We start from the raw sequence: 286,738 nt of genomic DNA on the forward strand, positions 1-286,738 counted from the left end.
GAGAGCTCTCATCAGCCGATGCTCCTATTCCCATTTCACAGATGGGGAAACTAAGGCTTATACTTTCTACACAACACAGCCTTATTCCCTAGACTCCCTAGGATTATGCAGCTGAGCTCTACACCTGCCTGGTGTGACATCAGCAGGTCAGTGACTCACAGGGGACACTAAGATTATGGGAGGTCTTGGGCAGTTGGAAACAATTGGCTTGTTTGTAAAGCTTTTCTCCAGGGTGGGTTGGACGGGCAGATTAATATTCTGTTGTGCCGCACACAGTGGTGCAAGCCTCCCCACTCAGGTAGGACAGAGAAGAGCAATAATCTTGACAAAATCTAAATAGCATTGTCTCGAGTGAACTGGAGGGGAGTGTTTGTACAGGAGGCTCCTGAGCAGTCCATAAATCTGAGGCTGATGAATTACGTGGGCAGGTGCCTCTGCCACCAGCATCCTCGCTGAGGACCAGAAGCAGGATAATTACTTCTCTGGCGCTAGGTTGTCTGGAGCGAGCTGGCCCATTTATCTCTTTTATTGCTACCAGATTTCAGGAAAGTGTCTGCTCAGTCCCCCACCCCACCCCCCTTTTCTAAATGTTGGATTTATTTGATGGCTCCACTAGACCCGGTGATGGGGCCAGGGTGTGTCCCGCAGTAAGGAGGACTCGGTCCCTGAGCTTGTCTGCCTGGTGGGTTCTCTCGTGGGTGTGACTGGTGGGCGGATGGACAGCCAGGCCATCCATAAGCATCATCCCATCAGCGGTACCATCACTTTCCCTTCCTTCCTTGCCCCCTGCTCTGTGGATTGGCTGCACCCAACTAGAGGCAGGGGGGATAGGCTGAGGTGAAGGTCTTCTCAGCCTCGGGAAATGTAGTCTGAGCGGCCATGTAAAAAGCTGAAATTTGAGGTTCAGTTACTAAGGGAAGACGGGGAGAATCTGTTGAGGGGCACACTGGCTGGTTCACCACACTCAGGAGTGTAGGTGAAGGGAGTGTTTCTGGGAAATGGGGTGAGGCTGGCGGTGGAAGGGGAAAGAAGGTGGGTTCATTCTGTTCTCTCCACCTTTTCTCTTTCCCCCAAGACCCTCATGTTTCTCAGCCTTGGTATCAATAGGTGGTTCTTTTATTGCCTCAATCTGGATCTCCCAAAGTGCTCTCTGGATGACCTCTGAACCCAAGATCCCTTAAGTTAGTGAGGCTGCCTGAACATTTAGATAATTAGTTAATGTTGACATCGACAGAGCTGTGTCCATCAGTGGTGACCACTGTGGAAACTCCTTATTTGTTCATTTATGCATTTACTCAATATTCCCTGGGTACTCACTCAGCGACAGGCACTGCGCTCGGTGCTGGGGATGCAGCAGAGGGAAGATCAGCTCCTGCTCTCCCTCAGATGATAGTGGCAGCAGATAATATAAAAAAATCAATCATCTAATGCATTACAATTACAGCTCTAGTAAGTGGTCCAGGAAGACTTTCTTGAGAAAGTGATGAATAGGAGTTTCTCAGGTTAAAAGGAGAGACAAAATATTTTAGGCACAAAAAAAGCAAGCACGCAAGTACAAAGGCCCTGGGATGGGCAGGTGAGCATGGCCAGGAGGCAAGTGTGGCAGATAAAGTAAGGTACCTGGGGTGAGGTGAGGCTGGAGCAAGGTTGGGCCCAGGTGGGGCAGGGCATCGTAGGACATGTTAGGAAGTTCTGTCTCTCCGGTGAGGGCTGCAGAAAGCCTCTGTAGGCATTTGAATGGGCCAGTTTGGGCCTCACAGTCAGGCAAGTCTCTCAGACCCTCCTCCCCTTCTAGAGACAGCTGAGGCCATTGTGAGTCTTTGGTGGTCCCTATGGAAGGTGTAGCTGTCACCTGGGCATTGAGGGGTCCTCAGTTGACCTTGTTCCATTGGGTCTCATACATCTGGATTTGAGCACATCAGACCAGAGTCACTGAAGCTCACGGGGGAAGAAGAAGTCCAGAGCGAATCTCTGGTTGCAGCGATGACCAGGATTCACATACCCGACGTGGAGTCCCGGGCACAGGAGAGGGCCTGGCTGCTAAAGCCCTCCTTTGGTAGCTGCCGTGACCCAGAGCATGGATGAAAATAGTTCCCATTAGCCCTTACTGACCTCGCTCTAGTCTAATAACCAAGGGTAAAGGCTTCTTTGGATTACAGTTGGCCCTTTGAGCCTTGGCATAAAAAGAGAAAGATCAATCCTTTCAGGGTGCAAAGAGCCAAAGCTCTTTCTCTTTTGGGAAACTGCACACCCTCATTCCAGGAAAGCCTGGGGTGGGCTCTCCCGAGAGACACTCCCAGGAGACGCTCTGTCTCCCTCGCCTCTTCTCTCGCGTTCCTCTGTGCTCTCCCTGGTGGAGGGAAAGGAAAGAGTGGGCCTGCAGCTGGCCAGGGGCTCGGGGTTCAGCCCACCTCACCTGCACCACGGGACCATTGTCCAGAAGTTTCCACTCTCATTTGCTCTTCTTTCAGAGAAGAGGAGGGGCTTGACTGATGAGTGAATTCAATTGGCATTGTCATGCTGTAATCCACACAATTAAATTGTTTGATTTCCAGCAATATTGGTCCATTTGAGGACCATGGTGCAGGGAATTGCTCATTGAGTCTGGTGCCAGACACCAGGTCCACTCTGCACTCTGCCCCTCACTGGCTGAGTCATCTTAGTCAATGACTTCAGCTGTCTGAGTATCCGTTTCCTCATGTGCAAAGGGTGAGTCCCCTTGTCTCTCCGTCAGTGGGCTGGGGATGGAGTCCACAGCAAAACATGTTTCAAGACCTGTGACATAGGAAGTGGACAGGAGGTGGCCTTGGTGTGAGACTACCGAATTATGTCGGTGTTTCTATGTTCTTCTGGCTCTGTGCCTACCCCATTGATAATCTCTTTTAACAATAACATCAGTCCTATACATTATCATGACCTTTGTATTATAATGATGCTCAGACGCCATGTCAATCAAACCACAACTCAAAATGCTTTCCATAATGATGATACTCACTGCATGTGATGAACCCAGAAGTGGATGAGGTTTCAGGTGTGGTTCATTCCACAGCCCAAGGGCCATTCTAGGTTAGTAGGAGGATTAAAAGAGGGACCCCAGCAAGATGTTAGAAGGATGCAAGGGAGGGGAAAGGAGAAGAGGGTGCAACCAGCTACTGTTTATTGAGCGCTCATGTTGCATGGTCACGGGCAGGTCCTTCTACCTCAATGCGCCTCAGTTTCCCCATGTGCACTATTAGATAATGACAGCCCCTACCTCCCGGGTTGTCATGAGGCTCACTGGATGAGCCGTGAGTCCCTTTGTATGATTTCTCGTGGGCAGTGAGCACTCAGTGAATACGAGCTCTTATTACTGGAGGTGCTCTCGCTATGGGGGACGTCTGAAGGCTGCCAGGTGGCTGGTTCCACCTGCTCTGAGTTGTCCCTGGGTACAGAGCCGGGACATTTAGAGGAACCTCTGGGAGGTGGAGTTCAGCTCCGGAGAAGGGGTTTTATGATCAGGTGAGCTGTCCCGTGCAGGTTCTGGTCCTCACCCCTCCCCAGAGGTGTGGGAGGCCCAGTCGGGAGGCCTGGACAGAAATGCTGCGGCGGGGACCTGGGCGCCACTGGAGGGACTACCAGCCTGGCTGGGGGGCATTTCGGGGATGAACCAGTGATTGAAGCAAATGGCACAGTTGTAGCTTTTGAGTATGCACGAGACATTAAAGTAGCCTTTCTGGTTACAAATGGACTCCTTGCCCAGCTGGTAGTCATCAGTTCCTGGCCTCAGGCCTCAGTAAGGCTACAGGGATATCATTGGTCTGGGAGCCTCTGAGACACAGGATCCACTCTCTCTACATGTACTCGGTCCTCGCTGCCACCCACAGGCCGGGAGACAGGGAGAGGCTGGTCCTCCTTGGATGGAGTCCTGTACACCAGCCGGCTCCGGCTCTGTCGAGCCCACCCTCTGCCAGTCAGTTCGCCTCTCTGAGCCTCAGTCTCCCTTTCCTTTTTTTTTTTTTAAAGATTTTATTTATTTATTTTTAGACAGAGGGGAAGGGAGGGAGAAAGAGAGGGAGAGAAACATCAATGTGTGGTTGTCTCTCATGTGCCCCCTGCTGGGGACCTGGCTCACAACCCAGGCATGTACTCTGACTGGGAATCGAACCTGTGACCCTTTGGATTGTAGACTGGCGCTCAGTCTACTGAGCCACAACAGCCAGGGCTCCCTTTCTGTAAAATGGGAATTAGGTCACTTGTGTGCTACGCCCTCTTCCAACCATGTTTTTTGACAAGGTCTGAACATGGAAAGAGGGCATTCAAGGAATCCATCTTCCTGGAAGAGAGCGTGGCATACAAAGGGGGGCGGTAATTTTTCTGGGGATTGCTTTTAATAATTTCCTTGCAAATATTAATCATGGTCTTACTTTGTACCCTGATTCCCATAAGAACAGGACATGAAAAAAAAAAGTCTCGAAGAGAGTCAACGATTAACTTTGAGGGAGATTCTGAAGGGACAGCTAGTTCTTCCTAGACTATTGAATCATGCCCAGATTGTTTTAAATAAGGTGTTTATAAACCTGAGTAAGAATTATCCCCAATTGTTCCCATAAAAGAATTCATGAATCAGTTACAACAGGCTGAATTATTGGCCGATTTTCCCACGCCTGTTCCTTACTCATAGATACAAAGAGTCTTTCAAGGAAACAAGAAAAAACTATATAGACCCCTACCCACAGCCCAGAGATACCCCTGGGTAGTATATTAGATTATTGGCAAATTGTGGTATCCCCCAAAAGGACCTAATAGTCTCCAGAGGGTTCCAGATCCCCCATTGCCTTATACAGGAGCATATAATGAGGGTGGCATTAGAATGGTCAATAAGGATGAAGTCCAAGTGCCTTATAATAATCTAAATTTCATGGAAAGGCTAGCTCAAAGCAGACCTCCCTGGTGTTTATTAACTAAGGAACAAAAAGGGTTTACTGTAGCTGAATTTCCTGTTTATCTCTCCTTACCTGTTTGTTTTGGAGATTAAAAGGTGGTGGTATTGTCAGACATCTGTATTTCAGGTTTATTAATTCGCATAATTCCAATGAAGTTGTATAAAATAATTTTTTGACCAGAGAATAAAATCCCCTCTAATGAAATAACCCCTGAATGTCTAAAAGTTGTTGGAGTAGTAGCCCCACCTTTACCTTGAATAGGAATATATATCAAGTAGAATTAGACAGGCAAAGAAATAAGAAAAGCTGGTTAACTATTATAAATTAAGCACGTAGAAACAGTTACCAGGGAGTCAGAGTCCATGGTACATAGAGAAATATTTTAGACAGAAAAGGTAAATAGCTAAGTTAGACATCACAAAGGCCTTACAATAAATTTCCTATAACCTTTATTCAATTTAGCGTATCCTTTTGCCCCATGATGAATTTTGAGAACTTTAATAAACAATAAGACAGTCAAACTCTGTACGTACAGCTATTTCTAATTGTCTGATTTATGGCTCTCTTGGTCAACATAATCTTTGTTTAATATAACTGAATCTATGGGAATTTTTGTACTTTTCCTGGTTACCTTTGTATTAATTTTTTTCTGCTTCACCTAACCGCAAATGTCAATCACTGCTAAAAATGAAAGTATAAAAACCTGCTTGTACTTGCAATAAACGGAACAGAGCATCACCGTCCTCTGAGGTGTGTTGTCGTCTGTCTCCCATCGCCGACGCCTTACCCACCTTTCAGGAACCCCTGGACCCAGCTGTGGCCAGACCGCGGCACTTGTGCACTTTTCTTGGGCCTTAAATGAGTTCTTATATGTGACATGAGTCTGACAGATGTGTTTTGAGCACTGACTATACACCAGGCACTGAGTTAAGTTCTATGTTCCTGACCTTTAGTAGATGCTCAGTAAACATCACTTCTCTTTATCTACAAAGAATTAGTGGGCTTCATGGCTGGAGATGAGAAGAGACTGGTGGAGCCGTGATAGGAGGGGAAGTTCAGATCTTCGCTCTGAAAAGTACAAGCTGTGTGACGTCAGGCAGGGAACATACCCTTCTGAGTGTAGAGGGGTTGCTGATAATACCGGACTCCTGGAGCAGAGGTGAGAGACGGTGAGACAGGCTGCAGGGTGCTTGGCGCAGAGACGGCATACTCAAAGTGCTGGGCTGCAGCTGTCATTACGGGAAGTGTGTCCGTGTTAGCACTAGCGTAGGGATTAGCGGCACGGACTCTGGCTTGTGTCTGACATTGTTGTGAAGCTCAGTGCCAGCTCACCAACTGGGTGACACAGGAAAAATTATTCAGTCAGCTCGTGCCTCAGCTTCCTTCTCTGTAAAATAACAGTACAGACAGCATAACAGTACAGACCGTGTAGCCTTGCCGTGAGGTTGGGCTGAACCACTGCGTGTAAAGCACTCAGAATGATGCCTACCCACCCCCAGGCTCAAAGACATGGTCAGAGAGAGTGGCCCCTGGGCTTCCAGGGCAGTGGTCCTTGGACATGCTCCTGTGGGAAGTTTTTAAAAACTGCAGATGGGGGAGATGTGGGAGATGTGATGCAGTAGCAGTGGGTGGGCCCAGAACCTGTGCCTTGAATGGGCTTCCCAGGGGAGGCTGCTGCAGGGGTTCCTTGGCCTGGGGTTTGGGAATGCACAAGAAGGACTCAGAGCAAAGCAGAGCTGTGACCCTGAAGGAGCCTCCAGGCTGGAGGGAGACGCCCGCCCGTCAGAAGCTCCAGTGTGAGCCTGAGCGAGGACCGGCTGCGGAGCCAGGAGGTCTGGGTTCCAGCCCCAGCTCTTCACTCTCGTGCCATGTGACCTGCAAATGTCCCTTGTCACACTTGGAAACTGAGACCTCCCCAGCCTCAGTGTCCTCATCTGCAAGATGGGGGTAGCGTGTGTTTGCTGTGAGGGCTGCATGAACTACCTTATGCAGAAACGCACAGGGGCTTCCTGCAGAACTGTGTTTTCTTCCCGCACCTTCCCCGTGGCCGACCCCACAGACTCGCTGTTTGTCCCGTACAGGGATTGTCAGGAGCGAAGGTTCCACCCTTGTCCCTGGGCCTGAATCACTGCCTGGAGGAAAGCCGCCTGCTAGGTACAATGTAGAGGACCTTGCGGCCTCTCACAGGGACGTGGTGAGCCTGTAACGCTGTGGAAGGGAGACATCTGACCTCTCTCAGGGTCTTACAGTGTCCCTAAGTCCTGGTGTTTCTGTCTCCTGCACGGCCACATGGTCCACAGTGCCTGTTACCTTCTCCCCGAGGAGGGAGGTCGGGGGAGATTGTGGCTGCTGGAGGCAGGTGAAGAAAGGGAGACTCTGAGCCCCGAAATAGCCTCCCCAGGGTCACTTGGCAAGCCCGTGCCAGTGGGGCTCCTGCCCCTTCCGGGCTGCCCACTGCCCGTGTGAGACCCTCCTCTCCAGGCTGTGTCCCCATGCTTCGCAGCGAGCGGCCGCCACTCCCGTTGGCATCTTTCCCCCGAGAGCGTAGCGCGCTCTCATCTCCATCGGCTCAATTAGCATCGGGGCTGCTTCTATTAGGAGCCATCCTTTCAGCGGAGACACGAAACATGTCCTGAAAGGAAAGCAGTTTCCAATTTCCCCCCCCGGTTTGCCCGCCATCACACATTTCCATTTCAATGGAGGCTCTTTTCTTCCTGCGCGTCACATTTCAAAATCAGCGGCATCAAAGACCAGCTGGAAATGGCATGTTTTGAGCTAACTTCCCTCCTCAGCACCTTCCCGCTCCTTTTCGCCGCCCTTTAGGTTTTCTCTTCGTGGCAGCGGCTCCCATGGAAAGAAGGACTCGAATCCACTCTGGCTGCCTCCAGGCCCCCAGACGCAGTTGATGATGGTGGCAAAAATGGCCGAGGTGATGCTAACGATCATTACAAAGATATGTTCAAATCCTACCCCCAGGACCTTGGCGTGTAACCTTCCTTGGAAACAGGGTCTTGGCAGAGGCAATCGAGTTAAGATGAAGTCACTAGAATGAGCCCTAATTCAGGATGACTGGTGTCCCTCTAAAAACGGGGAGTTTGGACACAGAGACAGACAGAGGGGAGACAAGGTGCAGAGACACAGGGAGAAGGTGGCCATCTATACACCGACGGACACCTGGGGCTCTCGGGAGCTGGGAGACAGGCCTGGGGCAGGTCCTTCTCCATGCCCTCAAGGGAGCCCGGCCCTTGCCGACACCGTGGCGTGAGACTCCCGGCCTCCAGAACGGCGAGTCAATGAACTGCTGTTGTTCTAAGGCACCGAGTTTGTTGTGTCTCCTTACAGCAGCTCCAGTGCCCTAGTGCAGTGACGGTGACAAAGTAGTGATGGCTCCGAGGGGCTGTGCGGGGATGCTGCTCGGATGGGGACCCCTGGTGGGGTCATGTTCCCAGGCTCCCTGGGTCTAGGTGCAGCCATGGGACCAGTTCTCACTCGGGGGTTGGGAGAAGGGATGTGAGTGTCACTTCCGGGCCAAGGTGGTTAAAGAGCAGGTGTGCCTTCTCCACTCTCTATGTCCCCTCTGGAAGCAGAGAAATCAGAAGGTCTTGGAGGGGATCTGAGTCCCAAGAGGAAGGAGCCTGGGCCCCGAATCGCTGTGTGGAGGAAAGCCGTCTGCCGGCTGGCAGGGTCAGAGCGGTGAGAGCAGGGGGAGGACTTAACACAGCCTGGCCCAGGGAGAGGAGCTCTCCCGGAGGAGGTGAGGACCATGCATGGTCTTGGAAAAGCAAGAAGTGACCAGTGGGGAGGCTGGAAAGTGTGCCGGGCTGAGGAGACAGAGGGGTGCAGGCCCGAGGGAGAGAAGCGGGCGCAGCGAGGACCTGCTGCAGCCTCTGTGGTCGGAGTGTATCCAGTGCTGGGGAGACACAGGGTCCGAGGGCAGAGAGGCGAGTGGGAGTGGGGTCCTTGGGGGCCGTGGTGCCACACAGAGGACTTTGGGAAGCACTTCGAGTCCACCGAGTGGACACAGAAAGCTTTGAGCAGAAGAGCCACATGGTCAGACTTGTGCATTCGGAAGGGTCAGCTGGCTCCCAGTGTAGGGCTGGATTGCAGAGGGTGACACAGGGGCCGAGAGACCGGGAGGGAGGCTGGCCCAGTGCACCGAGGTCGGGGGCGTGGCACTGAGGCAGAGGGGAAGGGGAGGCTTCTAAGAGAGTTCAGATTTCAGGGTCAACAGGCCTCGGTGACTGAGGTCAGGGAAAGGAGAGGGGAGGAGAGGGGTAAATGACGGTGCTTCAGGCCTGAGGGTGGTGGGGCCGTCGCTGAGGCGGGGACCCAGGACTTGCACAGCATCTCTGCTCTGGTCTTGGCTTTAGTGCCCCCAATTATAGCTCCGTGTCCGGAATTACAGACGTAGGTGACAGACAGATCAACAGATGGTTTGATTAGTCACAGGGACCCACAAGAGCAAATGCACGGAGGTGGGAAGTTTATAGTGGGGACAGTTTTTACTTGGGTGAATCATCTGTCTCCTTCACAGGACTGGGGCAGTGGACCTTGCCTGGGTTACCTCCACACCCCAACACCAACAGTCAGAGCCTGGCACATAATAGACCCTCCATGAATGCTTGTGAATAAATGGAGAAGTAACAACAAGTGAACGACAGGCTGTTTGATTTGGCCGGAGTCCAGAGAACTGGCAGGCCTCCTGGGATGTCGAGGTGAGGTCTTGAATGCTGGGGCGGGTTTATTTTTTTATTCATCAGTGATGGGCTTTGGTCTGAGACAAGGTCTGGCAAGAAAAGACGGCTAGGGGTCCCGCAGCTCGGCTACGGCATCCTGTGGGGCTGAGGAAAGGGAGGTAATTGGTCTGATGGCTCTCACTGCTCTTTGCAGCTCAGAGCCGCCTGGAGTCCCCTGGGGGATGGCGATGAGGAAGAATGCCTGTGGCCTGCACTGCCGCCCTCCACGCTGGCCGTGGCGAAGAACCTCGTCTGCCCTCCGGAGCCAGCTCTGCCCTGCTTTCCCCACGCCCCCTCGCCTCCCCCGTGGGGCAGCAGGTGATGGAGGGTTTACACACCTGCCTCTTTCTCTGACAAAGTCAGTTGCCCGGTGAAGGGTTTCATCCATCTTAACTGCAGTCAACCAGCTTTTCTGCCAAATGACCAGAATGGGAATCACAGGAGATGGGCTGTATTCTTGACTCCTGCTAGACACCCCAGGAATCTCTGGCCTTCCTTTCTGGAGGGAGAACATCGCTGCAGGGCTGCGGGCAGCTCAGGCGCTTTCGTTCCTCCTGAGCGGAGCCTTCCCTGCAGCCAGGCGCATCCCCGGGAGAACAATGGGGCAGGTGTGCCGAGCCCGGCTCGGGCTGCTTCCTTTTGAAGGAAAGGAACACTGGGAAAGGATGCCAACCCGGGCGCACCTTCAGAGCCGGCTGTGTCTCATCCACGAGGCCCGTCCCCACGCTCACCACTCGTTCAACCAGCAGAGAGGCAAACGGCCAAGGGGAGATTAATAAGCATCTCACATGGGCCCCCTCCACTCCCTCTCCACAGTCCTGCCTGCACACCGCCTAGGCCCCCCACCCCCCAAAACCTGCTCTCACCCGGTTGCCATGTGCTCTTTCTCAGGCACAGCCCTGGCCAGCTCAGCCCCCTCCCCGCTTAGGAACCCTCCAGGGCCCTTCCTCTCCTACTGAGAGAAGCTACCAGCTTTGCAGCTGAGGCCGGCCTTGGGGGGCCCGTTAGCAGTCCTGCAGGAGGGCTGTGCTGTGCAGTGGTTAAGACCCCAACTTTGAAGCCATTCCACCTTGGTCAAAATCTTGGCTTGGCAGTGGCTCTGAATGGATTGCTTTAACTCTTAGAGCCTCAGTTTCTTCATCTAGAAACTGGAGATAACAGTATGTATCGCATGCAGTTGTTGGGAGGATAAGAATTAGTGCCCATAGAATGCTTGGGGCTGTGCCCATCCGCAGAAGCTCCCAGTATCCGCCCCTTCTTGTGATGTGTTCCTCTTCTTCTCCCTCTCTTCCTTTCTCTTTTCCTTCTTTTTGTCTGATCAGGACATTTTCCTTCTTGGAACAGCCCCTTCTCTCACTTCTGCTCACCTCACCCTTGGACTGACCACTCAGATGAGCCACTGTATTTCCTTTAAAACTCAGGCAGGATGAGCTGGGTTTTCTGTCATTCACGGCCACAGAGCCATGACCCACGAAGGCCAAGTCTACCTCTGCAGCCGTGCTTGTCCCTTCCCGCTCCCGGATCTGAACCCCAGTCCCACCTTCTGGCCCCCCGGTCCTCACTTTGTATCTTTGTTCTTGAAGTCACCTGTCTCTGGAATGCTCCCTCCCAAATGGTGCTCGTCCTTTGGCGCATCAGCACCCACGGGCCTTGGCAGAGCCCACAGGAAGGAAGAGGACTTCGGAGTCAGAGATGCGTGGTTTCATCCCTGCTCCCCCTCTCACTTGCTTTGCAACCTTAGACTCGTTACTGAACTGCTCCAAGAATGAACGGGTCTGCTGATCTGACAGGTGCAGATGGTGACGCCGGCCCCGCAGGGTTCTTGCACGGATTGAATGGGATAGTTCATGGGAAGGGCCTGGTGCGTGATGGGTGCCTAACGACGGCTGGCTGGCACAGTCGGTGCTGGGCTGACATAAGTCAGCTCTGCCCCCAGCACTTCGCCTCTGGGAGGGCAGGAAGGAGCCCTGGGAAAGCCTCGCCCATCAGCCTTGCTCTGGGAAAGAGAAATAGAAAATATCCTAATGCTGAAGAGTAAATATCAGAGGCTTGGGAAGGCTTCCGAGGTCCTGAAAATACACACCTGGTGTGGAAGGGAAGGAGGGGAGGAGGGAAAGAAAGAAGGGGGAGGGTTGGGGCGAGAGGTGGAGACGGGGTGCCAGGCCTGGAGAGGCAGAGAGGGGGAGGCTCTGCGGGGACTCTGCGGGGCCCCTCTTTCCTCTTGGGGTAAGAGACCCAGGCCCCGACCTGTGCTGCTGTGTTTGTCGAGGACACGAGAACCACTAAGGGGAGGAGTGACTGATAACTACGGCGGTTTGGGTCCAGCCTGAGACCCATGTGGACACTCTCCGGGCTCCTCATTAAAGAGCTAATCGGACTGGTTTTGGAGGAGCTGAGGACAGCACAGCTGATGAGTCTCCTCTGTCTTTTGTGGGGTCTTTAGAAACGTCCAGAAGCAGGTACGCAGGTGCTGCTGAGTATAAGTGTCCCTGAACTGATGTCCGGGTGGCCCTCACAGGTGGCCCTCACAGTCCAGCTCACGTAGAAGGTGCTGGGTTTGTAGGGGAACTCATGAGCCCGGACACAAACAAGTGGGGTTCATGAGCCTTGAGGGTTCCCATGTGATGCAGAGTCAGGGGCCAGGTCTTGCTCTGTGACCCCGGACTGAGATGTCCCGAGGGATCCTGCAGAGAAAGTCTTGCCCTGACTTCGGGGGCTCACATGTTGGGGCCTGTGGGCTCTCACAGGTGGAGGTTGTCGTTGGGCAGAGAGGACACCACCACCCCGATGAGCTGTGGGGAGGAGGTCTGGTTGGCTCTGTGGGGCCACCTCTGGGTGAGTCCTAGAGGCTGAGCAGATTCACTAGACAGAGCAGGGGAGGACATGGAGGGCGAGGGGCCGGCCTGCAGAGGCCCAGGTGCAGGGGAGAGAGCACCCTGCAGTCGGGAAACTTGGAGGGAGGAGCATTAGGGTCACTGTGGCAACAGGAGTCAGAGCTGGAGGGACCTGGAACGCCAGGTGCGGAGTCCACAGTTCGGTGGCAGGCCACAGGGACTCAGTACCCCGTCCTGTTTCAGCTGGAGCACACGCTGCAGGGCCACTGAATCGTGAGAAGGTACCTGGGTGCACAGGAGATAGGAAGGGAATCTCTAGGAGCAAAGAGATCAGGTAAGAGGCGTCTGCGATGGTCTAGGTGCAGCTGAGAGCAGGGTGGCCTTGGTGGAGACCACAGGAAGTGGGTGGACATAGGATCTCTCCTTACCTCTAATTAGGCACTGCTGTTGGGTAACACCTGCACTCTTCTGCCATGGTCCTCCGCCCCGCCCCAATTAGGAACCAGCTGAAGGAAATTCGTGCCTGGGAGTCAGATGGATGGAGAACAAAGTCCCTTTTTTATTTCTTCTGAAGCTGATGTTGGAGAATGTGGCCAAGGCTTGCTGGCCCGTGGGCTGCCCGTGTGCCCAGGCCTGAATTAAATTCACTCACCTGCTCACAGCAGGCCTAGACCCTGGGGGTGAGCCAAGCACGTGAGCAGGCCAGGCGGGGCTTGGGTACCTAATGAAGTGGCAGAGGTTCAAAGGAAAGGCCACATTCTCTGAGAAGTAGCGAGGCGAGAGGAGCCTGACTCTCAGTCATCTGGGCCTGACCTTGGCCCGGCACACGTAGACCCATGTTGGAGTCCTGAGGAGAGTGGGTCAGTGGCGTGATGGGATCTGAAGGGCGAGTAAGAGTTCTCCAGGTGGAGGAGAGGCGCTGAGGCGTCTGCATGGACAGAGACACCAAGGGCGGGGTCAGGAAGTGGTGCAGATGTCTTGTGCCTGGGGTACGGTTCGCCTGAGCGTTTGGGCAGAGGACAAGGAGTGTTAGTTTTCTACTGCTGCTTCAAAAAGTCACCACAAATTTAGCAGCTTCTAATATCTTACAGCCCTTCAGGTCTTAAACTGGACACAGGTCTCCTCGGGCTAAAATAAAGACATGGAGGCCCTGGGAGAGGACCTGCTTCCTTGCTTGGTTGGGTCATGGACAGGCTTCGGCTCCTTGTGATGCAGGACTGAGGGCCCTGCTTCTTGCTGAAGGTGCTCCCAGCTTCTGGGGACCACTCGCGTCCTTGACTCGTGTCCTCCTTCCTCCATCTTCAAGTCCAGCAACAATGGGTCGCGTCTCTCATACTTCGAATCTCTCCTGTCTCATCTGTCTCCTTCTTCTACCAGATTGCCCGCCCTCGACTCGAATTAGACTGAGATAATCTCCCATCTCAAGGTCCATACCTTAGTCACACTCACAAAATCCCTTTGGCCATGTAAGAATGACACATTCATGGGTCCTAGGGATCGTCAGCACATGGGCATCTTGGGGGGTTGGGCCTTATTCTTCGGGCAGAGGGGAAGGGAGGGAGGAGAAGGCAACATTTATTTACTTATTGAGATATAATTAAAATATAACAAGAAAGCAGCATTTATGAAGCATCTACTAAGTGCCCAGGACCGGTTGTTTAGCATCTATCATGTTACTTTGTCATCGCACTGCCCTGAGGGCCAAGTAGTATTATCCCATTTCACAGATAAAGAAACTGAGGCAAAAGGACTCGTGAAGATGAACAGTGAATAGGGAGTAGAGGCAGGATTTGAACCCAGATCTGCAGACTTGATGCCTGTGTCCTCTCCATAGGACCTCAGCACTGTCTCCTATGAGGTGGAGAGAACGGGTGAGTCGGCTGTGAGAGGACTAGCGCACCCTCTCTTCAAATGCCCTGTGGGTCTTGGACATACCTGCCCGTGCAGGAGAATGGGCTGGTTGCCTCTGCTGGTGGTCCAATGCCTAGCTCCTCCCTTCCCCAGGATGAAGTGGACGCGGAGCTGAGCCAGCAGGTAGCTGCTGGAACAGCTACCGTCACCCTGGGCTGACGGAGCCACCGGGTCGAGGGGCCGTGTTCTGCCGTTCACTGCTGCTCAGACGCAGCCAGAGAGCAGGCCTGCTGTGCACAGACCGTGGGACTAACGGTCCCTGCTCTACCTGGTTTGCGGGTGGACTGAAAAAGTGAGTTCAAAGTGCCTTTCTCTGTTAGACACAGCACTGCCACCAACTGGGTGCCTTTTCTCCTCATTCTGTACCGCATTTTCTTTTCTATGTCAAAACCTGTGAAATTCTACATGAGAAGTGCCCAGTTTTCCCCTTAGTTTGTGATTCCTGTGAAAGAGGTAGCAGGTTGGTGCTGTTATAAGACGATGTACCGTAGGGCTTGTCCTCTGTGCTTGCTGCTGTGGAGATGGAATAGAGAAGGTGTCGGAAGCTCACTCTCCGGGGTCCCGCCGCCCTTGTGCATGGGGCTTCCTGCTGGGGTCATCGGTGCCCACAGAGCCTGCTGTGTCCTGGGCGCCAGGAATGGGCCTGTGGCCGCCTGGCAGCCAGGGCTTCTCCCTCCCTCCACGCGTCTGTGGTTTGCGTGCGGATAACACGGTTTTAGCACATCTGTAAACATTTGGGTATCTTCCACGGCCATTTGTTTTTCAGTTATCTTGGGGGGAAGTAATTTGTCTTTGTACTCCAATAAAGTTCTTGTCCTGTGGCCTCAGCTGTGCCAGGAAGACGAGAGCAGGACCCATCAGAGGCCCTGCGCTGGGAGTCGGCACTGCCCGGTTCAGTCCTGGAGAGGTGGCTGATAACTTGCTGTGCAGCTTTGGGAAAGTTGCTTCCCCTCTCTGGTCCTCAATATGTCCTACATTATTGCTGATATTAATAGTCTGAAGAGTCCAGGAGTGTGAGGTTCCTGCCAAATGGGGGCTAACAGACTTTATTTGTGAAACGAGTAGGCATGGACTATATTTCAAATGCAAGGCTATGTCCTGGGGAGGTAATTCCCTTCCCTCGACCTCGAGGACTGTATCTTCCGGAAGGAGGAAATTCAGGAAATTCACTTACTAAGTGTGAAAATGTCCCTCTCATTTACAGAATGGAAGCTCCATGAGGGCAGGGAGTTCTGTTCATTTTGTCGCTGTGGCTCCCTCCCCCGCCTGCAGCGCCGGCCTCAGCACCTGCCCCCTTCCGGACATCGGGGCACACCAAGCTGAGCACCACCTTTCCTCCACGTGCCACTGACAGTCCTGGCCACCCTGCTTGGGCTCCGTGAGAGCCGGCAGCCACCTGCACCGTTGAAGCTTCATGGGCGCCTCTAACCCTGCAAGCGCTGCACTGGGAGGGCAGGGCCGGGACAGGGCCTGTTGTGTGTGTGGCCCCCACTCCCCAGCCAGGCCAGCCTGGCCGCATCAATCAATACTCTCACAGTACCAGTGGCTCTCGTCTCAAATCAATAATGCTTACACATCCTTGTAGGAGGGATGTGATTTTTCTCCCCTTCCCCCATGTCCTTTCTGGAATAATCAACCATCCTTTTTGCAAATAAATGCCTCCCTCCCGCCTGCTCCTTGGGTCCTGGGAAGCTGGCGGGCCCTCTTCTCGGGGGACCCACGCCTGGTCTGAGCCCCTGTGCGGGGTGTAGCCTGTGTGGCTTTCTTGCCTGGATTATGTCCTCTGTGGTGAAAGGGCTTTGGCTTTGACTTGCCAACCCTGTGTGCTTTGTGTCACTTAGAGCTGTCTCTGCCGGGACTCTGAGAGGCTCGCCTGTGGGGCAGGGGACCAGCACATCACTGCCTCTTCCTTTCCAGGGCTAGAGCAAGGCTAGCCTTGGTCACAGCTGGTCCTATCCCTGGCCCCATTGGAGCAGTATCAGGGGGGCGGCTCATGAATTAATTCAACAGCCAATCATGGAGGACACCTGTTTGAGGCCTTGTCTATGCCGAGCACTGTATCAGTCAGCACCGCACAGGCTCTGCTCAGTAACAAACTGCTCCCAAATCACCATGACTTAAAAACCAAATATTCATCTCTTGCTAATCCTACATGTCCACTGTGGGTTGGATGGGGGTGACTCTACTCACTGAGGCCCCCTGTGGGCCCCAGAAGACGGGACAGCTACATGTCAGAGTTGAAGAGAGCTCTGGGGGTCTCACACCAGCCATGACATGCTCAGCAGGGGAGTGACACGCATTACTTCCACTCACACAACCTATTGACAGAATTAGTTACATGGTCCCAACGAGCCACAGGGGGTGGGAAGGTCAGTCCCCACCAATGGGCCTGGAAGGGGGGAGATAAGAAAATATTTGGCAAAATGTAAGATTATTCCAGGCACCATGGAGTGTAAATGGTAATGACTCTGCCCCCACCTCCTTCCTCACACCATCTCGCACCCTGCCCGTACCCAGGGGGTTTATAGTTTCAGCAGGGTGACCACAGTGATTTTCTTTCCACTCAGTCCAGGTGGGCCTGTGGGTATAATTATGCCGAAAGACTGAAAGTCAGCAGCTTTGTAAGCAGAGTGATTGCAGAGCTTGGAAGTGTCTGGGCTGGGATGTGAGTCCAGGTTGTCTGGCTCAAAGCCCAGCGTTCTTCTCCCGAATCGCGGTGCCCCTCAGAATGATCAGAGGGCCTGGCACAGCTGCAGAGAAACTCGGGTGAGACACTGGGGGGCAGGCAGGCAGTGCCACAGGCCGGTGTGGGCCCTGGAACTGGGGAGGGTGTTAGGAGAGGCTTTGTCCTGATGGCCCTGTGGACTCTGAGAGGCCGGAGGGAAGGAAGGGATGGTAGGTGCCCAGGCAGAGGTGAGATGGGCAGAGGGGATGGAGGAGCCATGAGAAGACCGCCTTGCTGGGCCAGTGTGGGAGGAAGGGGAGGACACGTCGACGTGGGTGGGTTGGGTCCAGACACTTGTACTTTGCATTTGATAGACCTGGGCCTGAAGCCCAACTCTGCCATTTCCCTGCAGATTTTATGTTTGCCTACCCTTTCCTCATGTGTAAGGTGGCTGTGAGGCTTACAGGAGATCAGGTCAGGAGAACACAAGGTGCAGTGTGTGATGTTGAGGATGCTGAGTAAGAGGCATCAACATGGCCTCCAGATAGTGAGCAGCTCCTTTGTGCCTGGACCTCAGCCAATCGTTTTGCATGAATTAAATCACTGAATTCTCAAAACAGCACCCTGATGAGGTACCACTGGATGGTGCCAGTACATGAGATACCTATTTTACAGATGAAGACAATGGAGGCCAGAGATGTTGGTGTCCAAGATCACTTAGCGAGTCAGCAGCTAAGTTTTTTCTTACCACCTGCGGCCCTTTGCTTTCTTATGAGCCTCAGAACCTGGGGCTCAAGGTCTGGGTTGAAGGAGTATGTACAGAACCTGACACCTTGACCACCTTCCCCCAACCCCACCTTGCCCCACCTCTTCACCCTGCCAAACTTGTCTTTCAAAAGCTCCATTTCCCTAGAGAGGGAACCATTTCATCACAAAAGAAGAGCCACTTTATTAGAAAAGGCTCCTCTCCACAACGACAGAACACGGAGGCCAATGAAACTCACTCAATTTTGACATCGCTTTGGAAATCGATGGGCTGCGATTGTGAATCCAGCCTCTGTCAACAGCTGCCTAATTTTAGCTGGATCTTTGCTGCCTGCTCACTGGGCTTATCTGCCCCCGTGGCCTGGCACAGTGGTTCTGAGAGCATCATTGATTTTTGACTCAAGAGTCTTCATGAAATACAAACCTACAGTTACTCAGAGACCCGCCTGCCATGTGGCACAGGAGAAATGCTACCAGGAGAACAGCAACCAGAATTTCATTGTAAAGTCTGCCCTCCCGCCTCTTCTCCGCTTTGATCTTGGCCTCACGGCTCAGACCTGGAAAATCTATGCCTTGCACTGTCCCCACTTTGTCACAGAGCAGTGGGGGAAAGGCATCAATAAGGTGGAAGATTATGGGCAAGCTCCCTGTTGCAAGGGCCCTTGGCCATTTGCAGTGAGTTAACACCTGTTTGTTTGCATGAGGAGGGCCAGCGGGAGGCTGATTCAGTGCTCCCTTTCGTGGGGTGCTCCACCCAGCTAACTGGCTAAAGGGGTAGCAGAAGTGGAGGGTTCCTGAGGGTCTGGAAGCTCTGGGGAAAAACAAAGCAAAACAAAACATTGTTCTTAAGGGTGGAAGTGGACAGAAGAAGTAGCATGTCTTTATCTTGCAACTTGTTGCTCGGGCAGTGGGCACTTCCAGGAAAGGGGACAGGGAAAAAGCACCTGCCACTCCGGACACAGGTATTCTCTGGCAGGACCGGGCCATCAGATCTGATCTGGGGAAGACCTTCAGGGTGTAACTTTCTTACGTTAGAGAAGGGTCCTCGGAGGCCCAGGGAGGGAAAGGCAGCCTCTTCCATGGCCATGCCACTGGTCAGTGGCAGGCAGAGAGCTGCTGACGTCCCCAGTTACATTTTTGGCTCCCGAAGGGGAGGTGTCTCTGCACGGAGCTCTGCACTGGGGAAAGGATACGGTTTCCTTCAGCCAGCCCTGCAGCCAGTCTAGACCCGGGGCCACACCTGGCCCCACAGTCTGGTTTTGTAAATAAAGTTTTATTGGGACACAGCCACACTCACATGTCCATGTGCTGTCTAAGGCTGCCTTCACTCCACACCCGCGGACGGAGGAGCTGCAACAGAGACAGTGTGAACCACGAAGGCTGAGATATTGGCTGTCTGGCCCTTTACAGAAAACATCCGCTGACCTTCTGTGTGGACACATGCCCGAGGGGATCTTATGCATACTTTATGTAGAGGTTTTATGTACATTTAATATCATTATTAAACTCAGACACTGGTTTTCAAACAGAAACGGACATGGATTCCCTTTTTTCTAAACCTGAGAGCAGCAAGTCTTCTCAGATGCCGTGAGGAAGGGTATCCCGCCCCCTCCTGGCCTCCCCTCCCCCTGCTCTGCCCCCAAGTGGGCTTGTCAGGTAAACCACAGGACACCAGTTCTATTTTCATTACAGCTGAACAATGACATTTGAAAAGATTAGGTATATCCTATAATTCATGTGGCTCATGCTTGGACTAAAAAATTATTCATTGTTTAACTGAAATTCAAAGGTAACCGAGAGTCCATGTTTTATTTACATTTATTAAATCTGGCAGCCCAATCTGTGAGCCACCTCAAAGGATACACCTCAGCAAAAATCTGGCCTTGAGAACAGACAAGCCTCTTAACCTGGCATTTCAAGCCTGCCCTTGGCCCAGGACTGCAGCCTCCCCGCCTGCCCCTTGCTTTTCAAACTCCTCCCCTCTCATCCTCCACTATCCAGCTCCAGGAGCTCCTTCTCGCTCCCGGCCACGCCTCTGTGCCTTTGCATTCCCCTGCCTGGGGGGCCTGCACAGCCCGGGCCCTCACACTCAGTGCTGGAGGGGCCAGTGCTGCAGATCCACCCTCAAAGCATGTCGGGCTGCAAAGTTGGCCCGTGCAAGTAGATGAAATCCAGGGAACAGCGGGTTCGGATCTCCTGGCGGAGGTTCCCTGGGAAGCAGGATTCACAGAGAGGAGCGCTGGCAAAGTCATCCCAGGTCCAGGCGTGGGGGGCTTCTGCTTTCTCAAGGGGAGTCCTCTCCTGTCCTTTCCAGAAGATCGGAGCCTTTCGCTGGCAACCTGCCTCAGGCCAGGCGACGTCGGGGCCTGGCTTCCAGGAGCCAGGCCTTGGTGAGGGCCCTGGTGGACGCTGAACGAATCCTCTTGGCGCGGGCAGCTCCCAGGGTGTCTTTGAGGGGCGGGAAGGGGAGCGGGCAGGTGAGGGCAGGGAGCAGCAGGGGGGGCAGGGTGGGGAGCAGGAGGGCGGGAGCCAGGAGGGAGAAGGGAGATGAGGTGAAGCTGCCAACTGGAACTGTTTACTTCCATTCCCTCCAGGTTACCTTTAAAAGGGATACAATTATCCTCTAATCCCCTTTATTTCCATTCAGTGCTTCCAGAAAAGACCTACTTGACATTTCAGGAGGGTGAAGAAAGAAAAGCGAGAGACAAATTCTCAGTTGAAACCGTAGGATGGAGAAATCTCAGTGAATCCAGCATTTGGTGCTTCCTAATGTCTCTGTAAATTAGCCAGGTGAGGCGGGAAGATAGGACCGACACCTGGCCCTCCTGCGGAAAGCGTGCCGGGGTCTCCCCCACGTGTCCCTGTCTTGGGGGGTGGGGTGTTGTGGTGGGCTGGGGCTTGGCGCTGTTCACACACGTCCCGCCCCCTCTCCACCGTGGGCATTTGGGCTCCTATCAAACCTCCCCGTGGGCAGCCTCGAAGGCCACACAAAGGGAGCCGTTCAGAGAGGGCCACTTATTTAATATGCTCTGTACCAGACCACGATCATGTCCATGGGAATAATCTCCAGGAGTGGATTGGCCAAATCCCGCGCTGGTGATGCAGAGCACCAGAACACCTGGGTGCACCCTTGGCTCCCCCGTCTGTTCCCTGTGTGATCATAGGCAACAGGCTCCACCCGCTTGTGCCTCGGTTTCCTCCTCTGGAAAATGGGAGCAATAACAGTACCTACCCCTCTAGATGGTTGTGAAGAATTAATGTGTTTATTGCAGTGTCCAACAAGTAGAAAGCATTCAAGCAATATTAGGTGCTACACTATTATTATATTATTATTCTTAGAGTGTCTCCACTCTATTTGTGGCAATTTTCATGACAGCACCACCTGAGTGTCTGAGACATGGGTAGGACAGGCTGGAGAGAGTCAGTCCTTGTCCTGGGTCTCCTTCTGACACACAGATGATTTGCTGAATCCTTGTCCTTCTTTCTGAGTCTCCATTTTTTCACCTGTGAAGAGAGCCCACAGTCTTATGTGATCCCTGAGATCGTTTCCACATGACGAGTTTATGGACAGAAGTGGCCAGAATACAAGGCCCTCCTTGAAACAGAACAAGTGTGCCTTCTGCATTCTTTCAAACAACTCAAGGAAACTTGCTGGTGGAGTAAAGATGAACCTCACGCCGAGTGCATGATGCACTCTGAGTTATTTGGCTCTGCTGTGCTTCCTGCATCCATTTGTTCAATTAATAGCCATTCATTGGAAAGCTCCTTGGACAAGGTTGGGGTTTAAGGAGATGGAAATCATGCCATCACTCATTCATTTACTCATGGAACACGTGGCTCTGAAGTCCCAGCTCTGGGCTCTGGGAGTGCAGTTCTGACAGACAGAGATGAGGACCCTGCCCTGCAGATGCCCGCCTTCGGGAGGGGGAGGCCGGTGCTAAGCAAGTATATGAATAAGCACACTGATCTCAGGCCATGACGGAGGCCATGAAGGTAATAACGGGCCCAACAGGGAGGGAAAGGCGTGACAGGATGATCGGGGGGGCTTCTTAGGAGAGAAGACATGGAACTCAGGCCTGGACGGTGAGCGGGACCCGGGTGTGTGGAGGTCCCGGAGCAGAGGGCTCCAGGTGGGGGGGAGAGCGTGTGCAAAGGGCTGGCGGTGGACACTAGCTGGGCATGTTCCAGGAGCTGAGGAAGTGTCAGCGTGGCTGGAGCGGAGTGAGGGAGGGGAGAGCAGAGGCGACTCGGTCGGAGCCGCAGAACGGGGAGGATTAAAAGTTTGCAGCCCAGCTGCTGGCACACAGTAGGCCCTCTGTACCTGGCTCCTGTGTCTGAGCGCTCACCTGGACACAGGCGACGGGAGTGGGACGAGAGAGGAGATCAGTGAGGGGACCTTGAGGGCCTTTCCAGGCCCGCGAGTTCGTGAGCAAGAGGCTTGAGAGCAACGTGCTGACGTTCGGAGGGTGAATGTTCGCGCCTCCAGTGCCGAGTTCTGTCTATATTCTTAATTGGCTTAGCAAAAACAATTTCCCGTGAGTGAATGCGAAGGGGCCCAGAGCTAGGACCAGCTTCTACTGGTGAGGTTTTATTGTACTTTCAATGACAGGTCTAAATTTCCCCATGAAGATGCAAAGACTAATTAAAGGCTGATAGCTCCCTTTCCTTGAGTTTTGTAGGTATCTGACAGTGTTCTAATATTAGCCAAATTGTAAATTCAGTGCATAAATTTTTCTTTTCCGTGGTTTGAAACCTCTCGCATTCTGGCTCCCGTCCCTCTGCTGCCCAGGAAGCCGTGTTTCCCAAGGCCGGCCCTTCCCCTGCCTCGCAGGCCTGGAACCGGAGTCACAGGTCAGGGCGCCCGGATGAGGAATACGCGGCCAGGGAGGGGAAGAAGCTTCGTTAGGATGCCTAGTAGGAACGTAACCTGGGACTAGGCTATCTCCCCAAGACCCATGGAACCATGGCGCATGGAGAGCCCCTCTGGGTGTGCGGAAGACCGGTTCTGCCAACAACTACAATTACTCCATTATTTTATCCTAAAGAGAGTCACTGATGCCTCTCATGCCACGTGATGTGCAAGGTACTAGGAAATAGGAAGCCATCTCTGTGCTACAGAGGTAGAACAATGAGAAAAAGTTTCATCATCATCATCTCAGTTTTACAGGTGTTGTGGGAATGGCAGGGGGCAGGATTCAAACTGTGGAGTAGGTGACACCTGAGACTTTAAAAAGTGACAGCATGTGCCGTGCAGGTGGGAGAAGGCATCCAAGGCAGAGGGAGCACACCGGCAGGTGAGAGGGAGCGCCGCTGTTAGGACTCTGCAGATGCTCAGGAAGCCGGAGCCCAGCGTACAGGAGGGGTGGGGCTGGAGGAGAACTGGCAGGTGGCCTTCAGCCAGGTCATGAGGGCATAGAAATGCCTGGCCAAGTGCCCAGCAACACTCCCTCCTTTCCCTACCTTCTGCTAACAGCCCATTTCTTTCTTGTTTGCTCCTTCCCCACTCTGTGGTTCTCGTTGGGTTGCCAGTCAGTGACCTCCTTGCTGACAAAGGAGTGAGCATGTGACCCAGAAGTGACCAGTCACAGTACCCATCCCCCAGGTACTGTGATTGGTGCAGGGGAGGGCGCATGGCTCAAGCCAGGCCAATCAGAGCCCTTCTCTGGGGTTTTATGAATGGATGCAGGGTGGGAAAAGGCCTCTCTCTCCTGGGGTGGCTGTAAGTCTTCCATCATGGCCTCTTCATCCACCTGGCCATTTGGAATAGAGGACAAGCTGGGCATCTGATCTTGTATTATGCCCATGCAAATGTGTCCCCTACCCAGGTCTGTTCGAGCGTGGACCCCATGCTTATAATCACTAACTGCCTGACCACATCGTTATCTGAAGCCGGTCCCCTCCCTGCCCCATGGCCTTCCCTGGCCACCTCTAGCCTCTTTCCTTCCAGCGCTCCTGCCTTTCCTGACTCATCTTTAAGTAAACACTTTCCCTCACCTCTGTTGGAGTGCTCTGAAGCTCTGCTTCACTGGAGGAATTAATTGGGACACTGCTGCTTGACATAGTTCTTGGGAAGCCCAGGTGCCTCTCAATTATTTATCAGGTAGACCTTCTTCATCAAAGAGCCTGCTAGGAGATGGCAGGGTCCTGCCAATTTAGTGAGCCCTGGAGAGAAATCAGAGTCTGCAGCTCCCAAAGGGAGCCTGGCTGGGCCGATCTAAAATAGAAGGGAGGAAGGTTGACCTGGTTTGAGCTGGTTCTTTGGGGCTGGCCATCTGGGGTGCTCCCAAGGGTGCTGGGCAAGGACTTGGGGCAGGAGCAGTGGGAGGTCCAGGTGCTGCTGGTGTTAGTGTAGGTAGCTAGTTAGTTATAAATGAAGGAAGGGAGCAAAGGGAATCAGACAAGTAAATGTAATAAACAAGGGAGCTGAGCTGAGCAATAAGCCTGCTTCGCTAGGAAGTTGCAGCGTTCATCGCCTCCCCCTGGGAACTGCTGCCTTTTCTGCCCTGGGGACCTCATACCGGAAGTGGGCAGGAAGAATCCGTTACTGGCCATTAGCTGAGATTACTGAGGGAAAAATAAAAACAGCAGGGGAAATTCCTCTGCTGGGTGCATGTGCAACAGAAGCCAAAATAGAGACCATAAAGGGGAGGTGTCTAATCTGGGAAAGAGACTGGATTGGTTAGGAGAGGACCCAGAAGAAGCTCATGAAGGACTGGGAAATTGATTGGTTAGTCTGAAAGAACGCCTGGTCCCAAGCCTGAGGTAATACAATCAGAGCCTAACAAAGGTCTCTGGCTTGGCAACATGCTCTGTTTGAGTGCCCGGGCGCTGGCATGTGCTCTCTCTGCAGCAGCCCTGCAGGACCTAGCGGTTGCACGGGTCCCCAGTGTGGGTCCTGAGTGGGCTCCAACACAAGCCTGGGTACTGGGTGCAGCAACTCAGTGCTTGCTAGAGAGCAGCCAGGAACACAGGTTGAGCTAGCCAAATGGGGCCACAGACCGAACCGGATTAAGCTTTGACGTGGCCTGAACTAATGACACAGAATCTCTGGACTGTGGCCCTTCTGGGCTTAATGGAGACAAGGCTGGGCTTCTACCACAGCTGATGGGTGGAGATGAGACACTGGGAACCTGGGGGCAGTCATTTATTTCAACCCCCATAAATCTTACCACTTCACCTTATCCTCCTTTGTGTGGTCCCTGGAAATGCTTTTCTTGTGACTCCATGAAGGACCAACCCCCTTTTCACTTAGAATATTGCCACTTTTGGTGGGCGGGCAGCGCAGAGTGCAGAGGCTGTTGGAGGAGGATGGAAGTCCCTGCCCTTGGCTGTGCCCGTCTGCTGAGGTCCCCACATGATGGAGCCTTGGTCATGGAGGCTCAGGTGTCCCCACCAGCTCTGGTCTCTGTGAACCCTGGGGTTTCTTGACGCTCAGATCTACTCGAGTACAAGTCTGTCAACATTCAATTTTTACTCAGTTGAAGTCAACAGCCTTTGCAGGTCTGGCTCATGGAAATTTAGAACTGGAAGTGGCCTTGGAAATGGCAGAATGTGTCCTCTTCAGAGGTGTGACTCACCACTGAACCATTCGTGAAGGGCCCCCTCGCCTTAGGATACAGTCCTGTCTCTTTAGCACAGCACTTGAGGTCTGTGCTGTGTCGCCCCCCAGGATTCTCACAGCCCCAGTTCCAGACACAATAAATGTCCCCCAGTGTGCTGTGACCTTGGGCCTTTGCTCCTGGCTCCCCGTCTGAGGTTCTCATTTCTCCACCACCTGCTGCAATTCTAAGCATCCACCGAGAGTAAATCAGGTGTCTTCTGTCTTCTCCTTCAGGGGCCTCTTCCCTCTGCCCAGGCCGAACTGATCGCTCTGTTCTCCATCTTGTCGTTGAGCACTCAGCTCAAAGGCCCTGTCTCAGAAAGACCTTCCTTGTCCCCGGGTCTACGGCTGTCACTGCCTGACCTTGCCCGGAGCCAGACTCCAGGACATCGGGCTGTTTTACGTTTTTCCCAGCGCCCTCCACCCAGCAGTCCTGTGGGTGCGTTGCTTACCTGTCCCTTCCTGCCTCCCAACCTCTGAGGACAGGGATCTGGTCAGTTCACTGTGGCACCCCCAGGCCCCACACAGGCCTGCGTACAGTAGGGCCTCCTAAGCCCGGTGGAATGAGTGAACCTGCAGTTGGCCTTTATCTGGCATCCCAGGTGCTGTCCTTGAGGACTGACCAGTGTCCTGAGTGCTTGCAGCCCCTGGGTGCTCCTCTGCAGCATGCGGGGCTCAGAGCCCCCACGCCCGAGGCCAGGCCCCGCCCGGCAGTGTTTATGGCTCTGCTCTAGGCCCTGACAGCGGCCACATTTGGAGGGTGTGGAGAAGGAGCGTTCAGCCCAGTCAAGTGGATAAATTTCATCTTTTAAAATGGGCCAAACATGGGTTTGCACAATAGCCTGTGACAAACACATCTTCAGGAAACGATCTGGCAGAAAATATCCGCTTTTCCAAAGGGCGCCATGGCCCTGGGAGAAATAATGAGGCTTCGTTAGGGTTCTAATTATCCCCAGGCTGACAGGCTGTGGCGCCATCAACGGCCGCCTGCTCGGCGCTCTCGCGTGCACCCGGCGGCGTCCGTTCTCGGCCTCCCAGGGTGGCGTCCCACTTCCAGGGTGGCCTGGCACGTCCAGTGTCTGTCCTCACAGTCCCTGCCCCCTCCTGCTGACACACGACCTCGGAGGGAGTGGGGCACGTCTGTTCCCTGTGAGCCCAGGGCCCAGACACAGCAGTGTGTGTGTGGGGGGGTGTCTTCTCCTGCCTGCACTCGGGAGGTCAGTAGGGGCTGCAGAGTCTCCTGAATGCATCCACAGACTCATGAGGCTGGGGCACTGTGGTCAGAGCACGGCTATGAGGCCTTTCAGTAAAGACAGAAGGGCCCCCCACTGTCCGAGCTGCAAAGGGCCGTGGTGGCTGGCCATCCACCGGTGCCCTGACTGTCCGGATGCAGGGAGGGGGCAGGTGTCGGGGGGGTGGGTGTTGAAGGCAGAAAGACCTGGGGGCCGGGCTCTAGGAGAACTGACTGTGCTGAGCTCCCGGCAGTGGGGTCGGGGCTCACGCACGTGGAGCACTGCCAAGGGCCAGGGACAGCACCTGCCCAGGTCCTCACTGTCCCTGAGTGAGACGGCACGTGCCATCTGTGTCGTCTCACCCAGGGCCCACACCAGCCCTGCGAGGCAGCTGTTAGCGCACTTCTCCGCGGAGGAGAGTGAGGCTCACAGAGGTTAAGTGACTTGCCCAACATCCCACAGCTAATCCCTCTTCCACATAAAATCGGTCAGTTGGAAAAGATACTCAAACTTCTGGGCTTTTGAACCAATCAGAGGTCCCCCAACCACACTACTTCCTGTCCCTCAGGACTGTCAGGTGGAGGGAAGGATGCAAGGCAGGACCTGGGAGCTTTGTTGGTGTTTGAGATGCAAATCGGGGTTCTGCTGGTTAGGAGGTGATGGAAGACAAGTTGCATTGCTGCCCTGCACCATGTGTTTTCCCCCAACCCCCAACAAGGAGACTGAAGCCATTAGGTTTAGTGCTTTAATGGTCCCTTATCCAGATGTAGGCTGCACACACCTATAAGACTGCAGGGTAGCTTCTCCCCAAGGCCCAGAGCAGCTCCTGGCTCCCAGCGGTGTTCCTTCTCACATCCCAGAGGCCTCCCTGCACCCAGGGAGCCCTTCCTCCACACTGAGCTCCCCTAACTCTGCCCCAGGCTCAGCAGGCTTCTGCACTGTTTACCTCCCCTTCACTGGTGCTTCAGGACCCTAGACAATGTGCCACAGATTCAGTAGCTGTAGCAAGTGGTTCTGACTGGCGAGGGTCCTGTTTGTGCCTCCTCCACTTAGACCCACTTCGTTCAACTTGCCTGGACCCTAATGTGTCCCTGACCCATTCTTGCCTCCTCTTCTCACCCATTTCCATGGCAGCCAGATGGATCTTCCTAAAAGGTAAATCAGGACTATATAAACTAAAAAGCTTCTGCAGAACAAAGGAAACCATTAACAAACTAAAAAGGCAACCTATTGAATGGGAGAAAATATTTGCAAATCATATACCTGATAAAGGGTCAGCATCCTAAATATATGAATAAATAATTCATACAGTAGCCAAAAAAACCAATAATGTGATTAAAAAATGAACAGAAGATATGAGTAGACATTTTTCCTAAGAATAGATACAGTGGCCAACAGGTGCACGGACAAAGGGCTCAACAGGACCGATCGGTGGGGAAATGCAGGTCAAAACCACAGTGAGGCACTGCCTCACATGCGTTAGAAGAGGTGTCGTCAAAGAGACAGGAACCAGCAAGGGGTGGTGAGGCTGTGGAGAAGGTAAGTTGGTGCAGCCACTGTGGAAAACACTGTGGAAGTATCTCAGAAGATTAGAAGTAGAACTCCCATACGGTCCAGCAGTTCCACTTCTGGGCACTCATCTGAAGAAAACTACAGATTATCTCAGAAAGGTGTCTTCACCCCCACGTTGGTGACAGCATTATTCACAACAGCCAATTGTGGAAACAACCCGTGTGCATCAATAGACGAATGGATAAAAAAAACATGAGAGACACACACACACACATGAAATGGAGTTATCAGTTATAAAAGAGTGAGATCCTGCCATGCACAAAAACACGGGAGGAGCCTGAGGCCTTCCGCTAAGTGAAGTAAGGCAGACAAAGACGAATACCATGTGATTTCATTCATGTGGATCTAACCAGCCACAATAAAAGAAAACAGCAGCTCATGGACACAGGGAGCAGAGTGGTGGTTCCAGAAGCAGGGGGCGAGGGGCGGGCGAAATGGGTGGAGGGGGTCAAACGGTGCAGACTTCCAGTTACAGAACAGAGACGTCGCCGGAGTGCTGGTCTTTGTGGGGAGCGGATGGCCAACTGGAAGGGGCCGTGAAAGGGAGCTGGATGGAGGTATGATTCGCCGATGTGTGGGCAGCATGCAGGAAGCCAGCGGGAGATGGTGGGGCACCTATGCTAACCCTGTCTATGCCAGTCTTGAAGGGGACAAAGTAGGGACGGTTACCAGTCCCCAGAGAGAGGTACAGCCATGGCTGAGGGGCATCTGATGGAGCCGGGGCCACGAGAGAGGAAGGCTGCCCCGGCCCAGCAGGAGGAGCCAGGGATGATCCTCTGACCTCCCCTCCCACCCCTGGTCTCTGCGGCTGCCAGGACCCATCTGAAGCCAGGCCCAGGAGGGCACAGGGCCCTGTCAGTGCTGGGCATGGAGCAGGGGAGGCCATGAGGGCAGGCCTGGGGGGACACACACGGAGCACGGCCGCATGTGTGGTCCCTGAGGTTCGACCTGATGTGCCCCCTGCCTGCCCAGCGGCCCTCATCTCCTATCCTTTGCCCCTCCCTCGCTCTGGTCCCACCATACTGACCTTTGTTCAGCTTCTCGAACATATTGGACTCATTTCTGCCTCAGGGCCTTCATACTTGCTCTTCTCCTGGGGAGGCTCCTCTTCCTCATCTTCTTGTGGCATTGAGGCCCCAGCACAGATCATCACCAGATGGTCTCCCCTGCTCCATTCCCAGCGCCACCCTCTGGGGCCTGGAGGTAGCAGAGGAGATAAGTGTTGCTGCCCCTCTGATCAGGGGCTGGGTCTGTTTCATTATCTTGAATCTGGGCTTGGCCTGGTGACTTGCTTTGGTCAAGATGACATTCGTAACATAACACAAGCAGGGACTTGAAGAATGTTTGTGCAAAGGGCCAGCCCTTTCCTGCTTCTGGGGGACCTATGACTGCTGCCGTTGGACACACTTGGGCTGGCCTTCTGGAGAATGAGAGACTGCATGGACGGTTCCCCAGCCCTCTCAGCTGTTTATTTATTTATTTTTAGACAGAGGAGAAGGGAGGGAGAAAGAGGGAGAGCAGCATCAATGTGTGGTTGCTTCTCGTAAGCCCCCTACTGGGGACCTGGTCCACAACCCAGGCATGTGCTCTGACTGGGAATCGAACCAACAACACTTTGGTTCACAGGCCGGCACGCAGTTCACTGAGCCACAGCAGCTAGGGCTCAGCCGTTTCACTGGAGGCCAATACAGGTGACCGGGGCCATCTGAAACCATCCAGCCTCAGGGAAGCAGCTCGAACTGGCAGAATTGCCTAGCTGATCAACAGAATCATTAGAAATACACACACTTGTGTCTTAAGCTTTAAGTTTTAGGATTTTGCACGTAAGAAGGAACCAGATTGGGGAGGGACATTGCCTTTTGTTCCAGGTTGAGGAGTTTGGACCTCAGTGACTCTACTGCAGGCTCTGGAACCTGCTGGCCTGAGCTCAGATCCCAGTTTTGTCACTTACCAGCTGTAGAACCTTGGGCAGATGGGTCATTTGACCTCTCTGGGTCTCAGTGTTCTGGTCTGCTAAATGGGGGCAATGAACAGTGATTGGAACTTGAGAAGTGCTGATGATTGTTAAGCACACATTGTGACTGCCACTTGCTGTGTCTGCAGATTCTGGGGCTCTGGCCCGTGCCAGCTGCCTCTGGCTCCCAGGCCGGGGTGAGGTGCTGGATGTGGGTCCCTTAACCATTTGACGTGTGCTGTTGCCAGGCCAGCCTGTGGGTCTCATGCAGGACCTGCTCCCGACCCTCCGTTCCACTCAGGCCTGTCGAGGTGTTCTGTTGCAGCAGAGCATCCTCTCCGCTTTATAGCTGAGACCCATCTTATTTCAAATAAACAGGTATAACATACACTGGGCCCCAGGGAGAGCGTAATTCCGCAGGCACAGGAGGCAGGAGCCATGCTGCTCAGTCATTTCTCTGAGCACCCGGGGCCTCTGGGTAACGGCTGTGTGTAAACGGAACATCAGAGAAATTAGAGATGATAACAGTGTTTCTACGACAGGCAGTTTGGCTTTATGAGAAGTTAGTACAGTATGGGGCGAACTCCAGTGATGGGGGCCGCCCAATCCGCCCTGGGGCGGGGCCACGGAGACCCTCCGCCTCTGCTCTGCCGCCGCAGCCTCGGAGCCAGGGGAACCCACGGGCTGTGGCATCAAGGAGGGGGGCTTGGGGTCAGTGCAACAAAAGGGGTAGATGTGGGGAGTGAGGTAGGAGTCAGAGGAGTGTGATTATCTCATGTCATTCTTATAATTCCACAGTGAGGAAAATTATATTTTTCCTGTTTTACACATCAGGAAGCCAAGGCTCAGAGAAGCGAGACAACTTGTGCAGGTCCTCAGGCTTGTGGGTGATTGCTGCGGAAGGTCTGACCGGCGCCGGCTGTTTCAGGCACTGTGCCGGGCCCCTGCCCAGCCACCACGATCTGGCTCCTCCCTCTCCACAGCCCCACGGGGCAGCGGGGCAGCGGCAACAACTCCTGGTTTGCAAATGAGGAAACGGAGGCTCAGCCTCACAGGACTCAGAAGGACTCAGCGTTTGAGCCTGTGTGTCGCTGACCCTGACGTCCACGCAGCAAACTTTCCCTGTGTGTCTTTACTCTTCCTTAACCCCCCAGGGGAGGACAGGGAGCCTTTCTGACAAGATTACTGCCGCACTCCTTTGAGGCCCAGAGCAGACTGGAAGGACCCCTCTCAGTCTGAGCCGACAGGTACACGGGGCCTGGGAGAGTCAGAGGTGTCTTGGTCGAGTTCCCCGGAGCAGCAGCCCCGGTGGGGGTTCGCAGCCGACACCTCTGTGTTATTAAATGATGTGTGTGTCCCCGAGTGGCTGGCGTGTGTGGGCATCCTGAGGCCCGAGGCTGACAGTGGCTCTAGTGGTGGTAACGGTAACACAGACAACAACAGCATCAGTGACAGCAGCCTGGTTCGGTGCCTGCTGTGAGAGGGCGCATGCCACAGAGCCGGGCTGCACCTCCCACGGCCAGGGAGAGCCCCCTGGGAAAAGATGGAAGTTTCCCAGAAACAATGCCGCTGCCTGTGTAAGAAGGCCAGCCCTCTGCCCCCTGCCTAAGTGGAGCCCATGCAGGACCCACTGGGACCCCAGGGTCAGGAAGCTCTGGGTGGGGTGGGGAGGGCAGGCTCCGGGGCAGCCTGGCCAGGTGGGAATTACCATTTACCAGCAGGGTGGCCTCAGAAGAGTGATGCCATCTCTTGCCCCTCAGTTTCCTCATCTGTTCATGGGGATAATAGTGGTCCCTACATTGTAGTTTTGGTGGGAGGATAAAATGAGTTAATAAAAGTAAAGTTCCATGAACAGGACTGGGCTTATATTAGTGTTCAATAAACATTGTAAAAAATTCTGCTTCCAGCCAAGATGGAAAAATAGGGGCCATCCTAACCTGCTTGCCTGAGACAACTAAAAAACTGACAAAGTATATGAAACAACAGTTTCCAAGACATTTACCACTAAGCAACAGAGGGTAGTGATCCCAGAGAGACGGGGAAGAGCCCTAAAACTCCCCACACTCACTGCTGACGTGCTTGCAGAGACATCGTGAGCAGGAGTCAGAGGGCGGAACCCAGGCAGAGCTGGGTCGTGTTCCTGAGCTAAGGAGACTGGGCTGGAATATGGGGGAGGCGAGGCAGCCTGAGTCCGCAGGACAGAGCGCTGGAGATGAGAGAGCCTCATGGAGAGATGGCACTTTGCGTAGGTTCTGCTCCAGTCATGGCGTGTGGGGAGACCTGAGGTCGCAGAACACGGCCGACGGGGTTGGAAGGGGTGATCCCGAAACTCGAACAGCTCCTGTTCCCACCAGAGTGGAACACCGAGCCAGGCACGGGGCATATGCTACAGTATTTAGAAGTGTGTTGCTTCAGTCGTCGGGGAAGCTGCCCCAGCCTAAGTGAATGCTGCTCTGTTCATGCTCCACAAAGCTCAAAAGCAAGCCTTGCAGTGCATGTGTCCATGTTAACTGTGTTCCAGAACAGAGTTTAAGAGGACTTACGCAATACAGAACTATCAAGTACCTTGGAAGACCAAGTACACAATGACTAGCACTCAATAAAAATCTCCAGGCAAGCAGAGAGGCAGGGAAATATGAGTATAAATATCAATCAATTGAAACTGACATAAGTGATTTAATTAGCAGATAAGAGTCATAAAGCCAATTATTATAACGTTGTTTCATATATTCAGAAGTATATAGCCTGGGAACCTGGAGATAAGTAAAGCCATGGAAGATATAGAGTCGTAAAAATTACTCAATTAATCCAAAAGGAGGCAGAAAAAGAAGGAAAAGGGAACAAAGAACAGATGGAAGATATAGAAAATAAATAGCAAGATGGTAATTTAAACCCAACCACATCAGTAATCACATTAAGTATATCTGATCAAAGGACAGAGATCGTCATATTAAATACAAAATAAATACTCAGCTGCCTACAAGAAACCCACTTTCTTTTCTTTTTTTTTGTTAAGATTCTATTTATTTATTTTTAGAGAGAGAGGAAGGGAGGGAGAAAGAGAAGGAGAGAAACATCAATGTGTGGTTGCCTCTTGTGTGCCCCCTAGTGGGGAGCTGGCCCACAACCCAGCCATGTGCCCTGACTGGGAATTGAACCGGTGACTCTTTAGTTCGAAGGCTGGCACTCAATCCACTGAGCCATTCCAGCCAGGGCTTTTTGTTTTCCCTCCCTCCCTCCCTCCCTCCCTTCCTTCCTTCCTTCCTTTTTTTTTTTTTGAAAGATTTTATTTAAGGAAATCCACTTCAAATATAAAGACTGATAGGTTAAAAGTAAGGGATGGGAAACATATAATATCATGTAATGTTAACCAAAAGAAAGCGGGGTGGCAACATCCATAAGGGATGGAGTGGATATCACTGTGGACAATGTCATCAGGGTTTAAGAGGGTCATTTCGTGATGGTACAGGTGTTCTTTCATCAGGAGGCTGTATCAGTCAGTAATGTTTATGAACCTAACAACAGGTCCAAAATCCATGAAGGAAAAGCACAAAACCACAAGGAGAAATAAACAAATCACTCTTAGATAGAGACTGAAATACCTCTCTCAGTAACAGAAAGAGCGAATAGCCAGGAAATCAGTGAGGATACAGAAGACTTGAACAGCACCCTCTACAAACTTAACCTCATTGGCGTTTACAGAACAGTCTGCCCGGGCACAGCAGAATGTGGGTTCTGTTCCAGGGCACACGAACATTTACCAAGGCAGATGGGATTCTAGGCTATGCACAACACAACTCAGAAATATTATACAGATCCAAGTCGCACGCTGTGTGTTCTGCTGACCACCAGGGAATTAAATTAGATCTCTGGAAAGTGCCCAAGTATTTGGAAACTACATACAACACTTCTCAATAACCCACGGAACAGAGAAAATCCAAAGGAAAACTATTAAGTATCTTGAACCGAATGAAAATGAAAACAGAACCTATCAAAATTTGTGAGGCGCTGCTGAAACAAATTAGAGAGAAATTACCCCAGTGTTCAGAGCGGTTTTGTTTGTGATAGTTTCAAACTCAAAACAGCCTAAACGTTCATTAACGGGCCTTAAATGGATAAACAAACTAGCCACGCCAGGGAAAACCGCTCACTTATTAAAAAAAAGAACAAACTATTGATACATGTGGCAATCTGGACAAATCTCAAAATACTTATGCTGAGTAAAAGAAACCAGACAGGAATAGTGCATAAGGGATAGTTCCGTTTGTATAAAACTCTGGAAAGTGCACACCAGTCTGCAGTGATGAAGAGCAGACGGGTGTCTGGTGGAGGACAGGGTGGGGCGGGCATGGGCTGCCGGCCGGGGTTACCGAGGGACTCGAGGACACGTTTGGGGGGTGCGTGTGTTCGTCAGCCTGATGGGGGCGACGGTTTCACAGACGTATACATATGCCAAAACTTACCGAAGCGTACACTTAAATATGTGCCGCTCATCGGATGCCCATTTTCTTTCAGTAAATCTGTTAAAAGGAAATCTTAGCTAATGCTAATAGTTTGCCTCTGGTCTAGGACTGAGAGCTTTTGTACTTTTTGGATTTACTTTTTATTTTTAAATAACATACGAAGGGGCTCCATTTACACTCCCCACTCTGTGCAGGGACACGTGGGCACGCTGATGTGACCGGTGCGGTGTCCCAGGGTAGGTAGGGAGGTAGGCGGTGGAGCCAGCACCCTGCTGCAAGCCAGTGTTACTGCGGAAACGAGGCGGCTGAGACCTGGGGGGCAGCTTCCAAACCCCATTCTGGTTGCTGTTTCTGACCTCAGTCACAGCGACATGGGCGCCCAGCCTTGGAAAGCGAGGAAATCTCCTGAGGGGTTCTGTGGGACGCGTCGGGAGTAGAGGCTCCGCGTTCTTGGAGGCGACGGTTAGAACCCCCGAACAGAAGAGGGATCGGCGTCCACTACCACGGGCCATGTGTCCCTCAGTACCCCCACGGTTGTGGAGGAGGGAGCGTTCCTGCTGTTTCAGAGGGTGGTCCGGGCCTCACAGGGTCGCAGAGCCCGCTCTGGGTGGAGCTGGGCTCGTCCTCAGTCCTGCCGCTCCAGAGACTGTGCCCGTCTGAGGCCGCCTCAGCCTCGCCTGGCTGGAGGACTGCCTGCCACTCCTCCGAGACTCCTTTCCGGTTCTGAGTTTTTCTGATTCCCAGAATCCTGGGGAGAGGGGAGGAGCCCCAAAGACAGCAGGAGGGGCAGGGTGCATCCAGCAGGAGGGCTGGGGACATGAAGACACACGACGGAAAATAAGCAGCCCGGGCTCTGCTCAGCTCTGAAGGACGTTTGACCTTCAGCATCTTTGTTAAGTTCTTCGAGCTTCAGGTCTCTTGTCTGTGAAATGGGGCTGCTCCCAGCAACCGCAGGAGCTTCTTGGGAGGCCCAGAGCTCTCGGTAAGCTGCACTCCAGTCCCTCTACTGTCCCCCTGCGGGGCAGCGTCTCCTCCTCTGAGAACAAGACGTTCTCCTTCCTTCCTCTCTCTCCAGCCCCTGCCAAAACTTTATTTAAGAACCGCAGAAGAAAACTGTTTATCTGGAGACTTTGGGCTGGGAACACAGGCAGATGGCACTGGAATTAGCAGCTCGGCAGACACAGAAGGCTCTGAGCACAATCAGCTCAAAACAAGCTTAGAACTTGCCCCTCCCCAGACCAGTGTGGGGAGTGCTTTCCCAGGTCCTGGCCCTTCCCTTCCTGCCCTCCTGACCCAGGCAGCATGTCAGCCAGAGGCAGAAGGAGGAATCAGGGCCCAGGGATCTTGGGAAGAGGACCGAAGTGACAGAGTCATCCATCACCACTGCTGAGGGGCAGAGATGGCCGCCCGCCCGCCGCTCGCTCTCACTTCCCCTCCAGCAGTGCTGGTGCTGAGGCGGCTGCCCAGGCTCTGCCCACGTTTTCCAGCTCCCTCTGGTGGGGCCAGGTGGCACTTCTGGCTAGTGGGATGCAGGTGGGGGTGATGTGGGCCCCTCCGGGCCGATCTGGTTGGTTACCTGGTGACCTTCCCCTCATTCACTCCCCTTCCCTGACAGCCCTGGAGGCCGTGTGTTTAGATGACATCATCACAGTTGGAAGGAGCTGGCCCCTGTATCACTGCTCAGAGGAGGTGCCTCCCTAGAGGAGACCTTCTGACCAACGACAACTACTTGAACTTCACATGGGAGAGAAATTGGCTCTTCCTGCATGAAGCCACTGGGATTTGGGGCTCTTTGTTACAGCACCTCACCGATCCTGATGGATACAACCCAGTCCCTCTCCTCACCCAACCCTTTATCCAGCAGGTACTTGTCAGGCTCCTCTGGGTACAGGCTCTGTGCTGAGCTCCAGGACACAGCTGTGAACGTGACCCTCAGGGAGAGCTTGGGCACAGTTGGGGAAAGAGCCAAACAAAATTAGTAAATGAACCAAGAAAAATTGCATGGTATGGAAAGTATTGCAAAGGAAAAAAAACAATGAGAGACAGATGTTAGATTTGGAAAGGTGTTGGGTGGGTGGTCCTTGGGGGAGGGGTTGGAGTGTGCCTGAGCAGGAGGGAGTGGCAGGGTGGGAGGAGCTTCCTGGGGAGGGGAGAGCAGGTACAGTCCCCACCATGCTGGTCACATGCTCCCAGCTTTATGCAAATTACTCCACTGCACCCCCAGAGCAGCCCGGAGGACCCACGGTGGACTGCAGCCCCAGGAAGGCGTGGAGTGGTGGGCTCACGTCATCCAGTCCGGAAGGGGCCTCCCAGGACCAGTCTGCCCTCACGGAGAGAGATGGGTCTGGGCTGGGGAGGAAGAAGAGCCTGGTGGCCTGGCTGGGCTGAGTGTCAGGGTCCTGCGGAATGGCCTGAGCAGCCTCTCTGGCCCCCAGAATGTGACACCAAGGGCTGCGGAAGGCACCTTTGGAGCCAGAAAGGCAGTTGGGTTCATGGGGAGAGCACAGGGCCAGGATCTGACTTGGGCCTCCGGGGCTAGCTGTGTGCCCTTGGGCGATGCGCTTGACCTTTCTGAGCCTCCGTTTCCTCCTGCCTGTGGGGGAGCAGCTCCCACCCTCAGGGCAGGGGCCAGGAGTGAGGGAGAGGAGGTGAGTCAGCGCCTCTGAGACCCCAGGACCCAGCCGTCTCTGCTGCCGTCCTTCACCCGACCGAGGTCTCCTGAGCTGCGACAGTGCACTTGCCCTGTGTCTCTGGTCCTACGTCCACCGCTCTGACCCCACCAGTCCTGGGGGCACTGTCCACCAGAAGGGGACTCGTGGGCGTCACAGGGCTGCTGAGGAGAGGGCGGTGCCCGGGCCGCACCTCGGAGCCTCTGCTGTCTCCCGGGCCCGGAGCTGGGGTCTCTCTCTGGCTCCTGGAACTCGGGGCGTGTACAGCTCAGCACGGAACACGAGGAATGTAAGGAATGTTCTGCTGTAGAAACCTCCCAGACTTACCCGGGGGGCAGAGCAATTTCTTTCTGATTAACAAAATGTCACAGGTCATGTACGACCACATTTAATGTTGAGTCTCTTCTGATTCCCTCGCTCCCACCGTCTGCTGGTTTCCAGGTTTCTCCTCTGCCTCTGCCGGTGCCTCTGAAGCGAGGCCCTTTAGTGCCCCTGCCCCTCCTCCTTCCGTCACAGCTTCTGCTGCAAGTCCTGCTTCAGGGCCTGGTCCAGGGACGTCCCAGAGCCTGCTGTGCGGAGGGAAGATGATGGAAGGTCGAGGGGTGACCCGCCTGCCTTCCGGGGTCTGGCTCCCTCCTGGGACCCTGCACAGGGACCCAGGAGTGGGAGCTGCACAGGGACCAGCCCCGGGAAGGCGAAGACTGCTGTCCTGTTGCAGGGTCTCCCTCTGTTCTCGTACTTGTCTTCCCAAGACAGGTAACCCCAAGGCACAGGAATCTGTCTCTGCATAGCCAGGTGTCCCCTCACAGTTCTCACCTAAGTGGCATCAGTAAACGCTTGTCGAAGAACAGCAAGTAGGAGGCGAAGGGGATTTGAGACTTGGAAGAATCGCTGACTCAGCTTCCGGGCTGCCTGGAAAGCCAGGGGCAGAGAGTGGAAACGCCTCCCACCCACACCAGCCTCTGGCTCCCAAAATAGTGCCGGCTGCTCCAGCCGCTTCTGGCACACGGAGCAGACCCCACCGGGCAGCCGAGTGGGGGTGTGTTTTCGTGCCTCGTGGTGTTTTGTTGCTGTGGGCTCCTTATGGGGAAATGGTCTGTTAACACGGCTTCAGAGAACAGGGAGGAAAAGGGATCCATTTCCCCGACTGTGGATATAATGGGGGACTCTTGGTTTTGCAGGGTGCTGCTCCCACAGGGAACTGGCAGGGAAGCCCCAGGGCCTGTGGGCTGTGCAGTCCTGGGCTGATGAGACGTTTCACGGGGACTGCGTCTGGTGGAGTCGACTGGCTGAGGAAATGTGGTCTAACGGCCTCATCAGAGCTCCCGTGAGACCATTGTCCCCTCGCAGCAGCTGGGCAAGGACACGGGCATCCTTGCTCCCAACCAGGAGCACCCGGGGCAGAAACCAGGAGAACAGGATGCTCCGAGAAGCCCCTTGAGCACAGGAACGTGTCCTATCTGTCTCCCTGTGCCCAGAGCCCCGCCTGCAGCCAGGCGTTCCGTGGTGGCATCTGTCCTCTGGGCCGTTGGAAGCTGACATCCCGGAGGAACAGAAGGACAGGGAGGGCACTTTGTGGTCACATCCAACAGCCGCTGGGCCTTCTCGGATGCCTGCTCGTGCCACACACGTCTCTGCAGGACGCGGATTTCTCGGCAGCAGAGGGTGTTCTTCAAAGTCCCCGTGAAAGCAGCTGGACTCTGATGGCAAAGGAGCAGTGGTCGCTGCCGGGGCCAGAGAGGCGCCCGAGACGGGCTGCGGGGCACAGGCAGGATTTCTTCCGAGCCTTGCAGAGAGGCCGGGGTTGCAGCCACGTTCTGGGTGTGAAGACAGTCTGACCGCGGTGGTGTGAAGGGGCAGCCTGATGCCCACGGTGGGCAGGCGTTTGTGAACGCCGCGGTGACTGGGGGCGTGGGGAGCCTGGTCTACTTTCTCCTCTGATCTCATCCTTCTCAGAAGTTCCTTGAGAGCCGGGCTGCATGTGGCAGATATGACGGGAAGTGTCCTTTCAGCCGCATCAAAAACAGACCTCGCTGGTGGCCTCTGAATTAATCATCACACCCAGCACGGGCACCTACTGTGTGCCGAGCCCTGGGCTAGCCGCTTTACAAAGAGCCCCGAGAAGGATGCTGCTGCGTAATATGTATTGGCTGTTATTATTATTGTTGTTATCTATATGCTCCCCCCCACCCCCCATTCTGCCACCTTGCCCTCTCATCAAAAGCCAGGCACCCTCCTCCCTGACCCATCCTTCCCCGGCTCTTACATCAGGCAGGGGCTCCATTCCTTTTCATTGGCTCAGTTAACGCTAAACCCCACACACTAGAGCTGGGGCTGGATTCTTATCGTCTTGGCGTACCATCTTGCTCTAGCGGAGTTCAGTCACTATGGGAACAGGGGTGTCCCTCTGTCCAGTCAGCGGCGGCCAGCATGCGGTTGTGTCTTTTGGTTCTGGTTCTGGTCCACGATTAGGCTGATGTTTCTTTCTCCTTGCTCACCTCCCGGAGAGAGACCGCCATCGACAGATGCTGTGGCATTTGTTTCCAGATTCCCGGGCAGACCTTCCCGCACAGAATCACGGGTATTTGGACCACTAGAGCGAAGAGGAGCTGGGTGGGTCATTTGGTTAACCCTCTCATGGTGCATTTGGGAAATTGGGGTCCAGAGCTGGGGAGGCGCCCTGTTCATGGTCACGCCGAGAGTGAGTGACAGAATAGGGAGCAGGACTTGCTCTCCTGACCCACAACAGCTGCTCTCTTGTTTTTGCTTTGGCCACACGGACCCCAGGCCTGGGGCTGGTCGGGCCAGCATCCCAGGCCTGGAGCAGATGGGAGGGGGCAGGACTGGGCGGGAGGCGTGGGCCTGGGTAGAACGTGATGAAATGGAGCTCACGGAGAAGAGTCCTCACTCAGGGACCCCTCTGGCTCTGGAGGGGCCAGTGAATGAGGGTCTCCCCAGGCCTCATAGGGGCTGATGGGCGAGACTTGAACCTGGTGTCGTGGCAGCTCGGGATGAAACTGCCCCAGGTTTCTGATAAAATAAGAGAAAGAAAGGTCAGTGTAGTCTGCGGGTGTAAAGATTCCAACCGTCACCTGAGTTGAGTGAGTGTCTCCTCATTGCGGAGGTGCTAACCGTTGGCCCCCAGCTGGGAAATGCATTGAGAAAGTGGTGTGATTTAGCAATGGACTTCACGGAGTCAGCTGGGCTTCCCTGAGCGTCTTTGCACCGTGTTACGAGGTACGGGCATGTGTTTGCTCTGCTAGGACTCTGCCACGTGGGGCCGTGAACCGTCTTTCAGAGGCACCGCGAAGCTGCAGCCCTGCCTTCCCAGTCCAGGCCAGACACGGAAGTCCCCAAGGGACATTTCAACCCCTGGAGGAACTCCACATGCCCCCGTACCCTACCTTGTCAATTTGCCTTTGTCTGTTTCATTAACAGTGTTTCTCATCCACACCTGACACTACAGGCTCGGGGGTAGTGCCAGTGGCACAGGGAGGGGGACTCTCACTGGAGTGTCAGGAGCCCCCTTCAGGGGCCATTGCTCTTGGCTTTAGAGATTGGAGTTTAGTGGCAAGTTGAGTGGCCATGCCACTGCTGGGATATCTAGACTACCCCCCCTTGTTTTCTACAAGAAGTAGCCACGTCCTGAGAGTGGGGTCATCTGGTCTTTAGGGGTGTCCCCCTCCAGTGGCTGTGCACTATTTGGGTTGAAGAGTGGGACCCTGATGGGGGCCTTCCAGGCCCCGTGAGATGTGGCCCTGTCACGTTCCTGTCAGTCACCCCTTGGCAGCTGCCCAGGGCTCCTTTCTCCTCCTCCAGCTGCTCTGCTGCGCTGTGCCCCTTGTCACCACTGGGCCTTTGCACATGACTCTCCGCCTTTACCCCTGTCCCCACTGCTTGTCCCCTCCCATGAAGCTGGGAGCGACCCTGAGCAGGAACCCTTCTGCTCCACTCTCCGAGTGCCTCTCGTAAAAGCGGCGCCAGGCACAGTCGGCACAAACAAACAAGAGGCAGAAAGTTGCATTATTAATTGTGAGGTTTTCCAAACTAACCTTTTAAAACACTGAACGTGTCAACCCCTTAAAAAATAAATCAATAGTTTAAAAAGCTATATCATACTTTTTTTTTAAGCACCATAGTTCTGATACTTGAGTGTGAGAGGCTCTTGGCAAGGAATCCAAGTAAGAGAGGCAGAAAGAAAGGATTTCTAATGAATGGAGACTCACAAACTTGTGGCCAAGTAAACATCAGGCAAAATCGATCATTCTTCCTAGAAATGAAGTGGAATGGCCTAGAAACCATGGAGCCAAGACCCGAGGTCCCTGAGAGCCACGGCAGGGGCAGGAGAGAGATAAAAACATCTGGTGCCGTCCCCCGGGGGTGTCAGGGTTACCCTACAAACAGGCCACGATCCAAAGTGAGGCCACATCGCTTTCACAGAATAACATTATTCTTGCTATCGTTATTTTAACTGACTTTACTGAGCCGCATGTTGTGTGCCAGACCCAGCACCAAGTCATTCGTAGACATTCATATAGTTTAATCCGACACAACAACTTCATGAGGTAAGTACCCCAAATATCCCCACTTTACGGATGAGGAAGTAGGTGCCAAAGGTCGAGTCACTGGCCCAGGTCCCGCAGGAGCAAGTGGTGCCCACTCGGACTCCATGCTTCTAGCCCCCAGACTGCAGCACCCTCAGGGCCTCAGCTTTCCCCTCTGTGGGTGTAGGGCTGAGGGACGGGGCTGGGGGGACACCCTGATCTGCCGAGACTCAGAGCACGAGTGGGACGGACTGGGGGCAGTGCTTGGGAATGCTGACCGGCATCCCTCTGTTCTTGTCTTCGTGACCGGCTCTCTCCCTGGCTGTGGACCACCCAGCGTGGGAACACGCTGCTGTCATGGCCTGTCATGAGAGCAATCAACGCTGGAGCATCTTTCCCCACCGGGTGCCTCCCACCCATCAGCTGGGGCTGGGAGAAGGGACCGGAGGTGGCCGAACAGAAGACTAGGGCCAGCAAGTAAGCACGGTGGCTGGACCCTGGGCCTGGATGGAGACCCCATGAGACCCACTGAAGGATCTCAGGTGTCTGTGTGGCTGGTGCGTCCCTTACAGAGCTGTCTCCATTCCAGTGCGTCTCTGTCAGGCCACGGAACCGTGGCCCGGGTCTGACTCACCCTTCACTGCGGCCAGTTAATTTCATCTGGCCCTCAGTTGGTACAGGCTTGCTAATCCATAAGAACTGGGCAGTCTCCCCAACTGGTGTGGCTCCGTTGGTTGGGTACTGTCCTGCAAAGCGAAAGGTTGCCAGTTTGATTCCTGGTCAGGGCACATGCCTGGACTGCGGGTTCAGTCCCCGGCTGGGGTCCGTGTGAGAGGCAACCAATCGATGTTTCTCTCCTCTTTCTCCCTCCCTTTCCCTCTCTCTAAAAATAAAATAAATAAAATCTTAAAAAACTACATTATGGGCCAAACCCTTTCTTTCCAATCCAACTTCAGATTCTCTATTCAAAAAAAAAGAGAGAGAGAAAAAGAAATAATAAAAAAAAAAGAACCAGGCAGTTGTTAGTGCATGTCAAAGTGAAGGGGTAAAAAGAATTTAAATAATGCCTGCTGGGCTATTGTACTAATACGGTTCTACATTTATTGCCTGTTTTTTTTTAAAGACGAATGTTTAGAGCAGTTTTAGGTTTACAATAAAATTGAGAGGAAGGCTCAGAGATTTCCCGGAGGCACCCTGCCCCCACACACGATAGCCTCCCCAGAATGCACACCGCTCCCCGCTGTGCCGCAGTTTCTACCAGGGACGGACCTGCGCTGACAGGTCATAATCACTCAGACTGCACAGTTCACATTAGGGCTCGCTCTTGGCGGGGTGCCTTCCGTGGGTCCGGACACGTGTCTAGTGACATCCATTCATCACTGCGTTATCATATCGAGTGTTTGCGCTGCCCTCGAAATCCTCTGCGCTCTGCCTTTTCCCTCCCCTCCCCCACCCAACCCGGCAAACTCATCCTTTTTATTGTCTCCACAGTTTTGCTTTTATCGGAGTGTCATAGAATTAAAATAAAATCAGACACTGTGTAGCTTTTTCAGTTTGGCTTCTTTCACCTAGTTCTACGCATGTAAGTTTCCCCCACGCCTTTTTCAGGTTTAATAACTTGTTTCTTTTTAATGCTTAGTAACGTTCGGTTGCCTGGGTGTACCGCAGTTCACCTACCCATTCACCCTCTGAAGGATACGCTGGTCGTGTCCAGGTTTTGGCAGTTATGCACAAAGCGGCTGCTATAAATAGCCGTGTGCGGGGTTTTGCGTGGGCACACATTGGCAGCTCAGAAAGTACCGATGAGCACCTTCTGGATTATATGGTGCAAGTATGTTTACTTTTGTAAGAAAGTGCCAAACTGTCTTCCAAAGTGACGGTAGCCACCTTGTGACCTTCCACCCAGGAATGTGAGCCTTAGGATGGGGCGGAACTCGGTGACTGTGGAGGGAGGGACCAGGCAGGGGAAAGGTGTTCCAGGCAGAGGGCCCAGAGTGCGAGAGTGCTCGGAGACATCAGCCACGTCTCACTGCTTCCTGGTTATAACCCAAGCACCTGTCCCAGCAGAAAAACGAGGGTCAGGTCCCAGGGCGCCAGTGCTGAAGTGTGGGCCATTCCTGGGCACGCGGCTAGGAGAGTCGTTCATAGACTTTGGGGCCAACCACTTAATTGCAAATCCTGCCTCTGCCATTTTTACCTGTGGCATGTTGGGCAAATTCCTTAGCCCTCCTCGGACTCAGTTTCCCCATCTGTGAATGGGGGGCAATAGCACTGGGCTGGGTGAGGAGTGAACCTGTATAAAATGCTGCGGGAGGTGCGTGGCCCCAGAAGGCTTTATAGGAGAGATTGTCAGGTTAGAAGCTCACTGGGTGCCTCATGCTTGTGGGTCCCTCTATTCCTCAGAATCCCAGGTGGGTGGGGCGGTGGGACCCCTGGTCCCTTGGAAGAGACTGAATTCCAGGAGGCGAAGCAGTGTTTTCAGGGTCACGGGGCTGGTGACTGGGGGCTGAGACCGCCTTGTCTGTCTGACTTGGAGCCTGCCCAGGGCCCAGCATGGTCTCTGACTCAGGGCTTGGGCTGCCCACCCCTCCCATCCCTCTGGGGGGGATCCTAGAGCACTAGCCCCTGGGAGCCCAGACCGAAGGGCTCATGCAGAGACTCCTAGACACTTAGGAAGGGCCAGCTGTGCCCACACGGCCCGGACCTGCCAGGGGACGCTCGCCCTCCTGCCTTCTCCCGCCTCAGCGGAGCTCCTGCACACAAAGGGCCCTCTCAGTCCTTCCCGCAGGGGACGGGCCCTCTCTGATCGTCACAGAGGCCAGGTTACCAGCCCCTCTTTGTAATTAATGTAAGGAGAGCATTTCTGCAGAAATCCCTGCCTGGATTAGCCACTGGCTGGAGGATTTAACTCATGTATACATAGAAAATCTCCACAGGCTTGTCTCCTAATATTTATTCTGACGACTGAAACATGCAGATAAAGTGAGTGCCTGACGCTGGAACTGCAGAATAAATTTACATTCTCTAAGCCACAAAGAGCTGTGTGTGTGTCTGTGTTCTGGGCCTGGCTGGGGGCCCGGGAGCGGGGAAAGCCAGCTTCCAGCCCACGGGAGGTTCTGACTGGTGCTTGTTCAGCAGCACTGAAGACTAACATGTGAGTCTCAGCACCTTAGAACCCAGTGGGCCTTGACTCCCAGAATCTTAAATTCCCTCGTCTTAGAATCTTCAGTTAATAGAATCTTCAAACTATAAAATATTGAGTCTGAATCATAGGGCTTTAGGATTCCAGGGTCTTAGCCATCATCTGGCCCAGACACCCAGCTCCTTCCACAATAAGTTCTGAGCAGGGCCTGTGCATTTCCAAGCTTCTGCTTTTGCTCCAGCATCTCCTCCTTTGGGAAGCCCTCCCTGACTCCCGGGCTGGTTTGGAGCTCCCATCACAGTCTCTCATGGCTTCACCTGCTTTGCCTTATGGGACCCACCAGGGGTGTCATTTTAACCCTGATCCTCACCCCCACTGTGAACCCTGTAGGGGAGGGGAGGGTCTGCTTTTGTTCATTCACAAATCTCCACACAGGGGCTGCCACATAGTTAATGCTCAATGAACGTATCCCACAAGGCTACACTGCACCCCCACCTGCAATGGATCTGCCCTCTGCCTTGTAAGGCTAGATCAGACGCATCCTTATCTCTGGGTAGCTGGGCCCAGTGGAGCCCGCATCAGGGGTGGTGTGCACTGAGACCTTTCCCCACCATGTGTCTATTTTCTTCCACTGGGGAGCATTGGGCTCAGGCACCTCCTGGGGGAGGAGGAGAACAGGACCAGGGTCTGTCTGGGTGTTCAGAGGGGCCATGTGACCCCTGGCTCAGAGTGCTGGCTGAGGAGCCAGACGGCAGCCTTTGAACCGCGGCTCTGCTGCCTCCTAGCTTGGGAGCCTTGGACATGTCGTGTGCCTGCCCTGTGCCTCGCCTTCCCCATCTGTAACATGGGCATGGCGAGAGTTTGTACCTCCTACTTCTCGTAGACATAAAGCTCAGCACCTGCACGAGAGGCAGTCAGTAAGTGCTCTCAGGTCTTCGTACTAGGAGCTCATGCTCAGCTGAGACCACATGCAGGGAAGAGGCATGGGGAGAACCAAGTAAATAAAACGACCCAGCAGTTCGCAGCGGCCATGGGCCACCCCGCTGTCAGCAGGATGGAGAGGGAGGCCAGGCGAGGGAGCAGCGGCGTGGGCTCCACTTTCCAAGGCCGATCTCCCTACTGCCGCTTCTGAAGTCTGTCCTGCCAGCCACGGTCTGTGCTGCTGACTGTGGGTGTAGGGAGGGTGTGATCCACAGGCCCGGGGTCCCACGTCATGGTGTGTCAGACCAGGGGACACACTTGACTGTGAAAGAGGGGCAGGAGCAGGCTCACGACCAAGGGGCCTGTTGTATCACGCACCAGCCACCCAGAAGCCGGCAGCCTTGCAGGCCCGGCTGCAGTGCCCCGTGGGAGGAAGTGCTCTGGGAGGGGGACCCACCCCGCTGGGTGCAGTGATGCACTGAATCAAAGCCCTTAAAAAGGGACGGGTCCCCAGTAAGAAGAATATGAAGGGTTTGCAGAACAACAGCCTGAGTGGCCCCACTTAGCAGCGCTCCCAGGGAACTACGAGGGGCTCGGTGATCCCCTTCCCTGCAGCTCTGGGCTCTGCAGGGTTAGACGTCCTGCTCCCCACAGGACCCACATGCGCCAGGGAACATGGGAAAAGTCAAGGGTAATGGACTCCGATCAGTCACCCCTGGTCGGGGAGGGCAGGGCTGCTGCAGTGCCACGGGGCGGGGGGTGGGGATGCGTAGGGCTCAGACAACACAGCTGGGCAACTCCTGATGCTCTCTCGACAAACTGACTGTGAACGGGCAGGGACTGCATCCCTGCCCAGGGACAGCCTGATGACCAGAAGCTCGGGCCCCTCGGGGAATACGGCCTGGGCCGTGCTATTGTGCAGGCTGCCGGTGTGAGGAGGTGAGACGCCTGGAGTGGGCAGAAGAGGGTGAGACGATGAACCCAGTGGCAGCCCTGAGTCTGATCCAGGCCGAGGGCTGCATCTGTCCCGTGGACCTCCTCCTCCTCTGGAAGGGGCCCACGGGAGTGTTTGAGAAGACTCTCCCTAAGGGGCGTCCACAGGAAGAAAGGGGTCTAGGCACACAAGGGGTGGACTGTGACAGGTGTGGACTGTGACAGGTGTGGACTGTGACAGGCGTGGGGAGGCCTGCTCGGACGCCCCGATGGTTCAGCCTTCCTCTCCCATCCCTCGCTCCTTTGCTCCGGACGAGGTCGGCTGAGGCTCTGTCAGACCCGCACCGCAGTTTGACCTCCTTCCCTCCAGTCCTGCTTCCTTCCGCTTCCGCTTCATTGATCCCTAGTCCGCATCTCTCGTCTCCAACTCCACTCCGTGGCTGCTTTGCCAGGGTCCCTTTAGTGACACAGAGGAAATGAGTGACTCTGTATCAGGCAACCCTGAATTTGAGTCAATATCTGTTACTTAACTAGTTGGGTAATGGGATGCTAAACAATTTGTCTCTCTGTGCCTCAGTTTTCTCATCTATAAAATGGGGCCAATATATCCCCTAATGTTGAAGGGCTGTGGAGAATAGACGGGACATGTTGTAAAGGAAAACACATACATGCTTAATTAAAAATCTCTCTGCTTGCACCTGTGCCTCTGCCTCGGGTACAAGCTGAGAGCTGTAAGCCACGAGGCCTGGCTGGATCTGGGATCCTGCTGGGGATCAGGTCTGGGGATCAGGTCTGGGCGAGCTGACTCCAGTGGCCAGACCACCAGCTCGCCCCCATCACGGCTGCGGCTCCAGGTCCCCACAGGGGTTGGTGCAGACGGTAGAGGTGGACAGCAGGGTGGGGCAGGATGGGCTGCAGGTGATTCTGCTGTTCCCTCCCCTTCTTTCCAGAAAGCCACCCCTCCCACACCTGCTCAGGCTGCGGCACCACATTTCGGATCAGAACCTCGAGCCCCATCAAAACCACAGGAGGATGCAATGGCTGAGCATTCCGGGAGGGGAGGGTAAAACCTCTCGAGGCCTCATGAGACGCCCCCCCCCCACACCCCATGGGCGAGTGAGCAGACAGGGCGAGACAGGCTGTGTCTTCAGAGAGCCCCAGGCTGGGAGGGGCGAGATGCGGGCAGCCCATGCGGGGCAGGGCACCAGAACTGATGCATTAACGAAAACATCTATCAACATATCAGAGAAGAAACCATCACCCCCTTGCCCATTTGAGGAGTCTTGAGTGATGGTTCCCGGATCCTTCTACCCTGGTGTTTGCCTTTCGCTGAAGGTGATGGATGCAGAAGCAGCTCTAATGAGCGGGGGCCTGGGCCCTGAGACATTCACAGGGTTGTCCATCTCCGGGCGTCTCCCAGCTCTCAGCATGGCCCATCTGGGAAACACACTGATTAACTCCGAGGACTGGGGGTTGGGGGGCAGGCGGATGCAGCCAAATGGAGAGGAGGGGCCTGTGCTAGCAGGGAGATAATCTGGGCCTCGCTTTATCAGAGCTCAGTCAGGAGACCCCCCAGTCTCCCGAACGCAGCCCCTGGACCCTTCAAGCCTGTGCCTGGACCCTCCTCCGCCCCAGCAGGGGAGGGGGTTTTGCAGACAGAGTGCAAACCTGGGTTAGAAACTTGGCTTTTTGTCACTTAACCTCTGTGAACCGTATGTCCATTATGGGGCTAAAACCTTTAGCACGGAGCAAGAGCTCAAATAAAAGCTGTTCTTTGAACTATTGTTATTATTAGTATGATACCTTAGCCTTTCTATAGGCATGTACTACATATACATCCAAAATAGTTCGTTATTGAGATCTTATTGTATATTCACCTAGCTGTCCTTCTCTCTCTCTCTCTTTCTTTTCCTTTCTCTTTCCTTCTTCTCTTCTTTCTTTCCCCCCTTCTTTCTTATCACTGTATCAAGACTTTTCTCACATAACTGAAGTTCTTCAAAAACACAGTGTCAGTCGCTTCGCAACGGCCTTCCACCGGGATGCCCCATCACTGGCTCCGTGGTTCTGCACGTGGCGTTCTGCACACTGCCGTCCTCCCTCTGCACTGACGTTCGTGGGCGCAGCCCTTGCCCCGACCCCGACTGCGTCCCGAGGACCAGTTCCCGGAGGTGGAGTCACCGCATCAGGGCCCTGACATTTCTAAGTCTCAAGATTTTTATTACTTAATTGCCTTCCCAAAAGGTCCCAGCGGTGCACGGGAGTGCTGGTCTCACCGCGCATTTACCAGCATTGATTACTTTCTTTTTATTTTGTCTTTACTAATCTGTGGCTCAAAATTATATTTCATTGTCTTTTGGAGACAGAGGCATGACCTGGGGCCTCTGTTTCCCGGCAGGGTGATCATCAAATTCTGTTCAGGGCTTCCAGCAAACCTCGGGGTGAAAGGCAGCCCTGGCGGGGTAGCCCCAGGCAGGGAGTGGAAGTCGCTGGGTTCCTGTCCCACCGCTGTGCTCACTGCCCGTGTGACCCGGGTCTATCACGTTGCCCTCGCTGGGCCATCATTCATCAATCCGACGCAGTAGCCCCCAGCTCGTCTCTGGCCCGCAGTTCACCGAGCGCCTAGAACTGTGCCTAACACGTGGTGTGTGCACAGCAAATGTGTGTGGGAGAGTGGGCTGCCGAAGTGACCTTTCCAAAGGAAAAGTTTTGCCACATTATTATGCTGCGTTCAACCTTTGCTCAAACTTCCCAACATTGTATTTACTCACTTGGTCTTCTCATGAATTTCTGCGTCGATTTAAGGTATGAGAAGACACAAGAGAGAAAGTGAAGAAAATACCAGATAATCTACACAATCACTGCTTTTCTTAAGTCCATCCGGGCGCTGGGACTGCGAGGCACCCGAATGAGCTGAAATCTGCAGGACGACAGGACCCTCTGAGGACTGACACGACACAGAGCCTGTCCCACCTTGGGCAGCGTCCCGGAGGGAGGGCTGGCGGTCGGAGCAGCAGGGCAGAAACCAGCAGCTGGCATTTTAAGGAGTTCCGAAAGGCCGGATGTGGACAGGTCTGATGGCTTCGAGTTTCAGTGGGCCCCAGACACGAGGCGAGTTCACACTCCCTCACAAGCAATTTCCCGTGGAGAGAGACCAGGGACAGGACCGGGCTCTGAGAGCCACCTCCCAATGCGCACAGCCACGAAAACCTTTCCATTCTTATCAAACACATGCCTCAAACCACGTCCGTGGGGCAGGTCTGGACCCAGATGTTTGAAAGTTTGAAACGAGGAGAGCTTCACGATGGGGCCGGAGCCGGGCAGGTCTCCGGAGGAGCTACCGTGGCATCTCCTGTGTCGTTCCTGCCCGGGAGCGTCGTCCCCTTCTCGGGCGTTCGTTCCGCCTTCTGGTGTGCGGTTCCATCGCCCTTCACGGGGCTGCCGTCCTGGGCGTGGGGCAGGGAGGCTGGCGCTGAGTGGCGGGTGTGCCGTCTGCTGCTGTTGGCGGAGGGGACTCAGCCCCCGGCTGGGTGGCTCTCAGGGGGGAGGAAGACGAGGAGAAAGACAGAGGACGGTGGGGTGCAGAGAGGAAAACAGACTCTGTCACAGGCCCTCACCCCTGGGTGCTGCAGATGGGTGGTGAGGGCAACTTCGATTTCCTTGTCCCGCTCAAGGCGGTTGTCTCACCTGAGGGCTTCTCATGAAAATGCCACAGACGGGAGGATGCAGGGTCTAGACCCTCCAATCCGTCATGCGACCTCGTATCAATGTCCCCATCTGAACAGTGAGGGGATCAGTGCAGCTCCGTGGTTCTCACCCCAGAGATGTGGAGATTTCCTCTTTGAGGCAGGATGGAGTGACAGGATTGGATTTTTCCTCCCACCAGAAGTGACTCAAAAACACGGAACGAGGAAACGATGGTTCACGAGACACTGGGCATCACGCAGTGGAGGGGAGATGGGAAATAAATGAGGCGAGCTCTCCAACAGCCTTGGCTTCCAGCCCTGAGAGAGTTTCCAGGCCAAGGGGCGGGCAGGAGGAGCCCAGGCGGAGCCAGGGAGGCCCCAGAGCTGAGGAAGTGTAGCTGAGCCCCCAGAGACCACGGCGACTGGAATTCTCAGGACACGGTGCCCAGGAGGAGAGAGCCGCCCAGAGAGAAAGAGAGAGCTCTAGGGGGTGCAGAAGGGTCTTGCCCTGGGTCAGGGGACCTTTAGCCCTAGACTGAGAGCTGCTCTGGTCCCACCTGAGAGATCCCAATGCAAGATCCTAAAGGACTGAACGGTTTCCAAGTTACAGAACAAAGGCTCAGGAATATCTATAGCAAAACAAAAATATCCAGCACCCAGAAAGGTAAAACTCACAGTGCCTGCCAAAGGCAGCTGGAATGGCAAAGGCGAAATAAAAAAGGAGGTTTTGGAGTAAACGAGATGACGAGAGATAAAGAAGACCCTGTTGTAAATCCATCATGACGACCTAACTATCCCAGTGTTTATGTGCCTCCTAACAGCACTTCAGCATACGTGAACAACAGCAACAACAACAAAGACAGAGCGGCAAGGGGAAATAGACAAATCCACAAGGACAGTTAGGGACTTCGACACCCGTCCTCAATAATTGATGGAGCAAGGAGACAGATCCTATGGGATACAGAGAATCCAGTCAAGAGTATCAGCCAACTTGACCTAAGTGACATCTACAGAACAGGCCAACCCTGCCAGCAGAGTGCACACGCTTTTAACGTGCCTGTTTAAATGTGCCAAGATAGACTGTGTTCTGGGTCGTAATACGAACCTCGTAAAATTTAAAGGGTTCAAGTTGTCCTGAGTATGTTCCCCAACTACAGCAGAGATAAATCGGAAATCCGTAGTTTAACAGAAAGATCTCTTTCAGTAACAGAGGGATCTTGGAAAAAACCTCCAAATGTTTTGAGATGAAGTAGCATACTTCTAAATAACACACAGACTAAGAATCAATCAAAAGGGGAACTTGAAGGTATTTTTCACTGGGAGAAAATGAAAACACGACCTATCCAAATTTGTGGGATGCTGCTGAAGCGGTTCTTAGGGGGAATTTGTGACTCTGAATGCCTGCATTAGAACAGAAAGAATGTCCCGGACCAGTGGCTTCCTCATCCCTCTTAAGGAACGAGAAACAGAAGAGCAAATTAAACCCAGTGCGGGTAACAGAGAGGAAATAAGGATCAGAGCAGAAATCAGCGGACAAAGGCAATAGAGAAAGTCAATGAAACCAGAGCTGGTTCTTAGAAGATTAAAAAAATGGATGAACCTCTAGCCGCACTGATCGGGAAGCAGAACCGGGAAGGCACCAGCGGCCGACGTCTGGAACGAGAATGGTGACGTCACAGACTCCACGCAAATTGTTTGGAATTCTTCGGCAGAGGAGGTGTCTTTTCTTCTTCACCATTTCTCAGTCATTCATTCTTTTCTTTCATATCAAGATGAACCATGAGCATTTGTTTTATTCTTTGGATGGTAATCTAATACTTTTGTTTGTTTGTTGCACAAAGTGTTCCAGCCTTGACCGCCGAGTGTTCTTGCAGCGGGCTCTTGTGTCTCTCTGGTATCTGCCCATCATTGTGATCGTTGTGAGGTTGTTTTGTTCTTGTTTTTGCACCTCGGTGCTTTCTGGCACTAAAATACATGCCAGGCTCATTTCGTATGCCTCCTGTCCTAGTCCTCTCAGGAGCCCTGGCACCTTTTCTGGAGAATAGGATGAGAAACCCACACTTGGGTACTAGGTGTGCTTGTTGCTACCGAGAAGCCATTGCCTCTAGGCTCTGTCGGCTTGCAGAGCGAGACGATCAATACACCTCTGTACGCTCCCCTGCGTTTACACACATGCGTACATACTTCTGTATGTAAACAGCTAATCTATACTCAACTTGACAGGAGTTCATACTGCTGTCTCCAGCTCTCATCCCTTACCACACTGATTATTCTCGACTTTGCCCCTTGTTTGTGTGGGACCTCCCCGCTCAGCAGTGAGAAACCTTGCTCCCACCACCCCCTGCCATCCATACACCAGAGGTGTTCATGCCCAGAAGACAAGTGCAGTGATTTCAAAATCGCTGACCCAAACCCCCTGAAAAAACAGCTCTGTGCAGTCCCTTTCGCCTTCAGTCTCACAGGCGCCATCACCTCTGAAGACACACGGGTCAGTGCCTTTGATCCCTCCCAGCTTCACTGGGGGCGTCTAATGCACGTGTAACACGGTTAGATTCTTTCGTCGCATCCTGAAATCCCTGCCCTCCTAAAATTTTTTTCAAAATCTGCAAACATTAAGGCTTATTCTTTCTACTGCAACATTCTGTGTATTTTCTGCTTTGAAAAATACGCAGTATCATTTATCCCATTTATTCACCATTACAATATTAACCATAATAGTTTTACTACCTGGAAAAAGAATCCCTTCTGTACTTCACCTCTTCAATCTTCCTATTCCCCGAACCTTTGCAACCACTGATCTGTTCACTATCTATAATGTTTCCTTTTTCCGAATGCCGTATAAATGTAGTCTTTCTAAATGGTCTTTTCCCCCTTAGCAATAAGCATTTAAGATCCATCTACGTCTTTATATGGCTTGATTGCTCATTCCTTTTCATCACTGAGTAATATTCCAGCGTAGGTAGGTAGCACCATTTATCCATTTACCTGTTGAAAGGCATCTTTCTTGGTCGTGTTCAGTTCTTGGCAATTACGGAGAAAGCTGCCACAGGCAGCCGCGTGCAGGTTTCTGTGTGTTTATGCATTTTCAGAGCACTTGAGGGACTACCTGGGAGTGTGACTGCTGGGTCCCATGGCAAGACTGTGTTTAGCTGTGTAAGAAGCTGCCAAATTATTGTCCAAAGAGGCTGCACCATTCTATGTTCACAGCAGCCATGAGTGGGAGTTCCTGTCGCTCTGCACCCTCTCCGGGACTTTGCATTTTCTGGGGTGGGATATTAAAAAACCTTCTAGATACATGGGCTCCATTCCCAGAGATTCTCGCTCCATAAGCCTGAGGGGGGACCCGGGCCTCAGTACTGCTGAAAGGCCCCGGAGGTTCTGATGCGGAATCAGGCTTGAGAACCACCACCAATTCCAACCGCCTCCCTGTGCAGATGGAGAAGCGGCTGCCCGGGGCCTGAGTGCTCTGGTGGGGACGGGCTCTACGGGCCTGCCTGCTGACGGTCTGCGAGGGGCTGTGTGATGTCCTGGCTGAGAGCTAGGGCTCTGGAGGCCCCCAGCGCCAGGCACAAATCCTGACTTTGCCTTTCACCAGCTCTGTGACTTTGGGCTCGTGTCTGCACCTCTCTGAGCCCCTCTGTGTGGAATGGGGGTGGTGACGGGGCCTGCTGTACAGGGTGTGTGAAGACATCCGGGGCCATGGGTTCCAAGTGCTGACCTCGGAGCGGGACCCACACACAGTGGGGCCAGGCACTGTTGGTGACCGTCGCTGTCGGTGACAGTCACAAGGACTCTGGTCATGTGTGGCAACTGCGCCTGAGGTCTCATCCCAGGAGGCCGTGCTCTGCACCTTTCCTGGACCTCAGGGCCTCTCCCTGTCCCACTTGTCTCCTCCCCGGGGTCTGCAGCGACTCCTCCCCACCCCTCCCTTTCCTTCTCCCACTTAACAAACAGCTTCACTTAAAAAGCCATCTGGGACGATGGATGGCACAAGGCACATTCTGGAGAATAAGTTTTCAGGGAGAGGAGCCAAGAAATTAAAGGCACAGCCCTTACGATTCCAATCTTATTAGGCCTCATAACTCTGACTGTTGGAGAATCGTGGTTCTGTGTTATAAATCCTGCCTCTCCCCACCGCCCGGTGCTCCGGGCTCCATCTCCCTTTGTCTTTGGGTGGGCCCGCTCCCAGTGTCCCGGCTGACCCACCCTCAGTTTAAACTCCCCTTCTTTCACCAGGACGGGCTGCAGTGGGGCTTTCCCAACGCAAGACTCTCCTTTGCTGTGTCATCGCTGTCCCACCTTGGGGAGCTGCCCTCTCTGGCTGCACACGTCCTGGGTGAAGGTTTGTCTTCTTCTCCAGGGACTCCCAAGGCAGATTTGGGGACAATGGGTGAATACCTTAAGAAGGAGATACCTGGCACTCTTGGGATGGTAATGAGCTCCCTGTCACTAGAGGTGTGCACAGAGGACGGGTGACCCAGCAGAGAGGCTGAGAGCATCTGCTTCGGAGGCCGAGAGGTCTGGGCTGAGTCCTGGCCACGCGGTTTGCAAGGTGTCTGACCTTCAGCAACGACTTCCACTCACCAAGCTCGGTTTCTTCATTTGGAAAATTAGGCAGGATAATAGTCCCACTTCCCAGGGTTGTCATGGAGACTAAACAACTCAATGTGTGCAGAGCACTGAGCAGAAAGTGTACATTCTCATTACCAGGGCTGGGGAGTGGAGGCTGGGTTGTGCGGCACCTTAAGTAGCCTAAGATTCAAAATTGCTGTGGTTTTAGAAACCTAAGACTCTGAGATCCAACAATTCAATTACCGTGGGATGATAGGATTCCCTAGGATTCTAAGTTTTTAAGATATTGTGATTGTGTTATTCTTTGCATCCAAGGCTCCTTAGGCATCTAAGGCTCCTTAGGCATCTAAGGCTGTGTGATTTGAAGATTCGCATTCTAAACCTGTCCCTCTACCAGTGAAGCTGGTCCCAGCCGCGGGCTGTCTGAGGCAGAGGGGGCATTTATCTCTGTCTTTCTGTCTACTTCAAACCCTCCATCTTCATCCCCCACTGGCCTGTCTTCTCCAGGGGCCCGGTTCCTAACCCCAGCCTGCCGCACTGCCCCTCTGTTCTCCGCTGTGTTGCCGAGCTGTGCCCGCACACACCCTCCACACGCTGTCTCCTGCACCTCCCACTCTCCCCACCAATGTTCTGCCCCCCTTTGCCTGTTGAAATCTTCCCCCACCTTCAAGGCCAAAGTCAAAGGCTGAACTTTCGTGAGGCTTTCTTCACCGCCCTGTTCAAATGAAGGTCTTTCGCCTCTGTGTTCCACTGTGGTTTTGTTTAAATAGCTATTGTGTCAGTTACAGAGTCTGACTCATTACCTCTGGGGAGAAATGGCTGCCCTTTGCCCCAAGGCAGACCCACATTTGGTGGACTTTCGAGACCCCTTCCTGCTCCCAGAGGAAGGGGGTGTGGACCTGTAACAGGGAGTAGAAGCTTTATACTACTCTGACCTACCGTGGAATGGAATGAGAATAAAATGTCCTAACACACGCACAGAAGATTCATGTATTCAAGTTTCCTTATAAGTATTTTATAGGCAGCAGCAGTTATGGCTCCTGCTTACCCGAGGGATGACCCTGAGCACGAGAAACTGGGCGAGTGTCAACAGCTTGGGTCAGAACCAGCAGACACGCCGCCTGCACGTCCTGTTCCCAGATGTCAGCAGCGAAACCAACAGTGTGATGAAAGCACGTGATGACACACGCAGGGGATGACAGTGAAACCACCCAGGAGCCCACCTGAGAGACTGTGCATCACCGGAAATTCCTTAGTCCCCCTCTTCCCACAGTTCCCCTGTATGAACTAGTCAGGACGCCCGAGATGCTAGGATGGGCTTTGAGACAAGAGCGCCCCATCTTCCAGGTTGTTGGCACCTGAATAAAAACACTTTCCTTTACATCAGCACCTGCCTCTGGAGTACTAGCTTTCAGAGTGGTGGGCAGCTGGGCCTGCATTTGGTTACAGATCTGATTGGTCAGAGGTGGCACACTGAGTGTGCCACGCTCACTAGTGGGCAGGCTCAGCGCTTGGAAAGCAGTGGTGCTGGACCAGCACTGTCGCTCCCCACCGCCCCTCCCACTGCCTGCAGCCAGGAGGCCGGTGAGCTCTGTGGACCCAGCCAGGGAGAGGCCAAGGCTCCTCCTCGCCCCTGCTCTGACAGCCCCAGGTCCCCATGTGCTGACAAGCCCCTGAAACCGTGACCCATGTGGAGGGTCTTTGGTGTTCCCAGCTTGTCCCAAGCGCTGGACACACAGTGCTGAGTGAACTGGAAGGGGCACACCTCTTCTGGACCTTTCCACTGGGGATTCCTGCAATTTCTGCCCTCTGGGTGGTGCACGGCTGCCCTTCCCCAGTCATGTTCAAAGCTAAAACCTTCCATCTTCCCATCAGGCCTGCTTCTTCTCCCCACCGTTCCCATCTCGGTGTTCCCCCTGCAGCGCCCGCTCACCCAGACCGGAAACAAGGGGGCATCTCTGACTCTGCCCTCTCCTTACCCCCCGGGGACAGCCCAGGCCTGCCAATTTTAACTTCTTCAGTCCTCTGGAATCCCACCTCCCATCTCAGGTCCTGGTCATCTCGGGCCCAGACCACCCCGTGTCCCCCTGCCTGGTCCCTCAGCTTCACCGGTGCCTCTTTAATCCAGCCACATTGTTGCCCTGCGACTCGAGCAAGGGGTCCCCACCCCAGCCTGCTCCATCCACGCCCCCCCCATCAGGAGTCTTAGGGGACAAGGGGACAAGCGCTACTACCCCAACCCCAGGACTCCCTCCCTGATTGACCCGAACCTGCTTCCAGGGCCTGTGGGCCTCGTGTCTGGGTCTGTTCTCCCAAGGGTGAAGCTCACAGCCAGTGTGTGCATGCTTGGACCTCCAAGTGCAGCTGTTTGTGGGGTCATACGGACAGAGCCTGGACCTGCAGGCTGGGGGTCTGAGACCCCAGACCATGTGTGTGAGACCCCAGACTGGTGCGTGTGAGACTGTAGTATGGCCGGGCTGAGGGAGGGACAGAAGGCTGGCCCACATGTGGGTGCAGAGCCAGGGACGTTGTCCAGGTAGGAGGGCCAGCTCCTTTTATTGGACAGGCTGTTAGTTGATTTGTAACTTTTAAATATTGAATCAGCTGGTCTGTGGGCCTCACCGTGCTCTTGCCCCCCACTGTTGAAGTGTTGAGGGGCCGCTGCCTGGACACCCAGCCAGCAGACAGCACGGTCATCCCAAACATGGGACAGTCTCACTGCCTTCATGGCTCCTGCAGGCCTTGGCATCTGCATGCTGAGCCTGGCTCGCCGGACTCTTGGGGCCATGACCCTTCCTGCATCTCCAATGGCATCTCCCGTCTAGACACCAAAACACATTCTATGAAAGCCTCAGACTATACCGCTTGCCCCCCACTGTCCCCAAACCAGGCTCTCGGGCTTGGTGTTCGGTAGGCCTGGGGCTCCCAGACCCCAGTGCAGGGATGGAGGGCGCAGGCCTGGCACGGGGTGGGCAGTTTGGAGCTATTGTTCCCTGTGGACATTTGAGCCTTGGCTGCCACTCGAGAAGTCAGCAGACCCTGGGTCCACATCGCCATGGTGGCACGGAGCCCACCTGCCTGGGAGGAGGCAGGAGATGGCCATGGCTACCAGGAAGAAGCATCTGCAGGAAGTCGGTGTCGGTGCTGGGGTGCTGTGAGGGCACCCCTCCCACCTCAGCTCTTCCACGGGGCCTTTAGGAGCCCCAAGTCCTGGCTTCCTCCTGGGCCTGCCCCAGCAGCCTGTTCTCTGCTCCAGCAGCCGAGGTCTCTAAACACAAAGGCACTGGTGCAGCCTGTGCTCCTCCTTCCACCAGTCATCGGTGCTGCCAGGCCCAGAGGGAGGAGCAGGGGAGGCTGTTTCAGAAGGCGTCTGGGTGCCCTGCCCTGGGGTTCTGAAGTGGGGACGGGAGCCTTCCACTTTTACAAGTGGAATTGTGGGAAAATGATGGAACAGGGGGCCAAGTCCTTGCCTGGGCTCAGGTAGACCCAGCCTTGCAGACTGGTGCCTGGCTGAGGTGCCTCTGCCTTCAGGACCAGCCTTCCCTAGCCACCCTGTTTCCATGGCAACCAGAGCCCTCTGGCTAGAGCTGAGTTCCTCCCCCACCCCACCCCAACCCTGCCACTAGGAAGGGAATGTGCCCTTGTCATGGACAAGCAGGTGGGAGGAAGTGATTATTACAGCCTGGCTTGGGCAGATGTCACCAGGTTGTGAAATCCATGACGGGGTGTTGTGTTGAGCCTCTGCCCCTGTTGGCTTTTGATATGAATCAGGAAGGTTTTAGGACAGGCAGATGCATCTTTTTATGCTTTCTCTGCCTGTGAGGCTAATGCATCATTCATCTCCTCCTGGCTCCTCTTTCTGATTCAGTCCTCATGTTGGTTACACTGGGCTCTGCTGTGTGAGCCCAAATGGCCACAGGCCTCTCCATGGCAGCCCATCTGAGTATGAACCCCTGTAGACCCTCAACTTTATGCCATTTGGCTTCCTAGCTGGTCACCAACACTGAGAACTCGGACTCCTACCCTTGGCCCTCTCACCCCATTACCACACTCCCCAGAGCTCTTACTTCCTGGGTGTCACCCTTATTCCGTATTCCTTCTGCTGCCATCTCCTTCTAGCCGTCTCCTCTGCCAGGCACCCACACCTCCATCACACACTCCTAAGGGACCTCTCTGGTTTGAGTCTCCCTAAATTCAGGCAACACGATCTTTCTGACCCAGACCTTGGCACTCACCTTGTCCAGAGACTGGAATGGTTCTTTGCCCTAAGGATAAGATCCATGCTGCTAACTTAGCATGACTCACACGACCATTCATTCATTCCGTGTAAATGTGCTGAGCCCTGCTCTGCTCTAGGTGCTAGGGCTACAACAGAGATAGACAACAATAAAGATCTCTGGCCTTATGAAACTTATCCTCTACTGGGGAAGACATACAATACACGTATAGATCAAATATATGTCGTATGTAACATGGTGACAAGAACAAGGGAGAAAAATGAAGCAGAAAGGGGTATAGCAATGTTGGGGTTGCAGTTACATGTGAAGATGGTCAAGGAAGACCTCACTGACAAGCTGACACTTTTCAAAAACTTGGAGATGGAGGAGGTAGCCATGTGGATATCTGAGGACGATCACTCCAGGCAGAGGAAACAGTAAGTGCAAAAGCCCTCTGGGTTCAACTTAAATGCCAGGTCCTGAGACCCTGTATGAGTCATTCCCCCTCGTTATCCTCCCAGGTAGCTATGGGCATGCTTGGGCCCATGCCAAAGTGTAGCTGCACTGATCTGTTGTAACTTGCCCTGGAAGGTAATGTGTGTTCCTGACTGTAAGCCCAGGAGACTGGCTGATTTGTTTCTTCCTCATCCCTACACCCAGTGCATTCCTGGCACAAATTAGCTGCATGGCAAAATAACCTAGATGGAAAAGCATGATCATTAGAATAGGAAAGGAGTCAAGAATAAAAAGCTCATGATCCTTTAAATAGGATAGAAACAACCCAGAATGTTGCTGATTGTTTTTACCCATGGATTGGGAGGGGTGGTTTACACTCACTCTATTCCACTCCATTCCATTCCACTCCACATCACTCTATTCAACTTCATTCCATACCACTCCACTATATTCCATTCCACTCCACTCTTTCCCACTTCACTCCATTCCACATTCCATTCCATTCCATTCCCTTCCACTTCACCATATTCTGATACATTCCATTCTACTCCACTTTACTCCATCTTAATCCATTCTACTCCATCTATTCCATTCCATTCCATCCTATCCCATTTGATTTGGCTCCACTCCATTCCATTCCACACAGTTCCATTCCATTCCAATCTGCTGCACTCCACACCATTCCATTCCACTCCACTCCATTCAATTCCATTCTATTCCACTTCACTATATTCTCCTCTCTTTCATTCTACTCCATTGCACTTCTCCCTATTCCAATCCACTCCTCTATGCTCCCTTCCATTCCACTCCATGTCATTCTATTACACTCCATTTACTCAACTGCATTCAACTCACTCCATTCCATTCCATTCCATTCCATTCCATTCCATTCCATTCCAATCCTCTCTATTCCACTCCATTCCATTATACTCAATTCCACTTCACTCAATTCCATTCCACTCCAACACCATTCCCTTCCACTCCATTCCATTGCACTCCATTCCATTCCATTTTATTTCACTCTCCTCCTCTCCATTCCATTCCACTCCATTCTACTTCACCATATACCAATCCACTCCACTCTGTTCCATTCCATTCCATTTCACTTCACTATATTCTACTCCATTCAATTCCATTACATTCCTCCTCGACCTATTCCAATCCACTCCACTATGCTCCCTTCCATTCCACTCCATGTCATTCTACTTCACTCCACTCTAGTCTACTCATACCATTCCACTCCACTCAACTCCATGCCATTCCACTCCATTTCACTATATTCCACTCTGTCCTATTCCACTCCATTGAATTTCATCTCATTGTAATCCATTCCACCCCATTCCATTCCATTCCATTCCATTCCATTCCATTCCATTGCATTCCATTCCATTCCATTCTATTCCATTTCACTTTGTTCCACTCTATTGCATTGCATTATATTGCATTGCATTCCATTCCATTCCACTCCAGTGTATTCCACTCCATTGCATTTCATTCCATTCCACTTTGCAATATCTCACCCATTCCATTCCATTCTATTTCACTCTTCTCCATTCCATTCCATTCCACTCCATTCCATTCCACTGCATTCTACTTCACCATATTCTAATCCATTCCATTTGACTCCATTTCATATCACCATATTCCAATCCACACCACCATGCTACCTTCCTTTCCACTCCATGTCATTATATTCCACTTCATTCCACTCCACCCCATTCTACTCCACTTACTCCACTCTATCCCACACCTTCCATTCCATTTCACTCCAGTCCATTCCATGCCTTCCATTCCATTACACTCCATTCAATTCCATTCCATACCACTCCACTTTATTCCATTCTATTCCATCCTACTCCACTCCACTCCATTCCATTCCATTCCATTTACTCTACTCCATTCTATTCCACTTCACTGTATTCCACTCCATACAATTCCATTAATTTCCATGTCACTCTATTCCTATCAACTCCATTATGCTCCCTTCCAATCCACTTGATGTTATTCTATTATGATTGATTTCACACCACCTTATTCCATTCCACTCCAGTCTATTCTACGGCATTGCATTGCATTCCACTCCATTCCATTCCATTCCATTCCATTCCATTACACTCCACTCAATTCCATTCCATACCACTCCACTTTATTCCATTCTATTCCATCCTACTCTTCACTTCACTCCATTCCATTCCATTTCATTCCGTTCCATTCCATTCCATTTACTCTACTCCATTCTATTCCACTTCATTGTATTCCACTCCATACAATTCCACTAATTTCCATGTCACTCTATTTCTATCAACTCTATTATGCTCCCTTCCAATCCACTTGATGTCATTCTATTATGATCAATTTCAGTCCACCTTATTCCATTCCATTCCACTCCAGTCTATTCTACGGCATTGCATTCCACTCCATTTCACTCCATTCCATGTCACTCCATTCCATCCCATTCCATTCCATTCCATTCTATTCCATTCCATGTCACTCCATTCCATTCCATTCCATTCCATTCCATCCCATTCCATGTCACTCCATTCCATCCCATTCCATTCCATTCCATTCTATTCCATTCCATGTCACTCCATTCCATTCCATTCCATTCCATTCCATTCCATTCTATTCCATTCCATGTCACTCCATTCCATTCCATTCCATTCCATGTCACTCCATTCCATCCCATTCCATTCCATTCCATTCTATTCCATTCCATGTCACTCCATTCCATTCCATTCCATTCCATTCCATTCCATGTCACTCCATTCCATTCCATTCTATTCCATTCCATGTCACTCCATTCCATTCCATTCCATTCCATTCCATTCCATTCTATTCCATTCCATTTCACTCTGCTCCACATTGATTCCATTATTCTTTATTCTATTCCATTCCACTCAATGTCAATTTAGTATATTACACTCCATTCCACTTTACCCTATTTCTGTCAACTCCATTATGCTCCCTTCTAATCCACTCCACATTATTCTATTACATTCCATATCACTCCAGATTATTCCACTCCACTCCACTCTACTTTCCTCCATTCCACTCCACCCCATTCTACCCCATCCATTCCATTCTATTCCACTCCATCTCACTCCACTGCATTCCATTCCACTCCACTTTATCCAACTGTACTCCATTCTACTCTACTTCATTCTATTCCACTCCATTCCATTCAATCCCATTTTTAAAACTCACACTGCGTGATCAGATTTAGTCATTTCAGCTCTTGTCTCTGAAAAGAGGAACATTTCATATTTAATCAGTATTAGTTTTAGAATGCTCTCGGGGGAGCAGACTCAGTTCAGAGCTGTGTAGTTTAATTCTCCTTGAGGGTGATTAAATTAAGAAAAGAGCCCTGGCTCATGGCAGGATGGCTGTGGGCTGCACCACTAACAAGTTGTAGAGGTCGTGCACCAGCTGCCATCCTCCTGCTTACACCTGCTCTGCCCAGCCTGTCCTCATCACTCTCGCCCTGGTCCCCACAGGAGGGTAGAACTGGACATCTCTCTCATGCCTGTGATGACTGACAAGTCTCCTGTTCAGGGAAGACCAGCGGTAATGTTCGGCTGTGGGGAGGCAGTCACCTTGCCCTTGAGTCTTCCTCAGAAGCCTCCAGAAGACTCTCCTGCATGGTATGTGGGGACATCCAGAGATAATCAGCCCTGTCTCTTCTCTTGGTGGGGACAGTCTCTTTCCTTTATCAACTCTCCTGTCCTTCCTTGTTGTGCTCAACTCAACTTCTGTTATCATCATCATTATCATCTTAACTACCAGGTAACTTAACCAATGGGTTGTCCTTATTTACGCTTTCTCAGGATAGTCTCATCCTCAGAAGCCTCCAGAAGCCTCTCCTGCATGGTATGTCGGGGCATCCAGAGATAATCACCTGTGGCATCAGCTACAACCTCCAATGCTGAGGATCTCCAACTTCTGTCTCCAGGGTAGTGGATGGGAGGGTTAGGGTTCACTGTTCCTTACAATCTGTCCAAGGCGGTGGTAGTTCATTTCTCTGACCCTCAGTTTTCTCAACCAGAACAAGAGAAAATGATAACTTCCTCTCTCAAAGGACTGATCAAATAAAGCCACAGTTGTGGTTCTGACCAATCAGAGGCCTGGAACATAGTAGGTACTCGGCACATGCTTGTCTCTTTTCTTCCCATGAGATTCCCTTGTGCAAAGAGTCCTTCACTGAACCTTCAGCCAATCCCTCTGTGGGCCTCCCCACAGAGGAAGGAAGGAAGAGGCCAGGGGAGAAGGTGACCTTTCCGAGGGTGTGACATTTGATCGGAGAGGTGGATGAAGTCAGGGACTGGAGCATACAGACATCTGCAGGGGGAGCCTTCCAGGCAAATGGAACAGCTCGTGCAAAGGCCCTGAGGTGGGTGTGAGCTTGGAGTGTCCAGGGGCATCACGAAGCTGGTGTGGCTGGAGTGGAGTGAGCGAGGGAGTGTGGTGTGAGGTGGGGGTGGGGAGGCAGACAGGCCAGGCCAGGAAGGGTCTGGCATCCTGTTGATGTTTGCTGGTGGGGGCTGGGGTGATGTGATGGGTGGGGGGTGGGTGGGTGGGGGTTCACTTCTCTCAGGATTGGACATAATGTGATCCCTTGACGTCCGAATTCTAACCAGCCATGTCACTGCTGGAATGTCCATTCCCCTGTGGGGGATGGGAAACTGTCCAGATTTACCCCCCATCTCCCCCTCCTACCATCCTGACCTGCTGGGAGAATCTTTCTGGAAAGATTCCAGAAAGCAGACCAGGGCCTGTGCCAACCCAGCAAGCAGGCCACTGCCCAAGATGTGAAGTGGAGAGAGGACCAGTGTGAGCGGGAGAGGCCCGTGCTCACCTCACACTTGGCCCGTAGCAGGACCTCAGTAACGTCCTAATCCACTAACACGCCCGTGGGGAAGAAAATGCCTGGTCCCCTGGGTGAGGACTCTGGTCTCCGGGGTGAGAAGTGCTGAGAGGTGGGGTCTGAGAAGCCCACCCCCCCGTGTCCCTGAACTCCCTAATCCAGACCTCCGTTTCCACTGCTTCCTACAGGCTTTGCTGGGAGCTCTGACTTACTGCCTCATGGTTTCTCTCCACCACTTTACTGGTGCTTCTGTCCCTGGCCCTGGGCTGAGCCTGTGGCATCCAGAAAAGACAAGATGTGACCCTGCTTTGTCCAGTGAAGACTAGGACAGACAGGTGCTCACCACGTCACCATGTGATGCTACACGAGTCTGGAGGAGGGGCCGGTCCACCCGGGGGGCGGGTAGGAGAGCAGTTTCCTCCAGCAGACACTCCACTGACCACAGTGCCGGGGTCCTGGAGCTCCTAAGGGCCGATGAAGACGTAGAAGGCTGGGAAAAAAACCCCATGGTATCAGGGTGTAAACGGAAAGCTGCAACATTGAAATGGATGCATGTCTAATTAAATGTCTATAAAATGTAACATTGTCAAAGAGTCACTTTCCATTCTACTTGGCCCTTACATCGTTACAGTACATTGATTTACTATGGGATCTGATTGCAATATGTTTGATCTGATGAAGAAAGGCTTTTCCAAAAATAAGAATATCTGGGGCTGGAGAAGTCTTTAAAAGAATGATGGTTGGGGCAGGGGGCTGGGGAGGAGTCGGGGCAGTGGAAAGCAGACTCAGAAGACCTCACAGAGGAGGGGGCGTGTGGCTGGAAGGAGGGTGAGGCTGTTCCCAGCAGAGAGAAGGGCACTGCTGCAGGGGCACGGCAGGTGGGGAGGAGCAGGACACAGCGGAGCCTGCTTGCCTGAGGACTTCATTTCGCTTGTACCAAAAAGTGGGGTGGGTCGGGGAGGAGGGGGCTGGAGCCCAGGTGTTCTTTCCCCTCTGAGGCCTCTCTTCATCCTCACACCTGCTTCCCCGTCATTAAAGCCGGGCTCTGCTCTCACCTCACTGAGAAAGGAGGAAAAGCAGAGATGGATGGCGGAGGATTTCAGACAAATTACTCCACCTCCCTCAAGCCATCCAGGAGAAGGGGCTGAAGAGGCTGAACATGCCCCCCACCCCCGTGGCCGTGGAGATGTAGAGGAAGAGGTGTCCACTCTGAGAGGACAGCAGTGGCACAAGGGAGGCAGGAAGTACTGGGGACAATGGACTTGGGAGTGATGGAAACAACAAAGACACAAACAGAAAACAGAACAACAACAGCGAACAGTATTATGCAGCAGGAGGGAGGGCGTCCCCAGTGAAGGCGGCTACTTAACATTCGGAGGAAACCTGGGCTGGATGGCCCCCTGCACAGAAGCTGGGTGGGCAGAGGGTGAGAGGCTGGTTAACGTGTATTACCAAGGAAGATGAGCAAGATTAGTTGTAAATCTTAGTTCAACTCAAAGTTGAACGATGCCCAGCACTGGGCTAAGCTCTCTGCATACAGCAAGTCACGGAATTGTCGCAGGAACCCTACCAGGGACAAGCTGTTCCCGTCCCCTTTTACCAAACACGGAAGCCGAGGTGCAGGCAGATTAAGTCAATGTCCAAAGACATCGGCTACTGAGGGATGGAGCTAGGAGATGAGATTCAGGTTCCCTACAACTCCAAACTCGAAAACCCTAGGCTTCTGCGATTTTTAAGGTCTTACGTTTTAATTCTAAAAATCTGTAATTTAATGATGCCATAAATCTAAGGTTCTGTTTCTAACATTCTATTATTTTAAGAGCCTTAGAGTCTATAATTTGATGCTAAGTCTAAGGTTCTAAGACTCTATCCCTTTAAGATTCTCTGTGCCTAATATTTTACAGGTAACACAGGGGTTATTCAAATCCAAACAGTGTGTGGTAGGCAATTTCATTTCCTCATTCCCGCTTGAAGAGCGAGGTCAATGCTGTGTTTCCAAAGGCCAGAGCTGGCCCTCCTCATCCCTGGCCCCAGACCTCTGCTATTTTGGGCACGTTAATATGAGATGGCTCCAAGGGGCGGTGTTGGAAGCCCACGAATGTGGAAGCAAGTAGTTGACCCAGAAAGCAGAGAGGGTCTTCAGGAGCATTTTCCCAGAGTGGGTCAGCAGGAGCCCCTCACCCCTTGCAGCCCCCACAGGGCCCAGGAGGGTGGGAGAGGGGACTGGCTGCAAAGAATGTGTCCCTGGAGGCTGGCCTAAGTGAGGCGTTCCTCTGCAGGGTCCCCTCCCGGTCCCTCGACCCCTCTCCCTGTCCAGTTTTCATCATAGCGTGTGTCACCGCCTGAAATTATCTTCCTCAGTTACGTGCTGATGCTCATTGCCTCCATTCCTGCTGAAACAGTGGCACTTGGAGGGCAGAGACCTGGTCTGGGCAGACCTGGAGGAGGGATTTGCTCTCCGAATGAGTGGGTGTCAGACAACACGGAGGTGTCATCCTAGCCTCCTCCCTCCTCCCCCCTCATCTAACCAGCAGCTCAGTCCAGATGGGCCTGCACCTAAAGAGCTCTAGAACCCACTCCCTCCCCAGCCCTGCACCCCCTTTCTAGCGTCCTTGTTTAGGGCTCAGATTCTGGAGCCAGGATGCAGGGGGCGAGTCTGTCACTTACTAGCTGAAGGACCAAGGCACGTAACAACCTCTCTGTGCCTGCTTCCTGTACTGTAAAATAGGGGTGGCAATAATTATGCCTACCTCTTAATATTAGTAGAACAAATGCATGTCTAAGTCCAAAGTGTCCAAAATACGCCTGGCAGACAAACCTCTGGTGTTAGCTGTGGCTGTTGATGTAATACTTATACCTTGTCTCCTACTGCCCACCGAGGACATCCCCAAAGCCCTCCCTGGTCTGGCCCCTTTGTCCAGCTTAAGGTTCCCCTAGCTCATCAGGTCACCCGGAACTTCCCTCCTCCTGCTTCCCTGGCCCCCACGCCTTCGCACGCCGCGTCGCCCTGCCCGGAAGGCCCTCCCGTCATCTCTCTCCGGCAAACTCTTCCTCTAAGTGGATGAATCAGCTCGGATGCCACCTGCTCTGTGGAGCCAGGTCAGACCTCCCCTCCTCCACTCCTCCCTGGGCTGCCAGCACCTGCTCTGGGCTCCCGCAGTAGCGGGCACATCCCTGCCACATCCGCAATCACCGGGCACTAGAGCTGTCACCGACACATCCCATCCCGCGGGCAGGGCCTTCCTCCGCCAGCTTCTCATCTCTGTGACCCTGGTCCCGGACTCCATGTGGCACGACGGTGCGCGTGTCCACGAGGGGCCGCCGGACAAACAGTAAACAAACGCTCAGTGCCAGGCTCTCCTAGGTCCTGAGGGATTCACCCTCATTTCCCCTGTCCGGGCCTCGGTTTCCCCATCTGAAATGTGGGTGTGATGGCCCCCGCGGGGCCCACACTGCCAGGAGAGCAAAGGAGGCTGGCACCCTTAGGCTGGTGGCACTGGGAGCAGCGGCTGTGGAAGGGGCGGGAGTCTGTGATTAAGCTCATCCGTTCTGGTTCCTGGTCTTTGGGGAGAAGACCCTGGCTGGTAAGTGGGGTTTTTAAGGGAGATAGAGTCAGGAGTCAGGGTTCATAGTGATGTCGGCGTCAACCAGCCAGACCGGAGGCTGCGGGTGACTGGGGGGAGGGCATTGGGGCCGGACCAGGTGGGCGGGCATCCCCTTCTCTCCTGGAGGAAGAGAAGGACCAGCATCTTCCTCCAGGCTAGGGAGGCTCTGCGGCGGTCCCAGCTCAGACCTGAAGGTGGCGCTGCAGGCTCTCACAAGTGCAGCTCAGTGAGGAGCCTCCTGTGCCTGGAGGTGGGGAGGAGTCTGGAGAGAACAGAGGGCAGAGAAGGAAAGGGAAAGAGAGGTGGGGAGAAGGGGAAGAGAAAGTACTGCCTGGAGGAGAGGACAGAGAGAGAAGCAAGGAGAGCAGTGCAGGCAAGGAGAGGCAGTGCTGGGGTGTGGTGGGGAGATCAGAGGTTGGAGGACCCGGATCCTTTGAGATTTCCCCCACTCCCGTGCTGCCTGCAGAGCGGTCACGCCTCCCTTAACCCCCTCCTGCCATCCCTCCATGGCTCCCCAGGACCCTCAGGATGAAGTCCCAACTGCACAGCTCAGCTCGACCGTCTGCTGTATGGCCCCAGCGGACCTCCAGCAGGACGAGACAGACAAGGACGGGGGTGTGAATCATGATGGAACCTCCAGGGCCCCTCACAGGTGCTCCGTGTGTAACCAGCATTTACTGAACGGAGGAATAAACCAAGCGCCCCGGTGTCCTCGCCTGCCTCTGAAACTCCTTTTGGCTCTGCCCCTGGCAGGCTGGACCCACGCTCTGACCCTGTGGTTTCAGTGACAGGCATGGGTCCTCTGTCCCACTCCCTCACTGGCCTGGGGAGGTCGCAGAAGGGCCGGGAGGCACGGGAGTAACACTCGCGGACTCCCAGCTCACTCATTTCCCAGGCACGTGGCCTTCAGGAAGTTCACCTTGCCTCTTCGGGTCTTAGCATTTCTCCATACCTAAAACAGACAGTTTGCAATCGGAGGCAGAGAGATTTAATAAACCGTTTAATAAACTCCCTGGCAGAGACAGAGGAGAGTGCGAGGGCCAGGGCCTGAAGGGGGAGAGGAGGCTGCGGTTAGTGCTGCCAAGTGACAGAAGCTGTCAGCAGGGCCTGCCATGAAGAAAATGACATCTGGACCTCGAACCTCATGGCAGTGACATTGAGGGGGCCATAGCAGGCTGGGGGCTTGTAGCTGAGCCTGGGAGGGGCCAGGGGTAGGGCTGCTGGGGGAAAGGCGGGGCTGCGGTGCTGCTGCCTGGCTCTGGAAAGGAAATTGTGAATGGAATTGAAAGAGGATGTTTCCTGTGTGGAGTAACTGATACCTTCTCCATCTGGTTTCCATTAGACCAGCCCAGCCTGGGGAGCCCGACCTCCCCCACCGACAGGGGCACCTAAGGCTGTTGCAAAGCAGTCTGGGTAATGGGGGCAGGGACTGGCATTGGCACCCTGCGCTCATCACTGCTCTGTTGATGCTGTTATCCGCTCTCGGCCACATGCGGCGGGCAGTCCTCTTACCTCTCCTGCAGACTGCGCAGGCGGGACTTATTTTTACAGGTGAGGGCCCTAGGCTCACAGCCCTGTGCTCTTTTCATCGCTCCGTGCTCCCAGATGCTGTTTATTCCTCTGTCGAGACCTTGCTGGGTCACCATGGGCGAGCCCCCTGCCCTCTCTGGGGTGGACAGGGTGAGCCGCGAGGCTCCTGCCAGGCCCAACCCTGGCGAGCTCCCCTTCACTCCGTCTGAGGGCTGCCAGCACACTTGGCAAAGCGCACCTTCCCTTCCCTTCTGTCCCCATGATTTGCTGTTTGGGGTCCTTGGAGAAGCCCCCAAGTAAATATTAATAGTGCGCCTTTGTGTACATTGGCTGAGAAAGAGAATGAATCATTTCCTGCTTTTCTCTTGGGCTCAGACCCTTAACTAAAAACATGCTGGATCTTCGGGCAACTTTGATGGGCCTGGTGGATGGGGCTGAGGCAGCACCAGGAAGCAGCTGCCCCGCTGGCTGCCTCCACGCCTGAAATTCCATCATCCCAAGGCTGTTCCCGACTCCCCTCTCAGCACAAAGAACACTGGCAGCCAAGGTCCAGATTCAAGTCCAGGCTCTGCCAGGCAGCTAGTGTTGCCTTTGCCTCTCTGGCTCTCAGGAGAGACTGGGGTCTGTGTCCCATTTAGCAGCTTAGCCCGGAGGCTCCCACATGGTGGGTGCATTCCATCATCCCATGCTGTCTGATTAGTTCTGAGTGCCATGGTTTCTGCATGGAAAGAGATCATGAAATGTGGAAGAAATGGGAAGAAAAACAGTCATCAAACTGTAGGTTGCTGAGGGGACACAGCACAAAGGAAGACAGGTGGAAATGACAGGCAGATTTCGTGTGCTGATTTGCCATTTGCTGTCTGCAAAGCTGTTTTTGTAGATGCTGTGTCCTTTGATCTGTGTAACAAGCCTGGAATCGACGGAGAGCTGCGTTCCGCGTGCAGATGAGGAAACTGAGACTTACCACCAGGCTGGCCCAAGGCCCCGTCACTAGTGAGAGAAGAGAGAAGAGGTGAGCCCAGGACTAACACCACAACTCATTGTCCCATCCTTGAAAGGCTGCCAGGCAAGGCTCAAGGGAGGCCGGGGAGGGAGGACACCCTCAAGGAGGGAGGCTGGAGTGGTTCTGGAGGAAGGGCATGACCAGAAGTGGAATGGGGAGAGGAAAGTCCAGGTGTAGACCCGGGGTGGGGAGGGTCTGCAGGTGCAGTCCGCTTACCAGGAAGAACAGCAGCTGCACTGTGTGAACAGTGAACTCAGTAGAACTCCTACTGTATGTCTGGGATGTGACATCTCTTTGATGTGTCAGGTGGCCCAGGATGTGGGTGCTATCCTGGCTGGTCAGTGGTGGGGCCAGGAGCAGACCCAGATCTGTCTCAGCAGAGGTCAAGGGCTCAGCCACCCTGCCCAGCTCACCAGGTGCATCTTTGCAGTCAAACTCTCTCCCTGGCTGTGTTCCTGGGGCCGAGTGACTCAGCCTCTCTGAACTCCCTTTTCTTGGTCTGAAACAGTGATGATGATACCTGTGGAACACAAGAAGGACGTTTTTGATCATCACAGTTCTTCTGGTGGAGAGCGGAGCGTTTGGAGTGTTTGGATCTGGATCAAGAGCTGCCGTACCGGCGGCACAGAACCAGCTGGTGTGGAGGCATCTGGGGGGAGGCAGGAGAAACTGCTCTGCACAAAACAAGACCAGCTTCCTCCTGAGAGGTGGGGGAGCAGAAGAGAACAGAGCTGGCGAGGCAGCGAGTCTGTGTCCCTCCCTTCACTCACAAATACCTAACAGCAGTAAAGTCATAATGCCTGGTGCGGTGCGGGGCGGGGGGTTGGGTTTACGAACAGAGAAGGAGCTTCACTTCGCCCTGGGCGTGGCCAAGAAAGAAACGCCCAGACAGACGGACAGACCTGGATCCAGACCTGGGGCCGGGCCGTGTCAAAGCCATTCAGTGGGCTTGGGCCAGGTAGAGCTGGTTCTCCCAGTGGGCAGGGGGCCCCTGCGGGCTTCTGGGTTACACCCACTAGGATCTCATCATCCCCCCAGACTCCCCGGAACCCCCGTTTCTGCTCCTTCAGAGGCCAAGCCCTCTGCTTTCACTCTGGACCCCGTCCACACCCTGCGTGCTCCCCCTCCCTCTCAGAGCCACCCCATCTCCGTGAAGTTCCCAGAGTGAGGGAGCAGCTCCCGTGTTTAGTTCTAAAAGAAGAGAAAGACCCAGGTCCACCTCCACCGTCTCCTGCTTTCTCTGCCCCCGTCCCCGGGAATGGGCAATCTGCACGGGCTGGCTCCCCCCTGCCCCCACTGGTTTCTGCCCGCCGCAGTCTGGTCTGTCTGGTCAAGGTCTGAGTCACCTTCATAACCCTGCATCTTGTGGACACAGCTCTGTCTTTGTGGCCTTTACTTCTCCGTGGTACTTGACCCAAGAGACCACTCTTTGCTGGACAGGCCACCTCGCCTAGGCTTCTGTCACTCAAAGTGCCGCCTGCCTGGCTTCCTTCCTACTTCACAGGCCAAGAACCAATGAGGAAAAGCTCTAGGACTTTCTACAAGTCAAAGGAGTCCAGGGGGAGGGGAAAGGAGTAAGAGGGGCTGCCTATACGCTGGGCTCTGACTGTGTGCCAGGCCCAGTACAGGTGCTTTACGTCCCCTTGTCTTGTTGGGTAAAAAATTTTGTCCCCATTTTATAGGTTGTGAAACAGGCTCCGAATGTATAAGGGGTGACCTGAGATCATCAGATAATGGGGGGGGGGCTGGATTTAAATAACAATAGTAATTGGTAACATTAGGGGAGCTGGGGCCTGAAGAGGGGGAGGAAGCTGTGCCCCAGAGGAGGAGGGACTGGCCCTGGGGCGAGAGGGCGCTAGGGCACAAGCAGAGGAGCTGGAACTGGAGTCTGGGCATGCCCGAGTGCCCTGCTCAGCAGGCAGCCACGCTCCAGGAGATGACCCCTTGACAGGGCCACTCAGGGCATGGGGCCCGGGGACAGGGAAGACCCCTTCCCATCTGAGGTCCCAGGAGGCTCCCGAGAGATGCACTGCTCATGCCTGTGCCTGTGCCGCAGCTGCTGCCTTCAGTCTTAGAATCATCGCTCTCAGACTTCCTCACAATCGATTTCCGTGGAAGCAGCCATGTCTGCTGTGAAACCCACTCAGAGCGGCCAGGTGGGCAGGTGCAGGAGACAAGGCCCAGGCGGAGTCACTGCGGTGTTTCACTTGGTGAGGACCCGGCCTGTCCGTGCAGAGGTCTCAGGGAGGCAGGAGTCGGAGGGATCAGAGGGGTCGGCTGCCGCGTGCCCGCACCGATGCATTTCGCCCTCACGGACACGACTCAGCGAGGGCAAGCTCAGTTTCGTCTGTGTTAGCAAAAGCGGAAACAAGCTCAGAGAGGCAAAGCCACTTGTCCAGGTTCGCACAGCTGATGGCAGTGAGCGGTGGGCTGAGGATGTGAGCCCAGGGCTCTCTGAGGTCAAAAGCCACGCTCTTTCCAGGTCACTGAGATGGAAGAAGGGGAAAGAGAGCCTTTCCTGGGCTCTTCCTCAGAGCCAGGAGCCAGGGACTTTGCTTCTGTGGTCCAATTCTAATTGGGTGCACACACGCTGTGCGGTCACTGCTTCTGTCTCCTTTGGGCGGGTGAGGAAGCCGAGCCTCAGAGAGGGGACTGGACTGCCTGCGGTCTCACGTCCTGGAAACAGTAGAGCCAGGACTTTGATTCCAGGTCAACCGTCTTTCACAACATTTTGGGGAGCGAGGAAAGCACTGGAAAAGGTTCTCCTTATCAGATCAAGGTCAGCAGGGCGGATGCAGGTATCTATGCCGGGAAGCAAGGCTGGTGAATGAGAAGGCCAAGGCCAAAACCCGTTAGTATTCCTTGCCAGATGGCAGCCTCCTCCTGGGAAGCTGGCAGTTGAGACCACACCTGAGTGTCTGCAAACAGTATGCCCCCATCTCCCCACAGGAGGGCAGCAGGCAGCCATGGGGACACGGAGGGTGTGCTGAAAGAGGGGAAGCAGCTTGGGACAGTGGGTGGGGGACTGGGTGTGGAATCAGGGCAACAGGTGAGGTGTGAGCCTGATTCTGCTTCTGACCCGCTGTGCATCCTCAGGGAGCTGACTCAGCCTCTCTGAGCTTCATATCTCTTATCTAAGTAAAGGATGAGAACTCCAATGTAGACAGACTGGGGTATCTGAGGGTTCCACCAGCCTGGATGGTCCAATGTCATGTCCTAGTTACAGTTGTGTGGTTCTGGAGCAGGAGCTGGGCTTCACACCCCCCTCTTAAGCACCTTCCCCGCTGTGTCCTGCGTGGGGCAGAGGTTCTTCTCCGTGTTTAACTGCTGCTCTCCTGCAGCAGCCACACTCCAGTTCCTTTCTGACGTCACAGGAGCCCACGGGCAGGGTCCAGCCAGGGATTCGGGGGCTCCCCTTGGCGCTGCTTCCCTTCATCTCTTCTGCTCTCATGCTATCCCCAGGGGCCTCCTTCATTCCTGGGGTTTCAATGATCCCCACTCGGCTCTGTTGGAGTCCCCAAGCCCCTCCCGCCTCAAGGGGGCTCTGCCTGCTGCTGGGCCCTTGAACATCTGCCCAGGGCTCTGGGGCTTGGATGGTTTGTCACTGACGTGCCTGGCGCCCTGCACAGTGGGCCTGACCCCCTGCTGCCATGTACAGGTGGAGAACTGGGGCCCAGAGAAGAGACTAGGGCCTGGGTCAGGGTCACTCCTATCTGGGCTCAGAGCCTGCCCATTTTTGCACCCTCCATTGTCCCACCCCTTCCTCTGGGCCCTGTCCCCAGACCAATCACGAATGACACCGAGCACTGGCTCCGGGCACCCCTCCAAGTGCACTCACCGGCCTGACTGCTTCCGTCCTCACTGCACCTCTGGGGAGGGGCCGCCAGGATCCACAGATGAGGTGTCACCTGGCACCCATCACCAGGTGCCACCCCGCTGCCTCGCTCTGACAGCTGCACTAACCCGGACCTTGAGGAGTGCCCCTGCTGCGTTTCCGCTGGGAAAACCACTCCTGATTCAAGGGTCAGGTCTAACGCCCCCTGCTCTGGGAAGCCTCCCCCACCCCTGCTCCACGAGCACCCATCGGGCCGAGTCCCTCTGTGAAAGCATCGATCCCTTGCGTCTTTAGGATGCGCCCATACGTCCTTCTGCTCCTCCAGACTGTGGGCCCCCAGAGTGTGGCCCACGGTGGCATCCACCAGCCCTGATGGTGGGGGGACCTTGTTATTTAATGAAAGTGGCACTGCCCTGGGTGCGGGGGCAGGGCCTGGTTGGGGTGGTCTCTGAAAAGTGAGTAAAGTAAACTCCAGGATGCTTCACGGCCAGGTTGATGGCAAGGGCTGGGGGTAAGCGATCAAAGATGTCTTCCTATGTGAGGTTTGCAATTCTGTTCATTCTGCAACGACACCGTGATGCCTGTGTGAGAAGGAGAGATGGGGGGGGGAATGTGGTGTGAGGTGGGAGTGTGGGAGCTGTCGCTGCGGAGGTAGTGGGTGGACCGCAGAGGGACACAGGTGTCCTGCCGCAGCAGGCCCAACAGACAGAGGGCCTGGGAGACCCACTGGAGGGCCTGGGAGACCCACCACCCGTGTCTGTTGGAGTGTCAGGTGCTGTGCCGTGAGGAGCTTTCTGACGAGACCTCCTTACTTGCCCTCCCCGGCAACCCCCAAGGAAGCTGCTTGTCCTTCTCCCCTCACAGAAAAGGCCACCCCGGTCACAGGGGTGACGGCTTGGCCAGGGTGCCCATTAGGAAGATGTGGACCCTCTAACATAGTGCCCTCTCCCCTCTGACCTCTCCCTGGAGGTCCACAAAGGCTGGCCGCTGAGATGGCCCCACCTCAGGGGGCTGCTGGGGACAGGGACTCGGATGGCAGGTTTGCAGCCCGGCTCCACCCTGCCCGTCTGAGCCCCGGCCAAGTCCTGCAGCGGGCGAGGGAGGGTGGACGAGAGGACACCTACTGAGACCCCTCGCACCTCTCAGCCTCTGTTGGGGCCTGGCCTCCGGCTGTCCCTCCCATTTCCTTCCCTGTAACCAACCCCCAACCCGCCTGACCAGGGCTGAGGCCGCCGTGCTGACCCTTCCCTGGACCCCCACCTCAGGCATGCCCTGCAGGCACCCTCAGGGCTGGCTGCCTCCGGTCACCACAGTGGACACTCCTGGTCCGGACGCAGACCCGGGACTTCTCCGAGTGGCTTCCTCCAGCCCACACCCAGGCCTCCTCGTGGGGGGCCGGATGGGTGCCCCTCCTCCGCTCTCCCAGGCCAGCACTGTGGCCCCTCTCCTGTCCCCTCAAAGGTGACGGTCCTATTAATACGGGTCCTTGTCTGTGGCCGTGGAATGTATGGTCCAGTTCCCCCAGCTGTTCTCTGAATGCCTTTCCTACTTTGAACAGATAAAAATGGACGTGGCTGAGACAGGGCGAAGAAAATCAATAAGTAATAAAAGTTAACACAAGAGCAAATGCATTATCTCAATCACAGAGGGAGCCAAGAATGTGTCTGAAGAGCGAGGTGGACCGAGCCCAGGACACAGCTGAGGGCCTGGGAGCCTGGGAGACGCAGCCTCGGGGGCGTGTGGGGTGGGGAGCGGGCTCAGGGGCATTGCTCACTGCCCACTGGGGCGGGGTCTCCTCTGGGCTCCCCCCCACCAAGCCGGACTAGGGTGGTGGGGAGGGGGGATGGGGAAGGGGATGAGGAAGTAGACTGGGGGCGTGGGGTTGGGGAGAACGGGATGAGTTAGGAGGCTTCTGTGTCCACTGAGGCCAGATGCGAGGGTTCCCCAGACCAAGGTGGGGACGACAGGGGTGGAGACCGCTTGGTGGTGGTGGCTCCGACGTGGCTGGAGGGTGACGTGATGCAGATCTTGGGTTGGGCCCCTGGGTGGGCGCTTAGTGACGTGTACAAATGTGTGAGTCACTACGGACCACACCCCCTGGTGCTGTCCACCTCTCAGTGACTCGGCGTCATGTCCCGGCACCCCCGCGGTTCCAGCGTAGATGGACGGCCCCAGAGCTGTGCCGGGGTAGGGGCCTGCCCGTCCCTCGGGGACACACCCAGGGCAAAGTCACCCCCTCCATCCCTGAAGAACTTGTCTCTAGCTCGGACCACTCCTAGTGGGGTCTCCAGTTACGAGGTCCAGTGTTCCCATTCCACATCGTCCCTTCCCCCCAAACCCGTCACAGATTAGATGACTGGTTACCACGGCCAGGACCAGCCCCTTCGGAAGGATAGCAACAGCTGACATTACAAGGCACTCAGCCAATCAGGCACGGAGCTGACCCCATGACGGGCATGACCGCATCCCAGGATCCCACAACCCTGTGAGGTGGGCTCTGTTCCCTCCAGTGTCAGGACCAGGAAACTGAGGCATGAAGAGGGTGAGTCACTTTCCCCAGGTCACACTGCCTGATACCTGTGCACCAAGCCTCCCTCACCCCACAGCATTCAAAAGGCTCCCCGTGGGGGTCTAGTCCTTCCCTTACTTTGCAGAGGGAAACCAATGCCCAGAGAGGGCAGGCAACCTGTGTGTGGTCACACAGCACATTATTCCGGTTTTTGCCCTGATTTTCTCCACTTGCAGGCCACTCTGGTCACCTTCTCCTTGGCAGGAGGAGGGAGACACAGAGGCCAAAGGAAGCTGGACACAGGGAGGCTCAGGCAGCTCTGGAGAGGTCGGGAAGGTGGGCAGCACCCAGGGGCCCCGGGGTCCCTCCTTCTGCCACCCACACGCCCTGGAGAAATACTCGCTTTGAAAATGAAACCCGGCTTGAAGTAAACAGATGAGTGGTGGTTATTGCTAGCACTTTATTAATTAGGTGTTCTAAATACATTAAAACCTGGGCACTTAATTTAGATTTATAGGGATAATTTAGATTTATGGACCGTTACTATGTGTTAAATACAGAAGACGCAGTTGGCTCCCACAGACGACGATCCCCAAAGTGCGGAGGGAGCGGCGCCCTTCCGCCTCCCTCGGGCGGAGGCCGAGCTGACGGGCGCCCGGGAGGTGGCAGTCCGTGGCGCACTCTTCTCTTGGGGATCAGTGTCACCCTCGAGCCACCCGCAGGCATGACACCCTGGAGGAGGCACACTTGGAGGCTCAGACGCCGCAGGGCCATGTCTGGAGGGGCGTGAGGGCCGACCACGAGGCAGGGGGAGGCCCAGGGCGAGGGGGAGTGCCAGCAGGGGGCTCTGGAGAGCCGGGTTCTCACCCCTTCGTGGTGCTGCCTCCCCTGACTGTGTCCCTCCGCTGGGAGCCACCCCTGCCGTGGTCTGCGGCCACCACCTGGTCTGGGGCAATGACGGGCAGCGGAGCTCACATCCTGGCTGCCCAGGGTCCCCAGCAGCCGGCCAGCCCAAGGGGTCCGGTGTCCCCTCCGTGGCTGCAGCCGACTGTTTGGTCAGGCTGTGGAGGTGAGCACACCGCACCGGAGCCCCCCTGCCTCCTGTCACTGAGGAGTACGCCTGGGGCCCCGCAGCTCATGTCTCCGACCCTCGGGTCCCTTCTTGCCACACTGGAGCTTAGGACACCGGCCTCCCAGGCGGCCCCGAGGACAAGCCGTGTTGCTTCCACCCAGAACCGTCATTTCTTGGGCACAGTGCTGAGGATTCTTGTACCTTTCTCTGAATCCTCCAAACGAGGTGGGCACTGCCGTTGTTCCCCTTGCTGACGAGGAAACTGAGTCTCTGCCCAGTGAGCAGCTCACCCCCAGTCCCTGGCTCTGAGCCGCGAGGCCGAGACACACAGCCAAGCCCCCGCAGCCCTGCCCCTGCGTCCCCTGTCCTCAGCCCGTCCTTCTGCCAAGACATGGTGCCCGTTGCTCGGGGACTTTGTTTTCAGCAGAGCAAGTACAAGAGCATTTGGACAAGGTGGAACCAGGCAAGGCGCCGTCACACGCAGCTTTTACGATGCCCCTTGCTCTGCTCTGGGACTAGAGGGCCGGGCAATCTGGCTACACGTGTTGAAATATTGCTTGATGGTCCCTCTGTGAGGGGACAGATTGTGCTGGCATATTGTTGCGGGGGGTGGGGGGAGGAGCAGGGAGGGAGGGAGACAGAGAGCGAGGGAGAGGGAGGAGGGAGAGGGGGGAGGCATGTGCACAGATTTACCTGGCAGGATGTGGTGAATACTGAATCAAGCTGCTTTTTGTGGGACCAGACTGTCCAAAGGATTTTTGGAAAGCAAGCTCCGCCAGCAGAGACAGGAGGGCACAGGCAGGTACAAGGCCTGCAGAGCACTGGGCAGGGGCACCCCATGGGGCTCAGACGTGTCCAGGTGCAGAGTGGCGTGTGTGGGCACAGGGAAAATACCTGTCCCTACCGCTGCTGTCCTCACCTCGGTGTGGTTGTGAGGCCCACGGGGCCGGGTCCACACTGAGCAGTGACTGGAATAAGTCAGCCCAGGCAGAGGCGGGAGTGGAGCTAAGGCCAGAGGGTGGCTCTGCTCACTTCTCCCCCTAGGGGGCTCCACGCTGGGTCTCAAAGGGCCTGGGGTCAAATCCTGCGGGCCCAGCACGGGTGGCTTCTGCCCACCCTGTGGATGTGACAGATGAGGATTCGGGGATCCTCTCTGTCCATCTTCTGTCTTTAGGGACAGTCTCTGGGGTCCCCCTCCAACACCCCCTTCACACGTCCATCCCATAAGCCTTTGCCTGTCCTGCTCTGGCTCTGAGGGGATGTGGCTTGACTGGGTCCCTGCTCTGAGGGCTCCCGGACCAAGGCAGCAGCCAGGAGCAGACTCGCACGGAGCAGCGTGGTTAGGGGCCTGCACAGCACTGCCAGTGTTTATGGAGCCCTCACTCTGTGCCAGGCCCCGGGCTTCTCAGTTTTCCAGTCCGGGCAATTCTGCCCCCGGAACACCGTCTGTCCTGGGCCGAGGTTGTCTTCATCTCACTCCTGCCCGGCCAGGCCGGCCGACCCAGCCAGGGGCCTACACAACCGCTGCTCTCTCCCCGTCTGCACTGCGCATGGGCCACACATCAGGACGGTCTGGCTCCCCCATCACCTGCCCCTCCTCTCCCCATCTGCCTACCCAGGGTCTGCCCTTCTCCCTTCCCCTCTGGAACTATTCCAGATCCCTGCCGGGCTCGGGGTCTGTGTCCCTCCCCAGCCCTGCCACAGGCTGCAGGTCCTCTCAGCCCCTCAGTGCTGGGAGAGAGAGAGGCCATAAGGCCCCTCCTTCCTCATCACCCACCCCCTGGTAGCAGGTCGGTCCTTCTGCCGCCCACCGGATCCCACCTCCTTCCAGCTCTGCAGAAGCTCTCTCCTCTCTCCTCTCTCTTCCCATGTCTCCAGCTTCCTCAGCACACCACTTACCTGCCTGTGTACAGGCTACTTTAACCTTTCCCAACCTTGGCCTTAGAGCAAGCCCTTCCCTGAAAGTGCACTCGTCCTGGAGCCACCGCTTTCTTGCCTCATCGGCAGCCATTATTTAAAGGAATCCTCTTGGTTCTTTTTCACTTGCGTCTTCCCTGTTCTCACACTGTGGATGCACCAGTCCCCATGCCCACTTCCACTGGCCTACGCCCGCTGGTTCTTCCATACCCAGCTCAGATGTCCCCTCTTCGAAAGTACCACAGCAGGCGCTACTGCTGCCTGCCCCTGTCCCCGTGGCCCTTCCTGTGTTGTCCTGAAGCAACGTCAGCTCCTGGCACACTGGCAACTTCTGTCCTCAAATGTCCCTTCCCTCTTCTCCTCCGCCTGCTGGCGTTCCCCAGCACCAGCTGGCTCATCTGTGGGCTATATGCATCCAAGCACAGGGGGTTTAGTACACCCCAGGAGTGACCCTTGCCCTGTGGGGCATGAGGGTCAGTGGATTAAAGCCCTAGCCTCCCCAGCCACCAGGGGGATGGTCCTGAGGGGTGTGGGCTCCTCAGATGTCCCCGGTGAGCCTGGGCCCCAGTTTCCCATAGAGGTAACGACTCACCAATGTGTGCTATGTTGGCTTCTCTCCCTTCCCTGCACCAATGTTGTCAGTCTCTCACTGTGCTCCCCAGAATCACTCCCAAATGAGCTACTCCCTGTTCTTTTCTCAGAGTCTGCCCTGGGGGCACCCACTATAGGACAGAGGCCCGCTGCACCTGACTTCCAAGGAGCTGGGTGCTCCCTCTTCTCGCTCTCTGAGGCCCACTAGATATCATTGTGTCCTATGCAAGACTTCGAGCGTCTTGGTAAAGCAGGCTTTTATTAGCTCTGCATCCCCATCACCAGGCACTCTGCCCTAGAAAATAAATGGTTGTTAAATGTTTGCTGAGAGAGTGAGAAAATGAAGGAATGAGTGAAAGATGAGGCCTGAACTCATCCAGGCCCCCTGGCCAGACTCCGAGGGCAAGCTGCACCAGGGCATCCGGTCCCTCAGAGACGGCCTTCGCCCACACTGCGAGGCATGTCGCGTCCAGCCCCGGAGGCCTCCACTCGGCTCCCAGCCCCCACGACACAATCTCTCCTGCACGGCCCAGGAAACCCTGCCATCGAGGAAATCCTCAGCGCACTGAGCCTCTGGGTGGGAGGTTCCAGCTCCAGGTCGGTAAAAGTCAGAGGGGCACAGTGACGTGCTGTTATAATCTGACGTAGTTCATGCCGCCTCCCCGTGGATGTCACTTCAGAGGGACAGGCCGTCTCGGCTGGACGCCAGGACTCCCCGAGAAGCAGCCAGAAGAACCACCTGTTGGCAGCCAAGAGCAGAGCACTACGGAGTGATCCTTTCCACGAGTTAGTTTGCTCGGCTCAAACGGATCACAGAGGTCTCCAGGAGGTGCAGTTAAACTCATTGCTGCAGAGTTGAAGCGGCTGCTTCTAAGCCAAGGTTGGTCAAAACACTTTTTTTTTCCTTTGAAAAAAGTCTTTTATTCCCTGAGGGGGGTAGGATGCTGAGCATCTGCAACATGCCCAGGGCACTCAAGTGTAGCACCCCTTTCCCACAGTCATATCACGGTGAGAAAAAGGTTTGCAGACTGGATGGGGTGACCCAGGTTCATGCTGCACGTTGGTGGTGGAGCTGGGGACTTGAGTCTGACTCCGGTCAACTCCATCCTCCCCCTGACCCCCTGATTTCTCTAAAAGGCAGACAGGGTGGGAATCAAGAAGGAATCCCAGAAACACCCTGGACTGGTTCACAGGGATTGGCCTGACAATGGGTTAGAGTCACTGGCTCTGCCTCTCACTGGCTGTGTGACATTGGATGAGTTTATTCCCCTCTCTGGGTCTTAGTGCCTTCATTTGTAAATTGATGTAATAGATGGTCTCTAAGGGACCTGCCAGCTCAAAAAATCCATGACACCGTGGGCTTCAGTTTTTACATCTTTCAAGTGGGCGCAATGCTCTGGCTGCCAGGATGCTGTAAGGACCCAGGGCGGGCCACACGGAGCTCCTGGGCACAGCCGTGGCCCTGGAGCAGCGTTGTCATCATCCACACATCGGCACTCTAAGGCGCTCTTACAGAGCTAGATCCACACATGAGCTGCTGCTCGTTAAAGGAGAAACAAATGCACCGTTTCCTTCCAATCTGGTAGTTCTGAAACTGGGAAGGGACTTCAGGGTGGGCTGTAGGTCCCTGGGGGTGGGGCTCTGAGGCCACACCCCCTCGATATTTTCACCTGAGATTGGATCCCATACCTCAGGCTTCCAGCCCAAGGGTGTTGGCAGCGCTGGGCTGAGAGCAAAGAGCAAAGGTAGGAAAGGAAAGGGAGGAGACGAGGGGGAGGATGGGGAAGAGGGGAGCGATGGGGACAGGCTTGGGTGCAAAAGGTCAAGGGTGGGCTGTAGCTATAGAGACACCCGAGACCGAAGGCTGCTGAGTGGGGAGGGGAGTTCCTCCGTTGTCATCCTCCGTGCTTCCACCTGTGCGTCGGGAATGAGCATGGCGTCTCTCCTGGGGGGGTCATGCCGACAAGGCGTGGAGCCCTGTGTAAGTTCTCCCTCCTCGGCCACCAGCGGCGGCAGGGGCAGAGCAGGCACAGTCGCTGCAAATCTACAAAGCGATGTGTCTTCGGGGGGAGGCTACAGTATCCTGCTGACTGTGGGGACAGGAAGACAAATGGACTTCTCCTCGGAGAGAAAAAGATAAATTTTCCCAAGAAGTGGGAACTGGGAGAGTCAGGGGGACCCAGATGATATATGCGAGGCAATGCCGCTAATTTTTTATTACATTAATAAGAGCAGGAATTCTTTGTATCTGCCCAACGGCAATTATATTAGCGTGGAGAATAGTTATGAATTCATGTGTTGGTGGTGACTGTAATGATTATTATAATAAGAAACTGAAGACAAATTCCATTCAATAGATCAATCAGGAAGAAATGTCAACCATGATCGAGTGAGTGTCACAGGCACTCACAGTGGCCGTGAATGTTGGTGAGGCAGGAGAGGGAGTGACAGGGCACTGCGTGTGCAGCCACCTGGGGTCGGCTCCGGGGCCGGCACCGGATATCAGTGAAGTGTAGCCGGTGAAACAACACCCCCCAGGTCCCACAGTGGGCGAGTGATGCCCAGACGCCACCTCAGCTATCTAAAGCGGAGGCTCCAACTGCTCATCGAGGTTGGCCAACACCATGTCTTCGGGCTGAGTCTTCCGAGGCACCCCAGTCTGAGGAGACAGAACACCCCAGTCTGAGGAGACTAGGCACCCCAGTCTTAAGAGATGGGGGGACAAAACAGTCTGAGACTTAGGAGTACAGCTGGCTGGGGGGAGGGGACCTCCCATGGCAGTCATGATGGACTGGACAGGATGTGTAACCAGGGGATGCGCCTGCAGAGCCAGAAGGCTGAAACCACAAGGGTTGAAATATCCTTAGGTCACGAAGTGTCCTGGCTGGAAAAGCCTTTAGGGACCATCTCGCTGGGAGTGGCAGGGGGTGGGGTGAGCCTTGGTCTCAGAGAGGGCCTGGACCCTCAGTTTCCCTCCCCAGTTCTTGCCTCACAGCAGCCGAATGACTTCTGCACATTTGTAAGTATGCAGTGCTCTTGATAAAGAGCTGCCTTCTTGCAGTGGGTTGGACCAGGTGGATCCTTTGTGACCTGGGGGCCAGCCACTAGCTGGAAGTTGCCAGGTCCCGGTCTGTGATTCCCTCAGGCTGTTTCCGGGGGAACCTTCTTCAGGGGGGCAGGTTCTGTCTGTGGTGCTGAAGCGGGGGGTGGTCCAGTGGGAGAAAACTGAAGTGGGGGCTGTCCAGTGCTGTGCTTAGAGTCCCTCCCAACTGTGTCTTTCCTTTGAGCTCTCTCCACCACCCCTACCTGCTTCAGTCCACAGGGATGTTGCTCTTTGGGGCCTGTGGCTCCTGTGATGAGAGTGAGCCTTCCATCTGTGATTGGCCCAGGCCACTCACTACCTCCATCACCAAGAGCATCAGTCAGGGTTCCCAGGACAACCTGTTTAATGCTCATTGCCATGGAAGCCTTTACCATCCCCTAGTTACCAACTGGCTCCAGTTCATTCTCTTGTGAACCAAGAGGGTGGGCCTTAGCTGCGTGTTCCCAGGAAAGGCAGAGGTCAAAATGGATACCCCAAAGGGTCTGGTAATGAGGGAAGGGAACCACATACACTGAATTACATGCCAGCTGATGTGGTAGGTGGTGTTTAGATGTTATTATGCATGATGAAACCCATTTTAATAAATGAAGGAATGGACTCAGGGAAGTTGGGACACTTGCCTGAGATCACACAGCTCTTCCGTGCAGACAGTACACACGCCTTTCCACCGCTTCCCTTTTCTGAAGAGCCGGCTGGGGGTTTGGCTGTGGGAGACACACACCCACTCCTTGAGGCTCAGTGACCTTGTATGTCCTTCCTTCTTGTGACTAAGACCTCGGCATCCAGAAAGAAGAGGCCGCCCCAACATGCACATACTCTTTCCTGAAAACTTGGGTCTGCTGAGCTGGAAGGTTCTTCCAGACACTACACCCTGCCCAAGTCCAGCAGCACCAAGACAGGGAACAAAATAGGTCATAGAGATGCTGGGTGCCCGCTCTGTCAGGTCAGGGTTTAGTCCTGATTTGACTAATTCTCGGCTGTCTGATCTCAGGCAGGTGACCTACCCTCTCCGAACCCCTTTGAAACAGGGCTGTGGATGAGTTACTGCAGCACCGGAAAGCTTAGCTCTCAAGCAACTTCAGGAAGTTCCTCTTTCTACTCTTTCCAATCCACCCACTTGTTCATGGTAGAATCTGCCATATGAGTGGATAGGGACCTGCTCTCTGGTCATAGGTTCTGATCCCAGCTGGGTGAATAGAACCTTCCCGTGATTTTGGAATTAGAAGTGGAAAAGGTTAAGTTTCATCTTGTCTCTTGTATGCTTGGGAGCTAATGGAAGTCATGTTCTTCGAGGTGGGCTAAGGCACAGAGAGCACTTGCAGGGAGAAAGCAAGAAAAAAAAAAACCTCGGGGACATGCTGAAATGGATGCAGAGAGCGTTTTCTGGGCTTATCTCCGCGCCAGCCCATGCTCAGCGCGCATCGCGGCCCCTGGATACCCAGCGTCCCTCTAACAAGTTCTCATCTTTGCTAAGGATAGTCAGAGCTGGCTGCCATTCCTTCAGAGCAGCCTAATGTGATAAATATAAATGTTCTTTGCAAAATGTGAGGATGGAAGCCCAGAGTCCTAAGCAGGGCATCCGATACTTTCCCCTCCCCTCAACAAACACAAAGGTGCAACGTGTCAGGCCTGTGTTGCTCTTTCCTGTCACCACTCTGCACCTTTTGGCTCTAATCAGAATGTTGTTCCACATATAAAAACATCCTGCTTAACCTCTGACCATACTCAGATGCCACTTCCTCAGGGTTGTCTTCCAGGATTGCCTTGGCAGAGCCAATTCTAGCCTCCCACCCGTGTGTCCCACGTGACAGATGTCATTCAGACACTTGACCTGGGGGCTCTGAGTCCCCAGCTCAGGCTAGAGAGTATCCTGGCTGCTTTAGACCCTTGAGCAGGGGAAGGGTGAAAATGGTGGTGCTGTTCTGGGCTTGATGATCTGTGGGCCAGTCCCAACTCCATAGTGCGGGGCCCTATGCTCTGGGCTTCGGCCTCAGTGTCTCCAGTAGCCCCCAGCCCCTGAATACCTGGGCCCTGAGCTGCTGGGCCAAGCACTGAGGACAAGCCTTAACCTCGCTAGGTCCCTCTGTCCCTCCCTCCCTCTGCTGGGAGACCCAGAACCTACTGTCCACCTGTCTACCCACTGCCCAGGTCCTATTCCGAGTGAGTTCACCTCCTACTCTCCATTTTCCTGCCAGGCAAAAACCTTAAAGAACAGAGACAGAGACAGAAAGATAATGTCCCCCAGGTCCAGTTCTGTCGTCTTCACCTGTACCCATTAGCCATCAGGTCCTGTTACACTGCCGCCCTGAGTGTGGCCAAGGAACGGCTTCAACCCCAATGTCCCTGTACACGTGCACCTTCCTGAATGAGTGAGTGGTTGAGTGATTAAATGTCCCCAAACCTATCGTCTACAATAGAAACCTGGCCCTGCCCAACCCCCCACCCTCATTGGCCTCTCCCCCACCTCCACGCTCCATGGCACTTGCTCCTGGCAGTTCCTAGGACTTCAGGCCTGACCCGCCCATGAGCTGCGCCATCTTCCTGGAACACTTTTCTCCCTTCCTTCCCTTCCCCCAGTCCACTCTCCACAGTGCAGACAAAAGACTTTAAGAACACAAACCCAGCGGGGTCACAGTCCAGCCTAAACCTCTCCCATGGTCCCCACTGCCTTGGGATGAGCCCCTAGACTTTTTGATAGCTGGTGTGGTCCTGCTGGATCTGGTCCTTATGGGGTTTCCGGCCTCATTTCAGCCGCACCGGCACTGCTGTTCCTGATGTGCCCCCAACTCCTTCCAGCCTCAGGGCCTTTGCACAGGCTGTTTCTACCACCAGGAAGGTGGTAGGAACCACCTTCCTTCTGTCTGGCTGCTCCTGACCCTTTTGCTCTCAGTACAAATGGCTCCCCAGGAAGGCCTTTCCTGCCGAATCAGGGCCTGGTTCTCTTTCACGTGTGGTCCCACGTGTTCCCTTAATTCTGTGCACCCCAGTTTTGAGTTATATATTCATTTGCTTGAATGTCTGGTTATCTTTGTCAACCCCTAAGATTCTAAGCTCAGTGGGGGCAGGGAGCATCCTGTTGTTCACTGTGCCTAGTACACGGGGGGACATAAGCCACGATTTTGAGTGAGTGAGGGGCTGAATGAGCAAAGGTGAAGGTCCTCAAGGCCCCTGAGTGAGTCAGACCTGGAGGCCAGGTTCCCTGGAGGGCCTGACAGGCGCCTTCTCTCCCAGCTGCCGTGTCTCCTTCGGTGACTGGAAGTCAACAGGGGTGATCTCGTCACACCTCCACACGCAGGCACCAGCAGCCCATTTCAGGCCTGTGTGTAATTCCTTTCGTTTCAGGCATCATTTCTCCCAGGAAGATCATGATGTTTTGACACCCCCAGGGGCCTGGAGATGCGAGTGTATCAGTGTATCCCTGGGTCTTTCAGCCCCTCCGAGGTCCAGTGGGACTGCAGTGGGGGTTGAGTCGCAGATTCAAGTCCCTCCAGAATGTCTTTTCCCACCACCAGGTGGGAAACTGGGAGAGAAGACTTGAAATGGTGTCCCTGCTTTTCTTGAAATGGTGTCCCTGAAGTGCTGTCCCTGAGCCCTTTAAACAGAGCCACCAGCTAGGGGACCCACTCCCACCTTCTGTGAGTTTAAGGGGACTGCAGTCACATCAGGGAGACCCTTGTCCTTCCAGGGTTCCATGAGCCAGGGGGTGGGCTAGGTCGTGGGAAGGAGCTCCGGAATGTTTGTGCAGAACCCCCGCTCCCTCCTCAGCCAATGGGATCTCACTTTTGTGATAAGAAGCCAATTCCATGTGGTAGAGCTGGGGTCCCCCCTGGGGCAGGCACATCAGGGTTGTCCCTGAGTGTTGGCATGTGGACCCTTGAGGGGACAGGTCTCTCTTCCTCTGGCTGTGCAAGCTGTAAGGACACTTCAAGCCTGGAGTTGCTGGTAACCACCATCCCTGCAATGAGGAGAAAGTCAGCCCAGCAGGGAGTCCGCGGAGGGAAGCAGAGCTATGAACCAGTTGCATCTGGAAGACTGAGAGGAGGCAGGTTCACTCTGGAAGGCTGGGGAAGGAGGAAGGGTTGAGACCAGGAGAGGAGCCCTGGTGTCAGGGGCCATGCCAATCCCACATTCCACGGGGAGAGGCCCATCCAGAGGAGGGCCGGATTGGAGCCCCCTGAGGTGCAGGGCCCCGGGCCAGGGGCCTTGCCCACATCTGAATGTGGTATAAAATTCAGTTCTGCTCCATCTGCCTGGTTCTGCAGTGTGAAGGACCCATGAGGCTGGAGTGAGCCATGAGGGAGAGTAAGACTCACAGACCCAATGTCAAGGCCAAAGACAAAGGTCCAGACAAAGGACCAGCACTGGACTGTGGAGCCTCAAGATGTTATTGGCCAGAAAAGGCATCTGGGCTCAAGGAGAAGTATCCAGGTGGAGCCCCCAGCCTCGTTGCAAGTTCACAGGGACAGAGGGGAGGGCACAGGTGGGGCCGTCCCGAGCTCCTAGAGAGGGCCGAGGTAGGGCCGGCGCACCCAGCCAGACCTGCAGCACCACCCTGAGCATCACAGCTCAAAACGTCAGCCGTGGGCCCCAGCTGGGAGCAGGGACTCGCTGGCAGACCTCAGTGCAGACCGTGCACCACCCCTGAGACTGCTCGAGTTACACACTCGACCTCGGTGGTGTTTCCTGTGGTAGATGAGTGCAATTTGAAGAGCCGCATCTTCCAGGAGTTCTTGAATTTCAGAGCCATGGTCCTTTGTCGCTCTTTCCCGAGACAGGAGAGTGAACGAGAGATATTGTCGCTGAACGAAGGCCAAACACAGTGAGGAAATCCAGCGCCGCAGCCCCTTCTTCAAGCCCTGTCTCCTCAACAGTGCCTCTCACTCCCTGGAGAAGCGACTTCAGAGGCAACGGGACCGATTTCTCACTCTCCATTCTTCCAAACTGGCCATTGGTCCCGCCCCGCAAGGACACCCAGCGACAGCCAGGGACACAGGGCTGCACAGGTTTCCCCTCGAGGACCACGATCCCCCAGGCCGGCAGCCCCACAGGCCGGAAGCGGACAAGTGAAAAAATCCTCGGGCCCACGACCTTCTGAAAAAGGGGCAGCCTCCCTGGCGGGGCTCTCTGGTACAACAAGGTTATATGATTTAAAAAAAATAGAAATGTAGAAATTAAATTATCTATATTCCCGACTTTTTTCAAGTGTTACTGGAAGCTCTGAAGCTTGAAACGCGTGTGCAAATGCGCGAGGTCAGAAAAAAAGAAAAGGAAGAAGAAAAGGTAACAGCTTGCTTGGTGGAAACTGCTTTTTATATAATGTGTCTTAAAAGGACTGGCTGTATGTCCCCACATCATCAGCTGCGAGCCCCTGGCTGGTGGGGAGGGGGTGGGGGAGGGTGTGTGCAGCTTCCGTTGTTCACGGAGGCACAGAGCTGGACGGTGGCACAGCTATGCTTCTGTCATTAAGGGAAAAAGAAAACTATTTTCTATGATTCTTGGGGTGAATCATCAATTTTCATGAGCACAGAGAATCCATTTCTGCAGCCAGAGGTCAGGCCAGACCTGCCTGTCAAAGCTGGACAGACAGACTCGGGATGGCAGAGGGCAGGAGAGGGGCAGCGCCACGTGGGATCCTGGAAGGGACACGGGCACTAATGATGGTGTGGGAATAACAGCCCTCCCGTGGGTCCAGGGCTTCACCGTTGAAAAGGCCCTGCAGAGCCCCATCTCGGGGTGACGCCTGCTGCCTCTGCTCTGGCGCCTCTTCTGTGCTGGCCCCTGAGCCAGGCTCTTTGCGAGCATTATCTCACTGCGTCCTCACCTCCACCTGTAGGGAGGGGCTGCTATCCCCATTTTGCAGATGGGGAAACTGAAGCTCCGGAAAGGGAGGGGCTGGCTAAGGGTCACGCTGCCTGCCGAGAGTCAGGGGAGCAGGACAGGAGCCCCAGGAGCGTGGCTGAGGAGGCGAGGATTAAAGGAGGTGGCCGGTGTGGGTACACAGAGGAAGGTAAGCCTCCTCGAATCGAACTATTAAGCTTTTAAACTGCTCTACTTTCCCCAACTTCCAGGAATATCTAGCTGCCACCAGCAACCCTCACTCCAGAGTTTTCGCTGATGCTAGCACCTCGCCTTCCTTTTCCCAATTCAAGGAGAGTGGGTGGAGCAGTTGCGAAGAACCATCCAGGTGCAGCTGAGGCCGCAACTGCCGCTGAACAGCACTAAAGTGGCTCAGCATCTGACGAGCTGCAATTTGCCTCATTGTCAACCTGTGATCTGCAATAAAATGAAGGCACGAAGCGTGTTCTTCTTCCTCCCCACCCTCCCCTGCCCCCACTCAGGTCAGACCTGGGCCCAGACCTCGAGGAACAGGAGCCTGGTGATCTCCATGCACGGCGTGACTCCGTGCGTACTGCTCAGTGTGCTCTGGAGAAGGAATGGGGCGTGGAGTTCCCTGGAAGTACCAGGATTCCCAATCCCCTCTCTGGTTTGGTAAGGAGAGATGACTTAGGTGGGCTGCCTTGGTTTCTCCAGGGTCTAAGAAGGCCAAAGAGGGAGCCGCTTGGAGAAATCTTGATGGGAATATGCTCTAGATCTATTGAGTAACTGGTTGCCCCTCAAAGATGATCTCTAATGACCACCCTCAAATCCTTGGTTCTTAGCTCGGGTCCTCAGTGCACCTAACAAGCAACAGGGCATCACCCCTCCCCAAGCCCCATCATCCCAGGATGCCGCCAGAGCAAGCCTCAGCCGGCCAGGTCCTGGGCTCTCCGCCTGTGAAAACCCAGTCCCAGACAGGCCTGAGAGGAGCCTGGGCTTTGGAGAGGGACACCTCTGAGACCAGACACTGGAGGGGTGCGCCACGATTCTGACGCAGGAGGACTTGAGTGGCAGACACATCTGGGGGAGGCCAGGTCTCGCTCTTGTAAGGGCGAGCACACTGCTTTGCCGCAGACAATGCTTCCGTGTGAGACGGTGATGGGGCAGGGGTGGCGATGGGGGGTGTGGGGTGTGTTAAAGTAAAGCCCCTGCAGGTCTCTCCCTGATAGAATCAGGGTTAGAATCCCGACCTGACTTTGTCCTGGCGTGAAACTCCGCTGTGTTCCTTTGCCTCTTCAGTCTCCAGTGTCAGCAAACTGTGTCCCTGCCTTCGGGTATTTCCGTTCTGCTGCGCCCCAGAAATAACCTGTCTCTTAAAGCTCTCCCACACATATTCCATTGTTATTTTTACTCAGTGCTTGTTAGCCAGTGTGGGAGGGTATATTTTTGATGATGTGATTAATTCTCAGCTTCAGGCCGGGCTGTGTCCCTGGGTCTCCAGGTACAGACTTCACGAGTATCTCTGTCTGCAGCTGGAACACGGGGCCCATCGTACTCCTGCCCTCCCCTGGGCTGGTATTTATTTTTATCCTCTTTCCTTTCCTCAGTTGCACCAGTGCCCATGGCAACTGTGTCTGTCTCTCTTTGCTCTGCAGATCAAGGCTCCCGGTCCTCGGGGGCAGTTGGTCTGGCGGGGTTTTCGCGGTGGGCAGCACCCCATTCCTGGCCAGCGCCGCGGGGAAGCTTTCTGACGCATCTCCCTCGTCTTCCCTGCGAGTGCTTCGGGTCTGGGAAGGAAGAAACCAGCAACTTGGCTTTTTAAAAAAAGTCTATCTGTGCATTCTCATAGGTTACCATTCTTACATTTACCCGGGATACGTGAACACTCAGGTTCTATTGCATGTCTCCCTGCCGGCCCTTGTGTTTCCCCACATGCAGGTTGTTCGGTTGCACTGCGATGTCAGTTCTCCGACGAGCCACGCAGAGGGAGAACCTCTGCTCTCTGGGGTTCCATTTCCTCATCGACAGGTGACCGAGTTCCTCTCTAGTCTGATTAGGTCCAAAGCTCTACCAATGAGAAATGACTTTGCTGCCCTCAGGCTTCCCCAGCAGGGGAAAGGCTGCACGAGGGCGAAGGGATATGGGGTTCGGATGCCCCCAAAGAGGAGGTTTGAAGTGGTGTCTTGCAATGAGGACCCTGGAGCCTCCTGCCCACCCTTCAAGGGCCTCGATGGGCACTGAGGGCGGAGGCCTGAGATGCTCGGATCACACGGCTGGGGCTTGCCTGCCCCTCTTCACCCACATTAATTCAGTTCTGATGGTATTTACATCAGAAATTTAATTGTCATTTCTGATGGTAAAGGAATTGAAAAATAAATGGAAAGTGTCAGGTGATGCATGAGGGTGGGTGGTGGAGTGGAAGCGAGGGCCGCCCACCTTGCCTCTCCATTGGACGATTTTTAGACCCATACAATTAGTCAAATTATTGGTTCTATTATTGCAGAATCAAGATTCAGGCATGATCAGGTGAGGGGGTGGAAACAAGGGGGCTTGGGCAAAAATAGGCGAGTGATTATTCCAGTGCGGAACCGAAGGCAGTGTCAGGCATTGTTCAGCCCAACTGAGGCAAAGAACAGTGTCTGGGCTTGGGGATGATAATTTTGGAATCATCAGGAAGAGACAGAACCACCTCTCCCCCCAGCCCCCGTTAGATGCTCCTGGGAGAGAGAGAGTAGAGAGAGAAATGCCCCTTGCCTTGTCTCTGCCTTGTCTCTGCCTCTCGCATGAGCGAACTCACTCTCTTCCTCTCGAATCTGACCTCTCTCGTCCTCATTCCTCATACGCAACTCCAAGTCCTGGCCAGCTTTGCGGTCTCCATCTCCTGTTAGCTAAGACTCTCAGATCTCTGTACCTGCCCTTCCTCCCCACCCCTGCAGCCATGGTCCCAGACATGCCAGTTCTGTGTGGTGGCTGGATATATGGGCTGTGGAACAGGCAGCACAGGATGTAAGCTAGAAGTCTCCCAATAAAAGCTGTGTGACTGTGGGTGAGTAACTTAACCTCTCTGAGACTTGGTTTCATGGGGGAAAATAAGAGGAGCCATTTACAGAACTTGTAGGGGGGGTGGGGGGTTAAAGTAAAGTCTTTGAAGTGCTGAGTGCAGGGTTGGACATGCAATAAGTGCTCAAGATGTGCTCATGGATGTCACCTCATTATTTTGTGGTCAGGTCTTGTGATGGCTAATTTTATGTCAACTGGAGTGTTCCTGAAAGAGAAAATACTGTTTAAATACTGGGCAAAAATAGAAATTTGGGTAAAGCGGTTTGTTCTCCATAATGTGGGTGGGCCTCGTCCAATCAGTTGACGGCCTGCATAGAACAAAAAGACTAGCCCCCACCCCGGGCAAGAGAAAGCTCTCCAGCTGGCTGCCTGTAGACCCCACTCACACTGTCAGCTCTCCTGGGTCTCTGTCTGCTGGCCCACACCTCGGGTTTGGACTCGCTACTTCCATAATCGCGTGAGCCAATCCCTTATAATAAGTTCTCTTTCTTGTTATGTTTACACACCCTATTGGTTCTGTGTCTCTAGATAATGCCAATGAATACAGGTTTGGGTACCAAAAGTGGTTCTAGAGAAGTAGAACTTTAACGTTTAAGGTAAATTATTTTTGAATCAGTTTTGAGGTTTTTGGAACTGGCTGTCTAATCTGATTAGATTTAAAGAGGCTAATGACTCTGTTTTTAGTAGGAAAGAGAGCACTGATTTGTCCATGACACAAGCTGGCAATAGACACATGCGTAACATCACCGTTGGATACTCCTAATCACCCACTTCTAAGAAGCCAGGAAATGACTGACCATGTATACGGTACGTTTGAACATTTGTGTCAAACTAACAAATATAATGAGATTGGATGATTGCTCATAATGTTGCTGAAAAAAAGTGGAGAAAACAAAGGATGAGCTCAGGAATTCTAATTCCTAGCTCAAGACTTGTATAAATAAGCTGAAAGCTTCTATGCTTGCCTTCTGACAAAAGACCTTTACCTCATGTGGTCACAGGACTGAGGTTCTGCACACCAAACCAGAGCCTTATCCCATGGGCTGGCCGACCTACAATGCAGCGGAACTTCAGTCCTCCCACTTCAGGGGGTCCTGGGCCTGGCTCCTGTCACAGGTTCAGCCTCCATGCAAACTCATGGCTTCAAGTCAAATGCTTTTAGTGCCCAGCCCAACTTAACCATGGAGAGGAAGGTGAGTCTTCTGTAGAAACCATTACTTACTGCTATGGTATTTGAGTTTTAGGACACGTTTTTAGTATTAATAAAATAAGACATGGAACTCATAGATGATGTGGCCGGCCCTTCGAAACTGCAGGTGGCAGTCTTCAGGGTGGGGGCTCTGGTGAGGGCAGCCCGGGGTTCACACTCTGGACCCACTGTGTCCTGGCTACATGGCCTTGGGCCTATCACTTTTTTGAGCTTCCATTTTCTCATATATAAAATGGGGATAACAATACCCAATTCATCCAATTCTTTTGAGGGTTAAATGCAATTATCCAGGTAAATCACCAAGTCCAGTGCCTGGCTCAGTGTGGCTGATGGTATTATTGTCAGTAATAATGCTTATCTGTGTGTGATTCAAAGAGGAAAGACACAATGGACAAGTGTTCATTGGAACGCTCTCCCATGATGCTTCTCAATGAATTCCTCTGCCATCATAATCATAGTAGCACACAAACACAATAAAACAGTCATCCTAGAGCGCCAAGCCAGGCTTGTCTACAGAGAGTGCTTGGTACAGAGATGAGTTAGGGGACTCCTTGCAATAACTACTCTCAGGAGGTTTGGACCCTGCGATTGGAAGCCAATGGGATTTCTGATACTCACAGTCATGGGGATGCTGCAGTGATAGCGGTGTCGACCTGACCTTTCCTCCCCCACATCCCAAACAGAGCTTAGCTCTTTCCCTGAGTCAGAGCCACACTCTCCTTCCTCTCCTCACCCTCAAACCCTGTGCACTAGTAGCTGAGGTCTGTAGTTCACTGTCTTCCCAATGAATACGTAACCACTTCCTAGGATGGGCAGAGATGACGGCTGTAATAAAATTGGTTCATTACATTCCTCTATGCAGAGCCATTTAATAAACATGCAGCCAACAGCACTAAGGCCTCTGAGCCAAATGCAAATAAAACACATTTCATGGTATCATTTAATTAGCTGGGGAGTAGGGGATGGGGAGAAGGAAGAGATAGTATAGAACACAAGCAGAAAAATAGGAGAGAGGGTGAGGGGCGGGGTGCCAGGGAGCGGTATAGAGAGGGAGGGAGGGCACGAAGGAGGGGAGAGGGTCAGGGGAGGACAGAGAGAGTGAGGAAGGAAAGGAGGAAGAGGAGAGATGGGGTCATTTTTTGTAGTCAACCTCTTTGATGCTCTAAATCCCCCTGCTGGAAGACAGGGCTGAGCAGCTTCATTTTTCCACAGGAAAAGTCAAGACACTAAGTCCTACTCTGTTCATTGTGATGGGTGCTAGGGACCTCACAATGGCTGAGAAGGATGGGGCCCTGTATCTGTGGGGTTCAGAATCTAGTGGAGGGGGCACCCATTGAGCAAATAATCACACTAATAGCACATGTAAGTAGAAGTAAGCTGTGTGATTAGTGTAAGAAAGTGGAAAGCCTTCTTACAGGATGGGCTGTGAAGAGTGCTTGTCTGGGTTTGAATCCTGGCTGTCACCTTCTAGCTGTGAGATCCCGAGCAAGTCCCTTGACCTAACTAGCCCACAGGTCCTTAACTAGAAAACCAGGAGCATAAAATAACTACCTATTGGGGTTGTTATGAGAAGTTAGTTTGTTAATACATGTGCAACACTCAGAACACTGTCTGATATATAGTAAGGGCTCAATAAGTGTTAGCTATTAATATGCTAAAATGCTAAAAATGGAAGGAAAGGTGATTGAAGGATCCCAGCTTGAATAATTAACTCAGAGAGGTCTTCCCTGAGGGCCTGCCACATAAGAGAACCTGACGGGATGCATGGAACTCAGACAAGGGAACCAGAAAGGAAAGCTGTGGCCACCTGCTTTTTAAAAATCTGCCCAGTATCTTTGACCTCTTCCTCAGTTAACATGCCCTAATTTTCCTTCAGGAAGTGGTGCTCCCCATTCCCTTACAGTCCCTGCAGGTGGGGCTAACCGCAAGCTCTTGCTCCAGAATAGCCACATCGTCCAGGCCTGGTCACTTATGAACTCTGCTCCTGGTCACTCGTGGCTCAGAGATGGCCATGTGATCCAAGGTGGGCCAATAAGGGAAAATACCAGGTACTTTTGCTTAAACTATCAGCAAGAAAGTGTGATAAGCCTGTGTGAGGTAAGTTTGGGGCTACCTGTGGCCATCTCTCACCTAGGGGACAGAACCTTCCTGAGAATCAAGAATGCAAAGAAAAAAATGCAGCTGGGAGATTGGAAGAGGAAGACCTGACAATACCATTCAACTCTCTGGATCCAGCCCTACCTGGATTGAACTTTTCAGGTGACAGAGGCAGTTACACTGTCTCCCTTCTGCCTATATTTCTTTAGTTTATTTAAGTCATATTGAGTTGGGTTTCTGTCCCCTGCAACTGAAAGAATCCTATGTGATAATGCACATTTCTGTCAAAGGGAACAGCATAGGACAAGACCCAGGGCGAGATCAGGGCCTATGAAAGAATGCCATCATAGCTGAAGCTTGGTGAGCAGGTACAAAGTGATGACCATCTGAATATTGAGGTGGAGAGGGCCCAAAGAGCCTGAGCATAAATTAGGAAAAGAGGGCAAGTCCAATGTTGGCTTAAGAGACTGGACATGCCCAAAGCAAAGGCACCCATCTCCCTTCAGTAGGTGCACACCACGGCCTTCCCAAAGGCATCACCACTCGTCATAGCCCAACACATTATGGAAAGGCAGAATCAAAGGCTAGGGTCAATTAGGACTAGAAAGGCCCTTAAATGCCGCAGTCTAGAATCCTCATTGTCTTTATCAGCTTGGGCTGCTGTGCCACAGGGTGGCTTGACAACAGAAGTTAATTCCCTACCACCCTGGAGTCTGGAAGTCTGAGATCAAGGTGTCTACATGGTTGAGCTCCTGTGAGAGCGTTTCCTGGTTAACAGGTAGCTGCTATGTTGGGGGATCCTCCCTTGGCTAACAGTGAGTTCTAGTGTCTCTTCTTAGAAGGACATCAATCCAATCATGGGGGCTCTACCCTTGTGACATCATTTAAACCTAATTATCTCCAAAGACCCCACCTTCTAATGCCATCCCACTGAGGGTTAAGGTTTCAACACATGAATTTGGTGGTGGGGTGGGGAGACACACACACACAAACATGCAACCCATCACACCCATTTATATTATTTTATTTCTAATTTACCAAGAAACACATTAATTTATTCTTACAGACAAAAATAGGAAGGAAGGAAGGAAGGAAGGAGGAAGGAAAAGGAAAAATTAAATTATAACTATGTAAATTAAACAAAACACCACATGGAAAATGGAAGCTGGAGGGGTTACATGACTCATCTAAAGTAACATAGCTCATTAAAAGCAGCTGGCATCAGCCTTCTGGTTTGGCACTTCTTACTTCATTAAATATCCTGCTGTGGACTGAATGTTTGTGTCCCTGCACAACCCCCCCCCCATTTTTATGTTGAAACCCCAGCCCTCTTTGTGATGGTATTCAGAGATGAGGTCTTTGGGAAGTAATTAGGTCACGAGGGTGGGACTCTTGTGATGGGATCAATGCCTTATAAGAAGAGACAAGACAGAGCTTGCTTTCTCTTCCTTCCCTCGTGCACATGAAGGTGCAGCGAGAAGACAGCAGTCTACAAGCCAGGAAGCTGGCTCTGGCCAGACACCAGATTTGCCAGCACCTTGATCTTGGAGTTCTCAGACTTCAGAATTGCGAGGAATAAATGTTTGCTGTTTAAGCCACTTAGTCCATGGTGTTGTGATAGCCGGCTGAGATGACTGAGACATATCCTAGCATCCTGGCTACCACCCAAAACACCTCCCCCCTTATACAGAAAAGCTTTAGGGGATAATAAGGACAACAATAACAATAAACTTCTATAACACTTTCTGTGTACTGCTCCCTATGGTAAGTTCTTTATTCTCATCATTTCATCAAATTCTATAAGGTAAATACTCTTATTATCCTCATTAGTTAGACACAGCAATCAAAACATAAAGAGTTAAGAAATGAGGCCAAGTTCACACAACACGTACATGGGAGAGGCAGGATTTGAACACAAATAGTCTGACTTCAGAGTCTGTGCCCTCGTTTCTGATGACCAAGTACAGTTAATAAACTTCCTTTAGCAGCCAGATAACTCTACCTAAAGACAGCAGCAAATGAGTGGCCCCAGAATACTGACAAGGAAGGCTTGCCATTGGCCCTCGGAGCTCTCCATGGTGCTGAACACAACCACGTGAAGCTCTGCCCTTTGAGCATTTGTTTCCCCGGAAACTGCCCGCCTTGGTTTTGGCTACTTTACTAATGCATTCATTCATTTTCAGATCACTCCTCTCCCCCATGAGCTGCCCCAGCTGATCAAGAGTAATGTTTCCAGGCTACATCTCTGTTGGCCTTTTCTCCTAACCAAATCTTTTCTCATTCTTGAGCTTTAAAGGAAAAAGGGAAAAATGTAGCACCTGCCCCCAAGGAACTACAGTGTGGGGAGATAATGTGGCAAAGGACACCTTAGATAAGGGCCCTACAGGACCTGCTCTAAGTCATCCCTGGCCCCTGACATCGCCTGTGTGCCTGCAGCTCTCTGGACGCGGGGCTCCCCTCCCACCTCTGGGATTACTCACGCGCTGCTCCATCTGACCTGGGAGGCTAGTGTCCAGTTAACGCAGACATGCTGCCACTCAGTGGGTTTGAGGGGCGAGTGGGGGCAAGGTCAGGGCCTTGTGAACCTTGTTGAAGGGTTTTGATTTTCTCCTGAAGGCTGTGGGAAGCCGCTAACAAGTTTTATGTGAGGAACTGACACAACTAAATGTGGATTTCTGGGGACAAGGCTGGAGGTCAGTAGATCATTGAGGAGGCTGTTGGAAGGTTCTGACGAGAGGTGGTGGTGGCTGGCCAAGGAGAGGGAAAGTCTTTCCATCTCGTGCCCCTGTCCTATTTCCTTCCCAGTACCCATCCTGCTCTGAACTTAACCTCTCTCTCCCTCCCTCTTCCTCTCCCCTCTCCCTTCCCTTCCCTTCCCTCCTCTGCTCTCCCCTCCCCTCCCTTCATCTCTCTCTCTCCCTCTCTCTCTCAACTAAATGTCAGCAACAAGAAGCCAGGGACTTTGCCTGCCTTTTCCTCCCTGTATCCCTGGCAGACACAGGGCAGGGGCTCAGCGAACGTGTGCTGAATGCAGGGAGGACTGCAGTGGGGAGACTGGTGATAGAAAATACAGGATGTCTGGCACAGAGGACAAAGTTTAGGGTGGGGCAGTTGGTGAGGAGGCCCAGGGGTTGGGGCTGGAGCCATCACACGCTCCTGCTACAGGTCAGAGCTACTCCAGGGCTCAGGCAGTGAGCCTGCTTGTTGGGCCAAGTGCTCTTAGCAGTGGGGAGGAGGAGGGGGCCACCTGCTGAGGTTATTTGGTCAGTGTTTAACTGGCCGTGATGGTGGCCATCTGTTAGGATGCTCAGGAGGAGTTGGGGCAAAAGGCCAGGTGCCCGCCCCTCCCAGGATCTCTGAATTCCTTGGTCCGAGTTTAGATTTCCTGAAATCGCTCTCCCCTCTGCCATCCATTTTATGGTGTCAGACACTGAGTGGGAGATGAGTAAATGGTCATCTGGGAGGCCAGCCCAGGGCATGGCTCTGCATGCCAGGTCTGGGCCCCTTGACCTCCCTGGATTCCGAACCCCCAGGTGAGCCCTTGGGGTTGGTGCCTCTCCCAGGTGCCTCCTCTGGAAGGCCCAGCCTGGGAGGGCACTCAGGGCTGTCTCAGGCTTTCCCTGTTCTTGATGAGCTCTCAGTCTAGAGAAGTTGGGCCATGGGGAGGAGGATGAAGATAGACCTGCCATCACTACCCAGGGCTGGGATGCTGAGAGTGGATAAGCCCAGAAGTTGTGGGGATCTTAAAGAGACACCCTTAACTTCACCTGGGGGTGAGAAAAGTTGTTGGGGGGGGTGGTGCCTGAGCAGAGTTAGACAGGTGATAGGAAGAGGCAGGGGATTCCAGGGAGAATCGTCAGCAGAGGAAAAAGGGAGCTGAGGCTTGAAGGCACTGGGTGTGGGAGGAGGGCTTGCAAAGAGCTCCTGGGTCTGGCGCAGGGGGTGCTGGCAGGAAGTGAGGCCCCGATGAGAGTGGGGCTTCCCTGCACTCATCCCAGAGCTCCTGCGTGTGCTCGGGGACACAGCAGTTCTCTCTGCTGCATCTGTGTGACCCAAGAGTCCAGGGGGCCACACCTCCTGATCTGGTGGCATCCTGGGCGTAGTGTAACCACCCTCTCCAGATGTTATATGCCCCCCTGGGGGTTCAGGGCACTAGGATGGGGTGAAGTCTGGGGTGGGAGGAGCTGCCAGCAGGATGCCCGTCACTCTGCAGACAATTTGTGGAAGAGATCTCCAGAAAGGGTAGCTGCAATCAGCTCAAATGAACTGTAAAACCCTACTTGGTTTAAAGGACTTGCAAATTTGGGTATTGGTAGCAGGTAAGGTTGGGGGGTGGGGATTACGGGGGTGCCCAGCAGCCAGCAGGGCTGCCACCCCCACACCTTGGGCAGCAGACTCCGACTGAATGTCCACCATGAGCCTGGCCTCACGTTGGGCTCTGAGGATCATGGATAGCTGAGATCCAGGGTGGCTGTGGGGGGCTCACAGCCCAGGCCGGGGGCAAATGGGGAAAGAGTCAGGCAAGTGCTTGTATAGGGGAAACAGCGATGTGGGAGAAGGGCCGCTAACCTGGGAGGGGCTGGGTGGAGTGAGAAGGGTTGACATCAGGTGAATGCCTGGGGGTCAAATCCCAGTCCCTCCACTTCCCAGCCTAGTGACCTTGGCCAGGTGTTTCGTGTCCCTGAACCTTAGTTTCTCCATCTGTAGAGTGGGGGTTAGATGGCTTTCCAAGCGTGGCTGGGGCAGGTCAGGTGATGCACACAGCACAGTGTCTGGGACGTGGTAAGTGCTCGGTACACACCGTCTGTCATTATTGACCATGAGCAAAGCTGGGGAAAAGGTTGGTTTCAGGCAGGGGTTGGCCTGGGAAGGGGGTACCCTGGCCCGGACCCCTGGCCCCTCCTCACCAGGCACAGACCCTGCAGAGGGGCTGGCTGGAAGCGGGGCGTCAGTGGGCCTCAAGCAGTCCCCCTTCTCTGTGGTTCATTCTCTGGGAGAAAAGAAATCATTCTCCATCCAATTAATCTAATTAGACATAATCAAGTTGTGGAGATCTGTGCAGCAGGGTGAGTGATTAGGAAAAATTACCTCCTGCAAAGAGTTTAAATCTAAATTTAATTTTCATTCCATAATCTAAAGAGCAAATAAGGAAGAATGGGGTTTCTGGCCCCTCCCCTCACCCCACCTCATACCAGCTGAGGACGGAGAGTTTCCTGAGAAGGGGCCCTGGCTCATCAGACACAGTCAGACCGCCGGCTGCATGGGGGGACAGGGACTGTCGCACACACCTTGGAGCAACCATGCTCTCTCTCTCACACACACACACACACACGCACACACACACACACACTACCTCACAGGGATGCACTGACAGGCAGGAGTCCTAGGCCCTGCCATTAACTGCCTGTGGGACCTTGGACTTCAGTTTCCCCAGCTGAAATCAGAAGAGTTATCATTGATCTGGGCATCTCTTTCCAGCTGTTGCAGCTTAGAATTCGATTCCCGCCCCCCCACCCCCCCTTAACCTCTCTTTTAAGTCAAGGCTGACTGAGAAAACAGTCTCAGAGGTCACCCAGGGGTGCCCATGAGGTGGCGCTCCCTATCAAGCAAATTCTCTGTCCGAGGACTGGGCACTCCCCCCAGCTGCCCACACGGCCCCAGAGCTCCAGTACAGGGCCTGGGGGCACCGAGGGCCTTCCTGCCCCCACGCACAGATGCACGCACACCCCTCTCAGCTGGGGCACGTTGTCACCAGCTCCAAGGATGAGAGGTATCACCCAGCACCATTCCTGGGGCTGGACCCTGGGCCCAGGACCTGCAGCGCTATCTGTTCCTTGGATGTTTTGCTGAGCACTTAGCTAGCGAGGACCAGCCCCAGAGGGCCAGAGAAAGAACATCTGGAGCCAGAAGCCTAAAGGTTATGCCCTGTGGCTTCTCAGCTAGAGCGGGCCCTGGGACAGTTTGGAGGACGGGGTGGACCGAGTCCCCAGGTGGAGGTGGAGCTGGGAGGCCAGGCTGAGAGCAAAGAGTGGTGGTGAGCATGTCCCTGAGGGGTGACTCAAAGCCCCCATGTCACTGGGTGACAGGGCTCTGCATGTTACCGAGGGGTGACAGGGCTCTGTGAGTCACTGAGAGGTGACATTCTTAGGGCCCTGCGCATCACTGGGAAGCGACAGGGCTGTGCATATTACTGAGGGGTGACATGGCTTTGTGTGTCATTGAAGTGTGACCTAACAGCCCTGTGTGTCACTGATGGGTGACATGCTGGTGGCTATCCTAAGGGCCCTGCATGTCACTGAGGGCTGACAGATCTTGCATGCCACTGAGGGGTGATCTAAAGGGCCTGTGTGTCACTGACAGGTGATATAAAGGCCTTGTAAGTCACTGGGAGGTGTCGCAAGGGCCCTGCACGTCGCTGAAAAGTGACAGAGCCTTGCATGTCACCGAGGGGTGGTGTGAGGGCCGGGCCTTGCTGCTCCCTGTCAGTCCTCACTCAGCTGTGGCCATCTGAGCCCCACTTGTGAGACTGAAGGACTCCAAGCTAAAGGACAAAGCCTGCCCCAGCCAGGGGGAGGTTAAAGAGTTCTGGGGCAGGCAACAGGGTGGGGTGGATCCTGGAGTCTGGCCTGGTTTTGAATTCCAGGCACTGACTCACTATGGGAGCTGGGCAGCCTCCTCCCCATCTCTGGGCCTTGGGTTCCTCATCTTCCCAACAGGGTGAGGACCCTGCCAGGACTCCATGTGAGTTCCCACTAAGCATGGGAGTGAGGGTCATCTGCAGGTGCTCCCTGGACCTTTGTTCTATCCCCCCTTGCAGCCCCCACAGTGCCTGGTTCCAAGTCAGTGCCCAGTAAACACTGATTAACCTGGTGAGACAATGAAATGAGCTCATGCTTGTGTCTGGGCCTCAGGGCAGCGAAATCTAAAACTGTTGAAAAGTTGAACAACTAGAGGATCAGTGGGTTGGAGCCATCAGGGATTTGACTGTCAGACATCAAGGAGGACTTCCTGGAGGAGGCAGGCTTGGGCTGGGTAGGATTTAGATAAAGGATAGGAAGCTAGAGGATAGGATAGAGGATGGAAGGGGAAGATTGAATGTGCAAAAACAAGGAGACGGGAAGGAGGGGGATCGACACTTATGCTCTTCTGCCAGTGGTGTGATGGGTAAGAGTTTGGGTTTTGAGATCAGAGAGACCTGTATATAACTTGCTTGGGGTGTGACCTTGGACAGGTCACTCCACCACTTGGAACCTCAGCATTGTCGGCTGTGAAGTGGGGTAATGACACCCCCTCTTCACAGGGTTGCTGTGAGGCTGGCACGGGGTATTGTATGTGGTGGGGGTGTCCCGGCATAGGCTAGGCTCCCAGGGGCTGCTGGGCTCCCTCTGCTCTGTCAGCTCATCTAGGTCACACTCTCCCCTCTGTCTCCAGGGGTGGCCCTCTGACTTGGTCACATGTGGTCTACAGGGTACCAGTGCAGAGACCTGGGGGCACCGTGGGCACATTACCCCTCTTGGGGAAGACCACCAGGCTCTTCTTGCCATGAAACACAAACCCCAGGAGCTCAGAGCTGGGAGGCCCTTTAGCTCCTTCACCCTGGAGGAATCTGGCACAGAGAGGTTAGGAAAGCGGCCCAAAGTCACCCAGCCCCCAGCCAGACCCCCCCCAGTGCTCTGCTCTCTGTCCAGCCTGGGTGGGGGGTGGGTCCTTTGTCTACAAACACTGGAACAGAGAGCCTCAAGCGTTCCTCTTCTCCCTTGTCCTCCCTCTGCCCGCATACCCTCTTGCTCACCAGGCTGAGGAGACCCATGAAAAAGGACCTGGGGGGCTGCCTGTAAGCCCAGGCTGGTGACCTGCAGACCCATCTGACTGAGGCCTGGGCCTGTCTGGGACGGGGAGGGTTAAGTCTGGAGCAGCCCTTTCTGGTTGGTGTTTAACTTGCAGTTGCTAAAGGGCACCTGAAGCCCAAACGTTTTTCTGTCCTAATGACCCTGCAGAAGATGAAAGGGGAGCCAACGCTGAAGGGCGACCACCCATCACCCAGAATGGCCTGGCCCAGCAGCTGTGATGACTTCGCCGGAGATCTGGGCGGAGGAAGGCATGATGTCCAGGTCCCAGGCCGGGAGGACATGGAGGTAGATTGGAGCTCCATTCGACATGAAAACAATCTTCCAGTAGAGCCACAAGACAACAGCCACTGACCTCACTGGGCTGTATGATGTTAGAAGTTGGCTTAGATAGGGAAACTGTCTCCATCCACACTCAGCAGGGTGAGCCTCGGAGGGCCCGGCTGGGACAGCCTCGTGTGCAGAGCCACATGAGCCCCGTCCCCCCTCAGGGGTGTGGCCCAGAGTCAGGTGCTTAGGACGCGCACTGTGCCTGGTGAGGAGACAGGGGTCCAGGTCTTGCCTCTGGGCCTTTGGAAAAGTGACTTTTCTAACAAGGACCACAACTCACATTGCTTGAACACCTACTATGTGCTCAGCTTGTGCCAGGATCTTCCATCCATCCTCTCCATTTTATACACAAGGGGACGGGCTCAGGAACACCTGGGAAGACACAGGGCAAGCTCACGGGGGGCAGAGCTGCTCTTTGGAGAGACCCACATGTGTGAGCTTGGAGCGGCTCCTCTCATCGGGCTGCGACTTTGTGGCACCTTGACTGCAGCTTTCTGGGAGCCCCTGAGCCAGAAGCACCGAGCTGAGCTACTCCTAGATTCCCGACTCACAGAATATGTGAGATCAGAAATATTTGTAGCAAAGAAAAAAAAATCCATAGCTTTCAGCCACTGAAAGTGTGGGGGCAATTAGTTATGCAGCCATGGATGAGGAATATGCTGAGTCTCCAGGGTCTCCTGGGACTCCAGAGCTCCGAGGCACTGAGGTTCCCACTGGGGATAACACCTTCCTAAGAAAGTGCAGCTCCCCGCCCCCTCCGCCAGCCTGTCCTCTTATCCACGGCTCCCGTTATAAACAGCCAAACCCCATCTCCGCTCCAGCCAGCAAAGCCACCCCTACTTCATGCTAACTGTGTAATTTGCTGCAAATTAAACTTAATTGAGACTAGAGTAATTATGTTGACTTTTTAGAATACTTTCAGATAAAAACATATTAAGTATTTCAGAATATAATTGTTTTCTACTGCGTTTCCCAAGGGAGCTGAGAGAGGAGGCTGAGGCAGGCGAGTCAGGGCAAGGGTGCTGGAGGAGGGGCCAGGAGGCCTCAGAAGCCCGTTTGAGGATGCTCTTAGACCCCACGTGGGAGGGCGTGGTACCCAGGCCAGCTCTCCAAGAGGGCAACTTCATAATGAGTGCCAAGAACCTGAAAAATGCATATACCCTTTGACCTGGCCGAGACCAGAAATCCGCCATAAGGAAATAATCAGAGACAGAGACAAAGATCAATGAGCAGAGCTGGTCATCCAGGGCCATTGATAATGGCCAGATGCTGGAAACCATCTAGAAATGCCTAATAGTGGCGGATTAGCTAAATCAATTATGGATGAAAAATCATTATGATGAAATATTGCCCTGCCATTCAAAATGAAACCTTCAAAAATAATTTATGTCGGGACGTGCTTATAAATTAAGAGCTAGAGAGAAAAGCAGCTCATAACACTGAACGCAAAGCACATCGCAACCTGCGTTGGCACACACGCGGGACTAATAAAGCCCGCAAGGACGCGTGCAAAAAACACCGACAGTTGTTGTCTCTGGTGGGGGATTGCTGGGGATTTTAATTTTCTGTTCTATTTTTTTATGCTTTCCAAATTTTCTGTAATGAGCATCTACTACTAATAGATGGTTTTTAATTTTTTTAAATGGATGTAGGTAAGAAAGAATCTCTACAACTCCTTATCCCACGAGAGAACTTTCTGGATGAAACTCTGGGGTTTAATCTCAGGACTGCTTCATCCATGTTTAAGTATCTTGGTTCTGGGGGGAGACGGGTTGCCATGCATCTCCTAGATTTCCACCTTTCCTTCTCTCTTAGTTGCAGAATGCTGGTGCACTTGGCCATGTCTATGTGCCCTGCTGAAAAGACAAATCTCTCATGTATCTCCTGTAGGCGGCTAGGGAAAGGGTGGCAATTAAGTGTGAATGAAAGTCAGGGGTACAGCTCCCAGGAAAGCTCTCCTGTTGGGAGCTTATGCAGCTGGCAGGGGCCCTATGCTCTCCCTCATCTTTTTTCTTCTTGTCTGGAATAGGGCTGTGGTTGCTGGAGCTCTAGCAGCTGTGATGTATCCATGAGATAATGTTTAGGATGAACTTGTTGTGGGTGGTGGAGCAAAATCAACAAAGGAACATGGACAAAATTGTGCATGAATCTACCATAGAAGCCCTGGAAATCTTATGTCCAGAATTCTCTTACCTGAGAGAAAAATAAATTTTTAATTTGTTTAAACCACTGTCTTTGAGATTCCGGTAACTATTTCAGTTCATTTCCTAACAGAGCAAGGGAGAAGATCTAAGGTTTCTCATGACTCCAGGGGTCTCTGGCCATAGCAGGTTGGTTAGGCAGTTCGAGTATGAGGAACAGCAGATGTGAGAGCCTCGAACATTCCATGTACATCACCCTCTTCCCTGTTTACCTTCAGCCTTTTCTCTGGCTCCTAGCGCTGCCTGGAGTGTGGGAGGCACAGAGTCATGCACGGCCATCTGGGGAGGAGTTAACCAGCACCAATAGACAGAGGGAGTCCTGCCTGGAAATAGTGGGCCGCCTTTTTCATCAAATTTTAAATGTGGGAAAGGTCTCTGGCCATCTGCTTACACTAACAGCGATGACCACAGAAGCCCAGGGGAAGATAGAGCCACCCATGGCCCCTTTACCTTTCAGTTCTTTGCACCAATGAGCTACATGGAGAGAGTGTTGGTCGAGTGTGTGAGTATCCAGAAGTGAAAGAAGTGCAGCCGAGTCAGTTTGTGCCATGCTGCCACCACGCTGGTGAGAGTGACACACATGTTTATGTTGGGCTAAAAAAAATGCTGGGTTGTTTTACAGATAACTTCACTTTCACGCAGCACATTATCCCTAACCTTCAGAAATTAGAAAAAAGGAGACAGTTCCTAATAAATTTTATGAGACCCCTATAATCTGGATACCAAAAATCATACCAGGGTATTACAAGAAAGAAAGATTCTAGTTTATATACATCTCATGATCATAGTTGCAAAAGTCATAAACACTCTTAAGTAACTGGAAAATAAAATCATGAATTATAACTGAGTTGAGTTTATCCCAGAAATTTACGTTTCAGTTAACATTAGAAAAATCTATAACTTTTTGCCATAGTAACAGATTAATCTCAATATATGCCTGTGGGATATTTAACACAATTAATAAAAACAGTTCTTAGCCAACTAGAAACAGGAGGAACCTTTTTTAACCCAACAAAATGCTTCTATCAGAAGCCTGCAGCATACGCTGGAATGTAGAATTTCTTTTAAAATCAGGAAAACAAGGCAAGATGGCTTCTTTCACCGCTTCCATTTGATATTGCATTAGAGGCGTCAGCCTGTCAACCAGAGCCAGTGCAATAAGGTAAGAAAACGAAGTGAAAGGCTAACGAATAAGAAAAGAAAAAGCAAAGCGCCATTATTCTAAGATTCTTTCACTCCACTCATTCAAAATCCAAAAGAATCCACACAAAAATTATTAGAACTAATAGGACACTCAAAGTGTATGAAGAGAAGGTCAAAACAGAAACATCATTTTTTTCTACTTACTAGCAACAGTTAGAAATTATAGTTGAAAACATACCATTTATAATAACAATAAAGTTATAAAGGTACACAAGAACCTATGTAACAAAAAATGTTTGAGACATTTCTGTAGAAAATTATTAAAAGATACTCAAGACCTAAGACATTTCTTAAATAGTTCTACAGGGTTAGTAAAATTCCAATAAAATGTTCATGGCATATTTTAAGGCATTTGACAGGCTGATTATAAAATTCATTAAAAACGAATAAGGAGAAAAATAGCTGGGGCGCACCTGAAGAACAAGGCAAGGGCTTGTCGTTTCCGGTACGAACACTCACGAGGCCACAGCGGTGAGCACGAGTGTGTGGGCCGAGAGCGGAGCGCCCAGGGCCGACCAGCACGTGCACGGGGCGGGGGTGTGCATCGGGGTTGCCCCTGAGAAGGGGCGGACTCTCCTGTAACAAGTGGCTATCCACATGGGGAGAGGAAATCAAACCCCACACTCAGAACGCGACAGAAATCTATTCCAGATGGATAAAGATTTGAAGCAGAATGTGAAGCTCTAACTATTTTGGAGGAGAATGTAGACTATTTTTATGACCTTGGGTAGGGAGGGGTTCCTTCACCAGAGCACTAAGTGAAAACCACAAAAGGAAAAGACTGAAAGCCGACTACATTACAATAAAGGCCTTCTGTTCATCCAGAGAGGACGAATGGAGTGAGGAGACAAGCCTCGAAGGGGCGGAGATATTTACAGCTTGGAATCAATGAGTGGCTATTACTTTGAATACATAATGGACTCCTAAAAACCATAACAACAAACAAACAAGCAAACAAACAGAAAATTAGATAAAAGACACGAAGGGGCATTTCACAGAAGAAGAAACCCAAAGGCCAATAATCTTTTGAAAATACACTTCGTTTTATTAGCAATCAGAGAAATGAAATCGTAAACACAGAGAGTCATCATTTTACACTTACTATTCTGGCAAAACTTAGAAAGCTGACAAGTTTGGGTCTAGATTCGTGGCCGCGGAGACTTACGCACCACTGCTGTGGGTGGAGACAGTTGTCGCCGCGTCACAGAACAGCTGGGCACTGTCTTGCAAAACTGAACCAACACGCACCCCACAAGTCAACAATTACCCTGTGGGACACACCCCCAGAAAACCTCCCGTGCAGGTCATAAGGAGACACGTGTGCAGGAATGTTTGCAAGAACAAACCAACCCCCCGAGCAAAACCAGACCTGAGACAGCTCATATCTATGGAGAGGAGGATGGACTCATGGTGTGATGGATCGTATAAGGAAATACCAGCATCAGCAAAGGGAATGGACCACAGCTACACACATTTGTGCAAGCATATCTAGAAACGACGTGGAATGGAAAATGCACACGTAATGAGGCCATTTTTATTAAGGTCACACAGGGCAAAACCAAACAACACCTTGTTGGTGGTGCAGACATATTTGGTCAGACTAAAAAGAACAAATAGTGTAACATGAAATGCAAGAAGGTGGTCCCCTCTGGGGGACAGTGTGGGATGCAGTTGCGGAGGCAGGGGAGCAGGATGGCCCAGGGGTCCCAGTTCTCCTGGAAACTTTACTTCCCAAGCTCTGAATCATGGCTGTTTATTTTATTATTATGCATCACAATTTTCACACTTGTTATACCGAGTTTTTACACAAATAAAATATTGCATCGTAAAAAGAAGAGATTTAATGAAATGGTATATGAAAAGCTCCTGGCGCCGGGCCCAGCTCACGCAGACACTGCTGGCCAGGACTGCCTGTGCACGCTCAGGAGTCGGGCACGGCATCACAGGGTCTACACGCCTGGACATGCTTAGTGTTCACAGCAGCCCTACGGCACGGACCCCACTTTACAGACGAGGAGGCAGACCCCCAGAGAGGGTGAGTGACTAGCCTTGGGTCACACAGCTAAGATCCATGTGTCTCCCTCGGTCACTGGACCCCACCTCTTGCACAGCAGGTGCTCAGTAAATGGGGGACTGCTCTGATGGCCTCTGTCCACATAGCAGCACTCCCTCCTCCTCCCAGCCCCCACCCCCAGGCTCTGGGCATCACCCTCACTGTGGCCCAGGGCAGAGCCAGAGACCACTCTGGGGGCAGGTAAGGAGAAGCCTCTGTGGCTGTGACCTTGACCATCATCCTCAGAGAAAAGGTGGAGGAGGAAGGAGGGAATGAAAAGGAGGCGAGGAGGAGAAAGAGAGGGGTGAAAGAATTAGCATACAGAAAGAGGAGAGGGCAGGGAAGAAGAGAGAGAATAAAGGGACAATGACAGAGAGAGAGAGATAGGGAAGGAGAAACAGAGAGGGGGACCTCGTGGTCCGACCTCGGACACCAGCAAGCCACAGGGAAGACAGAGGACCATGGACAGAGGACAGTGGCTCAACCTGGCTGAACAACGGTGCCCAAGGGCTCCCGTCAAGAGTGGACACTGGTCTAGAAGGCGGTCTCCGGTGGTGGACCACAGGGCTCTGTCCCCGCCCTCCCGGCCCACTCGGAAGAACTGCGAACACCAGCCAAGCAGACCCCAGGAGACAGAACCGGGAGGGACACCGAACAGGGCTGGCCTCCGCCTGGTCTCAGGGTGGGATTAGCAGATGGAATGTGACAGAGACACTTGGAAGAGTTCTGCGTTAGCTCAACACTGGACTGCACAGTGGAGGGAGGAGAACTGCCGTGTCAGCCACTCCTGGAGAAGCTGAGCTGGGGGCTCCCAGTGAGTGGCTGTGGGCGTGGTTGCTGGGAAGGCTAGTACGACTCTGGGTAACGCTGATGCAAACAGAGGGTCCAGGGAGGAGGAGGTGAGAGACTAGTGTCCTCTGGGCTGGTCCAGGACCACCTGAGCCTGCTCTGCAAGGAGGGAGAACAAGCAAGGGTGGGGGGAATGTTCTAGAAGGCTTGCAGAGTCAGGGAAGACAGAGCAGCATCAGGAGTCAGACGGGGGCCTGGGTGGTAGCCCCAGCTCTGCACTTCCTGTGATCTCTGACAGGTCCCTTACCCTTCCTGAGCCTCGGTTTCCTCATCTGTAAAATGGGATAATGGTTCCTGCTTCTCAGGGCTGGTGGGAGGACTCTGTGTGGAGATGTGAGCACCAGTCAGTGATGTCTTCGCCGGGCTGGACAGCAGTCTCCTTCCTCCCAGGCTTTCACGTGGCCGTTCCTGCGTCCTGGAGACCGGAGCGGGATTTTAAGGTGCCAAATAACGCTAAATACACCCCCCCAACCCTGACCCCTCTCCTGCACCCTTTTCTACCTGCCTCACTCCCCAGCCCCCCAGAGTCAACGCCCAGGCCCCCTGTTGGGGGGAAAGACAGGGACTTGCCACTTAGCGCACCTACTGTGTGCCAGCCATGTGAGGAGCACGGGCTTTGTAGCCGGGCCTGGGTTCTGATCAGACCTGGCCATTTATCAATCTAGTGACAAAGCAAGTCACTTCATTACAGTTTCCTCACCATGAAAGGAGAGTCAGACATGCTTCATGGGTCAGGATCCGAGATTGAAATGTTCTCTGATGTATCCCATGTGCCAGGTGGTGCCCGGCGCATAGTAGGGGCTCAATAACTAACGTCCTAAAAGGTGCTACGTGTGAAGCTCCTGGTACATAGTAATAGCTCAACAAATGAGGTGTTAAGATATTTTGTATCTCGAAGCTGTGCTGAGAGCTAGGCAGGGAAAAATCAAACCTACCGCTCTGGACAGATCTCCCACCCCCAGGTCCCCCCCTTCCCTGCCACACTCTCAGGCTCTCTACTGACAGTGTCTGGCCTCAGGCCAGGCTCAGGAAGGGAGAGCTGGGTAGTTACTAGTTCTCCACCCTCCCCTGGCTCCTGCTTATCTGCTGCTGGCAGCCCAGGGACCTGGCACCAACTCATCCGTGTGTGCCCAGCCTGGCAGCAGCAGGGGCTGGAGACGCCAGAGCCCAGGTGGGGAGAGGATGGGGTAGGCTCTGCCTCTGGTTCCCCGGGTGACCTTGGGCAGGTCCGTGCCCCCTCTGGGCCTCCGCATCTCCATCCCTCATGTAAGGGGTGTGAGCTGGAGTGCCTTAGAGCTACCTGGTGGGGAGTAAGGTAGGGGGGCAGCAAGCAGAGGGGTCTCAGAAGCCCCCATCAGGCTCCAGCGAGAGGCTCAGCTTCAGCTGCTCCATGCACTGGGCTCCCAGGGGAGGTTTGTTTGGTGTTTTGAAGACAGGTCCTGTTGCTTTGAAAGGATTTGAAACACACTAGACTAGACGTCCTTGAACTACCTGGCAGATCTCACTTTGGGTTTTGAGCCTATACAATTCTAAATTCTGAGATTCTTAGAATCCCAAATCTTGGGTCTATGAAACTCCAAAACCCCACGTTTCTGAGTTCTGGGTTCTAGGATGTGCTGGGATTCCTGCTGCCCACTGCCAAGTGCACCAGGACGCGCAGCCCTCGCAGACACACTTCTGGCTGGGACAGCCTTGCTGCTCCTCGCCCCTCCCTGCACGAGGGCCCCTGCTCCCGGCAGGCCCGGGCTCTGGCCAGGCCTCTCCGTTTGCACAGTCTCAGCCCTCCCACCACAGGCTCCATCCGCAGGCCTGGTGCCAGGGCCGGAAGGGACCCTCAGGGTGGGGGCTGGTGGCACACCCCCAACACACCAGTCACCGGGAAGCTTCCCCATTGGTCCCCAGCCACGGCTCCTCTATGCCCGCCAGGCCTCTGTGGTCACCTGGTGGGTGGGCCAGGGCGTCAGCCTCAGTTACCCTTTGCAGATGATGACAATAACGGTCCCAGAAGAGGGTAAGGATGGAGAGCCCCCACCTGCCCCTCCCCCTCCCCTAGTTGCTCCATCTTCTCCGAGCATCAGGACGCTTCCCATCCTCCGGGGTCTGCGGGTTGTCCCTGGAGGTGGTTGGACAGCGAGGCCAAGAGTTAGAGGTGACAGGAACCCAATCTGTCTGTTGGGACTTGAGTCCCTGGCTTTCTGAGCTGGCAGAACATGCCATTTCCCCTGTGCACAGAGACATCTGCCCCTGGTCCCCAGCATGGGTCTCGTCTTCCACTCGGGCCTGTCTCTCACTGTCTCCTTAATATGCCACCTAAATGCCTACCTCTGAGCCCTTGCTTGTAAGGTGGCCCTGCCAGGAATAGCTTCCTTGCCCATCGCAGTCCTTCCCATTGTCCGGTGGGCGGTGGTGGAGAGGCCGCCTGGGTCCTCCTGTCCCACCGTCTCTCCCCTCCGGCAGGAGAGGAGGAGCTGGATTACGCACCTGGTGACGCAGCTGGAGGGTGGGGCACAGAGCTCGGAGCACGTCAGGTGTGTTCCTGGCCTGGGCCAGCCACAGGCCCCTCCAGGCTTCGTGCAATACCTGCCTGCCTCTCCTCCTTCAGGAGCAGGAGCGCTGGAGACACAAAGCCGGCATCTGGCCGCCATCACCTCGTGGCCCAACAACGAAGAGTTGCCCTCCACAGGCTGGCGTCGGTGGGCTCTGCCGCCCGGGCTGGGAGGAGGTGCCCTTAAGGAAGTGGGGCTTGTGGGAACCTCTTCTGTTTCCACAGCCCGGGGCTTCAGGGGCCTTCTTGGAGCCAGCAGGCCGAGGTCCTACCATGAAGGACCGAAGGCACACTCTGCGGGGGGCCACGTGGGCCTTTCTCGCCTTGGTGGGCAGGACGCAGTTCCAGAGTCTTCTAAAGGTGCCGAGCTGGGGGTCTCGGAACGGCTCACTGAAGCCCCTCCGAGCCCTCCCGGGACTGCAGCACCAGGTGGGGGCTCTGGCGGGGGCTGTCGGGAGCCTCCCTCTCTCATTCCCTCCTTGTCGGTTAATGTGCTGGGAGCTTCCAAAACGAGGCTGCTTCATCATTTAATGCACTAGAACAGTCTCTGAGGGAGAGGAGGTGGGATGGGGGACAGAGGGGGTGCCTGACACCCCTCAGCCTGGCAGCCCCAGGGCCTGCGAATGGAATCTCCCCCCACCCCACCCCATGTGGAGGGCTCAGCATGAAAGCCGCTCCCACTGTGAAGGCGCCATGCTCCTGGGATGTAAGGAGAGCTGATTATGAACCCAGCAGCCAGTCCCGTCCCAGCTGCTGCACACTGGCCTCCGCAGCTCCCTGTCCACCCCCTGTATCCTAGAGACTCCCCCAAATCACCCTGTGAACCGTCCTCGGGCCACCCTGCATCCCAGCCCGACTCCTCCCACTCCACTGCTCCTCTCTGAGCCCTGGGTCCCGGCACGCCCTCCTCACCACAGGACCTTTGCACATGCTGCCCTGTCCTGTCTCCACTTCCCTCCTCGGGCTCCCGTGGCCCCTGCGCTTCTCCATTCCTGGCTCTTCTCGGTGCTATAAGTGACAATTAATTCACTTCTCAGTCCACCCCCATGGGACTGGTAGCCCCTTAGGGCTCTATGTCCAGCTCAGTCACTGCTGCTTCCCCACTGTGCAGGGTGGAGCCTGACACCTTAGCCAGCACGTACTGAGGTCTGACTGTGTGCTGGGACTGTGCTCAGCCCTGCACAGGCACTTATCAATTCACCTGCAAGGTCATCTTCAAGGCTGTGCTGGAGAAAGGACAGCATTGGGGCTGGAAGCACAGGCTTGAAGGCCGGGCCCACTGGACCTCAATCAGGTTCTGCATTTACTGGCTGGGTGACCTTCACATAGTTGCACGAGCTCTCCATGCCTCAGTTTCCTCGTGGGAGATGGAATGAGCAATGGCAGCAGCTGCCTTCATGGGTGGCTCGGAGGGTTTGGAGAGCGAGTTCAGTGCCTGGCATATGCTACGTGCTGTATCATGTCAATGGTTAGCTTTATCCAACGTCCCCCTTTATCTTCCTTGTTTCCTGTAGCATCTAAACTAAGTGGACTCGGGGAGCTCAAATAAATGCTTGTTGAGGGGTGTGCAAGCTTGCTCTGTACACCTCAGTTGTGTTTTTGTGTACTAGCAACCCCTAAACATTGGCAAGTAAAATAAGAATACTATTCACTATTAAAACCTAAACTAAAAACACATACAAAGAGACTAAACCAAACAAGTGCTGTAAACGTGGTCAAAAGACTCCAGAGGATGGGTTACAACAGATTTATCATGGCCAATAAACAGGAAAAATGGGCAGTATTACTGGTTATCAGGGAAATGCACCCCCCACCCCCAACAGACACCCTGCTCCCCCTGAGAGGGCTGATGGGAGCACCGCGAGCTCACCCAGTGCTGGCCGGGGTGTGGGGGCGCTGGGGCCCTCGGCGCCACAGGTGGGGGTGCCGGCGCAACAGGACTGAGGGGAGCCATCTGGCAGCCTCTTACAAACATGCACCTAATCTGTGACTTCGTGGTTCCACCTTCCTTAATTCCCCAGAAAAAACATATGTTCTCAAAAGGTCCATTCCAGGAATGTGTGTGCATGTGTATTTGTATAAGCCCCGAATTGGAAACAACCCAAAAGCCCACCTCTTTCAGGGTTCTCCCCAGACATCCCCTTGTTACACTGTTTGCACAAGAATCAGCATCTGCTTCAGCTGCCACCCCCGTCTCTGACCCCACAGGTGATCCCTGGGCTGGGGACGCGGGTCTGGGGCTCTGCACACCCCTGAACCTGAGGTGGGGGATGGGTTCTTCCTGAGCCATGAGAAGGCTGAGCCGAGGCTCACTCCCAAGGGCAGTGAGGCCAGGTAGGCAGAGCCGTCATGTGCAGTGACCGGTGGGCCGACAGTTGGTGGGGGCAGGGTGAAGGTGCCCATCACCCGGGCGGGGCATCCGTCCCCCACCCCCGCCAAGGGTGCTGGCTGCTGACAGCTCCTGTGGAGCCCGCACTGTCACGCCAGCCCTCTGCAGGCTCCCCCTTCCCATCCCCTTCCTGGCACGAGGGGGGGGCATTTGTTCTGCCCGCCAGGCCTCCCCCTCCCCGTGCCACCCCCAGGAAGGGAGCAGGCAGCATCGCCTGAAACCCAGACTCCTGCATTGGCTCATCTCGATTCTCCCCACATCTGCTCTTGGGGGACCGGACTCCAAATCTCATTCAGCTTTCGCTTTGATTAACAGAAGGTTATAAACAAGCCCCAGATAGAAGGGAAACCGGTGTCTTGTCTCTGGGGCAGCCAGGCTACTGGCAAATGTCACATTACTATGCAAGCTATATATGCGTGTTTCTTTCATTTTGGCATGGACAAACAGAGCTGAGCTAATTAATATATTTTTCTTTCCCTCTTTAAGTCTTGGACGGCAATCTTTTGGCACCATGGTGAACTGGTTACCAGGTTTCAGTCAGGGTTTAATCTTCGCAATTACAGTTCATTAATAGATTTGTAAGTCGAGGAGACGTGAGGTCCTTCTAAGAGGATTGTTTGCATTGTCTGGTTTAATTACACGCTTATCTCTGGGACCAAAGCTCTTTGAAAAACAAGGAAAAAGAAAAGACCCACCACCCCGTCTGCTCCAGACACAAACTCAGTTAACATGCGGGTGACGGGAGCCGCTGCTCAGGAGCGCTCCTCCCTCCTCTCCAGAGCCGCCTGGTGGCCGGGAGCCTGGGCCCTGCAGCCCGGTGGGCGTCAGGCGTGGTGGCTGTGGGAGGGGCCATGATGTCCGGAGATCTGGGTCAGGATGGACTGGATCTTCTGTGGAGCTACTATTTCTTAGGCACTTACTATGTGCTGAGGCTTTACATGGACTTTCTAACTCACACTTCACATCCACATCATTTTACAGACCCCTTAACAACCAAGGCAGACAGATGCAGGGCCCTGGGCTAGGCGCAGAGGGGGCGGGTCGTGGCCATGGCACAGGTGTCACAGGAGGCTCAGAGACACGCAGGTCTTGCCTAAGGCGTAGGAATTGCAGCTGGAACTGGAAGGCAGGCCTTCCGTTTCTGCTGTTCCTACTCCCACCTTGCTGCCATCTGGTGGCTGTCCTTGGGCTTTGTTTTCCCATCTGTGAAATGGGCCCAGGGATGGGACAAGCTGAGCCTGAAGGTCATCTTAGATTTTGGGGTGCTGTGTTTTGAAGACGGTGGGGCTGGTTTGGAGGGGCTGGCACCAGGGGACTCTGTTGTCCACGAACCAGGGGCCTCTAGTCCCTGGCACCTGGAGTAGGGCTCAGACCTGGTCAGAGAGAGCCGGTCTCACCTGTCACTGAGGCACAACAGCAACATCTGATCCATTTAACCTCCCCCTCCCAAAGCCTTCGGGCGGGGGGGCGCAGTCATCTCTCTCATGGGGAGAACTCCCCAAGGAGGGCTGTTCCTTCAGAGAAGACTGCACCCTTCAGAGAAGCCCCGCTCCTGGGTTTCCAGCCCAGGGCGTCTGTGTGAAGGCACCCGGGTGGGCTCCTCTTCCGCCCCCTGGCCTCCAGCTGTCCGCAGGCTTTTCTGGGCCAAGGGGCGGCAGCCCAGATCTGACAGCTGTGGGGGCAGCATGGGGGGCAATTCATGGTGACCAGGGAGCCAGGCAGCTACCAAGCCATTGCCAGAGTTGCCGAATATTTTCTGTTGGGGCCAGATATTAAATGTTTCGGGATTGGTGGGCCAAGAGACAAATCAAGGATACAATATAGGTATTGGTGCAAGCAGAGAGGAAAAAAAGTCTCCAAAATCTTTTAAATGGCACAATTTAAAACTTATTTATGACACAGAAATTTGAATGTTATATAATGTTCACACCATGAAATACTCCTGATGAAATATTCATGTCATGAAATCTCCTCTTGTTTTTCCACGCATTTTAAAAATGTCAAAACCATTCTTGGCTCACAGGCCATATGAAAACAGGTGAGAGGTCAGCTGTGAACCGTGGGCAGGAGGTTGCTGACCCGATTTATTCTTGCCTCTCAGCCCCCTGCTCCCGCTGCAGTCACTCGTCCTGGATGATGGACTGGACCTGTGCACCATGTTAAACCGTGCCAGTAGAGGGCGCTGGAGGGACACTGACGGGATGGGGCCTCTCCCTGGTCGGCTGTGCAGTTTCGCTTTTTCTTGCTCTTGCAGCATCTTCCGTCAGGTGTGCTGGGGAGCCATCCAGTGGTGCTCTGCCCCCACTGTGCCCCCAGAGTGCATGGTCCCTTGGCCAGCTTGCCACCCACCCTGAGTGCGGTGACCACCTCGTTGCGTGTGTTGTCCACTGACTACAGGTGACTCTGAGTAGATTCACACCTGCAGAGCGCCCCCCCTCCCAGCCTCGGCTGGTCTGGGCCCCAGGGTGCTTCCTCCTCCCCACCCCTGCTCCTCCCGCTGACCCCAGCAACTTCTCTGCCATTGAGCGGGCTGTAAGCACACCTGCTCCGTGAGGTCTGACCCCTGGCCTCGGGGAGGGGCCTCCTCCAAGGGTGTCCTTCCGCAGTCCTCAGATTCCCTTCAGGAGTCTCCTGACCTCCTTCTAATCACTACCTGTCACAGTTTATTTATTCCACCTGTTAAGCAGCCCCTATTCACATCACTGCGTGGTTTCTGTCTCCTGACTGAAGCTGACCCACGGGGCCCCTAGGCAGGCCCCTCGGGAGAGAACACACACTCCGTGGTCTGGAGAGCTGGGGCTGTTAAGTGTGGTGAGGATCACAGACACGTCTGGTGTGAAGCACCAGCTCGGGCCTGCTGAGGGGCAGGGCTCCCTGCACCACCACCCCCTGCCCCCCGCCCCCCCACTCCTCTCCCAGGCCAGCCCCGCTGCCCTCAGGCCCTCGGGCCTCAGTTCCCCTCCCTGGTCCAGTCCTGGCACTGCCTCTGGAACCTCACCTGTCTGTGCGGTCACCATAGCAGCCACCTCAGCTCCTGGGCACCAAGTGGAAATCAGGCCAGAGGGGTAATGAGGCCGCAGCGCTCTGCTCTGGCCCTGACAGCTCTGGCTTCCCAGGGCTCTCCCCACGCAGAGGCAGCCAGCCACTGTCTTGTTCTTGAGCCAAAGGCCTGGGCCCAGGCTGGATGTGGGCTCTCCCTTCTGTTCACATGCGGCCCGGGGGTCCTGGGCAGCAGATGCAGAGGTGGTCCAGCTGGCTGGGTCTGAGGCCACAGGAAGCAGATTGCTGAGTGACCTTGGCCGTCCGGCCCTGAGTGACTCCCCCCACCCCCCCACGTGCAGGCCTCTGCTCCAGGCTGCCCAGGGCTGAACCCCCGTCGCCCCCGCTCCTCTCCTCCACGGCCAAGTCGGCCAGGCTCTGGGCGCCGGGTTGCCTCTCTGCTGCTGGTGCGCTGGGGACCCCACTTCTTGCGGAGGTTGGGGCAGCTGGGGAGGGGCCACCCTGGGACATCCTGGAGGACCCACTGGACGTCCTCAGCCTCCTCCAGAACTCCAGCCCCTCCCTGCCTGGGCTCCACGTCTCCCCTCCCCGGGGCCCAACTCCTTCCCAGAGAAACCAGAATGAACTGAAGGAAGCCGCGGCTCTGGGCCCACTGAGAGCCTCCGACTACACGCGGACCGAGGGAGGAGACCGCCGTGATGGGCAGGGCGAGTGGGTCAGGAAAACCAGACGGGACTGGAATGAACGTGGGCCCCTGGTTCCCACTCCTGCTGCTGCTTTTTCTCCGAGTGAGCCACACTAGAAAAATGCCACTGGCATCCCGGACTTCCCGCCATCATGCCAGTATCGCATGTCACTGGAAAAATGTGTGTGACTGGGAAGCTCATGGGCTCAGTCACCAGGGACTCCTGGGCCCGTTTAGCCCGCTCAGCCTGTGGGGGTGGGCACAGGAGTCCCGGGAATGGATTAGCTTCGGTTATCACAACAAGGAGCCCTGGGCAGGGCAGCCATGGGGTGCACCCATGCTGGCTGCCCTGGCTCTGGGGGTACAGAAGGCAGAGAAGAGAAGGTAGGAGGTGTCCCAGACTATTTTGGGGGTGTTCCTAGGGAGTGGTGGATGAGGAACTCAAAAGACAGTTTACAGACTGGTAGCAAGTACCAAGGCCTTTCTTGGGAAGGGTCCATTTCCCCTGGCAGGCTAACCAGGTTCTGGGGGAGGTGGGATAGGAGGGGGCCCGGGGATGCTTGGCTCACCCCCAGGGCCCTGGACCCTTGATGAGGGAGCGTGGAGTGACGACAGGGGAGGAGAGGGGGAGCGTAGAGGGAGGGACTCCCAGGGACCCACGTGAGGGGTCCTTGTTCTGCACACCACGCTGAACCCTGGGGGGGGGGGCGGGTCTCAGAACCCCCCTCCCTCACACAGTCCCGGACTCAGATCTGTCAGTCCTTTCACGGTGTTCGTGATGCACAAGATCTCGGAATCAGAGCGTCTTTCATAGACTCAAAGCCACCTTAATAGAGTCTTTGAATCACAGTATCTGAGAGTCTTATTCCTTTCACGAAATCCCAGCGTTATAGGATCGCAGATGTGTTCATAGAATCATGGGCCCGAAGAATCTGAGGATTAAGGAATTGCTCGGAAAGACTTTTAACCACATCCGCAGCATGCATGGCCCTTGGAGCTGTGAGATGATTCAGAGAAGCATGAAGTTGAAATAGACATCCTGGAACCAGAATCTTGGCCCAGGATGTGACCTTAGTCAGTGTTCCCCTCTCCCCGAAAGGCAGGAAGCCCTTTATTCATTGTCCTGTAATAACTTGGGCTCTTGCAGGGATGGGGAGCTCACTACCTGCCACGGGAACCACTGTTGAACGGATGCTTCCATCTCTCCCTCCTGCTTCCTACTCTCTCCACCCCAGACCCAGTGCATGGGGGGGTGTCCAGACTGGCTCCAGCCCCTGTTGGGGGGCCTCCCTAGCCCTGCTTTAAGGCTCCCCCTCTGGTCTCTCATCTCAAAGACTCTCCTTTCCTTCAAATTCTTGCTTCCTTGCGGGGGGGGTTGGTATCTGCTCACCCATGGGCTGGCCCCCCAGTGTCTCCCATGCTAAAGCTCCTGAAAAATAAATCCACACCTTGCAAAACTTTCTGTTTTCCAGAGAACAGGAAAATATTAATTATGATCAGTACTTCCATTGTCTCTTTTGAAAAGCCTCAGTCTTGAAGCACTTCAATAAAGGAACTAAATCCTAATTAGTAAAAGACAACTCCGGTCTGAATTTGTGTTTTTCTCTTCTCAGAAACTATAACCAGCAAGGGAGAATGAGGGAGGGAGGGAGAGAGGAAGGGAGAAGAGAGGGGCAGAGAGAGGGAGGGAGGGAGGGAAAAGGGATAACTGGGAGAAAGCGACAACTCCGCAGGGGTCAGTGCACGGCTCTGGGGACACCGCAGGTGAACCAGGTGAGGGCATGTCAGGGAGCGATTACAGTGATGGCTCAGGGGTCTCCCCTGGGGGTGTAGGGAAGTGGGGGCAAGAGGGGGTAAGGTCAAGGGAAGAGAAAGAACCATGGCTTGGTGGCCCTGGTGGGAAGGGCCGATGGGCATAGTCGGGGTCTGAGGTGGTGGGGGCTGGAATGCGTGTGGAGTCCAGGGCCGTAGGCAGGTCACCTGCGTGGCTGCTGCGGTCACCAGGGATCGGAACGGGAAGCAGGCTGCAGAAAGGACGGCGAAGCAGGGATCTCAGATCTAGGAAAAGCAAGGGCGGCCGGTCTGCACTGGCAGTGTCCGGGAGAGTGGCAGAGGGTGGTTGAGAGCCCAGCCTGGCGCAGCCCTGAAGCCTGAACCGTGGCCGTGACCACAGTAGGTTCCTCCCCGGTCATGGTCCCGGTGCCCTGGCATCTGCTCACATCTACCCCAATTCCAACATCAGCAAGAGCCCTTTCTTGGACCATCTGTGCCAGGCCAACCTCCAGGGGTGGCACTGGGGTGGGGTGTGGCGGTTCCAGACCTGAGGGCAGGCCTGGAGGTAGTGACCTAGGACCCTCTTACTGGGCTGACAGACCCATTGGGGCACCACCCACCCTCTGACTCTGAGAGCCAACCCTGTACTTGGGCGCCTTTAGTCAGGTTGTGTCCAGACCAGATTCTTCACCTGTGTGGGTTTTCACTCATCTCTGGCAGTCATCCTTTTGCTTTAAGTGACAGAAATAGTCTTTCTGGAAAAATTAATGCCCAAGAGGTGTCGCAAGAGGGTGTGTGACTGAGGCAGCAGGAAGGAGGGGCAGACTTTTGATGGGGAGCAGGAGATCTGGAGCAGGTGCCGCTCTCCAGCTGACCTGCTGTGTGGCCCCGGGCAGGTGGCTAGCTGTCTCTGAGCCTCAGTATCACATAACATCAACCCAGGAGGGTCTTAGAGATCATGCATTTCAACTTGTTCTTGACAAATAGGGAGTATGAGGCTTGGAGAGGGGAAGCAACTTGTAGGAGGCCCCCAGCCCAGAGCCCCCACTTCCTGGGTGCCCCGGTGGCAGGGGGCCTTGGGTGGGTCTGAAACTCAGTGCCTGCTCACCAGGTGGGTGGCTTTGGACCAGTTACCTGACTTCTCTGTGCCTCAATGTTCTCATCCCACGAAACCCATTCGCAGAAAAGTGGTTCATCAAATGGGTGGGCTGCCTTCCTTTTCCACGGAGGTCACTGCGAGTCCAGGCTTTTGCAGGATCGTCCTGGCTCTCCGCAGCTGTGGCCCTGCCTCCGGTTCCACCTCTGCGGCTTCTAAGCCCAGACCAGGGCTAATGTATCTGCCTGTCACTGGGTATCTCACGGGCCATTGGGCAAATGGAATTTTGGTAAATTGGTCATTTAATGAATTGACTATTTGCTAAATGGATTTTCAGCAGAATCTCTATTTCTTAGGACTGTTCAAAAGATTAAATGAGATAATGCATGAAAAAAATTTAGTATAGGGCAGGCACATAGTTGGTACTCACTAAATGTTTCTGTTATGGTTATTACTGTTGTTATTGTGTTGACCAAAAAACCTGTTCAGTTTTTTGTCATAAAAGACACATTTTTCGTTTTCACCAACAACTTTATTGATCTGGATATTTTGAGTACGTCGGATATCTCCTGCACGGTATAATGTTGATTGCTATCAATTAATGTCTCGATTTGATCGCTGTCAACTTCAACGGACCGTGCAGCGTCGTCCAGGGAGAAATCTCCAACACGAAACTTCACAAACCACGTTTGAAACATTTGTTCAGTCACAGCGCCCTCCCCACACACTGCACAGACCTTTTTGTGTGTGTTTCAGTTGCGTTTTTATCTTTCTTAAAACAATAAAGCGTAACATGTTCAAAATGTGTATTTTCTTCTGTCTTCAATGTTAAAATGGCTGCACAAAAATTCACCAATTTTGATAAGTTTTTTTAATGCATGCTGATATGACAGCTGTCACAATTCAATCTAACAAAACTGTTTCAAATGCAATCAAAGACAACGAAGCACTACTAGAGCTATCTTACAGAAAAAAAAACAAATGAACTTTTTGGCCAACCCAACATTGTTGATGCTGTTGTGGTGACGAAGTATGGTGGATGCTGAGCAGGTGAGCGTGGACATACCCTGAGTTGGGTGGGAAAGGCAGTGGGGCCTTGTCTGGCAGATGGAGGGGCTTCAGGAGCAGAGCGGGACTGAAGACCAGCTGGGCTTCGTGCCAGGCAGGGACCAGACCAGAGCTGGTGCAGGGACGGCCGAACTCAGGCCTTCTGAGCAGGAACAGGGGCCTGGGGCTGCGACCAGTCCCCTCTAGCCACAGCGTTGGTCCCTGAGGCCAGGGAGGGACAGAGCCTGACGGTGGGGCTGGGGAGCGGGCAGTGGCCCTCAGTCTAGCTCAGGTGACCTCTGGCCAGAGCTCACCTGCAAGACAGTGAAGGCTGCTCCCCAGGTACCTAAAATCTCCATTACCATCATCTTCTCCAGAGCCCCTGGGAGGGAGCTACCACACCTCACCCCCCAGCACTGGCTGTGAGCTGCCCTGCAGGTCCTGGTGTCTTGTCTTCCCACCTCAAGACACACACCTGCCCAGAGAAATTCATGTTTGTACTGCAGCTCAGCACCCCTGGGACCACCCCCCCCCCCCCAAGTACAAAGGGTGGTGCTTGGTTTCCAGTTCCCGTGGGGAGCCCTGGGGAACTTTGCCTCCCTTTCCCTTCTTGTTGACACAGGCAGGGGCTACCTCTGAGCTTGGACGCCTGGGGTACTGGTTCTTTCCAGTTCCCTTGGACAAAACAAACAAACAAAAAACTCGCTGTCTGTTTACGCTGACTTAGGTGGTTGGATTTTCTATCTCTTGCAACTGGAACATTGCAAATGACTTTCCGAGTTGTTCTTCCTTTGGAGGGAGGAGCTGTGGGCCCCAGTGAGTGGCTGCCCTGTGCCAGGCGGTGTGTCCTGCACACCGTCCCCGTGTCCCCCACAGCCCTTTGAAGTCACCACCGTCCTTCACAGGCGAGGACCCTGAGGCCCGTGGAGACCGAGTGACCTCCCCAAGACTCCAAACTGGGGGCTGGTCGAGCCACCTCCTGCACCCAGCTCTCTGGCCCCCCAGCTCAGTGCTCAGGCCCTTGGGCATCAGAGGACAGAGATCAAGGGTCACCTCCCAGGACAGTCTGTGGGCCTGACGAGAGAGAGTCAGGACCTCCAGGCTGGGCTGATTACACGGGGGTCAGGGGCAGGTACGTGATAGGGGGGTTGAAATCTGAGCATCAGAAAAGGCCAGATTCAGATATTTAGGATTTAAAAAATATTATACTCAAAAAACTTCTCAAGTTGATGAGCTGGTAGAGATCTTGAACAAACAAACCTGCTAAATTAAAGGTTGTGTTCTCTCTCTCTCTCTCTCTCTCTTTCTCTCTCTCTCTCTCTCTCTCTCCCTCTCCCTCTCTCTCCCTCTCTCTCTCTCTCTCTCTGCATCTACAAGACGATTGTCCTCTCTCCTCTCCCTGTTGTCTGCTTTAACCCCTCCAAGGATCTGACCCAACCCCGCCTCCTCTTTCTGATTCCTTTTCCCTTTTCCTCCTCCCTCCACTGGAGCTGTAACCAGTAAGGTCCCACAGCGTAGGCAGAGAGCTCGGGCGCCCTGACCCTCAGTGCGCGCTGAGCCCCGCTCCGGGGCCGCACTTTCCCCACCTGTCAAGAAGCTACTGGCTGAGCTGACCTCTCTGGGCACCTCCTGGGCAGGTGCTGACAGGCCTCCTTTCTTCTCCCCACTATCCACCTCCTCCTGATGGGGTGGGGGCTTGATCCCAAGAGCCCCAGCCAAGGGGCCTTCATTCTTCCCCCTGTTACCACCACAGGGCCTGGCCAGGGTCTCTCAGGCCGAATCCAAGCCTGACTGGCCTGGCCTGGGTCAGGTGTCCAGCCCAGGCCAAGTCAGCTGAGACCAGATGTGTGGTGGTTGCATCACTGCCCCACCCCCGCCGCCCCAGCTCTGGGGCTGAGGGTGGGGGGAGAGGGGAGACAGGAGGCTGCTGAGAGCTAGGTGGGTCCCAGGATGGGTCAACCACAGAGGGGCCAGAGGTGTCACTGCCGACCAGGTACTGAGGCACAGCAGGGTGACCATGGAGTGCATGGGGAGGGGTGTGTCAGGAAGGGCGTGGCCCGTATGGACGTTGAGGGGACAGCCTGCACGGGGCCCTGCTGGTGCTGGGGGAGGTGCTGGGGGAGGTGTGTCGTGCTGCTTCTTCCTCACACTAAGGGGAAGGACCCGCACGGGCAGAGCGATATTCTATTTTATCGGGCCTTCTTGTTTTTGTGTGTGCTTCCCTGTGATGGCTCGTTTGCGCATCTGCTGCCTCGGCGGTCACGTCTCTTCCCCACAGAAATGTCAGCCCCAGGAGGTCGGGGCCCCGTCTGTCCACCCCCTTCTCGGAGGTGTCCTGGGACTAGTGCCGCGGGGCCGAGCAAGGCGCCCGGTCTGAGCGTGTGGAATGGGTGGGTGAGGGATCGAATGCTAACGGAGAGCGGAAGTCTGCAGAAGGAGGAGGTGACAACCCCTGGTCTGATACTTCACTCAGGCAGTTGTTACAGGTAGATCATCATTACTGATGAGAATGACTATTCGTTGAGCACGTGGTACGTAGCACCTGCCAGGCCCTGGGCTGAGAGCATTTTCATTTGACCTTTTTTTTTAAATTCAACCTCCAACCACAACCTTCTAGGAGGAGAAGATGCTCCCGTGTTGTTCAAAGAAAGGGAGGAGGCCCTCAGATGCACAGTGTGCAGGTCACGTGGCTGGGACACGGGGACTGGCGTCCTTGCCCTTCTGATCTCAGGTCCCTGCTGGGAATGTTCGTGCTCCAAGAGTGGGGACCGCTGTATCTTGTTCACTGCTCACCCTCGGGGCCTGGCGCAGTGTCAGGCACATAGTAGGTGCTCAGTAAGTGTCGGGTAAATAAATAAATGAATATAAACCCCCTGTGTTACCCCAGTGTTTTCAGGAGTAAAGAGACTCTTCATTCAGCCCGTGCTCTCCTCGGCCAGGGTCACCAGCTGGTTTCAGAGTGAAGTGCTCCAGTCTGCAGAGGTTTAAGGACTCCACCCCCCTGCCCCACCAGTCCACAGAGTTCCATGGGGACTTGAACTTGGGCCCCAGGTTCCTAGAGAATTCTGGGTGGATGGTATGCCGGTGGGCAGTGAGTCAGGGTGTAGACCCTGGACCCAGACACTCTCGGTTCACGTCCCCATTCTGCCTTTGCCAAGGCGTGTCACGCGTGGATGACTTGCTTGGCCTCTCTCAGATTCCGTTTCTGTACGATGGAAGTGGTAACCATCCCACTTCCCAGGGCGTGTGTGAGGGTTACAAGAGCAGTGAGTGCCGGGCCCTTCACTTGGGTACCATTTCCATTTGGGCTGGGGAATGCCTTGTTGTGGGGGCCGTCCTGTGCATCGCGGGTGCTTAGCAGCACTCCTAGCCTCTACCCACCATATGGCAGTCACATTCCCCACTTCCTTCCCGGTTGGCAGCCAGAAATGTCTCAGGACATTGTCAAAAGTCCCCTGGGTGGGCGACACTACGTGGAGTTCTCCACACAGAGTCGGCCCACAGACGGCAGAAGTCCTGCCATTTCCTCCTGCCATTTCCTCCCACCATCGTCACGGTGCTTGTCCAGGAGGTGGGGCCTCACCTGGCTTGTCACTGCTGCATCCCTGGGGCCCGGTCCCACCTGGCTCCCACCTGTGTCTGGGACTGGAGCTCCTCAGAACCCACTGCCAGCGGCTGGGGTGTCCTCTGCACAGCCAGGCAGGGCCTCCCGACACCCCTTCCACCACAGGGATGGCAGCAGGACCACGTGACTCAAAGAAAGAGCAATTTCGTGGAATTCTCAGGCATTCTCACTCTCACTCTCCATTATTGTGCCAGCTGGGATCTGGCAGAGCTGGCGGCGTACTGACAGAGAGCCAAGGTCTCGATGCCCTTTACTCCGGCTTTTTATCCACCCAATTTCACACAGTCCAAGGCCTGGCTGCCACTCAGCTGGAGACATGTCAGCGCTCTATTAAATCATAGGGCGTGAGTGAACAGTGGGAGAACACTTGTCACCCATCTCTTGCCCGTTCCCCCAGGCCCCTGCGTCCCAGCGGGGAGGGATCGCCTTGGTCTGCCTCATTGCCCCGCCCTGTCCAGAATCACGCACCTGGAATATGAAGTGATTCAGAGCTAGAGGAGGAGACGTATGCTGTCCACAAGCTCTAGCAAATGACGACCAGCATCCCAGGCCCAGGAGCCCCAAGCTAGGGTGGTGCCGGGGTGCACAGCGCAACAGAGCACGGCATCCGGTTTCGCGAGCACGCTCGGACAGCGTGCCTGAGGTGTCACTGAGCACCTTGGGGCACTTTCCTTTGCAAGGTATGCAGTTTGGTAAGTTAGGCGGCACACGTGTGAAACCGTCCCCACACTCATGGCAGTAAACAAATCTGTCACCCCCTCCCCCCGGTCATCCTGCCTCCCCACCCCTCTGCTGACTGTCACGGGAGATTACATCTCATTTCCGACAACTTTATGTCAATGGAATCGTATAGCATGGTTATTTCGAGGTTCATCTCTGCTGTATGGGTTAGTTGTTCATTTCCTTTTACTGCTGAATGGTATTAAAGCATGAGTATTGGGTGGATAGACAGCAATTTGTTTATTCATTCACCTATTAATGGGCGTTTGAGTTGCTTCCCACTTCCAGTTTTTGGCTATTATAAAAAAATTGCTATCAACATTTGAGAATGACCTCTGTATAGATGTGTGATTTGTTTGAAACAAATACTAAAGAGCGGGACAAGTGGATCATGTGGCAGGAATACGCCGACGTTTTTACGAAACAGACTCGCCGCCTCCCTGGGCAGCCTGTGACGTCAGTGTGGGAGCTGCAGTCTCTCCGTGTCCTCGCCGGCACCTCATCAGTCTCTTTAATTGTCCTCGTTCTAATTAGGTGCGCAGCGGCGTCTCACTGCGGTTTTAATTTGCGTTTCCCTCACGACGAACGATGTGTAGCATCGTCTCATTTCCTTATGTGCCATCCTCATTACCTTTCGGGGGGAAGGTTCTGTTTAAATTACGGGCCTTTTTTGAAGTTTTTACTTTCTTAGTACTGAGTTTTCAGAATTTTTGTATATTCTGAATGCAAGTCTTTTGTTAAGGAAAGGTAGTTTTCTGTTTTGATGAAGTCCAATTTGTCGGTTTCGTTTTTTATGGGCAAGCTGTGGGTGAATCTAAGAAACCTTTGCCAAGATCATAAATAGTTTTGCCCATGTTTTTTCTAGAAATTTTTATAGCTTTAGGGTTTGCTTTTAGGCCTGTACCAACTATTAAGTTAGGTTTCGTACACGGTGTGAGGTATTAAATCAAGATTAGTTTTTGCATACGAGCTTCCCACTGTTTCAGAATAAGTGTTGGAAAGACAGTTCATTTTCTATTGATCTGCTCTTGCAACTCCATCGAAAGCCAGTTGCCCACACGTCCGTGAGCTTCTCTGTCCTGCTGGCGAATCCGTCATTGTGCTGACAGCACCCTGCCCAATGGCCGAAGTCTCATAACAAATCTTGAAATTGGGTAGTGTAAGTCCAGCAAGCATTTTCTTCTTTTTGGCCATTCTAGCTCCTTTGCATTTTCATATGATTTTTAGAATTAAATTTTCAATTTCTGTAAAAAACTTGTGATTTGCTTGTATTTTTATTGCTCCTATTGATCAATTGGGGAAGAATAGACATCTTCCGACCGAGAATATAGAGTTTTTCTCCTTTCTTTAGGTCTTCATTCCTCTCTGCAACGTTTTGGAGTTTTCAGAGTTCTAGCTCAGCGCAGCTCCTATCAGACGTGACCCTAAGTGTGTCCCATTTGTGGTGCTGTTGTAAATGGTGCTGTTTTTCACTTGTATTTCTGATTGCCCTTGCTATGATACAGAAATACAATAGGCTTTCATATATTGATCTTTTATTTTGCAACATGGCTAAATTTGCTGATTTGTTCTAGCAGCTGTTATTGTGAATTCCGCTAGATTTTCTGTGTAGGTAGTCATGGCATCTAGGATTGAGGTTTGGCCGCCGGTTGCTCTGGGCACTTGCCCGTCTCGTCCCGCACAAAGCTCTTTGTGCTCTGCCTGTACGGCCCTTTCCCCACGCTAGGAATCTGGGTGATGTCCTGTTTCTCAGCCGAGTGTTTGCCATTTTGGTCGACTCTCTCTTTTTTTCCTGAATTGTCTGTCCAGAGGTTAATTCATTGTATTTGTTTTCTTAAAGAACCAGCTCTCAGTTTCACTGATTTCCTGTGTCGGTTTTCTGATTTCTGTTTCATAGATTTCTGCCGTGACCTTTATTACTTTCTCCTGCTGGCAGTGGGTTTAACTGCTTTTTAAATTTTTTTTTTGTGCAAGATGAAAACTGAAGTCACTAATTTGAGATCTTTTCAAATATAGATGTGTACTGCGATACGTTTCTCTCTCACTGACATCTCACAACTTTCGATCTATTGTGTTTTCATTTTCATTCATTTCAAAACACGTTTAACTTTTCCTGTAGACTCATTCTTGACCCATGGGTTATTTAGAAGTGAGTTAGTTAACTTCTAAATATTTGGGGACTTTTGCAGGTATCATTCTATTATTGAATTTTATTTCTACAAAGATCAGAGTATTTATTTATTTTATTTTGAGTCCTTTTACATTTGCCGAGGCCTGCTTTATTGCCAGGGTACAGTCTGTGTTAGAAAACGGCCTGTGTGTCTTGGAAATGAGTGTACATTCTGCTGTTGTTGGGCATGATATCCATTTAGGCCAAGCCGGTGAATCACATCCAAGTGGAGTTTCAGGGTCATATGGTATGGTGGGTAATTTTGTGCGTCACCTTGACTGGGCAAAAGCATGCCCAGGCAGCCGGTGAAATTTTAATTCTGGGTGCATCTGCGAGGGTATCTCCAGAAGAGAGCAGCATTTGAATTGGTAGATTGAATGTTGTAGATCGTCCTCACCAACGTGGGTGGCCATCATCCAGTTTGTTGAGAGCCCGAACAGAAGAAAAAGGCTGAGGAAGGGTGCATTTGCCCCCTTCTTGAGCTGGCACACCCCTCTTCGCCTGCCCTTGGACATGGGCCTCCCGGTTCTCTGGCCTCTGAACTCAGGCCGGGACTCAGACTCCTGGCTCCGCTGGCTCTCCAGCCTTTGGGCTTGGACTGGAGCGGCACCAGCAGCCCTGCCAGACCTCCAGAGTAGAGATGGCAGGTCCCGGGGCCTCTCGGCCTCCAAAGTCCCACGGGACAATCTTTTATAATGAATTTCTTTCTATATATCCTGTTGGTTCTGTTTCTCTGGAGAATGCTGACCGATACATATGGTGATCATAGGTGTAGCTTTATAAGAACCTGTCACACCACTTCCCAAAGGGGCTGTATTAGTTTGCATTCCCACCAGCAAAGCCCAGCAATGAATGTGGGGGAGGGGCTGAGACCCTGGCACGACCTGTGAGCCGGTCTCTGGGATGGGCCTTGATGATGCTGTCTCTTAGTTCTCCTGCCCACTCCGTGAGGTAGGTCCTATTGTTACACCTGCTTCGCAGACGGGGAAACTGAGGTAAGCTCACTTGTCCAGGGTCACAGGGCTGCCATGAGCGAGGCGGGAGACAGAGCCCCAGGCTGGGCGCTGCTCTGGGCCCCTGCAATGGAGGCAAAGTCCGGCCTCAGCTACAGACCGTCCTGCAGTCAGGCCTCGGCTGCCTCAGCTGTAAGTGGAGAGCATGACGCACCCCTAGAGGGTGGCTGAATGGGGACGGTCAGCAGAGGGTGGCCCCCTAAGGCCTTGGGGTTCCTATAAGACCACCCCTTATGGGGCCCCCACTGGTCCTCTCAGGAAAAATACGTGACTTTCGGCAGCCCCTGGAGAGGCTGGGACAGGTGGGCCACACCAGGCTGGGCCTCGCAGAGGGCCCATTTACTCTCCCTCCCTCCCCTGAGAAGGCGATGGCACCTAACTCAGGGATGGGCCACGTGAAGCACTGAGCCCTGTGCCTGGCACACGGTGAGTGCTCAGCGGACGTTGGTTCCTCTTGGCATTTGCATGAAACCCTAAATTGTGGACCCCCTGGGGGTTCTTGTGTTCTGTCAGTTGCTGGCTCAAGTGCCTAGAACAGAGCCCAGCAAAGAGTGGGTGCCAGGGGAATACACGCTGAGTGCCTGGGTCTGTCTGAGCTGCTGTAACACAGCACCGCAGACGGGGATGGGGAGGGCATTTGTAAACAACAGACGTGTTTCTCATGGTCCTTGTGGCTGGGGGTCTGGGGTCAGGGCTCCAGCATGGTCAAGTTCTAGTGAGGGCCCTGCTCCAGGCTGCAGGCTGCTGACTTGTCATGTGTCCCCACACGGTGGACAGAGTCCTGGAGCTCTCTGGGGTCTCTTCTCAGAGGCACCGGTCCCATTCCTGAAGGCCCCACTGTCCCGACCTCACCGAACCAAAACGACTTCCCACAGCCCCTTCTCCAAGCACCAGCACATTGGGGTGTGAGGTTTCAATGTAGAACTTCGGGAGGACACTGACACAGCCTGTAGCACCGAACAAATACATGAATGAACATCAGTGTGTTTGTTTATTTAAGGGCTGACATGGCGGGGTCTCTGCCAGGCTGCTGGACCTTCCGGCCCGGGGATGTGCTTGGTTCAGGACGGTGCCTCCAGAGCTGCTGGGAGCCCCTCTCCTGCTCCGGGCAGCTGAGGAAGCTTCCCCGCTTCCCCCAGGGGTTAGAGTGTGTCTGAGCTGCCTCCCACATGTGCTGTTACTGAGGACTGGTCTGTCTGTCTGTCTCTCTCTCTCACACACACACCCCCCCACATCTGGGCATTGGACTACCAGTCCCTCCTGTGGTCCTTGCATCCCCCGTGATTTTCTGGCACTGAGGGCAGGCAGAGTCACTGGTCAGGAGGCTGGCAGGGCCCCCTCCACCCAGGTCCTCTCTCTCTGATGCCTGAGAATCTCAACGCCCATTTTCTGGAGAGTGGAAGATGCTGCCTTGGGGCGCCCAGGCACCTGCTCCCCTCCCCCACCCTCAGCCCACCACTCTGCAGTGAGAAGGGATTTCGGGCCCTTCCTGAGTGTGGTTTTGATGGGGAGGGACTGAGAAGACAGAAGCTCAGGGCCTGGGGGAGACAGGAGGTGCTGGAAGGGAGGTGGGAGGCACCAGAGACCCATCTCTCCCTCCCACACAGTGCCCAGTCCAGCCGCCCCATTCAGCAGATGCCCCTCGGCACAGACTCGCCCACGGGCTCTGCTGCGGGGGTCACAACCCCCAGGGACGTCTCCGGGGATTCTCTGTCCTTGCTCTGGGCCCTGTGGGATCCCCTCCTGCTCTGCACTCCCCGTAGTCTTTGAGGGCACCTGGTTCAGGGTCTCACTTCTCCCCCTGGGGACGAGGCTCAGGGACGGGCAGTGACCTGCCTCAGGGGCAGCCTCAACGCCACAGCCTGGGCCTCCCGCTCCGGCACGAGTCCTTCCCTGACGCTGGTCACCGGGATGACGGGGCCGGGGCGGCCGCTGTGACCTGTGTCAGTGCTGTAGGGGCCTCGGCGGAAGCGGCCGGTATGTCTCAGGTCTGGCTTTCATTTGTCTCTTAATGATTCCAATTTCAGGAGCTTTTCTTCTTTTTTTTTTTTTTTTGGTCTGTGCTTTTATTCTCTCGTCTTTCCTTGTGCTTTCTCTCCGGGTAATCCAGAGAGAGGCTTTCAGGCAGCTAACTACAACGTGTACATTCAAATGAAATGAGATAAAATATAATTGAATGTATTTCTTTCATGTCTGAGCAGCGGATTAATCTCCCTGGCACATCCTGTTTCCTCTCTGCTCCCTCTGCTTTTTCTCTGTTCTCCTCCCCTCCCCAGAATCTCTGGGATTTGAATGGCCGTGTGGCCTCTCCTCATTGCAGATCCACGGATGATCCCGACTTCACAGCCCGAGTGCCCGTGGTCGTGGGGAGAGGGGCTGGCCAGCTTCCATGTGGGCCAGTGGGGAGAGGTGAGGGGTCTCCTCTGAGGAGGAATATGGAGAGTAGCTGCGGGCGGGACGGGGGGGCCCTCCTGTGGACACACCTGTCACTTAGTCAGGGGCCCTGCTGGGCAGGCACTCTTCCCCGCACACGCACTGGGGAAAGGCAGGCCCTTCTCCGTTGTTCGGAACTGAGGCCGAGTGTTCGTGATCACAACTTTCAACCAGAGCAGCCACGGTGGGTCCCCAGTGAGTGGTGGAACCAGCAGGGGTGCCCTGGGCATGACCGGGAAGTGTGGCCCCGCTCAGGACGAGAGCAGGAGGCATCAGACGAAGGTGAGCGGAAAGCATCCTACGGCCCGGGGGGCTTCCCGCGGGGCCCTGGGCGAGGGACCCACCGCGCTGGGCCTGCTCCCCATCCCTAATGTGGATGCGTACCAGTACGGTGCACGAAGGATTGGAGAAAGGATTAAATGAAGTGGTATTTGTAAAATGTCTGCACAGCCCTGGCCAATGTGGCTCAGGTGGTTGGAGCATCATCCCACACACGGAAAGGTTAGGGGTTCGACTCTGGGTCAGAACACATACCCAGGTTGTGGGTTTGGTCTCTGGTCAGGTGCACGTGGGAGATGACCAACTGATATTTCTCTCACACATCAATGTTTCTCTCTCTCTAAAAGTCAATACACTTATTTTTTAAAGTTAATAAACGAAATGTCAACATGGTGCATGGTCCACAGCGGTTCTTAAATAGATAGAGGTTAATAATATTCATTCACTCACCCACTCACCCATTGATTTACCCACTCTCATTCATTCACCCGTCCAGCCGGCTTTGCAAGCTACTGTGTGCCAAGCTGTGTGCCAGGGAGAGAAGAACCGAGCCTCCTGTCACCTTCAGTGGCTCACGGTGTAGTGGTGAGACTGAGACAAGCTCTGTAAGACAGACTTAAGCTGGGTTTCCTGGGAACAGAGAAGGGACAAGCAAAGTTGACCCTAAAAGGAATCAGAGAAGGCTTCCTGGAGGAGGTGACTTCAGGACTCAAAGTCCTGAAGGGGTCTAAGCTTCAGAAGGCAGGGGATGGGTAAGAGGCATCCCAAGAGAGGGGACAGCAGGGCAAAGGCAGGAAAGTGTGAAGTGTGCAGTGGGTTGGGGAACCTGAGTCAGTTGGGGACCAGGGGTAGGCTGGTAAGCCTGAAGCCCAGGGCTGGGGGACAAATGGAGGGAGGTGAGGAGGGAAGGTGGGTGTGTCAGGCTGGCACTGGGGAGCCATAGATGGTTTGGGAGCAGGGGAGGGACGTATCATAGTGGTAGGTACTCTTACAGTCCTAAGTGGAGACTTCTTCCTCTGGGAAGACAAAACGTTCTTCCAGTCCCTCCCTCTCTTGGGACTTCTCAGAGTAACTCTCTTCTTGTCCCCTGATGCGACCTCAGGGGTTCCCAGCTGGAGACATGTCTGCAGGTCCCTGGCTGTGGCTTAGAGCCCTGTCCTCCCTCCTCCTAGCGCTTGTCACTGTTTCCTCTTCCTCAGGGCAGAGCTGACGCCACAGGATGGACTCTCTGCCCTTCCTTCTCCCCACCAGTGTTTTCTGAGCCCTGGGCCAGTGCCATTCTCAGGCTACAGCGTGAACAGAACAGAGGACACTCTACACCCAGAGCTTGCAGCCCAGAGCTGGGCACAGATGGTCACTAAACAACCAGAACTGGCCCTGTGGCCAGTGTGCCCAGGACGAGGCTCCCAGGACTCTGTGAGCCTGTGTAGGGTTTGACCTTGTCAGGAAGGTCAAGGACGACTTCCCTGAGGACACTTGCTCTGAGACTTGAGGGGTGCAGAGGGGAACGTCTGGGGAGATGGGGAGGGAACTCTGTGTGCAGAGGTTAGTGGGAGTGGGGACAACGAGCTCAGGGCCTGGATGGTAGTGGCTGAGGCCGGGGTGGAGATGTGGGGGGAATGGAGGGAGCTGGGGAGAGTGGGAGGGGTCGGGACGACCCCCACCTGCCCAGGGCTCCTGGTGTGGGGTGAAGGCTCCAATGCAGTCAGGACCTGGGAGCTGGGTTTGGGGAAGGTCATGGTCACTGTGGCCGTGTTGCTTGGTCTTTCTCCTCCGCACCTTCCTGGTGTAAGAGCTTTCTTTTCGTCCAGTGTCTTCTCCATCTCTTCCTTGCCCCTGTAGTATGCGCCCTGAGGGGCAGGGAAGGGAGGGGTCCCGAGGGGGAGGGCAGGGCTTCCTGCAGCCACACAATGAGCTTGGGCAGAGCAGGGCTTTCCTTCTGGTTGCTGCCCAGCCCCCCTTCTCCCCCACCTCCCCCCACCCCTCCCACCCCAGACACCACAGTCTGCTCTGCCGGCTCTGCTCTGCAGGCTTTGGGCTAATGGGACTGTCAGCCCCTGAGTCTATAGTTAAAGAGCCACTGTGTTTACAGCATAACTTTTTTTAATAGTTCAAAGAGAAGTTGATAAATAGGCCCTGTCCAGGCCTGGGAGACTGTAGATTTCCTTCTATTTTATTTTTTTATTACTGTAGAACACACAGGTTTTTCTCTTTCCTGCAGCAGCGACGGGACTGGGAACACTGCTCCTGCCACGCTGAGGGCACCCACCTCTCGGGAGGCGGCCCCAGGCTGCTGGGCCCTGCAGGTCGGTGCCTGGAGGCCGCCGCAGTGCCGGGCTCCTTGCCTGGTCCTCTCTGGTCACGTCCTCTCCGGTGCTGCCATTCTGGCTGCCCATTCCGGAAGATGGGAGCTCCCCATCATCAGAGCAGCTCCCAGAGGCTGGGAGACCCTTGGCAGGGGGCTGAGGCACCAGACACTGGACTAGGGCCATGAGCAGGACTTCATCTCTGCATGTCCCCCCCACCCCACCCTTCTTTCCACCTGGATGGAAAAGTGGGGAGGAGGAGGGAGGGGAGGAGGGAGACCATGCAGTTATCACTGGGTGGGGGGCCATGCTGGTCTTGGCACTTGAGGGTCTGATTCACCCCTCCGTCTCTAGTGCTTCCCCCATTTCACCCCAAGGATGAGGCTGTGTTTTCCTAATTTTACTGATGAGGAAACTGAGGCTTAGAGAAGTTAAGCAAATAAGCAATGAAGCCTGGATTTGAACTTAGGTCCTTCTGACTCTCCCAGAGACCCCCTCCCCCCACCACACTAAAGGCTGCTCTGAATGGAGCACTTACTTTGTGCTAGGTTCCGAGCTAAGTCCTTCCAGTGCAGGCAGGCAGGAGGTGAGCAGGCAGGTGGTAGGTGGGCAGGTTCCCTTCTCTGTACGGGCACTTACAAGGGCCCACAACGGCAGACAGGTGCACGCCTGCTGTGTGATGTGTGGTCACCTGGGCTGGTGCCCCCCAAACCCCAGCCTCTCAGAGCCCAACGGCCCAGGCCTCATCCCTGCTTTGTGGCTCCCAGAGAATTGATGGTGAAGAAACACATTTCAAACACAGAGTTGCAAACACAGATACAACTCAATTTAAATTGCACAAACGAACACTTTCATCCACAAAGGCACAGTGCACTGTACTTGTGCATTTGCCCGATGATCCCGGGAGGCATGGAAAAGTGCGGTCCTTCCAAGGTGAGGAGAGTGAACGGGAAGGGGACACACGTTAGTGGAGGTCTCATTGTCTTTCCACCTGTCCCCAGGCCCCTGTGGCTGTGGGAGCCTATTCTAGAGACAGGTCAGAAGGTCACACTTAAGGTCCTTCCCCGTGGGGCCCGCACACTATGTGCACGCACACGCACCCCCTTGGTTGGGAGGCTGGAAACCTGACGTTTGTGCACGTTCTGATTTTAGAAATGGACCAGTATGTATCCTTGTCACTTCTGAAGAAATGATGGTGGGGAGGAAAGCGGACCCTAAGAAACACCCCAGGGGATAGGGGTGTCCCCAGACCTTCTCCCAGGGGTCTTCAAGTTCGTCGGGTGGGGAGAAAATGGCCACTTCTTGAAGCCCCACTGTGCGCTGGCTGCGCCTCCTGGGCTCACGTCTGCGGCCCGTGGAATCCGCAGCTCCCCGGGAGGCAAATGGCAGCGAGTCCTTCATTTTCACAGATGAAGAAACCAAGGTAATTGGCTGATGCTGAGTCTTACATTTGTCTATTCTGGTAACCTCTTTAATTGTCATTTAAATTCTCAAAGGAGGAAACACGTCTTCACGATGCTCTCTCTCTCTCTCTCTCTCTCTCTCAGTGCTCCGTGTGGGTCTGTGGGAAGCAGGAGGGTGGGGCTGTGCTGGGCCGGGGTGCGGCCCCACACCTCCACCTGCCCCCCCCCACTCCCCCCACTCACTGGTTGCCCTGCACCGGGCCTTGAGCAGGCCCCAGAAATGGGAAGCACCAGTGGGAAAAGAACACTGAAATAGAGACTCATCAATTTCGCCCAAAACCCCTCTTTGGATAACCCCCAATTATGTCGAGCAGTTAACAGGGCTCGCACGGTGGAATGGGTCTTCTCGCACGCCTTGGTCGCATTTGCTGGGAAAATGAAATCTGTCAAATCTCTTGAAGCCAACTGTCAGAGCGAGAAAGGCATTTTGGGGGAGACAGATCTCTTACTCTGATGGCAAAATTCATTTGAAATGATCCTTTAATCCAGTTTCCCAGCAACACCTGGAGCTGAAATTTTCAAGCCTGTTCACCCTGAATGATTTCTTCTCCCTCTTCCCGTGGCCTCCTTGCCTGTGCCCTGTGCTCCGTCTCTTAGAAAATAGTGCAGAGAAGATTCACAGCTGATAGAATGAGAGCCATTAGGGGGGAAATGGCAGAGCACAAAGCCTGTTGCTGGGTGTCCGTCAGGGGAGGGGGAGAGGCGCCAGCTGTCAAGGCTCCAGCAGCCCAGGAGGAGACATCCCTGGGAGTGGGCGGGATCGACCCACCTGACATCTGTGCTGCAGGACGGAGAGGCAGGGGGCGTCAGGGAGCATGGAGGTCCTCATTCCTAGGAGCAAGGGGCTGCTACTTTTCTCGGTCCCTGCTCTACCCTACACCTCTTCCACCCCTCACCCCCATCTCCTTGTAACTGCCAGGACCTCATCTTGTATGTGCAAAGCTCTTTTACATATATTACATTCATCTAATCATTAGTTTATTCCTTCTGTCATTCATTTACGTCATTCAGCTCTTGGCAGTGGGGTTCACTGCGGGCTGTGACTCGTGAAGCTCTGGGGCTCCAATGCGATAGGATACAACATTCACTTTTAGGAGGCCAGGGTCTGCTGTGGGGGACAGGTGCGGACAAGCAGCCCTGACCCTGTGTGTTGAGGGTTATGGGAGGCATGAGCAAGACCCACAGGGGGTGCCTCCATCATTCAGAATGGGTTAGTATCAGCTACAGAAGACCCAACAACAGTGGCTCAAGCAGCTGAGACATGTGGCGATTGTGCACAGAAAGATGTCTGGAGAGATGGAGCTCTGGGGTTGGTCAGATGCTCGGTGATGCCAACAACCCTGACCATGGCTAGCATTAGCATCCCTGACCATGTTGGGTTTTTTTTTATTAGCCTGTCACCTCAGAGTTGCAGGATGGCTGCCACAGCTCCAAAGATCACGTCCTACTCTACAGCATTTAGGTCTAGAAGAAGGAAGTGGAGTGAGGCAGAAAGAATGTCAGAAGCATTCTTTCCATGAGCAGGTTTTCCTTCACACCTCAAAAGCCAGATCTAGGTCACACACCTACTCCCATAACATTCTCTGGAGGACCCTGGCTTCACACTAGGACTGGGGAGGCCACCAGGGCTGAGATTGTTGCTGCAGAACAAACCCAGAGTTCTGTGTGGGGGTGGCTGCTGGGTGGGCAGCAGCCCTTGTCTACCACCTTCTCGTTAGTGCTCGTGACTCTGTCCCAGCCCCACCCTGCTCTGATCCTCTGCCCCCCCTCCCCCCGCAGGCTGTGTGATCTGGGAAGTACCTGACCTGCCCACAGCCCAGCCCCCTCCCCGTGGAGTGGGGACCACAGCAGCACCTGCCGTGTGGGTGGTTGTGGAGGTGACGTGGGGTCATGTGAGTGGGCACTGTGCAAGGGGCGGTGTTAACAGCCGTGAGCTGTTGCAGCGATGACCCATCATCTGACAAATGGGCCCGTGGGGCCTCCTCTGTGACAGTCCTGGGCGACAGCGGCAGAGCGTCAGCCCACACGTGTGAGCATGTCCTGCGTGCGCTGGGCGCCCTTCCCTGGCAGTCACTCTCTTCATCCTCACACCCCATCCCCGGGAGCAGGGGGCTGTTCTCGCCCCCACTCTGCAGCTGAGGACGCTGAGGCTCAGGGAGGTGGCCCAGGTCGAGGGAGGGCAGACGGGGCTCCAAGATGGCCAGATTTCGGCTGCCCTGCTGGGACCCACTGCAGGGTCCGAGTGAAGCCGCACAGGCAGGTGCTCAGGTCGCCCCTCCCTGCCCTGCTGACTGCCCCCGGGTCCGGGTGGAGGCTGGGGATGACCTCTCCCCTGAGCCTGCTCTCTGCCCCCGCAGAGCTCGGGGCCCAGAGCCTGCCCGAGGCTTGGGAGATTCGCTCACCGTCCTGGCTGCTCCTCCTCCCCAGGATGAGTGGACACCTGTGTCTTCATTGATGGAGGACACATGTCAGGCTGCTGTCACTGTGTCTGAATGATGAATTGGCAACTTGCATTCTCGGGGAAACAATATACACTTATGCAGAACATAAGCATATGCTAATGATGGATAATTACACCCCATATTTATAGATTTCTCAAACATGCAGACCTGTCCCTGACAATGAAACACCTACAGATGCATCACAGTTTAATCACGGTTTAATAACTGCACACGAGGCCCCTGGCCAGCCCTGTGATGTGAGCTTGGGCACCGAGTGTGAAGTGGAACATGCAGCCCAGCCCTGCGGGGCCGAGGGTGGGGGATGGCTGTTACCGCTGCTGCCCCCGGCTATGACCTGTGTCCATCTCCACTGTTCCTAGTCTCCCTGGTCCTCCAGGCTTCCCAGATAGACCTCGTGGGGAATAAACCTGGAAGAGACCCTGAGACCAGAGAATGACTTTCCTCTTTCCCAGATGGGGAAACTGAGGCCCATTCACCCATTCACTCTCTCTGCCAATAGTTTACTGAGGGCCTAATAAGGGCCAGGCTCTGTTCTAGGCACAGGGAATCCACTGGTGTGCTGGGGAGCAGGCAGCAAATGCCAGGCAGCAGTGACACAGTGAAGAGACCTGAAGCGGGCGGGGAGAGAATGGTGGAGGGAGACAGGGTGGGGTAGGTGGGGAGGAAGACCTCCCTGAGCAGGTGGCGCTGAGCAGAGAACTGAAAGAACCTGCTGGTCCCGGGGGGAACATGCGCAAAGGCTTGGCAGGCAGTGGGGCTGAGCCTGCCCGAGGAGGGTATCTTGTCACCCACTCTCCGGTCACATGTGGGGCGCCTGTGCTGAGGGCCAGGGGAGCAGAGAGAAGCAAAGGCGAGTCCCTGTCCACAGGGCCCGCTCTGGACACAGGGCTCGGATAAATGAGGACATCTCTGGGGGTGAGGGTGCTGATGCGGGTCAGGGGGGATATCCCAGGGGCTAAGAGCTGCAGGGCCAGCACCGGGAGGACCCCAACAGGCCTGGGTCCAGTCCCCATGCTTACACTCTCTTCTGCAGCCCCTGAGCCTCTGTTTCCCCATCTGTACAATGGGGAGCTTGGTGCTCGTGAGATCTTACTGGTAGCAGGGTGGGCACCCCCATGGGCCATGAGCTGGAAGGAGCAGGGCCTGGGGCAGGTCAGCCAGTGACATCTGTAACACACCTGTTCCCCGAAGTCTGGACCCGCTGCCCTGTACAGCAGGCTCAGGTTCCCGGGCCCTGCCCTGTTAGGCACCCACAGGCACCCTATGGCCTGCTGGAAACACCCCCACTCCAGCGATGCCTGGGCTGGGGTGTGCCCACTGCACCCACTGTCTCCTCCACTTCCCTGCAGGCCTTCCTGGCTGGGCGGCGGAGGAAGCCTGGATTAGTGGAGATGATTCACTCGGAGCCACTCGGCGCCAGGCTCATGCCAGCTCCCCACCAACTCACAGTCCTCCCTGTCCTGGTAAACGGGAGGCACAGGGGCCCCAGGGCAGGGATTTCAACTCCCACGTCCTTATCGAGACCACAGCTGCCTCTGTGTCTGTCTGCCCCTTAAGCTTCATTCTTTATGCATCTGTTCATCCATTCAACAGGATTTATTGGGCACTGACTCTGAGCCAAGCTCCGCTGTGGGCCGAGTGTGCCGCAGGGACAAATCTGACCCGCCCTGCCGGCCTGGGGCCTGCCCCGGGGCTGCTCTAAACCCTTAGGTGGTGACTCCAGCAGGGAGACTGGGGGCTGGAGGTTTCAGAGGATTCCTTCCAGTCCTGACATTCATTCTATCTATCAATCTATCATCTATCTATCTATCATCTATCTATACCTGCATCTATGCATTTATCAGTTACAACAAGGTTCACAGCATTCTGTTTGCATTCAGAACTCACAAACTCCATGAAGGAAACTTCCGGGCTCTGCTCTTCAGATGCGGAGGTGAGTGACCCCAGCGCTCAGAGCAGCACGGCTGACCTCCTCTGGCCTCCGTGGCACCACTCGCCCCTCGCTGAGCCCCAGGCACTGCTAAGCTGTCTGCAAGGTCTTGTGACGTCAGTGTTCCGCAGGTCCCGGAGGGTCTCACGTTCGGCTGTCTGTTCTGTAGCCCTTCCTTACGATGGTGACGATTATCCTACACTCTGCGTGGCTGATCTCCAATGGCTGGAACGTTTCATCATCCCACTGTGTTAACGTGCTCCCCTTCTAAAGTTCTGTGAATGCAGCTTTGAGCGAATCTGTGAAAAGACACACCCCCCCGAGCCCACCGCCCCCCCCCTCGCCCCAAGCCCTCCTGTTTCCCTTTGAATCCTGTGCAAACCATCCAAGGCCTCTCCTTTCTCTTGGGTCTGATTCAGACTTTCCAAGTTTATGGCTGTCACATAAGGCGTTATTAGCCATGACAATGACAATTAGAACAATTATACTGGGTCATAAACTTCCGCAGGAGTTAGGGCCGACAGTGAGCTTCTGGAGCTGAAGTGGCCATTCCCAGGCACTCCAGCTGTGCCTGATGCTGGGACAGCACTGGCCACCTTCCCAAAGCGACTCCACCCCTCTGAAGCGGGGCTTCCCTTTGTCTCCTGGGGCCCCTGCAGGGAGCCCACCCAGGCCTGGGGTCCTTGGTGGTTTGGGTTCCTGGCTGCCCCCTCTCTCCTCTCCTCCCAGCCTCCTGCGCTCTCCCCTCCCTGCTCCCAGGACGGCAGCTCAGCGTCTATCTCCGAGGGGCTCTCCAGAAGGTGGTGCTGCATTTTGGTTTCAACCCCTGATGGAGGAGGCTCTGTTCCTGTTAACGGTCCAGAGCTCCAGGCTTGTAGAGGAGGGCAGTGTGGCCCACTGTTGAGGCCATCAGCTTCGGATGGCCCTGGTTTCACCTGGGCTTGGCCGCTTCCTCGCTGAGACACGGTGAGTAAGTTACTTCCACTCTCTGAGCAGCATCAGTCTTCCCCTCGGCAACACTGGCACCGCAACACCGACAGCGTCTGGTGCTGGCGAGGGCCTGCCAAAGTAGAGCAGCGGGAGGAGCTGCCTGCACTCACGTGACACGTGCGAGCATCACTGGGGGGCGGGGCTCTGGGCAAACCCGGGGCCACTCTGTGCCTGGGTCCTCGTCTGTAACGTGGTGACTGCGACAGACAGTCTCTGCCACTTAGGACGACGCTGTGGGGACCCACGCCCTAACGTGTGTTAAGTGCCTGAAACACAGGGAGCCCTAAAGACGTGTTAGCCGACAGCGTTGCCCTCACCACCGTCATTACTCAGCGCGCAGGCAAACGGCCCTGTCTCGTCCCGGCCCCCAGGGGCTCTGGCAGAGCGAAGGCCGGCCCCCCACAGAGCAGGGAGAGCAGGCTGTGGGGATGCTGGGCGCTCCGGCGCGCCTGAGCTGTGTGAACGCGGACAGAGGAGTCGCTAAACCTCCTGAGCTCAGGCATCTCCCCCTGTAAAGTGAGAGGACAACAGCAGAGCCCCCTTCCGTGGACTGTTGAGGTTGGCAGGTGGACCGATGCGTGTGAAGGGCTCAGCACGGTGCCCTGCACCGGGGCGGCCTTTATTATTCAAGACCCCAGGGGAGTGTTGGCCTTGACGAGGCCCTAAAATTCTTCCTTCCTGCCATCGCCGCACTTGGAGATGAGGAAACTGAGGCCAAGGGACGCTAAATTAGATGTCTGAGAACCAGACAGTGGATGGCCGTGCTCAGTTATGCAGGGCGGACGATTAGAGAACAAAGCGGCCTGTGCTGGAGGGCTAACAGGGCAGAGCAGACGCCGAGTGCCCCGCGAGCTGGAGAGGAGGGCGGGGCAGGGCCGCCTGGGAGCGGGGCTTCGGCCAGGGCCCGGGCCTCATTAGTTACAGTGATACTTTCCCTTTAATATAGGTAATGCATACTTATTGTAAAACAGTTAGAACGTGCAAAAGGGATATGCGGCACTGGCTTCTCACCTTCAAAGATAGTGACTGATACCTTTCTTCATTCTTTTCTACTTACATCCAAGTACCTATTTCCATAATTGGTTTTGCATTGGAGGGCTGTTCTGATCGCCTCCCCGTCACCTCACCTGCGATGGAGGGAATCCCTGTCCAAAGTGCCACGATTGTGGCTGGATGGGGAGAGCCACAACACAGAGGCACACAGCCTGGGGGTGGGGGGTGTGCAAGCCATGTGGGGCTGCAGTGGGGCGGGGCCGCAGGAGGGCGGGGCCGCAGGAGGGCGGGCCAACAGGAGGGCGGTGCTCCAGAGCTGAGCCACTCAGTGGGGCACGGAAGGCAGGTTTGTAGTCAGGAGAGGGCAAGGTGCCTACCGGTTCCTGGGGGAGAATGTGCGTGGTTTGCGTGCGTAATTCCACGGGGGCAGGGAGAGCACGGCTGTCCTGGGTGACAGGCTAGCTGGCTGGGGAAAATTCCCTGCTGGGTGGGAGGAGCATCTGCCTGGAACAGGGAAACTGGCCGCTGGGCCTTAGAGGTCTGTGAGGCGCAAAGATGTCAAAGCAACACATGAAATTCTAGAACGTACCATACGGACTGTAAGGATAAGCTGGGATCTGATGTCATGACCACCTCCCTCTCCTGAAACCACAACGGTCATTTCTTGCTCGTGTCATGTGTCCACTGTTGGTCAGCAGGGTGGGCTTTGCTCACCCCAGATGCTCAGGGACTTGGGCCAACAGGATGCCACTGTCTTCAGATGTCATCATGTCCACATGTGCCCCCGAGGCAACTTCGGCAGGGCCAGAAAGGACATGAGCGCACCCGGGGTCTTCAGTGCTCCCTCCTGGGAGCAACACGCCTCACTCTGTTTGCATTTCACTGGCCAAAGCGTAACTCACCCCACCCCTGAGCTGAAGGGGATGCGGATGTGCCGTTCTCCTGGGGGCACGGGGCAGGGGGTGGGGAGCTGGGTGCTGGTGAACCCGGCTGAGTCCTCCACACGCCGTACACACAGGTTGGGTCTTTCTTACCTGGAACTCTCGTCTGACCAGTTTTCCATCTCCTTATATGTTCTCGGAAATAGCCCGTTTAATTAATGTTCCATGATTTATTTGACTAAACTCCCACTTAAAAAATCTGGATGATTTCAATTATTTAACTCTCATGAATAATATTGCCATGGATTTCCTTCTCGAATCTTTCTCCTGTGAGGAGAGAGTGAAATAGCACGGAGGTTAAGGAACTAGTGACATTGAGCAGTCCTGGAGTGAGCGATCCTCCGGTCCTGTCTGCTCGGCCTTCACGTGACCCCAGACCCCAGACCCGGGACCCTCTCCCGCTCCCCAGGCTCACCCTGGTCCCACCACCGTCACCCTGGAAGGTGCAGTGGCCTCCGGCCTCATCCCTGCCTCTTCCCTGGCCTTGCTCCTGTCACTCCCTCTGCAGCAGCCAGGTGACCCTGCGGGACTCAGGGCAGAGCCGTCCCTGCTGCGCTCCATGTGTGTGGTCCTGCCTCACTCAGGACAGTCCACGCTGACAGTGGCCTGGACCCTGCAGTCTCCAGCCCACCCCCCAGCCCCCTATCGCTCCCCACAGGCCCAGGGCTCCTTCCTGCACCTGGACCCTCAGCACGTTCCTGCCCCAGGCCTCGCCCTAGCCCCTTCCTCCAGCTGGGCCCCCTCCCCACATCTGCCCTGCGCCCTCCCTCCCTTTATTCAGGTCTCTGCTTCAGTGTCTCCTGCTCTGACAGGCCTGGAAGCCCAGGCCATCTGGCTTTGCCCACTCTGCCACCTGCATTGCCCCCATTCAAGATGGTCCAGGCACACCGGCCTTTCTTCTGCCGCTGGAACCTCTGAGCCTTTGCAGTGTTGTTCCCTCTGCCTGAGCATCCTCCAGGACATCTCGCCTGGCTGACTCCTATGTGTGTCCCAAACCCCACCCTACCCCAAGGGTAGCTCTCCTGTGCCCGTCAGCTGATTCTGTAGGTAGTTACTGCTTCCACGTCAGCTAGTCCTTTTCAGAAGGAGACGTCACAGGGCACAGACTGCATCTGCCTTAGTCACCCCACACCCCAGAACCTCGCTCTGTGCCTGGTACAGAACAGGTGCTTCAGTGTCTTGGGGACCTGGCCTGTCTGGGGGCCTGTCCAGGCCAGTGGGAGACGAGAGGCCTCTGTGAGGTGAGGGAGGGAATGATGCGGACAGGTAACAGGGGCCAGTGTGGGACACACCTCGCCTTTGCTGAAGGATGCGAAGGGTCTACCTGCTGTGCTCGCAGCTGTGTGGCCCCTCAGGACAGAACACGAGCCACAGCCCCCCACCCCCCCAGCAGACTAGGCCCAGGGGGCACCAGTTCGTGTACAGCTGTGAGTAATCAGGCCACAGCCCTCCTATCCAGGCAGGGCTGCAGGCATCACCAGGAAGGTCCTCACAGAGACTCTCCTGGCTGTCCAGCTAAGGGAGGGTGTCTCTCTGACCTCAGGCTCCACCCTATCCCCTGGGCATTGGGGGCAAATAGGGCCCATCCCCCAGCATGGCCAAGATGTGCATCTCTGCTCCCAACCTGAATGGAAGGTTCCTCTGAGCACCTCCGGTTCTACACTAAATGGTCTCTGGGTTTTTGCTGACATTGGCCCCATTTTTGTAGGCAGGGGACCCAGGGGCCTAGGGATCCAGAGCTGGAGGGCAAAATCATAAGGAAAAACTTTCCTATCAGAGGAGACAGTGAAGACAGCCCCTTGAGAAGTGAATAGATCCGACTGTTAGCTAAAAAATAAATTGCTAGCTCGAATTATCTGCCTGTAATTGCCCTCATTTGTGTCCGCCTCCTTCCTTCCTCCAGTTGCCCTCTCCTCATAATGTTTTCCAGTTTTCTTTTTTTCTTTTCTTATTCTTTTTGCTTAGCCAGGAGGCACTGTTTCTTTGCAACATCATTTTCATGAATTTCTTCCAGGGAAAGACAGGGAAGAAGCCAGCAGAGGTGACCCTGTAGCTCTGTTCACAGGAACTCAAGAAACCGTTTTCAAACTGCAAGCCACGATCAGAATCTGGAACACCACGAGCGTCAGTTACAGCTGGAGATGAGGGAGGGAGAGGTGGCGGGGGCCCACCCCGCTGCTCCCCTGCATCCTCTTGCACCTCTTCCCAATCATATTCCTCCGTGTCTCCTCCCCATCCTGATCCTGGGCTTCACCCTGAACCTTAGACAGTCAATAACCATAATATGTCATGTGTCTTGAGAACATAGTATATTCCAGATCCTGAGCTGAATACTTTAAATTAAGAACCTCACTCGTTCACCCCAAATGGCAAGTATGTATCCTCCTCCTCTCCATTCACTGGACATTTACCAGACCCCGCCACAGTCAAGGCTGTGCCAGAAAGCAGACCAGTACTCACCCAGTGGCTCTCTCATGCCGGTCCCTGTTCTCTCGGCTCCTCCTTACCACCGTCCCTTCTCACCTCGAGGGAGCCGGGGCTCCTGGCTCAGGGCTGAGGTCACCCAGCTCCTGTCCTGGGCGTCCTGCTCTCCCAGGGAGGGTCTAACACACAGAGACATCACTCATCCAGCCCTGTCTCCCCAGTATGGACTCCCACTCTGCTTAGGGGACAGTGTTCTTGTTGCTGCTGCTGTGAGCGCCATAATAAATAACCACACTTCAGCAGCCAGAGCCGCAGCTACGCTTCCTTATGGAGCCCACCACGTGACTGGTACTGTGTGTCTGCTCCTATGATGGCCTTGAACACCGGGCAAGGTAGGACTTGGCCCTGGAGACAGGTATGGATCCGTGAGGCTAAGGATTTGTCCAAGGCAGCAGCGAACCACTGGCCAAACCAGGACACGAATCCACGTCTGGCCATTCATGTCACTGGCTGTAGACACAAGGTTGTGTGATTTCGTGAAAGGTGGGAAGGCCGTTCTGCAAGGTAATGGAGAAGCTGAGAAAGCCTGGCTGCGGAAGGAAGGGAGAGACAGAAGAGCAGAGCAGCCCAGGTGAAACCATAGAGAGGAGGGTGGACGGGACTGCCGGCCCCTTTCCGTGCGGGATTCAGATCCATGTTCATCACGTTCCCAAAGACCCGCTGGAGCCAGCCCCCTCCCCCTTTCTCTCTTCCTCCCCCATTTTTCTTTGTTTAAACTAGACAGCAGGTTATCCTGTTACAAGGAGCCCTGACTCAATGCCAAGGAAACCTGTTTATTTTTAAAATCTGCATGAAAAAGAGCTGTTTCTAACGGTGAGTGCCTCTCTCAGAAAGCTTTCATAAATAACAGAAAGGAGTTTTTGCAAACCTTTATGGAAATTAAACCTGCAATCTAGGCACATGCTTGTTTAACAAGTGATAATTAACTGCTGACAATATAATTTCAGCTTGGATGCAAACATGTTTTTCATTAAAAAGTAATCAAAGATCGTTGCCTTGGGAAGTAGGGTCTCCTCTGCAGAACGCAGCCCCTCTGACGACAGCTCTGGAGTTGGCTTGGGGGGTCCACTGCTCCCTGGCAGCTGGGGTGTGGACCCCAGACGAGATGCTAGGATGGGATGGGCTTTCGGGGCCCCACAGACTTTGGGGCAATTCCCAGGAGGGGACTCATGCAGCCTCTTTCTCACTAAGGGTCCATCTGCTTTGGGTGGCCCAAGCTCCCCATGTGCCTGGAACCCTGGAGTGGGGACTCGGCACCAACCATGGCTTTGTGGGGTGGGGGGATGAAGCACTCCGGTGTCTGCAGCCCCTCCCTGCCTTGGGTCCTGCAGGTGTCCTAGTCCTTCCTGCATTTGACTGAGGAGGAAACTGAGGCTCAGAGAGGAGGAGCCACTTGTTCCAGGCCATGTCACTGGTGGGATGTGAACTCTGACCCTCACCCCACCTCTACCTCCCTTTCTCTAATGAATCCATGTGTTTCGTGCTTCTGTTTCCTCATCTGTAAAATGGGGATGAGTGCTCTCTTTCGGAGGTGGTCTGAGGATGAAATACACTGATATATGTAGATATCATATACATATGTGTCACATATATATTTACACACACAGCTCTTAGGACAGTGCCTGGCCTACAGTAATCCCTCAGTGTGCATTAATGCATGTTAACTATTATCGCTAGTATTATGAATATTAATAACACCAACTAAATACTGATATTACCAATCAATCATTTTATAATAGTTAACATTAATAATCCCAGCAGCGCACTGGTGTATGAGGGGTACTTTTCCCCTTCAGCCCACAGGCCAGGTGGCTCTGCCCCTGCAGTCCTCTCCATGCCCACTGTGGACTCCGTGCAGACCCCCAGCCTCCGTCAATGAGGGAAAAGTGAAAGGGACCGTGATGCTGGGTGTTGTGTGAGGAGCTGCTTCCTGGATCTCGAAGGTGTGACTCATCCGAGCACAGGCATGTCCGCTTTCTCCTGGCTGATGTCGCAGAGGCCCCCCTTCTCCGACCCACACTCGGATGTGGCCTACCACGGCCCATTGGAGCATTCTGTCCTCACTTCCATCCCCTGGGTCCTCCCAGGTGTCTGCAGAGTTTATGCCCTGTGCCACCACGCCAGCCGCGCAGAGCCAGCCCCTGCTCCCAGAACATCCCCACCTTTTAACATCTGCAGCCCTCACAGATGCTGTTCCACTGCCTGGAAAGCTCTTCCTTCCATTTTCCGCCTGGTGGAATCTGATGCTCTGAGGTCCAACCCAGACATTGCTTGATGACCCTTGTACCCTGGTGTTTCTGCCCTGACAGAGCACAGAGCAGAGGCTCCTGGCCCATTTCCTCAGGTACCCGGCTTGGTGCATGGCCTGTGAGTTGTCTCAAGCTCCATAACACCCTCAGGTGGGCTCCATCATCTCTAGTTTCCAGTGGAGGCTCAGGGAAGAGAATTGACTTGCCCAAAGTCCCTCATCTAAAAGGTGCTAGAGCCCAAGTGGAGACCCAGGTCTGACCAGCCCTAACCCTGGGCTATGTGTGATAGAATCCCAGGCTGCCTTCTTTCCACCTTCAGATCAAATGAATACAGATCGTTCTTCCCCTAGAGAGAGCAGGGTGTGGTGTCCCTTAAGCCTGCACTCATGGCTGTTACTGATGCAGGCCTCACATACACAAGTTCAGGGGCCCGCCTGTGCAAACCCACGCATGCACAGATGCAGGAACAAACCCCAAACACATCACTGTGGACGTTTGCATGTTCCCAAGGATGTAAGTGAGCGCATCCACTGTACTCCAAATCTGTGTCCACACCCCAGCCCCACGGAGGCCACACTGGATACTCAGACTCAGTGAGCCCAGATGGGCCTGGGGTGGGTGGCTCAGGGGACAGAACCAGCTTAGAGGCTGGGTTTTAACTCCTGGTCTTAAACTCCCACCCTCTACAAACTCTAGAAACAGTTGATCAAATATAGCAGAAAGGACAGGAACATCCCCAGGGAGCAGAGAGGAGCTGACAACCAGGGTAGCAAATGTGTGAACGGGGGCTGACATGCCCGGGGTGGGAGTGGGAGTGAGACTGTGAGTCTTGATGACCTGAGGACTTGGGCTTAACATGACCACAGGGACAAATGAAGCCTTGTGTCCATGGGAGCCTGGGAGTGGTGTCTTTGGTCTGCACACAGAGCTGAGACCTTTGAGGAGCTATTAATGCATCTTCAGTGAAATAGTGTGTTAGGAAAGTATAGTCTATTCAGAGGAACTAAGAAATTGCAGGGAGGCTTGTCTGTCTCTGTCTGGACCCTGGATAGAGCCAGCAATGCAAAGAGTTCTCTTGGAAATTTGTGAACACGGGCCTGCACCTTTTTTGAGCTTGTGGTTTTAATTTACCTCTTAATGTTGATTCCTGAACACAGAAGCCAAGAGAACAATCATAACTGGTCCCAGGCTCACGATACCTCTGGGGCAGCTGAAGAAGCCAACCCAGAACAGTGGAGTAGGGCTACACCCTCCAACCATGCGACACAGAATTCCCAAAGAGACAGACCTATGGGAGAGGAGCTCAAAAACCATAGTTCCAAAACAAATAGAGAATGGGCATCACACATGAGAGGGAGCAGACAGAAAAGAAGAGGAAGATAATCCAAAGGATGATTGCGAGGGAAACTCTATTATAAACATGCTTCAAATAAACACATGAAAGAAAAAGTCAAAATCATAAGAATGATGGGGGAGGAATCAACCGGTGGAGCACAGGAGGTTTGGGGGCACACAACTATTTCCATGTCCTTATATGTGTCATTATACATTTGTCCCAAACCATAGAATGTACAACACTAGAGTGAACCTTAATGAAAACTATGGACTTTGGGTGATTATTACTATCAGTTGTGACAAGTGTACCATTCTGGTGAGTGATGGGAAAAGCCATGCAGGTGTGTGGGTAGGGGGTATGTGGGAAATCTCTGTACCTTCCTGTCAATTTTGCTGTGAACTTGAAACTTCTCTAAAAAATAAAGTCTTTAAAAATATCATAAGAATGGCCCTGGCTGGCATAGCTCAGTGGATTGAGCCTGGGCTGCGAACCAAAGCATCGCAGGTTCAATTCCCAGTCAGGGTACATGCCTGGGTTGCAGGCCATGGCCCCCAGAAACCGTACATTGATGTTTCTCTCTCTCTCTCTCTTTCTCCCTCCCTCCCCTCTCTGAAAATAAATAAATAAAATCTTTTTAAAAAGTTAGAAAAATAAAAATATCATAAGAATGGAACCAGATACTATGAAAAAAGAGCAGGCATATTGGGGAATGAAATATTCACCTAAAAATAAAATATATAATTTTTGAGATAAAAGCTCAGTGAATGAATAAAATAACAGATTAGGCAAAGCTAGAAGAAAACAAGTGAACAGAAATAGAGATAAGAAGAAACTTTCCAAAATACGGGTCAGAAAACTGTATTACTGGAAAACATGCAAGTGATATTAAGAGACATTAGATCAGACTAAGATGACCCATCATACATTAAATAGAGGCTGTAGAATATAACAAAAGAAGGAAAGAAAGGGAAAGATGATCAAATTTATAAGGGCCCAGAATTTTCCAGAATTTATGAAAGATGATTTTCAGATTCAAGAAGGTCTATGCATCCTAAGAAATCTTTTCAAAAATCTATGTTTACGTCTAACCTAGATTTACTTTGAGATTTACCTCCTTTGAGAAGGAGGGAGCTTCCTTCTCAAAACAAGGCACAAATGGGAACACGCTGTAATATTCTATTGATAAGAAGTTCTAAAGCAGGTATAACTAACCTATAGTGTTAGAACAGGTTAGAACTGGTGGAGTGGTGGAAAATAAAAAGAGGCATGAGGGACCTCTGGAAAAGCATTCAAAGGAGTTTATATTTTACAAAAAGGAACCAGAGAAAGGACAGAGCAACTAAAGGAAGGCAGATTGACAGAAGACTACTTCAGAGCAACAATAGAGAACAGAGAACAGTGGAAAACATATTTTTGGTGCCAAGAGGAATAAGTCCCAAAGGAGAATTCTAGTTCTAGCTAAACCATCACTCAACACTAAGGGAATAAAGATATTTTTACATAAAAACTCAGATAGTTTATCACTCACCAATCCTTGCTACAAGAACAAATAAAAGATCACTTCCAAAAGAAGAACGTTGAACCTAAAGGAAGGAGTAGGATGAAAGCAGGAAGCACGTGCAGAAATGGTTGTGTACTTGGGTAAATCTAATCACTCACCAACTTTATGAAACAAGAGGAAAACCACTAACAAGGACAGCAAGACCTCGGCTGTGAGAGGGAGAAGGGGAAGGTAGGCTCATAGCACTCGGGGACACCAACACTAAGATGAGAGGGGAGATTACAGTTAAGATATTGGAAGGTCTTGGGGTTATTTAAAGGGAGGGATGGGAAGCTGGTTAGCTTTAGACTGTGTTAAATCGAAATAAATACATGTCCTTCATTTAAGGTGGCTAATACCTGAGAGAAACAGGATGCAGACTTTTGAAACCAGTAGAAGCAGAAAGGTGACAAAGAGGATTTGATGGATATAACGGACAGCAGAAAATGCACATGAGACAGAGAAGAAAAAGGCAGAGGAGAAAACCAGGGTGGACAGGACACACAATGAAATGAGAGAATCCAACTCCGCTATTCACCACCCTGTGACTTTAGCAAGAGACTCCACTCCTCTGAGCCTCAGCTTGCTCGGCTGCACACTGGCGACGAGGGCACGTTTGTTAAAGGGTTGTGACAGTGTGTTCCATTTAAGGGCGACCAGGAGGACCAAGTACAGTCAGCACCGAGAGGCAGAAGCGATCCTCACTCTCGCCGTCCCTCCGTGCCAGGCGCCGTCCCGTGTGTGCCCACATGCCATCTCGCCTACCCCTCACCACCGCCCCAGGAGGCGGCACTGCTGTCACTGTCACTTCACCGAAGAGCAAACAGGCTCAGAGGCGAGAGGCTTGCTGAAGTCGCACAGCCAGGCAATGGCCGAGCCTGGACCCAAACGGGAGTCCTCTGGCCCTGGAGCTGCTTGCTGAGTCCGTGGCTCTGAGCAGCTGATTCCCCTTTCGGGGCCTCGGCTTCTAACCTGTGCACCATGGGCTACGGGGCAGCCTGGGGCTGGGCAGAGGGGCAGCATGTGGACCCCCAGCGCCATTCCCAGCACAGGGTGACCGGTCAATAAGGCTGTTACCATCTCATTGCCAAGGCAAGGAACCTGAGGCTTAGACAGGCCAAGAGCTGGCATGACCCCACGGGCTGACCCGCGCTGACCTGTAGGCATCCGGCCCCCGGCTGGGGTGCGAGTTCTGGGAATGAGGCCAGTCCGCCTGGTTTCAAGGACTTGTGTCCAGAGCCGACCTGGGTAACAAGTGAATGAATGACTGACGGAGTGAGTGAATGAATGAAGTGTCCTCGGGTCCTACTCCACACGCTTATCATTCCCACAAGAACGTTCTCTATGCCCAGGGCCGCCCTCTCAGGAAGCAGCTCTGAGGAGTCTTGTGGCGGCAGGACACAGGCCAGCCTCCCGTTAGGACAAACTAGGCCACCTGATGTCCAGCGGAGTTCTTTTCTTTCACACACGTCACCACCTGACACATTTTTCACCTTCAACCCTCATGGCCTGTGTCCCCCAGCACCACGCCAGCGCCGTGGAGCAGGGACTGTGTTCACTCCTGGGTCTCCTGTGGCGCGTGCCTGGGAACATCTGCTGCTGTGTCGTTGAAGTGATGTGACTCTCTGAGCCTCGGTTTCCTCATCTGTACAATTGGAGGGTGACACCCCCATGCCACTGTTGTGGGAGCACAAAGAGACCCTGCCCAACCTGTCCCCAGGGCAGGGCGACACAGGCATGGGCCAGTGGCTGCTCCCGGACTTTTTGTGAGAAATGCACCTGTGGACCTCACAGTGATAACAAAGCTTGGAGGACAACGCTTTCTGCAGTGAAGCTTTATTTTATCAGAGGAATAAGAGATTATCGAACTGGCTTAAACAGCCCATGAAGGAAATTTCCAGAGGGACAAAGGGGCAGGAAGCCTCTCTCCCGAGACAGCCTCTGCTTTATCTATTCCTCACTGAGTTGGTGACAGCGGCAACTGCGTTGGAAGGTCTGCGGCGTCCCAGGCGCCGGGCCGTGCTGTCCATTGTCCTTTCCCTTACAGCTGTGGGAGGGGCGGCATCTCCCAACCCTGTGACGGGGGGTGTGCCCTGGTACACGGTGGGGGCAGTGAGCAATGCTGACTAGAGCAAGGTTGCCCCAGTTTCCCCAGGGCGGCTGGGAATCAGGGAAGCCCCCCACGTCTTACAGTGAAGGGACTGAGGCCCAGGTGGGTGTGGACCGCATTCAGTGTCCGTGGCAGTGGGTGGGACTTCTGAGTCCCCGTGTGTCACATGCCCTCCTTGCACAGTTTCACAGGATGATCAGAGTGACAGTGCCCACCCCTTTCCTTATTGCTGAGCCACACAGTAGTCTTTCCCTTGTGACATTAATTACTCCTTCTGGAGGTTAATTTGCAAGGAGACAGTGGGAGTCGTTATTTGAATAGTATTATTAAAGTCATGCTGGGGGTTGCTGCGTGATGGGAAACTATCTGGGACCTAAGTGTGCGAACCACGTAGTCAGCTCCACTTGGCTCTCCCCGCTGAACCCAGTTCATCCGACGGAGGGGCTCGCTCTTGGCATCGTGAATATTCGCTCCCAGCATTCTTCGTGACTCCGAACTGAAGTCACTTCAGGAAACTCCTCGGAGACGAGCACGCTGATTGGCCGAGCCCTTGGCCCCAGGTGTGTGAACAGAAACACTTTCCTCGGAGTGGAGTTTCCTGGTCTGCGGGTTACTTTCCCCTCACGTCCAGCTGGAACGCACGGAACCATTTGCCCACTGACGCATTTATACAGTCTTTGCTTTTTGTTTGTATGCCTTATGTCTACTCATTCAGTCATTCACTCCCTCAGTTTTTCCCATCCATTGGTGGTTTCTTTCATTTATGCCTTCCCATCCTCATCCCTGTGTTCATTCATCCCTGGCCTCACTCCTTGGTTCGTTCATTCTTACCTCCACTCACTCATTCTTCCTTCCATGGTCCATCTTCGCACTCAGTCATCAGGGAGTTTTTCTTCCCTTGGTTCATTCATTCAGTTGTTCCTAAATGTGCTCCTTTACTCACCACCTCATTCAAGAATTTATTGTTCATTATTCTCTGGTTCATTTGTTTCCTCAATGGTTCATGGATTTTCTAATCAATGAACTCATCTGCACATCATTTGACAAATTAACTTCTTTGTCCACGTGCTCCGTGTGCGGGTGTCTGTCCAGTGTGACTGCCGTCACTCCCGCCCTCCAGTGGGTCTGGCCGCTCAGTAAAGGGGGCCCCGTTCTATGTGTAAACTCGCTTTGTCGTGTGGGGTGGGGTGAAACAGACACAGAGGAGAGCACACACACCGCACACGTGCAGCTCAAAGAACTCCCGGTAACGGGGTGCCCCTGAGGGACCGGCACCCCCCGGAGTGCCCCTGAGTCCTCCTGCATTTCTCCGTTATTGTCTTGGTTTTGGGTCCCCTGGTAGCAGAACCCATGACAAGGATTCAGTGCCTGTGGCCATGTTGGGAGGTAAAGGCAACGCGTGAGGGCGGTGAGGGGGCAAGATGGGGGGCGGGAAGCCCTCCAGTAAGGGCTGTGTTGTCACCTCAGTTCCCACCGTGGGTGACCGGAGGGCGATCAGATGGGACACCAGACAGCAGTGTGGAGCACAACTGTCGCGGAGCCACCCAACAGGGCCCAGGACGGCGTGGGCCTGGGTAGTTATATACGGTGCCAGCGGCCCTGCGTTGGTGGAGGGCTCTTCCCCGGGCAGGGACGTTATGCTCAGACAGTTCAGTTCTACCACACAGGGCACAGGGTGGGGTCGGTAACCAGAGAAAGCCCCTAGGCCAGTGTAGGGACTGGGGATCGACCGTGGATCCTGGACCGACATGGTAAAGGCAGGACTTTGAACAGTGGCCTGTCCATGCAGGCCACTCCTCCCGCCTGCTCTCCTTTCGGGCTCCACTTGGACTTATGTATTATCTGATTCAACTCAGAAGGAGCCTCAGACCCCTGCTGGTCCAGCAGGTCTGTGTTGTACGCTGTGGAGCCGCTCTGTACTCATCAGGGGGATGTCTGTCCTCCCCTCTGCGTTCTCTGCCAGGAACACTCAGCGAGAATGAAGCCGGCGATCAGCAGGTGCTGCCTTTGAACAGCCGAAGGCACATCTGCCCGGAGGACGTCCGTGCCGTGGGAACCTTCCCCTTTCAGCACCGGCACTTGAAAGCCACGTTTGCCGACCCAAAGTGGCTGCCAGTCTCACTCCAGAAGGAATGCATGGACCTCGGCCCACGTGCACATAGCATGCTGTTGATGTCATTACCTCTGGCTAATGTTCCACCAGAAAATACATCACACGAGGAGAGGGTTTGGCCTGGGAGAATTCAGCCATCACGGGTGCTTTGATGCCGTAAACTGACTTTATTTAGACGGGGAAGAGGGCGTCGCCTGTAAAGGTCACCTTCACTTTCGGAACGCTCAAGCACATGTCAAACGTGTAAGAGGTTGGTGTTCCTCACGAATCTAATCCCGCCCTCTTCTCTTTCCCTCCTGCTGTGAAGACCTCATCCTCTGCTCAAAGGACTGCCTCCTGCAACTTGTCATCAGCAAATTTTCTTTGCAGCCTCAGAGTTCCTTCATCTCCTTGGAGAGACTGGACACTGCTACTGAGCTGAGAGACAAGAGGCCGGGCAGCCGGTGGCTCCACCTCAGCCGTGGTGGCTCGGTCCGTGCGCTGCTGAGGGCGGCTACTGTGTCCTGTGCTGGGTGCTGTGCCGGGTGCTGTGCCGGGTGCTTTGGGCAAACATTTGGTGCTACCTTGCAAAGTGGAGGTTCATTTATGCTTCCCACCACCATCTCCTGCCTGGATTATGGCCAAGCTGCCTGACTAGTCTCTGATTCCACAGCTCTGGCTGCCCGTGAACCCCCACCCTACCGCCTCCACACACCCATCCCCCACCTGTGAACACAAGAAAACCAAGCCAATCTTGCCCTCAGAGTGACTTTTGGCCACTGAGCAAGCAGGATGGGTGCTGATCTCTGGCTGGGGGGTCAAGGACAGGCAGGGAGTTGTCCTGGCCTGGCAGCCCACTGCGGGAAGAGAGTGCATGCCAGCTGGCATCTCAAAGCAGGCAGTGGCTCCAGGGCCCAAGGGGAGAGGATGTGGGGGCATCCACTGGCCAAATCATCAAAGGAAATTTGGCCTTTGGGTCACCCTTGGCCCTGGGGCCAGGGCTCGTGAGCACTGGCTCACCTGCCCGCTGTATCTGGGGCAACAGGCATCTCCTCCCTTCAGAGGCCGTGTGATTACTAGAATAACACTAAAACCACCATTTGCTGAGCATCTACTTCACTCATTCAACAAACACCTACTCAGTGTCCACTGCGAGCTGAGCTCAGTGACCCCCACAAAGCTGGCAATGACGGAGACAGGCCAGCCGGACTCCCTGCTCCATCCGCTGCCCTCACGTGAGACCTCCCCTTTCACGCTCCAGCCCCTCCTGTTGCTCTGACGCAGACGCTGTGTTCCTCACGCATCGTGGCTGGTCCCCGGTCATTCTGTCCCCTGTGGAGCTGGGGCGGGGGCTGGGGGCCCTGAGGGAACAAAGACAAAAGGGGGACCTATCACAGCGCCAGGTGGGGATCCCCTTCCTGTTTCTTCCCCTAAGAAATGACAGGTTTTACACAAATTAATTTAAGCTCAGCTCACAACTAAAGAAGAAGCTGGTTGAATTCATTTTCTTAGTCAGTTTATCCAAGTCTAGGATTAATCTACTCATCAGCTTAGTTCATCAGGAGAAAACACGCTCCTTCAGGAGTTTTCTAACCAAAAATAAATGCCTCATTAAGTGAAACATATTAACCTGAGAACAGTAGTGATGTCAGACAGACTAATGAATGTCATTACAGGGAACGCACAGCAGTCCTCAGAGGGCCCAGCCGTTCGGAGCTCTCTGCGAGCGCACACAGCTGTGGTGCGAGGGACGGAATCGCAGGGGGAGACGGGGGACCGGGAAGGGGCTGGGGTGGCGCTGCGGTCCTCCCTGAGAGGGAGGAGTTCTGTCATCTTCAAATGTTGGGGAGGGTATGTGGCCACGGGAGTCACCGTGTGTGACGTGACTCATTGTTGGGCCCGAGGGGAGGACACTGGCTTAGCCCCTGCAGAGGAGGAAGGGCAGGAGGGTCAGAGTTCAGGCACCTGAACAAGGGTTCTAGTCCCAGGTCGCCACATCTCAGGGAACGAGGCTCGGTTCCAGCCCATCTTCACTAAGCTGAGCGCTGTGCTGGGCGCTTTCACAGAATCTCAGGAGATGGGCCTCTGGGCCCAGGATTACAGATGGGGAAACTGAGGCTCAGAGGAGATACGTAGCCAGCAGTGTGTGGGCAGGAGAGCTGAGGCTGAGACCCGGGCTGGCCGACCTGGTGGGGGTTTCCTCTCCCATTCCCATCCTGCCGCTCCTGCCTGGCGGTCATCTTCAAAGCCCTCCCACCCCACCCCCCAGGGCCCTGTGAGACCTTAATTACAGCTTCTATGGGGAGAGCTCCCTCCGTGAGCACACAAGGCCACCGAGGTGTAAGCAATCACAGGGCTTAGGAGCCAGCGAGGCCTTGGTTTAAATATGTCCCGGGAGCACACCAGCCGTGAGCCCTGGGCCAAGTGACTGCTCTGAGTCTCAGCTTCTTTACTCTGAGTCTGTTTCTTCACTAACAAGACAGGAATGGGTGCTGCTGCCCCACAGCCTTGTCGTGACGATCAAGTGAATTAGTAAAGCTGCTGACATGTAGTAGGTGCTCCTTCTGTGCACTGGGTTCCTGGTCCGTCCCGCTGGCTTCAGTCCTGGTGAAGGGCCAGGCGGGTGGAAGGCAGAGGAGCAGAGCTGCCCCTCCCGCCATCCAGGCCAACCCCAAGGCCCTCACATGCTCCCCAAAGCCCAGCACATACCCGGTCTCAATGCAGAGATGACCTCATCATGGTCTCCCCAACCAGAGCGTTCACATTTGAGTTGGGTAGATGGGACCAGGGTATCAGAGAGACTGCAGTCCCCAAGGGCGGGGACAGAGAAGAGCGGGAAGGGTCTGGAGACAGAGGTGGAGCCGCTGGGTCTGGCACAAAGAGAAACTGGGCGGGCGTGGGAGAGGGGCTCGGGCCAGAGGAGCGTTCAGTATAAAGGGCCAGGCCAGCTGGAGGGCTGGTCGAAGGTGAGGGAAGAGAAGAAAGAGTAGACGTCTATATTTACAGTTACCCGAACTCCTGGCCAGCCCTCTGCATCTTCCTTATTGCTGCTTCACGAGGGAACGGTTGTGTGAGGCACGTGAGCGGGAGATCGCACTGGTGACCGAGTCTTTCGCTCTGCGAAATCTGATGTTAAGTTCATCCACTGAGTTGTACATTTTGGATTGTTGTTGTTATTTCTGTAAATTCTTTGGCTACATTTTCAAATCTCCTTATGTGTTTTTTATGGTTTCCAGTAAAGAATCATCTCACAGCCTTTGTGTGCTTCAGGGCGAATAACTTTACCTCCCTGAGCTTCATTTTCCTCTTCCATAATCGGGGTGGGGGATGATAATGCTACTGCTCACATTATGGTGTTTTGGGGTTGTCATGTGGTTTAAATGAAGTAACATGTGCAAAGCGTTTAGAACAGCGTTGGGCACCTGATAAGCCGCCAGTGGCTGGGAGCTGATCTTACTTCCACAAGGTGTCATTTTTATGGCTGGGATTCCGATGTCGTCCGAAGCCTTGGGGTGTGGCCCCTTTCCAGCACTCAGAATCTTTGGGAATCACCCCTTTTTCCAGATGTTCTAGAATTCAGGGAGCATTCCTCCCTCCCCTTACCCCCCATGGCCTCCGAAATGGTCTCTGCTGGCTCAGAAGCCCCACCTGGCCCTTTCTTCCCGATGGACCATGGGGCAGGGGTGGTGTTTTGGGTCTCCTGGGTTCCCTCTGCCCCCGCCCCCGTGAGGATGCCTGGTGTTCAAACCGCCCCTGGGGGTGAGGGGGGCTCCGGGATCCTGAGTCGATTCCCTGACACCGTCACTGCATTTGTGGAGCAGAAACTTTTGGGGGGGTCACCCGTGACAGGCCCTCTTTTCACGGGACATGGCTGATTTGCTCTCTGATGACTTTCCCTTAACCTTCCTCCCAGGACTCAGAAATGAAATTTCATTTCCGCCACCGGGAAACAATAAAACAACAAGACTCATAAAGCTCCGGTGGAAACGCCACTCCAGGGCTCCCAGCAGAGCAGCCTGTCAGTCCTCCCATGTCTTGGTCTTCGTCAGAGGCCTTTCCTGCGGCAATTGGCCACTTTTCATGTGTTAATAGATTTAATTTCCACCGACGCTAGGTGTTTTCTTGGAATTGATCTTCTTGTGAAAAATTTGCTTTGGGAACATGAAATAACCATCAGAGAGCCTTAAATGAATTACACTTTGATCAGGAGGAGGAAACAATGCAATGTGCACTGGAAACCCGCGACAGGGGAGGCGGGGGGCCGCTGGGGGAACACAAGCCCCCAGTCCTGTTCTTAGTCATATGATTAGCGTTTTCTGCTCCTGGCGCCACCCCAGCTTAGCCCCCCCGGCGGGGGGGCAGTGTCTGAGTCACTCTCCTCCCCTCTCGGGGTGATTCTGCATGGACAAGGAGATGAGGGGGTCCTGCTCTCTCCTCAGCCCCACCCTACTCCCCAGGTCCTCCTCCCTCCTGGTGCCATCTGCTGAGAGGGAGACCCGGAGACCCTGGGCAACAGGGGCACAGGGACCCCAGTTCTCTAGGAATGGAGCCATGTACAGACACTGCTGAGAGGTGGGAGGACAGGGATCAGCTCCCTCCTTCCCCACACGAGGGCCGAGGAGGGCGCTCCGTTCTCGCAGGTGCTCAGTTAGCTCTTTTCTCCACCTCAGTTAGCCTGCGCTCGGCTCTGTGTCCAGCCTGGGAGTTTTTAGGCTGGACTTGCCTCCCTGTCCACTCTGTACGCAGTGAGGCCATGTCAGACTCGAACAGGCCCGCCTGTCACCTTGTCCCTGCACCCCTGCTGTGTGTTTCCTTAGCACATGTCACCGTCTGCCTCTAGATAGGCTGTGTGTGCCGCTGTCTGCCCCCCCACCCAGCTTCAGCTCCACAAGGACGGGGCTTTTCCTGCCCCCTCAGGGCTGTGCCCCCTGCCTGGAGCAGCTCCTGGCACACAGCGGACGCTCTGTTTGGGGGTGAGTGTTGCTGGATGCGCTCTGATGGGAAGGAACGGGGAGCGAGTTGCAGGTGTCCTCAGTGGGCAGCCCTCCTTGGAGAGTGAGGGCCAGTGCTCAGGGGCCATGGGCGGGGCAGCCGCAGTCCCTGCCAGTCACTAAAAGGACCAGTGCACGGAGCACCCGGAGCTCAGAACCAGCAAGCTCCACCCTCCCATGACCGAAGCCAACCCAGCCCCAGGCAGAGAGAAATGTCCTTGGCGCTGCTGTGGCCACGTGGTTCTGCACTCATAGCCAGCCTCAGCCCCAGCCCAGAGGCTCAGCTGCGGCTCCTGCGCTGTGTCTCAGGGACGCTTGGGACCCTCTTCCCTTTCCCAGATGGTTTCCAGCCCACATGAGTCCAGCAGAGAAGAGAGAGCTTCCTCCTTCCAATAACTGATCAAAACTTCTCGGCCCAATTCCCACAGGCCCCTATAGGGTTTGGGTTTTCACAAAAGAAAATCTGGGTATTATTTTGCCAGTGAAAGGGTACAAGGTACTGGGTGGGAACACTCACAGATCTGTTCTTCTAAGTGGGGGTTTGGGGAAAATAAGAAAAAGAAACATAGTCAGAAACCAAAGGGAAAAAATCCCACTGATATTTATAGAACATAGCAGGTCTCATGTCATCTTCCCAACAATCTGGTGACTTTGGAGCTGCTTTCATCCTAGGTTTAGGATCCCATTGTTTTAGAGCTGGAGGTACCTCCACTAGCCCACGGTCCTGCCCAGACCTTGGTTTCTAAAACCAGTCTCCAATAAAAGGCACCACAGATGCTTAGCGAAATGGCTGACCCTAGGGCTGAGGAAGGGACTCTATCAGATGAGCCTGGAGAGGCTTATAGTGCCGGAAAGCAGACACTTGAAAAACAGAACGCCGGCGAGGGACCCAGAATCCTGGAGGAGACCCCGAAGGCTGAACTCAGCTGTGGCTCTGACTCCACTTTAAAGGTGATCCCCGCTTTGAGCCTGTCTGGGTCCTCCACCACTAGTGGGATTTCCTTGAAGTGCCCTTTGTGGAGGGTGCTTCACAGCATCTGTCACAGCTCAGAATGCACCTAGCCATCTCTTGGCCTAGCAGTTTTCCCTCTAGAAGTTTGTGGTTCTGAGAAGCTCAAGGATTTGCAAGGAGGCTCTCTCTGTAGCATCACTTGTGACGACAAACAAAACACCGGAGACAACCTCAATGTCCATAACACAAACAAGGGCGCAAACGTATCACTGAATTCCAAGCAGTCATTAAAAAGATTGAGTTTGGGCTCCAAGAACTAACATGGGAGGATCTCCGCAGCATATTTTTGGATAAAGTCGCTGAAATACAGGAACAGCAGGATGCAGACACATCCTGTACGGCTCCCTGTCGGTCTGTGCACAGATGAATGTCTGCAAGGACGCGCACCTTTGCTGGGAGACCCTGGGGAAAATTCATCATGGGCCTGAGACTCACGCGTGCCTTCTCAAGGCCATGGGGGCGCGAGGTCTCATCTTTCCTGTCTGCTCAAGAACATCGCCCCAGCAACCCCCTCCCCTCTCTGCATTATCTGAGTCCGCTCTCCCTTGGATCACTCTCATCGGTGTGCAAACACGCCGGTATTTATGTCTGTGCCCACAAAGAGTAAACCACACAAAAACCCCCCAAACTCTCCTGCTACCAATACATTTCTTTGCTTTATCTTTATAGTCAAACCCCTTGAAAGCATTATCGAGACTCACAGTCTCCTACTTCTCTCCTTCAATTTTCTCTTAACACTCCTATCAAGATTTCATCCCCGCCCCGCGGTCCAGTGCTGCTGTTGTGAAGGCGACCAGAGGCCTCTCCGCTGTCACATCCAATGATCAGTTTCCAGTTGTCATCTTACTCAACCCACCGCTCTTGTGCAACCCCCACTCCCCTGCCCCCACCCTCCCCTGCTTTTCCTCCCGCTGCCCTTCTCCGTCTCCTTGGCTGACTGCTCCTTGGCCGCCTGACCTGCATACACGTGTGCTGCCCCCCCGTTCTGTCCTTGGCCCTTGGTCCTCTTCTCCTGAGCCTCCCTCCCTCCCTAGGGCACCTCATCAGACTCTCATCCGTTCCACGCCACTCATATGATGAGGGCTCCCAAATTTACATCTCAGCCTGGAACACTCTCTGAACTCCAGGTTTGTGCATCCAAATGCCTACTCAGCACTTCCATCCGGGTGTCCAACAGGCATTCAGCATCCCCCACACACTCTGATAAGGATGGACTGGGACTCCAAATGAACATATCAGTTCCAGGGGCCTGTGGGAGGAGTTAGGGCTCATGCGAGGAGCTCTGTCTCTCTCTGTGATCGCGAGAACTGCCCAGGAAGAACTCTGTGCTTATGAGAAAGTTGGGCAGTTGTAACTGTCCCTGCTCTTAACTTCCACGTTGTCATGTGCTGGATTGCAGTTTTTTTCCTGAACAAACTGTTTCTGGTGATGAAACACCTAGATGCTATTGTTTTTCTGTCGACAATTTCAGCTGGAATCCTGTTTTCCACTCGCCTCGCTTCCAAACGTGCCGCTCCCACCACCTGTCTCCCTTATCTCAGCTGAGGCAGCTCCATCCCCACAGTTGCTCAGGCCAGAAACCTGGAGTTCAGCCTGACCCTCCGTTCCCCTCCCATCCCAGGTCACATCTCCCAGCACACCTGTTGGCTCTCTTTTAAAACGTTCCCAGAACTTGGCCCCTCCTCATTGCCCCCACAGCCACCTCCCTGCTCTTCCATCCCAGTCACCTCTGTCTGGGATTGTTGCCGTAGCCTCCTAACTGCCCTTCCCACTTCTTCCCTTTCCCCCCGAGTCCGCTCTTCCCAGAGCAGCCCTGAGTGATCCCCGTGAACTTGTCACATCATGTTCATCATCTACTCAGACCCTCTGAGTGGTCTCAGCTCAGGAAGCAAAGAAGCCAGGGTCCTTGCAGTGGACCACCCAGCTCTACGTGGACTGAGACCCCACCCTGACCACCCCGCTGGCCTCACTCCCATCCTGCTCCCTCCTCACGTGGTTGCAGTGGGACCGTAGCTAGAGCTGGAAGGGGGGTTGCAGGCCTCTGTATTCTGCCTCTTGCAGCCCCAGAGTTTCTCCACGTGGTCCATTTGGGTGACTGGGTTTGAGCTCCCTCACAACAGTGGCCTCAGGGCAGTCAGAATACTTAAGTGGTAGCCCGAGGCTCCAGTGTGAGTATTCCCCCAAACCACACAAACACTTTATTTTCTCTGGTGTGGAAGTCACCTGGTGCTGCCTTTACAAATAAATGCTCAGGAGGATGCAGAGACGTGGATTACTTTATACATTGATGGTGGCAGTGTGAAATGCTACAGTCACTGTGGGAAAGAGTATGGCAATTTCTGCAAAACTAAACCAGCTAATGCATAGTGATTTGTGGGTGTTTCTGTTTCAGTACAACTTATTTAATATATGTTGTTGCTTCAAGAACATCAAATTTGTGGCCAACAATATTGTAACCCACGCTTCTACAAAGCTTATCTAACACAGGTATTTTCTCCCCAAGGCGCATCACAGTCTTCCTGGGCTTAGGAACACTGAACAGCTCCTCAGCAAAATCAACAACAAGAGCCCTGGCCGGGCGGCTTGGTCAGCTGCAGTGCCGTCTGGTACACCGGCAAGCTGCGGGTCCAATCCCCGGTCGGGGCCTGTATGGGAGGCAAGAGATTGATGTTTCTCTCTCTTCTTTCTTCTCTCTCTCAAATCAGTACACAAATCCTCAGGTGAGGATTAAAAAATCAACCACAAAAAGCACAGAAATGTAAAACTGTGGCACTAAACAAGGACAAAGCACTGGTGTGCAGTGTGACAGCTGAAAGGAGACGGCAGAGCAGCCTTGTGTGGCTTCGACTAGGGCCACGGGCGCAGGGCGACCCAAACTTTTCCCTCCTTTGCACGTGTCCTTGAGTGACAACAAAGGCCCTGCGAGGGCTGATTTGTGGGGTACAAATGGATTTTAGTGAGACTGCAAATTTTTAGATATGAAAACCATGACTCATGGAGACTGACTCACCAGATAGGTATTGAGAGCGCGAGAGAGTGGGGTAGGGGGAGTGGGAGGGGAACCCAGCCTTGTGAGTGAGGGCTGTCTGCAGTTGAAAGAAAGTCTGTACTTTTTACCTAAAGATTTGCCGGATGCTTCCCTGAGGTGCATGCTCTCCAGAGGCCCACGGAAAGGGATTTGGATTCACACACCGTTTCTGGCCACTCAGACCCAACCCTTGAGAGCTTGTTCGGTCTCTGTCTCAAGTTCTGTCCAGTTCAACCAGAATTTTTCTCAGTTTCTACCAGGGACTGGCACTTTGCTGGGCACTGCGGGGAAAGCCAAATGCATAAGATAAGGTCTGTGTTCAAGGGACTCTGGCGCTGTTCACGCACTCTTTTTAAAGAAGAGCTTTCTAGAAGCTGGGCCAGGGACCATTTGGCAAGACAGCCCTTAGTCCCCAAAGGAACCCAGAAGCCGGAAGGTTTCTCTGGCTCACAGAGCCTGAGGGGCACCCAGAGGGGCCCAGAGGCAGGCAGAGGAGCAGCTGGAGGGGGGAGGGAGGGAACGCTGCTCTGTCCCCTCACAAACCCTCTGTGTGAATGGGCACAAAAGGGACATCTTGTGAACATTGTTTAGGTTGTGTTGACGAGGTGATAAAAAGAAGCACGTGGAAGCCTGTGAAAGCACATTTTCGTTAGACCCGGAGGAGGCCGGTGAGGAGTGAGCGATGCCTTGCCAGAGTCTCGGTTCCTCGCTCATCAGGTGTGCAGCCCACAGTTCCCCTTCCTTCAGGGGCCACCCACCCCATTTGGGGACCTGCTGGTTGTCTTAACTGAGCAGAGAAGTGTGTTCCTGGCAGAGGGAATAGCATGTGCAAAGGCCCTGAGGTGGGAGCGAGCGTGGCCAATGTGAGGTTCTCGAGAACGGCCTGCATGCCCAGGTGGGAGATCTGGGGGGAGGAGAGGTGGGGGCAGTCGAGGCTGGAGACAGGAAGAGTCAGGCCAGGCTGAAGTGTGTCTCCTCCTAGAGCAGCGGGAAGTCAGAGAAGGCACTCTCTGCGTCCCTCCCCCCGGCTCAGCAGGAAGTGAGAGCTGGGGGTGGGGATCAAGAAGGCAGAGGCAGAGAGCTCTCCCACCAGTTCATTTTCTCATTTAGCCATCTGCATGGGGCATACCCATATGGGGACGTTTTATTCCAATTTTCTGAAGTCGGGGCCATCGCTCAGGCCTGTCAACCCACTTCTTCCAACGTTTTTCTTCCTGGAAACTGCTTTGTTCAGAGATAGTACAGAACCTAGCAACCAGAAGGGCCCTGACTCTGGTACATCTTACTCCTCGCCCACATCATCCGTCCTTTTCCTGCGTCAGGGTGAAGCAGGCCAGCCGGAAAATGGGGCAGGTGTGGGGTGGGGCCCAGACACCAGCTGGTTGCAGCTTAGTGGTGAGTTCTGGGGGCTCCGAGGAGGTGGGATTCAGAGGAGACACAGGTGTGCAGATGAAGGATTGGCCTCACAGGAGCTTTGTGGGAACTGGCAGGGCCCAAACGTGGGGCTGGAGCTCAGGGGCCAACCGTGAGGAGAGCCCTGGGAGCCCTGGGCGGGGAGGGATGCACATCAGACAGGGGCAGAGGCTGAGGCCCCAGGCAGCGCCGGCCAGCGGGAGAGAGAGTGTGGCTGCAGCCCACGTCAGCTCCACCTGCATCGAATGCTCGCCAGGTATCAGACCCTGGGCTTGCAGCTGCTCCAGGCCTGGGCTACAGCTTCTCAGCTTCTCTGTGCCCACAGGTGGGCATGCAGCAGTGCCAGGGGGAGCAGGGGGAGCAGAGGGAGCAGAGAGAGACAGGCCCCTCAGCGTCCACATATGTGGTCTATAAAACATCTGGGTTTTCCCTGCATCTTCCCTGCATCACTGTGGAGGGCCTGAGTGGGGCCCAGGCTGGATCTCGGTACTGGCTGTGCTAATAATAGTGAGTAACTATTGACTGATTTCTGTATATCTTGCATGCTACTAGGCACTCACATATTTTGTCTCTTTTAAGCCCTTGAGGTAGTAACTGTCACTTAATAGAAGAGGAAAATGAGTTTTAGAGAGTCTCCTGAAGTGCTAACATCAAAGGTCACCACCCCCACAGTGATAAGAAGGGGTTTTAGGGACAGGAAAGGACATAAAAAGGTCTTCCAGTCTTCCCTCTTCCCTCCAGGCAGGGAAGTGGTGTCATTGTGAGTCTTTTAAAAATAGCTTTAATCAGATAAAAGTTGCTTGCCTTGAAATTCACTCTCTTAATGTGTGCATGTGAGTAGTTTTTAGTATATTCAGAGTCGTGCAACCGTCACTGCCATCTAATTTCAGAACCTTCCCATCCCCCGGGAAGAAGCCCTCCACCCATTAGCAGTCGCTCCTCATTTTCCTTTCTCAGCCCCTGGCAACCTCTGGTCTACTTGGCTTCTCCGGATTTGCCTGTCCTGCACATTTCACGTAAATGGAACAGCCTCAGTCAGCTCGGCTGCTGTAACAGATACCACAGCCTGGGGGCTTAAACAACAGAAGCACATTTCCCAAAGTTTTGGGTGCCGGGAAGTCCGAGATCCGAGTACCAGCCTGGCTGGGTTCTGGTAAGAGCTCTCTCCCTGGTTTTCAAACCTTCACTTTTTTGTGAGTCCTCACATGGCAGAGACAGAGAAAGAGGAATCCCCTCCCCCATGTCTCTTCTCATAAGGGCACTAACCCCACCCATGAAGGCCCCACCCTCACGATCTGATTACCTCTCAAAGGCCGGACCTCCAAAGACCATGACTTTGGGAATTAGTCTTCAACACAGGCATCTTGGGGAGGGGGATTCAGGAACCATATGGTGTGCAACCTTTCATAGTTAATTCACGCTGTAGAACGTGTCAGCACTTCCTTTCCTTTTATTGTTGAATGCTATCCATTGCGTGGATAGACTGTATTTTGTTTATTCATTCAGCAGTTGACGGACGTTTGTTCTTTTTCCAGATCTTTACTGTTAGGAACAATGCTTCTATGAACATCTGTGTACATGCTTTTGTGTGGCATCTGTCTTCATTTCTCTTGGGCATGCCCCTGGATGCGGAATTGCCAGGTCATATGTTACTCCACGTTTCATTCTTTGAGGGACTGCCAGACTATTTTTCAACACAGCTTTACCATTTTGCATCCCCACTTGCGAGGTGTGACAATTCCAATTTATCTAAACCCTTGCCAACGCTCGTTATTATTTGTCTTTTTGATGATAGTCATTCTACTGGCTGTGAAGTGGCATCTCTGTGGCTCTGATTTGCATTTCCCTAATGACTAATGAAGCTGAGCATCTTTTTATGTGATTATGGGTCATTCAGAGATCTTCTCTGGAGAAATGTCTATTCAAAATCTTTGCCCTTTAAAAATATTAGGCTATTTGTCTTTTAATTGTTGAGTTGTAAGAGTTCTTTATATATTCTGGATACCAGTCCCTTATCAGGCATATTATTTGCTAATATGTTCTCCGATTTTGTGGGTTGTCTTTTCATTTCCTCGATGGTGTCCTTTGAATAACAAAACTTTTTAATTTTGATGAAGTCAATTTATCTATTTTTTCTTTTGTTCTGTGTGCTTTTGCTATCATTAAGATATCATTCCCTCACCCAAGGTCACAAAGATTCACTCCTGTGTTTTCTTCCAAGAGTTTTGTATTTTAACTCCCACATTTGGTCTACGATTCATTTTGAGTTTAATTTTGTGCACAGTGTTCAGTGGGGGGTCCAAATGTATTCACATGTTTATCCAATTGTATCAGTATTATTTGTTGAAATGACTATTCTTTCTCCATTTAATTATCTTGGTACCCTTGTTGAAACCAATCGATCATAAATATGTTACTTTTATTTGCAGATATTACACTGTTTTGGTGCAATTGTAAATGGAATTGTTTTCTCAGTTTCATTTTAAGGCTGTTCATTCTAGTGTGTAGGAACACAGCTGACTTTTGCATGCTAATCTTATATCCTGCAATCTTGCTGAGCTCATTTATGAGTTTTAATAGTTGTATTCTGTGTATTCCTTAGAATTTTCTATATTCAAGATCACATTATCTGTGAAAGGAGATAATTTTACTTCTTTCTTTCCAACATGGATGCCTTTGATTTCTTCTTCTTGCTCCATTGCCACGGCTGCCCACCTCCCCAGGGCGATGTGGAATAGCAGTGGCCAGAGTAGACATCCTTATTTCGTTCTTGATGTTAGATGAGCAGCATTTGCTCTTTACGATTAATCATAAATTAAATGTGGATTTGCCCTTTATTATATCCTGTAGTAGGTTGAGGAAGTTTCCTGACATTCTGATTTTAAAGATGCATTCACCAAGACCAGAGAGGTGAAAGCACTTGTCCAAAGTCACACAGCCAACACCAAGACAAGAATCTTGACTTCCAACAGCCACAGCCGTCATCAGCCACAATAACTGGAGCAGCCTAGGAGCTCCAGGTGTAGCACGTTCAGTACGTGCCAGCCCTGTGCTGTGCGCATTGTGTCATCTATTTCATCCTCACTGCCACACAATGACATGCCTGATTCTATCTCTTTATGTTTCTTAACTTTATAATTCCATTGTACTTTACTTTCTCATTATAAAGGAAAATATGTGCTTGTGAAAGAATTCCAGCATTAGAGAAATATAAATAGTAAAAAGTGACTGTCTCTATCTTCCCACTCTTGTTTTTCCCATTTTACAGGCGAGAAAACCAAGGCTTGCAGTGCTTTCTCAGTGAGGGAGCCTTAGTCCCAATAGGCCCACAGCCGAGCTCTCCAGTTGCCTAAAGTGACAGCAGCAGCTCAGCAAGCTGGTAGGGCAGCCAAGGCCCTTGGGGGGTCTGGAGAAGTTGGAAACCACTGGTTCACTTGAATGGGCTGCTTCTCTGCTGGGTAAGCGCCAGGAAATCAATATTCAATTATGCCCCCCAGGGTGGTGGCACACCTCTCCACTCAGGGGTGACAGAGAAAAGCAGTCTGGATGAAATCTAAGTAGACGTATCCTAAGAAACCTGGAGGGAGACACGAGCAGGCAGTTCCTGAAGAGTCCATAAATCTGCGCCTGATGAATCACGAGGCCTCGGTCCCCAGCACCCTGGCTCAGGACAGGAGCAGCATAATTATTTCTCTGGTAGTGGTTGTCTAGAGCGAGCCTGTCCATTTTTCTCTTTTATTACCATTGAATTTCAGGAAAGGATCTGTTGAACCCCCCACCCCACCCCCCTTTTCTGAATGTAGGATTTATTTGATGGCTCCACTAGACCTGGTGATGGGGTCAGGGTGTGCCCCGCAGTAGGGAGGACTTGGTCCCTGAGCTTGTCTGCCTGGTGGGTTCTCTCGTGGGGTTGGGGGTGGCTGGACAGCCGGCTGTTCATGGCAGTCACTCTCATCGGCGGTACCACCAGTCTACTTTCCTTCCCCTTCCTCTGCTCTGTGGGTGGATGTGCCCAGACCTGAGGCACCTGTGGTCCAGCTGAGGCGGGGAGTTCTCTGGAGTGCTGTCTGGGAGGGGGCATCTCCAAAGGAGACCCTCTTCATAGGGAGACCCCAGCCTCCCTAAGGTGTGAACGTTTTACACCTGCCCAGCTGAGACTCTGGCTAGAGGAGAGCATGCTGGGGTTCCCAGCCCTTGACACTAACGGTGATAACGCTCTCCTTGTCCCTGCAGGATGTCACGTGCTTCCTGCAAGTTGCCTCTCCCACTCCTCATGAAAGCCACCATCTGACAGATGAGAAACGGAGGCACAGAGAGGGGGAGCAGCTCGCCCAAGGGCACAGAGACAGGCAGTGGCTTCCCTGGAGATCCAGCTCAGGAAGGGGACTCCATACACCATTATCACATGCCAGTCAACAGTCTCCAGCTCCCCTGCAAAGAGGGACTGCTGCACCTGATCCTTCCTGGACTCACTGCAGCTCTGGCGTGTCTACTAACTGTGTGTGTTATAGGCCATGTTCCCACCTGACTGTGTGCTCCCTATAGCAGGGACCACACCTGTGTTCTCCCCACAGTACCCCAGCCCTAGCAAAGGCTGGCACATAGTAGGCACTCAATAAATGACTGTAAGAGTGTAGAAGAACAGATGTGTGAATGAAAGTTCCTGAGCATTGGTCCTCACAGCCAGGACCACAGAGTGTCCACAGTGAAGGGGGTGTGGCCAAGCAGCAGCACCGGTTTCTTTCATTCATTCATTCATTCATTCATTCACAAGCTTGTCCTGAGTACCTGTTTCCAGTCCAGGTCTGGGCAAGGCCCTGGGAAAGGCCAAGGCTTAGAAAAAAAGGATTCTGCACTCATAAAGATAGCAAGGAAGACAACACCAAAGAAGCTGAGGTAGTCAAATGTAAAAGGTGTCTGGAGAGCTCAGAGAACATTTGGTAGGACATTAAGTCAGATCATGAAAGGTCTCTCAAAGGGAGTGATGCACAAGCTGAGATCTGGAGACCGAGTCATAACTAACCAGGCTGAGAGGTTCTGGTGGATACAAACTGAGCACAAGTCCAGGGTGCAATGCCCCCACACACCCGCAACAAATGGCTAGGCTGAATGAAAACACGTCTGATGTCTGGAACCGGGAGGTGGAAGCCTGTCTCTGTCTGATGTGGCCTGGCCAGAGGTTGCCCTGTTTTACAGATGAGAGCACCTAGGCTCAGAGAGGCGAAGTAACTGAACAGGGCCACTCAGCCAATTCCACCAAAACTGACGGCTAGGGGGCCAGGTTCCGGCCAGCCGAGTCGCCCAGTGGGAGGAGCTGTCTCAAAGGCAGGGGTCATTTCCTGTAAAGGAAGGGGCCAAGCGGAGAGCAGGCCCCCTGTTGGCAGGATGGTTGCACCAGCATCTAAAGCTCCTGGTGGATTAGGGGTCTGGAGAGGGACTGGGCAACCTCTGATGTTCTTCCTAAGGCTGAGAGGCTGGAATTCCACACCCAGAAGGAGAGGAGATGGGGGGTGACCAGCAAAGTCACTTCCCACGACCCACGTTCACGTCTCACCGCCTTCGGCACCGCTGGGAACGAGCCCCGAGACAATGCCCCAAATGAGTGTTTCAGAGCCCTGGCCTTCAGGGCCCTAAAATCCGGGATAGAATTAGACACTGACCTCTTCCAGGCTGATCGCAAAAATGGCCCCAATTTCTCTCACTTTCTTGCGTCTGTGTTCTCTTCAGCTCCTCCCAATAAGAGGTAGAGTCTCTTCCCTGTCCCCTTGACTTGCCCTGGCCAAGGGAATGCTGTGGGAGTAGTCTGGTGCCAGAGCGCATGTGCCCTTGGGCAGGTTGCCCCGTCTCAGAGCCCTGGCTCCCTCCATTCTGACAACGAGCCCGGGCTAGTCCGTCAAGAGACCACGGCACCCCATGGCCCCAGCCTGCAGGCAGCCAGCCCCCACCAATCCGCAGAAGTGGGGTTGCTTAGCTGACCAGTGACTCACCAAAAAGACTCAAAGAAAGTCAGCCAGAGATATTCAGAGGAGCCCAGCCTCAATTTTGAACCCCAGAATTGTGAACTAAAGTAAAGCTTTTGTTGTAAGTCACTAATGTTGGGGCGGTTTGCTCCTCTGTGATGGGTTACTGACACGCAGGCTCTTTGCATAAGAAGCTTACCGCAGACACTTCAACTCCCATGCCAGTGACTTCTTCGGTGTGTTATTAAGGTGCAGGAAATAAGACTCAGTTTAACAGTGGTTTAAGCAGCTGGAAAGAATACTTATTTCTCATGGAATAATCCCAATGTCAGTGTCCTGAGCGAATGGGTTAGAGACCTAGCCTCCCTCCACCTTATTGCTCTATGTTTCCCAAGCTCTTGCTCCATCTGCTGGGATAATACAGCTCATCTCCACGGCCACAGTCCAGCTGGAAGGAAGGGAAGGTGGGAGAATGTGGAAGGCGGGGACTTTTCCTTTAGGGCTCAGTTTGGAGGTCACACACACACACACACACACACACACACACACACGGCTTCTGCTCACGTGCCATTGGCAGAACCTAGTCACATGACCACACCTTGCTGCAGAGGAAGCTGGGAAATGAAATTGTTCTGGGCAACCATGTAAACACCTGAAAGTGGAGACTCTGTTTCCAAAAGAAGAAAAGAGTGTGTTGGGAGACACTCATTCCTAGGTGCCGCTGCAATACAGAATGCATGTGAGGGCAATGTTTCTGGAATCGGGTGGGGCTGACAGTGGGCGGGGGAGGAGATAGGTCCATTCCATGGCATGTCCCCTTTCCTCCCTTCCCTGGGCCTCCTGAAACCATAGATTATCTCATGAAGATGCCATAGTCCCCTGATGGGAACTTATTCATGTCTGGTGACCACTGTGGAGACTCCGTGTACCCCTACATTCACCCAGCCTTTACTGGGCACCTGCTCTGTGCTGACACTGTGCTGGGTACTGGGGATGCAACAGTGAGTTAAAACAGATGTGGTTCTGGACTTCCCAAAGAATAGACAGAATGAGGCATTGTACCCCCAAATAATGTAAATGTAGATGAAACTGCAGCCTCGTGCTGCATAAAAAGGTCAGAGCAGGGTTCTCTGAAGAGGTGATAACTGAGCTGGAAGATGAGCAGTTTTCCAGGTGAAAAGGGGGGAGGGGAGATCGTTCAGGTGTAGGACACTGTGCGTGCAAAGGCCCTGGGGTGGGAGGCCAGCGTGATCAGGAGACAAGCGTGGGTGGGTCCGATGGTGTGAGGGAGAAGGGTTGAGGTGAGGCTGGCTGGGATCAGGCTGGGAAGGGCCGCGCAGGCCATGTTGAGAAACTCCATCTCTCTCCTAAAGGCATCAGGGAATTTTAAGGGGTTTGAACAGGGATGTTTGGCCCTGCAACCCGGAGGTCTCTCTCAGCTCTGCTCTAACTACAGCCAGAGTTGAGACTCCCATTGAAGATGAGTCTGTGTTGCATGGGACTTTGGCTACTTGGCCATCTAGTCTCTGGGTACTTGAATTTAGGAAGGCTGAGGGCAGATGCAGAGCATCCAGGGAGATATGGCAAAGAAACCAGAGTAGGGCACGTGCCAGGCCACTATGATCAGACAGCCGTACAGAGGGCTTGGCGGTGCAGCAGTTAAGACCTAAACTCTAGAGTCAGATCTGAATCAAGCTTCTGCAGCCAACTAGCTTTGTGACCCTGGGCATGTTACTGAACCTCTCTGCTTGCTCATTTATAAACAGGAAATAGTAATATCCACCCACAGTGGTGGGGAGGATACATAAGATACACACGTAGGATGCTGAGAGCAGGGTCTGGCACTCGTAGGCTCTTGGTGTGTGCTGACCCTGGTGGTCTGTTCTTTCTTTTGGTCTGGTCAGCAGTTTTTCCTTGGGGATCAGGCCCTTCTCTCACCCCTGTCCGCTTCACCCTTGGATGGGCCACTCAGAGGAGTGATGCATTTCCTTTCAGTTTCAGCCACAATGAGCTGGGGTTTCTGTCCCTGGCAACCAAACAGCTGTGCTGGTTCTCTCCAATCCTGGACTTGAACCCTGACCTCAGGCCCACCTCACACACGACCTGCACATTCCTGCCTCTCTGACTTTGTTCTTACTGCTCTCTCTGCCTGATGTCCTGTCCCCTGTGCACTTGGTCCTCCCCAATGCTGCACGTCCTTGGGTGCACCAGCGCCCATGGGCCTTGGCAGAGCCCAGAGGAAGGAAATGGGCTTTAGAGTCAGAGACGTGTGATTTCATCCCTGCTGCCCCTCTCTCTTCTCTTTTGCTTTGTCACCTTTGACTTGTTATTAAACTGCTCTAGGTCTCAGTTCATTCACCTGGCACATGGAAACAGTAATACCAACCACACAGGGTTCTTAAGTGCATTAAACACACTAATTCATGAGAAGTGCCTGGTGCACAGTGGGTGCCTAATAATGGCTGGTTGACACAATTGCTGCTGGGCTGACAAAAGCCAGTTCTGCTCCGGCACTTCACCTCCAGAAGAGCAAGCAGGAACCCTGGGGAAATCTCACCCCGCAGCCTCGCTCTGGGAAAGAGAAATAGAAAATTTTCTAATTCCAAAGAGTAAATGTCAGAGGCTTGGGAAGGCTTCTGAGGTTCTGAAAATATACACTCGGTGTGGAAGGGAAGGAGGGGAGAGGGGCAGGAAGGACGGGAGGACAGGGAGGAGCATGAGAGGCAGAGATGGGGTGCCAAGCCTGGGGAGGCAGAGTGTGAGAGTGGGGGTGGGCTGTTCTGCAGATGCTTCCTTGAGACCTTGGATAGGGGGTTCCGACATTCTCTGAGCATTCTCCTGGGAGGGGACAGAGGAACTGCAGCTAATGAGGGGAACTCTCGTGTCACTGAGCAGAATGTGGGGATGATGAGTCACTTTCTTCAAATATCGCATGCAAACTTCACTTTGTGAGTCTAGCAGGCAGCAGATGGGTGGGTTGGAAACCCTGCAAAACCCCAGGTCTGCACTCTGAATCCTCTTGCCAGTTCTGACCGGACAGGCTGTCCAGAAACACCCACTCTGGGTGGCATGTGCCCACCCGTGGGCCTTGCCACAATAGCAAGGTGGCTTCTTCCCCGAGTTCATGTTTCATGGTCATGTGCTACTCAGGGTAAAATCCTGCCAGCCCTACAGCCCTCATGGGCCCAAGGCCCCTATGCCTCCAGCTCTGAGCCCTCCCCGCAGCCTCTGGATCACCCTGATGTGCTTCCCTCAATTTCTCCCCATCCTTCCATGAAGACAGGAGCTGTGGGAGGTGCAGGAGGCTCTGGTCTGTGGCACCATGTTTGATGAGGACCCAGGAGCCTTTGAAGGGGATGAGACTTGACCATTGCAGTTTGGGTCCAGCCTGAGGCCCATGTGGATGCTCCTGGGGCTCCTCATTGAAGAGAAAATCAGGCTGGTTTTGGAGGAACAGGGGACAGCACAGCTGATGTGTCTCCTCTGCACTTCGTGGTGTCCTAGAGTCATCTAGAAGCAAACATACAGGTACCGCTGAGCATCAATCTCTGAGAACAGGTGGTCAGGCAGCCTTGCTGGTATACATGACCCTCCAAGTCCAGCTCACCAGTAGCAGCCTGGGTCAATGGACAAGGCCACATGGGGACCCCTGCCTTCCCTGGTTTCTCCTTCAGCTCTTCATGAAGCAACATCTCTGGGTGCTGACAGAATCCTCCACTAGACAGGTATTGATGAACCAGAATCCTGGGCTGCTTCCCTCTTTTTATCTCCGTATTCAGTTGTCAGACAAGCTGTTAGGCCCTGAGCTAGGGGGACATGGAAATACAAACAGGGTGTCTACTTGCAAGGACTCTAGCCTGATGTGGGAGGCAGATACCCAAGAGGACAAGCATAATGTGGACTCATACCAACCACGGTGAGGGTGGAGTGTGTCTGCGTGTTAGAGGCACACAGGGAGGGGGTTCCAAGTCAGAGGCATGTTGGCTTGAGACCCAGCTCTGCCCTCCACCCTGTCTGTGGGACTCTGGGTCAGTTTCTTACCTCCTTGAGTTTTGGGCTTCCTTTCTCCAATGGGGATCATGTTGGGAAGTTGGGAGGAATAAATTAGTTGATGTAATTTAGTGTCTGGCACATGGTAGGTGTTGCTATACAGTAGCTCTTATGTATGCAACTGGTGAGCAAGGGTTCAGTGAGCACCTGCAGAGTGCCAGGCCCTGCTCAGGGAACTGAGAATTCAGTGGAGAAGGAAGGCCAGACACAGCCCTTATCCTCAGGGACCCAAGAGTATTAATCAGAGGCCTGAATGTGAATCACACAGAGACCTGCTCTAAAGGGAAGAGTGGGGTCCTGGGGGTGCCAGGAAGTTGGAGAGAAGAGAATAGATGCAGAGACTTGAAGGGTAAGTGGACAGAACTGGATGTCACATTGGACGATGGGGAAGAGAAGCTGTTAAGGATGGAGTCCAGGCTCCTGGCTGGGTGAGGAGGTGGAGGAGTCCTTCATGGGGAGGACAGGTGTGGAGCCGGGTTTGCAGGGGGAGCTCCCGAATCTGGACTTGTCCATGGTGGGTCTATGATGCCTTTGAGGATCTCCATGTGACACAGAGTTGGTAGCCAGGTCTTGCTCTACCAGCCGCAGGCTGAGATGTTCTGGGGGGATCCAGAGGAGAAAGGCCAGTCTTTCCCTCAGGGCCTCACACATGGGGGTCTGTGGGCCTTCACAGGTGGAGGTTGTCATCAGAGAGAGGATACCTCTACTCTGATGGGATTCAGGGAAGAGGATGGCTCTGCTCTTCAGGGTCACCTTTGGGCTAAGTCTGGAGGACAAAGATTCACTAGACAGAGAAGGGGAGGACATGGAAGGTGAGGGGCCAGCCTTCAGAGGCCCAGGTGCAGGGAAGAGAGCACCCTGGTTTCTGGAAAGTGGGAGGGAGGAGCATTAGGGTCACTGTGGCCCTAGCATCTGGGAGGAAGAAGCAGCAGGGGAAGCTGGAGCCACAGGGACTCAGTGCCCCATCCTGTTTCAACAGGAGCATGTGCTCAGAGCCACTGTATTTGGGGAAGATACCTGGGGGCAGAGATGCTGGCAGCAAAGGTCTCAGGTGCAGCTGAGAGCAGGGCAGCTGCAGGAGAGATGGCAGTAGGTGGGTGGACACGAGCAGCCTCAGGGGCATAGAGAGGCCTTGGGGACCATGAAGGGTGATGACTATCATTTCAGGGGACATGTTGGTAACTGCAAAGGTGAAGAGGAGGGAACAACAGAGGACATGCGGGGAACACTGGAAAGGAGCAGAAGATGAGAACACAAGTTTCGCCCAAGTGTGATTGTTACTACCCCCAAGTCCACTGAAGACTGAAGGAGGTTGGGACTGGGCAGCATGCAAGTGTTTGTGCATGTGTCTGTGCATGGGGGGGGGAGTAGGTGCAGATATACATGATATTGGGTCTGACACTGCCTTGCACTCTGCTCTTTCCTCCATGAATTTTGTTGAGGCTGGGCAGCAGGTGTTGAGCGATGTCCATGGTTCTGTTTCCTAGCATTTCTGGGAGGCAGCCGAGCGAGCTGGCAGCCTTACATTCCTGCCTTCCCTAACCAGGCTGCCAGACTCCACAGGAGCTGGTGTTTGGCTGCCCATCTGCTCCCTAGGCAATAGAGCTCCCAAGTCCCGCCTCTCCCCAGGCCAGGGGAAAGCAGGAGCAGGACAACCCCCAGGAGAATTCTGTCTGGGATACGTTGGGGTGAGTGAAGTCAGTGTGAAGCAGTCTCATGTACATCATACATCTGAGGTGTCACATGACCTTAACTCCCAGTCATTCATGGTAACAACCACTGAACACTTACTAACATCCTTTGAGCACTTACTGTGCACTGGTGTCCCTGCTCCCCCTGCCTCTTGATATTTGTCACTTCAGAGGTAGTTGTGGCAGGAAGAACACTGGCTAGCAGACTGGGTCCTGACTGTGGCTCTGCTTGGGCGAGGAAGATACCGGGCCAGCGGTGTCCATCACGGCTGTGGATGCTCATCAAAACATGAGAAAAACATTCACACGGACAACCGAGTCCTGTGGGGAAATAGGTACGAAACGGCCACTCTCTCTAGTGGAGTGCGCCCCGTTCTCCCACCCGAGCAGGCTTTTATTGGGTTCGTTTACACAGGAATTCAGGTAAAGCTCATTAATCATTGCCAGGAAGTAAGGATCAAACAATAGATAACAAAGAACTCTGAGGGCCTATTTTCAGTCAGGGTCAGATAGCTAAAGAGCTGTAAAACTTTGAGGAACAAACTCACTTCTTGCTTGAACCTTTATCATTTCATTGAGAGCATTCTAAACAAAGCAGTTTTCAGAAGATTTTACATATTCTTTCTTAGGCCTGATTGCCCAGGGAACTCGCCCTTTCCATCACAGGGCTGCACCACCCTCTGTCATTGTTTCAGGCTTAGGTGGAGCAAGGGAAGTAAGGCAGCCAAGAGATTAGGAGATTTTCTCACAGACAATGAAGACTCAGGTTTTGTCAAAGCTGAGGGGCAGGGGTCCATCACCCCCTTTTGCTGTAGCACCCCCAAGGTCCTTCCCTGGGGGCCTCCAGGGAAGGACCTTGATCGTGATCACATTCACGATCAGAATGTAATCGTGTCTGTCTTAGGTTGTTCCACCCTTGGGGAATCTTACCCGTCATTGGCTAACCGACCAAGCATTGGGGGCCAGGCAGGGTGAAGTAAAAGGAGCAGATGTGGCACTCCTGCCAGGGAGATAAGCTTTTGTCTCCTTGCTGGCTTATGGTCCAAGGTCGTTCCCTCAGCCTTAGCCTTGGCAGGAGTTACAGCTTCTGATACCAGGCAGGGCGGTTCCCAACACTTGGGGAGGACATGACCTCTGTGAGCCTGATTTTCTGGTGTGTGAAATGGTATTGGCATCTGAGCCGTAACAAGTATACCATGCATTTTTTCACTCCTGCCTCACTACCCCATCACCACCAAACCAAATCTCACTACTAGCTCCAGCCAACCTTCACCCAGTATTCAGGGCTCCCCAGCCTGTGCCTCTCAGACCTCCCCTGTCCCCTGAAGGAGAAACCCAGGGCTGGCTCCTCCTTTCTGCAGGGCTCAGTAGGTGCTTGGATACACCATTAAGTGAAGTTGCTCTGAGCAACCTCAGAGTGAATCACACAGACCCAGCTGGGCTGGCTGACTAATGCCCTAGCACAATGAAGGTACAGTTTTAAGGACCTGAGTTGGGTATTAAGACACTTGGCTTGACTAAGGTCAAGGTCACACCACAAGTATTTGGCAGACTTGAGCCTAGAACCCACAGGTCCTAATGTGCAACCAAGTTCCTATCCCACCACAGGCATCTCTAGATGTGGACCCCGGCCCTGGGCCCCTGGACCCTCCTGGCCTGGCGGGAGAAAGAGAACCTGAGATGCCTTGACCTGCCAGACCCCGAGTCTGGCTGAGCTTTGTGACCTTGACCAAGCCACTTAAACTCTCTGGACTTCAGTTGCTTCTTTGTTAAAAAAAAAAAAAAAAAGCTGACATTATGCTCTTTGTCACACTAGGGTCTTTTGGCCTATTAATAAAAATAACTAAAAAATATGTTAATTACTTACTGTGTGCTAGGCATCACGCTAAACACTTACAAGCTTTATACCATTTAATGTAGAACAGAAATAATCCTACTTGTTACTGCTCCTAGTTGCTCCCAGATAAGGAAACTGAGGCTCCCGGGGTGAAATACAGTGTGCCCAACGTCACACAGCTAATTAATGGCAAAGCCATCTCTCCCATGCTCTGCTGGACCACCCACCCCCACCCTGAACTTTGGCACATCCAGAACCTGCCTTTAAAAAGCTCCATTTCCCCGGAGAGGGAACCACTTTATTACAAAGTCCCCCCTTTGCAATGACATAACATGGAGGCCAATGAAACTCACTCAGTTTCGACATCGCTTTGGAAATCGATGGGCTGCAATTGTGAATCCAGCCTCTGTCAACAGCTGCCTAATTTCAGCTGGATCTTTGCTGCCTGCTTACTGGGCTTATCAACCCCTGTGGCCTGGCACAGCGGTTCTGAGAGCATCATTGATTTTTGACTCAAGTGTCTTCATGAAATACAAACCTGCAGTTACTCAGAGACCCGCCTGCCATGTGGCACAGGAGAAATGCTACCAGGAGAACAACAACCAGAATTTCATTGTAAAGTCTGCCCTCCCACCTCTTCTCTGCTTTGATCTTAGCCTCACGGCTCAGACCTGGAAAATCTATGCCTTGCACTGTCCCCACTTTGTCACAGAGCAGTGGGGGAATGGCATCGGTAAGGTGTTGAAGGTTTTTCCACTGTGGGTGAGCTCCCTATTACAAAGGCCCTTGTAAGTGGATTAGCACCTATTTGTTTGCAGGAGGGGAGCTCGGGAGAGGGTAATTCAGTGCTTCTCTCCTGGGTCACTCCACCCAGTGTGAGTGGCTAACGCAGTGTCAGGGGAGAGCCCGGGCTGCAGAACAAAACCACAGCCCTTGAAGAGCAACAGCCGGTCCTGGCTAGCGTGGACAGAAAGCGTGTTGTCACACAGCCTATCCCCACGCAGGGGGCTTTCCAGGATGCTGGCGGGGAGAAAGACACTAGCCAGCTCTAGGATAGGTGTGTCTGTGAGGCCAGACCTCAGACCTGAGTGCGGAAGGCTCTGAGGGTCCAGCTCCTCAGTCTACAGATGGGGCCCTGACCCCTAGAGGGGAAAGGCAACTTGTTCTAAGGCCACACAGCAATCTGGTGACAGAAAGTAGACATTGATGTCCCTTACTTCATGGTTATTCCTTAAGGGCGGGCCCAGAGCTCTCAGGCTGGCCATGCTAGTGCACCTCACAGGCTAGTGAGTGAGCGAGTGGGCGAGGGAATGAGGCAGCCAACGCAGTACAAACACGGGTTGGGGGCGAATGTGGGCCGCACAGGCTCTGGAGCCACATGGCCTGGGTTTCAGTGGATTCCACCACTCACTGTGTGGCCATGGACGAATGATTGGGTCTCTGAGACCCAGTTTCCTGAGCTGTAACACGGGGCTGGGCTAGTGTCCACCTCACAGGGTTGCCGACAGGATTAACTGAGAAAAAGCAAGTTCAGCATTTAGCACAGCACTGAAAACATAGAAAGGAACTAAAATAATAGGTATTCATCCTAGAATTATTTTTTACCAATGACCCATTTGTTTTATTCTAAGATGTCATTTATCAGCAGATAGACCATCAATTAACTTAATAACAGCTTCTGAAGGGGAAAGAAATCAGAAAGAAAGATGAAATTAATGTCTAGGTCAATTGAAAGAAACGTTTTGCTTTGGAACGTTAAAAAATGTATGTTCCAGGATTGAAGAGAAGCTCTCTTGATGTTAAAAGGCTGTTTCTGGATGCAGATGCCCGGAACGTACCCCCTGACTGCCACAGAGCAAGACCGCAGCTGGCCGAGGGGCCTCAGGGACGTCTCCCTTCTCCGACCTCAGTTTCTTGCCTGGACTACGAGCAGGTGAGAGTAGATGATCCTTTCTAGCCCTGGATCCAGCAGAAGAGTGAAGTCTTTGGCCCGGCCAGCGGCAAAGGCCAGGGCTCGTGGGGGTGAGGCCTTCTTGCTCCATTCAGGGCAGGGGACATGGTGAGAGTCAACCTCTCCCAGCTACCCACTCCTTACCTCAGGCCCCCGAACAAAGAGTTGGTGAGCAGAGACCACGTTTCAGGGCTGGGACTTGGGCCCCCCTGAAGACAGCGAGCCCGTTTTCTCAGCTTCCTCCCGTGTTTTTTCTGGAGGCCTCTACCCATGCTTGGCTCAGCTCATCCTTTGCTGTCCCCGCTCCCCCTGCATCTTGGACTTGCTCGCAGGGTTTCCGGAGGGCATACCGTGTGAGTGAGCAGCCCCGGGCTGATGTAGCGCCCCCACTTCGGGAGCTCCCAGGGCAGCCTGGGAGGGTGGGGAGGTGGGGCAGGAGGGCAGGAGCCCGGGTGGAGTGGAAGGTGAGGTGATGGACTCCAAGTGGGTCTGTTTACTGCCATTCACTTCAAGTTACCTTTAAATAGGAGAAAATTACACACTAATCTCCTTTCTCTCCATGCAGCACTTCTAAGAAAAGAGCACCTTGACATTTTAGGAGGAAAAAATAGGGAAAAGATGAGACACATAATTTCCAGGATAAACTGTGGAGGGAGGCATTTCAGGGAGCTCATGGGCCAATCTTCCTCAATGTCCTGAAACCTAAAACCACGGCAGGGTTTGGTGGCGACAGGGAGAAGAGTATTCCAGGAGGAAAGCCCAGCTCTGAGGCGGAAAGAAGGCTGGAGGGGAAGAGAAGGGGGCTGCCTGGCTCCGCTGGGGCAGGAGGTCTGAGACATGCAGTTGAGGTGGGGATTGAGGGATTTGATGCAAGAACTCTAGGGCCTGGGCTCCCAGAGTCTGTATTTGTTAACTGCCCCCCCCCCCCGCCCCCAGCCCTGACACTGGCTTCCTAACCCTTTGCAAACTGGCTCCTGGCCCAACTTACTGGTGAAACTCTATAGTAAGGTCTCATCAGCTCCTGACCTTGCCCCTCTCCCAGCCCTCTTACCTGGTCATCGGTGACCCTCTGCCATGCTGAATCAGGGCATTGGGTCCCTTGTAGCCTGTCCGCACCTTCGCCTCTCCTCAGCCCATCAGAAGGTCACTGCCAGGCCTTCCAAAAACACTTACACATAGAAGTTAGCCTCCACATCTCACCGAATGACTAACCCTTCAGGCACTTGGACGCCATCCTGACTCCATGTTTCCCTCACATCCCACAACGGAGCCATCACCAATCTCGTTGGTACCATTTCAACATGTGTCCAGGATCCATCCCCTTCTTACAGCCTGCACTGTGACCACCCTGGCCCAAGCCACCACTGTCTCTTGCCCAGATAACTGTAAGGGCCTCCGAACTGGTCTCCCTTCCTCTTTCTTTGTTCCCACCCTTGACACAGTGGGCAGCCTGGTCCTGTGAGATGTGAGGCACCTCATGGCACCCCTCTGCCTCTAAACCCTGAGACCCCTCGTCATTTCTCACCACTGAAACTCTGCGAGGGTTCCCTATCTTCCCAGTCTCCCCAGGCCCATGAGGATCTGACCACTGGGGACCGTCAGTGGGTCTCCACCCTCCTCTCCCAATACCTACCTCCTCCCTCCTTCTCTTCATCCTTGTAGCCCCCATGCTCTTCCTGAGGCTCCAGGGGTACCCCTGCTGTGGCCTTGGCATCGGTTCTTCCTGCCTCTCCCCACACATGGCTCACTAACTTCCTCACATTTTTCAGTCTTCCCTTCACGCCACCTTCTCCTCAGCAGCCCTTGGCGATGTTATTTAACATGTCACATTGCCCTGAGACTTCTCAGCCCCTTTGACTTTGCTTCCCTTTTTCTTTTTTCCTGGTGCTTAAATAAAACTTACTTCTTTATTATCATTGTTTATGACCCGTCTCTTCCTCTTAGAACATTAACTTCATAAAGACAAGAAAATTATTTTATCTACTGCAGTATCACTAGGGCCTAGAGCCAAACCTGTCACACAGCAGGGCCCCAAGAAAAATTGTGGAATGAATGAATGCATGAATGAATGCATGAATGAATGGATGCATGCATGAGTGTGAGACCTCCAGGTCCTGCTCCAGGTCAGAGCCTGTGCTCGGAGCCCACTGGTCCGCCGACTCCACAGTATTTCTGCCTCTCAGCAGAGTGAGGGGGTTGGTGCAGGAGCATTTTCCTGTCTGATAGGAGAGGGAGACTATTGTCCCCCATTTTTTCATCCATTATTGCTGTTTGCAGTGCGTTCCCACCCTCTGTCATTAACTAGACCACAGTCAATTGTCAAATAGCTCAGGACAATTGGCCCCAGCCCAGAGCCTCTCTTGTCAGGGCCTCTCTCCACCTTGACCCCGCCTGGCTGATGAGGAGCCCACAGATGAGCACAGGCACAAGGCGCTGCTGGCTGGAGAGAGGGCCCTGGGAGGCAAAGGCAGTGGCATTAAAGCTGGCAGAGGCTCACAAACTGCCACTCCTGACTTTAGTCCCAGTTCCAAGCTGTCAGCACCTCGATTCGGTCAACTTTGCAAACTTCTTGTTCCTGCTGCGAACAGTGAGACCAACAGCCTAGTGCACACGCCTTTACTCCCTGCTATGGCAAGTGATGCAGGTTCTTTGCCCCCAGCAGGCCCATTTCCAAGTCACTTAGGCCTCCAACTGCTGGACTGTGGCTGGTGTGAGCCTTGACTGACGGCTGTGGGTTCGCTCACGTCTTCTGATGTTTCTGGGGGCAGCTGAGTCTCCCCTCCCTCCCGGTGCAATGCTTTTATCTTCTCTGCAGCCACCTTGGCCTGACCCTCTCCCGGAATCTTCAAACCTTTTAGGGAATCCAACCAACTACCAGCACTGGGCACCTAATTAAGTGTCCTGAGTCTGAACGACACACAAGACCTGTTACTCTTCTTCCACTGGCTCTCACTCTGCTCTCTCGGGGAAGGCTCTGGGTTGGGTTTTGTTTCATGGGCCCAGGCATCAAAGGAGGAGATGGGGAGCAAGCCAAGCTCTGGACCTCAAAATATAAGGAAGAAGGACAAGAATCAAAGAACGAGTTGCATCTGGCTGACACTCCAGGGCCCTTGAGTCAACCCAGGAGCCTCTGTTCCTCGCTCCCAGGTCAGCACGTACAAGGCATTCCTGGAATCTGTCCACCTGTCTCATCTGGGTGGCCATCACCCTGGTCTCACCAGCTGTCTCCTGGACATCCCAGTAGTGTTCTAGCTGCCGCCCTGCCCCTGTTGTCCACTCTCTGCACAGCAGCCAGAGTGGTCAGGCCCTTCCATTTCCCCTGAATCCCCTCCAGTTAGAGGTGGGTTTACCTGTGGCTTTAGCTTCAGAGCCTGCCATGCTCTGGGCCCTAGGGGCGGGGGAGGCAGCAATGTGGTTAATGAACGTCATTGGTTCACGGGTTCACTAGAGTCCATGGTTGCTCAAGAAGCTTTAAAAGGCCCTGAAATCTCACAGCTTCTATAGGAAAAAACAAACAAAAAAAAACCTTGATAGAAGTTTTCTCAGCTTTGACAACAAATCCTAAAAATTTATAGGACAATTCATCAATAATGAATTACAGTGATGAAAATAAAATGTTCCTGAACCATCAATAATAAAAAAACAATTTCCATCAAACTGTGCTAGAGGAAAGGCTAAATTATCTTTCTATCCTCTCTACAGAAAATGCTACCATAAATTATTGCCATAAAAGATGTAATCTGAGAGGACGCAACTCAAAAATGCAGGGAAAAAATTATTCTTGGAGGTGTGTCAGGAGGCTAGTTCAAAAATGTATTGCTATTTTTCCTCAATTCTGTAGTAGTTTTGGTAATTTTTAGCTTTTTAAATCTGTGATTTATTACAATTTCTTATTTGAAATAAATATTAAACTATGTAGCTAATTTCGATTCCTAATTCTGGGCTCTTCTAAAGATAATGGCCCCTAATTGTGTGTTTCGGGTCTCGGGAAACATGGAGCCACTGCCTTCCAGGGCTTCCTACGGCAGCACTTAGAGTGGAAAAGTCTCCGCCCTGTGGTCTGGTTCCTTTCTGCCCACTCTCAGCCCCCTGCCCAGCCCTGTTCCTGCCACTCACCCCCTGCAGGCTCGCGGGTACTCTCCCTGTTTCTCTAACGGCTGCATCTCCTGCCTGAAAACTCTTCCCCCAATTTTTCCTTCTGGTTTTTCAGGACTTACTCAAGGCCACCTCCTCTGAGAAGCCCTCAGGGATAACCCTACTTAGAGACCCCTGCCCATCCGCCCTTACCTCCTCACTGCTCCTCCTCTCTGCCTTGTTTACTCCACAATGCACGTTTCTATCTACCTGAAGATATAGTGTCCATCTGCAGTTTCTGTGCCCTTCCCCCACCCTGAAAGCAGGGACTTGTGAGTCTCAGGAGGGGGAGGTCATGTCTGTCCTATTGACTGTGGCCTCTGGCACACAGAACAGTGCCCAAATCATGGTGTTTATTTGCTGAATTAATAGACTGTTCCTTACAGTTTGAACTGACACCTTCTGGAAGGTGGGTTGGCATTCTGCCCCAAGAGCCTTAAGAGGTACAAGCCTTTTGACCCCCAATTCCCAGTCCTAGAAATTAATGCCAAGGCAATTATCAGAAAGGCATGCAAAAAGGGAAGCCAACTGTTGGTAAGAAATTAGGGGAATCAATCAGCTCTTAGTTGTTATCTTGGCTCCACCAGTCAAATAGCTGCTGTTTGACCCCGAGCAAGTTTCTACTGTCTCTGAACCCTGGTTTCTTGGTCCGTAAATGGGGATAGTCATCGTACCCACTGGAGAGGGAAGCTCGAGGCTCCTGTGAGGTTGTGCATGGGAGGCACGGAGCTCAGAGCCAGGTGTGTGAAAGAGCTCCACAGACGCAAGCATTTGTCTACTATGACTGTATTCCATGATGTTCATTATATTGCTGCTTAGAATGGAATTAAATCTGAGAGACCCTGAAAGTCTAACCAAAGGGATTATCTGGATCCACGTCACCATTGTAATGCGGCACAAGCCACAGACAGCCCCGTACAGTGTGGGGCAAACGGAGGTATGCAGTTGTGAGTATGTGAAACACAGAGTTCGTCCCTGTCTTATTATTTATTAATTATTGTATTACTTACCATACGGACAACTGCACACCGGCTTTTGCCCCGTCCTGTGTATATTTTTAAATTTTCTAGTAGGCACATTAAAAAAACATAAAGAGAAAGATTTGAAATTTAATTTTAATAATCCATTTTGTTTAACCCAATATACCCAAGATATTATTTCAACAGGTAGTCAGCAGTGTGGTGTTTTTTTTTTTGGTACCATGTCTTCAAACTCTGGTGTGTATTCCACACTTGCACCCCCAGCTCAGACCGGCCCCACTGCGCATGTTCGACACCCCCTGCGCCTGGTGGCCAGCGCATTGGAGACTGCAGGCCTAAATAATGTGCCACACACTTTAAAATACTGTACAGCCGTGGGGAAGCCTGCTTTAAAAATAGTATTTTATCATGTAAGAAGCTGCTCACTAAATGAGATTAAGTGAAAAGGTAACACACACAATCAAATACAGTGCAATCTCACTTTGTTATAGACCAATGTATGCTTGTGTTTACCTGGGGGCACAGACTGATGTGCATGCCCCTAACAGGACCATCTGAGGAGGTGGAGTTGTAGTGATCTCAATTTTCCCTTTTGTGCTTTTCCACTGTGACCATGTGCTCCTGCTAGAGATGGTGGAGGAATGATGTTCCTGAACAGTGCTCAGGGCTTGTTTGGCCAGCCTGCACTGCGGCCGGGCCATGGCGATCATTCGAGAGTGTGTGGCGCTGGTTTAAGGAAGTGGCCCAGGTCTTCGCCTTCACCCCGTCCCTGAGCACCTGCCGTAGCCCCTTCTGCAGACGGCAGAGCGAGCCCCGTCCTCCTGACAGAGTGCTCGGGCCCTGACTTCCTTCGGTCAGCGGGCTGTGGGTGGAAGTGACAGTTGTCTGTTCTGTGTCTCAGCCTCAAGGGGCGTCATCGCTTGTTCCTGTGTGCCCTCTGGTGCCTCTGCCATTGCCATGAAAAGAAGATGCCCCGTCCAGCCTACTGGCCCCAGGAGGGTGAGGGACACACGGCACAGACCTGCATCCAATCTGTAGCTGAGACCATCAGCAGTCACCCTGTGGACGCATGAGAAATACGTACTTGTTGCAGTATGTCATATAGGTTCTTTGGGACTGTTTGTTACAAAGCTCTAGCTGACGAATACAATGCTGCCTAGCTGTTTCACATGAACTCAAATCTCATGAGGAAGGGAAAACCGATTGGAATTATAAGTTAAAAAGCTGAAATCAAGAACACTTGTAAACATTCAAAAATGTGGTTCCCAATGATCTCCAAGGCACAAGAACCCAGCCATACCCCCAGTAACCTGGTTCCATTTCAGACATGCTTGCTTATGAACTCCTAACATCTCAGAGGACAGAATCTCCTTATTCTTAGGTACTGTCAGTTCCTGGGGATGCCAAGATGAAAACCTCCAAGTTTCTCAATTTGAGAATACATTTTTCCCTCTTAGAAAAATTATGCAAAATCATTGTAAAAACTACAAACAAAAGGAAAAGAAAGCCGCTCTTAATCCCATCCCCAAGTTTTAACCTCTGACAAACATGGATATACACATATGCATGTTTTTATATGTTTATATTTTCCTACAAAAAGGAGAGCCTTCTTTACATTCTGTTCTATAATTCTCTGTTTACATTTACTGTCATAAACCTCTTTCCTTGCCATTTAATATCCCCTGCAGAATCATTTTTAAGTGGAATTCTTGCTTAGATTTCCACTGAGTGGCTGCACCATAAATAACTGTACCTAACTCCTGGGGCGATGTGTATAAATTCCACCCCGTGTTTAGCTGTCATAAGCAACATCCTATATATTAGCCCCACCCCCGTATATTTCTGATTGTTTCTAAGGGTTAATTCCTGGCAGTGAATGTCTGGGTTGGGGTCATACATATTTATGAGGCATCCTGTCTGCACGTGTTACTGTCCTCATCTGTCTGACAGGAGGCGATTGAAATTGGTGAAGTGTGTAATCGTCGTCCATCGCACAGGCTGCTCGCTGAGTCCAGACGCCCCTGGGAGGAGCCTGCCTGGAGCCCCACCATCCAAAGTGCCGTGCCTTGAGCACATCAGATCTGCCCAGTGGAAGAGCAGGCCCTGGGAGAGACTAGAGGTGGAAAGGCAAGACAGGAGGGTGCCATTGTGTGGAAAGAGCTAGAGAAATGGGTTAAGGATTATGCACTTAGGGATCAGAAAGGCAGGCCAGAGGGGTTGTAAATCCATAAGTAAGGGGGGGGTCCCATGGCCTCAGATTGGAACGTGCTCCTTTCCCTCTGTTTCTCTCCACCCTGAGACTGGGCTCGGGCATCAGCAAACATAGCATAGGTTTGAAAAGCCCTATGCACAGGGGCTATTCCTTTCCTCTTGTTGGGAACTCAGTGGGCATCACCAAATGGGTGAGCCTGGGCAGACCTCTTGGAGGATGACAGACCATGTGGAGAGAGGTGCCAGCCATCCAGGTCATCCCAGCAGTCCCAGGCGAGGCCCAGAGAGGTGACTGAAGCCACACCGGAGACCATCCAGCTCCAGTGGAGGCTGTTCTGACAAAAAAGAACTGCCCAACCCAACCCAGAGTCATGGGAAATAACGCACATTTGTTGTTTTAAGCTGTTACATTTTGGGATGCTTTGTTACACAGTGGAAGTGGGCCAATACATGAGAGGATGAATGGGCTGGATTAGAGAGGGCCTTCTGTCTGGCTGAGGAGTCTGGGGTTTATCACCGTAACTCAAAGAGAAGACTGTGAGACCAAAGCTCAAATCCTGGCTGTGCCATGTATCAGCTGTGGGGCCTTAGGCAGTTCGATTCACCTTTCTGCGCCTCCATTTCCTTACACGCTGCATGGAGACAATGACACAGCTGATCCTTGCACAGCTCAGGGGCTGCAAATCTGTGTGTCCCTGCCGTGGGCCCCTCGCACACACAGATTCCCAACCATGGGGTAGAAAATGCAGCAGACACTGAAGTAGCAGTGTTTCAAAATCCACGTGTGAGTGAGTCTGCATGGCTCAAACCCCCATCATCCAGGGTCAACTGTATTTCAAAGGATAGTAAGAGGACTGGTGCCTAAATAAATGCAACGTTCCGAGGATGTTGCCTAGCACAGTGTGAGTGTCCAGAAGGTGCTGGCTTCTTATCACCCAAGTCATGTGGTGACTCCCACCCTAGAGCTCGGGCCCACATCAGCTGACATAACCCCCAGTCGTGATGACGATGACCTGGGCTTTTACCCTTACCTGTGAGGTGGCTAACCATCCCGGGGTGCCCAGGACCGCCCTGATTTTAGCACCCAAAGTCCCTTATCACAGGAAACCCCTTGGTAGTACCAGATAAACTGGGATGGTTGGTCACCCTACCTGCCAGGCAACTCCGTGGTCCAAAGACATTCCTGTCCTGGCCCCTCAGCCTGCTCAGGCCCATTCAACCATCCACAGATGGTGGTCTCCTCTCCCTCATACAGCTGACACCCCCAGTGCACAAACAAACATGTGCAACACACACAGAAATCCCAGGAGAGCGTAATTCCACAGGCACAGGAGGCAGGAACCATGTTGCTCGGCCGTTCTCTGAGCACCCGGGGCCTCTGGGTAATGGCTGTGTGTAAACGGAGCATCAGAGAAATTACAGGCGGTAACAGTGTTTCTACGACAGGCAGTTTGGCTTTATGAGAAGTTAGTACAGCACCGAGCGAACTCCAGTGATGGGGGCCGCCCAGTCTGCCCTTGGGCGGGGCCATGGGGACCTTCTGCCTCCGCCCCCACCACCTGCAGAGAATGGCGCTCCCAGGGATGGTCTGTCTGAGGGTGGCCTCCCTTGGGGACCTGAGAATGGGGGACATGGGGCAAGTCAGTGTCCCTAGGGGGTGCTGACATGAGTGATGTAGGAATCTGGGTGTGCTCACCGTTTTTCATCAAGTCTTTATAACAAATGCCCCCTTCTTGTGTATTGGTTTTAATTGGGGTCAGAGCCAGACTGGATGTGACAATATGAAGGGAGTCTCACCCTTTGCAGGCCCAGGGGAGCCTTGAGCACCATGGGCCCAGAGCAGGCTACAGGCCCCTGTGGTCTGGACCTAAGTGCAGGAGGACCGGGAGGCCGAGAAGGGGGCCCGGCTCACTTCTCTGGAGCAGGAGGCCCAGCAGGGCTGTGTGGCTGTGTCCTGGGTCCTCCTAGAAGACGAGTGTTTTCCTGGAGTGGCCAATGTGTGTTGACATCCTGAGGAGCCACAGTGGCTGTGGCAGTAATGACGACACCAGCCACACTAACAGCAATGCCTGCCTTCATTCCTTGCCAGCTGTGAGAGGTCTCCGTGCAGAGCAGACACATACCTGGCAGCCTTTTCTCCCGCATCCAGGCCCACCTGGAAAATGGCAGCATTGCTCGACCCCTCGGGGAGGGGACAACACTGCTCCCTGTGTGAGAATATGGTGAGCTGGGGCCTCTGGCTTCCCATGCCCACCGCCTGCCCCAGGGGTGCGGGAAGTAATATCTCTTCCCAAGTGTGACCCACTCAGGGCACCAGGGCCGGAAAGTGCCGGGCAGGGCAGAGGCAGAGGATGTGAGGCGGCCTGGCTGGGGACGAATCCTTGCCTGACATTTGCTTACCAGCTGCATGGCCTTGAAAGTAACTCCACCTCTTGTCCTTCAGTTTCTGCATCTGTGAGATGGGAACAGTAGTGGTCCCCACCGTCATGGGAAGCTGTGACGATGAAATAGGTTGATACAGTCATCCCTCTAGAGACGAAGCTGGGAAGGAAAAGGAGGTGGCAAACTCGCTCATGCTGATGGAAGGCATGTGGCCATACACTCTTTATTGGTATGAAGAGCTCAAAGCACAGTGGCCACTTTTGCTACCTGGCGCTATCCTCCCTCTAGCCATAATGAATTACATCACCCCCATATGCAAAACGTTCTCCCCCCACCATCCCAGGACCCCCCCCTCAGAAATTGGGTGTGTCCAATTTCAGCAAAAATCAGGAAGTCCTGGATCTCGTGATCAAATCAGGTCTCTGTGTGGCCAAGCCTCTTAGAGAATGGCTCTCTCCATTGAAAGATCCAGAAGCTAAAAGGATGAGTTACTTCAGCTCCTCCCTCCCACGCATCTATCATAAACTGCGAGGCACAGACAGGATAACTGTAGTAAACCTTTCCGTCAACTGAGGGCAAGGGCGGGATGACACAGGAGACATTGGGCCGTACAGTCCTGACGTCCTGGGGGGAGGAGGGGAGATGCAGCCAGTTTCTGCCACCACAGCGTCGGGATGGTCCTTGACTGGGCCGTGGTCTGCCCTGGGAGTAGCTTCCCAGGACTTGGCTCCTCAAGGTCTTGACTCCAGTATCAGACTCCATGCTCACCCTCTGAGCCCTTCCCTCACCTTAAGGCACAGCCTGTGTTTTAAGCCACGAGTCTTGCCCAACCCATGTCCCAACCTTGGAGCATCAGAGGCCCAGCCCTTTCGGTGCAAGCTGGAGTGTTTTTGCTGATGCAACACACTTTGTAACTCTGTGGGCTTTTTACGCATCGATCATACTCCTCTCCATCCAGCAAGAGGCTCACGCAAGAATGTTTTCAAAGCGTGCCTGTCTGCTCCAAGGCTGTGTCCAGCTGTGCTGGGATCATATCCCTAAGACTCTTAGAAAATCTTTTCTCTAGCTGAGAGGATCTCCAAGTTACTGCCTTAAAAATTTGGTCTTCAAAGAACTTACAGCCTCAGCCTAGATTTAGTCTGTGGTAGCAGGTCTTGCTTCACTGACATTTTTATGCAGGTTAGGGAGATGGAGAGTAAAAAACAGTTATATTTTCTCATCCAGCAAGGCCTGGCAACACTCCTATTTTCTTCAACTTTGGGTTGCAAATCGAATCAAACAGTCTTTCTTCAGTTCATCTCTGCCTTCCATGCTCTGTCACAGATAAGAAGCCGGCGGATGCTTCCACCATTCTGCCTGGAAATCGTCTTGCCCAGGCCTGAGGGTTCATTGGGGACATTTGCTATCTTCCAAGCCACTGTCAATCATTCTGCTGCCTCATAACAAGCGTCCTCGTTTTTCCACCCTCCTGTGGGAGCTTTCTCTGTCTCCCATCTTCTCACAATTTGCTCGCCGATTTTCCTAGACTTTGCTCCAGGTTTATTGCACTTTCCCACACCTGTGCAGTGCGAGTTTCGCTGCGTCCCACTGACCAAACAAGCGACAAGGCCGGCCTGTATTCCGGGTCCTAGGGGATAGACTCTGGCTATTGATGGGAGGACCTGCCAGCTACTGTGGTCAGTTTGGCCCTTTTCATGCCCAAGGGTCCATAGGCAACCGTTTCTCGGTTTTGTTAGCATTGAGCAGTGATTTTCATTGGTGGGTCTCTCTCCCAGCCCCTGAAACCACTAGAGTTCTTCGACGGTGGAGCCACCCCAGCTGGAGGGCACTGAGCTGGACACCAGGCTGCAGACCCTCCACCACCCTCTCGCTGTCTGCCCCACCTCCCACTGTGTTAACCCTCTAAGGGAGTCTCTGGAGGCCACTGAATCACCTCTGAGCAAACACTCATGGGATCCTTCTCTGGTACGAGGGACCCTGTTTGTCACAGATGGAAAGAGAAACAAAGTTGTCCCTACCTGCCAAAGACTGACATAGAAGGGGGTGGGTGACTTCAATTCATTTGCAGCCTTGGGGACACAAAGCTACGTTTCTTTCCAAGTCTGCTTTATTTTGTCCCTTTTCTTCTTTCCTTTAAAAAAAATAACTGCTACACCATTATCACCCATGCCCAAATTAGCAAGTCTTTAGTTTCATTAAATGTCCAGACAATATTCAAGTCTCCAATGGTTTCATAGATGTTTTATTTTTGTCTTTGCTTTATAGTTTCTTTGGCTCGGGATTCAAATAAAGTGGATGCATAGTGATGAGCTGATAAGCTCCTTACCTCTCTTTTAATCAATAGTTTCTTCTTCACACTCTTTTCATTTGTTCTTACAATTTATTTTATTTTTCCTGTAATCCTCAGAGCAACGTCTGAGGCGGCTACTGTGGACCCACTGTCCCTGCCTCACCCAGGGCAAACCCTAGTGGTCAAACCTGGTGATACCTCCCCAGCATCCAGTGGTTTAAATGCAGATTATAAATTTAAAAACAAAACAAACAAATAATTCTGTTTTGGGAACTTTGGGGATTTGGGGGTTTCAAGTACAGATTGTTTCAGGCTGAATGCTTGTGTCCCTCCCAAATGCATGCATATGGAAGCCCTGACACTGGTGTGAGGGGATTAGGAAGCAGGGCCTTTGAGGCGTGATTAGGTTTAGGGAGGTCATGAGGGGGGAACCCCCATAATGGGACTAGTGTCCTTGGAGCTCTCTCATGGCTCACACAGATAAGGGGTCCTGTGAGCACACAAGGCAGAGGCCCTCTGCAAGCCAGGAAGGAGGCCCTCACCAAGGACCTTGATGTTGGACTTCCCGGCCTTCAGAACTGTGAGAAATAACAGTCCGTTGTATAAGCCACCCGGTCAATGGTATTTTGCTACGTCACCCCAACAGACTAAGGCAGATTGTGAACCTGAATTGTGCGGCAATGCACAGCGGAAGGGGCCCAAAGGGACAAGTAACTGTGTGGGGTCACCGAGCTGGCAAGGCTAAGAGACGGGATTCACGCCAAGCAAGACTGGGTGCACTTCCGTGTTCCCAACCCTTGTCTCCCTGACACCCGCTAAGTCCAGGTATTGACAGCTGGGCTCTGATCCTGGCTGTGGCCCTTGCTAACGGAGTGTGACCTCAGGCTCGCACTTCGCCTATTGACCCCACTTTCTCCATCTGCAAGGCAGGAAATGCTGCCCATCCCCGGACTGCAGGAGGACTCCCTCAGGGAGGGAGGGAAGGGCTGATGCATGGGAGGAACCCTGGATTTGGGCCCCACCTTGTCACTTGTAGAGCGAGAGTATATATGGGGCCTTTAGCCATATCCCCCTCCTATTCTTGCCCCCAGCCCTGTCCTCAATGCCTGGGACCTAACCTGCGAGGAATACTATAATTTGCAAGTCCAAGTACCAACTGTCCCTTCTGCTCTGTGCCAACAGCTGCCCTTTGAGTGCTCACATAGGCAATGTGGGCTGCTCTTGGGGGAGGGGCCTGGGGAGGAGGCCCGCACAGAGGTACAGTGGGCTGGATGGGCGTTCCGGGAGCCTGGACAGGCAGGCACAGCAGAGGAAGGAGGTGTGGGTTCCAGGTATGCACATCTCCTAGGCCCTGCAGAGTCTGTGTTTGGCTGTGGAGCCTTAGGGCCACAGGTAGCCAGAGGATGGCCAGAGCAGAGCCTTAAAATGTGGGGACTCAGGACAGGGGCCTCTTGCACCAGAGCCAAGGGTGGGCTACCTTACATGTTTGCTCCCTCCTTTCCCTGCCCTCCCCATGCCAGGGCTGCCAGAACCACTCACCTCCCCCCACCCCATCTCGCTCAGTCTGGCCTGGCCAGGCTCAGCACGCCAGTCTGCGCGCCTCTGCTCTGCATGGAGTGTGGCCGATGGTACTTTATCAAAACATCTAAGTATGAGTTTTTCCTGCATGTCAACCCTTCATCTTCTCGCTGCACCACTCCCTGAGCATTTTATAGCTAGGGAAAAGGGAAAGAAAAAAAGCACCCTGGCGTTTATTGAGATAAATTGTGAGAGTCTGCAAGGCTGAATTGTTAAAAATGCATCTTCGCCTGCTGCCAACGTCATGAATACAGCTGATAAGTCAAGTTTCCTTTATCTTCTCAAAGTGTCTCTGCACAGAGCGGGGGCTGCACCCCCACATCCTCCCGCTCGCTGCTACTCAGCTTGCTGACAATCTACAGTCCCCCATCCATCCTGAGATTCTACACACGGCGGACTCGTAACTCCTTTCGCATTCTGTTATGAGCGATGCGCTGGAACTCTTGTGATTGATTTTTCCTTGTGGCCTCTTGTGGGAAGGAGTGAAGGGAGTGACACCTGCGGAAAGCCAACGATGCTTGGGCACCTCGCCTGAGCTGTCAGTGAGCTGCTACAAGTAACACCTGCCCAATACGTACAGGCCCCAGACAAGAAGCGCTTGGTTTGTCCATGAGTCTGGGGGCCGTTCAGGCCTGGCTGGCCCAGAACCACCTAGCTCATGGGTCTGCAGTAGGTGGGTGGTCAGCGAGGGTGGACTATGCTGGTGTGGCTGGGCTCTCTCCTGCACTTGGGACCCTGCTGTTGCTGATGTACTGACATGGTGCTGGTCCATGTGGCTGGGCCTGGACTCACAGGGAGGTCATGGGGCCCAGGCACCCCATGGGGGTGAGGGAGTACAGTCCCTTGGGGTTTAGGTGCAGAACTGGCACAGTGCTGCTTTTGCACATTCTCTTGGTCAGAGTGAGTGACCAGGCCAGATTTCAGAGGTGGGAAAAAGGCCCCACATTTCAACAGGAAGAGATGCAAAGTCACATTGCCAAGGGCCGGGATACATGGCGAGGGCAATAGGAATAATTCTACACATTTTTGAGAACAACCTATCTTATTCCCACTATAGTACTGAATCTTTGAAGCCACCCTGTGAAGGAAGAGTTATTAACCCCATTTTTCAGATAGGGAAATTGAGGCTAAGAGGATTTTGTTTGCTCATTCCTTTCTTCTTCCTCTCTCGTTCGGGCATCCCAGTGTGATGGGCACTAGTGGCACTGGGATGTGGGTGCAACCTACATACAGTCAGGCCAGCAAGGGGGAAGCTGAGGGCACCTAACCAGACCCATGGTGTGACTCTGAGGGCGGCAGAGGTCATGGGAAGAACATTGGGCCAGGATCTGACAGGAGTAGCTGTGTGTTCTTGGGCCATGCACTTGACCTGTCTGAGCCTCAGCTTCCTCCTATCTATGGGGAAGCAGCTCCAACCCTCAGGGTGGAGTGAGGAGTGAGGAACAGGAGGGGATGCAATGCCTCCTAAACCTTGGAGCCCAGCATTCTCTCTGCTGTTGTCCTTCACCCCACAGAGGTTTTCTGAGCTCCTACAACACACAGGCCCTGTGTCCCTGGCCCGGTGTCCATCACTCTGATCCACCCAAGCCTGAGACACAGGATGGAATTCTGTGAAAGCAGGGACCCCATCCGTCCCCACCACTCTGTCCCTGGCATCTAGGACACTACCTGGCATTCTCCAGGCACCCAATACACACTTGATGCATGAGTGAAATATGTCTATTTTATAGATGAGGGAAACAACAACTGGCAATCAGGCAGCCAAAATTAATCCAGGTACCAAGGGCTCCGAATCCGCCAGGACCCTCAGTGAGGGTTTCTCAGGTGCTTTGACAGGGACTGTCGCACTGAGCTTGGGTATGACATGCTGAGGAAACGGCTGGGAGGCAGCTCCTAAGACGTCCCCATCGGCCTTGGCTCACCCTTAGATGGGCAAGGTGGGTCCAGGAGGGACAAAGAGAGGTCCCCTGAGGGTCCCATGAGATCATAGCCTGAGGGCAAGGCTTTGAGGAGCGCGCAGCTGGGGCGGGTCCCTCTCCTTCCAGGGCCCTCAGCCCTAATGCACTGCCTCAGTGAGGGTGAGCTCAAAGCCCGCCTCACATCAGGGCCTCCGCTCTTTCTGGGCTGAGGGGCTGAGTCTCTCCTGCTCCGGGCATCTTGAATGTACTCAGCTTAGTGTGAAATGGCCCTCATGAAGGGTGAGTCATTCCAGAAAGCTCTTCTGAGAAGCAAACTCTGACCAGTTCTCACATCTACCCGAGGCACAGAGCAATCTGTACTTGATTAAGGAAAATGTTACAGGTCACAGTGCAACCATTTTAAATCTTTCATCTTTTCTGCTTTCTTCGCTTCTCACAACCTATTAATTTCCAATTTTCTTCTTTGCCTCCTGTCCTCACTCCGTGTCCGTGGAGCATGTCCCTTGCTGCCTCTGCGCTCCCCCTCCCTTCCTTCTAGTACTTTTGATCCTGCTGTGAATTCTGCAGCATCCGAGGCCCCTGAAAACCCGCACCACAAACGTGTGAGACGGACAAAGCCCTGTCCTCCTGGAGCGTCTGGTCTGAAGCGAGAATGACAGGAAGGAGATGAAGATGAGACACCTCTCCTGAGTCTTCTTCCCTCACGGGACTGCAGGAGGGGGTGCTGGGGGCCCAGCACATAAACCAGAGCTGACAGTCCAGCAGTGCTCCCAGGGGACTCTGTGGGATCACAAAAAAGGGGTGACTCGTCCTTCAGATCAGGGGAACTCCCTGGAGGAGATCACACCTGGGCTGAGTGTCAGAGGATCACTCGGGGTGTCCATGGGGAAGAGAGGGGACAGATGCCAGGACAGAATGCGTCAGGGTCACATTTGTTAAATGGACCAATAAGTGAATGAATGGACCTAATGCAACCCCCCCCCGGCCCCGTTTGGCCCCACCACTTAAACATTTTAAATGCTTCCACTGCTTTGGGGATGGACACTCGAGTCCTTAATGTGGGATTCGAGGCCATGCGTGGTTTCACTTGCGCCCCCTTCTCCAGGCTCCCATCCACTCCTTGCCTCTCAACCGCCCAGGTCTTAGAGATCCTCAGGGCCACTGAGAACCCCCCAGCCACTGGGCCTTTGCACATGCTGTTCCCGCAACAGACAATCCTCATCCATCCCTCAGATCCCTGCACAGGCATCTCATCCTCAGAAAGCGTTCTCTGGTCTCCCTGGACGCCCACTCCCTAGTACATGCTCTCGTGGCACCAAGAGCCTCTTCTTACAGCTGCTGCTGTGTGAGTCTAGATGAATCTCTGTCCCCTCTCTAAACGGTGAGCTGCCTGGGGCAGGGACCAAGGCAGATTGGCTCAATTTCCCTGACGCAGTGGCTGTAGCATAGCTGGTGCTTAACACATGTGTTGAACGCACACATGGATATTGTCACTGCAAGGGCGCCATCCCTTTGTTAGTGTGCTTGTATGAAGACAGGCTGTCCACCAAGGACTGGAGTCTATCTCAGGCGCCCGCACGGCCTGCGCCCACTTCAGGGTCTGCACCGCGCTGGCATCAGTGAATGCTTGTGAAGGAAGGGAGGGAGTGTAGGCAGGAGGCACAGGGGGCTTGAGATTGAGAAGAATCACTGACTCAGCTTCTGGGCCATCCTGGAAAGTGGCCAAGCTGAGAATGGCCTCATCTCCCACCCACGCAGGCATCTGGCTCCCAAAATAGCCCTGTCTTCTCTGCCAGCCGGCCTGCCTGCACATGGCGAAGACCCCACAGAGCAGCTGAGTGGGTGTGTATTTTCATGCCTCGTAGTGTTTTGTTTCTGTGGGCTCATTATGAGAATATAGGCTGTCAACACAGCTTCGCAGGAAAATGGACCAATTTCCCTGACTGTGGACGTAATGGGGGATTCTTGACTTTGCAGGGTGCTGCTCCCATGGGGAACTGGCAGGGAAACCCCAGGGCCTGTGGGCTGTGCAGTCCTGGGGCTGACGAGACATTTCACGGGGACTGTGTCTGGTGGAGTCGACTGGCTGAGGAAATGTGGTCTAACGGCCTCATCAGAGCTCCTGTGAGGCCATTGTCCCCTCACGGCAGATGGGCAAGGACATTGCCATCCTTGCTCCCAACCAGGAGCACCCAGGGCAGAAACCAGAACAGAATGTTGCCAGAAGCCCCTGCTCAGTCCTGCCCACCACCCTCCACCTGGGAGCCGCCTCCGCCCCCGCCCTGAATGTAGCTCCACCAGCTCTGGAGAGAGGTCCCCAGGACATCTGCTCAAGGAAGACCTTGAACCTCCTTCGGGAAAATTCCAGACTTGGAGCCTGAAGATCTGGAAGCAGCAAACGGCAGGTGGCTCCTCCTTCCCTGCACGCTCTTCACTAGTTTGTCCTTCAGGGCCCCGCTGGGGCTCCCCATCCCCCGGGAAGGTGAGAGGCTGGGGCCACGGTGCAGGTGAGCAAGGGCAGTGGCCTGAACCCAGCTGGAGCAGACCCCATGAGAACATTAGAGGGACAATGACCCCAGGGGTCCCTGTGGCTGGTGCTTCTTTTCCAGAGTTTTTTTTTCCATTCCAGTCTCATTTGGCCAGGTCACAGATCCTTGTCCTGGGTCACACTCACCCCTCACTGCAGCCAATTAATTCCAACTTGTCATACATTTTTAACAATTTACTAATCAATATGAACTGGGCAGCCTGCCACTGGTCTCAAAGTGAAGGGTGAGAGAACCGAAATGACTGAAGCGCTGCCTGCAGGTCAGCGAACTAACACAGTCTGCGTTCACTGCCTGTTCTGAGTCAATTACCTCCTGCCTGCACGCAGCTCTTGTGAATCCCAAGCAATGCCCTTGTAGGCCACTCGTAGTTAATTAGCGCGACTCACAGGCAGTGGTGAGGTTCGTGTGGAGGCAGGTGTGTTTCCCGCACTCAGGGCTGTGGGAGGGAAGGATTGACATGGGGGTGGGGCTTACAGCCTCCTAACAGACTGGCTTCTCTGGTAACCCCACAGCGTGACCTTGGCAGCCTGGAGTGGGGTCAGGGGTCTCAGATCGTAAGGGTCAGTTCTCAGACTGCCACCTGGCTACCAGGGCCTGTGGCCTCAGGAATGACAAAACCTTGGTGCTTGGGAGTTTTTCTAGTGGTGTAACAATAGCAAGCCTCCCGCAATGTGAGACCTAAGATAGGGGTCACACTCGGTGGATGTTGCTGGAAAGAAGGGCCGCGTGAACAGAGAGGGCAGCAGGTCCTGAGGACGGAATCCTGCACCCCAGCCCACTGCGTGCGATGGAGGAGGGTGCAGCGGGTGCAGAGGGTGCAGCGGGTGCAGCGGGTGCAGCCGGTGGGGGCTGTCCCCAGGGGACGTGAGGCCTGGGCTGGGCCTCGAAATGTGAGTGCAAGTTTCCTGGATGGAGGAGGCGGAGGATTGTTTCAGGGGGAGGGCACAGCGTGGGCGGGGCCTGGAGGCGTCCCCTGAGTCTCGCTGCTGTCACTGCAGAGCCAGGCGCGGGCCCTGAGGCTCCTGTGCTGAAATGTGGCCCATGTCTGGTCACCTGGCCAGCAGGGTTGTTGGAAAAGCTTAAATGTACTTAAGCCTGTTCACAATTTTTAGAGCCAAATGTCTGATGTTGGGCAAGTTACTTAACCTTTCCGTGCCTTAGTTTCCCCATCTGTGAAGTGGGGACAATGACCCTGGGCTGGGTGAGGAGTGAACCTGTGTGAAGAGCTTCAAGGGGCATCCGGCCTGCAGGCAATACGGGAGCAGTTGTTGGGACTGGCGCTCACTGGGTGCCCAGCACCTGTGGGTCCCTCTAATCCCAGAACACTGGCTGGGCGGGGCGGTAGGATCTTTGGAGAATCTGAATCCCTGGAGCTCACAGGGCTGAACGGGTGAGCAGGCGCTGAGATCTGCCCTGTCTGTCTGACTTTGGAGCCCGCCCAGTGCCCAGAGCGGTGTCGGACTTGTGGTGGGGGCCGTCCTCCCCCCACCCCTCTGGGGAGGCTCCTACAGCACCAGCCCCTCTGAGCCCAGATCCAGGGGTTCACACAGAGACCCCCCACATGCCCGTGGAGAAGGGCCATCTATGCCCCAGACCCAGGGGTGGGGGGACACTCTCTCTCCTGCCTTGTCCCCCCACGCCCCCAAGCCTCTGAGTCTCAGTGCACAGAGGGCCTTCTCACTCAGCCCCTTCCGAGGGAGAGAGGGTGAGGGGGGCCCTTGTCCCTGTGCGGGGCTCACTGCAGCCCCACCGCCAGCCTGCCTGCAGGGGGTGCAGGAACGGCGCTGGGGTGAAAATCCGCACCTGGATGAGCCCCTGCTGGAGGAATTAATTCATGTACACATAGAAAATCTCCGCAGACTTGTCTTCTAACATTTATTCTGGAAACTGGAACATGCAGATAAGGCAGCGCCCGATGCTGGAACCAGAATAAATTTGCATTCTCTAAGCCACAGAGAGCTGCATACGCATCCACTTTATGAGCCAGGAAAAGGGGAAACGCACCTCCAGTTAATGGAAGGTTCTGCAGGGAGCTTCCCCGGCAGCAAAGGCCACGACGCCGACAGTCCTCCAGTCCTCGAGTCTTCAACTCCCAGGTCTTCACTTAATAACATCGTGCACCTATGAAAGCTTGAGTCAGAATTCCAGGATCTTAGAATCTCGTAAAAGCTCTTAAACTTTTGTACTTTAACAGAGTCTTAAAACGACAAAATACTGGGTCAGGATCATACATAATGAACCTCATGTCCAATCACAGAATCTTAGTGTCTCCAGGACTGGAGCCGTCAGCTTGCTCAGACATCCGGCCCACAGGCACCTTCCCTCTGCGATGCTCCAACCAGTGGCCTCAGGCCTCAGAGCCTCGTTCAAGGGCCCCCTCCTGCAGGAAGCCCTCCCTGCCCAGATCAGAGCGCCCACCACAGACGCTCAGTGCTCAGTGCATTGCCTTATCTGCTCAGCCTCGGGGGCCCTTTCACATTTACCTTCATGATTATATCATGACGTTTGTCTCCCTTCCCCCCACACCCATTTCTCAGATGGTGAGCCCCATCCTCCACGCCCGGGTAGGTTTGGTCTGCTTTGCTCATCACCGGATCCGGAGCACAGAGCTTGGCACGTAGCAGATACTCATCGACTCTCTGCTTTGTGAGTGACTACGTTAATGAACGATTCGAATGAAGGGGTGGGTGGACGAATGAGTAATTGGATGGCTGCCAAAGCCTAGGTTCTTCAAGTAGCACAGACCGCCTCCCCCCACGGCAGCGCAGCTGCCCCAAAGGCCGGCTGGGAGGCCTGTGCTGCGCAAGCTCCGTCAGGCCACTGAGTTGCTCTGTCCTCGGTTTCCTCATCTGTAGAATGGAAACACAATGCCCTCTTAGAAGCCTGTGGTGAGGGTCGGGTGCCGTGATGTAGGTCAAAGGCCAAGTGTGGAGCTGGCATAGAGTAGGCACTAAATACACCAGGCTACTTCCTTCATAGAAAAGACTTCTGTTCCGTCTTTGAGCCCAGAGACTTTTCCAGCTTCTGAATGTGCTGTGGGACCGGAAAGCAGTGAGTCCAGAAGCCGAGGAGCCCGTGACCGAACTTCTCCACTGCCCAGGCCGTGCTGTGCACCTGGGGTGAGTCACTGCACCTCCCTGACCCTCTGTTTCTTCATCTAAAAGACAGAGAACGTTATGCTTGCTCCCCAATGAGAATCAGGAGGCCGGATCTGAGTGAAGTCCTCCCAGGACGCAGAGCGTGAGACACAGGAGAGAGCAGAGCGTGAAAAGCAGGGCGGGGGAGGGTGGCCGAGGCCACGCTGCGTGAGAGGCTCAGATTGATGTGCAGAGAAGGCGGCCCAGTTGGAAGTAAGCACTTCATTACTGAACAAGTGTTTATAAAATCAATTGCGTTGCCTGTTCTCTGCATTCTTTTAATTGCAAAACCAATTAGCTTTTTGGCAAAGGAGAGGGAAGGCAGAGCTCAGATCTGCTGTGTGAACTCGGCCTTTTATGGCGGCCACAGAGGGAAGCCGAGGAGGGGGCAGAGAGGCTGTGGCAGGGAGGCTGCACCCATCCACAGCGCAAGAAAACCCTCTGAGACTGGGGGACCCTGGGCTGGGCAGCTCCCCACCCCCTGATTCCCACCCACCAAGCAGGGGGAGCCTGGGCTCCAGCCTCCTAGAGCAAGCAAGCCAAGCAGCCATGGGTCAGCCGAAGGGGTGGATGCCCCCTAGTGGTGGCCGGAAGTGGCCCAGAATCAACTTCCCCTCCCCCAGGACTCCTGGCTCTCTCCGCATCTGACTTTGAGTATGATTCTTTGAGCAGAGTCGGCTCCATTAAGGCATAATATCTGCCTTGTTCACTGCTATGTCCCTGGGCTCGGAACCCGACACATAATACATAGCAATATGAATGATGGACAAATTAAGGAATAAAGGAGAGAATTTTAGCTTATTGGAAGGAAGAATTTTTATAGCCAAGTTGATCTTGGTGGGGTGCAGTCTCAGGAGGAGAGAGGCTTTGCTCTGTCATTGCAGGTGTGTGAAGGACACTGGGAAGTCCCCTGAAGGAGATTAGATGGACGAGATTCAGGCATTGGCTGGACAGATATGTTTGTACTTCTGACTTTTAGCCTTTCCCACTCATGACCCTTCTCCTCTTTTGCGCAGAGATTCTGGGCTCATTTTCTCTGATAAAGGCAGTTTTGTTTTGCTTTTTCAGTCAAATCCTAGTTCAAGTCCACCTGCCACCACTAACTAGCTGGAAACTCTAGGAGCAAACAGCTCACTTCCCTGTGTCTCGGTTTTATCATCTGTAAAATGGGACTAATAATTCCATCAGCCTCTGTGGGTTCTGGAAAATGGACAGGAAAAAATGCTTTGTACAGGAACACACACACACAGTTAATTAAAACTCTCCCAGCATCCCCTTCCACCCCCGGGAATGCACATAGTAGGACCACATCAGAAATTCTGTCGGGAAGAGCCTGGCAGCCAGACCCCAATGACAAAGCCCAGTGCCACCCCCATGGAATCTCCTGCCGGAGTCACTGGGGCAGGGAGAAAGAGGCAGAGGCGGGTGGGGAGCGCATGCGTGGGCTGGGGCGAGCGTTCCATCACCCCTTCCTCACCCTCCGCTGGAGCCGCTGCAACGGGTGTCAGATCAGGACATGTCGCCCCATCAACAGGAGCAGTGGGTGCGAGGGAGCAGAGAGGATAAAGCTGGGTGAGGGGCGGGTGGGGGCACGTGGTGCTGCTCAGGGGTTGTCGCTGGTGTGCTTGAAACTGGGAGTATCCCAGGATCCGGTGGCCGGGCAGGGAGAGGCTGGTTGCCTCAGGGGGAGGGGCGTGAATCAGGGGGAGGATGGGCCTGAGAAGTCCTTGAGTAATGGCTCCCCCTGCCTGTGCTTGCTGTTCGCAGATGTCGGAGGCAGCAGCTCTCCAATGAGGTTCAGCCTATGTTACCAGCGCCTCTTGCCTGTCCAGTCCCAGCCAAGCGGCCCCAGCTTTGGGGAGACACGTGGGTGAACTCTGAGGACTCTTAAGAAGACAGCCCCAGCCAAATGGGGTTTCCTGCTGGAGGGCCCAGGCCTGGCCAGGTGAGGCACACCACATGGGGCCCACCAGCGGGGACGGGTGTCTTCACTGCTCCCCAGAAGCAGATGTGAAATCCCCAGGGGCCAGGAACAAAGGATTTTCCAGGGAGGCTGTCAATGACCTTTGTTCGTGCCTGCCCCTCTACCCTGCCCCATGCCAGCCCCTCACAGTGGAGGGGAGAGTGTGGGTGCAGGGGTGACACACCTAGGTCCTAACTCCACCTCCACTATTACCTTAAACATGGAGACACTGCCTCAACCTTCTTATTTATGAAATGAGGCTGATGACACCAGCCTTAGAGGGGTGACGTGATCCGCAATGACCACACTCCCTGTAAATGACCACACTCTTGATTCTCATTTCGAACCAGCTGAGTAACCCTGGACCAGGGACCAAATGCCCCGGCCTCAGCCTGCCTCTCTTCCCCCAGTTCAATAATCAGGAGGTCAGCCAGACCTGGGTTCAAATCCTGGCTCTGGGTCTTATCTTCAGACGCGTCACTAAACTCCTCCATCCCTTCCGTGAAAGGAAGGTGATCGCAGGGAAGCCCTCAGATTCCATGAAGCAACCAGCCCGAGGGAGCCACTGCCTCCTCTCTCTGCTCCTCCTCCCTTTCTCCTTCCCCTTCATCCTCTCCATCCTCTTCCTCTTTCCTTTTCCCCTCCCTCACTCCCTCTTATCCTTCTTCTTGCTCTCCTTCTCCCCCTCCTTCTCCCTCCCGCTCCTCGTTCCCTCCTTAGCTTTCACTCTGCACATATTGAATTTTATGTAATTGGGATCCTACAATTTATTCAGCTATTCAGGTTTTTTTTTAACTCACTATACATCATCAGCATTTTCCCACAACACTGACAATTCCTCAAAAGCATGATGTTAATAGCTTTGTAATTGTACCTCGTTCACACGCACCGTAATTTACCGCATCCCCTTCGCGGGGCAGACACTTGGAGGACCATGAGCCTCCTGTGCACACCGGCTGTGACAGACACCATGGCCTGTGCCCCTGCCCCTGACCACGTCCTTGGGGCAAGCCCCTGCAGGCGGGATCCCGGCACTGAGAGCAGCGACCATTCTCAGGAGCAGGGTCTCGGTCACTCAGTCGCTTTCCCGAAAGTTGCCCTGAGGGACGCCCCCAGCAGCCCATTCGGGTGCCTGTCTCACACCCACAGCCCTGGCCTGTGGCACCGGCATCCCAGCTACAGGGTCATCAACCACCTCAGGTTCCTGGGTGTCCTGAAGCCTCCGCACAGTGAAGACAACAAGCAGCCTGGGGCAGCACCTCGGGCAGGGGGTCAGAGGTGGTTCCACCCACCCACCTGCGCTCGCAGGCCGGGTGCCTGGGTGAGGCCTTTCGCCTCCTCTGGGTTTCCCTTCACTCACCTGCTGTGGCGGCCCCTCGGCTGGCCTCCTCCCTCCTGCTCACTCGGCGCCCAGAGCAGGGCCTGGCACCCGGTAGGTGTTCAGCAAATATGTGCGGAAGCTTGAACGACCAGAATGTTCTTGGAGCCCGCACACACACACTCATTTTGCCGCAGCATTAACCCTTTCTCCGCTGGAGCTCCCCCTCCCTTATATTTCTTTTTCCTTACTGCCCTGGACCCCAAGACACTGACTTAACCTTCTTCTCTGTAAAAGGGGGGTGATGATGGCGCCCAGGCCTTCCGCTGCAGGTGCTATAGAACGGAAATCAAGAACACAGACTCTGGAGCCAGAGAGCTTGGGTTTTAAAGTTGCTTAAATCTCTCTTTGCCTCAGTTTCCCCTGAGTAAAGCTGAGAAAGCCTACCTCCTAAGGTCACTGTCAGGATTAACTATAATAGTATAATTAACTATCCTGTAATAGTATTATCATATATAGTATAGGATATATTATATATACACATATATAATTAACTAACTATAATAGTACCATTAACTACAATAGTGTGGATAACGTATCTAGTCCAAGAATGGCACCTGCAGAGAGAAGCAGTGTCTAAGTGAGTCTGAGGTGCTGCCTCCTGCGTCCAGGTCACACACAGCCTGCAAGCCTCTGGCACAGGGCGGGGACGTCTGCTCACCAACATGCCGGTCCCCCTCCTGCTGGGAAGGAGGAGTCCACCTCTCTGTGCCCCTGCAGTTACTAAGGATCACGTGACTAGATCTCCCTGCCGAGCTGTAAGCAGAAGAGACGTGTGGGCTTCCCAGGCTGGAGCACTAGGTTCTGGTGAAGGCCCTCCAGCACTCTCTTTCCCTCCCCGGGCATCACAGAGGAGGCCTCGTGTTCAGATGGGGGAGCCTCGGTGGCAGCCCAAATCAGCGAGTCTCTGCAGGGGATACAGCCGCCCTGGAGAGCCACCTGGACCCATGTGGGCTTTGCTGCCTGAGAACAAGAAGATTTGAGGTCGCCACAGCAGGAGAGCCCCACCTGTCCTGACCCTCCGCCAGGAGCCAAGCCAGAACATTGGTGTGTGCGTCGGCCGCTCGCAGGTGACGGGGAACCGGACCGCACCTGTCCTGGGCCGCATGGAAGCCGCTCAGTGGCATCCGTCTGCCGTAGGAAACAGGGACCCAGTGGGGTCATATTTTCCATTGTTCAGGAGAAGCCAGAATGAGGATTCTTACTTAAAACTCTGGCAGTTTTTAAGTGTTGGTCATCAAATGGAGGTTTTTTTAAAAACCCTGACTGAGCCAAACAAATTCTGCCCGCAGACCTGCTCACCGGTTATGACTCTGGCCTGTGTGACCGAATCTAAGCCTCTTGGCCTGCCGTTCGAAGCCCACCACGGTCTGTCCGCAGCCGGCCTCTCCCACAGCTTCCTCCCCGCAACCCTGAACTCTGGCAGCACCCAGTCCCTGATGAGTCACCGACCTGGGCTCCTGTCCACTCGGCTCCCCGGGGCCAGCGTGGCGTCGTGATCAGGTCACTAGAGTACAGCCCCACTCACCACCCAGTGAGAGCTGGCTGACCTCTCCGAACATCAGTTCCCTCTTGTGCAAAAAAGGTGAACATGACCATCTTACAAGGTGCCCTACACAGCTGTGTAAACACCGTTTTATCGGGCCAGGCCCAGAGGCGGTGCCCGGCCTCCACGAATCTCACCCCACTCTCCCCACGAGCAAGGAACGGTCTGCAGCTGCTCCCTCACTCCACTCACTGCCCCTGAGACACCCCACCAACCTTCCTTCGCCTCTTTTCCACAAGGATCAGACCTGCGTTGCAGTCTTGCATCTCCGTGAGACCCCACAGTCTCTCCCCATCTGCCCCTCGCAGGGGTCATCGTAACTAATTGCTCCCAAGTATAATCCCACCTCTAAGTCTGCTTCTTGGAACACTCACACTAGCGGTTTCAGAAAGGAGTGGCCCAAGAAAACAGGTGACAAAAAGGGCTCGGGACTGTCTCACCCGCCCCACGGAGGGTGGAGGACACCATCCTGGTGGGAAGGTGGGGCACAGGTAGTGCTTGGCATAAAGTGGCGGCTCAGTTGCTGCAGAGTTTATGTGTGGTTACCAGGGAGAACGTTCCTGGGCAGGGGCATCCTGCGGCAGGCGTGATGGTGCAGGTGTTTGAAAGGTGGAGGGAGGGTGGGCAATCCCTGGAAAGACAGCAGAGTTGGCCGGGCACTTCCTCTACCATCTGCCAAGGCAACGCCGGCAATTTCAATGTGCTGAGAATTGAGCTGCTAAGCTGGGTTTGCGTTCTGCAGAGGAGTAACGAGAGGCCGGGGGCTCTCAACAAGCCTGATGGTAAGCGCGAGAGCCAAAGGGCCAGCTGCTGGCTCGCAGAGAGGCCCGTCTCTCCCGCACTGGAAATGCAGAGTTGGCTGAAAAGCAGACCGAAGATCTAATGTCAGAGGCCTAGAGATCTAAAGGTGTTTGCGTGCTGTTCAGCCCATTCAGGTCTGCTATGCATAGGCCAGGGCCTCGATGGGGAGAACCCGGAACTCTGAAACACAGGGCAAGGACATCCAAGGACACTGGCTTTGTAACACTTCCCAAACTCTCCGGGCTCACAGGGACAGCCTACCTTTTCCCAGGAAGAGCCGGAACTTGGGCTGTGCTTCCCAGACCTAGCCTGCCCCTCAAGTCATAGGTACTCCCTGAGAACCTGCCCTGCCTCCTCTTATCACTGCCAGGTGAATAAATGGGTTGCATCCCAGCATAATCTAGGTGGTGGCACACTGGGTCTGAAAGAAACTATCCACCAAAAGAGCAGGAAGAATTACTGAGCATGTTCTTGGTGAGGGTGTGGACCCAGGGGGCCGGGGCACACTGCTGAACGAACAGCATTCCTCGACTTGGGGATTTGTGGGCACACGGGATTTAGCAACCTAGCATGGACCCGAGGGATGGCCTTGCCTGGAAAACGTGATGGCTGGCTCTCGACAATGGGGAGGTGCCTGAGCGGCTTTGGCAGGTGGAGAGAACGGGATGGAGAGACTGAGGAGAGCGGGCAGGCTGGGAGGGGTGATGTCCCATGGGAGGGGCCCGAGGACACAGCTCACTAAGCCATCGGGAAAGTCCTGGTGGGGGTGCTGAGGGGCCCAGCAGCGGCTCCCCGTTTGTCTGAAGTACAGAGGCTGGCTTTTAACACACTCGATCAGAAGCAAGGAGGCTGCATTTACCAAAAGGACCAGTAAGGTCAGAGGGACGGCCGAGGGGGCTGGAGCTATGGGAAGGTGTGGAGATGGGACAGCCAACCAGGGTGCTGCTTACTGTTTCCAATCAGTGTAACGGAAGAATGGGCAGCCCTACCGTGCAACACCACTCAGCAAAACAAGGGACAAACTAGGGACAAACAAGGGACAATTGATGTTTGAGGGCGTTATGTCCAATGAGAGAAAAAAAAGCCCATCCCAAAAGTTATATATGCACTATACGATTCCACTTGAATAACATTCTAAAGGTGACAAGACTGGAGGGCTGGAGAACAGGTCGGCAGTTGCCAGGGGTTAGGGGCAGAATCGTGGGAGATGGGGAGGAGGGTGGGCATGACTTCGGGGGGTGGCACACAGCGGATCTCTGGGGCGTGGAGTGGTTCTGATCTTGACTGCGATAGTCTCAGAAACCTACACGTGTGATAAACTGGTGTAAAACTACATATGTGAATTTCACCAATGCCACTATCCTGATTTTGATCTTATGTTGTAGTTATGAAGGTGTGACCCCTGTGGGGACTAGATGAAATTTATACAATCCCTTCAGTGCTATTTTTTGCAATGTCATGTCAATCTCCAATTACCTTAAAATAAAAAGTGTTTTTAAAGGACAGGAATGGAGAAGGTGACTTAAGCAGTCACCCCAATATAACATAATCACTTGCTCAGCTACCACGACTGAGCCGATTTTCAGATCTCGGACCCATTGATGGACAAGGTGGCCAGGTCCCCAGGAAGAAGGAGCCTTCAATGTCAGGGCAAGTACATCCCGTGCTGTTTGTCCCAGTCCTTCCCCACAGAGACTGACAGCTATTTGCTCAGCTGACTGTCCACTGGGGAAAGGGAATAACCAGGTACTTTGCAGACTGCGGGGCAGAAGGTCAGAGCTGACACTGGTACCTGGAGGCTCAGTGTCTCCGTGACCCCCTTCCTGGAGCAGGGGCCGGGAGGAGCCAGGCATCAGACGGTATTCTGGCTGAAGTCAGGCTCACAGTGGGCCCATTCGGTGGCCCTTTCCCCAGACCCAGGGTGGGTCATTGGAGCTGATACACTTGGCACTTGGGATAGCCCCAAATTTGGGTGCCCAGCCTGTAAGGTAAGAGCTACCATAGTGAGGAAGGCCAAATAAAAATCTCTGAAACCATCCCCTGTGCTGTCAAAAACACTATCATGTCTGGGCTGGAGGATGGCGAAGATTAGTCCCGTCATTAAAAACTCGACACCTACAGTGTCCCTGCTATGTCTCCGTTTAATCGGCAGCCTGGCCTCCGCAGAGACAGATGCGCACCGGAAGATGACTGCGGACTACTGCAGGGAGCAGCTTTGATTGGAGGCTGTGAGCTGGGCGTGGCGCATTGCTAGAACAGACGGGAGGGGCCTCGAGTAGGTGGTATGCGGCATCATCTTAGGGGATGTGTCTCTTTCCACTCCTGTTAGAGAAGGGGTGAGCAGCAGCTCATACACACATGGAACAGACATTTGTTTGTAGCTCTGCCACTCTGGACTCCCCAGCTTCGGAGGTCCTGGTCCCATGTAACCACGCTCTTGCCAGAACACACAGCAAGGGCCCTGTTGCAAATTATAGCTGCCCCCAGGGCAGTTTGGAGCCAAATCAGCAGGAGGAGAGAAGGAGAGGGGGCAAGAAGCACCAGGTAGAGCCCAGGTGGTCCCTTGGAACCCCATTGTCACTATGAATAGACACTGCAGCCCTCCCGGCTTGAGCAGGAGTAGCAGGGGTTCGGGAGCCCCTCCCCCAGGAATAAGGGGTGCCATGCTACCAGGCATGAGGTGAGAGCTGAGAGCCAGGGGACTTCAGAAGGCGCAGTGGAGGAGGGCAGTGGTCATCGGTTATGAAACCAAATCAAATACAGGGACTGAAGCTGCTCTTGGCCTCACAAGCCTTCCTCTTCTGAGTTTCCCTTCAGGTGGGGCGGCCGTGGGAGCCAAGGACGTGCTGTGTCCCACACCTGTGTGAAGAGGGAGAGGTCATGGCCCAAGGGGTCAGCTGTCGTGGCTGCAAATGGTGTCTCAGATCTTGCACTGCTGGAGCATGATCCACTGGTGACCCGTCCACCGCACTCTGAAATCTACCAGAAGGAAAACGATTCTTGTAGTCCCGTAAGGCCCAGCTGGCAAGGAGGGGCTGGGCTGTGCCGGTGAAGGAGGAGGAGGGGGCAGGCAAGCAGAGACCAGGAAATGCAGGGCTGGGAGTGGAATCCGCCCCAGGCTCCCTGGCAGTGGTGGCCGTTTTCTCATCCCTCTACCCAGTGACTTGCCCGGTGACCGGGTTCAAACTCCTGGCCCTGCAGGACCTCAGTCTCTCCACTCTTACAGTAAGTTGGTAAGGATTTATTGGGCAAAGCTATCCGAAGTACCCAGAGCAGGACAATGAGAGTCCACGACACATCCACGGTTGTAAGTGGGACTCGGGCTCACTGTGGGCCTGGCGGAGCCTGGGGGTCTCCGCCCTGAGGACCCTGCTCCCCAGCCAGCAGTGCGCCCTTGTTCCTACTGGATCCCCGGGGTCTGCAGCGGCTCCTCCCCACCCCTCCCTTTCCTTCTCCCACTTAACAAACAGCTTCACTTAAAAAGCCATCTGGGACGATGGATGGCACAAGGCACATTCTGGAGAATAAGTTTTCAGGGAGAGGAGCCAAGAAATTAAAGGCACAGCCCTTACGATTCCAATCTTATTAGGCCTCATAACTCTGACTGTTGGAGAATCGTGGTTCTGTGTTATAAATCCTGCCTCTCCCCACCGCCCGGTGCTCCGGGCTCCATCTCCCTTTGTCTTTGGGTGGGCCCGCTCCCAGTGTCCCGGCCGACCCCCCTCAGGTTAAACTCCCCTTCTTTCACCAGGACGGGCTGCAGCGGGGCTTCCCCAGTGCAAGACTCTCCTTTGCTGTGTCATCGCTGTCCCACCTCGGGGAGCTGCCCTCTCTGGCTGCACACGTCCTGGGTGAAGGTCTGTCTTCTGTGGGGACAACATGTGGATGCCCTGTGAAGGAGAGATGTGTCCACAGCTGGGATGGATGGTGGCCCTGGGGAGGGCTAATGACCTCCCTGTCACTGGAGGTATGCACAGTGGATAGATAGGTGAGCACTCTGCAGAAAGGCGTTGCAGGAGGCAAACTAGCCAATGGCTGTGAGAGCGTGGGCTTCGGAGGCCGAGAGGTTTTGGCTGAGCCCTGGCCATGCGGCCTGCAAGCTGTCTGACCTTCAGCAACGACTTCCACTCATCAACCTCAGTTTCTTCGTCCAGAAAATCAGGCAAAATAATAGTCCTGCCTCCCAGGGTTGTCATGGGGACTAAATGACATAATGTTGGCAAAACACTGAGCACAGAGTGAATACTATCAGTACTGGCATAGGGGTGGGGGGGGGGGTGGGGGTTGGGGAGGGGAGGCCGGGTTGACACCCTGAGCAATCTTCCAGAGCAAGATTCCAGACTGCTGAGGTTTTGGGAACCTAAGTCTGAGATCCAGCAACTCAATTATCATAAGATGATAAGAGTTGCTAAGATTCTAAGGCCTTAAGAAATCATGATTTTATTCCTTTACGTTCCTAAGGCTTGTTAAAAATCTGAGGCTGCATGCTTCAAAGAATCACGCTCTGAACCCACGCCCACCAGCTACGTGATGCACAGGAGCGGTTACCTCTGTCCCTCCCCTGGCTTCCGATCTTCCATCTTTGTGTCCACCAGCCTTTCTCCTCTGAGGGAGTCCGCTTCTATTCCAATGGCCTTGATTCTGGATCTTCTGTCGCAGGCACACCAGACCCCTCAGCGTTTCTGAACTTCCTGCACCCCTGCCCTCCCTCCTCACCTCCACCGAATGCCGTATCTGCCTACTGAAATCACCCCTTCAAGGTCCAGGGTGCAAGTAGAACTTCTCAGAGGCTTTCTTCTCTTCCCAATCAAAATGAATAATCAATGTCCTGCTTGGTATTTCCAGGGCACTTTGAGTAACAACTAGAGCAACTCTCACAGCCTGACTCATTGTTATTGTTGGGGAGAAGCTCTCTGACCTTCATCCCATGTTAGACCTACTCCCTGGAGTCATTCCAAGTCCCCTCCATGCTCTCCAAGGAAGGAAGAGGTATGGCTCTGATTGGTCAGAGGTGGGGACAATGATTGGGCCACGCTCACCAATGGGCGGGGTTAGTGCTCGAATGTGATGGTGCTAGACCAGCTCTCTCCCTCCCCTCCCCCTCCCACTGCCTGCAGCCAGGAGACCAGTGAGCTCTGCAGACCCAGCCAGGAGGAAGCAGCAGCTCTCACTCAAGCTACCCTTTGACCTCCAGGACTAGTCTAGTCACGGTGCAGTCAGCAAAAGAGAATCCACTCTAGAAATTCGGACAAAGAATTTAACGCAGGGAACTGGAGCTAAGAAACCAAACAGGATATGATGAGCTTGTCCAGAACTTAGTGACAGCAAGAAGAAGTGCCACTCTGGGATTGGGAGGTCCCAGCTGTTTCCAGCTGTTGCTGTGGGCCGGGGTCCACAGAGCAGGAGGAGTGAGAGGGCCTGGGAAACTGACCTCAGCCACCCCAGGTCCTCCCTTCAGCCAGGCCCCACCACTTCTTTCCCTGGGGCCTTTGGGGCCACCCAGGGCTCTTTGTTTGTGAGACCTCAGCCTATAAGCGGGATGAGGATGCTCTCCCCTCTCCTTCATGGCCCCCCTCCCCTGTCTCCTCTTTTTCCCCAGGAGGCAGGGGCTGCTGTCCCCTGATGAAGGCCTTGGGGTGTCTCCAGGCAGGCTCTCCCCAGTGCTCCCCCAGGATGCCCTTTTCCCCTTTCTCTGGGAGATGCAGCTCAGGAGCCGCAGACACCACACACCACACTGGCCTCTCAGCCCAGCTCCAAGGGTTTCATCCAGCGGACCTGTCAGCTAGAATCCTGAGTGTCTTCTGGACAAATCCCTTCCCCCACACACACCTGTCCCCAAGGGTGGGGCATTTCTACCTCCAGGACCCCTCTTGGATCTGCCCACTGCCTTTCATTCCCCTGGCCAGCCCACTGCTGTGGTCTGAGCTGCCACTGGCTCCTGCCCAGATGTGCCCTTTCACCTCCTCACTGGGCTGTTCCCATTCCAGCCTCCACTGAGGACTTGGGGATTGTTTTAATCAACCAATCACACCAAGTCACTCCCTTACACAAAACCCTTCAATGCTGCTCCCAGAACCTTGAGCAAACCCAGCACTGTGGCCAAGGCCCAGGAGGACCCATGGGGTCTGGCTGCTGTCTCGTCTCCCTCCTCACCATCCTTCCTCTTCACTCTGCCCCAGTGCCCTTCTTTAGTCCCTCCCACACTCCTTCCCACCCCAGGGCCTTTGCATGTGCTGCTCTCACTCCCTAGATCACTCTGTCCCCTGCTCTTCAGGTTAACCAGCTCCTTCAGGGCTCAACTTAAACATCAGCTCCTATGACTCCCCCATCTGAGTTAGTCTCTCTCATTATCCTCCCACGGGGCCTCAAGTACATGGCATGTTCGGCCCCATCCCGAGGTATAGCTGTCTGTGTGACCTTTCCTTGAAAGGCCATGTGTCCCTCTGCACTGCGAGCCCCAGGAGGCCATCACCTGGCCTTGCTTGTTTATTTCTCATCTCTGCCCCCACTATCTACTGGCACATAGTAGGTGCTTAGGAAATGACCTGGATGGGTGAGTACCTAGAACCACAAGAATGAGAAAGGAGTAAAATAAATAGAAAGCCCATGTCCCTCTAAGTAGAGCAGAAATAACTGTGAGTGCTGTTAATTGTTTTTATTTGGAGGATGTTGGTTTTCATTTTATTTGATCTTTTAATAACTCACACAGCATAATCAGCTGGTAATTACAGCTTCCATCTCTGGCTTGTGGCTCCTGACTTCGGCTCAGAGGACTGGAACCATTTCATATTTAATCAGTATTTGAGCCAGAACGGTCTCAGGGGAGCGAGCTCACGTCCGAGTGCAGAGTTTAATTCTCAGTGATGTTAATTAGAACAGGAAGGGACGTGAGCTCGGAGTAGGGCCGCTGCGGGGCCCTGGCGACAGGAATGAGCGGCTCTGCCCCCTCGCTGGCTTCAGCCCGGCGCAGGGCAGCTCCGAGCTCACCCCCGGTGCGTCCCGTCCCCACCTGCTGGGGCAGAGCTGACTGCCCAGGTGCTGATCTGCTCTCGGGCCACTAGCAGCTGCCCCTTGCAGGACAGTTGAGCCAATCAGCACCTGCAAGTCCCCTCATGGGCTTCCTGGAGGGGTCCAGGTGGTGAGGGGAGAGAGGGCTTCAGTGGCAGATTAGGGCATTTCTGGACAGTCAGCCCATCCACTCTCCAGGGGGAACAGGTTCTTTCCTTATCTCCCACCATCTCCCTCTCCCTGTGCTCACCCGCCTGCCTGCCGCGTCGTCTGCTGCGGCCTCCGCTAGCAGTGGTGGTGGCGGGAAGGGAAGGGACCTGGCCTGCTGGCCTGAGTCACCGTCACACATGCATTTCACCCCCCGTCAGAGCAAGCTGGCCTCTCTCTCCCGGACTGTGTCTCCTTCGCCCCGCAGTTCACGCCGGTTCCTGTGACTAGAGAGTGAGCTCGGGACGGCAAGGTCTCTGTCCCGACCTGTCATCCCAGCGCCCAGCCCAGCGCCCAGCGTGTGGCAGGTGTTCGTTAAGCGAAGGGCTAAGCAGAGAGCAGAGCGGTGTCGGGCAACAAAGACGACACTCTGGGGGCCAGGTCTACGCCAGTGCCCGCAGCAGGTTAAAGGGGGAATGGTGCGAACTCACCTGGCGGAGACAGTTCCCCAAGTGGCTTCAGGGAGAAGGGCCCTTAGCTCACTTGCTGAGTTCCGACCTGGTCAGCGGTGAAGCATTCCGAGTGCGCTCCACATTAACAAAAGCAGATGGCACAGGACTTGGAACATGGAATGTGTCACATGAGAACGGGAAGGAGCCTGAGTGGACTCACCCTTCCGGCTCCCAAGCATCTTCTTGGTCGCACTAATCAGGGATTCTCAGAAAAGCTGAGCCTGGCGATTGCAAGCACGTACGGAGCACTTGCTGTGTGCCCAGAGCTGGCCCTTGATCTCACGCATATCAACCTGTTTAGCCTTCCCATCAGCCCTCTGAGGGATGTGCGTGTTATTGTGTTATCCCCATTTTAGAGACAGGTAAGCTGAGGCACAGAGGTGAGGCCTGTTGCCCAAAGCCTCACAGCTGGTGAGTGTGTTTGAAACTTGAGCTCCAGAGAAACTCCAACCTGATTTCAACAATAGCCTGGTGACTCTGGGTCTCTGTCTGAGCCCCTCATTTACCATCTAAAAAAGTGTCACAGGGACACGTCCTGGCCAGACTGACTCTCCTGTGAACTGATGGAGGTGCCATGTGGTAAGTCATTAGCTCCAGGCCTGGCAAACAGAAGGCACTCGCTAGATGCTGAGGCCCATCCTCTTTCAAGCAGGGGCCTCACATTGGTCCACGGCACTGACAAGGCCTCTGCGGCACGAGAGGGAAGCCTAAATATCAGAGCCAGAAGGACTCCTGTGTCACTGAGCTCAGAGTCCCCGCTGCAGAATAGAAGCCAGAGGCCCCAAAACGAGAACATAAGCACATGCTACAGAGGATACATTGCAACCTTATCTGCCATTGATGGAGGGACATTCCCCCACACCTGGGGTTCAAATACTTCCTTTTAGTCCTGATTTTGAGTTTGCAAGGTAACTGCAGGAACCATGGTCCTGCGTGGCTCCTGGCACTTGGATCACAGGCTCGGCTACTTGTCCCCACAGGGAGGAGAGGAGCAGGACTCCTCTGTGAGGGGCGGGGGCTGGAAGGGGGCATGACGGTCAGCTTTTCTACCATGGAAACAAAGTCCGGTGAAAGGCAGGGTGGTGGGGAGGCAGGCGGGTCCGTGTGGCAGTGTGGGCAGGTAGCAGGGGGCGGGGTGATCATTAAAAGAGGAGACAGGAGGCAGCAGAGGCTGGACTCCGAGGGACCTTGGGAGTTATGTGGAAGATTTTGGCCTTGACCCTGAGTGCAAGGGGGCACTCTGGGGGACCAGAAGCCTGGGGGAGAGCCGGTGGGCTGTGCACTTTAAGCTGATCATGACGCTGCTCTCGGGGGGTGGGGAGCCCACACAGAACAGAGGGAGGCAGGACCAATAGGAAGCAGCGGGGTGTTGTATCAGTTCAGGCCAGACACAGTGGTCCCTGGGCGGAGGCAGGAACAGTTAGGATAGAGGAAACGGCCTGGTTTGGAGAAAAACCGAGGGGAGGCGGAGGAGGAAAGATTTGGTTATCAGTAGGTGTGTATGGGAGAGAGAGAGAGAGAGAGCTAGCGAGCGCAGCCGGTAGGTATGTGTGTGTGGTGGGGGGGGGATGGCGAGACCACCGGCAGGGCCACCTGGAAGCCCCTTAACTAGAACACCACTCACCTCTGGGGTCCGGGAGCCAGAGTGCAGTCCAGCCGATCCTTGGCTGCCTCAAGGAGCTCTCCGCAGGCCCCAGCAGGCCACCCTAAAGAATCTAAGATGGACAGTGACTATGGAAAGCTGGAAACTGCCCAGGGTCTCTGGGACCCTGTCTTCCTCCCACCTTTACACAGCAAAGGGAAAACTCCTGTGAAAGTAAGAGTTTGGCTTGCAGTAAACAGGTTCGTAACGGTGATGTGCTCACACTTCATCAATTACATATCCTCAACCCACTTAAACCTGGGCCTTTTATTTAGATTTATAGGGATAATTTAGATTTATAAGACTAGTTATTATGCATTAAGTACCGAAAATGCCAACTGGCTTCTGTGGGCAATTCTTACTGAAGTGGAAAAAGGAAAATATGTAAACTCTAATTGCCCTTGAGTTTTGCTTTGGAGCTGACAGGAGTCGGGGAGCGGGGTGGATACGCCTCGGCTCACAAGGTGTTCTCATCTCGCCTGGGTCGTGGTTCTGTCCTCTCCGTGCTGTTCATTTAAATAAGAGCCAGACACCACACCGTGACTGGGACACGCAACTGCCCGCCGTGGAAGGTGCTGTCTGGGGCCGTGTCTGTGCCGGTCACATGGGGAAGGACTCACGGGGCCGGCGAGGCATGGTGGGAGGGGCCCTGGGCAGGGAGCCCAACAGGAGGAGCTCTGGATGGAGCGTCCGGAGCCCTGTGCTGCAGTCCGGCCCCCACACGTACTTCTTTGGTGGATTTGTGACAGTGGGAAGGCTGGGGGTAGGTGATCTGATGCCCTTTTTAGCTCTGAAGTCTGACGCATCTGGAAAGGTGGTTTCACCTCCAGATGGGGGATGACCACTCAGTTCCCGCCAGCTGTCAGGAGCCGTGGCTCTGACTTCCCCAGTGTGTCTCTGCCACACACCAAGCCCATGGCTTTGAGGAACCCAAGGGGCCACACAGCACAGCCGTGGCCTGGTGGGCACTGTGTTGGCAGGTCTCCCTCCGAGTGGGGTCAGGCCCAAGCCACTGGCAGAGTAGAGGGGAGAGGAATGAGAACGGTGAGGGCCAGGCTCTGGGTTGGGGGTGTGCATGGTCCCATTGGTGAGACAAGACGCCTGGCTCCCTGCAGCAAGATCTGGGGGAGTCCGGGAGGCTCTGAAGGATGCCTGGAGGCTGCTAGTCATCCACTCCAACACCCTGATTTTCCAGAGGAGATCCTCACAAAGTTCCATGCCTCATAGTGACAAGTTGGGAAACCTCGGATCCCTTGCCAGCTCTGCTACCTGAAAGCAATTGACAAACCACTGAAGAGTGTATGTTTCACTTCTGCTAGCAACTTCCTTCCCCGGGCCTGTCCTGGGGCCAGGCCCAGTGACCTAAACTCAGCCTTGACTCTTCCTTCTTTGGTTTCCAGTAGCCAGCTCTTCTGCTCTGGCTGTTTCTTCGATCTGTGGAGAAGAACATGCAGCAGATGGGGCTGCAGGGAGTGCCTGGAAGCCGCGGTGGGAGGTCTGCCTCCCAGGACTGTTTCCGTGACGAGGGCGACAATTTTAGCAATACTCACTGAGCACCAAACCCTTCAATATATCAGCCTGTCTAATCCTGACAGCTCTTGGAAAAGGATCCTGGGCTCCCTCCCTGATGGATCTGAGGCCATCTCAGAGAGGCTAAGTGCCTGTCCAAGGTCACACAGCCAGTAAAAGGCAGAGCAGGGATGCACCCTCAGATCTGCTGGACGCTGAGCTCTCCCTCCTCTCCTGGGCTGCCTTCCTAACCTGTCTCCCTGCTACTTGTCACGTTCCCCCGTAACTCCGTCCCTAGGTGTCCTGTGCCCCACAGCCCACTGTGGCTCTCTGCTACCCCCAGCATGAGTCTCACTCCCACCTTGGGGTGCTGAAGGCCCTTCTCAGTCTGCCTCTGCCTCTTGCAGCTTCACCAGCCTCCTTCATGTCTCGCCACACACAACACAACAAACCATCCCCACAAGCCTGGGGTTTCATGGCTCTAGGTCTTTAGAGAAGCTGTTTTCTCTCCTAGACACTGTTCTTGCCAGAAGTGGTCTCCCTTCCTCCGAGCTGCCACAGGGGCCCTGGAGCTCTGGCCTCATGTCCCTGCTTCACTCTGCCCCATCCTCTGGCCAGGGACTGGCCCTTTCCCATAAAACTCCAGGTAGTAAATACTTCGGGCTTTAAGCCACACTGTCTCTATTGCAACTTCTCAACTCTGCTAGCATGGCTGTGTTCCAAAAGAACTTCATTTATGGATACTAGTATATAAATATCATATAATTTTTATGTTTTACAAGACATTATTCATTTGACCCTTTTTGGGTCAACAATTTACAAATTTGAAAATTATTCTTAGCTTGCAGGCCAGGAAAACGTGGCTGGCTGGATTTAGCTTCTGGACCACAGGTCACCGGTTTCCTCTCTACACGATAAGCTCCCTAAAGGCAGAAATGGTGTTTCATTCAGTTCTGTATCTCAGTACGTACTTGTTGAGTGAATGAATTAGTTTACTATCATTCTGCAGGGAACACACCTGAGGAGTCCACAGTTACAGTGTGGGAGAGAAACGGCTTCTCTCCTCCAGCACCTTCTGCTCTCCTATCGATGCCTCCTATTTTCCAAATGTAACAGGAAGGATACTAGCAAAGGATGCTGGGAAGAATAGTTTTCAGGGGTCCAGCCCCACAATATAGAGTAGAGGAGGGGAGAGTGGGGATGGAGCTAATTGCAAATAGTACCCTGTCTGTCACCGTTGGACTGCTCAGACGCGTTCTCACCCTTCCACCCATTTTCACGAATAACAACAGCTGCCATGAACAGGAGCTGCAGCCTCGTGCTTTCACCCAACACGATTAATCCTCCTGCAAATGAACACACCTTGACTCTTTCCTGGAGGAGGGAGACACTAAGTTCCACCCACCACTCTCTTCAACTCTGGGTGATGCGAATTTTTCCTCCAGTTTCATTACGGTCTCACCTGGGTCTTCTGTTAACTGAGTGACTACCATGATCTAGACCCTTTCAGGCATATCCAATATAAAGCAATGGAGAAAAAGAATGGGGAAATATAAATGTATCTTCATTTAGTTGAGCCACTGTAACAAAATTACCACAGATGGGGTGGCTTATAAACAGCAGAACGTTATCACAATTTCAGAGGCTAGAAATCCAAGACCAAGGCATGCACAAATGCTATGTCTAGAGTGAGCCATAACATTTCCTGATTGATAAATGGCCTCCTTCTGTCCTCATGTGGTGGGGGGGGGGCAGAAGAGTCCCCTGGGGTCACTTTTCTAAGGGCACTGACCTCATTTGTGACAGCTCCACCCTCCTGACCTGATCACCTCACACAGGTCCCACTGCCTGAGACCGTCACCATGGGGATTAGATTTCAACACAGATTTTGAAGAAACACAAACATTCAGTGTATATAAAATGGCTAATACATATACACATCAAGCAAGAAAGTAAAATATTCATAATTGCTACTGTATTTCTATGATTGAGCCACAGGTTATAGCTAATATTTATAACTTTCTTCTATCTTCCTTTGGCCCTGAATAGGGCCCTGCCTGGTCAGTGTTATTTACCTCATGGGTAACTTACACCTGTTTCTTAAAGGGTTGGATCCTCTTGTGGGCCTGCCTTTATGGGGTTGATACTGAGTTTCCCATTGCATCCTACTAATGGGGGCATTCCAGAGAATCCCCTGCGTTTCAAACAGAGACGCCCCTGCCCTCTTTTGTGCCACCCAGTTTGCTCTGGATAATCGGGACACGTCACCCAGCTAGTTCAGAACCCTCATTGTCTGTTGGCTCGGTCACAGGAGGAGCCCAGATTGGCTGAGCCGCCATCTTAGCTTCTAAGGAACCATTGCCGTGCTCCTTAGTGGAAACGTTCTTTCCGTGAGGACCACTGGATTTCACTCACCAGAGCCCACATTGTAAGGACAGGAAGCAAGTTTTATAATGGGACCCTGGGCATAAAAGGGAGAGGAAACACTCCTGCTTCCACCCCTTGATTTTCGGACCCGTGAGTCCTGGCTAAGGAAAGGACACACCATGGGCTGTCAGCTGGTTCACAGGATGTCCCCCCTCCTGTGGGACCCCACCCAGAATTGACGAGGTGCTCTCTTTCAGGTAGACCGGAAATTGAGTCAGCAGTGGGCCAATCAGGACAGCTGCTTCAGTGAGATGCAGGGAGTACTGTGAATTCCATACAACTGAACCCAGTGCTCATGTCTTGTTCTGGAAAATCTATTCCTGAGACAATAGTAATGCTGCACAGGACATCCTGATAACAAAAATGGCACTCTGTAGATTCACAGTTGGAGGAGCTAGAAACATTAGTGTGTGTTCCTTCAGGATAAATGCCTGCCTCCTCCTAATGGAAAGAATAGAAAGTAATTAACCTGCCACCAAACAGCTGGTTGGTCATCCCAGGAAATATTGCCATACAAAGAGCTCTTCTTTGGACTCTGATATTGAAAGATTGGGCACTTGTTAGTGGCTGTAGCCAGATTAGGCTTGGTAAGCAAAAGTTTGCATCGTTAAGTTCCCACACAGCTTCCATGGTTGCTGTCATGGCCATGGCCATGTGTTACAAGCCCTTGTGGGTCTGGAAAACAGGCCAGCTCACATCCACAGGGTGGCCATCTTTTCAGCTGATTATTGTTTGCATCTTCTGCAGCAGTGACCTTTGTATACTCTGCCATCCTATCTCTTCCCCAAATGTCCTTGTCACCAGTACCCCCATTTGTACTTCCCATTTCCCTCCATGGAACCAAGTTTTAGGTCCAGCCCATAAATCAAGGTGGATCTTTGCCTCTGGATCTCCCAACTCAGAGGCACCTCCTGAAGTTCTGTTCCCTGAGAGAATGTCCCTCCATTTCTGCCTTTCAGGGACACTCCCGAGTGGGGTTATGTTGCTGCAGCCATCCACTTTCACGGGTGCCAGCGTGCCACGCAGAGTCATCAGTAAGCCGAGCCCAAGGGTTTTCTGCTTCAGTGGCCTCACCTTGGGGAACTTCCCAGGACCACTGATGGGAGCTGAGGGGAAACTATCAATGAGGCGGGAGTGCGTGCAGTGGGATGGTCCCCCTGTGTGTGCGACTTATTTGCACTCTTAAAACTTTCTTGAGGCCAAATTGTACAGACTCCTTTCACCTGAGGTTGGATTACTTCTGTATTAAGTCCAACTTTCTGACTTGTTTGGTCAGATGACACCTAGCTCACGATGCCCAGCTCAGGTCCGGTTGTTCATTCCATGATCCCTTGTTTGTGATGTTCAGTCTCTCCAGGGGCCCAGGAGCAAGGCAGGATGTGCCTTTCAAATGGGAAACAATCTAGGAAAGAAAGCACAGTTTTTACATCAAACGCCGTGAATCCCCTTCTAGCACTTGCCACAGGCTTGTTCCAGCATCCCTGCTTGTCACATAAACTATGGTCACCATTAGATCCTCCGGGTCAACAGGACCAGATGGCAAAGCAGGCTGGACCTGCTGCAGATCTTTTCCTTGCTCTGGGCTCCACTCAAAATTGGTGGCTTTCCATGCTATAAAGTAATTTTGAGTGAAGGTGGGTGTTGTGAGGCATGGAAACTTTTCTTTCTCAGTGGGTGATATGTCCCCAAATTCCTCTTATCACTGGACTCTAGAAACTTCACCAAGGTGACAAGCCACAGACAGCGTTTGGGGTTATTTCTCAACCATCTGATGTGCATGTAGCTTCAGAAGGCATTTGAAGTACGGTCAGCTTCCTGACTTCAGTTAGCATGATGTCATCCATCTGGTGAATTGGTGTGATATTGCACAAGATTCCAGAATGATCAAGCTGCCTCAGACTGGATTATGACAGATCAAGAGAGCTGAGAAAGCCCAGAGACAAGCTAAGATGCCTTCCAGGTTAAAGTAAACTGCTTCTGGTTGTCATCACAAATGAGTATAGAGAACAAAATATTTGTCAGTTCAATAACTGCAAGCAGTGTCTGAAACAGTGCTTTTCACAGGGCTAGAGGCAGTGATGACCTCCATAGCACCTGCAATTGGATTCACTACTTGATTCATTTTATGATGACTATTGTCTCAGGTATAACTAACTCCCTCTTGCACAGGCCAAACAAGCAAGTTGAATGGGGGCGTGACCAGAATCACCACCCCTGAGTTTCCACTCTGATGGGAATTTAAGAAATGAAGGTTAATTTCCTTAGACAGAAGATGGAAGCTGTTGCTGATGACAAACAGGGTCTCAGGGTGATGTGGAGGAGCAGGTCACTCACATGCATCCGAGTCCTCATGCTGGTTCCCCGGGTTCCTTTCCTTCCCAGCAAACGCCTTAACTGTCACTTAGGAAAACTGACAAAGCTGGGACTTCAACCCCTCTTGTAATTCTGGAACTCACAAGGACAAATCTGGAATCTGATTTTCAGTTGTATCTGTCCTGTGGCTACCCAAGATAAGAGATCAGTATAGAGCCACCAAGGGTGGTCCCCAGTTTGGTGACCATGCTTTGAGTTGACAGGTTAAAGCTGTGAGTTTGTGAATTTCTTCCTGTAAACTCTTCAGTACAATCATAAGTAACACCCCGGATTCCTTATAAACAGTCATCAATACTACCAAAACGGTCAAATTAGCAGCCACTTGGTCTACCTAAGGTTGTGTCTTCAATTGGCATTGCATCCCACAGAACTACATAATTTAAGTAATTTTTATAATTTTTGATAAGTAATTTTTATGTCACTGCTGCTCAGAAGTTCCAGGATCCCATTTTTCACAGGTAATGAGGTCATCACTGCCTGGTAGACATCTAAGCCTAAGTCCCACTCTCTCTCTCTTTTTAAAGATTTTATTTATTTATTTACTTTTAGAGAGGGGAAGGGAGAAAGAAAGAGAAGGAGAGAAACATCAACGTATGGTTGCCTCTCGAGCACTCCCTGCTGGGGGCCCAGCCCACAACCCATTCATACACCCTAGATCGGGAATCGAACTGGTGGCCTTTTGGTTTGTAGGCCGGCACTCAATCCACTGAACCACACCAAGTCCCATTCTCATTGATCTGTTTCCTATGATTACTCCTGGGACCAAGTGCTATAACATTCAGTGTTCATAGCACTGAATGTTATAGTGCTAAAAGAGCTGAAGGAATGAAAGGAGAAGAGCGGAAGGAATGAAAGGAGAAGGCAAGACAACTCAAAGATGACTGGTAACTTTCAGGAAGCTGCTACCATTTCTAGGAATGAGGTGCTGTTAACAGAGCTGAGGACCATACTTCCTGTTGGCTGGGGTGGGGGTGGGGGTGGGGGTGTGCTTGCTGCTGAGGTGTTGCTGCTGTTGCAGTCACTGGTCCAACAGCTGCCAGAGTTACCCAAGTCCGCTGCAGCTGCCACTGGAGCACCAGAGGAGATGAAACTTCTTCCTTCCGGATATACCAGGAAATGAGAGAAAGAACACCCAATGACACCTCCTTTCCTAGCACCTTCCAGTTTTCTTCTGGAGCCTCCTGCTGGCCATAGTAACTGCGAGAGAGATGACAAGGGAGCCTGGCACATACAGGTTGCAGGCACCTAGAGGAAACCATAGAGCAGGAATAGAGGGAGGAGAAACAGCAAACAGACACATGTTGTGCAGTGGTCCATGGCTTATATTCCTTGAACAGGAATTTAACCTACCTGAGAATAAGTTTCCCTAGACAGTAACATCCACTTCACAGGGTTACCGTATGAGGACTAAAGGAGATGAGCTATGTGAAAGCACCTAACACAGATTCTGGTGTATGATGGCTCCATCTTTACTCAGTGACCTTGAACTAGTGCCTGGGCCTCTCTGGGGCTCTATTTTCTCATGCATTAAATGAACAAGGGTGGACTGAAGGCTCCTTAAGATCCTTCCAGATGTGATGAGCTGTTTGGCTATGAATCACCTTTAACTCAAATGAACAGATTGGGACTGTCAGGAGAGGTCGATGGAGAATCTGGCTGCTGGGAAGGAGCCCAGGGGAAGAACCAAGGGGCGGGAGAGAGGCTTTAATTGTGTCTGAGTGTTCTGGGCTGTGCACTTTGCTGGAGAGCATCTTTAAATGACAAACAGATCATACTTCAGTGGCCTTAATGTGTCTTATAACTCTTGGCTAATGTCGCCCTTGGCAGTAACAACTGTGGTCTCTATTCCCTTTGATAAGCTCACTTTTTCCAATACTGCTCAGATAACAAGAGACTGCCTGCCTGGGGCAGCGTGTTCTGTACCCCTCACCCGTGGATGGGAAGCAAAGCTGCCCTGTGTTGAAGGCATCGTGAAGGTTAGGTTTGTAAACTCTGGGGCCATTCAGGGGCCAGCACACCTGAGCTCTGGGAGTCTTTCAATCTGGGTTGGAATCAGGCTTCTTGGGGCTCAGGTTCCCAGGACAGTTGACTGGTTTAGATCCTGATGATTAACAATATGAAGGTTTTCATCTCCTCTTGAGGAGTTCTGGCCAAGATGGAGGTATGGGTAGAAATCCTACACTTCCTTGCACAACCAAGGCAACAACCAATCTAAAATCAATAAACAACCAGAAGCGCCAGAAAATCAAACTGCATGGAACTCCAACAACCAAGGAATTAAAGAAAAAATCAACCAGAGCAACCAGACCGGTAAGAACCTGCAGTGAGGCCATGCGGGCAGGGTCAGCTCAGAAAACCAGAGGTGAGGCAGTGGACCTCGAGGTGGGGCTGGCTGAAGGCGAAACAGACTCAGAGCTGACTGTGGACTATGGCAGGGGGGTTGCCACGGTGGGAGAAACTCCCAGTCTCACATGAGAATCTGTTGGGAAGTGCACTAGACATGAGCAGGGGAGCTGCATTGTTCCCTCTCTCTGGCCCCTCCCCCACAGGCAGTGCAGCAGTGCAGCAAGGAGGGCTGCCCTGCTCAGGTGAATACCTAAGACCCTGCCCCCTTACAACTTACTGTGTGCGCAGAGACAAAGAAATACAGTATGGTCCAAATGAAAAAACAGAGCAAAATTACAGAAAGAGAGCTAAGCGATAAGGAGACAGCCCACCTATCTGATGGAGAATTTTAAGTCCTGCTAATCAAAATGTTCACAGAACTGATTGAACTTGGTTGAAAATGAAAAACCAAATGAAAGATACCCAAAATGAAATAAAGCAAAATATACAGGAAGCCAACAGTGACAGAAAGGAAACCAAGACTCAAAGCAATAATTTGGAACAAAAGAGAAAAAGAAACATCTAACTGGAACAGAATGAAGAAACAAGAATTTTTAAAAAATGAAGAGAGACTTAGAAACCTCTGGGAGAACCTGAAACATTCCAATATCCAGATTATGGGATGCCAGAAAGAGAAGAACAACAGCAAGAAATTGAAAACCTATTTGAACAAGTAATGAAGGAAAACTTCCCCAATCTGGCAAAGGAAATAGATTTCCAGGAAGTCCAGCAAGCCCAGAGAGTCCCAAAGAAGTTGGACCCAGAGAAGAACACACCAAGACACATCATAATTACATTACCCAAGATTAAAAACAAGGAGAGAATCTTCAAAGCAGCAAGAGAAAAGGAGACAGATACCTACAAAAGAGTTTTGTAGGTATCATCAGACTGTCAGTTGATCTCTCAAAAGAAACCTTGCAGGCAGGCAAGAAGGGGCTGGAAAGAAGTATTTGAAGTCATGAAAGGCAAGGACCTACATCCAAGATTACTCTATCCAGCAAAGCTATCATTTAGAATGGAAGGGCAGATAAAGTGCTTCCCAGATAAGGTCAAGTTAAAGGAGTTCATTGTCACCAAGCCCTTATTATATGAAATGTTAAAGGAACTTACCTAAGAAAAAGAAGATAAAAATATGAACAATAAAATGACAACAAACTCACAGCTATCAACACATGAACCTAAAAGAAAAGAAAAACAACGAAAACAAAAACTAAGCAAACAACTAGAACAGGAACAGAATCAGATAAATGAACATCACATGGAAGGATTTCAGTGGGGAGGGGGAAGGGAAGAATGGGGAGAAAAGGTACAGGGAAGAAGAAGCATAATTAGTAAACATAAAATAGACAGGGAGAGGTCAAAAATGGTATTAGAAACAGAGAGCTCAAAGAACTTACACGTACAACTGATGGACATGAACTAAGGTCGGGTGGGGGGGGGAATGTGGGAGGGTTGGGGGGCAGGGCAGAGGGAGGATAAGGGGGGAAAATTGAAAACTATAATAGCATAATCCATAAAAATACTTAAAAAAGAATATGAAGGTTTCGAGTCAGGCAAGATGGATTTGAGGTTTTGCTTTGCCACCTGCTGACTAATGTCATTTGTTGACTTCTGTGAGACTCAGCTTTCTTGTTTGTTAAACTGGAATAACAGATATTATTTATCATTTATATTATTATTATCTATATTACTATTATTCACTCACTATGTCCTCCTGCAGTGTCTCGTCCCGGACCCCTTCACCTTGATTTTAAGACCCATGCACATGGACAACGGTGTGGGGATGGACCGTGGGAGCTGGGGGTTGGGAGGCACAGAGGAGGCCAAAGGGGGAAAATTGGACAACTATCATAGAATAAACAAATTTAAAAAAGGAACTGAACTTGAAAAAAGAAAAGAAACTACTCATTTCTACTATTCAGATGACACAATTCTGACAAGGTTACCAGTTAGGTTACCCTACCTAGAACCACGCAGAACCTTCTTTAATCTGAACTTTTCTTTCCTTTTGATCCCAGTCGGCCTCACCCAGCCTAGGAGTACCTGACTCACCCACTTCCCTCTCCCGTGGAGGCCATTCAGCCCTCAGGACAACGAGGTTCTGCTCAGCATCAAGAAACCGTAGGAACAAAGCCTCGGGTCTGTCCACCACAGAGACAGAGTTTCAGTCGAACTGAAGATGCTATCTAGCCCTCAGTTGTGTTTCAGCCCCGGGAAAGCAGGACAAACCCACTGACTTCACCTTTGTGAAACCAGACAGAGAGATGCCACAGCTGAGCTCAGGACCAGACGCAATGATCAACTACCCTCCACCCCAGCCCTGAACAATTGCAGAGACCACGACCCTGACTCCTTTAGTCCCCATAACCAGTGATCTTTACCCTATATGACCCATCCACTAGAAGCTATAAAGGAACCAGGTCTTAGAGCAACTGCTCATCTGTGACCCTGGATTTGGCACCATTTCCTTAACCCATAAGCCTGTACTTTCTTTGCTCAAACTCTGGTTTGAATTTGACCAGGCTTTGATGTGTGCAGGGGAATGAACCCCTTTAGTTCAGTAACATATCTACTTAGATGAGAGTAAAAGGTCAGTCTGGACCAATCAGATGATAGGTTTGTGGAGTGCATAGGTGATTCATCAGATTCCTTTCTGGGATGACTTACGCAGATGTGGGAGACATGTTGGCACATTGGCGGTTCTCTCTTCCCTCTAGAGTCACCAAGTGGGACAATGCGAGACTGGAGCTGCCAACGGTAGGATTCTCACTTCTCCTCCTGCTTCCTCTTGGAGAAGTCCATTCACAAAAGGAGAAAGGGGTCCTCTCAGAAACTAAAGTTCAATGAGCAGAGGTAGAGAGAGAGACAGACAGATGGGAAGACAGAGAGAGGGCTCTCCTGACCTAATTGAGGTCCCTGAACACAGCTCTGCCTGAGGCTACTTGTCCCCATTTTCCCACTTCTACAAGACACTCAGTTTCCTATTTGGTTAAGGCAGTTTGAGTTGGGTCTCTGTAATTTTAAACCAAAGAAATCCCAACTAACACATCTACTTCTTTGGCATGTTGTCAAGATTAGCTAATATCACTTTAGTAAAGAACTTAAAACAGCTCATAGGACATGTTCAGTACACATTGGCTTTTATTATTGTTCTTACAGTCATTTTTCTGTTTGTCACATTCCTCTCTGGCCAGAAAGACCCTGTGACACATGACGTTTGCATCTACTGTGTCTTGTACCGCAAACACTTTTCCCAGCACTTCACATGGCTTCTTATCACCATTCAGGTCTCAGCACACATGTCCTCTCCCCTGGGGGGCTCTGTACACGCCCACCTCACTCTCTGAGGTGCTTCCCAGTACTTTTCCCTCCTCTTAGTTTTCACAGTGTATTCATTAGTGCTTTGTCCATTGTCTGCCCCCCAATCAGACTATGAGCTCCAAGAGGGCAGAAACCACGTGAATCCTGTCACTTCCGTATCCCATGTGTTAAACACAATGCCTGACACATGCCAGGCACTTGTGTCACTCAGCCACTGTTGTGTGACAAACCACCCCAGGAGTCAGTGTTTAAAACAGTTAGCTCTCATTTATGTCTCACAGTTTGGTTGGAGGTCAGTTACCCTAGATAGGGCTTGGCTGGATGGATGTGCTTCAAACTACAGACATGGCTGAGCTTATCTCTTTGCTGCATATTGGGCCCAGGCCTGCCACATATGCTGCTAAACCAGTGCTCATAGAAACTCCACAGCAGCACCAGCCAATCTAAGCCTGGACCACATCATCTGCTTGAGCCCTCTCTCAACCTTGAAACAGGCTGCCATCTCAATAGCCATGCTAGCCAGGCTCAGCCCCATCAAGCTCTACCATCAATCTTCTCCCCAACCACAGAGCCTACGCACAGTAGGGCTGCAAAAACCATTGCTGGGTGCTTCGTTGTCTGGTTGTCATGTGGTGGGGTAGCCTGAGCTAGTGGGAGCCCAAGAGCTGAGAAGTTTCTTTGAGGAAAAGGCAGCATGACTCAGTTCTTAGCCCACCTCCTCCTCTCTCCTCTCCCTGGGGTGGGAAGAGAGAGCCTGCCCAAGCATGGCACTTTATGCTCATTTCAAAGTAATCACTGCAGTTTCTTGGGCTGTGCTTTTTCTCTGAATGCATTCTTTGGCTTCTCTCCCTTTCCTGTGTCATTCTTTGCACTCCCTCACTGCAACCTGAAATCACTTCCCAAATGAACTACTAGTACCCAAGTCCTTGTCTGAGGTCTGCTTTGCCACACCCAATCTAAGACAGATGTCTCCTTATCCATTCCTCCTCAAGGGAGTCAAGTGCCCTGATGTCTATTCAAACATTTCTCATGACACAGTGTCCTGTGCAAGACTGGGGTCCTCAGAGCTAAGCATGTGTCCTTGTCACCTAGCACATTATTCCAGCAAAAAGATGACCAATATGTTTTTCTTAAGTGAATTAATAAATGAATGAATGAACAAATAGTTGTGTCTCTAGGGTACCTAAGCTGGATGTCTACTGCAAAGAAATTTATGCTGATGTGTCAGGCTCTGCCAAAGTCAGCCTTCTCATGCCACATCAAAGGGTCTAAAACTGCACACTCCAGCAGCCCCGGAGGGCCTCCACTCTGCCGTCCCCTTCCACCATTCATAACACAATCATCTCCATTCAGCCAGGACATTCTCCTGCTATGAAAAGTCCTCAGACTCAGGAGGAGGTTCTGACTCCAGTTAAATAAAGGGTAAAGAACAGAATGAAACGCTATTATAATATGATATAATTCAATCCTGCCTGCCAGAAAATGTCACTCTGGAGAGATAGATTTGGCCCAGCTGGACTCCGGGGCTCATTCAGAAGCATTCGGACAACTGCCTGTTCACAACTGATGAGAGCAGCCCCAGGAAATGGTAATTTTAACATCAATTTATTGAGCCTACACGCATGGGTCAGAGTTTCCAGTAGGAGGAATTAAGTCATTGCTGGGGAACTGAAATGGCTGCTGCCAAGCTGAGATCAGCTGAGTTGCACAGACCACATAAGGCTTTGATGCCCCTGGAGATGGTGGAGGGATGCATTCTACACACCCAGAATACCCTGGGAACTTACACTCAGCAGCTGGTCCAGCAAAAGGGCATTCTCCAGGTGAAAAACTGAGGTCATACACAATGAGTCACTGGCAGACCTGGGACTCTGAGCCTGAATCCAGACAGCTTTTACCCCACCCCTGGCTTCTCTGAAGGGCAGATTGGGTGAGAATCAGAGTGAAAATACAGACAGACAAGCAAACAAAACTCTGGACCCATTCACAGGCTGTGTCATGGAAGGGGTGATCTGGTGTTGAGAACTGTGCGAAGCTTCTTCCCTTCTTTGGTTTGCATTCTCATCTGTATAATGAGGAGGTTGATGATTTCCAAGATTAGTTCTACTTCCAAAAATATGTTACCTTGGACCTCAGTTTCTTGTCTTTGAAGTGAACATAATGCTTTACTTCCCATACCGCTGTGAGGATAATACCTACTTCAGAAGCTCATTGGCACAGTTGTGTGAAATAAACCCTGGGACAGTACTGTCATGCTTCACAGATTAACAGCAAAGTGATGCTTGAAGTGGAGTCAGGGCCACATCTGAACTGCTGGCAAGAGCAGAGGGGAAACTGGGGCATTAGTTCCCAGATAAGAAGCCCTAGAGCCTGGAGGGAGGTCTCAGGCTGGGCTATAGTGCTTAGAACCCCTGGAGAGCTCCCTATAGGATGAGGGAGAGCTTTATGACAAAATCCCCTTCACTGTCACAAGTAGGTGGAATCACAGAGCTCAGGATGTCTGCCAAGGGAGACTTGCAAGTTCTGGGCCGTGGGCAAAGAGCTGGGGGTGGAGGTGGGGGAAGAAATACAAAAGAGGAGTGGCAGGACAAGAACAGTCTCCTTCCTGGGGTGCAAAATATCCAAGGTATGGGCTCTTGAGTCAGAAATACAAAGGCTGGATTTATAACTCATTGGTTAAATGGTTGAGGGAAACTCAGCTTTTTTAAATCTCAGTTACCACATCTATAAAATGGAAAGTGAGAATGACATCTCTCTTATGATGGTAGCAAAACCCTTAGCACTACACCTATCCCAGGTTATTTTTTACAGTGACAGCAATAGCAGCAAAAGTAGTTGCTGTAAGTCTACCAAGTGTTGACTTCTTCAAGGAGGGAATGCAGAATCCATCCTACTGACTATGGCGACAAGAGAAGAAAAGGCTGTGTTTTTGGAGAGGAGCAAATGGGTTGGCCTGAGCTGACTGAAATCTGGAGAGGCACAGAGATCCAGACCACACAAACGAAAGAGTGCAGTTAACAACTGATTGTGTTAATGATAGCAGGAATTATTCATGTCAGAGTAACAGCAATTATATTAATGGGAAGAAGAGTTATGAATCCATGTTCTAATGGTGGCTGTAATGAGTATTGTAATAAGAAGCTGAAGGCAAATTTCATCTCACAGATCAATCAAGAAGAAATTTAAATGGAGAATTATGAGTGAATCATTGTCCTGTGTACAACTACAGAATAAATGGGTGTAAATGTTAGAGCAACAAGAGGGGAATTCACATAGCTCAGCCTGACTGTGAATGACACGTGAGACTCAGAAAATAAAATGGTGTTTCCAAAATTCTACAGAGAGTGAGTAATGGAACCCAGACCCAAATTCAGTTCTGTCTAAAACCAAAAGTTTATCCACTTGTCAAAGTTGACCACCATTGAGTCTTTGTCTATGACTAACTGTTCCTGGTCTCTCCTGCCCAGCAAGACTGGATACCGCAATGGTTTAGGAGAGAGGAATGTGGACATCCAGGGTGAGGGAAGATTACCTTCAGTGTCACTGGGCTATGTAGGATATATAACCAGAAACTATAGTTTACAACGTTATAAGGCCCGATGATCTTTAAAACTGTAGAAATGGGGGTCATTGCTGGAATCGCCCTTTGAGAGCATCATGCGCATCCCCTCGCTTCAAAGATAGACAAACTGAGGTTCATATGGGAAAGATGACTTTCCCAGGGTCATGGTATTGAGCAAATGTCAGGAGTCAAGGACTAGAGCCATAATTTTCTGAACTTCCCCTAGTGCTTTCCCCTCTATGGCTTGATAACATTCTCTAGACTTTTGTAAATATGTGGTGGTCTAGAAAACATCCTCAGTAGATGCAATGACTTGTCATGACTGGGCTTCCCATATATCTTGACACCATTAACCAGAAGGTACCAGATTATCTTTCATGGACCTGAACAATGGCAGATGCTCTCCAGCCTTCGCTCCTTGGTGCGGATCTGTCCTTGGTCCTGAATAGGGTTAGCATTTTAACAGATGACTTCTCAGCATAAATTCCCTATTTTATCCCACCCTGTGAGGAATGAATGGAAAGTAGAGAAGCTGGGTAACTACTGAGGACTGGGAAGTAATTTTTTATAACATTACAATATTATAATTTATAAGTAATAAAATGGACATATTTTAAGTGTGCAGGTCAATGACTTTGGACAAAATTATACATATATGGATTATACTAACATGATCAAGATATAGAAAGCTCCCCCATGTCTCTAGTCCATCCAGCTCTTCCCATCTATTTATCTAGCATTGTAAGATATGATGAACCAGGCCCAAGAAATGGTGAAACCTCAGGACAGGAACAGGAGGGCCAGAGAAGTCTTCTGGGAGAGAATGAGCTTTCATCCAATGTGAGGTGTTAGTCAAAAGGGTGATGGACAAGAGAACTCCAGGTCTGAATTTGGGGTTTATATCACTTATGTGTCTTACTGTTTTTAGCTTTGTGGCTATGGAGGAGAGGAATACTTCTTTACCTTTCTGAAATCACATCTCACTTAGATGTTATATTTTTAAGCCATCTAAGCTCACAGCTTTGTTTATGAAAATAACAGCCAAATCCTCTTGCCAAGGATCATGATTTTATTCTTCAGCACCTACACCAATGAGGAAAAAGGCAAAACCACCCTTATTTACCCTCCACTGGGGGGTGGAAGGATGAGCTTGTTTGCAGAAGAGTAGAATAAGTCACATCTGCCACAATAAACCCTAAAAGGCTTTTGAAAAAACAGACCCAAAGTGATTCCTAAGGAATTTATAAGGTTGTGTACACACACACACACACACACACACACACACACCAGAATATACATATAGAAGCACATTGACATGGTTGCCTACTTGAAGATGCACATTCCCACATTCACAAATGGCCACAGACACCGACACAATTTTATCTGTACACCCTTCATCTCATACCAAGTGAGTAAAGAGAAGGAAAAGTTTGTGATGCAATCCAACTCCCTCAACTCTATAAACTATCACCTCCAGGTAGGAGTATACTATAGGAAATCAGTAAAGTCATTAGTTGTGAGTTTGGGCAGCCATCTCTACTTTGTGTTCTGTAGGTTCCTCATTTATAAAAGAGAGGTGGGAATGGGTGAGGGTGGGATTGGTTGGTTGATTCCTAAGGTCTTTCTAGTTCTCACACTGTAGGGGTTAGCACTTCTCTCTTGTGAATTGAGGATTATAATAGAATCTTCCTTGGCTAGTTGTTGGAGCATTACATGTCTAATGCTTAGTGCAGGGTATGATTATTGGCCATTCTAATAAGTAAATTTTAATATCTCACCATCATTTAGTATGAATTTTCCTAATGACTACTATTGTTAAGAATGTTTTCATGAGCCTACCTGCATCTGCTTTGATAAGGTATTAGTTTAAATTTTTTGCCCTATTCAAAAGTAGGTTCTTTTATTACAGAGTTTTAAGAGTTCTCTGTATACTATGGATACATATCTTCTAGCAGACATGTGATTTAGAAATATTTTCTTTCAGTTGGTGGCTGATCTTTTCATTCTCTTTAAAGGAATCTTTCAAAGAGTAGAATTTTTTATTTTGGTGAGGTCTGATTTATTAGCTTGTTCCTTTTGAATTGTATTTTTGATGTTATATCTAAGAAATCTTTGCCTAAGTCAACATCATAAATTTTTTCTATGCTTTCTTTATAAAGATTTATAGTTTCAGGTTTTACATTTAGTATGAATTAAAATTTTTATTTAAAAAATTTTGCATATGGCCCAGGCTGGTGTGTCAGTGGATTGAGCACTGGCCTGAGAACCAAAGGATGGCCAGTTCAATTCCCACTCAGGGCACACGCTTGGGTTGCAGGCCAAGTCCCCAGTAGGGGGCATGAGAGAAGCAACCACACATTGATGTTTCTCTCCCTCTCTTTCTCCCTCCCTTCCCCTCTTTCTAAAAAAAATTAATGAATAAATAATCTTTTAAAATTTTGCATATGAATATCCAATTGTTCCATAAGCATTTGTTGGGTGGTGCTAATACTTTTCAGCTGAATTGTTTTATACCATTGTAAAAAATCAGGTGTCTGTATATGTGTGGATCTATTTCTAGATTCTATTCTACACCATTAACCTATGACTCTTGATGCCAATATTACCAATATTATGCCAATATTAGTCTTGATTATTATAGCTTTATAACAGTTCTTGTAATCAGGTACTGCTAGTCTTCCAACTTTGTTTTTCTCTTTAAAAGTTGTTTTGAATATCGTAGGTCTTTCGCATTTACATATACATATTAGTATCAGTTGTCCATTTCTGTAAAAGCACTGCTGGGTTTCTGATTGGGATTGATCGAATCCATAGAACAATTTGGAAGAGGCTGGTGGTGTTTTATAGTTTTTGGTGCACTGGACTTGCACATCTTTTATCAGATCCATCCCTAAGAGTTTCATATTTTATGCTATTGTAAGTGGTTTTGTTTTTTCCAATTGTTACTGATGATTATTTGTTAGCATTTGGAAATATGCCTGATATTTGCATATTGATCTTCTACTCTGAAACCTTGCTAAACTCACTTATTGGTTCTAGTATCTTTTCGTGTATTATAAATTCCTTCAGGTTCTCTACATAAATGATCATGTTATAATATGAATAAAGGCAGTTTTGTTTCTTTCTTTAATTACCGAGTTACTGTTTCTCTTGTCTAACTGTGTTAGTCAGAACCTCCAGTCCAGCAACGAATAGAAGTGGTAGGAGGTGAAATCTGCCTTCTCCCTGATTTTAGGGGTATAGCATTGTCTTTCACCACAAGTATGATGTGAGCCATAGGGTTTTTATAGATGCTCTTTATTCCATTGAAGAAGTTCACTTCTCTTTCTAGCTAGTTTTCTTCAGAAATGAGTGTTAGATTTTGCTGAATGCATTTTAAGTATCTTTTAAGATGATATATACCAGTAGTTTTTTCTTTGTGAGTTTGTTAATATGATGAGTTACACTGATTGATTTTTTAATGTTAAGCCAACTCTCTATTCCTGGCACAAATCCCACTTAGTCATGATGCATTATCCTGGATTTGATTTGTTGTAGTTTTGTTATAGAAAGTTTACATTTAATTTCATGATAAATATTGGTTACAGTTTTCTTTTCTTGTTATGTATTTGTCAGGTGTTGGCATAAGAGAAATGCTGGCCACAAAAAAAATGAGTTGGGAAGTATTCATTCATCTCCAATTTGGGGGAAGGCTTTGTAGAGGGTGGTTTTATTTTTTCCGTAAGTGATTGGTAGAATTCACCAGGGACGTCATCTGAACCTAGATTTTTCTTTTGGGGAAGATTTTTAACTTCAGAATGTATTTCATGGATTTACAACTATTCACGTTATATATTTCTTCCTGAGTGAGCTCTGTTCGTTTATATCTTTCAAAAAATCAGTCCATTTCTTCTAAGTTGCTAAACTTACTGATGTAAAATTGTTCATAATATTCCCTTATTACCCTTTTAATATCTGGATAATCTGCACTAATGTCACCTTTCTCATTTCTGATATTTGTGTCTTTTCTCCTTTTTTCCTGATCAGTTTGGCTAAAGGCTTATCAATTTTTATGATCAATCAGCTTTTGTTTTATTGGTTTCCTCTATTATTTTTCTGTTATTTAGTTCATTGATTTATACTGTAATCTTAGTTATTTCCTTTCTTCTATTTACTGTGGGTTTCCTAAGATTGAATCTGAGATAATTAATTTAAGAGCTCTTTTTTTTTTCTATTATAGGCCATTAGTGCTGCAAGAGAGGTATTTGTTGAATGAATGAACATAGCTTTTATTGTTGAGTACCTGATTGCTGTGCAGGTATTTGCATTTTTGTTGAATATCTGGTCGCTGTGCAAGGATTTGCATTTTTACAAAGAATGAAATGACAAGCCAAAGAAAGGAAGCTCCTGTGGTGGAATTTCAGGCACCAGTGAGCTAGGTCTGGAAGTTTCTTCTATTGTTTAGTGCCTGGGGGAGGAAGTGGCTGTCACAGCAGGTAGAGTCTTCCACTCGTTGCTTCCCAGTGCAAAATTAGGAAAACAATCACATTGTCTCTTGAAAAGACATGAATGTGTCATGGAGACAAATGTGTTTCCCCTTGGTTTTCTCAGGGTGGAAATTTCTCTAGTCCTGTCAGGTTTACCTGCGGTGGTTTCAGCCCACAGAACACTCCCTGATATCCCTGTGGGTTGTGCCCTGGCTGGCTCCAGGGTCATCTCAGATCTTGAATCTCACAGCCACCTGCCATTCCCGCCCTGCGTAGGTTGGAGGAGTCTGATGTTATCTGGATGTTCAAAGAGCCACATTCCACAGCTCAGAAATTTCCATGTGAAGCCCAATGGCTTGGCTGATGCTTCTCAGTGAATCTGAGGCTCATCTACTCTCTGGGGCCCCTCTGGGGTCCTCCCACCAATCCTCCTTTGTGCCCCAGCTCTATGCACTGTCAGCCTTTCTGCCCTCAAGCCTGGTGCTTCCAGCTTGCCCTTCCACAGCACAAAGCTGACAGGGTCTCGCTCTGCTGGAAACCTTTCCCAGCCTCCACCATATCCTTGGGTCATACTCCAAGTTCCTCAGCCCTGCACCAGCCACAAAGAGGCACTGACATTAGGCAAGTGCACACCAGGCAAATGCCTGTCCCTGCTTTTGCACCTGACCTTCCCTCTGCTCCTGAAGACCTAGCCCCCACATCTTCTTCTTTGTGAAGCCTTCCCTGATTCTTACTGTAAAGCTGATCTCCCCCAGCCATATGCCGCCCCACCAAGCCTATTTCTGTCTCCACACATGGCCCCTAATTATTGGTCACCCGATCTGTCCCTCTGCTAAAGTTAGGGAAGCCTAAGCCTAAATGTCTGTGTTCCCGCATCTGAAAACAGATGTGTCAGTATGGGTTTATGGAGGGAATGAAACAATGAACAAATCAATAAAACCATGCACCCAAATGCCTTCCTTACTACTATTATAGGAACAGCAGCAGCAGGGATTGTATCTCATTTCCAGAGCATGTTCTACATATCAGGCCCCACAGCTGGCCCTTTGCCTGCATCACCTCCAACCCTTCACAGCCCTCTTACGGGTGGGCACAGTTGTTAGGTCCCTTTTACAGATGAAGGATGCTGGACTTAAAGAGGCCAAGGGTCCAGTCTGTGTTTTACTGTGAGGGAGTAGAGGAGCCAGGATTTAAATGCTGACATGTGTAGCTCCATCTTCTTCCTTTATTGATACTTACTATGTGCCAGTCACTGTCCTGTGGTCTGAGGACACAGCAGGGAACAGAACTGATCAAATCCCTGCCTTATGGAGCCTCTGTTGAGTGTGTGGGGTGAGGAGGGGACCAACAGTAAATGGGTACATACATAAATAATGTCAGGGCTGATAAATGCTCCACAGAACAATAAAACAGAGTCAGGGGCAGGGAGTAATAGGTTGGGATGGGTGATACTTGTGGGGCTGTCTGAATGCAGGGAAGGGATAAGCCTGATTTCAAGTCTTGTTTCAACCACGCTGGCAGCCTCTGCTCCCTGAAGCCCCAAGCTCCTTTCGGCCTCAGGGCCTTTGCAGAGGCAGTTCGTGCCCCCAGGAAAGCTCTTCTCTCATGTTGTTCCTTCTCTCCCTTTCTAACAAGCACCCCAGCCTCAGATGTTATGTTCGTGTGTTTGATTTTCTGTTAATGTTTGCCACTATGCTGGGACATAATCTGTGGGGACAGGGAGCATCTTGTATTCTTTGTGTTTCTCACGTGGTAGGAGCTAACTGCATCTCTGGGGAATGAGTGAATGAGTGAATGAATCTGAAAGTCTTATGTTTGACACAAATTATAAAAGAAAAAATTAGTAAGTTAGACCTTGTCAAAATTATGAATGAATTAAAGCTACTAGCCATCTGGAACAGCTGCAACCAAAAAGTCAGCCAAGTTGTAGCAAGAATGTGGAGGGGCAGGAATTCTCATGGACCACTAGGGGAAAGTAAAACTGTTCAATCACTTTGTAAAGCATTGTGACAGTTTCTTTTAAAGTCAAACATACACCTACCACGTGAACCAGCTGTTCCCCTCCTAGCTATTTACCTGAGATAAAAGGAAGCATTTACTCATGCGAAGATGTGTATGTGAATGTTCATTACACCTTTATTTGTAATAGCCCCAAATGTCCACCAACAGCTGAATGGATAAACACACTGAGGTGTGTCTGTGCTTTAGAATATTACTCAGTCAGAGAAAGCAGCAACCTATTGACACATACCAACAGGGATGAATTTCAAAATTATTTTTCTGAGTGACTCTAAGATTCTATTTTTGAAGATTTTATTTATTTATTTTTTACAGAGATGGGGAAGGGAGGGAGAAAGAGAGGGAGTGAAACATCACTGTGTGGTTGCCTCTAGCACTACCAGGGGTCTGGCCCACAACCCAGACATGTGCCCTGACTGGGAATCAAACCAGTGATGTTTTGGTTCACAGGCCTGTGCTCAATCCACTGAGCTACACCAGCCAGGGCCATAAGATTCTATTTTTGATTCTAGAAAACATGCACTAACCCTTTGTGACAGAAAATAGTTGAGTGGCTGTTTGAAGGTAGGGTAGAAGGATGACAAAGGGATACAAGGAAATTTTGGAGCTGTGAATATTTTCATTATCTTGATCATGGTGATGGTTTCATAGGTGTAGACATTCACTAAAGTTCTTCAAACTCTGCATTTATAATATGTGCAGATTTGTGTACAGTAATTTTACTGAAATAAAGCTGTAAAAAAAATTGAATATCCCCAGAGCCTCTAAATGTGGGGACAAACCTCTTTTCTCTAATCTATGTGCGACCTGTTTGTGACCCTGTAGAGAAGGTTGGGATGTCTCCATGGGACATACTCAAGAACCTGATAAATATTTAACTCTGCTTGATTCCACTCATTGCTTCTCCCAGGAAGATCACAACATTTTGACACCTCCAACAAGCTTGATGATTCGAGTGCACATCGAAGGCCACTGAAATGCCAGGCAGGACCCCACCTGTGTGCCTTGAGCTGGGGGTACCACAGGTGGCCATTTTGTCCTGAGCTTGTCAGAGAGGCTGTTCCCTATGGTGGGAGAGGTGGGGAGACCCCTGGAGGTCGTCATGAAAAACCTAGAAACACCATCAACTTCACCTACCTGCCTCTTAATAGGCACTCAATATGTGATTGGCTGAACAACCAAATTCATCTGATTGGTCCAGGTAATTGGAGGTAGCTGCTGATTGGCTCTTCATGTTATTTGTCTGCTGTAATTACAAAGAGCTGTCTGATTGGTTGGCTGTGATAGATACCCTTTTCCCCAACCCTGGGTTATTCTAAAGAGTCTACCAACCTATTATTTATTCATTCCGTCTGCAGCCCATTAGCCACATAGCAGAGCCCTGGTGATCACCTGGGCAGAATCCCAGCCATGCCAATCTTCAAGGCCAGTTCCACTGCGCCTGAGCAACTGCGTGCTTGCACTTATATCTGGCTCTTTTGCTCACACACATTCCCTGCCTGACCCCTCTTGGCCCTGGAGTTGGGATCCTTGGTAAAACATTAAAGCAACTTAGAATGCCAGAATCATGGAGGCATAGAATCCTGAAATCATAGTCTTAGACACTTGGAATCCTAGAATCTCAGAATTCATTACTTCAGTAAATATTTTCTGAATGTCCTCTTTGAACCAAACACTGAACAGGGTGTGGGGACAGATACAGGGCTGAACAAGACAGGGAAAGTCTATACTTTCATGGATGGTCCATTCCAGAATCATGAAAACTCAGAGTTGAGGGGGCTCGGAGGAATTTTTTGGTTTCACTTTTTATTCCCCGCAGAGGAGGAAGGAGAGGTCAGGCTTGTGGAACGACTGGCCTGGCAGGGGAGGCCACTGCAGAAAGTGGCAGGAGCAGACTGAACCCTGGTAGAGACTTCTAGTGACAGGCCTCCTGAGGCCATGAGGCACCTGGCCACCTGCTCCACTCCCCTCACGCCTCTAATTTCCACTATTACTGCCTCTAACAACCCTGGGACCACTCACCTGTGGGTTCGAGGCCACCCAGGCCTGGGCGCACTGATGGACCTCTGCATGGGTCATGAAAGGAGCCTTTACGCTTTGGGTGTGTCCTCCCACCCCCGTGAGGGGCCATTTCCAGGCCCTGTTCTCAGCCCGGTTCCTCCGGGAAGAGGTTCCTTGGGACAGTTCTGATAACCAAGTCCATCCTTCTCTTTAAACACTAGAAAAAAAGATGTTTCAGGGTCTACTTTTAAACTTTAATTACACAATCACTAAAACAAAATAAACTATGTGGTGTTTAATGTTTACCTTTCTTAGTTATCGGTGGGAGATTTTATTTTTATAAAACAAAAAGTAAAGGGGCTCTGTCAGCCAAGTTGACTTCAGGAACTGCGGTTATGTTACGTGCCCAGCTTGCTTTTGCACATTTCATTTTGCAGAGGGCTCATGCATATGGTTGGGAAAAAATACTACAGAGAGACTGGTAACGAAAAGTAGTGGTCCCTTGATCTTCTCACCCTGAGTTCTGCTTGTCAGAAGCAACCAATTTTAACTGGTTTAGCTGTTTCTCTGACCGGTTTCCTCATAAAGTTAAATAATATGTCTGTACCACTGTCTCCTGGCTCCCTGCTGTGATGAATAAGGCTTTAGCTCATTTCTATACCAGCCTGTCTCCCCTTCTGCCAAAATTATTACATTTTTAGATCTTTTTTTTTTGGTTACCTTGAAAACTTTAAGTATTGGACTCATACATTTACTTCTGTAAAAATAGCATTACAAGTTTTAAGGTAAAGGGGATTCACATTTATTGGCCCATGTAACCAGAAAATACAAGGGTACAGCTCACTTCCTTGCTGGCTGGAGCTGGGGCTCTCTCACCTGACTTCATCTCTGCTTTCCTCGGTGCTGACCTCATGCTCTGGCAGGCTTTCTCCACACTGTGGGGGAGAAAGCTTAACATATTTGGGTTCCTTACAATGAAAGATTCTACCTAAAATAAACCACACTCAAGGATCAAAGTCTAAAGGGAAGTGAGTCCTAGAACTAGAAGTGCAGCATGTTTGCCAAGCCCCTACCCACAAACTTGTGACAACTTGTTATTAAGCTCTCACCTTGTGTGAGGCCCTGGGGACTGCAGTATGACCCAAGACCAGCAAAGTTTCTGATCTTGTGGAGTTGACAGTCTATCTCAGCAGGCAGACACTAAGGAATACCTTAAATTATTGTGAATTTGCAGCTTTAATACATATCATAAGGGAGAGGGGGTAAGGGGCTATGAAGGCATGTATCAATAGATAAGAGATTTGACCTTGTTACAGAAGGTCAGAGAGGACATCTTGAGGGGGTGAGGGTGGAGCTGAGATTAAAAGGTGAGGGGTAGATTGGAGAAGATGGGGTTGAGAGCACACGACAGGCAGAAGGAACAGTCTGTGTGATAGGAAGGAGCACTTTGACTAACTGCCGACTTCTAACAAGAAGCAATGGAGGCCTGAGGGCAGTGGAATCAAATCATGGTCAATCCAGAATTGTATCTCCAGCAAAAATATCATTTAAGAGCAAAAGTGAAATAAAAACATTCTCAGATAAAAGAAAACTAAGAAAACTTGTTATCAGTAGAACTGAAGTATAAAAAATACTAATGAAAGTTCTTTAGGCTAAAGGAAAATTATACCAGATGGAAATTTAAATAATCAAGTAATGAAGACAGTCAGAAATGATAACTGTATGGGTAAATACAAGAAACTATATTTTTTCATTTTATTTTCTTGAAGGTACATTGCATGCTTTAAAACAAAAAATATGTTATTGCATTGTAGAATTTATAATGTACTCAAGTGTAATACATATAACAACCATACCACGAAGGATAATAAGGGAGGGCATAAAATTGATTGATACAGATGCAATGTTAAAAGTCTGAAAGACAAATACCATATGATCTCACCTTTAACAGGAACCTAAACAACAAAACAAAGAAACAAGCAAAATATAGTCAAAGACACTGAAATAGAGGACAGGCTGACAGTGACCAGAGGGGAGAGAAGAGGGAATTTCAGAGGAAAATGGGAAGGGTTTACAGGAACAAATTTAAAGGACACATGGACAAAAACTAGAGGGAGGGTGTTAATGGGAGGGAAGTGGGGAGGGATGGGTGGGTGGGCTGGAAAGGGAGTAAAAGGGAGAAAACTGTACTTGAACAATGATTAAAATAAAATTAAAAAAAACTTAAGTGCATATTTTGTAATCTTTAGATCAATCACTTAAAAACAATACAAATAAGTATAATTAAAATGCTAAAAGACAAATAAAAATTAAATTCTAAAAACTAGATCCAACCAATTCAAAAGAAAACAAAAAAAGAGAAATAGAGAAACAAATTAACAACAATAAACCTAGAAGTGATGAACATAAAATCAAGAGTGAAATGCTCAGCTAAACCTTACTGCAACCACATCACACTTATATTTAATATTAATAAAATAAACACTCTAATAAGCAGAGCCCCTTTATTTTTTTTTTCTTCCACTTGTTTCTCACAAACCACTCCTGCCCTGGGAGTGGACAAGAGCATGGTTCTCTCCCCCTGATGGTAAAAATCCACAGCTCAGAAAGAGGCAGCAACCTGCCTGAGGTCATACAGCAGGTCATAGGTGGAGTCCAGAGTGGGAACCTCCTCCTGGCCTCCATGGGGATTTGCTGCCTTCCAGCTCTGATATGAGAGGAGCTGGGGGTGGTCTGGGGCTTCATGACTCCACCCTGTACCTCACCCCTGCTAAGACCCAGCACTGAGGGGTCCAAGTTCCACCTGAATAACAAATAGAAAAGAATGAACCTCAGCCTGGAAAAGGTGGATTGAACCTATTGAAGGGACTCAGGGTCCAGAACCAGGAGGGATATGAGAGCAGGGGCCAGCTCCCTGAGGATGAGCTGCTGGCTCTGAGAAACCCACAGAGGGGACAGGGTAGGGGGACAGGGGGGAGGGAAATGACAAGGATGACAACAGTCACAGAAACATGGCGGGGACAGCACTGGCACTTATGAGGAGCCCAGGCAACCTTTTATGTGTCTGCAACCCACCAAGCCTGGGACAACAGCACAATGACCCCATTGCACCGATGAAGGGGGCTGGGGCTTGGGATTGGCAGGGCCTGTCCTGGGCCTGCAGAACTTGGGCGGGTGTGTTGATCTGTTTCACTCCATGGAGAACCTCTGTGAAATGTGCTGGTTTGCATGGGAGGTCATGAGCACCCTGCCTGTGAAGGTGTGTGGCGATGACGGTTAACTGGACTTATTGTGCTGACATTTCACAATTACACAAATACCAGATCATGTTGTACACACAACACTAATGTAACCTTATGTGTTAATTATCCTTAATAAATAAGAAAATGGTAAATCACACTAACAAACCAGTAAACAAAAGATATCATCCCTCTACCTTGACAAATTACACCTGGGAGACCAGGTATAATTTTACTGTTTTCAGGCCCCTCAGGGTTCCACTCCAGATGTGGAGATGTGAGGAAGGCCGCCTTGGTCCCTCCTGGGCCCACCCCCTCACTTCCCATCCCCCCTCACTTCCCAAACTGCCCCACATTTTGAGGGCCACCATCCCCATGAATGGCTGCCCCTCAGCACCACTCAGGCCTGGAGTTTTTACCCCACAGTTTGTTCACCTCAGGAGGACAGACCCAGGGAAGAGGCTCATCCAGGATCAAGAAGTGGGTTTGGGACCATTTGGGTGGGGAATATGGGGGTCCTAGGGACCAAATAGTGGTCTAGAATAGCAGAAGTGTTAGGCAGCCTCCAGGGGAGCCCATCACCCCTTTGGCTCCATAGATTCCTTGTGCCATGGACAGAGCAGGGTCTCTACAGTGTGAGACCCAGGCATGGACTCTTACCCAGTTATGAGGGTGGTATGAAATCCAGCCCCACTTCCCCTGCCAGTCTCTCTGCCCAGTTCTGCAGTGGAAATGACCCAAGAGGATGGAGCAAGCCACTAGGGAGAGCAAGACTCACAGACCCAAGGTGAAGGCCATGGGGAAAGGTCCAAAGTTAGAAACTAGAGCCCCAAGGACGGAGTCAGCCAGCGAAGCGGTCTGGGCTCAAGGGAGCTGTACCAGGTGAGAGGTGCCGGGGTGGGCCTTACCTGGCTGCCCAACGGGACTGACCCACATGTGCTGCATCACTCCTCCGAGTGGCACCGTTTGGAACTGAGGCCCTGAGCACCAGTAGAAGCAGGTAATTACAGACAGCTCTACAGCAAACAATTCAAGTCCACACCTTTACGGCCTCATGAAACTGCCTGGGTTTACACACACAGAGCCATATTTCATACTGCAAACGAGTACATTTTTAGGAGGCACAACTTCCCAGGAGTTCATGGATTTCCTAGAATCATCACTCTTTCAAGATCTTCCATGAGAAAAAAAGAATGAGCAAAAAAAAAGACTATAATTTGAAAGAAAACAAAAGGGAGAGAAAAAGAACATAGCTCATACTGTGAAAATGTTGCTTTTTACATAAAACAAAGGATTGGATGCCTTTCCCCAAATTGTCAGCAATGAGCCCCTTGTTGGTGAGCAGGGAAGGGGGGGTGTTGTGTGCAGCCTGAATTATTCAAAGAGGCACAAAGTGGGACTGGGACTTGTCTGTGCTCCTGTCATTAACCAGGTAGAGTTCTGATGTGACTCAAGGGGTCAGCAGAATTTTCTAATGCATCTAATTTCTAACAAAGCAAGGAGGGACTGAGTGGGGGCATTGTCCTCGTTAGCTCAGGTGACCCAAAGCCCATCTGGACCTGGGAGACTCCTGAGAAGGGTGTGGGAATCTCCCAGACTGGACTCATAGATCTCAGCTTGGGTTCACGGCCTCCTGAAGGTGTCTCCAAGCCCATCCAGCAGGGTGCAGCTGCATGAAGTCAGGGGGAGCGGGGCTCTGGAGACAGACCTGCCAGAACCCAAAGGGACCGCCAAGACCTGTGCTGGCCCTGCTCAAATTCCAGCAGCACCTCTGTCTCCTGAGCCCCTGTCTTCACGTGCTAAGTGAATGTGGACACGGCGATTTCTCTCGTTTAGTAGTACTGTAGATCCAGTAACGTGAGCATGGCCCCTGCATGGTACCCAGTGCATAGTGAGTCTTTAACAAATACATGTGACTCCATGAAAGTTCTGTGAACCAAGTTTTAGTGAAGTGTGCTCTTGGAAGCCAGACGGCCAGGATGCAGGCCTCTCCCTGGCCACACCCCAGCTCTGTGTCCCTGATGCATTGGCCTCCAGCGTCTGGATTTCCTGTCTGTAAAATGGGGGAGTAATGCTACCTCCTTCACCAGGTCACTGTGAGGGTTGAATCAGATAAAGCGCATAAAGTACTCGCAACAGAGCCGGCACACAGACAGCCTTAGCAAAGCTAGCTTTATTAGGATTGTTTGCAGTTGCTGTTTCAAAGGTCATTGCACCAAAGTGGGAACCTCTACAAAGCCTTTCAACAAGTAAATGGCAAAACAAGTGGTGGTACATCCACACAGTGGAATACTATGCAGCTGTATCGATGAACAAGTTATTGATTCACACGCATATGTAAGAATAGTGATCCTTCATACAAAAATAGTAATACCAAGGCATATAGCATATGTTAAATAAATGTAAGACAGCAACAGCACAACAATAGGTGAGAAGCTTGACTCCTGTAAGGTTCTTTTTTTTAAAGATTTTTTAAAAGATTTTATTTATTTATTTTTAGAGAGGGAAGGGAGGGAGAAAGAGAGAGAGAGAGAGAAACATCAATGTGCAGTTGCTGGGGGCCGTGGCCTGCAACCCAGGCATGTGCCCTGACTGGGAATTGAGCCTACGATGCTTTGGTTCGCAGCCTGCATCCTGTAAGATTCTTAAACTACATGTGAAATGGTGGAATAGCAGGTAGGTAGACTGTGCTAACGATCTATGCTATAAACCCTAAAGCAACCACTATATTAACAAAACAAAGAGTTACAGCTAATAAACCAACAACCAAAGCAGAATCACAAACAATACTCAGCCCAAATGAAGGCAGGAGGTATATCAAGGACAGGCTGAGCCCTGGTTGGTGTGGCTCAATGGACTGAGTGCCAGCCTGAGAACCAAAGTGTCACTGGTTGGATTCCCAGTCAGGTCACATGCCTGGGTTGCAGGCCAGGTCCCCAGTAGGGGGAGTTCCACACATTGATGTTTCTTCCCCTTTCTTTTTCCCTCCCTTCCCCTCTCTCTAAAAATAAATAAATAAAATCTTAAAAAAAATAACAGATTGGTCAAAAACAAACAGCAAGATGATAGATTTAAACCTAACAATATCACTACAAGGACCTTTTTCCAGGGAAGCAAACCAAGGCACAGAGAGAGAAAGGAGCTCGTCCAGATGCACAGAGCCAAGAAGGAGGGGGCTGGCCTTCGATTCCACCTGTGGAGCCTGTGCTCATAACTTGACGAAGAACATGCCCCTGGCCCCCCAGACCCTGGAAACTTCTGTTCTTCATACCCCCGCCTCCTGCCCGATTCCCCAATCTATGTGAACCCAGAGCTGGAGGGAGCCATAGAGATAATCTGTTAAACCGCTTCATTTTATAGCTGAGGACACTGAGGCCCTGAGAGGGGAAGGAGCTTGTTCAAGGTCATTCTCTGAAGCAGGAGCCCAGCTGGGATTGGGACTCGGCCTCTAACCCATCCAGCTGCCAGGCTCCTACCACTGCTTCCAGATCCTTCTCTCCCCCAACCCCAAACTTCTGTGGCAACACCTGGCCCTTGATTTTCTCTCATGTCCCAGCAGGCATTAATTATGAGCGCTCATCATTGCATTATCTAATCATCTTGCAAGTGCTCCCAGGTGTTTTCCAGGGACATTTGTCTAGATGATTTTCCTCTATATAAATAGGTTCAAAGTCATCTGTCTTCCATAACTGGAAACACCAGACCCCCACAGTGTTGGTGTTGGTGGCTTCTTCCTCTTTGGAGGGTTCCTGGCCACTGGAGTTGAGCAGCCATTAGGGACCACTGGTGCATACTGGGGAAACTGAGGCCTGGAGAGGGAGGGACTCCCTTGAGGTCACCCTGCAGGGTAGGAACTGAGGCAGAATATGAACTCAGATCTCTAGGCTCCTGGAGCCTGCTCTTTCCCTGCTGCTTATCTGCACCTGCTTAGCCTCAGACGTGACCTTGAGACCTAGTTTCTGGCTAAGGGTGTGTTGTTATGATGTCAAGGTCACCTTGCTTCTGCCCCGAGCATGAAGTCATCTGATTTCCTTTTAAAATAGCTTCATAAAACAAATGAGTCACATCATTTGTACAAGATCCAATTGATATCAAACTATAAAGAAACTAAAAGACTCTAAAGTGCTCTCGAAAGTAACACCATTCATTTGGGGGGAGTAGACTTCTGACCCTCTCGGGCTGGTTTTTCTCCACATCCTACCTCCCCGGGTGCAGCTCTGCACCAGTGAGGCTGACCTGTCTAAACCATGTCAGGGCGCCTTGCAGGCTGTCTTCTGTTGGGTTCAGCCAACGGGAAGCAGAGAAAGGCTGGGATGTTTCTTCCTATTTCCTCCTGGATTTAACTCTGTGTCTGCAGCTCTTGAGCTCCAGGGACAGGGGCAGGGACCAGGCCAGTGCCCAAGAAAGGTGTCCCAAAGGGGTCTGGGCCAGCCCTGGCTGCCTGGAGGGTTAATGTCTGGGCTCCGCTTATAATACAGAGTGGCCACCTGCTTCCTCCACTGGGTGCTGGGGCCCTGCCCACTGGGCTCTGACTGTAGGAGTGGGGTTTCAGCTGCCTCCCCAGCTCCTCTGGTCTCACCCCCATTTCCCTCCAGCCCAGGACCCTGTTTCCCAGGGACAGATCTCTGACAGAAGCTGACCTGCCTGCCTACATTTCATTCCTTACTTCACTCACTCTCTGAGCATTGCTAAGCCCCAGCATCTGCAAGAATCAGGCAGTCATGGTGGGGAGCAGGTGATGACGGAGATGGGGTCTCCTTCATTTGCTGGCTTCTCCCTGACCCGGCACCTCCCTCCCCGTTCCCCGCATTGTTTTTCAGAGCACGCTTCAGGACCTCATATGATGGAGCACATCTTTGTCCTTCACCAGTCTCCCCACTAGAATGTAAATGCCATGGGGGTGGAATTGAGTCTGTCTAGTTCACTCTTGTATTCCTAGTGCCTACAACAGTGCCTCTGGATACTTAGTAGTAAGTGCTCAGGAAACATCTGTTATGTACGCCTGAATGAACGCAGAGCTCCCAGTCCAGGGGAGGCTGCCGGAGGGGGACAGCAAATGTTCATGAATGAAGGATGAAGTGGGGGGAGTACCTGATCAACACTCACGTACTCCTCCAATCATCAGCCATTTCCAGTGCCTTCTATGCACCGGAACCTGAGACGGGAGTAAGCGCTGGGTACCTCAGGCCTTGTGCCTGAGGGGCTCTCTGCTAGGGGAAGGAGACAGACACTCCCCCAGGCATCTGCAGTCAGGATAAGTGCCGGGAGAAACATGAAGTAGCTCCCACTGGGGTAAAAGCCAGCATTTATTGAGCTACCGAATTTCCTCCTTTGGTTAAAGCAGTTTGAGTTTGGTCTTCAGTGCTTTCAACCAAAAGAACCAAGCTGCTTTAGCCAAAGAGGGAATTTAGTAGTTTGTAGCCTGGGAAAGGTGGTGGACAATAGCTTCAGGCACAGCTGGATTCAGGGCCTCCAAGGCTATCACTGGATCTCTCATGCTCTGTGTCTCAACACCTCTGTTTTCCTTGGGACTCTGTGCCAGCATCTTTCTCTTGCCTGATGGGCTTACCCACGTGGGGGATGGAGGGAGCAGAGTCATAACCATTGGCAGTGCCAAGCTTACATTATAGCCCAGCTAGTGGTTTCACTGGGAAGAGAGAAGGCTCTCTCTGATAACCACATATAAAGTCCCAGTAGAATGTTCTGATAGGTCTGATTAGGTTCACGTGCTCTCCTTGGACAAATCAGTATTTCCTGGGGGAATGGAGGGATACGATTAGTTCAGTTAGGCTTGCACCTGTCTCTAAGGCAGAATAGGACCCCTGGTTAATAATCAGGCCATAGTGTCAGGGCCCGGGGTGTGCACGAGGCTTGGCTTCCTGAAGGAAGGTGGTGGGGGTGATGAGTGCTGAAGACAGAGAGAGAAAAGGATGCTGGATGGGCCAAAACGGCACATGACCCAACTGTGGGAGGTATCCTCATTCCCTTTCATAAATAAAGAAACTGAGTCTCAGAGAAGTTAAGTAGTTGGTACGAGTTAGCGGGAAGCAGAGCAGGACCCCGAACCGTTCTCGGCTGGACACGAGTGCCCCGGGCTTTTAACTAAGCTACAGCGCTTCCCAGGGAGCCCAGCACCTGCAGCATCCCCAGCGCTCCTGAACCTGAGTTCCAAAAGCTTTAAACCCATAATTCCAGTTCAAACAGAAAGATCCTCAAAGCTCAGACACTCAGGTCTCTCACAGGCCCAGAGCTTACAAACCTAATCTTCATGATGGATTTAATTGGAGGCTCCCTTTCCTTCTGGACCACGGTGTGCAGAAAAATGCTGCTCCCGGCAATTTCTTGCCCGCTGAGCAGTGCTGAGAGGGACACATCAAAGAGAACAGACAGCAGGACAGTGTTGCAGGGGGCGACGTTTGCCTGGAGACACAGGCAACATTTAGGTGGCTGCGGTGTGAGCCGCTTGACGTGGGAACATACCGTCCAGCCAAGTGCACAGCTCCGGCGCTCAGACACAGCCAGGGCCTCCCCGAGCCTCCCTTCCCCCGGGCTGCTTCCCGGAAGTCAGACCTTCCCCGGGCCTCCTGCCTGGGCAGCCGACCTTCTCATGGCAGGAGTGATTCACGGCCATGGTGCGCATCGGGGCTGAAGGGAGCCTCTAGTTCAAACCCCCATTCACTTAACAAATGAGAAAACGGAGCCCTGGGAAGCCCGGGCCCTTGCTCAAGGTCAAAGTGTAAGCAAGGGATGACACTGGTCCTGATGATATCAGCCTCCAAGGACTGAGGGCCTCTGCATGCCAGGCCCTGGCCTGGACACATTCGCGTCCTTATTTAATCCTCCTCTGTGGGGTGGGTGTCGTCATCCCATTTTACCTGTGGGTAAAGTAAGGCTCTGAGAGATTAAATGACGCGCTCAAGGGCACTGAGCTGAGTTCCCAACTGTTTCGACGAGCACAGAGCTGAGCTGAACTGCTGGGCGGGTCGTGCGTCCGCCGCTGTGTGCGCTCTGCTCCCCGAGACCATTGTGTGGTGCTGGAGCGAGGCTGACTGTTCCCCAGACCCCTCACCTGCTGGCCCTGGACATTGGACTGTGCGGTGGGAACCTGACAGGGAGGAGGGGGAGGGGCTGTATCCCCCCTCTGCTTCTGGAAGAGGTTCTGGCTGCCAGCTCAGCTGCTTTGGGTGGGGTCCCTGATGACAGCAGCAGCGGTGGCAGCAAGCCCCCCCACCCCACAGCCAGCAGGAAGAGTGGCCATGAGCGACAGTGCCTCCTCCTCCCTTCCTTCTCCAGCCCTAGATCCCCTAGATCCCCTAGATCCCCTCATTTTCCCTTTCTGCTCTCTCAGCACTTTATAATCAGCTCCACACAGTAAACCCCTGTTTGCAATTCCTAGTGGAGTTTCTCTTTGTTTTTTTTCTAAATGCGCCCTGAATGCACCACATTGGCTAAGAGCAGTGAGAGCAGGACACAAACCCTTGCCAAAGGGATTTGGGACTGGACCGTGTTTGTCGCTGGGAAAGGGGGACTGAGATACTGATGGGGACGTTCAGTCGCTGGCATCACCCTCTGGGGTTGCCTGGGATAAAGTGCCCAGCGGCTGCTGTAGCACTGGCCTCCTGGCCTCCGGGGTAGTCCTCACGACTATTCTAAGGAATGAGGAGGGCGTTGGCTACTGAGGACCGCACCAGCGAGTCTGCAGAAAGGAAATGGCAAGCACAGCACGTAAACTCTTCACTGGAAGCATCGCCAGAGAGCCAGAGATCTCCAACATTGCCCTCAGGAAGCTTTTATGTTTTGTAGCCGTAAGGCAGAAACAAATGAAAAGCAGGTCTCAAGTTTAATCCTATGGGCTGTGGAATTGCAGCGTAAGTTGAACTCACCAGCTCACTGTCTCCTATGGGGAGACAATGAAGGCATTGAGGGAGAAGGAGAGACACAACCTAAAAATGAGGTCCAGCCCTTGAGAGCCTCTCTGAACTTTGCAAACCACCTCATTTCTGGAGCAGGGTGCCTTGTGGCTTGGCCTGACCACCCCCTGCAGGGAGGCTGGCCCATCGCCCTGCCCACCTGACACCTTGCAGACGTGGCCCCTTCATAGTCATGAACATGGAACCCCCAGGACCACAGGCTGTATGATGAGGGACAGAAAGACAGAGCTACGGAGATAGATTGGGTAGTTATGACTCAGCATCCAATGTCCCATCCAGATGTGGGACAAAATTCCCAAGTTCATCAAACATTAGAGCCAACAGGGCTTTCAGACCACTGGCCCGGCCCCTCCTGGTCCCAAGCTCTTGGGACTAACGTGCACAAGGGAGGTGAGTGCTCCAAGGTCACGACTCAGGCATTGCTGAGCGGGAACCAGAACCCAGAGCTCCAGACTCCCACCCCGGGCACTCCCGCCAGGCCTCCCACCTCACGTGCTCGCCAGGCGGCGCACTGACGTAGTGATACCCAGACAGAGCCTTGCATCATCCTGTGCAATGTGTCTCCTTCACTGTGTGATGCCTAGTTCTACGTGGGTGACTAATGAGGGGAAGAGGAAATTGCCATCCACACACCGAGAGAACGGCTCCTGAAGTTAGACACCCCCCACCTTAAAATTCCTGCCGGCTCTTACACTCGACACAAGGGTAATTAAATTGTACATATTTTCTTTTGTACTACTTCAATAAATATTGCCTGTGAAAATCAATTGGCATTTTTTGTACTTAATGCATAATAACTGGTCTTATAAATTTAAATTATCCCTATAAATCTAAATTAAATGCCCAAGTTTCAATGTATTTAGAACACTTAATTAATAAAGTGCTAGCACATAACCACTACTAATCTGTTTACTCCAAGCCGGCTTTCATTTTCAAAGCATGTATTTCCCTGGGGTGTGTGAGTAGAGGGAGGGAACTCAGGGCCCCTGGGCATTTTGCCAGCTGCTGTGGGCACTGCCTATCCTCCTGGCGCCCTCCAGAGCTGCCTGCACCTCCCTGTGTCTGACCACCTTCAGGCTCTGGGTCACCTCCCTGCCAGTGTCTGAGAAAAAGGTGGCTAGAGTGGCATGAAAGTGGAGGGACCCTGGGCAGGAAGCAGGAGGCCTGGCTCAACCGCTAATGGGCTGTGTGACCTCAGAGGAGTTGTTTGCCCTCTCTGGGCCTCCGTTTCCCCTTCTGCATAATAGGAGAAGGACTGGATCCCTACAGAGGGCCTTTCAGGAGCTGTGGGATATGTGGAGGTTAGCCCATGACTTACAAGCCGTGTGACCTTGGGCAGCTAACAACCTCTCACACCTCAGTGTCCTGGTCCATACATTGTGGCTGGTAACAGCTCCTGCCTCGCAGGACTGCGGTGAGTCTGAGATGAGGTCATGTGTGGGGTGGGCTCAGCTCAGTGAGTGTCAGCGCACAGCAGATGTTCCAGGAACAGCTGTTGGCCGGATGCATGAACCCATGAAGTCGCTTGTTTGGGGGCACATGGGGTCTTCGTCCGGCTGCTTCTGCTGCTGCCTCAGATTTCAGGGAAATGCCAGGCCAGGGATGTCGGGGGAGCCCCTGAGCTTGTCCCACCCCCACTCCAGGCCCCACCTCTGCCAGGATTCACGGCTCTGTGGTACATATCTGGGCCAATTTCCGGACACACTGTCAGGATCTTCTGTGAAGGAGACAATGTGTTTGTTCACATGTGACCTTTTATTACTGATATTTCTGGCTTGCTTTAGCTGTGTCTACTTTTATTTGTTTAAAGTAAGAGATGCTATCTGGTGGGAGAGGCAGGGTGTACAGTCCTGTGATGATAGCCGGAGCTCTGGCTCGTATCAGTGGGGCCATCCCCTTCTGAGGAGCACGGGAGATGCGCCCCCACCATTCCGGCCACAGTTGCCGGGCAGACAGGGCCTGAAGCGGGGGCATTCCCCTGTCTGGGGCTGAAGGAAGCCGGGCACATGGGCGGGTACCAAGTGAGTCTGGGTCTGGCGAGAAGAGGCAGAGCCTTTCAGGGTGCATGCAGGCCGTGTCCAAGTGGAGGCGAAGGGGAAGGCTGGCGTGGGTGCCCCAGCGGGCTCAGGTGGGGGCGGGAGTGGGGCAGCAGCCGTGTCCTCAGACCAGCCCCTGGTCACAGCAGAATGGTGGGCAGTCCAGACACGCCCTTCTCTCCCTCTGTCGTGTTTGCTGCCTCTTGCCACCGTCCACCCTTTTCCAGGGAGGCGAATTTTCCTTGCCCCTAGATTTCGGCACCCTCGCTCCTCGCCCCCACGCTACACTGCCCCAGACGTAGCAGGCGCTCGATGAACACGGGGGCGCCACGAGCAAACACAGAGCGTGCGTGCCTCAAGGACACAGGCACCAAAGGGTTTCTGACAATCACCGGTAAATTATTATTCCTTTACTAAACCTCTACAAATTGGTTTTTGGAGAACTGCTCGTCTGAGAGGCTGGGTCCCAGAAATAGAGGTTCAGTGAAGTGAGCCAACCCCGAGGAAGAGTAAAGTAGATTCAGAGGAGGGTTTGGGATCCGAGGGCGGGGTGGCAGGAGGTGCGGAGGAGGAGAAGGCCGAGGAGGCCCTGGAGGTCACGCTGAGGCGTCTGTGTGGCCGTGAGGGGCCCCTGCAGGGCGCTGTGCCGGAGCCATGGCTGTAGGAGGGGCCCTGCAGGCCGTGTGCATCTCAGCCCCCGCCCCAGCCCCGGCCCTATAAGACCAAAGAGCCGGCTCCTGTCCCTGCTCCAGGAAAAGCGGGTGGGCATAGGCCCAAGCCCCACAGGTCAGTTGGGAACCTCATTCTTGCTCATCCCTTAATTTTCATTCATTATTTTTTAAATTAAATTTAGAAGCAACATTTGAGCGGTGGCACCTGTGGGAATGCGGTGGCGAGCCATCCCCGGCCTCGCCATCCGCACTCTCCCAAGGAAGCTCCCTAGTGAGGGGGACGCAGTCATCTGGTGCTCACACAAACACGGGATTCACGGGATCCATGAAGAACAGAAGAAATGTGGTGTGTTTGTGTCTCTGTGCACACAAGCATGTAAATGTGTGTGCAAGGGTGTGCCTATGTACGCACGCGTGTGCTTGTGCGTCTGTGTATAGGCTGGGAGGTCAGGGAAGTGCACTCTCATCACACACAGGCAGCCCCTCCGGACTGGCTCGCGGAGTGAGACCAGCGTCTTCCCGGTCTTCTCTCTCGGTCTGCTCTCCCCGCACCGTTGCGGGTGAACCCGGCCTCAGGCCCCCCCACTCAGCACTGCGGCCCCTGGTGCCGCACTGCCTCCCACCCAGCCAGAGGGTAACGAGGATGAAGCTCTTTGCTAACTAAGCACAAAGGCCCGGGCAGCTGTAGACAGGTCAGCTGTAGACATCCCTGCTCTATGGCTCCCTCTCACGTGTGACAGTGGGACAAGTGACACCCGATGACCAGGAACCCCAGGGATGTTTGCGTAATCATGCCAGTGTGGCCACACATGAACCAGTCATAGCTGCTGCTTCTGATGTAGCCCCTCCGCCACCTGCCATGGGCGCTTTAGTAGGCCAGGCCCTGCGCTCTGGTTCTCTGTTTTCTGCCCCCTTCCTGGCACACTCTGAGTGTCCACTTCCTGCAGAGACCCTGCCGGGACTGCCCTTGGGTTGCCAGGGGCTGGGTGGGGCTGCGCGGGCCAAGCGTGCTCTGTGGCACCTCCCCATCTGCTCACTCACAGCAGGGCCCTCATGGCCACAGAGCTCTAGATTTCACTCAACCAGAAGTATCACAAAGACTTGAAAATCCATTAGAGTTCCAATAAATAAATACATAAAGAAAAACACTGCTGTTTCCCTCCTGATTCTCTGTTATCGACCCAGGCATTGTTCCCACTTTTCCCATCATCTTAAATCTCCACCTATCTGTCTCCCCCGGCTGCCCTCCCTCCTTGGTCACCGTGTCCACCTCTTTTAAAAAACAAAGGAATGATTGAAGAGCCAATACTGGAGAAAACATCACCTGCCTCGGAGAGGGACACAAGGCAGCTAAGAAGGGATGCGCCTGGCTGAGCCGCAGATTGAGGGCCGAGCGGGGCTGCCGGCAGCAGACTGCTGTGCACCCGCGGCGTGCAGGGACCCCCACTTCCCCACTGGAGACCCCGGGCCCGCTACACCCCTGCCATGCACCTCAGTTTCTCAAGTGTAAAGTGGAGATAATATTAACATCTACTTCCTAGGGCTATAATAAAAGTGGGATGCATTTATTTGCATAAAGCTGGGGCTAAGCACACAGGAAGCATGTGATCACTTTAGCTCTTATTATCACCATCCTGAGCCTTCTTAGCCACCTTCCTGCATAGGTGTTAGCATTTCCATTTTACAGATAGGGAAACTGAGGCTCAGAAGGGAGCCACTTGTCCCAGGCCCCATGGCTCAGAGTTTGTGAGTATAGCTTGCATGGGGCTATGGGGAGCATGTTTATTGAGAGCATCCCAGGAGCCAGGCTTTGCCCTCTAGAAGCCTGTCTCACGCTAGTGTGATCAGGTCTTGCAAGGTCAGAGCTATGACTGATGGCTCCATGAGGGATAAGGGAGGACGGAAACTCATGGAGCAGAAGTCACGTGCTCGGGGGCACATGGGAGCTTGGAAGAAGGGCTGAGGCTCAAGCCCAGATCTGCTTGACTCCAGGCTCCAGGGCATCAACCATCCACTCATCACTCAGTTCACTCATCCAACAGACACTTTCTGAGCACCTGTGGTGTGCCAGTGCTCTTAGGAGGGAGACCCCTGGTGGACGGGACAGACCCAGTTCCCAGCCCTGGTGAGACTGGCTTTCCAGTGCAGGGAAAAGGAAATAAACAGACACCTCAGTATACAGCATCAGGAGATGCCAAGATGTGTAGAGGGAGGGGAGTGGTCAGGGCATTTACATGTCTTTGCAGAACAAATAAAATTACACATTTTTCATTGGGAAGGGTCTTAGGACATCGCTTGTGCGCCCCCCAACCTGATTTCAAGGCAACTTGGGGTTTATGTTCCCACTTCACAGAGTCCAGTGATTCTGCCAAGGGCACCCAGACACCAGTGGGATGAGGGGATGTCCAGCTTGGGCTCCCTGGGGTGGTGCCAGGCTTCATCGGGGCTGATGGATGCCACTGTGGGCCACACTCTGGGGACCCATTGTCTCGAGGGGGAGAAGGGCACACAGACACGTCCTAAGGACACGTGACATCAGTGCTTTCACATCGGGACTCTGCTCGGATGGGGTGTTGGAGGAGAGATCAGGGAAGGCTTCCCATAGTAGGCGACACTTGATTTGGCCCTTGAAACAAGAGGGTAGTTTTCCCAACAGAATTGGTGTAGGGTGGGAGGAAGCCATTCTGGAGGACATGCCTAGAGCATTACTGAAGGTCAGGGTTAGGGATTCAGGTGTCAGAGCAAGGCACTGGGGTGGCAGCTGGTGATTGGAGCTGGGTGACCCCTCGTTTCTAAATCCTGAAGGCCCCTCCCCAGAGGTGCAGCGAGGGCTGAAGAGTTAGCCCACAGAGTGCACTTCAAGGGTTGCAGGAGCCAGTGCTCGGTGACATCGGTGATCCTCGCAGGGACAGAGCCCAGAGGCAGCAGGTGGGATGACGGTGGGTTCAGGGAGGGTGCAGGCTCTGAGCCCAGATGGGAGTGGCCCCGACCTGGCTATAGTCCCCTCTCTGGGCCCCACTTTCCTCTCTGTACCTGGGAGGTAGGTCCACCTTGTGGGGCTGCTGGGCCCATCAGCCACAGACCAGCAAGCATCAGAGTTTAGAGCAGGCATCCCCGGGACCGTTGCTGGAGGGGCTGGCAGCAGACAGAGCCCTGGGGTGTGTGGGGTGGGGGGTTATCAGCAGACAGTGATACCAGAGATGGTCAAGAGAAGGTTTCCCTGCACTGAGAGCATGAGGTGGCATCAGAAAGGCCCCAGGAAGGTCTCTGTAACCCCAGGCTGACCCGGGCACCCAAAGGCAGGGATCTTAAAGGGGAGAGACACTGCTTGTCCTCCCAGGTGCCTTAAGGAAGGACATAAAAGCATAACCAAGGCCTTGGGTGGACCAGATTCTGAGTTTCCACATATGTAATCAGCCCAGAGAGGTGTAATCATGCCCATGTCACAGATGAAAAAACTGAGGCTCAGAGAAGGAACATGACCTGCCCACAGTCACACCACCCAGGCTTGCACCCGGCTTGGTCTTACCCATTCTGTGAGTCTGCCTGAGCCGGGCAAGCATCAGGTTACCTATCTTATGAAATCCAGTCCCTTTCCTGAGGGACACCTCTGGGGGGAGGAGAGGGTGTGAGGTCCATGCTGAGCAGAATTCTCATCATTGCTCCTGTCCTCTGATAATTCCCACCTGCACTGCCAGATCAGTGGTAGTGAAGCACCTGGAAGCATAGACTCTGAAGAATATAACGTTGTCCAGGCTGAGCACTCCTCAAACACCTCAACTGTGTCAGCTTGTGGCCTTCACCTTTTAAACCAGTAAGGAATCTGAAGCTCAGAGAGGCTGTATAAATTCCTAAGGTTGCACAGCCGCTCAGGACAGAGTCAGGTTCATGCTCTTGCCCACTCAGTTTGCAGGCCATGGACCCACTAGCTCCTGCTTAACTCTACCTGGCTTTAGCCTCACCGATGTATATTAGCAAGTCCATGGCCCAAGGGACTTCCAGGCCTGCTCCTGCCCAATGTTTCCCCGTGGTCTGGTCCATGGTTGGCATCCACAAATATTTATTGAATAATTGAAGAGATAAAGCAGTTGCCAAGCCCTTTAGATACACTGTCGCAGGTAATCTTCACCATTACCCTTTACAGCAGGAGAGGTGAGCCCCATTACGGAGGTGTGGAAACTGAGGCTCAGAGAGAGGAGACACCTTGGCCAGAGTCCCAGAGCTGGCAGGATTTGAACATGCAGTTGCTGTGGTTGCACAGCCAAGGTGGAGTCACCTTTTCCTTCTCCCCATTGGCATTTCTGAGTCCCAGCTGACTTCCTACTTGCACGTGAGATGTCTGAGTTTTGCTCAGAGCTCCCTGAGGGGCCCAAGGACTCAACAGGAATCAGACCCGAGCACCTGGACCCCAGGCTTTGCTGAGGCTGACAAGGTCCTGAGTTGTCTTGTTTCAGACAGAGAAAGGGAGGTGGACTAGGAAGGCTCCTGTCCGGGCGTCCGGGCCCCTATTCTGGGGTTTGCCTTTAAAGAAGCTAGGCCTCTGCTTCCCAGCAGCACCTCAGGACGTGGCCTGGAGCCCACACGAACTTGTGCTGTGGTCTGGCTCCAGCCCTCCGAGCTGGCATTTTCACGCTCAATTTGAGCTCCATGTTTTCCAAGCTTAGCAAAGCAGATTTTTCCTCATCAATCTGCATTTATACTTAAAGCCAGTGCTCCGAAGTTCAACCCCTTGGGCTTAGTTGGATGAACATGAAAAGGTCAAAAGACTGTTTCAGAGTTAGAAAACGTCTCCCTCCACCCAGCCTTCCTCCTGCTGCTCCAGGTCATTCTCTTCGACTGCTCTGCTCCCCAGTCCCCAAGGCAGTGTTGGGGCAGAGACAGAGCTGGCGGTGGTGACGAGAAAGAGAGACAGAACTGCCTCATAGTGGCGGGCAGCCTGGGAACAGACAGACCCACATGTGACCCCACGCTTTTGCACTTCCTCTGGGTGGAACCCGGAGCCTTGATTTACACATCTATAAAATGGCCCTGAGCACTGCGCTTATCTCTTGGGCTGCTATAAAGACTTAATGAGATAATGTGCATGAGGTGCTTGGCACCAGGGACCTGATTGATAGACTGAGTTGGGTAAACTGTAATCGGGGTGTTAAAGAGCTCTCCACTGTGTGTCAGGACATGGGGGTTCTGGGCCTGCCTTGGCCCTGACCATGAGTGATGGAACTAGCTCTTGGGTGAAGGGGGCGGGGGGACTGGTTTTTCACCCAGGAAATGAGGGGATTAAGTCAAGCCTAACCAGAATAGAGGTATGCCACAGTCTCAAAAACTATCACTCTCTCAGCTCCATTCGTGGAACAAAGTGACTCAGGGACCGTGGAAGCTGAAAAGGACTCCAAGGAAGTATTTCGACCTGAATGAAAATGAAAACATAACATAAAATTTATGAAATGCAACTAAAGCAATAATTAGGAGGAAATGTATAGTACTAAATGCCTATATTAGAAAAAGAGGTCTCAAGTCCATCTTAAGAAACTATGAAAAGGAAAGGAAATTAAGCCCAAAGTGAGAAGGAAAAGGGAAATAATGAAAATGAGAGCTAATTTTAGCGACATTGAAAACAAATTAAAAAATAGGGAAAATCATAAAACCAGAAGCTGATGCTTTGAGAAGATCAATAACATGATAAATATATGCTCAGAGTGATCAGTTAAAAAGAGAGAAACCACAAATTACTAATATCAATAATGAGAGAAATAATAGCACAGATATTAAAAGGATAATAAAGGAAAATTATTAACAACATTATGACCATACATTTGGCAACTTGGATGAAATGGTCAAATTCCTTGAAAGACTCAAACTACCCAAGTTCACACAAACAGACATAGGCAACCTGAACAGCGTTATGTCTCTTCAACAGATGTAGTGTGCTGTTGCATACTTTTGCATAAAGAAAATCCCAGACCCAGACATTCCCCCTAGTAAATATTACCAAACATTTCAGAAAGAAAGAATATGAATTCTACAGAAACAGTACCAATTCTACAATTCTAATAGTTATAGAAACTCCCAACTCACTCTAGGCAGCCAGCACCAGCTGGCTGGGACCAAAACCTGATTAAGATGCGGCAAGAGTGGACAACTACAGACCAATGACTCTCAAGAACATAGATGTAAAAATCCTAAACTAATTCTATTTTGACAAATAAAATCTAACAATATATTAAAAAGATAATGCATTATGACCAAGTGGAGGTTAGCCCACGAATATAAGACTGGTTTAACATTCAAAAATCAATCAAGAAAATTCATTATCATGACAAATTAAAAATGAAAGGCCATATAAGCAACTCAATAGGTACAAAAAAGGATCTCACAAAATCTAATATCAACCACTGCCGAAAAGCCTCAGCAAACCAGGAATAGAACAGAACTTCCTCAGATTGATAAGAGATGCCTATGACAACCTTACAATTAATGGCATACATTGTGGGAAAAGACTGAATGCTTTCCCGATAAGATCAAGACCTAAGATAAGGTCATCCACCTTCACCTCCTCTATTCAACAATATACTGGAAGTTCCAGCCAGTGCAATAATACAAGAAAAAATAAAAGGTTCCAGACTGGTAACACAGAAGTAAAATTGCCTTTCTGGTAGGTGACATGATCAGCTACACAGAGAATCCGATGAAATCTGTTAAACTGCTACTAGAAACAGCGGGTGCAGTTAGCGAGGTTGCATGACACAAAATTGACATATAAAAACCAATACTGTTTCTATATACTAGCAACAAACCATCAAAAATTGAAATTAACAGAACAGTAACTTTACAATAGCATCAACAATATAAAGTACTTAGGAACAAATCTGGCAAAAGATGTGTAAGACCTAGATCCTGAAAACTATAAAATATTGTTGAGAGAAATTAAAGGAGATCAAAGGAATACCGGGATATATATACCATGTTCGTGATTCAGAAGACTCAGTTTTGTTAAGATGTTAATTCTCCCCACATTGATTTTTAGATTCATTGCAATCACGGTCAACACTCCCAAAATGTTTTTTTAAAAAAGGTTTACAATCTGGCTCTGAAATTCATTAAAAAAGATTCAGAAAACCTACAATGGCCAAAACAAATTCAAAGAAAAAAGACAAAGATGGAGAACTAACATTATTTGATTTCAGACTAATTTACTATAAAGTTACTGTAATCAAGACAGTGTAGTAGTAACATCAGATAGACAAAGAGACCAATTGAACAGAATGGAATCCAGGAGAAAATTTATACATATTTGGACACTTGAGTTTTGACAAAGGTTCAAAAGCAATTTAATAAAGACAAGATAGGATTTTCTAACAAATGGTGTTTAAATAGTTGGAAATCTATAGAGATGAAATTTTTGAAATTTGATCCATATAATTAATTTAACTTCAAATGAATTATAAACCTAAGTGTAAAACCTACAACTATAAACTTTTAGAGGATATCAAAAGAGAAAATATTTATAACATGGGATTAAGTGGATTTAGTATATTATTGAAAAGATTTTTAGATAGAACACCAAAAACACAATCCATAAATGAACAAATTGATAAATAGGGCTTCATAAAATTGCAAACTTATGCTCTCCAAAAAACAGTGTTAAGAGAATGAAAATACAAGCAAGAGACTGGGAGAAAATATTTGCAAATATGATCAGCAGTTGTATGCTGAATATTTAAAGCACTCCAGTAACTCAATAATAAAAAAACCAAACAACTCAATTAAAAAATGGACAAAAGATTTGGATACACTTCACCAAATAACATATACAAATGGCAAATAAACATGAAAAATACTCGGTCTCATTAGTGATTAGAGAAATGCAAATTAAAACCACACTCAGATCCCTGCACAGCTTCTTGAAAATCAGAAAGACTGACCATTCCAAGCTGGTGAGTATTTGAAGGAATTGGAACTCTCATACCCTGCTGGTAGGAATGTTAAATGTTATAGCCACTTTGGAAAGAAGATGGGCAGTTTTTTAAAAAGTACAACTACACTTACCCTAAGACCCAGCTCTTCCCTTCTTACATATTTACCCAACAGAAATGAAAATGTACGTCTTGTATGTAAACTGTTCACAGCAGATCCAGAATACTGGATATAACACAGAGGCCTATCATCAGGAAAATGGGTAGATAAATTGTATATTTATACAGTAGAATACCACTTCATTATAAAAATTAATGAACTCTCGATACACACACACAAAAAGTGAATCTAAAAGGAAGCGTGCTAAATGGAAGAAATCAGGCAAAAAGAGTACATTCTGCTTTGGTCCAGGGACCTAACAGTCCAGAAAATGCCAGCTAACCCATGCGACAGAACGCAGGTGGGTGGTTACCTGGGGAGAGGGAGGAGCTTTCAGGGAGATGACAGAGGAGCAGGAGGAAGATTTGGGGGATGATGAATATTTTCATCATCTTGACTGTGGTGACAGCTCCTGAGTGCACACACATGTCAACACTGATCAAATTATCTCTTTAACTATGTCTTTAAATATGTCACCTCATACATGTTCGGTTTAGCATGTGTCAATTACACTTCACTAAAGCTGTTAAAAATAGCCACTGCGATTGATGAGCTCAGCCCTGGAAAAGGCGAATCTCCCAACCAGGGAGTCAGGGGAAGCCCTGAGTGACGGTGGCAGGGGATGCAGCAAAGAAGACAGGGACAGGCGAGCCAGGGAGATGGGAGGGAAAGCAGGGAGTGTCACAGAGTCAGCATTTCCAGAAGGAGGGGCTGTGGCTCCTCCTTTCACATATTTCCCAGCAGTTCTAGAAGTGGTCTTAAAATGTGGCAACATGGAGGTTCCTGGTGACCTTGACAAGTCAGAAAGCAGTAGTCCCTGAGGTGTGAAAGGTGCCAGGTCAGGGGGTAGAGGGAGCTGTGCAGGCAACGTGATAAGGAGGAGGGTGCTGCAGAGAGGTGGGGTGGGGAAGGGCGGTTAAGGGAGGCTTCTTTCTTTGCTGGCCTTCCTTCGCTTTGCCTCGCTTTGCACAAGGGAGGTCAGAGCTCACCTTGCACACGTCTTGGAGATGACAGCGTGGAGAAAGTGAGGGTGGAGGCGCAGGGCAGCAGAAGACGGAACCCAAGACGCAAGTGGAGGCTCGGCCTTCGATGCAGCAGGAACAGGACTCTAAGGGGTTTAAGGGGTTGACCAGAAAGCAGATGTGACTGGAGATGTGACTATCAAGGTCAGGATAACCAGGTGCCAGCTGGGGCCCTCTTGTCCCTGGGAGAACAGATTGTCACTGGCTTGGTCCCTGGACAGCCTGGAGCCACCGATGCCCCTCAACCCCAGGACTCCTCCTCCTGTGGTTGGGACTCCTCTGTCCACCTGCTTGGGTTTCTTTCACTCTGGGCTATTTCTAGTGCGAAGTTCAGCTCCCTCACTGGCTTCTAAAACATCCACTCATAGGAAGCATTTTTTAAATTAACAGCTTTATTTCAAACTTGTGGGGGCAGGGGAGAGGCACTGACTACACCCCCTCACTGGTGCTCCCCCATCCACACAGCAGAAGCTGTATGTAAGATGAGGCAGTTGAGCCCTTGGGCTCTGCAAACAGGCAGACCTGGGTACAATCCTGGCTCCCACTGACCAGCTGGGAGAGAGCCCATGTCACAGGCCATCTGAAGAATAAAAGAGATGATACATCTCAGGTGCTTGCGAAGTCTGGGCATGTAGTAGGTGCTCAAGTAAATGCAGCCGCTGACAGCACCTGCAGGGTCTCTCCCTGCCCCAGGTCCTACACCTAGACTTTCCTCTTCCCTGCTTTTCTGGCCATCTGATTCCTGTTCCTTTCTGCTTTCCAAAACCAGATTAAAACTCACATCCTTGGGGAACCCTCCCTAGTTTTCCCTACTTAAAAACCTGCCTGGCAGTCTGGTGAAAGATATAGGGATGCAATTTGGCAGGCTTAGACTCAAATCTCTTTCCTCCCCTCACCAGTTAGGAGACCTTAGACCCCTTAACCGAGCCTCAGTTTCCTGGTTGGCATAGCTAGGTCAGTGCTCAGGACCAAATGAAAGAATGTGAAAGAGCTTTGCAAATGGCAAAAGGCAAACCACTGCTCAAATGCTGATTTGTTTTCCCCTCATTGTCTCCGTGTCCCCTTGGCAACAGGAGTGCCTAGCTGCTTTCTCTTTGGTGTGAGAGAATGCATCGTGCAGAAACAGCCACTCCCAGGAAGGAATCGGCCTGGAGTTAGAGGCACAACAGCCTCCAGAGTGAGCCTAGCTCTCGCCAGCCCCTGCAGCCCTCTGCGCCCCCAGGCTTCAGCTGCCTCTCTCCTCTCTGTGCTCTGGCTACTGCTCCGCTGCAGCCCAGCAAACACCAATCATCCTGGGCACTCGGCTCCTTCTGCCCACAGCGCCCCCTGCCTGAGTGTGTGCCCATGTGCACACACACCAGCTTGCTCCTCCGGCTCTCCTCTCCCCTTTCTCCCCTCCCCTCCCCTCCTCTTCTCTTCTCTTCTCTTCTGATCATTCGGTTCCCATGGTACACACCACGCTCATGGAGAACCAGCAGCCTCTCTCCAGTCATAGACTGAATTCAGAGGGAAGGGGACTGTGTCTGTCTGACTGAGCTGGTGTCCCGAGCTCCACATACTTTCTGGCCTGCAGTTGCTATGGAATCTCTACCCACTTAATAACTCATTGTCTAGGTCACAGCTCACCGTGTGACCCTGGCTTGGTCTCTACCGCTCTCCAGGTTATCCCTCTCCTGGCAGTTTAATGAAGTGTCTGGGATGATGGTCTCTAAGGTCCTCCCCTGCTTCTGCCCTTGACTTTGAAGGCAGCCTCTGAATGTGTGGAGATAGCTGTGGCCCAGAGTCTGATGATGTCAGCAGGACAGGCTGTGGGGAGCCCCCGCACCCCTGTGTCTGTCATTATACATAGTTCTACAGTGAAGCACCAGAACCACCCTCCCCCAAAGGCAGCAGTGGGTGCCAATTACTGTTATGTGTGGAGGGTCAAAGAGCAGGTGTCAGGTCTGAGTGGGGGCCCTGGCCCTGCAAATAACCCACAGGCCCTCCAGGGGAAAAAAAATGGAAGGTCATTCAAGTCACCGCTCTGGGCAGGGGCTGCGGCCACCAGATAATCTTTTGTGGCCTGAGAATGGAAGTAATGCATGGTCCTGAGATCCCAATTATCCTCAGGTCACTCAAATGGCTTGGAAGGGAGGGCTGAACTGTAAGAGCTCCGTCCTGTTCAGACAGTGATGGGCAGAGTGGCCTTCAGGTTGGCCGCCTCCAGGCCTCAGAACTGGTTGCTGCAAGGCTGTCCTGGGCGCGCACTAAACGCTCAGCTCCCCACTGGTCTGGTGAGCACCGCCGGGGCCGAGCCGGTGGGCCCTGGCTGGAGAGGCCCCACTGGGCACCCAGTGAAGATGCTCCTGGGGCTGTGGGAAAGATCGGATCCTGCTCTGATGACCCTGGACTAGTGGTCTGGGCTCACTCAGGGTCCGGTTTGTTACCTGTGACATGAGAGGCTGGAAAGGCCCACGTGGTAGATCTGAAGAGAGGGCCAAGTGAAATGATGAGGTGCAGTCACTGAGCACTGCCTGGCATAGGACGGCCCCTGCGTGTGGACTGGCCAGGACTCCAGTGGCGTGTAGTGGGAGTCAACTCATACGGACAAGGGGGGGTGCATTATGGCACAAGACATCTCCTGGACGCTGAGGGCAAGGAGGCAGGGTGGCCTCAGGAAGAGACAGGCAGAGGAAATGGCCCAGACCCTCTTTTGGCTGTGTCATCAAGACTTCCAGAGAAGAAGTCTTGAACAGAAGCCTTGCTAGGCACTCACAGCTCCTGAGCACACACATCTCCATTGGCGAGAAAAGTGCACATGGAACCAGATGCCCTCAGTCCCAACCCCAGATATCTGGTAAAGAGACAACCCGCCTGGTCCAGCTTGGATTGGTTCTCTGCTTGTCTTCTCTGGTCTCTCCTGCTCTAGTTGGGGGCAGATCTGACAGCAAAAGAGCGGCCTCTGGCAGACCCCTACTGGGTGACAAGGAGCTGAGAAGGGGGCCGTTCTGAGCTGGACCAGGGCACGGAAAGCACCAGGCCCTGTGCTGGCTCCGGGAGCCCGACTGGAACCTTGAGTGCCCTGCTCTTGAGGAGCTCACGCAGCATGGGGATGCAAGTGTGCATCCACGTGTGGCCAGCACAGGCTCAGGGAAGGTGAGTGACTACCAGTAGGGCTCAGTGGGGTGAGGTCCAGGCTCTGCAGGCCTGCCTCCTCCGCCCCTGCCCCGCAGACACGGTGATCCTCCGGGAGAGGCGGAGCAAGCCACACAGCAAGGATCTGGCAAGACCAGGACTGGATGCTAAGCCTTTGGTACAGACTTGGCTCTGAGGCCCGGCCCAGGGCGGCCAGCGCGTGGCTATCCTGCAGCTCTGCCTCAGCAGTGAGACCCCATCAGCCCAGGCCTCTTCGCAGCTGCTCCACAGACCCGGCGTATTCTCCGCTACAGCTCTGGGTCCAGGAGGAAAGCAGGAAATGATTCATCCTCTTTCTGAGACATGAAGGCAACCCTGCATTATTAATATTTACCCGGGGGCTTCTCCAAGGGTCTGGACAGCAAATGAATCACCGGAAGGGAAAGGCACAGACCACAAGCCCCGCTGAGCCTGCCGGTGGCCTCCAGACAGAGCAAAGGGCCCCAGTATCAGGAGCTGAGAGGATCTCCTAGTTCTCTGTCTCCCCCTTTTTATAGAGGGGGAAACCGAGGCCCCAAGAAGACAAGGCTGGACCAAGGAAACAGGACAGAATCACGGCAGAGGAGGGAACAGAATCCGGGACCGCGGCAGGATGGAAAGAGCTCGGCACAGGGAGCCCCAGGTCCCTTGTCTGTAAAGTGGGGTTACGAGACCCGGTGGGGCGATGTGTGATTAAGATATGACCCAGCCCCTCAGAGTGCTGGGCCAAGGGCAGGTCCTGCATGTACGGCACGAGAGTGAGGCCGTGGTGAGGATGCCGGCGGTGGTCTCTGCCCCCACTTCCCAGTGTGCTGGTACTGCCCCGCAGCCCTGCTTGTGCTCCGTGACCCTGCTCTGCCCACTCCCCCAAGTCCACTGGATCGGGGTGGGCACCTGCCCAAGATGGGCCAGTCGGGGTGTCTTATGAATCTGACACTGAGACTAAGAGAGGTGGTTGGATCTGCTTGTTGTTTGAGCTGGTGGTAAATAAAGTTCAAGTCCGTGGGGCACTGAGAAAGGTGGATAATGAAAGTGCTATGGGACGGAGACAGCGAGGACCTGAGACCTGGCTGGCGCCCCCACCCCCTGTCCGGTCAAGTCCGTTCCTCCTAGGTTCGGGCTGCATTCTTTGACTTTGGCATGTGAGAGGCCTGAGTCCTTCCCTCGACCCTCTTTCCCCTGCAGCGGAGCAGGTTCCGTCACCTGCTCCCCAAGGAGCCCGGACTTCAATGATAAAAGAGAACGTCTGGGCGGTCAGAGGGGTCCGTGTCTCTCTCCCTTGTCTCCCACACCCAGCCCCTCACCCGATCACCCACTCATCTCACAGGCACCTTCTGTTGCCCACCTGTGCTTGTCCAGCCCCCGGACTGGCCATGCTGAGATCACCCAGAGGGAGGAAGCCGTGTCCCTTCCCTCTGGGAGCTTCTGGTCTGGCTGAGGAAACAGGCGAGTCCGTCACAAGCTGGGTACTCAGTGCTGAGATGGGGGCAATGCGGGAATGGGGGCCCAGGGGAAGACTCAACCGCAGACGGTGAGGTCAGGGAGGACCTGTGGGAGGAGTGGGTCTGTGTTAAGACCTAAAGCAGACGTCGGGCAGCCAGGAGGAGGGGTAGATAGGAGAGAAGGTGGTGATTGGCTGCAGCGCCCCGCACCTGCACGGGTCTGGGGAAGAGGGAGAGCCTGCTGCCCTTGGGAGTGTGGCTGGGTCCTGGGTGTGATGGAAGTGGGAGGTAGGGAGGTGGTGAAAGACAGGCTGGGGGTTCTTACTGAGGGTCCTGGGCAGCCATGGAGGGATGCGGGGGTGGGGGTTAAGGGAGGCATGACCGCTCTACAGGCAGCACGGGAGTGGGGGATATCCCAAGGGATCCAGTTCCTCCAAACCTCTGATCTCCCCCCAGCCCAGCATTGTCTCTCCTTCCCTGCTGTGTTCCCCCTGCTTCTCTCTCTGTCCTCTCCTCCTGGCAGTCCTTCCTCTTCCCCTTCTCCCCATCTCTCTCCCTTTCCTACCTTCCCTGCTCCGTACTCTCCAGCCCCTCCCCATCTCAGGCACAGGAGGCTCCTCTGTAAGCTTCACTTGCAAGGGCCTGCAGCGCCACCTTCAGGTAGGATCTGGGACCGCCGCAGGCTCTCCCGCGCCAGAAGGAAGACGCACTGGTCCAGGAGAGAAGGGGGTGCCCGCCCATCTGGTGCGGCCCCAATGGCCCCTCAGTAGTCACCCTCAGCCTCGAGTCTGGATGCTCTGGGTCGACACTGATATCACTACGAACCCTGACTCTGTCTCCCTTAAAAACCCCACTTACCAGCCAGGGTCTTCCCAAAGACCAGGAACCAGAACGGATGAGCTTAATCACAGACTCCTGCCCCTTCCACAGCCGCTGCTCCCAGTGCCGCCAGCCTAAGGGTGCCAGCCTTCTTTGCTCTCCTGGCAGTGTGGGCCCCACGGGGACCATCACACCCACATTTCGGATGGGGAAACCGAGGCCCGGACAGGGGAAATGAGGGTGAATCCCTCAGGACTTAGGAGAGCCCGGCACTGAGCGTTTGTTTACTATTTGTCCCATAGCCCCCTCGTGGACACGCGCACCGTCGTGCCACATGGAGTCCAGGACCAGGGACCCAGAGATGAGAAGCTGGCGGAGGAAGGCCCTGCCCGTGGGATGCATCGGTGACAGCTCTAGTGCCCGGTGATTGCGGATGTGGCAGGGATGTGCCCGCTACTGCGGGAGCCCAGAGCAGGTGCTGGCAGCCCAGGGAGGAGTGGAGGAGGGGAGGTCTGACCTGGCTCCACAGAGCAGGTGGCATCCGAGCTGATTCATCCACTTAGAGGAAGAGTTTGCCAGGGAGAGATGACGGCAGGGCCTTCCGGGCAGGGCCACGCGGCGTGGGAAGGCGTGGGGGCCAGGGAAGCAGGAGGGGAACGACTGAGGAGTGAGCGGGTGGAGGTACTTATTCTGGAGGGAGGGGCCCGACCAAGAAAGGTCTGGAGGGCCTCCTGCTTGTTTCGTAACTACAGGCAGTACCCACAACAACATAAACTAATAACAACAAAAATTTTAAAGTTACTACAGTTACTATTATTATTGTAGCGTTGACACCTCTTGAGGGTTCCTGTCTGCCAGGTGCTGTCTCAGACACTTTACATTGGGAGACAGAGCCGTGTTTACGGTGGCCGTGTGAGACTGGGGACAGAGACACAGAGAGGTCAAATAACCCGTGTAATGTTGCTCAGCAAGAAGTGGCGGGGCATCCTGTGTCCAGGGGTTGATTTTTCTACTTTGACAGCACCACCTGCCCACCCCACCCCAACTCCCAACCTAATCGCTCTTAGATTCTGCCTCCCGAGGAGAGAGCAGCCACCCATTTCCCCAGAGGTCACAGGGAATCTGATTTCGTAAGAAAAACCAAAGAGCCGGGGAAGGCAGCATTTAACCTAAGGCCATTTTTTCCTGACCAGGGGCTGTCGCCCCAGCTAGAGGCCCACGGGCTGGCGGGGCAGTTTGAGGTGGCCCCTCCCCCTGTGGTGAGTCCCTGGAGGTCTTCTGTCTGGGCAGAGAATGGGCACCGTCCCTGAGTAGGACTGAAACCCCTTTAAAAGGACATGAGGGACGTTTCAGCTGAAACGCTGGGCTGGGGAGAACGAAGGACAGGAAAGGGGACTTGCACCTGGAAGTGACCCAAGAAGCGAGCTGGGAGTCTGTTTGAGTTTCTGGATTATTTGTTTCCCTCCTCTCCTCTGTAGAGCTGTGCTTTCCCATGAGGCCTTGTGAGCAGGAGTGGGGGCACGTGCCAGGCCCTGGTGACCTGGCCAGGCTTGGGCCTCCGTGCTTGCCCAGCCTCTGCACAGATGAGGTCAGAGCTGGGCTCTCGTGATGGGAAAGCAGGTGTGAGGATGGGGAGGGGCTCAGGAAGGAAAAGACACCTGGCTCCAGCCCCCCTCGTCCCTGACCACCCCACTTTACGGTGCGGGGGCATGAAGGGTCCCTGTTCCCCTGTGCCCTGCTCCTTTGCCCCTGCTGCGTCCCCCACGGGAATGCCCTTCTCTCTGCTGGGAACAGCCCCGTCCTCCCTCCAGCCACCTGCCCCTCCTCTGTGAAGTCTCTGCTCTCTTGTTCTGTGGGCCCCTGGCCCCCGCTTGCCAAGCCCCAGCCCCAGCAGACCCACCCTTGGCTCTTACAATACTTCCCCAGCCACAGACACTCGCACTTGTAGAACATCCTTCCTCCATCAGATCAAACATATTAAAATGCCCCCACGTCCCGCACTAAATACAATGATATGTAGCTATGCAGAAGCTGAAGTGGAAGGTGAGCAGTTGATAACGTTATGCTTGGTAGACATTTGATTAAACATTTATCAATTTCAACTTTGCAGCTTTTCCTTTTCATTTTGAAGCCAAATAAATTGTTTTCCTGGGCCTTAGGCATTTTCATAGGCCCTTTAAGAATTCTGAGGTCCTGGCACTTTGCCCAGAACAGAGTCTGGTGGAGAAAAGGCTCCCCTTCCAGCCCTCCCTCCACCCGCATGGCACCTGTGTCTCTGGGGCCCCTGCACAGAATCCTGGAGTGAGCGATGCGACGCTGTGAGTGTCTGTCTGTCTGCGATAACACTGGACGGGAGCTAGTGTCGTCGGACAGCACGTCCCGTCCCAGCACGTCTCCATGCTGTGCACACAAGCCCAGAGTCGAGCACAGAGAAAGTAGTGAATGTTTATGGAAGGAAAGAAGCAAGGGAGGAAGAGAAGGATGAGCTGGAGCTAGAGATGGAGGTGGAGATGGGAAGGGCCGGGGAGAGAGAAGAGGAGAAAGAAGGGAGAGAGAGAGGAAAGGAAGGACAGAGGGTGGAGGCAGGGTAGGAAGGGGGTGGGGAGAGGCAGGAGAAAGAGGAGGGAGGAGGAAGGAAGGGGGTGAGGAGAGAAAGTGAGGACGGAGCCTCAGCAGCACCAATGGGCAGGGAAGAGCAGGCAGGGTTGATTGTAGGGTTGTGATGAGCTCTCTCTGACCCCTCATCCCCCAATATTTCCCACTCTGGAGCTCAGGGACCGCTTTGCTAGAGGACCAGGTGGAGGGGATGTTAGCGGACTGGGGTGTAGTTACTGAGGCCCTGCTGTGAGCCAGAGAGCACCGGCCTCTCCCTGGCATCCTGGTCTCTGCACACCACTCCTGGACAGCAGCCTGGAGGCCAGGCCAGCATAGGCCGTGCTGTGCTCTGGCATCTCCTCCCAGTGGAGATGTCCTTCCTCACCCTTCCTCCCAGCAGGTCAGGGTGGTAGCAGGGAGAGTGAGGGGAGCAGATGGGGCAACTCTGAACAGTCTCCCCGTCCTGCAGGGAAGTGGACATTCCAGCAGCAACGCAGCTGGTTAGACCTAGACTGGGGTGTCCTGCGGTCACATTATGTAACATCTTCCCATCCCCTTCCCTCTACTGTCCACAGGCCACCAGACGCTTCCTGGACTGGCCCACCCACCTCCCCACCCCCATCTCACACCGCACTCCTCTCGCTCACTCCACTCCAGCCACACCAGCTTCTTGATGCCCCTGGACACTCCAAGCACACACCCACCTCAGGGCCTTTGCACGAGCTGTTCCATTTGCCTGGAAGGCTCCCCCTGCAGATGTCTGTATGCTCCAGTCCCTGACTTCATCCACCTCTCTGATCAAATGTCACACCCTCGGAAATGTCACCTTCTCCCCTGACCTCTCCCTTCCTTCCTCTGTGGGGAGACCCACAGAGGGATTGGCTGAAGGTTCAGTGAAGGACTCTTGGCACAGGGGAATCTCATGGGAAGAAAAGAGACAAGTATGTGCTGTACACCTACTGTGTGTCAGGCCTTGACTGGTCAGACCCACATCTGAGACCTTATTTTATCACAGAGAACCTTTAAGACAGAAAGGCATTATCTGCCTCCATTTACAGGTGAGGAGACTGAGGCTCAGGGAGGTGACGTGACTGGCCCCAGGCCTCGCAGGGTGTGACAGAGCCTGTCTCTCTCACAGCTGGTCTGTCTCAGGAGCTTGGGGGATAAACTGCTCCCTGAGACTGAGCTGGCCCAACGTGGGCAGGACAGCAGAAAGGACAGTGCCAGATAGCGCCAGACAGGCCGAGGCCAGGTCCCAGTGCCACCATGTCAGATCTGTGCAAACGTGGATGAAGCTCTCTCTTCCCCTGAGCCTCAGTTTCTGCATCTGGGAAATGGGCACAATGCCTAAACACCACGTGGTGGCATTGTCTGAGATACTCACACAAGATGACACAGAGAAGGTAATCAATACTCAGAGATGTTAAGAAAATGGGCCCGAGGTAATGGCAATGCCCCTTCCTGTCCACCACAGTCCCCCTGGTGCCCCTCACCGCTGCTGTGAAGGAGAGGATCCAGGAAGCCCCTGAGGCGGCTGTGGGGTGAGGGTGGCTGAGTCCTTCCTTGGGCACTGGCTGCTGCCCCATCTCCCGGGGGAAGTCTGGAGGAGACGTCCCAGGAAGGACATGGGCTCAGCTTCTCCCGGGGAGGAGGGCTTGGGGAGATGCAAGTTGACAGGGCCCCGTTGGTGGGTCTGGCCTCTCTGGCTTGTTAGAGGGAGACCCTTCCTACCCTCAGCCACCCCCGCAGCCCTGCGGGAGCCCAGTCTGTCTTCCTGATCTAATTAGTATCGCTGAGAATTACACTCCACGCCTGGCACACTCCTGCTCCCCCGAGAGTGTCGCAGAAGTAATACTGCTTAAATATGAAACGGTTCCTGCCCTCGGGGCCTGGCTCGAGGAGGCACAAACCAGAAACAAGAGTTGCAATTACTAGCTCTGATTAAGCAGTGCAAGTTACAAAATCTAAAATAAAGAAGTCTGTCCCCTTAATACAATAATTAACAGTGCTTTCAGTTATTTCCATTCCATTTAAGGAACAGACTGTTTATTTTTGACTTCCTTTCCTTTCTTATGGCTCCACTTATTCATCCTGGGCATTTGCTGAGCACCTACTATATGACAAGCACGTGCTGAGTGCAGAGATAAGAAACAAACCCGTTAAACAAACTGCCCGCACTCCTGGGGCTCACACTCAGGAAGGGAACATGCCCCTTCCAAAAATCACACCAAAAATGACAACTTGGGATGGGGCCGAGTATGCCATGTGCTATGTGGGAGGATAATGAGAGAGACTAACTCAGATGGGGGAGTCGTAGGAGCTGATGTTTAAGTTGAGCCCTGAAGAAGCTGGTTAACCTGAAGAGCAGGGGACAGAGTGATCTAGGGAGTGAGAGCAGCACGTGCAAAGGCCCTGGGGTGGGGAGGAGTGTGGGAGGGACTAAAGAAGGGCACTGGGGCAGAGTGAAGAGGAAGGATCATAAGGAGGGAGATGAGACAGCCAGACCCCATGGGTCCTCCTGGGCCTTGGCCACAGGGCTGGGTTTGCTCAAGGTTCTGGGAGCAGCAGCATTGAAGGGTTTTATGTAAGGGGATGACTTGGTGTGATTGGTTGATTAAAACAATCCCCAGGTACTCCATGGAGGCTGAGCAGGAGGCGATGGCAGCTTGGACCAGAGCAGTGGCCAAGGGAATAGACAGCAGTGGGCAGACCTAGGAGGAGGGGTCCTGGAGGTAGAAGCACCTCACCCTTGGGGAAGGGTAGGTGTGGGGTGGGGGATTTGTCCAGAGGACTCAGGTTTCTGGCTCCGGGACCAGATGGGTGGAGTTACAATTTCTAGAAGCAACAAGGACAAAGGGCGGGTGGGGCAGTGAGAGGACACAGTGTGCAGCCCAGGAGCTGCTTCCCGGGAGAAGGGGAGGTGAGAAGCAGCCAGGCATCCCAGGGGAGGGCAGGGGAGCCCGAAGTGCTCCACCAGGGGGCAGGAGCACGTGCCTCCTGGGGAGAGAGGACAAAGGGGGAGAGAAGGGGCCCAGGTGGAGAGAGGGGACCATCCTTACCCTGTCCCCCCGCTCCTAGTTGTGGGCTAAGGCCCTGTGGTGGGAAGAGCCCTGGCTGCAGGGAGACAGTGGTGGGGCCTCGGGCTCCAGGGAGCACTGGTGGGGATTCGCTTCACTCTCCCCCTTGGACACGTGTCAGCCTACTGGATGCCCCGGCCGAGGCCCAGGCTCCAGCCTCCACCCCTGTCCCAGCACCCAGGACAGCCAGGGCAGGCTTCCACCGCACACCCCCAGGCAGGTGGAGGGGAGGCCCAGAACCACTGTGGGGGCCTCCTGGGGTCCACTCTGAGCCGTCCTGCCTGTGCCTGCCAGCAGAAATGCATGCCTCCCCCCTCTCCACCCTCCCTCACTGCCCTGTGGCTGCACTGGCAGGGCCCGAAGGGGCCTCTGTCCGTCGGGCTCACTTGATTTGCTATATTTATTTTTAAGCTTTCTATTTCTTGCTCCTGAGTGTCCCCCTCAAGTGACCAAAATCTGCTCTGCCACGTGTTTTCATAAGAAGTTACAAATGACACACAGGAGAGCTGAGAGCAGGTTTATTTTTAAACCCCGGGCTCTTGGTGACACCGTCTGCCCATCCATCAGCTCCCTCACTCGGGTGGAAACGCCTGTCGATGCTAAATGATGCCTGGACCCATGCTGGTGCCAGGCCCGGGGAGGGCCTGGCCGGGCCCTGTTCTGGGCGAGCCCACAGAGCGAGTGTCCGGGCAGCAAGAGGACGGTCAGGCAGGAACCGCCTGTTCCGGCACAGCGCCATCAACACCGTTCATTCACCCATTTTTCACTCCACAAATATTTTGATCACTGCATGCAGGCACTGTTCTAGCTGCCGGGGATACAGCTGTGAACAAAATGGACAGAATAAATCACTGCTGCCTGGAGCCCACAGTGGAGTGGGAGACAGATGACAAACAAGTGGGTCTGTCACACCGTGTCAGGTCGTGACGCGTGCTATGAAGGAACAGGAAGCAGGGGAAGGGATGGGGCGCGGGGAGGACTAGGGGAACCCCCTGGGGAGGTGACATTTGAGTAGAGACATAAAGGAAGTGAGGGCATGAGTCATGAAAATGTCTGAGGCCCCCAGGAGAGGATACAGCATGTGCAAAGGCCCTGGGGTGGGTGGGACCGAGCCCGGCCTGCGTGAGGAGCAGCAGGGACTGGAAGTGTCCTGACCTGCCTAAGGCACAGGCTTGGCAGGGCTCCCCTGCTCAGGCCTCAGAGTCACAATGCGGGTGAACTGAAGGAGTGGCAGTGAAGCTGAGGGACCAGGTGGGGGACAGGGGGTGGTCTGGGCCCGAGGTGACCAGGACTTGAGATGGGGCAGGTGGTGTGTGTGGGGGTATTCCAGAGCATTGAAGAAATTAAAATTGGCAGGAATGGGCTGTCCCCAGGGGGTAAGGAGAGGGCAGAGTCAGAGATGCCCCCTTGTTTCCTGTCTGGGTGAGTGGGCGCTGCGGGGGGAACACCGAGATTGGAACGGTGGGGAGAAGAAGCAGGTCTGACGGGAAGATGGAAGGTTTTAGCTTTGAACTTGTCCAGGGAAGGGTGGCCATGCACCACCCAGAGGGAAGAAGCTGCAGGAGCCCCCAGTGGAAAGGTCCAGGAAAAAGGGTGGCCCGTCCTGCTCAGTCAGCACTATGTGTCCAGCACTTAGGACAAGCTGGGAACAACAAAGACCCTCCACATGGGTCACAGCTTCGGGGGAGAGGTGGTGGCACGTGGGTACCCGCTGCTGCCGGAACAGGCACAGGAGACGGGCCCGTAGGCAGGGGTGAGCTCGCATAGGGAGGGGAGAAGAGCGGAGGGTGGTGGGGAGAAACAGGGCACCGCCTCAGCTCGGGCTGCCACCACACGATACCATGGGCCACATGCTTTGGCAACAAAGCTATCTTCTCATAGTTCTCCGGGCTGGAAGTCTGAGAGCAGGGTAACGCCACCATCGGGTTCTGGCGAGGGCCCTCGCCCTGGTGGCTGCCTTCTCAGTGTACCCTCCCATGGCAGAAGGAGAGCAAGCTGGCCTCTTCTCCAGGGGCACTAATCTCATCACCAGGGCTCCACCTCACAACCTAGTCCCCTCCCAAAGGCTCCTCCTCTAAGTACCATTGCTATTGGCAGGGGCGGGGGGTAGGGCTTCAATGTATGCATTAGGGAGGCACTGAGGTATAAGAATAAGGAGAGACAGGGGAGGCAAGGAGGTGGGTCAGAGGGATGGCAGGGACTCTGGAAGGTCCTGGAGGGGTCTTGGAAGGGCACCAGAAAGGGGTGCAACCAGGGTAAAGGAAGAAGCTCCCCGCCCCAAGCAGTAAGGAGTCATGTACACGGCAATGGTAACAGTGATTCAAACGAGTGCCCGGGAAACAGCAGCAGAACACAGATTTCTGCTGGGAGTGCAAGAAGCCTCACGGGGTTCTGCTTTCACACTTGGCCTTGAAGGTGGTGTCTGGGTGGGGTGATGGAGTGGTGGGTGGGGAACAGGTGTCAAGGTGAGAAAGGCGGGGCACGGAGCTGGAACTGAGGGGCCTGGTTTACCTGGGGCAAAGGAGCAGTCGTCATGGACAGAGGGTTTGAGAGGGAGGAGGGACCTGCTCGGGATCCAGCAGGCAGCCCGCGGCTGGGGCGGGACAGGCTCTGCCGACGGAGGATGAATCTGGGACTCATGCAGCCCTGGATTCCTAATGAGCTGCGGACGAGAAGAACAAAATCACACTATCTTAAAGCCTTAGGATCTTATCAAGTCTTATCATCTTAAGATAATTGAATCATAGAATCCTCAGAGACTTAGGTTTTTAAAATCACAGAAATTTTGAATCTTAAATTGCTTGAGTGTCAAACTCTCGGCCACCTCCCCCTCCTGGTAATGAGAATGTACACTCTACGCTCAGTGCTTTGCACACATTATGCCATTGTATCCCCATGACAACCCTGGGAAGTGGGAATTATTATTTTGCCTGATTTTCCAGATGAAAAAAGCCGAGGCTCAATGAGTGTACATTGCTGCTGAAGGTCAGACACCTTGCAGGCAGCGTGGCTGGGACTCGGACCAGACCTCAGCCTCTGCAGCCCATGCTCTCAGCCTCTCTGCTGAGGTCACCCGTCCTCTGTGCACACCTCCAGTGTCAGGGAGCTCACCACCTTTCCCCGGGGCTGTCCATTACTCCAAATGTAAACACTTATCTCCTTCATAGGACATCTACTCAGTGCCCCTGAATCTGCCTTGGGAAATCCCCAGAAGAAGGCAGATATTCACCAGGGGATCCTCAGGGACAGGGGCAGCCCCTCGAGGTGGGACAGCGATGGCACAGGAGAGGAGGGTCTCGGATCAGGGAAGCCCCGCTGCAGCCCGTCCTGGTGAAAGGAAGGGAGTTTATCCTGAAGGAGGGCGTCAGCCAGGGACACTGCAGCAGGCCCGCTCAGAGACAAATGGGGACAGAGCCCAGAGTTTGGGGACGTGGCGTGGCTAAAGAGGTCGGGGGTGTGGAGCAGGAATGCGCAATGCAGAAATACAATTCTGTTCCAAGGGTCAGAGCCACGGGACCTAATAAGATTGGAATCATAAGTGCTGTGCCTTTCTCAGCTCTTTTCTCTGAAAACTTGTTCTGCAAAATGCGCCTTGCACCATCCATCCTCCCAGATGGCTTTTTAAGTGAAGCTGTTTGTTAAGTGGGAGAAGAGAAGGCAGATCGATCAAAAGGGGCAAACAGGCAGAGCTGCTGCCATGCCCCGAGGAGGAGACGCAGCAGGAATGGTGAGGGGGAGGGCGGGGCAGGGAGAGTCCACGGGGTCCAAGGCGGGAGCTCGGCCACAGCCAGTCCACGTGACCAGGGTCCCAGTGACAGAGCCTGGCCCCACTGCAGGCCCAGCTCTGGGGTGAGCACTTTGGACTCATTGGCCCAGACGGTGCTCACACAACCTGTGCAGCAGGCGTGTGGCTGTCTAGCTGTTTGAGCTGCTGTAAAGAAGTACAATGGACCAGGGACTTACCGACGTGCCTGAATGACCTGCCCAGGGTCACGTAGTCACTAAGTAGCACAGCCAAACTTGAGACCCAGCCTGTCCGCCTCCAGAGCCTGGGTCCTGGACCATCCTTGCTTGCGCTGCAATGAAATGCAGTGAAAAGCAAAGAAGCACGACGTGGTCAGCTCTGCAAAGGTTGAAAGTGGGAGTGTGACAAGCACAAACTGTCCTTTATAAAGTGCACTTGGTAGTTCAGTCTCCAACAAATACCAACTCAGCCCCTACGGGGCATCAGACCCTGTTCCAGGAGCTGGGTGGACAGAAAGGAGGAGACCAGCCAGGGGCTGTTGCAATAGGTGGGCAAATGAAGACCCAGGAAAGGAGAAGGGCTGTGTGGTGGCACCTGGCAGGGGAGGGCAGCGCCTCTGACTCCCCGCCTGAGCTGCCAGCCCTCTCCCCCAGGCTGCTTCTTGTCCTTGTCATGAAGCTTCAGGACACCCAGGAACCTGAGGTGGTTGATGACCCTGTAGCTGGGATGCCAGTGCCACAGGCCAGGGTTGTGAATGTGAGACAGGCACCTGCATGGGCTGCTGGGGGCGTCCCTCAGGGCAACTTTCGGGAAAGCGACTGAGTGACCGAGACCCTGCTCCTGAGAATGGTCGCTGCTCTCAGTGCCAGGATCCCGCCTGCAGGGGCCTGCCCCGAGGACATGGTCAGGGGCAGGGGCACAGGCCACGGTGTCTGTCACAGCCTGGAGTGCACAGGAGGCTCACAGTCCTCCAAGTGTCTGCCCGGCGAGGGGGGTGCGGTAAATTATGCGGTACAATTACTGGGCTGGCCAACACATTTGTTTAGTTTTCTCCATACAATGGCTCTAGCAGCGCTGAGTTGTCTTTAGCTTCATTTGGAACAATTTTGTTAGATTGTATTGTGACAGCTGTCATAGCAGCATGCATTTTTTTAAGGAAAAAATTTATCAAAATAGGTGAACCTTTTTGTGTAGCCATTTTCATATAGAAGATGGAAGAAAATGCACAGCATTTTTGGCATAGTATGCTTTATTACTTCAAGAAAGGTAAACCCCAACTGAAATGCAAAAAAAGGTTTGTGCAGTGTATGCAGAAGGGGCTGTGACTGACCGAATGTGTCGGGTAGGTTTGCGAAGTTTTGTGCCGGAGATTTCCTGCCGGACGATGCCCCACAGTCGGGTAGACCAGTCGGAGTTGATAGGGATCAAATGGAGACATTAACTGAAAACAATCAACATTCCACCACACGGGAAATAGCCAATATACTCAAAATATCCAAATCAATGAAGTTATTGGTGAAAATAAAAAAACGTGTCTTTTATTTTATGGGAAAAAAAACTAAACGAACTTTTTGACCAACCCAATACAAAGTTATTCACATCATGCTTTTGAGGAATTTTCAGTGTTTTGGGAAAATGCGGATGATGGAATTGTAGTGATGAATTGAATATTGATATGGCCCCAAATGCACAATATTTGTGCAGAGAGAGCACTCAGATGATGATGATGATGACGATGATCATGGTGGTGGTGACAATGATGATGATGACGATGACAGTGATGATGACAATGATGGTGATAATGGTGATGGTGGCGATGATGATGATGGTGATCATGGTGGTGATGATGATGATGATGATGATGATGACAGTGATGATGACTATAATGGTGATGATGGTGATGGTGATGACAGTGATGGTGATGATGGTGACGATGATGATGGCGGCAACAGTGGTAGTGCTGGAGAAGGCTATTTATTGAACACTAGCTACATGCCAGCCTTTACTTCCGTTATGTCATTTAAACCTCCTAACAGCCCAGGACATGGGAACCTCCTTTCATGGATAAAGAAATGAGGCACACAGTCTAAGTATTTGCTGAGAGTCACGCAGCTGAGAGGACTCGGGCCCAGGTCTGGCAGCGTCCGAGACTGTCTCTACGCTCTCTACTACTGCATGTATCTGCCAGGCCGGGGGCGGGGGGAGGGTGGGGGCTGTAAAGAGAGTCCCGGAGTGTGATAGAGAGGCAATGGCTACCAGTCTCCTCCCTCTGAGGTGGGTGCCACTATCATCCCTGTTTTGTGGGAAGTGGCTCACAGACCTGCTTAGGCGAGGTGGCCATGGGGCTTGAGCCTGGCCTGCAGACTTCATCTCTCAAGTTCAACCTGCCTCTCTGGTGAGCGGCCAGCTGGGGCTGCGGAGAACCAGGCACAGGCTTGGAGCCATGTGCCCTGAGCCCCAGCACGTCCAGGGCTGCTCTGGGGCTGTACAGACGGTACACAGAGTTCCCCAGCCCCTCTGGGAGCAGGCCCGGTGACTCCACTTGGCTGAGTGTGTCCCTGCAGAGTCCTGGAGTTCATCCAGGTGCCCCCTCTAGGGGACATAGCAGCAGTTAGAGCCAGGTAGGCACAGAAGCTTAGCTCATTAGAGCTGCATTTATTCCCGTTCCCTTCAGAGAAAGGCAAGCACCAGGGCAGGAGGACCCAGGAACCATCACTCCAGGGCTCCACGAGGGCAGAAGCCGCAGATCCTTTCCGATACACTGTTGAATTATTGAATTATCTCCCTTAACGCTGATTTCTGCCAGGCACCCCCACCCTCACCACGCCATCTCAGGCTCCCTGCCGCTCCAGATCTGGCTTCGTAGGAAACTCGACAGCGGGCTGGCAATGGCTCTCCGGGCAGACCCACGTGCCTCTTCACACACCTGAAGAGGAACGGCACGAGGCCACCTACATTTTATTCTCCATCCCTCCCCGGCCCCCCCACCAAGTGTGCAAGCATCTCCTCACTGCTGTGCTGACGACCGAGATGTTCTCCCAAATGTGGTGCCGCAGGCCCCGCAGAAGGGTAAGGCTGCCTGTCAGGGGTTGGGGAGAGGAAGAGGGAAGAGCCCCTCCCTCCCTCCCTCCCTCCACCCACCGCTCCCTACCACGCCCCGCAGCCCACACCTCCCTTCTGGGGTGCTTAAAACTGAAAGTTTTAATGCCAGTGTGCAGATGCCTTGCCTGCTGGAGGCTGGCGGTCCAGGCCCCTTTCCAGCAGACTCTCTGGTACAGCAGGGCCCCAGCCACAGCCACGTGAACTCGCAGACTCTGCAAGCGGGGTGGAGGGCGTGGGCATGTCAGCTGACTCTGAGAGTGTGCGTTTTTTCCTTGCCAAGTGCACTTCCTCCTCGTTCTCCACAGCCCGGAGGGTCAGAGAAATTACAGGTCTTCTTATGAATGAGAAAACCGAATCACAAAGGAGTAAGCTGTTCTCAAGCTGGATAAGTCCCCCTCATGGGGTAGTCCTTACTTACTGTCTTGGTGACCTGTCAGCCAACATCACATGGGGCCTCACAGAGACTGAACTTGAGTTCTGGCCTGTCTGACACCGCAGCCCTCCTGTCCACTCCTGGGCATGGCCACCCAGGACCTCCACATGCAGCCCACCCACTCTGTGCCCCCCAACAACCCCTTCTCTTCTCCAAGGGGACACCCCAGGACCTTTGCTGGACCCCTTCCATGGCCTGGTTTCTCTTCAGTCCCCTTGGACCCCAGCCCTCTCTTCCAGTGCACCTAATGTCAAGGTCATGGCCTGAATACATTTAGACTGTGATTACACAGTGTGCCCAGCACCTGCCCTCGAGCAACCCACTCCTGGGGAAGAAAGCCTCCTCTCCATTATTCCTAACGAGCCCCGAGGTCTTACTGTTGCCCCAAACACCAAGCACATTTGTGCCTGGGCGCTGCGCCCTCACTGCTCCCTCTGCCTGGAAGACTTGCCCTCACACATATGAATGACGTGGGTGTCGGTTGGGTGTCTGGGCAAGGAAGCTGAGGTTCCTGAAATCTTAAAATTCTACGATTCTGACATCTGACCTTTGGTTTTATAGGTTAAGATTCTATTAAAGATTCTAAGAGAACGGAACACACAATTCTAGGTTTCAGCAACTTCTGGCTTCTGAGATACTGAGATTCTCATAAGTGACCCTTTGCCCCTGTGGAAACTTCCATCAGTGTGTCCTGTCTGCTGGGAGTGGGTTTGTCCCCCAGGCAGCCCCATGTCAGTGGGGTTTTCTGTGCCTTAGACACTGTACGATTATTGTGCATTTTCAGCACACTCACGTTATCTGCATGCTCTCGTCTCCAGAACAAATACCAGAAGATGACGAACTTTTGGAGATTTTCTGTGTGGAGAGGACACACATCTTCCAGGGAGGGATTCGGGCACAGGGTGCGATGGTCACACTCACTGCAAGGCAGGCTGGTGACCGAATTGCTGCCAGGGGCCCAGGGAGGGACGAGGTCTCTGTTTTTGCCAAAGAGACTGAGGATAGCCTTTCGCATGCAGAGGCTGCGGGCTGCCGTGGGGACTGGGTGAGGGAGCACTTCCCACCCGGTCTGGGCACTACATTCAGAGGGGGAAGGACTAACTCAAGCCATCGATGTTGCTGCCCTGACTTAAACAAGAGGAAACGGCCGCCCGGAGAGGTTTTGCAAATCCCCTGAAGTCGCACAAGCATGGACAAAAGATAGCGGTCCAGACACTTCAGGCCCTTCCGGGCTGGCCAGCCCTTGTTGAGGGAGTTAACGGAGAAGCCATTCAGAAGCGGAAACTGTAAGAGCGACCCTGCTCCTTGTTGACATCAATTACACCTTCCCACGGCCTCGCCCCTGCCCACGCCGAAGCACATCACTCCCCCGCAGTCAGCCGGCAGCACCGTTCACTGAATGTGGGCGGATCCGCGCCGGGTAATTAATCACCACCGCGGAGGGGGTGAACATGGGGTCTTATGAATACAATGACCTTGCAAGCACCGTGGAAGCTCTTTTCCCCCCTCTGCCCCGCACTTGGAGCCTTGAAAGCTATTTCCCAGTTCTTACTGACTAGCAAGCCGTTAAAAATTGTTGGAAGTGGTAACTTAGTTGAGCACAGTGAGAGGTGAGTTGGACCAGAGCCAAAGGTTCTGTGGCATGACTTGGGTGAGCCTAAAATGGGGAAAACTGGAAGGAAAGGACCAGCCACATGAACACCCCCTGGGGTCCTTGCCCCTCAAATGGCTCTCACAGGGTCTGCATCTGGGCCAGAGTGCAGGCTGCCAAGCTCGCTCACCAGCTCAGCTGCACCAGGGCCCCAGCCTCCGTCTTGTCCGCCCCACCCTGCCCTCCAGCCTGCCCATGTGAAGGGTCACTCTAAAAGGCCAGGTTCCCTGAAAAGCAGCTGTGGCTCTTCGTTTCCTACAGATGCCTTAGCCTGGCATTCGAGCCCCTCGTGATGTGGGCTGGCCTCTCTCCCTGCCTCCTCTCCGTCCTCATCCTACCCTCGCCTCTGTCCCCACTGAGTCTGTGTCTCAGTTCCCTGTGCTGAGGCTGTCAGGCCTGCAGCCTTGTACACGTCTCTGTTCTTTCATCCCCCCTGGTCCTTCTTCTGGCCAGTCCATGTTCACCATTAAACCCCTCTTGCTGCACCTCCTCCAGGAAGCCTTACAGGGTAGCCCAGACTTCTCCTTCTTGCAGGGCCTGAATCATTTGTCTGTTGCCACGGTTAGACTGTCTAACAGAAATCATAGAACCTCACTGGTTAACCTCAAAAAACACATATTGCTTGCTTCTCTGGGCAGCTCTGTAGACCTTGGCTGGTCTCACTAACATGTCTGGGGGTGCCGTGGCTTTTGGTTGTTATAGGCTGACCTTGACTGGGGTGACAGGAGCAACTTGGCTTTTCTTTGTGTGCCTCCCGTTCTCGAGAAGGCAAGTCCAGGTTCATTCTCACGGCAATGGTAGAGATGCAAGAGGCAGCCCAGTGCACAGCCTAATCTGTGTCTCAGTAGCTCCACATCTGTTGACATCTCACTGCCAAGAGCAAGTCATACGGCAGAGCCATATGCTTTCTGTCAAGGGTGGGATGGCTTCCCATCCACAGTGAGGGGGGTGGTGCGAAGTCCCACGGCAAAGGGAGCTAATGTGGAGAGTGGATGGGGAATCGGGGCCAAACGACGCACTTCACCGCAGACACCAAACATTCATCTCCCAAAGCTCTGAAGACACTGCAATGTCGAAACCTTTTGAAAAACGTTAAACAGCTTTATTGCATTATAGTTGACATACAATAAACTGTGCATATTTAATGTGTCAATTCTGATAAGTTTGACAGATGTGTATACCCAGGAAATCACCACCACCATCGAGATAATAAACACTCTTGTCTTCGTCTGTTCAGGCTGCTGTAACAAAAATACCATAGACTGAGCAGCTTAAACAACACTGACTTCTCACCGTTCTAGAGGCTGGGAAGCCTCGGATGGCGGTGCCGGCAGCCTGAGTGTCTGGTGAGAGCCCACCTCATGGTTCAGAGGCAGCCAGATTCCGGCTGCCGTGTCCTGATGCAGCAGAAGGGGGACAGG

Source organism: Phyllostomus hastatus, unplaced genomic scaffold (assembly GCF_019186645.2).
Source record: "Phyllostomus hastatus isolate PE091 unplaced genomic scaffold, TTU_PhHast_1.1 phas_scaffold_182, whole genome shotgun sequence".
Classification (NCBI taxonomy): Eukaryota; Metazoa; Chordata; class Mammalia; order Chiroptera; family Phyllostomidae; genus Phyllostomus; species Phyllostomus hastatus.